Genomic DNA, 288,358 nt, shown 5'->3' with positions numbered 1-288,358 from the left:
CTTTACACTCGAGCCTTTATATATATATATATATATATATATATATATATATATATATATATATATATATATATATATATATATATATATATATATATATATATATAAACAGTTAATTACACTCCCTAGGAAGCACACTGTGCTTTATGTAAACCAACAGGTCTAAGCAGGTTAAACTTAGTCCTTGTGTAAAATGTATAATGAAGCAATAGAATTCTTAATAAATCAGATGCAAGTTGAGTTTCATACCAGGGATGACTTTGACACAGTTGGCCAGCTTAAACACATTGCAATATATGGACAAACAATTCCTGTTTTGTTTAAAGGGGAGTAGCTTTATGGAAAAAATGTCTCAATATCCTTAATATACAGTATATACAAAATGGGTATTATATGTGTCAGGCCTCACCTGTCCAGAGGTGAGGAGAACGAAGTCCAGCAGGAGTGTCACCAGCTGTAGCAGACAAGTAATCAGAGGGAGTAGGCAGAAGAATAGTCGGAAGGCAGGCCGTGGTCGGTGCAGGCGGAGTTCAGTCGTAATTGGGAAAGCAAGCCGAGGTCAGATGCAGGCAGAGTTCAGTCGTAACGGATAAGCAGGCAGGGGTCAAATGCAGGCGGAGTTCAGTCGAAAGTCAATATCCAAAGCCAAGTCAAAACCAGAATCAAGAAGTCAGGGTTCAAAAGTTCAGGAGCAGGTTAAATTATCAACAAGCACAGAGCCTTTCCCTGAGCGTCCTTTTAAAGGGGTACTTTGGCACCAAACGTAATGACGCCTGCGTCCTGCGTCATCACGCCGTGCACGTTAGCGGGCATTTTTGCGCCCGCGTCTGTTTCGGCACTCGAAATTATGCACTCGCGTTTGCGCCGGCGTTTGTCTTGGCGTGCGCATTAACGCGCGCTGAATCCTCACATTGCCCCCCCCCTTAGGGGTGGCCTCCGGGCACCCTTGTAAGGCTTCTCAGGATGACTCTTGTGAAAGGCCTTGATAAGTCTTGGAGCGTGAACATTTCCAACAGGTTCCCAGGAATTCTCCTCATCTGGAAACCCCTTCCACTTGATCAGGTATTGTAATCTCCCCCAACGGAGTCGAGAATCCAAAACTTGTCCTACTTCAAATTCAATTCCATCTTGGCAAATGATAGGAGGAGCAGGGACAGGATGTTGACTGGAAAATGGACTTGGATGGAACCTCTTTAGTAAGGAAGCATGGAACACTGGGTGTACCTTCATGGAAACCGGGAGTTCCAGTTCAAACGTAACAGAATTAATGCACCTCTTAATTAAAAAGGGACCCACAAACTTAGAAGCCAACTTATTTGATGGATGAGGAAGGTGAAGGTTTGTGGTAGCTAACCAAACCTTCTCTCCTACTTGAAAACCAGGATCTGTATCTCGTTTTCGGTCAGCAAAATCTTTAAACTGGAGTTGAGCCTTGTGAATCGACTGTTGTAACACCTCAACATTCTCCTTCAGAAATGATAATCTATGTTGAACCGAAGGAATCGAGACTTCAGGAAAGATACCGGGAAACATCGTGGGATGAAATCCAAAATTGGAGAAAAAGGGTGTCTGTCTTGTGGAAGAATGAATGGAATTATTATATGAAAATTCAGCCAGGGGAGGAATCAAGGCCCAATTATCCTGTAAAAAGGTAGAGAAAGACCGGATGTACGGTTCCAGTGTTTGATTCGTCCTCTCCGTTTGCCCATTGGTCTGAGGATGATAAGCAGAGGATTTGAGTAGAGAGATTCCTAGAGATTTACAAAGTGTAGACCAGAATTTGGAGGTAAATTGAGTGCCTCCATCGGAAATAATCTCTCGGGGCAGACCATGAAGGCAAACAATCTCCTTGATGAAGATATCTGCAGTCTCAGACGCTGAAGGAAGATGGGGAAGTGGTATAAAATGGGCCAATCTTGTAAGACGATCTACCACAACAAAAATAGTATTGAACTTACTAGAAGGAGGAAGTTCCACAATAAAGTCCATAGATATGGAACTCCACGGTGCTTCAGGTGGTGGTAATGGTTTTAAGAGACCCATCGGTTTCAGATGAGATGTCTTTGATCTGGCACAATTTTCACAGGAGCGTACATACGAAATGCAATCTTTCACCACAGATGGCCACCAGAAAAAACGCCTCACCAGATCCAAAGTTTTCCTGATTCCTGAGTGACCTGCCAAAGGGTGATCATGCATAAGTCTCAAAGCTTCACCTCGAAGTGAAGAAGGAACAACAATTCGTTGTTCATAAAACAGAGTTCCATCTTCTATGTAAGGACTTGTGGGTAGTCCTCAATGGATTGCTGTATCTTTTCTAACTCTTTGTGAAAAGAAGACTGCAGCAGTAGAAAATTCTTTGAATGAAGAATGGTCGTGGGAAAGCTTGTCGTCTCCACTTCAGAAAATTGACGTGAAAGGGCATCAGCTTTCACATTCTTTGAACTGGGCTTATAGGTGATATGGAACTGGAACCTGGAAAAGAACAGAGCCCATCTGGCTTGACGAGGATTTAGTCGCTTAGCTGATCTTAGGTACTCCAGATTCTTGTGATCAGTAAAAATTAAGATAGGATGCAGTGTTCCTTCCAATAAGTGCCGCCATTCTTCTAAAGCATACTTGATAGCCAGTAGCTCTCGATCACCCACACCATAATTCCTTTCAGTAGCACTAAGCTTTTTTGAAAAAAAAAAGCAACAGGATGGACAATGTCCTTAGCACCTGTTATCTGGGAAAGAATTGCTCCCACAGCATCTTTGGAAGCATCCACTTCGAGTAAAAAAGGCCTAGAGGGATCCGGATGAATAAGAATTGGAGCAGAGGTGAAAAGTACTTTCAGCTTTTCAAATGCTTCCTGAGTACTAGGAGACCAACAGAATTTTCTCTTCAGACTATTTAAATCTGTTATTGGTTTGATTATTGAAGAAAAATTTTTAATAAATTTTCTATAGAAATTGGCAAAGCCCACAAATCTTTGAACTCCTTTCTGATCCTTAGGAGGAGGCCATTTAAGAATTGCATCCACCTTGCTTCCATCCATCCGAAATCCCGAAGCAGAAACGACAAATCCCAAAAATTCAATAGAGGATCTTTCGAACTCACATTTAGAGGCCTTTGCATAAAGATGATGTTCTCTCAAACGACAAAGAACTTCTTTAACATGTTCTCGATGTTGTTCCAAAGATGAAGAAAAAATCTAAATATTAGTCAGGTACACAATAACGAATTGATCAAGTAAATCACGGAAAATATCATTCACAAAATGTTGAAACGTAGCGGGGGCGTTGCAAAGACCAAACGGCATAACTGTGTATTCGAAGTGACCATAACAAGAACAAAAAGCTGTCTTCCATTCGTCTCCTTTGCATATTCTTATCAAATTATAAGACCCTTTGAAATCTAATTTGGAAAAAATCTTGGCTTGACCCAGTCTTTGAAAAAGCTCTGGAATGAGTGGTAAAGGGTACCGGTTCTTGATTGTGATCTTGTTTAGATCCCTAAAATCAATACACGGTCTTAATGTGTGATCTTTCTTTTCGACAAAGAAAATTCCGGCCCCAGCGGCTGAAGTGGAAGCCCGGATGAACCCCTTCTCCAGATTTTCATCAATGTATTTCTTGAGTGTTTGAAGTTCGGGTTCAGAGAGTGGATAAATTCTGCCAAAAGGAATAGGAGCTCCTGGGAGAAGGTCAATTGGACAATCATAGTCTCTATGAGGGGGAAGAGAATCAGCCCCTCTTTCATCGAAAACATCCAGGAATTCATGATAGCAGACAGGTACTGCTTGAAGTTCTTCATTCTTCAGAAGAATAACCTCCTTTAGTCGTAGAGTCGAGTGGCAGTTCTGTGGACAAAAGGATGAATTAAAAACTATGGTGCTTTTATGCCAATCGATTGTTGGATTATGAAGCTTCAACCAAGGCAAACCCAGAATAACAGGTAACAGTAGTGAGTCCATCACATCAAATTTTATTCTTTCATAATGCTTGACATGAGAAGCAAAATGAAACGGAGTCTCAAAAGAAATAGAACCAGAAGACGTCAGTGTGCCATCCGCAAGCTTGATGCTGAGTGGCTGAGACTTGGAAATTAATGGAATCTTATGTGACAAAGCAAAAGTCTTATTCATGAAGCAGCCACAGGCCCCAGAGTCAACAATGGCATCCACTTCAAATTTTCTTGAATTCATCTGTAAAGAGAGGTGTATGATCAGAAATGAGTTCATCGGAACAGATGAAAAAGATGAGTAAGGAAGCGGATTACCATTAGGACGAATTGGACAATCACGGAGAAGGTGCCCCGACTGACCACAGTAAAGACATAAATTGAGACGTCTACGTCGGAGTCTTTCCTCTGCTGATAAAGCTCCCCGAGCCACCCCAATCTGCATAGGTTCTGGTTCAGAAGACATAGAAGGGGTAACTGATTGATGAACTGGGAGTGGAGCTTTTGGAATGACCCACGAAGGAGAAGGGAACGAAGAAGTAGCTGAGACTTTCTCTTGACGTCTCTCTCTTAATCTTTGGTCAATTTTAACTGCCAACAGAAACAATTCCTCTAAAGTATCCGGAATTCCCACACGAGCCAGCTCATCTCTGAGAAGTTCAGAGAGTCCAAAGCGGAACTGCCGTTTCAGAGCTCCGTCATTCCATTCTGTGTCAGGAGCCCAACTCCTAAATTCGGCAATATAGTCCTCCACCGGTCTCTGTTTTTGACGAAGCGCACCTAAGGCGATTTCCGCCGCGTCAACACGATGAGGATCATCATAGATAGCACCTAGAGCTTGAATAAAAGTCTCCGTAGACGCCAAAATAGGACTATCTTGTTCCATAAGACGGTGGGCCCAAGCTTGAGGCTGCCCTTGAAGGAGCGAGATTATTACGCCCACTCGAACTTGTTGAGTAGCGTACGTCCGGGGCTTTAAAGTGAACAGAAGCTTGCACCCATTGATAAAAGTCCTATAGGTGCTTCTGTCTCCAGAAAACTTATCAGACATGGCCACCTTCGGTTCAGGAAATGCGGAAGCTCCTGCCACCGGATCATCAGGAGACAGCAGTGAAGGACCAGGAGCGGGACCAGGATTAACCACTGGATCTTGCAAGGCTTGTAGCTGATCTTGCATCACCTGATAACCGCTTTGTAACTCATGCACAGCTTGAGCCAGACCAGCGATCTGTTGAGAAATGGTCTGAAGAACGGATTTCTCCTCTTTGGACTCCATGCTGGCTTGTTGATACTGTCAGGCCTCACCTGTCCAGAGTCCAGATGTGAGGAGAACGAAGTCCAGAAGGAGTGTCACCAGCTGTAGTAGACAAGTAATCAGAGGGAGTAGGCAGAAGAATAGTCGGAAGGCAGGCCGTGGTCGGTGCAGGCGGAGTTCAGTCGTAATCGGGAAAGCAAGCCGAGGTCAGATGCAGGCAGAGTTCAGTCTTAACGGATAAGCAGGCAGGGGTCAAATGCAGGCGGAGTTCAGTCGAAAGTCAATATCCAAAGCCAAGTCAAAACCAGAATCAAGAAGTCAGGGTTCAAAAGTTCAGGAACAGGTTAAATTATCAACAAGCACAGAGCCTTTCCCTGAGCGTCCTTTTAAAGGAGTACTTTGGCGCCAAACGTAATGACGCCTGCGTCCCGCGTCATCATGTTAGCGGGCGTTTTTGCGCCCGCGTCTGTTTCTGCGCGCGACATGACGCACGCGCGTTTGCGCCGGCGTTCGTCTTGGCGTGCGCGTTCATGCGCACTGAATCCTCACAATATGAAAGCGATATTGTTAATGAGATATGTAATAGCAGTTGAATTACAAGCTTTCTGTCATAAATTGTATAGATCAGGGCTGTCCAACTGGCGGGCCACATGCGGCCCACGACCCCCCCTTCTGTGGCCCCCCACCTGTGTTTGTTTACCATATGTACCAGAGATTAACTGGCCCCTGCATTGTTTAAACCTCAAATTCAAACCAATCCCCTGTATTGTTCACACCTGTGATCCCCCTGCGTTGTTCACACTTGTGACACATCTATTGTTCACACCCCTAAAGCCTGTACTGTTCACACCTGAGACCCAGACTGAAACTGCCCACATTGTTCACCTGTGGAAATTGTTGTTAAGGGCCCGTAAGGTGTTTAATCATGTGTTGGGGGGTTTATCCGCAGGGGACGATGAGGCATATGGATTTAAGGGTATGTTTTAACATGACTTCAATTTTTCACATATGAATGATGAGGGATTTCCCTGCAGTGAACACCAACCATTTGGTTTTTTTGGTGTGCTACCACCATTAATGTGGATATGATCTTAAAAGTTCTAGTGGTAACATGGGTGTGGTTTACAGTGGTTTAAAAGGGGGAGTGGCCAACAACATTGACTTCTATTATCGGCCCTCCACCATATAGGCCAGTAAAATTTTGGCCCTCGGTACCACAGAAGTTGGGCAGCACTGATATACAGTATATAAACATATATAGTGTATATTGGCATTTGCATTATTAGTGGTTTACTCTTAGGTGTTATCACATGTATTTGTTTGTAGTTAAGGCTTCCTTTTAATCTCTCTCTTTGTTATCTTATTGAAAACAATTCTGAATGTCTGAGATTTAGCGGACATTCACTTAAACACTTGTCGATTGTGAGAAGGATTTAGGTTAAGAAAACTGGAGCTTAAATCCAAAACAGATGTGCTAGTCCATAGACACACTTGAGCTATATATGGATTCTGTGTATATGTGTATAAAAAACGCATATGTAAGTACTCCGTGAGCTCGGTCTACACAGTCTATGGGGGTTATTCTTCAAAAATGTAATTTGCATTTCTTCTCAATTAGAAAAACACAAACGTGAATGCTCACACTACATGTTTCTAAAACTTTGAATAGTTGGAGTTTATTAAACCCCCCCCCCCCGGAAAGTCATCAAAAATAACTTAGTAAGTAAAAGCTGGCAAGGTTCTATAGAAGGCAATAGAAATATTCTCTAATAACTTTATTTATTTTCCAGTTTTTCAGTCTTGTTGTCTTATTGAAAAGAAAGGTGATTAGTGTAAGTCTTTTTCTGCAAAAAAAATGCAACCACAAATATTCCGTTGCTTTTTTTTTGTAAATAAGATAGTACTAGAGCATAAAAAACACAATCCAGGGAAAAATTAGTCTTTGAAAATTAGTAAATAGGCCTCCCTGTGTGCATGAAAGATAGCAGCATGAATCAGACTAGTGGCATAAAGGCCATATAGCACTGTATTAGTTTATCACTAAAAGGATTCCCAAAACATGGTTCTGTGACAGTGCAAGTTCATGGATACCAACTATTGTAACATTCCACTGAACCAGTGTTTGGTTTTCTTAGTAACATATTCCTCCAGATGTGGCAAAACGTTGTTTGTGTATGCACATTCTTTTCTTTCAGCAAAGCTCACTCAGAACGCTCTATTTCATGTCAGTAAACATCCTGTCCTATCATCTTGCTTTGAAAAATTCTGCAAAAGCTCGTTTAATTTCAGTATGAATGGTTAAAGGAAGCATTTTAGTTTTCTACCTTAAAGTAATGTTTTAATGGGACTAGGTATATAGTATGTAGGCTTCTTGGGTCAGGGACCTCACCCCAACAGTGTATTGAAAACTCTAAACTCTTAAGCATATATTTATCTTTAGCTACTGTATGACTTAACATAGCTATAATTAACATAACTATAATACAATTCTATATACATATATACAAACCTATATGGATACAGTCAGTGACAGTAAATAAATACACTTTGGTGTTGTTGAAAGGTAGGGATGCACCGAATCCAGGATTTGGTTCGGGATTCAGCCAAGGTCCGGCCTTTTTTAGCAGGATTCGGGATTCGGCCGAATCCTTGTTCCTGGCTGAACCGAATCCGAATCCTAATTTGCATATGCAAATTAGGGATGGGGAGGGAAATCGCCTTGACTTTTAGTCACAAAACAAGGAAGTAAAAATTTTTTCCCATTCCCACCCCTAATTTGCATATGCAAATTAGGATTCGGATTCGGTTCAGTATTCGGACAAATCTTTCGCGAAGGATTCGGTCGAATCCAAAATAGTAGATTCAGTGCATCCCTATTGAAAAGACCTGCAGATTCCTATGCTTGATATAAATTGCAATAGTTTTTAATAGTGAGCAAGACACTGCAAATGAAAACCTATTAAAGTAACACATTTTTATATCAGAAAATTATGCTCAGATTTGTGCTGTGTGTGCCTTACGTGATTTACAGTATAGAACTGTAGTACCTAGTATTGTCACAAGGGAGGTAATGTAATAAGGTTTTCTATGGTCTAGTAACCAATAGAAACCATTCAGATGTTTGCTGTTAAGAATAAGTGCTACCTGCAGATTGGCTGCTTAAAAAGCACATGTATCAAGGGTCGAATTTCGAATTCATGTTTTTTGTAAAACTCACATAAACTCCCATGAACTCGATATTTGACCAATCGATATTTATTAAAATATAATTTTTTAAACTCGGACAGCAGTGTTTTCGCCTCATCAGACAGTAGGAGTGGTGCCAGCATTATGTCACTGTCTGTAGTATATACAGGTGCGCTCCGCCAATGAGGCAAGCTGAGGCGCTCGCCTCAGGCAGCAGCGCCAGATAAGTTTCCAGGAGCGGCAAAAAGCCGGTCCTGTCACATTAAAGAGCCAAATTTCTGGTTTTGAAACCAGAAATTCGGCTTTACGCAGTTGCGCTCTCCGCACTAGTGTTCCTGCGAGGGGAGGGATTCCGATAGAAGCTCCTCTCGCACTCCCTGGCCTACGTGTTGATTGCCCGGTGCACGGTGACAAAGGGAACGGCACCCTCCAACAGCAAGTAGGTAAGAAATCACTGGCACTCATAGGGCAGGTGCAAGCAGGGACAGTCCCTTGCGTTTATTAGCAGAAAATGCGAAGTTTCGGGGTAAGGCCCCTTTATCAAGCATTGCTTGCTGCGAGGGGAGGGGCAGCATTTAAGGAGCTGCCTCAGGCGGTGTCTTCATTAGAATCGGCGCTGAGTATATAGTTAGTTTCTCCTTCCCTGCTCCATGCAGACATATGGATTTATGCTATGACATAATAAACTTTTTTCACATATGAGGCGATAGGGTGATATTCCTGCAGTCAGCACCAATTTATTTCTTTACATAGATCCTATGGTTACAAATAAGGATGCACCGAATCCAGGATTCGGTTCGGAATTCGGCCAAGGTTCGGCCTTTTTCAGCAGGATTCGGATTCAGTTGAATCCTTATCCCTGGCCGAACCGAATACGGATCCTAATTTGCTTATGCAAATTAGGGGCAGGGGGAAACCGCATGACTTTTTGACACAAAACAAGGAAGTAAAAAATGTTTTCCCCTTCCCACCCCTAATTTGCATATGCAAATTAAGATTCGGTTCGGTATTCGACCAAATCTTTCGCAAAGGATTTGGTGGTTCGGCTGAATCCAAAATAGTGGATTCGATGAATCCCTAGTTACAAATGAAGCTTTCAGCAAAGAACGTTCGGGTCCTTCCGTATATGTTTGTTAGCTTGTGCTACAATCCTGACATGCGCAAAAAAACAATCATTCTACGACAAATGTCTGTAATTCACACCCACTGCCAGATTTTATCCCTGAACAACCAAAATTTTTAAACACACCCGAGCAATTTTGAGATCGATAATGTCGAGCCGATCATTCGTCCGACGATCGTTCATACACCATCAACCATCCGATAAGTTACTGATATTATTGGAATGTTCTGGAATCGGTCGTTTGGAAGTAAAAAATCTGCCACCTTTAGACAGCAATTCTGCAGGTTTTAGGTGGTTGAATTTTCAATTTGACCCTTGATAAATATGCCCCTTAGTGTTAGTGTATAATGTAATAAAAAAATCATAGGATTTGCACAATTTCTGGAAACACATAGCAAACAATCAACAGGTGCAGTGGTGTAACTTCTGGGGCCTGGACCTTCCTCAAAATTTATTTTTAGCCTACCCAGATCACTGAACAGGTAGCAGTTATGAGTCAGTTTAAACTCAGAATTGTGTTGAGAATCTGTGCACAGATTAGACATGCAGATTTGGGAATCTAAATTATGTGGGCTGTGGGATTTTCAGAATATAACTTTGTGTAGTAAAGTTCATAATACAAGCACATCATACTTAAGTTTGCAATGGTTGTTATGTATAAGGATGTTTAATAATAATATATGTCAGGTTATGTGCTTTAATATAAAATGGCCAGTTCTAAGCAACTTGTCAGTTAGCCTTCATTATTTATTTTGTATAGTTTTTGAATTATTTGCCTTCTTCTTCTTACTCTTTCCAGCTTTCAAATGGAGATCAATGACCCCATCTAAAAAAACAAATGTTCTGTGAGGCTACACATTAAGGGGGTTATTTTCAAAGTCCGAATTTATCTCAATATTTTCTGCTATAAACGCCGATCAAATCCGCTCGGGTTTTTACGCTTATTTATTATTACATTTTCCCAAAAATTTGCTTTGAGGGAAAAAATCGGATTTTCACAAATTTTCCAGACTTTTTCATCCGATTTTCATGATTTTCACTATTTTTTCATAATTTCCACCCGAAAACTTAGGGGTATTGCCCGAAACCCAGCGCATATCAAAAAAATCATTGGGACTTCTCCCATTGAGTTATGCAACCTCAACAGGTCTGAGATGCCAGATTTTCAGATAAAGACTTACATCCTTTAATAAATTCTGAAAAAGTCTGATTTAATATAAAAAAAAAATCACAAATTTTTCGTGATTTTTGCATTCGGAATTTAGTAAATAACCCCCTTATTGCTACTTTTTATTATTCATCTTTCTATTCAAGCCCTCTCCTAATTATATTCCAGTGTCTTCCAGTCAAATACATAGTTTCTATGGTAATTTGGACCCTTGCAACCAGATTGCTAGGACATTGCAAACTGTAGAGCTGCTGGATAAAAAGTTAAAAAACCATAAATAATACAAAATGAAAACCAATTGCAAATTGTCTCAGAATATCACTCACTACATCATATTAAAAGTTTATTAATTAATCAAAATTAATTAGACTTTCATTGATTTTGTAGCAAGTAATGCATGTTTTTTTTTTATCTAGTATAGTTGCTGATTTTGTGGGCAAACATATGTAACCCTTTCAACACCCCTTTGTCGATGTGTGAAGCTTACCTGATGGCACAGGACAAACCTGACTGAGCCACTCCGCATTGGTATTGGGAGAGATTGGGTACCTGGTACTTACAAGCGCAGTGCCTCCATCTAGTGGGATCCAGGAATGCACCTACGGATGGCCACACTAGGAACAAAATAATAATGCCCACACAGTATTTGATTAAAATGAATAATTCTTTATCTAAAATAAATGGCCAACAATACATGCAGCACTCCTAACCAATGGCAATTGGGCCTCACTAACTAACTTGCTATATGCTTGTTTGCTTTTCAGTTTGTCTTCAGGCGAGTCCAACGCATTCAGACATACAGTGTGACTACCAGCCCCTTTGGATGCTCAGAATTTTTTTTTGACCACGCACATGTTTGTGGCCACACCCCCTAATTACCATGTTCATTTTAGAAAATTTGCCAGGTTATGAAAGTTTGAAGATATTTCTGTTTTTTTTTTCCAGTTATTAAAGTTTTGCTAATGAAGGTGAATTGCCCTTTAAGCTGTGTGAGTCTAACTTCTCCCAAGGGACCTGTTTTCTTATATTGTTACAATTACTTATTTCATTAGCTCAAATTGTTACAAAAGTATTTTATATGCAGCTGTGGCTGTTCTGGGCTCTCTGCCAAAAGCCAATTAAGTTAGAAACATTGTTTCTTTTTCTGGCTGTTCAATGCAGAGAAAAAGGGGACTTTCCAGTACAAATAAAGGAACTGAGGGTTGCGCTGTCAAAAGAGGGACTGTCCCTCTAAAAACGGGACAGTTGGGAGGTATGAAGACTCTCTGTCCCTCCAGGTACAGTATCTGGCTTCTCTGTGCCAGCCTGATCCAAATGTCTGCTTTTGGTGGAGCCTCTCAGCTCTCTGGGCCCACCAGCAGCTCTCTGGTCTCTCTCTGTCCACCATGTGGTTCTCTATGCCAGGCTTTCTTCTTTTGCCAGTATCTGCGACTTCCTCTTCCTGCCAGCCACTCACTAGCTGATGTGTCACTTCCTGCTGCACTGAGATCACTGGACAGATATTTGCTAGGTAACATCTTACAGCACACAGACACAGGCTTTGTGCTTGATCTCTTACAGAGATAAGTGCAATGGTTTTGCACTAACTCCCTACACATATATACAGCATATGAAGCAAAAAAACCAACCTTGATTAAATGTGATCTTGAAGATACAGCATGTGTTTTTATACTTTAAATCAGGCATGTCTAAAGTCAGGCCCAGGGGCCAATTGCGGCCCTTTTTCAAATTTACACCGGCCCTCAGCGTCCATCATGAAATTAATAATAATGTGGCCTGCCAGCACATAGTAGCAGTAATATTTGGGCACATTAGTGAAATGATCTGCCACTTGGTCTATACTGCTGTCTGTGTGCTGAAGGTGTTAGCAATAGACACGTCCGTACATCTATTGACACCTTCAGCCATAAAGAAGTATGTGAAAACAGCGTGTCTCTACGTGCCAGTACGTGTCTATTGCTAACACCTTCAGCACACAGGCAGCAGTATAGACCAAGTGGCAGATCATTTCACTAATGTGCCCAAATATTACTGCTACAGCTATGCGATTCCTTGTTTAAATGAGTTAAATTATGTTAATGGTTCAAAGAATGTCAGGCTTTGAATGGTCGGCCCGCACACATTTTCACCTCACCAAATCTGGCCCTCATTGCAAAAACTTTGGACACCTCTGCATTAAATTATAGCTGCATTAAAATGAAAGCCCTGAATGGTGTTGTAAAGTTATAAAATATAATTAGTAAAACATTGCATCTGGTCTAAATTTTTGGCTGGGTTCCTAGAATTCAAGGCCAAACATTTAATATGAGGTGAGAAAATATAATGCAGCTGGTTGAATCATTCATTTTGCACTGTGAGAATGATTAAAGTTATAGCTGTTTACAATAGCAATATGAAATTCCTATTTCATATTTAGATTATGAAAACAATTCAACCAAAAACAAATTCTTTTTAAGGAAGATAAGGCCAGGTTAGAAGATCCTGCTGGACAAGGACTGCATAATTCTGCTGATGTGGTCCTCCCTAAACAGATATGGATAGGTCTTCATTATGATTTGATGGTTGGCCTTGGGGAAAAATCACCTAATCAGCTTAATCTGACCTGGTGTGTGGGTGGACAAATTGGGCAGGAATTTGCAATTATTGTCAGGTTACTTGTATAACTAGCTTTATTCATTAGCACAGCAGCTTCCCACTGCTAATCCCTCATTGAAAATGAATCCTCACTTAGGCTTGGCACTGGTAAAAATCATTAAAAATATATATTTTAAATATTTTAAGTGTCCTCCATTATCCTGTAATATATTTTATTATTTGTGGTTTTTGGATAATTTAGATTTTTATACAGTTGCTCTCCTGTAATTTCAGCAGCTATTTGGTTGCTAGGGTCCATATTAACCTAGCAACCATGCATTGATTTGAACAGGGCCGGAACTAGGGGTAGGCAGAGTAGGCACGTGCCTAGGGCACCTTCCCCACTTTGTCACTTACCCCTTGTCCGATATCCTCTCTCCCAGTGTTTTTGCAGTTCTGGCATGTGCGCACGCCAATTCGTGCTTCTTCGCATACGCGTATGCCAGTCCACGCTGAGCGTCGGGCTCTGGATTTGAATTAGAGACTGGAATATGTATAGGTAAGGTAACGACTAGAAAAATAAGTAATAATAAGCAACAATAACAATAAACTTGTAGTTTTTTGGCTGCCGGGGTCAGTGACCCCCATTTGAAAGCAGGAAAGAGGTAGAAGAAAAAGGCAAATAATTAAAAACTATTTAAAAAAAAGACCAATTGAAAGTTGGTTAGAATTAGCCATTCTATGACATACTAAAAGTTAACTTTAAGGTGAAACACCCCTTCAACAGTAACAGCATATCTAAAACCAATTTTCTTTTGTAATTTAGAGTTGTTGTATTGTGCCAATAAATCTGTTATTCTGTGAATTATCCAACAAAAATACAATAGCTGTTCTGAAGCACTGAAACTGTCAAAACATCTGAATTGTTGATGCTAGCAGATGGCACTAATCTTCTGCTTTTCGTTACATAATTCTATTTGCTCTCCTGCTCTCTTTTCCCACCCAGCTGGAGTTGGTATCCAGTGGGTCAGGCCTAAAGCTGGTTGTGATTAAAATATAGATAATAAATGTGTGTCTAGAGGAATCTGTGTTATCTTTCTCTTTCCTTCTCTATGTTTTATTCAGAAATGGAACTGTATACTATGCATATTCCCTCAGAAATCACTTATCTATGTATCTTTAAGAAAACAGTAGTTTCTAAACATTCAAGCAGCAACTGAAGTGTCAGAGAGAAAGATATTACTTTTGCATCTGTTCTAAGTACTTGGGGCCAGGGTCTAGGTGCATAGTGCAGCATGGTGTGCACAAAGAAGTTCACTCCTTACTGCCGGCCATAGGTAAGGTGGTAATTACAGGGCTCCGTAGTGGTCTATTCCCGTCAGCACTCCATCTAAGGGGGTTACTACATCCTTAGGGGAAAATTCACTAAAGGGCAAATTTTCGTTAGCGACCATTTCGCCACACCCCACGCAACTTCGCCAGGCAGAAATTCGTTACCACTACGCTAATTCACTAAAATGCGAAGTTGCGTCTCAGCAGCCGAACCCTGGCGAATTTTCGTTAGCATTACTTTGGCTGGGCGAGCATTTCACAGCAAATAGTAATGTCGGTGCAAATGCTTGAAGCACTTTTTTCAAACATGTCCAGTGAGCCATAATAAAGACAGAAGAGATCATCTAATGCCCTAGACATGAGCCTACCCTTAAACAAATCTGGCATGCCCCTCAAATTAGTTTTAAAAAATTGTTCACACATAAATCTTTCATAGTTCGGACTCTTGAAGGCAATCCCGCTTTAAAAAAAGAAAAGTCCCCAGCGTTTTTGACAACTTTAATGCATTTCCAGCATACAGGATATGATGTCACTGACATAAGATTGAGGAAGATGTAGCTTCATTTTACCAGTTCGCCTGGTCTGAGGTAGCGAAGTAAACTCTGGCGAAAGAGGTATTGGTCAGTAAAATTCACATCTTAGCGAATTTGTGAAGTAACGACCATTCGTCAGAGCAAAAGTTGCATGGCAATAGGGTGCGAACGAACGCTAGCAATGGTCTCGTTCGCTAATCAATTGTCCTCTACGCCTGTTAGTGAATTGGCAATATCCCTGCTGATGGTATTTCTGGAATTTTCGCTAGTGTCGGCCACTTCGTCCTTTAGTGAATCTGCCCCCCATGGTTGCCACCTTCTGGCCTTTACCAGCCAATAACATAAGAGATGGTGAAGTGGGGTCTGAGAATGGGGCGGAGTTGTGAAGTTGCAGAGTGGGGTTGTGACATTGTAGGGGCAGGGATAGACAAGCCAAAATTCAGTAAGCAGGCAGGGCTTGGGGGCTCACAGGGGGAGGGAAGGAGTGCTATTGTGGTGGCTTGTAGGTGGGCTGGGGGCCAAAAAATTAGGAATTAAAGACTAACCGGCAGCTATATTGCTGGCAAATTTGTAATACCAGCCCTTGCCTTGGCTGGTATCTTACCAGGCATGTAGCAAATCTATTCCACCCACCTGATACAGAAATTCATCTCCCAGCATTGAATGTCCCTTCTGTTGCTAAACCTCTCTGCATTTCTGGTTCTGCATTTCAGCAAACTGCCTTGCATTTGTTGTTAAACCAACTCCTATGCACAACTCTAGTGCACTGTAAATTCATAACTTCAAAAAAAAAAAAAAACACACAGACATACGGCAGCCTGTAAGATGCAGGGTTAATGTACAATTAATTTAGATGCTTGCTGCAGACCTCATGCTTCTGTGCAGTATACATCTAAAAAAAATCAATGCTTATTAGCCATTGACCATGTTTTTTTTTAATTATTTGATATGTCCATGGTTTCAAAGACATTGTAGACAAGCCATAGCTAGTCAACTCTTTTAGCTGGAGGAAGTTTATACCCATTGGTGAGGTTGGCTAAAATGGATAGTAATTTTGTGCTTATTGATTTTATTTATAAAGGTACTTATGCCCAAACAAGCTACTTTCACTTCTTTATAGTTGCAGCAAGTGCAATTGCATCTGTCCTGCCTCTTTTGCTGAATTGAAAACAAGCAAGCTTATTGACACTGTGAAACTCTGGAACTACCTGAAATATGCATCTATAGACACAGCAATCTTGCTCCAAAAGAATCGTATATTTACATCATTTGAATGCTAAGCTCCAGGAATGATGCAACTTGCATCTGATGTGCTACCAGACACATATGCAGCTGACAATGCTGGTAATGGATGGTAGTGGTGGGGAAGCTAGACCAGTTTGCACTCCGGAAAGCAGAATTATGTTTCCTGGTCGTTGTTCCTTCTCAGTCTAACTCTAAGGCACCCTAGGATGGTGTTCAGAGCCAGACAAATAGGGGAGCCACAAGGCTGGAAGAAGCTATGGTAAGCCTCAGAGCTGGATGCAAGAAGAGGAACTGGAGAGTGCAGCAGCAGGAACAGCAATGTAGAACAGATGCTACTTCAAGCTTGACTCTTGCACAGCTATATAGATGTTTGAGTGATGCTATGTGATTATAGTCCTTAGCTTATTTTTTTTATTTATTTTTTTATTTGGAGGACAGGCCTTCATTCGGCAGAATAATTACTGTGAGTTGAATCTTAAAAACCCAACCCAGCTGCTGCCATTGTCGACAGGGTTTTTCCACAGTGTTTTTTTCCTTTAAATTCATGCAATAGTGTATATAAAGTCTTTTCTATAATGCGTGTAATGTGCTGCAGGTCCAAACAGGAGTTTACGCATTTCTAATAAAAAACAATTGGTATTGTTAAACTTGACTATGTTATGGGTATAAGGCAGTTGTAAATATTTCACTTTTATCCTATTCTAGATGCTATAAAAATCTGCAAAAAAATAAAACATTAAGGGGCTATTTAGCAAAGGTCGAGTTTGGGAGGTTTGTGAGTTTTTTTCTACCTCGAATAAACTCACAACTCGAATGTTTGATTATTTAAGAAAAACTGGAATGTAAAAAACTCGATTGAATGCAATCGGGGAAAAAAAGGGAAAGACCTCGAATTTATTGAGTTATAGGCTTCAAAAAAACTCATACCTTCAATTTATCAAGTTTTCATGGGAAAACTCCCATAAAAAACACAAAAATCATGAAGGCAAAAAACAGCTTCAAATTGTTAAAGGGACCTCTGCCACTGACTTCTACATGACCTCGACGGGTTTGATAATTTGAGTATTTTCAATATTTTTAGCAGCTTTGAGGTATGCTTTTGTCCACGAAAAATTCAAGTTTCCCCCTAAAAACCTTAACCAGAAGAAATCAAGTTTAATAAATGGGCCCCCAACATTTAACCTGCCTTTGCTAGCCCAGATAGCTGAAGCATTCATATTTCATTTAATTTTTCTAGCCAAGCATTTAGAACTGTGTAAGAAATATACATTTCCAGCAAAAGAGTTGAACTGCATTTACCCACATCTTTTCAATGGAGTTTTACCAGCAAAAACATTAGTGTTAAATATCATCTTTAAATGACAATTCTTTCTCTGTTAAACTATTCTCCCAACATCTGTAGTGGTGAAATCTGTTTTCACTAAGCGCTGCTTTCCTTGTCATATTGCTATCCAGAGGACAAACCTTTTGGCAAGGACACTTCACTTAGTTCTAAGATATACAAGATACAATGAAGAAAAAATGATGGCATGCTAGAATAGAGACCTATGTACTTTCTGGGTGGTCTACAAAAAAATGACATAACTTTTTAATATATAAACGAAAATGTTCTATCTGAGCCTGCAAAATATCCACTGGAACCATAGTGTATCTGCTGAGTCAATGTCCTGAATATATGTTCATGCGTAAAAATGCAGATGTTGATTTTCTTGTTTTCAGTGATAGTTTGAAATATCTGTCTAACGTTTATTGCTCGATTTGTAAATGATAGTAATGACCACCCTGCAAAATAATACAAGGCTTGGTTTACTGAAGAATGAAACATACTGTATTATGATGAGTAAAAGTGCCTCTATTTTAATATTGTGGCTCTGTAGCCAGGAACTATAAATGGGGGAGGATCAAAGGAGAGTTGGAGCAACAGTTTTGAAATAACAACAGCCCCAGCTAAGGTTTAGTTTTTGGGGTGTCCCTGATATCTTCAATGTTTTACTCCATATATCAGTAATGCAGTTATAGCACACATATTGGTAAACTGTGTGTCTCTTGCTTGTTGAAATACACAATATACTCTCAGGCACAGAAGGCCAAGAAAATATTTGTAACTATTATTGCTTGAGAGTGCATTGCCTTCCTAACAACTGCATTGCCTGCCATAGAAAGTGCATTTCCCATTTGCAATAATGGTGAGTACCAGGTGTATTAATATCTGTGGTTCTTCTAAAAGGAGAACTAAAGCTTAATTTAAGAAGTAGGATAGAAATGTTTTACATTATGTTTAGGGCTTCTGTACCATCCCAAAGCAACCACACCCCTTTAGCAGTAAAGAACTCAGTCTTCAGAGATGCCCCAGTAGCTCCCATCTTCTTTTCTGCTGATTCACTGCACATGCTGCTGTCACTTACTGAGCTTAGGGACCCACTCACAATATACAGTACACATAGAATATAAATGTCACAATATAAGGCTGATTAGTAATTAATACAGATAATGACTTCATGACAGTACAGAAACCAGTGCAACTAGCATCAGAACTTAATAATCTGTCCTGCAGCATCAGCTAATATTACTGGCAAACCTCATTTTCTGTTTGATAATTTGCGACAACCCCTAAGCTTAGCTTCGCAACAGCTGCTCAGAACCCATTGAGCATGTGAGTGTCGCAGACACGTTCCAAGATGGTGACCCCGAGGTCTGACTTTTTGCAGGAGTAGATGCTAGTATGCTTAGTATAGACTTACATTGTTTGGGAATGTTGACTTAAGATGGGCACATATGGGCAGAATTAAACTGCCAATTCTGCCCCTTTAGATCAAGTCAGCAGTTTATCTGCCGGTGTATGGGGCTGATATCGGTTGGGCAGGTTTAAAAATCCCATTGGGGAGGACCAGGGGCCAAACAATCAGATCATCCCAATAATGTCCAATTTATGTACAATATATGACAACACTTGAAGTTTGGTAACTCTTCATTCTTCCACCTCCCAGTCTGCCAACCCCCAACATGTCAATATACTTAAAATCACATTTGCACTAATACTTCCAACTGAGTGAGTGACCTAGTGAATATTTATGCAGACCAGGCAATCTCATATCTATCAAGCTCTCTTGCCTGAATCTAATTCTTACAGCTGCTATTCACTGAGCATTGGGTATACAGACTGTCACACATTCCATGATAAATCAGAAATGATATTCCAGAAAAAGAAACAATCCTGAAAAGAATCTGGCAAATGTTATAGTGTACTAGGCACAGGCAATTCCTACAAAGCTTGCTTATATTGGACTGAATTCTAAAAATCTGGTTCATATAAATTCTGAGTAGAATACTGTAAAAGAAATAAATACAATATTATAAAGAGAACGAAATGGTCTGAAAATGTTCATTTTCTGAACCCATAGCAAAAAATAGAATTTTACTTTGCAAAGTAGTTGATTCAACGCTGATGAATCAGCACATTCCAAAGTTCCTTTATGTCATACAACTTCGGGCGATTTTATGCTGAGTGTTTTCACAATACTTTTTAATGGTATGCCATCTGTTATCTTGAAAGCCATTATCCAAAAAAACTCTGACATACAGGAAGGCTGACTTCCATTTATACAATTTTTAGCAAATTATTAAAATAAAATATATTTTATTTCCTCTGCAATAGTTATAAAACAGTACCTGTCGAATTGTGACCCAAGGCAGTGCACATTTGTGTAAATTGTGAAACTTACCTATAAACTTACATTATGCTCAAGCATAAATCACTTAAAAACTTTAGTGACTTATGTACAAACTTGTGCAAATGACATAGAATCTTAAATAATCTTAAGTAGTGTATGTATTAAGCAATGACAACAGATACCTGCTAGACAGAGGCAGGCAGGTGGTCTTTGGAAACAAGACATTTTCTTAAAGAGGTGGTTCACCTTTAACTTTTAGTATGTTATAGAATGGCCAATTCTAAGCAACTTTTCAATTGGTCTTCATTATTTATTTTTTGTAATAGTTGTTTTAATTATTTGCCTTCTTTTGACTCTTTCCAGCTTTGAAATTGGGATCACTAACCCCTTCTAAAAAGACTACAAATGTATTGTTATTAGGAGTTTTTATAATTATTGTGATTATTATTTTATCTTACCACTCTGCCTTTTGCCAGAAATATTACGGGGCCATAATCAATAAACCCTTTTACTGACAGATTTTTGTTTATTTGTACCCCAGATCTTTACTAGGCTGCAGTTCTAAGATGAGGGTACATATCGTAAAGTGTAAGGATTGCCACTTTATTGGTAATTTATGGAAGTCATAGCAGAGATGGGACAGGTTTTTTTGCATCCCCTTATATGCTGGCACTGAAGTAGGGATGGAGGAACCCATGTTTAATTTGTTGTTGTTTCATTGGCATTGGAGCAATTAAGATACCTTCCTCCCAACTATTTAGCAGGTCCAAACTATCCTTCCTTATAAATTAGAACCTGCTATTAGTGATGGCTGAATTTGTCCCGTTTTGCTTCACCGAAAAATTCATTTAACGCATTAAAGTTAATGGGCGTCAAAATTATTTTGACGCTCATCAATTTCGATGCCCATGACAATTTTTATACGCGACTATTTTGTCCAAATGCATTAATTTTGGCACGCCACAATTTTTATGTGCACAGCTATTTTGACGCACTTCCATATTTTTTTGACGCAGCTGATTTTTCTACGTAGTTTTGCAATTTTATTCACTGGTGACAAAATATGGAAATTTGCCGCAAATTCGTGCCTGGCGAATTTATTTGCCCATCACTACCTGCTATGTCAATTTTCAGGTCCAGAAAGGCAAATATAATTACAGTATATACCCAGATAGCAGCCTAAAATATTAGATATATGCATTTTGTCTACTGAACGAAAGTAATTATCATGAAGAATAATCATTGAAGAAATGCACTGTATGAACAGTCCCATGATTTCCTCACCGTACAGTACGTTTTTCCCTTTTATTTTCTTTGGAGAGCAAAATGCCAGTGCAAGAAATGTTGATCTAAACGTGGCACATTTTTATATGGTTTTACAGCTTGTATATAAATGCAATATGGTTGTAGACAAACCAGCTGGTTGATTCAAGGGTGAGGTACTTTTCTAAAAATAGGTTGTTTATACTGTTGCAAGTGTACAACTACAGGCACTCAACTGTGGCTTGCTGTGTGGGCCTTGTAATTATTCATGTGTGAGATTATATAACTACAGCTGGACAGACTTACAGCGGCTACTGAAACATGGAAAATTCCTTTATTATGCAGCAGATCTCCTTATGCCAAACACTCCTGGACAAGGGTAAACTGGAACCAAATGATAGATGGGGTTTATATCATTTAAACGCCAAAACAGAATGGGATCCCTTGTACACACATTTATAGTATATTGTATGGAATGAGCTATATTAGCATTATGGTCACATGAATGGGGTTTAGCCTAGTATGTTTTTATTCTACATTAGGAATTTGATAAGGAATATGCTTAAACTAATGGTGATTTAAAATAATTTTAAAACTAAACTCACCTACTTAAAGCCATTCAGCTTTTTCATCCAGTAGTGAATAACCTAAAATTAATTTATACCAGCAAGGAAAAAATATTTCTATATGTTCAAAAAACTTATTTTTTGGGTAGTAATAAATAAAGAAATCTAAATGCAACAAAAGAGAGAGCATCAATAATAAGATAAACAAAACAGTATACAGTATAAATAAAAATGTAACATTATAACATACTAAAATGTAAATCACCGGTTGGATGGTACTCAGATCAATTGGGCTTTCCGAAGTTGCCCGAATTTTCCTTGTGAGGCAACTTCAAGCGACTTCGGAAAACAAAGCGATTAGAGTGCCACCCCACTGGCGGTTTACATTCTAGGTGGCGAGAAGGCAGTTTGGGGAGATTAGTCACCCGAAGAAGAAGCGATTTGTCTCTGGCCGACTAATCTCCCGAAATAGCAGCATGTGTCTCTGCCCTTAAGGCGAACTGCAGCAATGCTATTATACTATGCAAAGCCTTCCTTTATGATGTTTGGTGCCTGGTCCTGGAAGAAGTTCATATGGTTTGTATACGTGTGCAAGGTTTATCAAAGAAGCTTATAAGACATCACTGTGCATTGGCACCAGTGAAAAGGTGTTTCTTTTGAAGTTCAGATTTATATATAGAGATGTACACATATATTTCAAAAATCTCCTCACCTACAGAACAATGTTATGTGGTGAGCAATTAAATTGTGCTGTTGCAACTGCAAACACTGCTATCCTTTTGATAAACTATTTATCGTTATTATTAACTTCTGTTGGGCCTGGATCTCGGTGAGTGTCTTTTCCAATGATACAGCCAATGCCCTTTTCAAAGTTTCAGAGAAGGAAGTTTATTGAGATACAGAATCATTCAACTGCTCGGGAGAACGTTCAGTCTCAGCTGCCCGTTACACATTTATTTATCACATATCATATCAAAAGCATTGGTTTTTATTTCGATTGGTTAAGGCATTTAGCGTCATAATGTTAAAATGCTATCTGGGTAGAAAAGTTTGTATCTAGCTTAAATTCTAAGCTAATTACCTAATTTATTTATAACTGAATTGTATTTCCTGTTCTGCTGGCATGAGTTATTAGGTTCTGCATTTTAACTGTCACATTCTGCAAAAAGCTGCATCTTATAAAATCATTATTTGTTATAAAAACATATGCTGTATAAGACATGGAGAGTTGCATAGAAATGAACCAGAGTTCAAAGGTTATTTAGGCCTCAGAGTGGGCCTCAGGCTAATTAATATCCAACACTACCTAGCTGCCTAATGGTATGTATTATACATAATGGGGCACCAAAAAAACCTCTTGCTGTGTTATGTTAGGTCTAACCACTCATCACAGCTGCAGATGTTTAAGCTGCTATACCACTTTTTACAGAATATGGACATGCATCTGAAATTGCAACTTGCACACTGCACTTCAATTCTTAACTACGCCCTAAAAAATCCCATACTTCAGGCTTTTTTTTTTCAAAACAAAAAAGCACCAATGCCTTTGGATCCTAGGAATAAAGGACACTGGCAAAAATTTACACAGACTCCTACCCTCCCTCCTTAGCAAAGAATTTGCCTCCATCCAAATCTTACGCAGTACTGAGCTACCATGTAAGTAGGGCTTTCTGTGTAAAATTGGGACAAGAAAACAGATGACTATGAGAAGGATGAAGAATACAACAACAGTTAGGGGCAGATTTATTATGGTTTGAGTTGTGTTTTCCATGAAAAAGTAGCATTTTCGAGGTTATTTTGGAGTCAAAAATAGATTTTTTTTGGTTAAGATTTATTATATATTGACCCTGGAAATAGCTTGAATCCAAAAATACACCATCTACAACCTGTCGAGGTCATATAGGAGTCAATGGCAGAGGTCCCTTGAACCATTTGAAGATGTTAATAGCCTTCATGATGTTCAAGGTTTTTTTTTGAGGGTATTGCTCAAAAACCCAATCAGTTAGAATGATTCAAGGTTTTTTTTGCCGAAAACCCGATCAATTCGAGTTTTTGGGTTGTTTAACGCGGAACTTGCTGATTCATGTTTTTTCCATTTGAGTTTTTTCTCAAATTAGAAATCATTCGAGTTGTAAATTCATTCGAGTTGATTCAAGGTATAAAAAAACTCTAAAATTCGACCTTTGATAAATAACCCCTTAATCTGGCCATACACAGTCTGATATTAGCAGTCAATTTAGCACCTGCAATCAGAGTTAGTGCTAGTGTATGGGGCTACAACAATGTTCTGCTCAACCAATATCTAACTTAAGAGACTGCTTATTTCTCCATGAAATTATTAGTTGTTTTTTTACTGACATGACAGCACTAACACATTTGGACATAAATTAGTAGATTGCTTAAAAAAAAAAGGAAACGGGTTAAATGTATAAAGCAGACTGCATTCACTTGCCAATTATGTGGTGAGCTGACAAATTTCTAATTGGTCATGCAACTTGAGCAAGTTATAGGTATCTAATTTCAAAGAGATTAGTTAACATGCATGTTGTATAGTAACCACTGTCACTAGTAGGCATCAGAAACTTTTACATTTTTATATAGAGTAAGGTCCTATTTACTAACAATTGAATAATTTTTTTTTTCCACATATCTCAAAAAAATTGAGATTTATTAAGAGGCATATTTATCAAGAGTCAAATTTTTTTATTAAAATTTATTAAAAAATGTAAACTTTTTTTTAAATTCAGGTGTATAGGATCGACCAGCAAATTGAATTTGATTACAGTTTTTTCAACAACAAAAAAATTATTTATTTTTTTGCAAAAGTACACCAATCGACTTCAAATTAATTGTAGGAGGTCCCCCATAGGCTAAAACACCAATTTGGCATGTTTTAGACACTACATGATATTGAATTTCAAATTTTTTTTAAACTCAAATTGAATTTAGATTATTCCCTGGTTGAATTACACTAAAATAAACTTGAAATTCGAATTTTGAATTGAACCCTTGATAAATCTGCCATTAGGTGTAAAAACCAAGAAAACTCTAATACAAAAATTTGCCAGGTAAAACTTGTCAAGGTCCTATAGAAGTCAATGGGAGTTGCACTGATCCTATTACACTATTTTTAATCATTTAGAGGTTCTCTCTCGAATTTTAAGAGGTTTTAGAGGTCTTCATATTCATTAAGCACTTTTTTCATTCATGCTTTTTAAATTCAGATATTTTAATAAATTTCATAGTTTCTATATTAGAAAGGTTCTTAAAGGAAAACTATACCCCACAAACAATGTAGGTCTCTATTAAAAGATACTGAGTAAAACAGCTCATGTGTAAAACCCTGCTTCATGTAAATGAACCATTATCATAATAATATACTTTTTTAGTAGTATGTGCCATTGGGTAATCATAAATAGAAAATTGCCATTTTAAAAAATAAGGGCCGCCCCCTGAGATCGTAAGATTCACTGTGTACACATACAAACCACATGTAAGGTCACATGAGCCAATTAACAGACAGAGTTCTGCCTTTTGCTTCCTCACTTCTTCCTGTTACAGTTAGTGTTGTAGTATTTCTGGTCAGGTGATCTCTGAGGCAGCACAGATAGAGTCACGAAATGGTGGTTCAAGGCAAGAGATGTAAAAGGGCAATATTTATGTAAATATATATTCCAGTTTGGTAAGATTCTTTAATATGTCATTCAATTTGATATAAACTATCTGTTGCTTAAGTATTCTTTTTGGGGGTATAGTTTTCCTTTAAAACTACTTTTCTTTCACTACGTAAAGGAAAAAAAAGTGTGTAGCCCTTTTAAACAAAATAACAATAAAAATAATTATATTGGATAATTGGTGTATTCCCTTGGTTGAAGAAGAACATTTGGATTTATAACCTGTCCTGTGTATTTAGATGTTCTTAAGAGGTTTAACAAGATCTGTATTTTATTCATGATAACACGAAGGGGTATTTCTTCCCTGGAGTGCCTTGCCTATAAATCTGCTGGCGTGGGTGGGAGAGCTCGCAGGTCTCTGTTTTATGTTTTCATTTAGGGGTGAACATCTGGTGGAATTGCTGTTAAAGGCTTTACTCCAGTTTTATGAATGTGGCACTTTTATACGTTTGGCATTAAATTGTCATTGTGAGACAGGTTTATGAATTTGGAGTATCCTTTGTGAATGTGTATGTATGTAAATGTAAACTTTGTAGAAGGTTTTTGGCATCCTTAACTCCATTTGCCTAATTCTAATACAAGGATTGCAATTGACAGAAACCGTTACCACAATAAAAAATCTGAAACTGGAAATAAAAAGTTTGTGAATTGGGTGTTAGATGATTTTCTGACATAAACAAATATTTTACTCTACTTTTGGCCTAGTGCCACTTTTGTGAATCCCCCCAGACAGTAATTTACAAAACTGAAGTCGTTTTAACCCATAGCAACCTGCCTGTAATTAACTCGGATTCCTCACGAATGAAAGCAACATTCCTATTGGTTATTAGCCATTACCTCTCTAGTGTACAGTTTACCCCAATATTATGAATTCTCCCCCATGTCAAGTTTGTTCTTTTGAACCAGTTGAACAAGTCACTTAATAAGCAACAAAGAATAAACACTACACTGCTCTCAGCTTAATGACAGCAACGTCCACAATGAAACAGAATGGGCTGGAACTCATTAGGTTTTCTGTCTATTTGGATTGCAAAGAAACCGCTCATTTTTTAATACAACTTGCTTTCCCATTTCCAGCTGTGTAAATGAATCCTGTGCTGCCCACATAGTGTTGTTAAGAAGTTATTTGTTGCTGGTCAGCACTCCTGACAATTCACCTTCTGCCTTACAACGCACTGAAACAAACCCTCCTAGTGTTTCTGCTCTCAGACTCACTGAATTACTTGCAGCTGGTTCCAATCATTCACTCCCCCAGTTTCCTTTTTGTGCTCCCCTTCCTGAACCCCATGCGTAGTCTAATGTACTTTCTTTTGAGAAACACATTCACCACCTCTAGAATACTACGTGCTTCTTTTTCTCACTGAAAAAGGAAGATCCAGTTAAATTAGTCATGACATATTTTTCATTTAAGTATGATAGAGTATGCATATTAGCTAAGATAGTAATACAGGTATTGGAGCTGTTATGCAGAATGCTTAGGATATGGGGTCTTTCCATGCCCTCAGTCATGTGACTTCTGTCACGCTTTACTGCTGCACTGCAAGTTGGAGTGCTATCTCCCCCTCCTCCGCCCTACCCAACCCCAGCAGCCCAACAGCAGAACATTGGGCATGTAAAAAGATAACAGCTCCCTGACACATGATAACAACTCCCTGGTAGATATAAGAATAGCACTCAATAGTAAAAATCTAAGTCCCACTGTGACTCTTCCAGTTACATTGAGTAGGAGAAACAATAGCCTGTCTGAAAGCAGTTCCATAGTGAAGTGCTGGCACTTTCTGAAAGCTCAGGATTAGGCACAGTGACTGCTGCCTACAAACTGATATTATAGCTAAAATAAGTACATTTATTGATCCAAGAAGTGAATATTAAATGGTAGAATGCATTACATGCAATGTACACAGTGTATTTCCTGTAAGGCCACTAGCCTATAAAAATGTAACAATACTATTTGGTTATCTGATGGCCAAATTGCAAAAATATCCACAGGTCAAATTTCACAATATCATCTGTTGTGGGGGAATTCATAAAAGTTGAGTAAACTGAAACTGAAGTAAGAAATATTATTAGAGATAAAAGAACAGTAAATGCACAAAAGACAATTCATTATGGCAGTTTTGTTCATTTTGACATTAATGTGTCATTCAAAAACACCAGTTGGTTTTTGGAGTTATTCATTTGAACTGCCAAAATTGCTTTTCTCCACCTATTTGATGAAAAAAAATTGGCAAAGGGTGAATTAAACAAAAATAAAACTGGCATTCAGATGATTGTGAAATTGTTGTTTAATGATTTTCTAGAAATAAAGTAATATTTTACTATACTTTAATTTAACTCCAAACTTGTTTTAACGCCATAGTCTGCATAACCATATGAAATTTACACATTACACATGCAAACAAGAGTGTGAGAAATTCTAGTAATATAGGTACTCACCAGTGAAACTGGGATTTATAAAATCATAGTTGTGAGTTTATTAAAACCTCTTTCAGTTCCCCTTCCCTTTATAAAAACAATATGTTTTCTTGGCTTTTGTTTCATGTGAGTCAGTTTAACATGTCAGATGCCATAACGGGGATTCACATTAAGCAATCAGCAATAGCTTGGGACTTTTCTAACCTAATTTAAACATAATTCGTCTTTCCCAGAAATATAGCTGAGCTCAAGATAATTTAAGGAACTCTTGTTGGCATTAGGCTTAGAAAAAGCAACACAATTGCAGGGTTGCTTACTCTGTCCTAGCTACATCACACTTCCGTTCCATTATGAGTAAGTCCAAGAATAAACTATCAGTATACTTTTTCCTTTGTACTTTATGTGTGAGGCATAATTCTCCATGCAGAGACACTGTTTGACATCCAGTACCTTAGCATAAAAATTCCTAAAATTACCCAAGTAGACAAATAAAGCAAAGAAAGACAGAAAGACCACTGAGTCCAATGCTGTCATAAAAATAAGAATTGTTAGTTGCATGATAATAATAAGTTAACTGACTGAAATATATGTCTTTGTAAATTGCAATGTAAATATTGTATTACTTAAACACATTTTAAGAACTATTAAATCTATTAAGCATCATAGATGCTCAACTATTACTTGGGTATTACTGCTGATTATGTATTTTGATACTCTTTATTATGGATAATTGAATCATAAATAACCATTTTTATATGACTAATATATATATATATATATATATATATATATATATATATATATATATATATATATATATATATATATATATATATATATATATATATAAATATTTACAAAGTACCTGCACTCCTTTCTTCGTTGGCGAGAGTGGGTGCTCGGTCAATCAGAGTATACAATGTACATCACTCACTTGAGTGATGTTGAAATAAACCTTTTTTGATTGAAGATTTGGTGTGCTGGTCCACTTTGAACATTGTATACTCTGATTGACCGAGCACCCACTCTCGCCAACGAGGAAGGAGTGCAGGTACTTTGTGAATATTTATATATATATATATATATATATATATATATATATATATATATATATATATATATATTTCACATGGTGTCTCATAGTTTACTACCCATTCAGGAGAAAAGTAACTGTACTTACATTATTAATAGGGTGCATTTAATCTAAGAGTCAAGACATGGCAAAATTATATGACCAAAGGGGGATGATGAGTTTTTTGGGCTATAAGTAACTGGAAACTTGGCAGCTTAGGAATCATTTGTAGAAAGGCATAGATCATGCTGATTTTCCTGCCTTTATACACTAACGCTGCCTTAACATCTGGGCAAGTGATTTCTGGCAGTTAGCAGTTAAAAAAATCTTGCATTTCCCTTGGAAAAATGGACAGCAATGCACTATAATATTTATGTATTGTCACTTCAAATCATATGTAGTTGTGTGTCTATGCAAACATTCTAGATCCCCGCTAGGGATGTAGCGAACGTCGGAAAAAAAGTTCGCGAACATATTCGCGAACTTGCGCAAAAATGCGAGCGGTTCGCGAACGGTTCGCGAACCCCATAGACTTCAATGGGAAGGCGAACTTTAACATCTAAAAAAGACATTTCTGGCCAGAAAAATGATTTTAAAGTTGTTTAAAGGGTGCAACGACCTGGACAGTGGCATGCCAGAGGGGGATCAAGGGCAAAAATGTATCTGAAAAATCTGCCTGTGTGTGCTTGGAAGAGATAGTGTAGGGGGAGAGCTGTTAGTGATTTCAGGGACAGATGATAGTAAGTTTGCTGGCTAGTAATCTGCTTGATACTGCTCTGTATTGGAGGGACAGAAGTCTGCAGGGATTTGAGGGACATTTTAGCTTAGGTAGCTTTGCTGGCTAGTAATCTACTGTTCTCTTTAAACAACTGCCATACGTTGACCTTGTAGGCATTGTTTGCCCAGTTTTTTTGGACGCAGCCACTGAAGCACAGTTGCCAGAAAAAATATGCCATATAAATGCTGAAAATAGTAATTTTTCGCCATACGTTGACCTTGTAGACATTGTTTGCCCAGTTTTTTTGGTTGCAGCCACTGAAGCACAGTTGCCAGAAAAAATATGCCATATAAATGCTGAAAATAGTCATTTTTTGCCATACGTTGACCTTGTAGGCATTGTTTGCCCAGTTTTTTTGGTCGCAGCCACTGAAGCACAGTTGCCAGAAAAAATATGCCATATAAATGCTGAAAATAGTAATTTTTTGCCATATACGTTGAGTCAACGTATGGCAAAAAATGACTATTTTCAGCATTTATATGGCATATTTTTTCTGGCCTCTGTGCTTCAGTGGCTGCGGCCAAAAAAACTGGGCAAACAATGCCTACAAGGTCAACGTATACACTACTACAGCGGTGGATACGGATTACGTAAAATATATGAATGCTGCTTGAAAAAAAGTAACTCAAGTGGTTTTTCTAGAGACGATAATATTATCAATATTTAGACAAAATGTGAACAAGCTCACACAGCTAGATGGCGGTTTGAAGAAAACACTGTGCAAATACTGCCCACAAGATCAACGTATACACTACTACAGCGGTGGATACGGATTACGTAAAATATATGAATGCTGCTTGAAAAAAGTCACTCCGGTGTTTTTTCTGGAGACGGTAATATTATGGATATTTAGACAGAATGTGAACAAGGTCACACAGCTAGATGGCAGTTGGTTGAATAACACACTGGGCAAAAAATGCCTACAGGGCAAATAATGCCTAAAAGGTCAACTTATACACTACTACAGCGATGGATACGGATTACGTAAAATATATTATGGCTGCTTGAAAAAAGTCACTCCGGTGTTTTTTCTGGAGACGGTAATATTATGGATATTTAGACAGAATGTGAACAAGGTCACACAGCTAGATGGCAGTTGGTTGAATAACACACTGGGCAAAAAATGCCTACAGGGCAAATAATGCCTAAAAGGTCAACTTATACACTACTACAGCGGTAGTAAAATAAAAAAAGTAAAATAAAAAAAAAAATGAATATTAAAAAAAAAAATTAAAGTTGGTGCTGCTGAACTACTAGGAGCAGCAGATTAGCACACCAGTCCCACTCCCCAACACTGCTAGACTAATAGCACTGGGCTCTTATAGTAGTAGTAGTAGTAGTAGTAAAACAACAAAAAAATAAATAAAAGCAGTCCTTACAAGGACTACTGTTATTGCAGCAGTCAGCAGATGAGATCAGAAGCAGGACAGCTGCCCACTGCAGCTACATACAGAGCACTGCAGTAGAAGGTAGATTACTAGCCAGCAAAGCTACCTAAGCTTAAATGTCCCTCAAACCCCTGCAGACTTCTGTCCCTCCAATAACAGAGCAGTATCAAAACGATTACTAGCCAGCAAACTTTCAACTGTCCCTGAAATCACTAACAGGCAGCAGCTCTCTCCCTACACTATCTCTTCAGCACACACAGGCAGAGTGAAAAAACGCTGCAGGGCTTCGGTTTTTATAGGGAAGGGGAGTGGTCCAGGGGAGAGCTTCCTGATTGGCTGCCATGTACCTGCTGGTCTGGGGTGAGAGGGCAAAAAAAAGCGCCAACAATGGCGAACCCAAAATGGCGAACGTCGTGCGACGTTCGCGAACTTCCGGCGAGCGCGAACACCCGATGTTCGCGCGAACAAGTTCGCCGGCGAACAGTTCGCGCCATCTCTAATCCCCGCTCTCTGCTTTTAGATATTTTCCTTTCACATTTAAAGCACCACCATTAGAGATGTACAATCATGTGCAAGGGATGAGAAGATCGTTTATACATTTTTGTGTGAAAAAACTACATAATAAAAACCTTTCAATGGATGTTAATACAGGCCAATGATGGCAAAAGGCTGTAGTGGAAAAAATGCCCCTATCTCCTTGCCATAATTTCTCAGTGATCTGTGGGAAAACATGCTGCCTAAAGCACACATGGCAGTGACCTCTGCTCGGAAATACTCAAGTTAGTGTTTCATAGAGGAGGTCTGCCTGTCACTGCTACAGTATGGTTGATGTGCCATTAGTCTAAGAGACCTATTTACTAACATTTGCATTTTCTTTTTTTTCATGCATTTTTCTCTAGAAATTCGAGTTTTTAAAAAAAAAAATCTGTAAAAATGTGAGATTTATTAAGGGTAAAAACCACGAAAAACAAGTAAAAGCAGTTCAGGACCCATAGAAGTCAATGGGACCTGCACTGATCCTATTGAATAGTTTTTTAACCATTCACACTCGTTCATATTTTTTCTGCACTTTTTTCCATTTGTACTTTTTATATTCTGATCTTTTATTAACTTTCATGGTATTTGTAATTTAGAGAAAAATGGAAAATTATATCATACTTACCATGATTTTTCATACTTACGTGATAGCTCCACCCCAGTGTTCCTATCAGAAGGACCCTCCCCAAAGCTTTAAAAGCCCAACCTCACTCATAGGTCTAGTGATAAGCTTCTAAAACTGCAGAAAAAGGGATGACACTATGACATGGTGTGTCCAGGAATGGAAAATCATGGCAAGTATGATATAATTTTCCCTGGACAGTCCATATCATACTCACTGGATATAGCAAGCTAATATCCCCAGATGGGTAATAGTTTCACAGAAGAAAATTTGGATCCCAGAAACGAATCTATTCCAGATAAATCCAAAGGAGAATGAGACCTCCACCAAACATGGACTGCACTAAATATAAATAAAAGTGTGAATAGCCAGAGAATGAAAAGGAAATAGGTCTCTTTTGAGGCAAAGTCCACAACAAACTGGTGAGAGTGTGAAACCTGCATGACACTCCCTTCTGAAGTGAGAGAACTATACTCCATAGAAAGAGGATTATAATGAGTATTCACTTCCTACTTTCACTACTTACCAGCACAGCTGTACCAACTGTGTGCCCACCACAAGAGCACTCTTCAAAATAGCTCAAGAAGTAGGGGACCTGTAAAAAATGGCTTAGTAGGTGAAAGAAATATAACATTGTTAACATTCCACCTGCACACACTCTATATTAAATATTGTAGATACCTATGCAATGTCTAGTATGAATCTACAGAGCACCTGATAATTCTGTATTTATCCTTGGACCATAAACCCAAGCATTGTGCAGGAAATCAGGAGGAACAACCCACTAGCTTAGAAAGGGACACTAGTCTAGAATTCCCCTACGTAGAGTTCTAGATAAGAATGCCACCTGGTAATACTCAAGCCACCACAAGGAGAAACCCCTGCTGTTGCCCAGGGTTTGGAATCAGAATGACTAGTCCTCCTGGACATAACCTTGTATTTAAGACTTGATAAACTGGACAGACAACAGCTGTCAGGGCCTTTTTCCTGTGATTACTGGGCTAGAGCATAATCATTTCAAGCCAGGCTTAGATTGGCTTCAAAGGCACTAAACTAAAGCAAAATGGTGCACTACTCTGCTTTTCTTTTAACCAGACACAAGCAAAGGGTAGTTTTGCGAGTCCAAATTTGTGTGGTTCAGAAGGCAGAAGGGAGGCCTCTGCAGGGGGCCAAGAGATGAAGCCATACTCATGATGAAGAAACAATTAATATTGGTAAGTCATTTTTGTTGCACAGCAACTTTAGAGTGCTCAGACCATCCAGTAATATAAATATGTCACTAATCACCAAAGGGGGCAGAAAGGGTTAGCTTTGACCCTATCTGCACCCACCTATGTTGTGTCTATACATAAAATACACATTGTCTTTTGTAATTCAGTGTACAAGAAAAGAAGAAATAAAAGTTTTGCCCCTTGGGTTTAGTAACATGTTACAAGATATCTGCTGTTCAGATTTTTATTTATTTATTGGAAAGCATATTTAGTCTTACTAAGGGACAAATTATAAATTAAAAATTAGAGCTCATCACAGTAATATTCCCCTTTTTTTAGAGATGCATTTATCAAATGGTGAACTCTACCCCACTGATAAATATGCCTGAATAAATCCCATAGTAATGAATAGTGATTGGCAGATTGTACAGTTTCAACAGATCTTTGTAACATTCAGTGTGAATTGAGTCAATGATTAAGTGTCCCTTGGCGACATATAATGCGTAAGGCTTTTATTTTTATACATAATGTAAAATTCATTTTTGTATTACTTGAAAGTTGGACTCCTTGAGTCTACTCTTTGGTGTTCCAGATTGGTGCCTGCCTACAATTATATTTTTTTGTGATTGACTCCCCTTTGCTGAAGATCTGGGGCATGAGCAACCGGACCCACCGTTGCAAGCGGTAAACTTAAATATCTGTCCAAGGATTTCAGTTTCTTTTGTTTTGGAAATGCATGAATTGTCTTTAAAAAGATGTACCAGGCCTCCCACACGTGATATGCTAATGTTTCAAGATTATAGCAATGCAAGTGTATTTAACCAGCTCTTTTCTGTAACTGGGTAACACAGTGAGCACAGACAGTGAGATAATATTTGAGCAACAGATCATAAATTTTGTTCTGTGCAGTTGGTCAGTTTGGAAAAAGGGACATTTCCAGGGACACAAATATCTAGGAAGAGTGAGTGAAAGCCAGGGACTGACCCTGGGAAATTAGTGACAATTAGGCACCATGGTGCTGACTGATTTAGCAGTCAGTGTGGTCTGGGCAAAGGATAACTACTCTAGTACATTCCCTTTTTATATTCCTCAGACAGAAACATAATCTACTGTACGTTTGCTGCTTAGCATTCCGAAGTCTAACAAGCTGTGATCACAATGTTCTGTTTAAAATTCAGGAATGCATTAAAGGATATTAAAGCCAGTACTTAAGTTGACTGGTCTCAGTACAAATAAAAAATAATAATATATTTATATTTTATGCAATAACATGCAGAACTATACCGGAACCCCAATACAGAGTTGATTGTAACCTACTCCGAAAAAAAACAGACTGAGACAGAGCATTGTCTATGAGAGAGACTAAACTAACTTTGTTCATACTGAGTTTGACTCCAGGCAGACCCCTCTTTCCCCACACTTTACATTCCAGTGCCTTGAATATTTGACCTCTGATGCAACTCCAAGTCATACTTTTATCTTAGAAATGTAAATACTTAAAAGTATTTTGTTGTGCAGCTGAAAGTGTTATTAAAATGAGATAAATCTTTCCTTCTTCCAAAAGGAAAACAGAACAATATTAACAAAAGTAAATATATGTATCTTTCTTGCATCTTTAAATGGATAATTAGATCAGCAGTTCTCTTTGTAATATTACCCTATTAATGTGTCTCCATCTCACCTTTGGCATAGGTAATTTTGGCTAAGAAAGGGGGTATTTCATAAATCTCTGCAACTGAAACTTCAAATAAAAAAAAAACCTGAACACTAACCAAGAGGGAGCATGGGGAGGGAGGCAGTTTGACTGGCACAGGACATGAGGCAACGGCAGACTCCAACTCAAAAAGAGTGGAGGTTCTTAAAACCCTGCAACTCTGCTCTAGAATATATGTAGTTTCTTAGGAGACAGATGTTCCTTCAAAACCTGACACACGGGCTGTCCAGTTGTACCCATGTGTATGATATAAAAATCCAAAAGAAAAAGATCTAGCTTGGAACAGAAGCCCAGGAACCTACTGTGTAAGTAAAGGAAGCTTCAGTGGATTTCCAGAATGTGCAAATAATTAATTTCTGTTGGGGAGTGAAGAAGGTAGCGGTCAATGTTGTATACTTGTATATTGCAAAACAGAGACAGAGATTTACACTTAAACTCAGTCAAAAATAAGTTTTCCAAAAAAACTGCTAGGCTGACAACCTGTGGCATCAGCTCTTTTTACATTTATTTAAATGGTGATGATCTTAAGGATTTTGTGTGGTATAAAGGAACAGAGGGTTTACTACACAGAAAGCATTGAAAAGCAGGGGTATTTTAAATACCTAACCACACTGGACATGAAGCTGCTCTGGAAAACCTGCACAAACAAAAGAAAGTAAAATAAAAAGTGTCAGTAACCTTAGTACAGTATATTGTACTTCTTAGGTTTCTGGAAACCCCAAGCCAACTGCTTGATATATAACCCCCTTGACTACTGGGCTCAGGTATCCACATTATTATTTAAATAATCCCCTACTCTCTGCCTACCTGAGGTTTGCCCTTGTCAGATAAGCCTGGCTGTCAAGTCACAAATGGTCATGTAAAAGTATTACCAACTGATTCTTTTAACATCCAATTTCATTATTTGATTATTAAGAGTCATGGCTTGTGTTCGGGCATTGCATTGCAAGTTGTGACTTATCTTTTCATGCGTAGTTCAACTTGCCAAATTCACCTTCTGAAACTCTTAGGGACAGTTTACCAGCTAAGGAGGTCCCTCTGTTACAAGGAAAACAGAATAATACTAACTTAACATATAATTCTCCACTAAGTAATGCAAATTTAAAAAGTAAAAGTAGTAACCTACGCTGTATGCTGGCAAATGCACGGTGTTTGTCAGGTAAAATGGGAGACCTAGAATTAATTGCATGCTCTAAAAATTATGATATAGTTGGTATCACTGAGACCTGGTGGGATGAAACATGTGACTGGATTGTGAGTTTAAATGGTTACACCCTTTTTAGGAGGGACAGAGGGAATAAAAAGGGTGGAGGAGTGAGTTTGTATGTAAAGCCTGAATTAAAGCCATGCGCTAAAGAAATAACAATAGCTGACACTGGTGAGGGTGTAGAATCACTTTGAGTAGAGATTTTGTCTGGGCAAAAGGTAACAAAAACAATTATGGTGTATGCTATAAACCACCTCGTATAAGTGTCGAGTATGAAGCCCAGCTACTCTTGCAGATACAAGCGGCTTCACAGCTGGGTCAAGTTGTTGCTATGGGTGACTTCAATTATCCAGACATTGACTGGGGTAATGGGGTTGCTAAGACAGAAAAAGCTAGTAGGTTTGTAAATATGCTGAATGACAACTTTTTATTCCAGCTCGTTCAAGAACCTACTAGGAATAACTCTCTTTTGAACTTTGTAATAACTAATAATACTGAAGTCATTTCTAACATTTGTGTGGGTGAGCATTTAGGGAATAGTGATCATAACATGGTCTCCTTTGAGATTCTGTTGCAGAAGCAATTCTATAAGGGAGTAACTAAAACACTAAATTTCAGATGTGCAAACTTTGACAGTATAAGGGCATCTCTGCAACATATTAAGTGGGAAATGCATTTCACAGGGTTAAACACAGAACAAAAATGGGAAGTCTTTAAAATGCTGCTTAATAAATATACTTGTCAGTATATTCCACTTGTAAGCAAGGAAAGTTGTTGCAAAGCAAAACCTTTTTGGTTCAATAGAAGCGTTGGTGTTGAGGTGGGTAAGAAAAGACGTGCTTTTAAGGCTTTCAAGTTAGCTGGTACAGCCGAAACATTTATAAGGTACAAGGAGGCCAATAAATCTTGCAAAAAAGCTATAAGGCAAGCTAAAATTGATATAGAAAAGGATATTGCAGCAAGCAGTAAAAAAAATCCAAAATTATTTTTTAAATATGTTAATAGTAAAAAAATTAAGCAGGAAGGGGTGGGACCCTTACTATCAGAGGGGGATCAGCTGGTTGATGAAAACAAAATAAAAGCGCAGATTCTGAATTCATATTTGTCAGTGAAGGTTTCCTTCTTAATAGTCCCAATTCTAGTAATATAACTAATATAACTAATGATGCGTGGTTCACACATGAAGAAATTCAAAAGAGACTAGAACATGTTAAGATTAACAAAGGTCCAGGCCAGATGGTATTCATCCCAGGGTAATTAGCGAGCTTAGCTCTGTGATTGCCAAACCTCTTAACTTAATTTTTCAGGATTCAGTGAGATCTGGCATAGTGCCGAGAGACTGGCGAATTGCTAATGTGGTGCCTCTATTCAAAAAAGGATTCCGTTCTCAGCCAAAAACTTAAGGCCAGTTAGTCTGACGTCAGTGGTAGGAAAGCTTTTCGAAGGGTTAATAAAGGATAAGATACTGGACTTCATGGCAAATCATAATACTATGAGTTTGTGCCAACATGGTTTTATACGTAATAGATCTTGCCAGACTAACTTAATTTCTTTTTATGAGAAGGTAAGAAGAGACCTTGATTCTGGGATGGCAGTGGATGTGATTTACTTAGACTTTGCTAAAGCATTTGATACAGTGCCACACAAAAGTTTACTGGTTAAATTAAGGAATGTTGGCCTGGAACATAGTATTTGTACCTGGATAGAGAATTGGCTAAAAGATAGACTACAAAGAGTGGTGGTAAATGGAACATTTTCTAATTGGACCAGTGTTGTTAGTGGAGTACCACAGGGCTCTGTACTAGGTCCCTTGCTTTTCAACTTGTTTATTAATGACCTGGAGGTGGGCATTGAAAGTACTATTTCTATTTTTGCAGATAATACTAAATTGTGCAGAACTATAGGTTCCATGCAGGATGCTGCCATTTTGCAGAGTGATTTGTCTAAATTGGAAAACTAGGCAGCAAACTGGAAAATGAGGTTCAATGTTGATAAATGCAAGGTTATGCACTTTGGCAAAAATAATATAAATGCAAGTTATACACTAAATGGCAGTGTGTTGGGAGTTTCCTTAAATGAGAAGGATCTAGGGGTCTTTGTAGATAACAAGTTGTCTAATTCTGGGCAGTGTCATTCTGTGGCTACTAAAGCAAATAAAGTTCTGTCTTGCATAAAAAAGGGCATTAACTCAAGGGATGAAAACATAATTATGCCTCTTTATAGGTCCCTGGTAAGGCCTCATCTGGAGTATGCAGTGCAGTTTTGGACTCCAGTCCTTAAGAGGGATATAAATGAGCTGGAGAGAGTGCAGAGACGTGCAACTAAACTGGTTAGAGGGATGGAAGACTTAAATTATGAGGGTAGACTGTCAAGGTTGGGGTTGTTTTCTCTGGAAAAAAGGCGCTTGTGAGGGGACATGATTACACTTTACAAGTACACAGGGGTGCTTCGCCAATAAGGCGAGTTGAGGCTCTCGCCTCAGGCGGCAGCAACCCACTAGGTACCAGGGGCAGCAAAAATGCTGCTCCTGGTACTTTAAGAGTGAATTTCCGGGGGATGGGGGGCAGCAGTAACTGCTGCTGCCTCAGGCGGCGGAGGGGCCAAGATCGCCCCTGCAAGTACATTAGAGGACATTATAGACAAATAGCAGGGGACCTTTTTACCCATAAAGTGGATCACCGTACCAGAGGCCACCCCTTTAGACTAGAAGAAAAGAACTTTCATTTGAAGCAACGTAGGGGGTTCTTCACAGTCAGGACAGTGATGTTGTGATGGCTGATTCAGTTAATGCCTTTAAGAATGGCTTGGATGGTTTTTTGGACAGACATAATATCAAAGGCTATTGTTATACTAAGCTCTATAGTTAGTATAGGTATGGGTATATAGAATTTTAATTAAAAGTAGAGAGGGGTGTGTGTATGGATGCTGGGTTTTCATTTGGAGGGGTTGAACTTGATGGACTTTGTCTTTTTTTAACCCAATTTAACTATGTAACTATGTAACTAACTATTATTTCAGGTGGACTAAGCTTCTAAATCAATGTGCCCTTAAGTTAAAATTGTTATTGTCTACTAAATGCTGTAATAATATGTATAAAAAGTTATAAATATACAAAAAAATGTTAGATTTAAAGATTAGATTTTTACATACTTGAATATACATCCAGCCTTCCAACCTCATTCCCAAACCAAAATTAAGGCATGCTTTCTCTGTTGGCATACACATGGAGCAGTAGCAGCAGTCTTTACTGTATAAGCGTTCCACTACATGCTGTAACATTGTTAGTGGGATTTGCTTCCATTTTGAAACAACTGCATTAGTGAGGTTACATGTGGTTTTACATGTTGGCTGATGGCTGTCAATGCTTTGAGTAGATCCTTGCAACATTTGCATTGTGTTCCGCTAAAGCTCCATATAAACCAACTGGCTGCAACAGTAGTTGCTCAACTTCAGCAGTGTGTCGTCAGAGTATGCTTTCAAGGAATTGTTCAGTGTAAAGATAAAAACTGGATAAATAGATAGGATATGCAAAATATATAGTTAGCCAAAAATGTAATGTATAAAGGCAGGAGTGACTGGATGTCTAACATAGCAGAACAGAACACTACTTCCTGCTTTGCTGATCTCTTGGTTCCCACTGATTGGTTACCAGGCAGTAACCAATCAGTGACTTGAGGGGGGCCACATGGATCATACCTGTTTGCTTTTGAATCTGACCTGCATGCTAAGGATTAATTGCAAACTCAATGAACAGGTCTGTCTCATGAGGCCCGCCTTAAAGTCGCTGACTAACTCAGAGTTATAGAGCTGAAAAGCAGTACGTTGTGTTCTGTTCTGGTAAGACATCTGCTCACTCTAGCCTTTATAGATTACATTTTTGGCTAACTAACTAAATTGGAAACATTTTTTTTATTTTTCACAGCCTATTTACACAGTTTTTATTTTTACACTGAACTCTTCTTTTAAGAATCTAGGATACCATCTAGGGTATTGCATATATGGCTGACCATTTTTACTGTTCCTTTCTCAGAGACAATATTCCACTTTGCTCAATCTGCAATCTGTTAAATCGCCATCATGTCGGATTCGTTTGGAGACCCCCATTTTGTTGAGTGTCCTAGGAGATCTCAGCTGGTAAGTGTAAAATAAACTATACTGCACACTTACTGCATTGTTGCGACTGGACTGGATGGGCCTCCTGAGCAACTTCTTTCTAAAACACTGGTATCCTGCTAGTAGCCATTCAAGGAGTATTGTTAATACCTAATCATGGGGTAAGACAATACAGGCTTATTTTACACTGGCAACAGTTGTTATCTGACTCCTAAGTCAATACAAGTTTTTTTTCTATATACTGCATCAGTGGAGCAGAAGTTAACAGGCATTTGCACTAGTGAAACATTAAAGTGGCGTTTGTCACAAGCAAAATGACCTGTTTTCCAAAGGTTTCTTTGTAGAGTGGTAGTGGTGCGGTGGTTAGCATTGCTGCCTTGCAGTTCAGGGACTTGAGGATTGATTAGATAGATGTAGGATAGACAGAACCAAGGCACTATATGCACAGAGCTGTATCCTGTTGCCTGGTTTGTATGTGCTCCTCATGTCTGCGTGGGTTTCCTCTGAGTACTCCGGTTTCCTCCCACTCTCCAAAACATACACGCAGGTTAACTGACTCCTGATGAAATCGACCATTGTGTGTGTCTGTGAATGGGATGGAGACCTTAGATTATAAACTCCATTGGGGCGGGGAGTGATGTGAACGATTACTGTAAAGAGCTCCAGATTATTCTGAGCTATATTAATAAAGTATTATAATTGCCTCCTGTTTAAAGGAAAATGCTCTTTATTCTATAACCAAGCCTATGTTAAATGTAGGTTGTTGCAGGGTTTCAGCTCCACCTAGTGGCATAGAGGAATACATGAAGGTTTTTCCAATGGTTTACTACTTTGTTTATTGTTTTACAAAAATATTTGTTCAATACTCGAATATTCAAACAGCATAACACTACAAGAAAATAGGCTCTACTCGCAGGAGCTTACAATCTAAGAGTTCCAACCTTTTGAATTATATACAGTATCAGCACAGTAAGAAGTAAAAAGGAACCGAAAACATTGTCAGTTTTGATTTCTTTTTTATTATTTAAATCAATTCGTATAAGTTGCACTACCATGGGATAAAATGTAGTGAGGAAAACGGATTCAGTTATGCACATACAGTATATCCATCAGCACATAGTGGGTGGAGGAAGTAGTGTAAAACCCATTAAGGGGAATACAAGCATTCCATAAAACTGGTCCAGTGCTCCCCCAGCTCTTCACAATCAGTGACCCAGAGCCTAATAAGAATCCTACCTGCTCTGTGTCTGCCCATCACTGTTCTTTGTGTATGGTTTTTGAAGCATGCATCTGTGCTAATAAAAAAAACAGTCCCAAAAGGATAGTTGAGATAATTGACTTACAGGCGCACGTTCCTAAAATGAGGGCAAATTCTCTCAATTCTGTATTTGTATTGTAATACTATTAATACTGTAATACTATTGGTACAGCAGTTAATGTGAATTTAGAATTATTAACTCCATATATTTTGATATTTTTTTAGCCAAATACTTCATTATCTTTCCAGATGCTCAAATTAAAAAAACCCTTCTAACTTATGAACAATACTATATCAGCCCTCCTGCTTCTGTGTAATTTCTGCAGGGAAACTAAAGTATGGTAGAAAATGAAAGTAAATAAAGTTGCTTACAAAAGTTGAAACTGGTGACTAATTCTTTAATGTGCACTGAAATGTTTTATGTTAGAAAAAACTCAAATATGTTGTTTGCATTAGTTTGCAGTAGGTACAAGATTTGCACATAAATAATTTCTGTAGAACATGACGCGCTGATCGCCTGCGCATTCCTCAGTGAAAAGTGGCGCGCAGATGGCGCTGGGCAGCGCCCCCAGCGGGGGCCCATTAAGGGTCGGACCCACCGGGTTTTTTCCCGGTATCCCACCGGGCCAGTGCGACACTGACTATACAACTTTTTTCACTGTGACTTTTTCAACAGACAACACATTGGAGTCTATGTGTGGTTTTTTTCATGGTGAAACCTGGCAAAAGATTTTGGTCATCACTACTTCCTTCCAGTTAATAAAATACCTAGTTTCTTCAAACTAAAAGCAGCTGCACATCCTTAATCTACATCACCATAGTCCGTTTGAGTAGTGTTAAGTTTGGACACTGAAAATTAAAATTGGAATATATCAGTTTGGGCTTTGGGGCTTCAATAATTAAGAATGTCACACACAGTTGCCCAAATCTCAGAACAAGGGCCAAGGTTTCGACCATGGCTCGGGAGGAGCCCTCTTCTACTCTGATTCTGCCAGGTCATAAAGTGAGAGAACCAGGGCACAGGTTGTGGGCAGGCAAGGGAACCAGAACATACACAGACAGAGCGGAGTTTACGTAAAGCATAGTCAGAGGTCAGGCTGAGGTCAATAACCAAGAGAATAGCGAGGTACCAAATCAGAATCCAAAAGTGTAGTCAAGAACAGGCAATAGGGTCAGGACAGGTGTTTTTGATGCTACGTGGTGCATGACATCGTCGTGTATGCCGCGAAATTCACTGCTCCGTTTTCACTACCCAACGTAGGTTCTGTTCCTGGGTCAAAGTCAGGATCAGGCAGAAGTCAGACACAAGAAGCAATATAAAATTCACACCCAGGAACTTGTAAAACATAACCTATGTTGGGTAGTGAAAATAGAGCAGTGAATTTTGCGCCATGCATGATGATGTTATGCTCCACGTAGCATCAAAAACACCTGTCCTGACTAGGGATGCAGGATTCGGTTCGGGATTCGGCCAGGATTCGGCCTTTTTCAGTAGGATTCGGATTCGGCCAAATCCTTGTGCCTGGCCAAACCAAATCCTAATTTGCATATGTAAATTCGTGGAGGGTAGAGAAATCACGTGACTTTTTGCATATGCAAATAAGGATTTGGTATTCGGCCGAATCCCAAATAGTGGTTTCGGTGCATCCCTAGTCCTGACCCTATTGCCTGTTTTTGCCTACGCTTTTGGATTCCGATTTGGTACCTCGCTATTCTCTCGGTTATTAACCTCAGTCTGACCTCTGACTACTCTTTGCGTCAACTCCGTTGCTACGACACGTAGCGTCAAAAACAAAAGAATGCGCGCGAGTATGATACGGAAGCAGCAAGGCAAGAGAGAAGGCAGCAGGCGTCCCCGCCACTCCACAGGTAATCTTAGTTTTTCCCAAATGTGGACAACTGGGACATATATAAACACACACCTATTTAACATAAGGTTTGTTCATTTTAAATAAAATTTTAGATATATTAATAGGAAGCAGTCTCCAGATAAACAAATACTTTCTAGTGAGTAAATCTCAGTGTCCAAAGTATATAAATATAGATTTTGAACTAAATTCTCCCCTAAAGCCCTATTTCACTTAAAAATGAGTTGGGCATTAGTCACCTGTTTTGCACTTCTCTCTAGAAATGTGTTCATATCTATACAGTGTCACCTAACAATTATTTTACCAATATAACAACAATGTGGACACAAAATGAGCGGATAACCAAGATCTGCTGAATCCTGAAAATGAATTGATTGAAAATGAAGATGTCTGGTGACTGACTAAAGTCAGTGTAACTCATATGCAACAGCTATTTAGTCTTTCCTTTGTTATTGATTTATCATACTCATGTAAAACTGTTAGGGGGTTATTTACTAAAACTCAAAATTATCTAATTTTTTAATTAAAACTCCCAGCCTTGATTTTAACTTATGTATGAATAAAAGAATTTAAAAAAAAATCAGTGTGGGAAAAGACTCAATAAAATCGAGCAAAAAAGTCAAATTGTAAGAATTTTTCAGATTTTTGGGTTATCGTCCAAAAACCCAGAATATTTCAGATTATTGGACAAAACCCAGAACAGATCACGATAGCTTCATATTGTAAAAGAGACATCTGCCATTGACTTCTACATGGCAGGTTTGAGATGGTGGATTTTCGGATTTGGACTTTTAGCAGCTTCAGGGTGTAATAAATATTTGCTTTCCCTCCCCCCAAAAAAACTGAGGTTTAGTATATAAATAAATAAGTGTAAATAAACTCCCCAAAGCAGGAATATTGTGATGAGAGTTCAACACAAGATTTATAATTCCTAAACAAAAGCCAACCAAGTTGGGTTGGAAAATTTGTCCAACAGGCAAATCTGCTAATTAGTAAGAGATATGAAGAAAAAAAACTTTTTCTCAGTACACAAAACAAGTGTCCCCTGGATAAGAAAAATTTTTTATTGTACAAGTAACAGAGATGTCCTTCACGTACTTATGTCAACATAAATTAAAAAATAAAAAACAAGACTGGATTATTCCAAGGCCAATATTTGCAGTTTGTTTATCTCTACTCATAGTAATAAATGCCGAATGATAACCACATGTAGGAGAGGCCCGGAAACCAGACTGTAAAACATAACGGCTTGATAATCTGTTGATGAACAGCAGGAAATTAAGTAAGCAAAAAAAATAAATTATTCAGAGAATAATGACGAAAGTTTTATAGTATGAAGGATGTTTTGGAAAGCTATTGATTTCAGAAAAAAACTTAGAGAGGAAACCTTTTATTTATGAAAAGGAAAACTGTGCTGAAAATTGTGAGCATTGCACCGTAACTGTTAAGATGAAATATGTACATAATTCTTTCGGTGCAAGTCTACCATGCCAGTTGATCACATTGTGATCCCTGGAATTACTACCTCCTTTGAGATGGGAGTAGCTCCAGGGTTCCCCTGTGTCAATAGGCAGACTTGCATGAGATTTATCTGAACAGACTGGGCAGGTGTGTAATAGAGTTTGGTACAAATACACACAAATGTGGAGGAGTGTGTTTAAGTGCAAGTACCTTTAGGGTCAGATTTATCAAGGGTCGAATTTCGAAGTAAGAAATACTTCGAAATTCGACCATCGAATTAAAATACTTCTACTTCGAATATCGAAGTCGAAGGATTTTTCACCGAATTTGGCCATCGAATGATCGAAGTAAAATTGTTCGATCGAATCAAACAATTTTAGCATACGATCGAACGATTTTACTTCGATGTGTAAAGACTATTGAACTATTGAAGTCAAAGTTTTTTAAAGAGATAGTACTTCGATTATCGAATATTCGAATATTCTAACTATTTTACTTCGAAACGAATTTGAAGTAACTTCGAAGTCGTAGTATCCTATTCGATGGTCGAAGTATCCAAAAAATTACTTTGAATTTTTTTACTTCGAATATTCCCTCAAATTCACTTTGACCCTTGATAAATCTTCCCCTTAATGTACTCTTTATGAATGGTGGCATGTGGCAATGACTGTGACCATTTTTGTGTGATCCCAACTGTGTCTGCAGTCATAAAGCTCTATATTTGCCTACATGATTTGCAGTCATTTTGATTTGTTTGCTTGGAAGGAAACTGCAGGAATTTACTTATGTATTATCGGGTTAGGAAAAATATTTTATTTTATATGAATGCAAATGTTAAATCAAAATGTAAATTTTAATATGATTAATACAGTTAGAACTGCATCAAGTAGATAATGTTGTAACCATCTGGTGTTTAAAGTGTCTCCAGATGTTTGTATTTAGTGGTAAGTTCTAAGGTTGTGACTGTTACAATATACAATAATAAGCAGCACTTCCCAGTAGCCAGTGAAATTGTCTTACAACCTAATCGGAAGGAACAGGCAAAGTTACTGGCATCTCAAGGATTTACTGTATATATAGTTCACATGTTTATGCAATTTAGGAAAGAACTGAAATCTATTCACATTTTAACACCAGATCCCACAATTACATTTGGAACTTTTACTAGATTAATGTGTGTGTGTTTCTTTAGGTACTCTATATGTGTGGACTATCTATTGTGGTCTGTTAATACTGGTTATTGGGTATCCCCATCCTTACATGCCATTTGACCACATAAATGGCTTTAGTTTAAAACACAACCAGACCAAACTGGCAAAGCTGGTCGAAAATACTGTAAGTGGTAAGTCATCGAAAGATCCATTGCCTAGTTTTTTATCTGGAACTCAAAAATAAATATATTCCATATCTATAAAAAAAATTCACTTGAATAAGCCAGTGATTTTAATGACAGCCAATGGTTTCCAAAATGTAACAGAAATATATATACATATATATAAAGTATATAGTGTGCTTTTCTAGTACATTGGGGGGGACATACTGTATTTTATGCATTATGGGCTAAAAGATGTCACCCTCACACATTGCTAATTTCTTCATAGAATGTAGTTTATGTACACATGGGAAATTGTAGTTTTTAGCACCAGTATGCAGCTCTTGTCTATACAGTATATATTTTTTTTATTGCAATTTTTATATTTTGGGTTTTTAACTCAACTTGTTGGACCTTCTTCCAACTAATATCAGGCTGCTCACATAAGATGGAGTTTTTTTTATTAAAGTTACATGGCTGGAATCTGGGGCCAGATCTACTCCATAAATTTAATCTTAATTGAAGCAGAAAGGGAAAGTTGTGCTCACCACTCAACAATGTTAAACTATTAGGCAGGGATGGGGTGTGACCGTGGTACATAGTAAATTACAGTGGGGAAAAATGTGCAGCGTGAACACTTTTTTTGTACACAGTTAAGATATGCTGTGTGAACACATATGTAGACAAAGCGCATAAATATTTGCAGTTAAGAAGTACTGTAAAATGCATCTAAATTAAATAATACATTAGTGGAGTTATAGGAACATACATTATAATGGGGGCAGTTACAGTTTCCATATGTGGTTGTACTTCCACTGCAAGAAGGGAAACTACTAATTGTTTCTAATAAAATATACACTTTTAGGGGCAGATTTATCAAAGGTCAAAGTGAAAATTAAAATTAAAAAAATTCGAATTTCGAGCTAATTTTTGTGTATTTTGACTAAGGAATAGTCCAAATTCGATTAGAATTTGAAAAAAATAGAAGATTTGAATATCTAAATTTATCATGTCTCTTTAAAACTTCGACCAATCGCCATCTAAAACCTGCCAAATTGCTGTTTTAGCCTATGGGGGAACTCATAGCACCTTTTTAGAGTCAATTGGTGGACTTTGGAAAGTTTTTTTTGGGGAAAAACTTTGATTCGTACGATTCGAATTAGGACTAATTCGAACGAATTCGGACTATTCACTCGCAAAAAAACTTTTTTTTTAATAAATTTCGGTTGGTTGAATTTTGAAGTTTTTTAAATTCGAAATTCAACTTGATAAATCTGCAACCTTAATATAAGTAAACATACGAATACATAGTTAAATTAAAATCAATTTATTAAAATCTGTAGTGGTGTCAACAGACTAAACCTGATGCAATATCTAAAAATACAAGGTTATTTATGTGAACTGCCTGACTTCCACATATGAGATACAATGTGCATGAATGTGTCTTCCAAAATAGCCATGTATGAAATATTATTTGTAACAAATGGAATCAAATAGGTTTGTCCACATGATAGTGGACAATGACGGTGAAAATGACGGTGACCATAAAATTCACAGAGGCAAAAACAATAGACTTCTGCACTTACCTATTTAAATATATTATAGTGTATACTGTAAATATCACATCATATCTAAAGATACAAATGCAGCAATTGGTGCTAAGTGCACATTTTTATATTTTTTTCTGACAATGTAGCTCTTTTTACACTAGATCAGTGTCATTGCGGTTAATAGCAGTATTGCTGTAAAGTTTGCTTAATACTAGAGTTGTGGCTGTTGATGCAACCTTCCAGGTAAACGTTGAAATTACTGTCACATTCAGGGTGGTGTTAATTCCAGGGTACCCTTACATCAATGGGTGCATAGCATACAACTGATAAAGGCAGGCTGGCCCCACACACCAAACTGACTTGCATCCAGTGAATTAAACACCAACACCATTACTGATGCCACATGTGATTATAACTGCAGCACTCTAATTTCCATCCTGAGCCACTTGTGTCCAAAGTTATTTAGCTAATTAATGTTCATTTCTAAACATAGTCGAACTAGTCCTTATGAGTTCGACTTTGCATCTAAATAAAGGATTTTGAGAGAGAACTGCTTCCAAACAGGTTAAAAAGTTATAATCCTAATACGTTTTCCAGACTCAGGAATAACAGTTTATTATACAAATTCTCTACTTTTACAGTAGTGCGGTGACAATGTGTATTGTTTTTGCTTTCTTGGTAAGACTTGATTTCCCTGACACTAACACCTACTCACTCACTATACTGGAGAAAAACATAAATATTACCATGCAGCATACACTATATGACTCCTTTCTACTCATTCTTCCCCAAGAGAGAGCCGAGGAAACATTTTAGCTACTGCACTTTTAAAACCAGTAATACAAAGAATAAATCTTTGCGTAGGAGTTGGTTAAAAATGAATAGGTTTGCCAGACATTGTTTCCCTTTTGTTTTATTAAGATGCCACAAAATGTAATACAGACATTAGTTAAGCTGCTTGGTTTATGGTTTTTATTCAACAGGGGGTATATTTATCAAAAAGTAATGTTAAAGGTCGACATTGTCTACTAGAGTGAAATTCTGCCACTATGGGATTTTTAAAAGAGTATTTATCAATGGGTGAAAGTTCACCCTTTGATAAATATGCCTTTAAAAATCCCATAGAAATGAATGGAGAGTGGCAGAATTTCACTCTAGTGGACTGTGGCATTCTCTAACTTCACTTTTTGATAAATATACCCCAAAGTCTCAAGTGATTATTTCAGCTATAACATTTATCATTTATCTAATTCTTACTAGGGGTGGGCGAATTTGACCCGTTTCGTTTCGCCAAAAATGAGGCAGACGCCCATTAAAGTCTATGGGCGTCAAAAAACTTTTGTCGTGCGGCGAAATTGTTTTGACGCGCGTCTTTTTTTTTTTTTTTTGACGCACGACACCATACAAGTCTATGGGCGTAATTTTTGAGGCGAAACAAGGCGAAAAAATTCACCCATCCCTAATTCTCACCTATTACAGCACCAGTAGTTATGAGATGTGCAGCATATACAGCATGGAACTGAAAAGTTGCAATATAGTCCTGTAAATACTCACTCCAGAACCTATATAAATCCACTAATAAAAAGAGGTTGTTCATCTTTGGGTTAACTTTTAATATGATTTAGAAAATTATATTCTGAGAAAATTTGCATTTGGTTTTAATTTTTTATTATTTGTGTTTTTTGAGTTATTTAGCTTTTTATTCAGCAGCAATTTCAGTTGATACGGCCCAAATTACCCTAGCAACCTTCCTTTATTTATAGACATATAAGCAATACAATCACAAAATATAGGAAAAAAGTAAGCGCAATTATTAGCTCACATTGTTTAAACGGACAACAAATTCGTCTATCCCTAAAGTTTATAAATAAATTAATATTCTACATAAAAATAAATACTGGTTATTGCACAGTGTCCATTTTTAAAATGAAGCCATGTTTTAATGGAATGGTAACAGGGTTTACTGAATAAATGTCATGTAGAATATTTGTATGAAACAACAATCTGGAATCAGGCACACACCCTGTATATATTGGGTAGCTTTTCTTTCAGCCAGTGCGACTCCCTGATGCTGATGTATGGCCATATCAGTCAATATAGTTCATGTGGAACAAGGGGGGGGGGCAACACAAATCAAGGTACTATATGAAGCAGAAGTGTCAGAAATATATAAACCCATATTTAATGGTCAAAAAAATATATTATTCAAGCTTAAAGGAGAAGGAAAGCTCCAAGGCAGTTTATTGCCAACAGATTAGCCACAATAGTGCAAGCTAGAATGCTATATTTATTCTGCAGAATGCTTTACTATACCTGAGTAAACAGCTCTAGACATTGTCTCTGTTTGTTTAGGATAGAAGCTGCCATATAAGCTTGGTGTGACATCACTTCTTGCCTGAGTCTCTCCCTGCTCACTTACAGCTCTGAGTTCAGATTACAGCAGGGATGAGAGGAGGGAGGACGAGAGGAGCAAACTGAGCATGCTCAAGCCCTGCCCTGGAGGTTTATGCTGAAAACAGGAAGTCTGATACAGAAGCCCATGTGTACACAATAAAAGGAAAGAAATGCAGTGTTTCTTTTAACAGAGGACTCAGAACAGCATTACTTTGAGGGTTAACTGGTGTATTTATATAGACCTTTCTCATAAAGCTTACTTAGCTTAGCTTTCCTTCTCCTTTAAGCATTCTCGTTGCTATCAGACTGCTGTATCTGTGCAAGTTTAAAGTGATGTTTATACAAGTCCTGGCATTTTTATGTTACTTTAAGATTCTAAAAACATGTTTTACTGAAAAATGGAAATGAATAAAAACAGATGAATTGATTGTTAACTTAAATACAAGTTAAGTTAAATACAGTTGCTGCCAAAAGCCACTTCTTTCCACAGAAGATTTTGCCAACAGTTGCTAATATATGTTTAATGTGAGTAAAATAGGGATTTCAAACTATAGCGCTATATTTGTTAAACTGCAACTACCAGACAAAAGAAGTGAAAAAACAGAGCAGAGCAGTGTGTGCAGGTTATTCAAATATGTGGTTTGATACATCAACATTTAAAAAAGGTCAAACCTTCCAGTTTTATTGCTTTACATGGTTTTGTCATAGAAATGTTGGCAAGTGGTAATTGCAATTTAAAAAATATATATCATTTACACAGAGTCAAGAAGTTTGTTTATTTGCCGCCTCTCTCTCTCTCTCTCACACACTTCTGTTACTCAGGAAACTAGGAGTGAATGCATATGAACTCAACCACCTGAAATAACACAATGTCAACCCTCAGCCCCTTCTAGAAGAAATGTGACCAGAGGTCCAGACATAAAAATAATAAGATACAGTTAGCCAAATAATGATATTTACACCAGGAATGTAACCTGGGATATTCAATGATGAAGAAATACATTTCAGAACAGGATTATACTACACACCATACCAAGTGCCTATTGTAATAAAGTCTGATGTCAAATCGAGTGCAGCTAAATCAACATTATTAGGAGCTACAGTTTCACCTGTACCATTCGAAACTTTCTCATGTAGAAATAAAAGATGACTAAGCAATAAGCCTAACTAAGACGGAAATGTAGCACCTGCAATGAGAAGTGGTAATGCAAAGACTAATGGCCCTATTGCTATCCATCAGTCTCCATATTGTGTCATTGATTGTAAAGGTGCCAAGCAATAATGTATAAAACAACATATATTTTTTATCAAATGCGAAGACAGATGAAAAAAGTTTAATATAGGAAACATGAAGGGGTTCGCTTATTAAACCTCAATATTTTCTGGTCAATTTTTAGAGATTTATCATACCCCAAAGTTGCTGAAAAGCCGAATCTGAAAATACGCCATCTCCAACCTGTCGAGGTCATGTAGAAGTCAATGACAGATGCCCCTGAAGTTGTTTCCTGACACTATGATTTGTGCTGGATAATCAAAAGAAAAGTGATAGAGATAATTTGATAAAATAGAGTTTTTGGAGTATTAATCGAACAATACAAATTGAAGCTCAAATTCATTATGATGTCTTGTAGGTCCAATCTTTTTGAGAAAAATTATTGCTAAACGAGTTCAATTCGTGGTGGGAGTTTGTTCGACTTTATTTTCACGCACCCTGGTCCCTTTTTTCAAGCCATTATTTTTGTTTTGTATTTTTGAGATTCAAAAAAAGACAATTAAACCTTAATGCATTTATTGTATCGTATAATAGACCCTTGAGCTGCATCTATGTTACTGCCATCTTGTAACAATAGGGGGCTGAATAATTAATGCTTGAGCCTCCCCCACGTGAGTTCCTCAAGTCACACGTGGTTTCAGTATCCGAATTCCTCGGCTTACTGACAATCGTCAAAATAAAAAGCTTGGCAGATTTGATAAAAAGTACTATAAATAAATGCAAATGTCATGTGAAATGGCATCACAATATTTTTAATAAACACACCACACCTGAAATGTGTGTACATATATAATAATGGAATTAGCCATGTACAAAAACCCAGGGTATTTACTTGGGCTGAAAACAGTTTTCATATGGGGCACATTTAGGAAATACTAACCAATACAAAGGAGATTATTTACCAAACCTTGAATTTTTCTAAGCAATCTCACACCTTGCAATGTCCTGTATCAGTCAATAGGAGAGGCGCTTATCTCAATTTGAAGTCATTGTGGTCTGCGCTGGGTTTAGCCCAAAAATACAACTTTTGCGGGGGGTTTTGGGCAAAAACTAAAAAAAAATCATGCTTTTTTACTGATCCAATTAAATCAAGTTAATTTATTAATAAATAAGGCAAAATCTGGCATGGGAGTTTGGTTGAGATTTTTTTTATTAAGACAATGAGAAAAATTCAGATATTAGTAAATAACCCCAAAGTGTTGAGCTGCAGTGAACTAATGGGAAAGCAATTCTGTTGGGGCGGACCCAATGCCATGTCTAGTGCAGACTGCAGTACATTTATACTTTGGTATATTTATGGCAGCCTACAAGGTTGTAGATAAATCAATGGGAGATCTCCCTATCTTAACTGAAGTTTCTGTGCTGGAATAAGCTCAAAAATCTAACTGTTTCAGACTTTTCAGATTTTTGCTAGATTTTATCAAGTTTGTCCCTAATAAAATCGTGCTTTTTTAATAAAATAAGGACACATAGTGGATTTTAGTTTGGTCAAAAAATCTGAAAATAATCAGATTTTGATAAATAAATAACCCCCTAAATGTATGCTCACAATTTCCTATTTAACGAACGAATGCTCCGTAGATGGACTTGTTGTTTAAGTTGAAAAAAACTAAATAAAATCATAATTTAAAAAAACAATAATTGTCATGTAATGCACACATTATATAATATTCACATAATATTCCATGTCTAATGGTTAATAGAACAGTTACAGAAAGAATGGTTAAAATGTTTTTCTTTTAAACTTCAGACAAATCCCTCACACTGTGCCCTGATGAGGAAGCCAGGCCAGAAAAAATTGTACTTGTAATTTAAGGAGCTGGAGCCACAACAAGAGGAAATGAAGATACCAGATTGCCTGAAGTATTGCTGTGCCTGTGTTCTAGCTTTAAAGGGTACTTCCGGATTCTGGGAAAAAAATAGAGTGGGAGTATTTATATTGGATCCATCAAACACACATAGTCATTCACTAAATTTGATTACCAGCAGAGCAAGAAAAAAATAATGCTGAATTTAATGTCCCAAAGAAAAGGCATTACACTCTGTTATCCTCTTTGATGTCCAGTTTATGTCAAGTAAAATGTTAAGGGCACAGACTAGAAGATTCGGGGAGATTAGTCGCCCGGCGTCAAATCGCCTCTTCTTCGGGCGACTAATCTCCCCGAACTGCCTCTCTGCTGGCTAGAATCAAAATCGTCGGTGGGATGGCACTCGGATCGGATCGTTCTCTCGAAGTCGCCCAAAGTTTCCTTGTGAGGATCTAACTCCTATCCACGAATTTAACAGATTTATCAAAAAATGAGCTTGAAAAAGTCGATGCAGGAAAAGTCTCAACAAAATTGTGCGTCAATTCAAATGGTACGACTTTTATGAATTTGACACCCAAATCATACGATTTTTTTTGACTTTTCGTCTGAAAACCCCAACTTTTTCAGATTATCATATGAAAACCATCGCAGATCACAATGTCAAGAAACACCTTCAGATTGAAAAAGGGACATCTGCCATTGACTTCTACATGACCTTGACAGGTTTTAGCTGGAGTATTTTTGGATTTTTAGCAGCTTTGGGGTATAAAAAATCTCTGAAAATTGAAGTTTTTTTTCCCCCTGTATAAATTAGAGTTTTCCCCCTAAAAAAATTCGACCAGTAAAAATCAAGGCTTCATTAATAGACCCCTTAGTCTAGTTCAGGGGTCAGCAACCTTTACTATCAAAAGAGACATTTTGCCCCCTCTTCCACTAAGGAAAAATAGTCTGGAGCCGAAAAAAATAACACCGCTAATAAAGTTTTAACCTTTTTTTTTTAATTTTAATAAATTAAAAAAAAATGTAAAAATTTATTTTTTGTTTAGCAGTATGTGCCATACATTAACACTACACAGCAAATTGCCATTTTAAGTACTAACTTAGTACTTAAAATAGCACTAAGGTTTTGTTTGTGGTGCACACAAACAAACCAAGGGCACACACATGTGTTAGTTCACATGAGCCAATTAATGAACAAAATTTTGTATTTCGCTCCCACACTTCTTCCTGGTACAGTTACAGCTGCATTTTGCTTAATGCAAAAGTCATTTACTGCCATCTGGTGGGAGGGAAGGTTAACAGATCATTTTATGGTTTCCAAAAAACCAGATCAAAAAACACAATGATCTAGGAAAAAGTAAAATCAGCGAAATAGGTTGAAGCAACTTTAGCTTCACATAACCCTAGGAGGCACATTTATCAACATTTTCGTTTAGTGGTTTTGAAGGTTTTTGAAACCATGAAAAAAACTAATTTTCTCTAAAATACAATGTAATTTATTAAAATATACTAATATAAAAAAAAGGTAAAGTGATCCGAATAAGACAACGAAACCCTTGTATTTCTTGAAAACCTCTAAAAGCTTGAATTAAAGAAAAATAATATGAGGACAGCTCAGATTAACACCTTTTAGATGCTAGTTTTGTATTAGAGTTATTTGTGGTTTAATAAATTACAAATTTTTCGTGGTTTAGAGTAAATCTAAAAAACTACCTAAAATATGGTTAGGTAAAACTAAGCATCAGTTTTTTTTTTAAAATCCAACACGTTACTATGTTAATGACAAGGTTAAAGCACTACAGCAGTAATGTTACACTATGAACCAGTATTTTTTAAGACCTCTCTGAAAGTCAGATGCATAACCTGATGCAAAAAGTGATTTGAGGATGGCCACAGAAGTGCAAACTAACTGGAATTAGTAGTCCAGCAACAACTGAATAAAGTGTGGTTGAGCAGTGCAGCGCAGCAGGGTCCCTATAAATGGCTTCATTGGAGGAACAGCAGAAAACCAGTGTAAAATATGGAAAAGTGTAAATTGTGAGAAGCATCTTATCTCCCACATATCATTAGGTACCAAAGTAAAACACCCTAAAAATTAATGCTAGGAGTTCAATGAACAGTTTGATGTCCAATGTGTATTGGTTTACCTAAGTATGTGGTATATAGGGGCCCCAAAATTAAGAATTTCAGATACTGTAAAATCAACACATTTCCAGCATTTATTGAAGGGTAAATGTACAAAAAAGTACATTCACCCCAGAAACCATATAATTTTGGAAAATACACATACCCGCAAATCCAAATTCTAGCGGACTGTGGCGACCTCTAGCTTCACTCTTTCATAAATAAATCCCAAAGAGAGATCTCAGAAGGGAAGGGAGAAGGGCTTCACACTAGACCAGGAAGTAAGTAAAATGAGCTGGAGATTTCAACTGATTCTGCAGAAACCACAGCAGGGTGAATGCTGGGACTAAGGTACTGTAGGTTATTCTAGGGGACTATTTAGAGCAATATGGGTGATTTTTTTATGCACAGCTGCGGATGACAAACCTCCCGAAAATGCCTCTCCATTGCCAATAACTAAAATTAGTGGCGGTATCGCTAAATCCCCCATTGCTTCCTCCAGAGGCAACTTCAGGTGATTTAGCAATAAGTTGGGCATACTATCAACTACTGCAGTGCTGTCCAATTTATATGGTACAGAGGGCCTGAATTTTTCTAATCTACATGGTGGAGGGACGATAATGGAAGCCAGTGTTAGCCACTCCCTGTTTTTAGACCACACCCACTTTAAACCACACCCATTTTACCACAAGACCATGTCCACATTAATAGCACACCAAAAAACCAAATGGTTGGTGCTCACTGCAGGGATCAGGGCCGGAACTGGGGGTAGGCAGAGTAGGTGGCTGTCTAGGACGCCATCATTGAGGGGCGCACTTTTAATGGGGTTTCTTTTTTCCTTTTTTTTCCAAGCGTTTATTTAATCATTTGTTTCAGTAATCATTGTCACTCATTTGGTTGGATCAGATTTATTTTTGGCTGCTGTTGGTACAGGTAAAGATTGGGGGCAATATGATGGCTGCTGGAGGGCTGTATGGTGGATGGCTGCTGAGTTTGCTGGTACAGGTATGGGGGGGCAGTATGATGGATGGCTACTGGCATAAGTATGGGGGGGCAGTATGGTGGATGGCTACTGGCACAAGTATGGGGGGGCCGTATGGTGGATGGCTGCTGGGCTTGCTGGTACAGGTACGGAGGGGCAGTATAATGGATGTAATGGCTGGCACAGGTACAGGGGGCTGTATTATGGATGGCTGCTGGGCTTGCTGGTACAGGTACAGGGGGAAGTAATATAAATTAAAGTGTTGTACTTTTTCTTGCTTTCTTTATTTATTTAAAAACCATCATGGTAAGGACAGGGGGGCACTGATTGAAGCTCTTGTCTAGGGTGCCAAACTACCTTGGCCCGGCACTGGCGGGGATGCCACTCATATGGTAAAAAGTTAAGTCATATTAAGGCATACCCTTAAATCCATATGCCTCCTCCTCCCCTGTGTATAATACAGTACCCCAGCATATGATTAAACACCTTAGGGGCCCCAAACAACAATTTTCAAATGCTAACAAACCCCCAGAACAAATACCAGGCTTGTGTTCCATAGGGATCATAGGTCAGGCAGAGTAGAGTATGGAAAACACAGGGTGCAAAGAGCAGGCAAAGTATGACACACACAGTGACACAGACAGGGCCACCATTAGAAATCAAGGGGCCCCATACAACAAAATGTTCAGGCCCCCTGTGCTTCGTCCACCCTGGCCCCCAAGCCCCACCCCAGATCCCGCCCACTCCACACTACAGTTAAAAGACCACATAGACGTCAGTGCTTAAAAAGGTAACCCCACACACACACACGTTATAAAAAGCTATTGATAGTCAGGCCCCTTTATAAGTTAAAAAAACTGTGGTGCCAGGCCCCCCCCCATAACATTTTTTTTTTAAAAAAAATTGGTGGTCAGTACACCCCTACAAGTTAAAAAAAAAATTGGTGATCAGGGCCCCCCTACAAGTTAAAAAAAATAATTGGTGATCAGGGCCCCCTATAAGTTTAAAAAAAACATTTGCGACCAGGGCCCCCCATAAAAGATTTTTTAAAAAAACATTGGTGATCAGGGGCCCCCTGCAAGTAAAAAAAAATTGATGGCCTGCCCCCCCCACAAGTTATAAAAAGACATTGGTAATCAGGGCCCCCCCGGCAAGTTAAAAAATTGATGGCCTGGCCCCCCCACAAGTTATAAAAAGCCATTTGTGACCAGGGCCCCCCCCGCAAGTAAAAAAAAAAAATGATGCCCTATCCCCCCCATAAGTTATAAAAAGCCATTGTGATCAGGGGGCCCCTGCAAGTAAAAAACAAATTGATGGCTAGCCCCCCCCACAAGTTATAAAAAGCCATTGGTGATCAGGGCCCCCCTGCAACTAAAAAAAAATTGTCCAGATCCCCCCCGATTTTTTTTATAAAAAATTGCTTGCCAGGGTTTAGTGTCTAAGGGGGGGCCCGGCCATGCTTTACTTACTTGATTAGCCGGGCCCCCCTGCTTTCAGCGTGCTGCACAGCAGCTCTGTGCATGGAAGCTTTTGTCCTATTAAGATTTCCTGTACCCTCGTGGTCCTTTAAGAATAAGTCCTGTTAAAGCTGTACAGGGATTGGATAAGGGGATCCAATCCCAATGCAGATTTACCAGGACTTATTCTTAAAGGACCAATCTTCTGTGCACAGAGCACACACTGAAAGCAGGGGGGTCCAGATAATCAAGTAAGCGAAGCGTGGCCGGGCCCCCCTTAGACACAAAATCCTGCAGGCCCGGGACAACTGTCCCCCTGATGGCAGCCCTGGACAGGGAGTTTAGGGAAGACAGAACAGAGCAGGAAAATCAGGATCACTCTAATATGAACTACATACAGTGACACAGTGCTGGTGCCCCATTAGCATTTTGAATATAGTGTGAACAGGTGAACAATGTGGACAGTTTCAGTCTGGCTCAGGTGTAAACAATACAGGTGCAGGGGGATTACATGTGTGAATTTGAGGTTTAAACTATGCATGGGCCAGTTAATCTCTAGTGATACCTTTTAAAGTTTACACATGGTAAAAAGACACAGCAGGCAGACTTTGATATGGAGGGCCATGCGGACCGCGGGCCGCCAGTTGGACAGCCCTGAACTACTGTATCAATATAGATCAGTTACAGTCAGCATATATATTTTTATTCTGGAAGGGGCCCCCTATTCAGACAGCTATTGTATTGGGGCGGGGAAGTACTTTTTTTTAAAAAAAATTGTATATGAATAACGGACAATTTATTGATGGATTAGGCCATAAAGGAGATGTTTAAAAATCAGTATGCTAATATATAATTTCATTTCAGTATTTATTACTGGTTTGACTGAAACAAAATCTTTTAATATGTTTCATATTGTAAATGGGATTATATGGAAATCCACATTAAAGGGGGGGGTTCACCTTTAAGTTAACCTTTAGTATGTTATAGAATCGCCAGTTCTAAGCAACTATAAAATTGGTCTTGATTATTTATAGTTTTTGACCTATTTGCCTTTTTTGTCTGACTCTTTCGACCTTTCAGATGTGGTCACTGACTCCTGCTCTGCAAAGCTACAAATGTATTATTGCTACTTTTTATTACTCATCTTTTAATTCAGGCCATTCTAATCAGTGTATGGATGCTAGGGTAATTTGGATCAAAGAAACCAGACTGCTAAAATTGCAAACTGAAGAGCTGCTGAATAAAAAGCTTAATAACTCAAAAAACACAAATACAAAATTAAAACCAATTGCAAAATTGTCAGTATCTCACTCTCTACGTCACAGTATAAGTTAATTTAAAGCGTCAATGTTATGGCACTAGTGGTGGGAAATGTGTTTTGCTGTTGCTATTAGGGATGCACCGAATCCACTATTTCGGATTCGGCCGAACCCTTGAATCCTTCACAAAAGATTCGACGAATACCGAACCAAATCTGAATTTGCATATGCAAATTAAGGGTGGGAAGGGGAAAACATTTTTTACTTCCTTGTTTTGTGACAAAAAGTCAGGCAATTTCCCTCCCCGTCCCTAATTTACATATACAAATTAGGATTCGGTTCGGCCGGGCAAAAGGCCGAAAAAGGCAGAATCCGAACCGAATCCTGGATTCGGTGCATCCCTAGTTGCTATAGGTAACAGAATTTGGCACATGAATCGGGGAAATATGTGCAATATGGTGGAGTGTTGCAGTAAATTTTGACAGTGAAATTGCACCAAACTAAGTGGACTGATTCAGGTGGTGGTGAACTTAATGGCACGAGTGGTGGTATGCATGGGAAATGTGTTTTTCTGTTGCTAAGGGTATCAGAAGTTGGCACATGAAGAGGTGAAATATGTACAATTTGGCTCAGTGTTACCGTAAATTTGGACAGTGAAATTACACGAAACTAAGTGGACTGAGTCAGGTGGTGGTGAACTTCATGGCCAGTGTGGCGGCATGTACAGGAAATGTATTTTGCTGTTTTTATGGGGGACAGAATTTGGCACATAATGAGGAGAAATATGTGCAATTTGCAATAATTGGCACAGTGTTACGGTAAATTTCAATAGTGAAATTTCAACAAACTAAGAGGACTGACTCACTTGGGGGTAGGGTTGCCACCTGGCTGGTATTTTACTGGCCTGGCCTGTAAAAATGATGGTTGATCCCAATATTATTACTAGGGAAAAAAGATAAATATATAGGAAGGTTGGTATTTTTTTCCAGAAAAGGTGGCAACCCTACTTAGGGGTCAATTTAGTGGCACTAGTGATGGAAAAAGGATAGTCTGAAGTTTGACTGTGTGCATGTAAATAAATGGTCTGATAGCTTCACTGCTCTACTGAAACAGTCTGATAGTTTTAATGCAGTAGAGGGACTAGGGTGATTTAACCCCTTGCAACATACATTCACACCCTGATTTTAAGTGCCAGGATTCTACGTCCTTTTAGCACTCGGTACTAATTTCACTATATTGAATGGGTGTCTTTCGACATTCAGCTTTTTACGCGCGCGTCTCTTCAGAAAAGTAAAACGAGATCATTGTGCTTTATTGTGTGATTAACCTTTACCCAACAAACACAACGTAAAGCCTCCCTGTCCCTTAAATCGCCACATCAACAAACTGCAGACACTATAATATTACGGCGAAATAACAGGAAGTCCCTCCCACCCCGCTGTGCAAGACAGCTCATCGCAATAGTATAAACCTCCGAGAGCATTAGAGAAGGAACGAAAATAGATAAGAGCGTCGGACGTATCATTCCGCATTCCTCGCCAGTGCAGACGTACGAACCACTAATTGGGTGGAGAGTCTAGTTTCCGGTGACGTCAGCCCACTAGAAGTAAGTAGTCTGCTGTGCTACGTGTCCTAGTTGGAGATTGCCGCTGACCATAGTAGATCGTGGACTAGGCTTGGCTAGTTACCTCCTTCCCCGTTATAGGTAAGTACTCAGTCACTTAAAATTGCTCCTTCTGAATGCTATTTATTTGTACTGATGACAATGGGATTTTTCCACTAGTAAGTAGTATATATTATATACAGCTACGCATCTGCCTATTTACTATCCGGTGTAAGATTTCTGCCTTGAGATGGTGGAGCAAATGTTGTAGGGCCACGACACCTGGAAAGAAACAAATACCTTAATAAAACTCTTATTAGCCTGGGAAGCTTAAGTTACAACTGGATTCTAAGTAGATCTTTCTTCCCTTATCTACTGCCATAGCCTATTGTAGATTTGGCTAAACGTTAAAGGGGTTGGTCACCCACTAATTAACTTTTAGTATGCTGTAGAGAGTGAGATTCTGAGACAATTTGCAATTGGCTTTCATTTTGTATTTGTGATTTTTTTAGTTATTTAGCTCTTTATTCAGCAGCTCTCCAGTGTGCAATTTCAGCAATCTGGTTGCTAGGGCGCAAATGACTCCAGTAACCATCCATTGATTTGAATAAGAGACTGCAATATGAATGAGAGGGTCTGAATGAAAAAAACGAGTAATAGAGAGGGCCTGCATAAAAAAATGAATATTAAAAAGTATCGCTCACAATACATTTGTAGCCTTAGAGCATTTTTTTTTTTAGATGGGGATCAGTGCCCCTCATTTTAAACATGTAAAGAGTCAGAAGAAAAAGAAAGCAAATAATTTAAAAACCTTAGACCATGGGCCCACTTTCCAAACTATTATTTTTCCTCTCACTTAACCTCTTTATTCTCCTAGTCTTTTATATCTACTTACTATACACTATTCTTCCATTATTAAGCCTAAGAAATAGGGAATGACCATGAAATAGGCCAAATGGTTAGAAGCAAGAGGCCTACTGACACCCGGGCCCACTGGGAGTTTTTCTTTGCATAGAAGAAATGTTTAAGTGGCCGCCCATTTATAACGTCATTTAATTTGGGTCATCTCCACCAAACGGTACAGCGGCCATTCCCAAATCCTGAATTGAATTTTGAGCAGCAGAAGGCGCATTACTGTAAGTTATATGTAACAAGGAACACATTCAGTATCATGTATATTTTGTAAAATCCATCAACAGTGAATGTGCTTCTTGTTTAGCAAAATATAACATTACAATGACCAATGAAAAGTAAAATTTAGGAGCTAGTAGCCCTTTAAAACTACAATCACACCGTGCCAACCAATAATTAAACACTGGTGCCGGAAACGATTAGCTTTAGATATCATGAGATTTAATGGATTTGTCTTGAATTCTATTTTTAAAAAAGAAAGCATGTTAAATTACTAGGGATTTCTTCTCACAATCTTCCACATCTTCTCTTTGGCCCTGGGCCTGTGGTACAATGAAAAAAGCGAACTTTTGTTTATATGTTTCACTCTACTGTTCTTACACACCTGACCGGAGCCAAAGAGAAGGAAGAAGATGTTGGCGTAGTACTTTTACAGACGTACCCTGGTCTGGTGCAGTTTTTATCAAGGTTTCTTTGGGGTGATTTAGTAGATTCAACAGTTTACCAGCATCTTCCTAGCAACTGATGTATAGTTGGTCAGCCTCTCGCTAGATTCATTAACTTGCGTGGTGGATTTATCTTCGAATTGGCAACCTTCCTGTTTAACAATTTAAACCTGGCAATGTGTGCCATATTCTGTCCAGCATTCTCCTACTTTTAGATTGTAAGCTTTTGGACATGGCTCTCTTTACATCGTGCAATGAATTTTATTTTTTAAATATAATTAATTTTTATGATGTAGACTCTATTGTTGTACAGAACTGCATATGCTGCTGCTTTATCAATACATGTTAATAATATTACCTTTTTGTTTGCAGTCATGGATCAGGTTATGCAGTTCGTTGAGCCCAGCCGGCAATTTGTGAAGGATTCAATCAGACTTGTCAAAAGGTGTACCAAACCAGACAGAAAGGGTATGTTTATCTTCTACAAGATATATATTTTTCTTTTATGAAATGCTGGTCACTACTTTTTAAAGGGATTGTTCACCCTCCAAAGACTTTTTTTTTCAGTTCAGCCGTTTTCATATTGTTCTGTACTTTTTCAGTTTCTTTCCATGTTTTTTTTTTTTTTTTTTTTTTTTTTTTTTTACAGTTTTTCCAAAAGTTCAAGGTTTAATGTTCCTACAATTGGCTACAATAGTTGATATATTTCTCAGCACCATATGTGGAATATTAGCAGCAATTATTGTATCAACTCTAACAGCTGCCTTTAGAAACTCAGGGATTCTGCTCAGCAGGAACAAACACAAGAAATGTATCAACTAAATGTATCAATTTAGAACAATTTACAGTCAGCAATGCCCCTCCCAGAGCTGCTTTAGAAAGACATAAGAAGGTGATAAGTGTCACTTTACACTTCAATATTATAAAAACAGTGACACACAGAAAATAGAAAGTAATCAAAAAAAGTCTATTTCTGGTGAACTATCTGTGAACTGTATTGAAAAAAGTTTTGGAAGGTGAAGAACCTCTTAAATGTTCTTGTGTTAACTTGGCTTTACTTCAATATCCAGATTTTTCTCCCAGTTGGCTCCTGAGTCTCATCCCACAGCAGTGTCCATTAATATCACCATACTTAACTTTTGCAATTATCCAGTCCTCCCCTGCTGGTTTTTTGGGGCTAGAGAATCACAGAAATATGAAGTAGAAATATACCAACACATTCTATGCCCCTATCACAATAAGAGTAATGCTACAGGATAGAGTAAAAGAGCACCTTGACGTCTGGATAGGGATTAGTTATCAAATTTAAAATGAAAACTTGTTTTAACTGTCATTTTAAGGTTTCTTAAAAATCGATACAACTTTGCTGCTTTTCCTCCTAGAATTGAAGAGAGGGACCAAATCACAGCCTTTTATAGGCGAACATTGAAATTGATTTTGAAGCACACCATATGTCTAGTAAAATCCTCCTGGCTCACTTATTTTATACTGCCTCCATTATTTTCTACTCACATTCTATATAGTATAACCAAATAGTATTGTGGGCTGAGGCTAATCCATTTTCTAATCTATCACACGTATTCAGGAGTTGGCTTTCAATTGAATCCATGTCTCTTTTCCATCTTTAGAGGATAGCAGAAAGCACATTTTAATGCTCAAACTTTGGAGTGTTTGTTGAACTGGGGTTTTGTTTACCCATTAAAAAGACCATTACTAGTTGTATATATTCCATAAAGAAGTTGCAACCAACCTAGGGTACTTCTGGAACAGTGCCATTCCACCATGTTCTATGCGACTACCCATGTTTTTTCCCACCATAAATTTAATAGGTTAAGCTATATAATTTGTTAGAAGTAAAACTATATACTTATGATAATATGATGTAACTGTTGAAGTCATTCTAAAGACAGAATAGTCTTAATCAATCCAGTACTAATGGCAGAGATGTTATTGAACTATCGCTGTTTATTCAGAGCAGTTGTGGGAATGAACAGCACTAGATTTGCAAATAGCAGCATATAAATAGTGATGGGCGAATCTGACCCGTTTAGCTGAAAATTCGCCGGAATACAAGTCTGTGGGCGGCAACTTTTTTTGACTTGGGACAATTGTTTGATGCACAACAAATTTTTTTTTCTCCTATGAGAATCTGGGGACGTCATTTTTTCTGCGAAACTTGGAGAAAAAATTCACTCATCACTACATATAAATAAACATTATGCTTTCATATATTTTGAAAGGGATTTGGGTCTGTGGCCAATTATGTATCCTAGCTCTCTCTCCACTCATTTTCTTTCTCAAGATAATAACTGTATTCATTTTATTGCAGAGTTCCAGAAAATCGCAATGGCAACTGCAATTGGCTTTGCAATTATGGGATTTATTGGTTTCTTTGTAAAGCTCATCCACATCCCTATTAACAATATCATTGTGTAAGTATATATTTCATACTTAAATGTCATTAATATCTAAAACTCCTAGCATGTACTGCAGTACTGAATATCATAGTAGCAAACAGCATTGATTACAGACTTAATATCAGTGACATTTAGTTTGCCTTTGTCCATTTTATTAAATAATGTGGCTTTCCTATCTATGCGTATCAAACAAGCTGGGGGCCTCATCTAGCAGTCCATCCTCCATCTGCTATGAGCTACATTAGATGAAAACAAAGCAGTCTTTTTATCACTAGGTCATGCAGTTGCCTGTATATTTGTCTACCAAAACATAACTACCCTTTCAAATATTCCGATAAAACAAGTTCTTTGAAGATTACGGCTACTGCTTGTGCATTAAACATTTTCCTGGCAGTGTTGGTTCAACATTAAGAAATGCTTTTTTCCTGAAGTGTAATCTGAAGTGTAATCCCAACATGAAGGTTTGGGGGGAATAGCACTCATTAGACAGGTGTTTCGTTAAGAAATACAATTGTTTCCTCCCCAATGGAAGTGGGGCTCTGTTGGCTCACATCTTTGTTGGGAGAAACCATTTTGATGTGATAGGTACCTAAAGCTTGTTGCCATGTTAGATTTTCTAAAATTTCTATTCATTGTTTGGTTATGTTAATACTTATTTACCTAATTATCACTTTGTACATCTGTCCTGCTGCAACTTTTTGAAACTAGTCTTTTATCTTTTGTTTTAGTGGCAGCTAAATGGAACGTCGACTTGGATTTGGAAAATTGTCATTGTTAAAGAACAAGTCTTCTGGTTTTGCTTAATGTATATTTTTTATCTGTCACCGTTCATGTAATAAACAGACATTTCTGTATTTCCCCCATTGTACAGCTGCATTCATTAAAAATTGGCTTTCTGATAGTGTCCATTTGTAGGAATAATGTATCTTTGGGATTCATACTCACACAAGGATTATTAAAGATTTTTGGCTTCTGGTCAACTTGGTTCATGTCCATGCCAGTGTTAAGGAAATGAGTAGGGATGCACCGAATCTAGGATTCAGCCTTTTTCAGCAGGATTCGTCCGAACCCTTCTGGCCGGCCGAACCAAATCCTAATTTGCATATGCAAATTAGGGATGGGGGGAAATTGCGTGACTTTGTCAGAAAACAAGGAAGTAAAAATGTTTGCATATGCAAATTAGGGTTTGGGTTTCGGCCAAATCCAAAATAGTGGATTCAGGGGTTCGGCCAAATCCATAATAGTAGATTCGGTGCATCCCTAGAAATGAGTCTATAATTCTACTGGGTATTGCCTAATGGAACTTCATTTTGTCACCGGTTATTTAGATCTGTGAAACACAATTTGAACCACCAAAAAAAATACCTTTTGCTTTTATAAAGCACTAATAAAACCACCATAAAAAGCGAAATGTACTCAAATGGAGATGAAATCTATATATAACAAATCCTTCCCATCCTATATAAAGCTGGCCATAGACGTGCAGATTGTTTCCGTATGTCTGACAAATGATCATTCGTTGCAATCTTCCAACCATTCTGATTAAATAAAGTTGTAAAAAGAACAAATAATGTTCTGGTCATGAACTTGACAGGCAGCAATCGTACGACAGTTACGTCGGAAAAATTAGTAGTGACAGACCCAATGATATCATCAGATATTTTCATTAGCCGACAGATATCTTCTAACCTGTCTGATAAACTAAACAACTGATCATGGTACAAACAATGTCTGGACAATCCACACTCAGTCCAAAACTAGTACAAACCTTTTGTTTTGTACAACTTTGTTTGCTTCTATGGCCAGCTTACTTTAAAGCCTTTATTACAATGATATAAAGATCATTATACAGACAAAATATCTGTATTTCTACTCTGAAAGTGAGACAAGTTTGAAAACTACTGGTTTCAGTCTCTTGCTTAGTAGAAGAAATACTGAAAACCATAGACATTTCTAACTTAAAATAACAGACAAAAGGTATATTCAGAACAAGCCTCGTCCATTGAGTAGGGGGTTATTTACTAAACAACAAAAGCAAAAATCCGAATCTGAAAATCCGGCATCTCAGACCTGTTGCGGTTGAATATAAGTCAATGGGAGTAGTCCCAATGATTTTTTGATGTGCGCTGGGTTTCATGCAATACCCCAAAGTTTTCGGGTGAAAAATCCGAAAACAATTGTGAAAATTGTATAAAAAATTGTGAAAATCAATTTTTTCCAGCAAATACAATTTTTGGGGAAAATATAATAAAATAAGCATAAAAAAAACAGTGGATTTGATCTGAGTTTGTAGCAGAAAATATTGAGACCAATTCGGACTTTGATAAATAACCCCCTTAATGTTGAATACTGCTCCTTCAAGTCTGTGGTTGGAAGGTCCTCTTCATTGGAAGCCCTGGTTCACGGTCACTAGTATACATGCGAGTTAGAGCAGAACACTTAGTGCTCCACGTTCACTTCATATTATGCTAGGTGAACCCTAAAGAGAAAGGTAATAGTGACCTGCCATGTCCTTTGAGGTTAAGTGCCATCTATCTGGTATTCTGCAAGCTGCAGCATGTTCAGGATATTAGGGCTGCTGTTGAAGGGGTTGTTCACCTTTATTCTTAGACAATTTGCAATTGGTTGCTATTTGTATTTTTTTGAGTTATTGTCAGTGACCCAATTTGAAAGCTGGACATAGCAAAACAGCAAAGCAAATAAATCAAAAACTACACAACATGAATAATAATGACTAATTGCAAAGTTGCCAGGAATCGGATATTCTATAACATACTAAGTTACCTCTTTTACCCCACATTAAAGGGCATGTAAAGTCTAAAGTAGTATAAGGCTAGAAATGCTGTATTTTGTACACTAAATATAAACATGAACTTACTACACCACAAGCCTAATCAAACAAATAATTTATGCTTTCAAAGTTGGCTACAGGAGATCACCATCTTGTAACATCTTTGCAAGACTAAGACGGCACATGCTCAGTGTGGTCAGGGCTGCTTAGGGATCATCATAAACAAAACTGCTTGAGTTCTGCATGGTTGGAACGTAAGGTGGGGGCTCCCCCTGCTGTTCATAAGTATGATTGTTTCCCTGCTCAGCAGTTAGGGACCGTCTGACAATTCCTATCCACAGCAGTAAATGAAGGGAGAATTTCACTGCATACAGTCAAGTTTCTGATAAAAACGGTACACATTTTTTAATAAAAGTATATTGGAGATAGGTTTCTTTTTCATTAAAGAAAGTAAAAATGGGATTTTATTTTTTTGCCTTTACATGCCCTTTAAAGGGAGTTAAACACATTTGACCAAGCTGTGGAAAGCATGTCCACAAAAATATTTCCTTTTTGCATCTTAATATTTAGAATATGAAAGTTATGAGGCTGGACATATAGTTCAGTTAATATACATTTGTATAGAATTATTTTCCCACTTTGTAACAGTTTTATGAACACATTCTGGCTTCAAATACAAAATATTTACCCATTGATATATACGAGGCACTCTGGAAAGAACAAGTGCAATACCAAGCATGTCATGAATATGAAATACTGCCACAGTTATTGTCTTCAAATATATTGAAGCACTGCAGTTATTGTACAATCTGCAAAGGTTTTGACACCTGGTTTATTCAGTGCTCTAGGCTTTTGTTTATACAATATTGCTAGTATTTTATATTTATTTGGCAAACGGATGGCTACTGTCTGCACTAATCTTCCATTCGCAGCATGATCTACTTCCTTCCTGGAAGATTGTAGAACGAGATAAGCCTGAAACCTACAATAAGTTTTGAAAACTTGGCCATCTTTACCACATATTTCTCAGAATCAAGCAAACACTAATAAAGCAGAGATGCCATGAACTGTTAGCCTAGTGAAAAAGAGTCAATGGAGGATATATATAAAAGGCAAAAGAGCCTGCTTGCAATTCTTTCTCCAAAGACTAACAAAACTTTTTGACTGTTTTTGAGGATTTTGTTTTCCTGTGTTTAAATATGCTCTGGCTAATGGTGTTTTTAAACACCATTAGCCAGAACTGGTACACACTTGGGAAAGAAATATTCCATTGGAATATTTTTGTGGTCCTGGCCACCCCAATTGTGGAGATGAGAAATTTGATATCTGAGGGAGCCTGTTTATATATTGATCAGGACAGAGTAAGGTTGCAGAGACACCCCAAGCATGACAGTCTTACTCCAGAATAATTCACAAAACAATTGTTCTTTAATTTGTCTTAAAGGGGAACTATCGTGAAAATGTAAATTTAATATAAGCTTCCTCATACTGAAATAAGATACTTTTTAAATACAATCAATTAAATATTCTGCACCGTGTCTGAAATAATCAAGTTTATCTTCACTATTCTTCTCTTAACATCTGTTTCTCTTCATTCTGTCTTCATTCAGGAGTTGGGTGTCAGATGAATGATCCAATATATCTTATAGAGGGTCTCCTTTTGCCTAGAAGATGTATTCGAGCTCACTCTATTAAAATCACCAGAAATTCTGTCTCTCTACATGCAGAATTTGTGCAAAAGGCAGTTATTTTGTTAGATTTTGTTTGTACTGGAATCAGTTATTCAAGCTCTAATTCATCTGCTAGGAAAGAAAGCCTCCCCTATAACATATATTGGATCATTCATCTGACACCCGAATGCTGCACCAAGATAGAATGAGGAGAAACAGATGCTGAGAGAGGAATAGTGAAGACAAACAGAAACAATGCAGAATTTTTAATTGATTGTATTTAGAAATTTTATTCGGTATGAGAAAGCTTGTATTAAATTTTCATTTTCGCGATAGTTCCCCTTTAAATTGTCCCCTATATGGGATAAGTCACTTTCTCAATCCTGATCAATATCTAGGCATCAATCTGTTTAGATATTGATCAAGACAGAGGAAGGTAGTGGTCCCTTTGCAGTCTCATGTTCTGGGCTGCCGATATTGTTGAGACGAGGCTTTGATAACTGAGGAAGTCTGTTTTAATATCAATCAGGACAGAGGAACTGTCACGATCGGCACCCTAAATCCAGAACAAGTGCTAGGCTCCCTGGACTCGGCTCCGCTTCCACCTCCAGCAGCCGCCTTTCATTTCGGGAGGAGCCCTCCGCTAATCGGATGCCGCCAGGTCTTAATAAGAGAGGAGCCAAGCAAGAGTTCTGGGGGGCACGATTGTTTACCAACGATTTAGGACGGAAGGCCAACCAACTCAGGAGGAACAAACGGAATAGCATGGTCAGAGAGGCCGGGTTGGTACAGGCAGTGTTCAAGCAAGGTCCCAGCCGGCCACTAGACCACCAGGGTAAGCGTACCTTACAGGAAGACAGACATGAGGCAATTGAAGACAAACAAAAGAACAAGTTTTAAGGGGTACTACTCTGTAGTAAGACTGTCGTGCTGGTTTTTTCTACACCTGGTTTTGCCCATGACAAATGGCAGCCACCTGTCACAGTACATAGGGCAGATTTCCGCCCCAAAAATACTTAAGTTTCAGACCAAAATCAGACCTGTGTGAGGCATGACAGTTGACTAACACTGATATTGCCGACTCCACACACAAAGCAGCATTGGGTAGTACAAGTATGGAAGCTCGGGACTTGGAATATTCTGGATAAGTTATCCTTCCTCAATTTGGATCTCCCTACTTTCAATCTACTAGAAAAATCATTTTGATTAAACCCAATGACATTGTTTTGCTTCCAATAAGGATTCATTTTATCTTAGGTGGGGTCAAATGTAAGGCATTGTTTAATTATTACAGTGAAAAAGGATTTTGAAATACTTGATTAAAATGGAGTATATGGGAGATGACCTTTCCATAATTTCGAACTTTCTGGATAACAGTTTTCCAGGTAACGGATTCCATACCTGTACTGGCATTTTCACCTTCAGCCGTGAAACTGTGTAACACTAGCCTAAAACCTCACCTGTTTAAACAATAATATTGATTTATCATCTGCTGCATGGGTAGGGACCCCCTACTGAACTTTTCTTTTAACTTTTGCGAACTTATGAATTTTTTAAGTTGTTTGTCAATTGCATAATAACCTGTAGATGAGGTTGAAAAATGACACATCCCAAGAGGACAGTCATGGATCTGTTTGGCATGTATACACTGTAACTGTATCAGTTGAGACCAGCAAATAAATGTAACCACGTTTTAAGTCCCTTTGTTTAAAGGAAAACTATACCCCCAAACAATGTAGGTCTCTATAAAAAGATATTGCATAAAACAGCTCATATGTAAAACCCTGCTTCATGTAAATAAACCATTTTCATAATAATATACTTTTCTAGTAGTATGTGCCATTGGGTAATCATAAATAGAAAATTGCCATTTTATAAAATAAGGGCCGCCCCCTGGGATCGTAGGATTCAACTATACATGTAAGGTCACATGAGCCAATTAACAGACAGAGTTGTGTCTTTTGCTTCCACACTTCTTCCTGTTACAGTTAGAGTTGAAGTATTTCTGGTCAGGTGATCTCTTCCTGTTACAGTTAGAGCTGCAGTATTTCTGGTCAGGTGATCTCTTCCTGTTACAGTTAGAGCTGCAGTATTTCTGGTCAGGTGATCTCTTCCTGTTACAGTTAGAGCTGCAGTATTTCTGGTCAGGTGATCTCTTCCTGTTACAGTTAGAGCTGCAGTATTTCTGGTCAGGTGATCTCTTCCTGTTACAGTTAGAGTTGAAGTATTTCTGGTCAGGTGATCTCTGAGACAGCACACAGACCATCACGAAATGGTGGCTCAAGGCAAGAGATGTAAAAGGGCAATATTTACTTAAATATATATTCCAGTTTTGTAAGATTCTTTAATATGCCACTTAATATAATATGAACTATCTGTTGCTTAAGTGTTCATTTTGGGGGTATAGTTTTCCTTTAATGAAACATTTTACAGCAACAGCCTACCTCTGATTTAGCTGCATAAATGTAATATCAAATAATCTCCCAAAAGGAGAACTTCCATTCCAGTAGATCCACAGCTGAGACGGAAGAAACTGTCCATTGAACACGTATAACCTAGACGCTCCACAAAACTGGGCTTTAAAGAAAAACATTCTCTGATTTTGCACAATTTCACACAATAGCTGGAGGCTGAAAATAAAATGTGATTTTAATGAAAGACCAACTAAAAATAAGATTTGAAAAAGTTATTTATTTGCTAAAATCCACAAACCCATGATACATAAAATGACAAGTAGATTGGAAAATCATAAAATACAGATTAAGCTTGTGTTAAAACTGAAATAAAAAAGTATTAAGGGACAGTAATACACTACGGGGGTTATTTATTAAAGGAGTGTTAGAGTTTTTTTTTTACTACGAATGAACTCAAAACTCGAATGGTATCTTATTTAAAAAAAACTCAAATGTGAAAATCCAGATTCTGCGGATTCGAGTCCCACAACCCAGAATCTGTAATTGATCAAGTTTTCAGTGGAAAAAACTCAAATCGCTAGAATCATTTGAGTTTTCGGGCAAAACCCTCTGAATAAAAGAAAATCAAACAGGCCGTTAACATCTTCAAATGGTTCCAGGGACCACTGCCATTGACTTCTACATGACCTTGACAGGTTTTAGGTGGTGTATTTTTGGATTCGAGCTATTTCCAGGGTCAGAGTATAATAAATCCTGAATATTTAAGTTATCTGACACAGGTCAATTTTCACAGGAGTTTTACAAATTTATTTGCCGGCGCTGAAGCATGGAAATTCGCAGCAAATTATCTCCTGTCAAATTTATTCACCCATCACTAACCTTTACCAGGTTTTCCTGCGCTGCATAATCAGTTTAAAGTGGGACTCCTGGAAAAGGTTAGTAAGATGGAGGTGTGGCATTAGTTTTTCATGGGACAAAACTTGATGTTATGTGATTCCCCCCTCCAGTGAATCAGTGTTTCCTTGTTCTTTAATATGATGCAAAGAAGTGGATTTGGGGATCTATTGCAGTCCTCATTGGTTAGTGGACAATCCCTATAATACCGCTATAATATATTATACATATAAATATTTTATATTTCATAAAATTAAACTGCCTCTCTCTCTCTGTCAGAAGAATAAAGAAAGTAAACTGGAACATATTCAACTGAGAAACTATGGTATTAGTTACCTTTTTCTGCTGATTATCCAGCGTTTACTGAAATAGTAATAAGTAGTAGCAGCGTTTCATATTGGCTGGGAATGTAGTCTAGGTAGATCAGCAGGATATAAATGATTAATATTTCATACTGATTTGCAAATCATTACAGAAAACTTATGCTAAAAACAATGTTTGAATTCATCCATTAAACAAAGTAATTCGTTCACTGTGACTTTTACTAAATCTTCTTTCAAATGGTTAACTTCTGCAGGATAGTGATATATGAATAAAATACCCAAAAATAAAATAGTCCAATGCCCCAATACATAATCACAGCTAAAAGTTCACTTTTCAGTGCCTCATCATTAATTTATCCTGTCTATTGTATGTGGTGGGTTTTAGTCTACAAACCAGGGGCATGTGATTTGGCACAGCAACTTAACTACCCATGTCCCATTATAAACATTGTCATTGGACCCCTCTGAGGCCAAGTGATTAATAAACTGCAGCATACATTATAATTTTGAAGATTTTATTATATTATAATTTTTGAAGGTCATATTGGCAAATATCCACATTATGAGGCACCCACTTGGTTTATTTTTAAGTATATTCTAAAATATTGGGTTTACAAAATTATAATACATTTTCTACTAATGGTACCAAGTAAACAACTCTGGCATGAAACCTGGAGTTACAAATGTTGCAAAAACCTAAATAAATTTGAGCTAATATTAAAATGCTAAACATCTAGTAATATCCTTTGCACCAATCACCGTTCCAAAAAAAAAGGCCCAAACAGTAAGGCACTAAAATATGTTAATAGTTGGAGATTTGGTCCTTTATCAGTGATTGTTCATGTGCTTGATTCCCATTGTCCAAATCAGAGGATTGTCAGTTTCCACTGTGACAATGCCTGTCCCATCATAGCTATTTGATGTACTGACCAATGTTCCAAACTTCAACACGCCAGCAGCTGAAAAATAAAAAGGTTTCATGTTATCACAAGATAAAGAGATGCAATATGGCAGTGAATATGTGCTATGAGAGAGGGTCTATTAATGGTCGGGTGGTCCCTCACTCCAAAGACATCAAGGCTCTATCGAACAGAGTCAGTGGCACCGTCCAAGCCACACAATATCCAAGGTACAAGCAAAGTTCACTCTGGAGAGCCAAATTAAATCCAGTGTACTTTATTCAAACACTAAAACACAACATGTTTCAGACAGACATGTCCTTCATCAGGTGCCAATTAGCACCTGATGAAGGACATGTCTGTCCGAAACATGTTGTGTTTGAGTGTTTGAATAAAGTACACTGGATTTAATTTGGCTCTCCAGAGTGAACTTTGCTTGTACCTATGAGAGAGGGTCCTAATGTCCTAACTGCCTTGCATTGCCCTCTATGAATTGTAACTGAAACACGGACTGCAGCCTTTCCAAAGTAGAAATGACCAGAGTTGCGCTGAATCCATCAATTTTGGATCAACCGGATAATTGTCTAAATATTCGTCCAGGCCCTAATTTGAATATTAACATTTTTAGAATAATATGTATTTTACTTTTATTGGTGCAGAGGATACAGATACATTTCAGAAGAGGCCAAATCCAGAATTCAGTGCATTATTTGCATTTGAAGAAGCACTTTCATGTAGTCTGCATCTACACCACCAGAGCCCATGACCATCAGCACCTAATGCCTAATGGTTCCAATGGCATCCGCCAGATTTTGGACTGAAAATGCACACAAGGATTTTCACTGTGGGGACACTAACAAGTGGAAGCCACTGTAGTCAATGCCCTTAGGAGTCACAGGTGATAGCATGGCGCATGGATGGAAATTTCAGTTTTCAGTTATATAAGGCTTGGTTTTGGTTTGGCCAGGCTTTTAGATTTAGCCGTTTCTAAAACATGATAAAAATAGCTCGGATTCGGGCAAATCCCAAACCAAATCCTGGATTCGGAGCATCCTTAATTTACATGTATAAGAATCCTCTTCATATTGCATTTCTAGCCATTTAAAGGCTATTCATGTTAATTCATATATAATATATAACTACATGACACCTTTTCACTAGCATGACCAATACAATTGTACTTTTTAAAGTCAGACACATACAGAATGTGGCATGATTATTCATAAATAGTCTTTGGTTAAATACCATTTTGATGGCTGGAGCCCTGAAGATAAATGTAATTTACAGATGTCTTGAAAGCACTATAGGCCACTTAATACCAACAAACGGCAGGGCTAACACATTCACGTATGATTTACTTAAACTTGGTATTGCTTTAAAAATAGTTCACCTGAGGAGACATCTTTAAAAAGACAATGTTTGCCACCCCATGTGTATGTAGGCAGCAACACAACTCATGTAAACTTTCTCCTTTACAATCCCCTTCCTACTTACCATATATGCAGAATATTTTGGGTAACCCATTTCTAATTATACCCCCTGGATTGTAATTTTTTCAGATAGGTGTCACGCTGGCAAGTGTAACATTAAAACTGCATCTCCTTCTGCCAGTCACAACACATAAGGCATGCTGCACTTGGCATTGTATATATGGGGGGACTTAGGAAAACACATGTCCTTCTGGCCTTGTACTTTATTCTGAAGGCAGAAAACAAGCATTTGTGCAGACGCTTGAGTACTCCTGGACACTAGATTTACTGCCTTGAGCAGAGTGGGTGGGGCGTAATTAAAAAACAGTAAGGGGCTGATTCACTAAGGGTCGAATATCGAGGGTTAATTAACCCTCGATATTCGACTAGGAATTGAAATCCTTCGACTTCGAATATCAAAGTCGAAGGATTTAGCGCAAATACTGCGATCGTACGATCGAAGGATTATTCCTTCGATCGAACGATTAAATCCTTCGAATCGAACTTTTTAATCCAACGATCGAAGGAATATCCTTCGATCAAAAAAAGTTAGGCAAGCCTATGGGGACCTTCCCCATAGGCTAACATTGACTTCGGTAGCTTTTAGATGGCGAACTAGGGGGTCGAAGTTTTTTTTAAAGAGACAGTACTTCGACTATCGAATGGTCGAATAGTCGAACGATTTTTAGTTCGAATCCTTCGATTCAAAGTCGTAGTCGAAGTAGCCCGAAGTAGCCCATTCGATGGTCGAAGTAGCCCAAAAAATACTTCGAAATTCGAAGTTTTTTTTACTTCGAATCCTTCACTCGAATTTAGTGAATCGGCCCCTAAATATAAGAGGTGCCCACATAAGCACCACATACCACCAACATATGAAAGCAGTGGAAGTGAACTGACCATCAGTGTAGGAGTAGTCATTAAATGTTTAGGTAGATTGTGGTCAGTAGCTTGGCGGAGGCCGTATATGATTGGAGTAGAGGATCAAGTAAAAAATTCAAAAGTACAGATGCATTTCCTTCTGATACCCATATCCAATTACGGCACTTATACCCATATCCAATTACTAGCACCAGTGTTTGATTTAAATTAGGGATGCATCAAATCCACTATTTTCGATTCGGCCGAACCACAAAAAGTCACTCGATTTCCCTCCCACCCCTAATATGCGTAAGTAAATTAGGATTCGGATTCAATTCAAACTGGCAGAAGGATTCGGATGAATCCAAATCCTGTTAAAAAAAAGGCAAAAAAAGAAACCTGGATTCGGTGCATCCCTAAAATATTGAGTCTCCTTGCCCTGTGCGTTTGGAGACAGTGCCCTTAAGTCAATAAATAAACAAATGTTCCCTGATCACAAAACTCCTAAATGATGATATATGTTTATAGACTTTAAATACCACCAAACTGTTACTGTTGTTTTCCTTTTCTATTCATCAGTTCATCATCCATATAATCCAAAATGTAAATTACAATACCCTTTGATCTATGAGTCGGCTACTGACTAATTCTTTTGTTGGTAGTAGGCATTCGCTGTGTCTGTGGTTTCTTGAGCTGATCTGTGCATTGCACTAAGACTATACTGTGCTAATTTCAGCCACTAGAAGGAGCCATTTACCTTTTTATAGGCTTCTTTATTTTTAGCTTAAAAAAAAAGCATTACAACAATGCACTGTGTGACTTATATTAAAAGAATAAAGTCTAAGGCCATGCCTTATCAAAGAGAGAGTCTCAGCCAATGCACCATGTTGGTTATTGTGTATCCTGACCTCAGTAGTTCTGTAGTTCATGCAATCAAACTGAGGATTGCTGATGAATTTTTGTGCATTCAAAGTCACAGATACATTGCTTTGCTGTGCTAAAGGAGGTGCAAGATTGTTTTATGTTTATAGCTGCAACACACAATACCTGAGTTAGAAATGTTATTTTGCAAACATTAAAGGCATAAATTATGCAGTTGCAGCCATATATAATGACCCCAGTTACACAAAAAATATCCCATTTATGCAAGGTACTTGCATGTAAAGCCACTCGTTGCACTTTCACATAGTTGCGCTGAGCACCCATTTTTTGTTTTTGTTTTTGCACATGCAAAATAGACCAGGAAACCCTCGAGCTAACACCTCCCTCAAAGGTTTCCACAGCATCCAGTCAATTACCAGTGAACTTGGTCAGGTGCCAAATGGTGATTGTGATGCCATAAAAAAAAATTCAGCACCATTTGTTGCCAATTGAAGTACACACACAACTGTTTCAATACAACAGGTGCATTGCCCGCTAGAAGCCACAATGAAGCTGGAAGTATGGGAAGAAAAGCTCCATTGCTTGTACAACATAATGATAGCATCTGAAATGGCACTTTGTACACTGCGGGTCTATATTTAAATGACCCCAATAGTTTTCCAGGGCATCAACTGAATACAAGTTTACAATCAATCTTATAGGAAAAGGAACCCCTTTTTCAAAAAAAAACCCGTACCCCCCACCCCATGTAGACCCCCCTCCCTCCTCCCCCCAGGCTAACTACCCCCCGGGGAAATGCCCCATACTTAGACCTTGTCGAAGACTCTTCTGGTGGAGTTCCACGCATCCATCTTCTGCGTCCTCTGTAAGCTGACTGGGAGATCGTCAATTTCCGTGTATTTTCGTGCATGCACAGTCGCAAACCGGCAAACTGCTCCAACTGTGCATGCGCTGAAATACAGATCTCCCAGTCAGCTTACTGAGGACACGGAAGATGGATGCGTGGAACTCCGCTGCGACATAACAGATAACACCATGATGTTCTACAGAGCTTATCTGCTATCTACTATATACTCTGAACCTTTTCTCCTTTGAATGGCTGCCCCATTGTTACACAGTAGCTTATTTATATAAACAATAGTAGTGTTTCTGAAGCAAACACATCAGTTTTACCAGTGCCGGGCAACACTGCATTACATTTTTATTACTTTAAAACACTTTTTGATGTTCCTTTAACTGAATGGCAAATGCTTTGCCTTTGGCAGATACTGTAGCTGTGATGCTGGCAGGCTGGGATGGCTAAGGAACATTAGCTCAGTTAATTGAAAGTGGCAAATTGTTTCTGCCACATGGTAACAGTGTCTTCACTAATAATACTGAAAGCAGTTATCAGAGATTTTATGACTTCTATAGAGCTGTGCTATAATACTATGTGGTGAGCGTTCATTCATGTTTATTTACATAGAAAACAGGAGGTGCATTTTTAAAAATCTTATTAACTGGATTTAAGGGATTCTCTTTAGCTTTATACTTTAGGAATATTCTATTCCCCAATAAAGGGAGCTGGGCATCTTGGTGATGGTTTTAAGGCATACATTTATAGGAAGAAAAGGTACCGGATTTTGTGTCTCATATAAAGAATCCAATCCAGAAATGCCCCTTCAGAATAGAGGAAGCGTAATGCATGGCACTTTTGAGTCTTTTTATTACGAACATTTATATGTCTTCCATAGAAAAAGAGTAGTTTAAACTTGAAGGGCTCATAGCAATATAGTTAAAGATCTTCAGAATCACTTAGCAATGGATGATCTGATGGCAAGTCTTTAAAAACATATCCAGGCCGACTGGCACAATTAGGAGCTTTTTGGCGGAATGCTATAATCATAGTGGTGTTCCCTGTGGCAGATCCAGTCTAGCCATGTCCCATAAATGCACTGTCTATGTTCCCAGCATGTGACAAATGGAACCAGATGCAGAAGTGGCATTTTGGGAAAATCACCCAACATGTTGGGAAACAACAGACTAATTAAACGGGCCTCTTGCCCTTATTTTGTAAATAAGGCTCCCTGTTTATTAAGATTACCGAACAGATAATTACATTAAGATGACTGAGGTGTTACGCTGGCAACACAAAGTTTCGCTCGTTTGGTGAGGTTGCCAAACAAGTGGACCTTTCCCAGTGTAACCCTTTTGTCGACACCTTTGGAGTCACACTCAACAGTGGCACCTTTCACCTCCTGAGTCTCTAGCAGCTTGGCAATGAACAGGATGGACTCTCTCTGTCCTTCCATGGTTTTTCCATCAAGTGCCATGCAGCACAAAACAGCAGCCGGTCTGCACTCATGGACAGTCCCACATACACTGGTTCTGGCTGGATGCTGCAGGGGCGCTTTTATAAGCTGTGCCAGTCCACCCTGTGCATTTGACTCCAACCCCAGTCTCTTCCTGGATCCTCCTCTTTTACCCAGATGTCCTCTGGATCACAATGATGGGTATACAGGTCCTCAGTACAAGGACTGCATCAATGATCAAATGCAGTAATTACCCCAAATAGATTTTTTAAACTAGTTTGATCGATATCTTTCTGATTTTTGGCCACATATCAGTCTGGTAGGCCCATCAGAGGGCAACCTAGATGGGCTGATAAGCTGCCTATTTGGACTGAAGGAGCTGGATCGGCAACTAAAATCTACTTTGTCCCATAGTACTAGACTAGACAACATTACCAGATAATTTTTCCTCTTTTAGGTGCCACATCAACAAACAATGAGAGAAGTAGCAGAATGTGAGGCTGTTGTAATGGACACACACACTGGCAGTATTTAGAACAAAAAAAAAGCATTTAACGTCAGATTAGGGGGCCGGTTCACTAAATTCGAGTGAAGGATTCGAAGTAAAAAAACTTCGAATTTTTGTGCTCCTCGACTATCGAATTGGCGTAAATTCGCCTGAGTAGAATGATTCGAATAGATCGAGCGCAAAAACGCTGCGACTATTCGCCATTCGACAGTCGAAGTACTGGATCGAGCGCAAAAATGCTGCGACTATTCGCCCATTCGATAGTCGAAGTACTGTCTCTTTTAAAAATACTTCGACTGCCTACTTCGCCACCTAAAACCTACCGAATTGCTTTAAAAGCCTATGGGAAAGTCCCATAGGCTTGTTTTCCAAGTTTTTGATCGAATAAAAAGGCATTCGATCGAATGAAAATCCTTTGAGCGAATATTCGATCGAGCGCCTATTCGCCATTTCGACTATTCGCCAGCGCGTAAATTCGCCCGAATTGTCTATTCGATTCTATTCCCCAGTCGAATTTCGAGGGATTTAACCCCTCGAAATTCGACCCTTGATGAATTTGCCCCTAGATGTACCAGCTTCTTCTGCAGTTACAAAATATTCTATTTCCATACAAACTATCCATTTGTTGTTGTTGCGATATGCAATACATCAAAAGAATCTATAATTATGAATGACATTACATAGTGAACATGAAAGGTAACCATGGGTGTTAAATACACATAAACAAAATAAGATCACATAATAATGGCAACACTCCAGACTCATTATGAGCTTGCAAAATGGATTAATGCTTTATATATGCGGATTCAGCACATACACGTTCTTACTATTTAGATGAATCTATCTTGTGCTCTAATTTATTATTTTGAGACGTGCAGAGTCAGCAGCAACGTTTGTAGATGTCAAGTGAGATCCAGGTGCAAGCTGCAGAGTAGCGCAACATGAAATTCTAACTGAACAGCAAGCATCGCTTGTAGGAACACATTAGTGCTATAAAGTATAAAACTGGCTTCCGGGTCAGCAAATACTTGCAGTCCCCTGGAACTTATTTTGTTCAAATATATTTTATAATGTAGAACTAAATAATGAGAGTCTAAAGCACTGTGATTTTTCCAGTTATCCAACAGACATTTTGGGAATGCTCAGATTGTCGCAGAAGTAAAAAGAAAGCAGTGTGGGTGGCGGCATGTCAGCAGTCTGTTTCAAGGTATTCCTATTTGTACTCAATGAACGACGACAGTTCTGTGCCAAATATCATAACAGTTAGAGGATCTTTAGTGAAGGGAAGCTTTGTTTAAAAGTCCAGGAGCTGTTTATTAACTAAGTTTAAGTTTCAGGTTCATTCCTAACAGGTTAACTCAGAGTCCCTATGTGATCTTGTATTCCAGAACAGCAGCACTGAAAAGATTAACCTGGACATCTTTTCTCCCATGAGACAGAAAACCCCTATAATAAAAAATACTAGCAGGGAGCTGTGTAAATAGGTGGTGTGTTTGTCTTGTCACAAGACTTTATGGGTCCAAGTCACTACTATAGGAAGTTGTTTACAGTAACACATGCACTACAAGAAAATACCTACCATTTATGCCTTCTAACTTGGGAAGCACAATTATAAATAACAAATTTCCCATGAAGCAATTTAATTTTTATTAATCATATCAAACAGGGCTGCCATATACTCACCAGTTAGGGGCAATGGATTGTCTGGCACCTCTTATGCATTGTATCATTCTATGAAACCTTTAAACACAGAATGTCCATGTTTTGCACTGTCCAGGTCCTTCCTTTATCAAACTAGCAGCGACCTGAACATCTGCATAATATCCTGGCCTCCCAAATTCAAAGTAGGAGAGCAGAACAAAATGCATTACTGTAATGCTAAAAGTTTGATACTTGCCAGAAATGCTATAGTACATTGTAGCAGTTCAATAAAAAAAGATGTGTCATCATCAACACATTGATTTTGTGCTAATAAACCATTTATTTTGCTTCTGTTCCAAACAAGCAGTCATGCTCTCAATGCACATCCCCAGATTTGGTCAAGCAAGTTTGGCCAATTTTGAGAATCTGGATTTGAGAATCCAGAATCCACAAACTGTCAGTATGGGCCTGGGGTGTAATTTTGTCAGATGATCTTCTGCTCTTACTGAATTAGTCAGTCTGTGTACATTAAAAAATCTTCTCTGCAGATGCTGCTTCTTGGAGGGCTGATGGGGCATCAGCAGATGTCAAATCCACTTATCTGGGCCATTGCCCTGAACAAATTGAACTATCCACATGGATGGCCAAATTGCCTTCTGGCCTGTTATGACTGTCAATCAGTCTAAGGCCAATTTAGATGTGATTAGTTTAGCTTACTAATTAAAAAGAAATCTGCACATTTTGTTGCATTTGTGATACAATACAGTTCTTTGTTAACATATCTAATATATTTTGTTACTTAGAAAATGAAGAAATGTGTTGTGTCCACTGCAAGTCAATAACACAAAAACTAACTTTCAGGCAAATAAAACTGGTCAAAAGTTTCCAAGAGTACCATTAGTTTGCCACCAACATGACAATTCAGCTGTATAAGGCAGCATGTTTTTGAAACATGCTAAAAACAAAATCCAGAGATTTATCATATGGTCTCAGATTAAAAAGAATACAGGTATGGGACCTGTTATCCAGAATACTCGGGACCTGGGGGTTTGGATAATTTGGATCTCCATATTTTAAGTCTACTAAAAATCATTTAAACATTAAATAAACCCAATAGTATTGTTTTGCCTCTAATAAGGATTCATTATACCTTAGTTGGGATCAAGTACAAGGAACCGTTTTATTCTTACAGAGAAAAAGGAAATCATTTTTAAAAGTTATAATTATTTGTTTATAATGGAGCCTGTGAGAGATGGCTTCTCCGTAATTTGGAGCTTTTTGGATAACAGAACCCTTATCGGAGTCATTAGTGATTTTACATTAGAGTGAGAAATAAGGGTGCAACCTGGGTAAAAATGGTTTATGAGAGGCAGAGTTACATATATGATGGGTAGGAGCAAGAAACAGGCATATTGGGAAAGTGTTTTTTTTATTGCCCCTAAACTCAAAAGGTAAGAATACCCAGGCTAATGTCACACCAATACAACCCCAACAGCAAGTGCAGGCAAATACAGAGTTTCTTTCTTAGGCGGCAATTAGAATAGTGTCTTCCAATTTTCATATCAGGAGAAATCTTCATTATTTGTGTGTTTTAGGGACTGCTACATTCTATGGGCCCACACACAGGCTACCTTATTCATACAATATGTTTATTTCCAGTTGCTTGATATTATAATCAGTCATGGTAGATCCAATTCTAATCACACCGGAGCTGACAAATGAAACACCACCAAGTTGGCTAATGACTCCATTGCCACATATATAGGATGACTGGATAACCCATTATATAATTATTTCAAACTGACCTAGCACAGTGTTGACCTTGCACTGAAAAGAAATTAGATGCCCTTTAAAACACAAAAACAGCATACGTCAACATTAAAGCTCCGGTACAGTTGGAGGGCAAAGCTTTAACCAATGACTGAAGATTAAGTACACGGCCCAAAAGTAAAAAATAAAATATCATTGTGAGCGCTCAGCACTTTTAAAGCATTTCTGTTTTAGTGCGTATATCAAATACTTTCAAGGGACTAGTACAGAAACAAATTCTTTACTAAGCCATTTCTGAAAGGAAAGTGCACATCCCTCCCCACTCTCTGCAGTGAAAGAAGAAATTTGGCTAGCTCGAGTATGATAAGTGGCTGCTGCATAATCCTGAAATTAGACAGGGTAAGCTTTAATCAAACATAACTTCATAACAAACAGCTCTATTATGTAGGTCCTAAAAGCAAAAGTCATTTTTATGGAGCCCAAAGACATACTGCATTTATTTAAAGTTTGCATAAGATAAAAAATGCAGCAGTATTTCTCCTTGAGCACACAAGACACGGCAACTTAAAATTACAATCCTTTATCTTAATATTGCCTGGCCAAAGAGTTTATTATATGAGGCAAACAGTACACTCGACAGCTCCCGGAGTGAAAATCCTTGCTGGTCTGATGACAAATAATCATCTCCTGACAGCATTAAAGACACTTACCAGGAATATGTATACAGCTTTACTGTATGTGTGTATATATATATATATATATATATATATATTCTTCTGCAAATATATATATATATATATATATATATATATATATATATATATATATATATATATACGCTCCAAAATGCTGACGCACACCAGGATTTTTCTTCAAAAATGCTTGTTTATTAGATCTAATAAACAAGCATTTTTGAAGAAAAATCCTGGTGTGCGTCAGCATTTTGGAGCGAATATACAATTCTTCTGTACAGCACCTAGGTAATTGTTTAAGCAGTGTGTGCCTAAGCCTTTGTATACATATATATATATATATATATATATATATATATATATATATATATATATATAAATATAAATTCACAAAAGTACCTGCACTCGTACAATAATCAATGGTGGGTGCACGGTCAAAGTATAATATCCACAGTTCAAAATGGACCAGCACTACACACACACACACCAGACCATGGTGTATCCTGCCTTGTCATGCACAGTATAGACCTGCAACCGATTTATGGTACTGCATTAACGGAGGAATGTAATATCACGCGCAATCGCATAAACTCTTCGCAAAGCGAATTGCGAGTAGTTTGCGCGCGAGAGTGGGTATGTAATAATTCGCTTTGCGACTGTTCTGCTACATTTGCCACTGTTTCCGCCGTTTCCCTCCACTTTGTAAAATGTATAATTAAGCAATTGAATTCTTAATGAATCAGATGAAAATTAAGCGTAGGACTGGCCAGATATGGGATGACTTTGACGTAGTTGGCCAGCTTAAATATATTGCAATATATGGACAAACAATCCCTGTTTTGTTTAAAGGGTAAGGCATTTTTCAGTAGCAGTATGCACAAAATGTCTCTGTCTTAAATATATTGATAATGGGTTGAGTGCAGAGGACTCTTGTAGTTGACTATATGTATTTTGTGGTCACACCCTCATTGCACCCCCGCCTAATGTTTTTTAAAAAATAGTGGTGAGCACAACTTTCCCTTGTTTGTTCAGTGCAAATGTTATTCGCAATCTAATCGCAATGTAATTGTGTTCACGTGACTTTGCTATCAGTGTTGTGAGAAGAAGGTGTATGTACAACTTTTGCAGAAAGATATTCGTGGAGCAATTTCACCGTTCGCATTGCATACTGTAAGTTTTTTAGCTATTCTTCATGTAATTTAAAAATGTGGTCGAGTTATATGTGGTAAAGATATATGTCAGCATTTTTTTTATATGTGGTAAAGGTATATGGTTATTAGTTTTTTTCCAGTGAAAACATCTTTCATTGCGACTCATCTTATTTTTGCGTTTGCTACTGTTTTGTGCTTATGTAATATATCTGTGCGAAAAATATTGCATTCCGCTTAGCGCAAATATACTCGCAAAAGTGCGAATGCGTGCTGCGATAACGCCAAATATTACATTTGGGGGTAAATCTATTGCTGTATGTATGTAACATTTTGAAATGTATGTTTTTGTTAATTTTGTGTCCAGATATGTTTAAAAGTAAAGAGAGAGGCTATTGCATTTATTTTTCTATAATGTATTGGTTAAAGGATAAGCAGCATACCTCCTTTTCTTAATCTATGTAAAAGATTACAAAAGTTGACAATTCATAAGTCTCCACCATTTATCAAGCCAGCATTGAAGGGATGGTTCACCTTTAAGTTAACTTTTAGTATGTTATAGAATGACCAATTTTAAGCAACTTTGCAATTGGTATTCATTTTTTCTTTTTAATAATTATAGTTATACATGATTTGCCTTCTTCGTCCTGTTTCCAGCTTTCAAATGCAAAAAAAACAAATGCTCTAAGGCTACAAGTTTATTGTTATTGCTACTTTTTATTACTCATCTTTCTAGTCAGGCCTCTCCTATTCATATTCCAGTCTCTCAGTCAAATCTCAGTCAAATCAATGCATTTTTGCTAGGGTAATTTAGATTCTACCAATTGCATTGCTGAAGTTGCAAACTGGAGAGCTGCTGAATAAAAATCTAAATAAAACCCACAAACAATAACAAATGAAAACCAATTGCAAATTGTCTCAGTATATCGATATCTACATTATACTAAACATTCATTTAAAGGTGAACAACCCCTTTAAATAACATCAACTGTACTCAAAAATATTTAAAACATCACAGGTCGACTGACCCATCAGCTGTTCAAGTCACATAGTAAATGCCCACGCTTTTGTGTATATTTTTTCCATAACATAGAAGTCTATTGGCCAATACACAAATGCCCCCCACCATTACAACATATCTATAATCCTAGACACAAACAGCTATGAAACATAATCCTAATAAATAAATTGATCTTTTTTTTCCCAGAGAAATAAAATAAAAAGCATAGCAAGTTTTAGGTGGCAAGTTGAATATTTTTTGAACGTGGAAAATGTGGGAACTCAAGTGTTTTTACTAGCCGGATGCTTGAGGCAGAAGCCTTGAGAGTTCCTAAATGATGTCCTAACAGTCTATGTTCTTCTTCTTCTCTATTACTATATATATATATATATAAATATATATATATATATATATATATATATATATATATATATATATATATATATATATATATATATATAAACATATGCTTCACCGGCACTCACCCTCAGTAGATCAAATCCCGGGTGCTCCTCAGAGGAGAACAAATAGATGCAATTAGGAGCACTTACCACACTGGGCCCACTTCCTGATGACACTATTTTTGCCACACTGGACGTGTCCAGTCTTTATACTATCATACCACTTGAACAGGGGGTGTCAGCATGTAGGGCGGCTTTGACAAATGGACACATCGGTGCTCCACCGGTTGAATTTCTTTGTTCTCTGTTGGAATTGGTACTCACCCGGAATTATTTTCGTTTTGAAAACAAGTTCTATTTACAGCTGACGGGCATGGCAATGGGGTCCAACGTGGCCCCCTCCTATGCTAATTTATTCATGGATTGTTTTGAAAAGGAGCATATCCTTTCTAGGTATGCTGATCGATTATTCCTATACAAGAGGTACATCGATGATGTGCTTGTGATCTGGCGGGGGGGGGCCACGTTGGACTCCAAACATTTGTTGCAGAGTTGAATGCCCTAACCACTCCGGTCAAGTTTACATTAACTTTTGACCGTGATACAGTAGATTTTTTGGATATACAAATTTTTCGTACACCCAATGGGGTGGGTACCACATTATATCGTAAAGATACTGATAGGAACACGGTGTTGCATGCGCACAGTTTTCATCCGCCCTCTATTTTGAGATCAATACCATACACACAGTTCTTAAGAGTCTTTCGAAACAATTCTGATATTGGGTTGGCAAAGCGACAGGCGTATGAGATGCGTGAAAGATTTCTACAGCGCGGATATCAAAGAGAATTTCTGGATAGTGAATTGGAGAAAGCGTTACAAAAAGACAACAGAGGTACACCGGAAATGACCTCAGGAGAGCTGGATAAAGATGAGACCTTAACTTTTGTTTCTAACTTTTCGCCCATAAGCAAATACGTAGGTACAGCCATTATATATATATATATATATATATCCTAGACAAAAAAAGTAGCAATAACAATAAACTTGTAGCCTTAGAGCATTTGTTTTTTTTGAGACTGTGGAGACCTCTAAGTTCACTCTTTGATAAATCTGCCCCAACGTGTGTGCATATATGTATGTGCTTGTATTCGTACATGTATATACACAAACTATCATGTCCTGATGAGACATAAGGTTACATAATCTTAAATCGTTTATACATAGAGCAGAGCCGTGTGTCTTCCCAGTAGAGCATTACCTCTGAGTCTGTAACTACAGTTGACTACAATTTCACAGTTGACTACAATCTAGGTTACTGAACAATGTTTGCCCATACATACACAAAGTACACACACTAGAAAAACAAACGCACATACAAACACACAAAGGTACAATCACATGCAGTGGGTTTTGTGAACAGTCTGACAATATACTTACTTATTACCTTGTAACTTAGATTTAAGTCTTTGTGTTAAAAAAAAAGGATAGGAATGATCATGTTTATTAGCCCATCGCAGACCCATCCAATTTTCATAATGTAAAAAGTGGGGAAAAAAAGAGAAAAAAAAAAGAAATAAAGTCACCAACCACCACCAATGCCAGCAACTTATTTATTTTTACATATACACCACAGTTTTGGCATTGGACACAGCCATATTAGGCCAGAAAATATACTGTTTTATTCTAAACATGCATAAAAATTCACTGACAATGCGGCACCTCTTGATCAGCTCTCAGTCCATTAGTCTATACACAGAACCATCAAAGAGCAAGGATTCAAACATGGTGCTTAAAGCAGTCAAAAATACAGTATTTTCAGGCAATAAAAAATAAAAACTTCCAGGCTGTGAAAACTAACATTAGGAAAGTTTTGATGTGAAAAATATGGAACTGCACATCTGAACATCAGATACAGGGAATATGCCAGTAAGGTTTAATCTCATAGTTTCAGAGAAAAACAAGAAAGAAATGTATATACTGTACTGTATAATGCGATGGTGTTGCCAAAACATGGCTGAATGAGTCGCATGACTGGGCAGTTAATATAAGCGGCTATACTTTGCTTCAGAGAGAAATGGATGGAGGGTATGTCTATATGTTAGGCAGGATTTAAAGGCTAATATAAAGGGGGTGATATTAGAAAATGAGGGGACTGAAGTCTTATGGGTGGAGCTTTTCACTGATTGTAAAGGGTCCAGCAAATTAATTGTAGGAGTATGCTATAGACCCCCTAATGCAGTGATTCCCAACCGGTAGCTCGTGAGCAACATATTGCTCACCAACCCCTTGGATGTTGCTTCCAGTAGCCTCAATGCAGGTGCTTATTTTTGAATTCCTGGCTAGAAGGCAAGTTTTGGTTGTATAAAAACCAGATGTACTGCCAAACAGAGCATCCCCATGAACTTTTTAATGCTTGTGTTGCTCTCCAAGTCTTTTTACATTTAAATGTGGCTCACGAGTAAAAAAAGGTTGGGGACCCCTGCCCTAATGTAGGTGAAGAGGAGGAGTTCCTGATGCAAATAGAAAAAGCTGCTACTTTAGGGAAAGTAACGATATTGGGGGATTTTAATTTGTTTTTTTCGATAGATCAGTTTGATAATTCTAATTATATAGAATGAGATAAGATTAAGAATCAGAATGAATCGACAGAATGAATCGACAGATTAGTTACTTGGTATCATAAATCACAACATCCATAACTATTGTATGTAAATCTGCCCTATAGTGCAGGTGAAAGACAGTTACATTAGTATTTTTTGCTGGCACTAACTGATTTGTAGATAGTGACAAGTTTGACAGAAAAGCAATGGCTTCTTTCTGCCATGGAATTGAAGGGTTTCTGAGTCAGTCTCAATTTGTCAGAAAAGTTAAAACTCCGTTTTCTGCTGTCTGCTTAACACTTTTTATTTTTCCTAAACTATATCAATTTACCTGCCGGAAGAAAATCTGAAAGAATCTTATGGAATCTGAAAACACAGACAGTTCCTAATTTTGTATCTAGTATGCATATGGACCTTTGATAGGGCTTAATAGCATCTGTCGTCAGAAAGCAGGGTCCTCCAGTTTCAATAGGATACAAATTGGAAAGGGGGGGGGTAGTGGTTAATAATGCATTATACACATTTAAAGGAGAAGGAAAGGCATGTACACATATGTTAGGCACCCCGAAGTGATTGTATTGACTTACCTGAAACCTACAGGCTGGTGCTCCTATCAGCAGAAAACTGCACCGGTCCGGGGTTATACCAGTGAGCACCACAGAGCAATCGTCTTCCTCTTTTCTTCGCGCAGCTGCGCATGTGAAGTAGACCTAAAGCTGAACTCTAACTAAAGAGTCGGCTATTTTGTTAAACTGCGCATGCGTTTGCCCCGGGAAATTTGAATAAAGAAGAAGCCAGAAGAGGATCAATCTGTGGCGCTCACTGGTATAACCCCGGGCTGGTGCAGTTTTCTGCTGATAGGAGCACTGGCCCAGGGTTTCAAGTAAATATATACAATAACCTGGGGTGCCTAACATTTGGTACCCCCAAATGTAGGAAGCCTTTCCTTCTCCTTTGATGTCAAAAAGTGAACTAAACCCATTGTATTCTATGTATTCATCTGTTGAGTACAGATGATTGAATGGCTTCCCTATGGCTACACAGCAGCCTATTTACTGTATATAAAGTAAGTAGTGTTTTTGACGCAAACATGCAATTTTTTAATCTTTTGGAGTTATTGACCTTTTAATCATACACGTGTCAATGTCTGTCTTGCAACAGAGAGCATATAGTTACACAAATATAGCATTATTTCATCTAAATAAAATACCCATATCAATCTTACATATTGATCACAATCCCAAAATCAAGGAGGGTTTTTATCAAAGTTCAAGATAATTTTTATGGAAAACACACGCAAGCTAGAATCACATGGTTACCTTAATTTTCAACAAGGCTGAAAATCTTGAATGTATTAATAAATAAAGTTCACATTGACTTCTATAGTGTCTTGGCATCTTTTACTGTTCTTTACTGTTCTTTACTGTTCTTTTTGGTGACTTTTCTTGTTTTTTTTCTGACTATTCAGGAATTTAGAAAATACTTATACGAGTATCTTGTGTTAGTGGCTTTTCTCAAATTGAGAAAAAACAGATTACATTTTTGATAAATAACCTCCATAATGTCACTAATAGCGCATTATCATTAGGTTCTCGAAGTCCATTTAAAGTTTATTGGTTGTCTCAATAAATTTAACTTTGCCTGCACCTTAAAAGCTTCTGAGACCCAGCCTATATATCAAACCATTTTAAAAGACTATTTTAAAAGAAGAGCAAATTATAAAAGTGGAGGTATTTGGTATATATAAAATAATATACAGGTCAGTAAAAGCTTTGATGTGTTGAAGGTAATTCATTCCTTATGGTGGCAAGACATTGAGCTAATAAAGAGTGAGTTGATACAACTCTGATGTAGGAGGGCAGGTTAATGCTGAGGAAAGAGAGCAAAGATACCACAACTAATTGGATAAGAGAAAAGCACAACAGTTATTCAATGACAGGAGGTAGGTAGCCCATGGGGGAAATGGTTTGGTTCTTTAATATAAGGCAGGGATAACATTTGTTTTCATTTTAGTGTATCTAGAGCATATGCTAATTAATACCCCTCTTGCTGTTGATGTGAAGATTCACACAGTGCATTTTAACAATTACAAATGTGAAAAATGTTCCAGGCCCTATGTGTATATGCAAAACAATATCCCTTGAAAAGAACGGCATGTTTAAAAAGTCACTTGTGTGGAAATTCTACAAGATGAAACCATAGACAGTCACACGGAACCATTTTTTAAGAAACACCTTATCTGCTCAGTCCTCAATAAACAGTCAGTGTCTATTCATTCCTATGGTATTTTTAGAAGCATGTTTATCAATGGGAGCTCACCAATTGATAAATACCCTTTCTAAGATCCCATAGGAATGAATAGAACATGGGTGAGTTTTTATGTCTGATCTAAACTGCCATTTTAATAAATCTGCCTCCAATTGTCAGCACTGCCATTAATCCCAGCTTTGTGAAACTCATGAAGTACCATTTTTGTAGCAGGGACTGGGTCACAGAGGTGCACCTTCAGTTCTGGGATAATATTGCAGCAAGCATCAAAGTGTCAATTGTCAGCCCGGCCTAAAATAACTGTAGATGCCTTTGTAACTGTCATGTATTTACTTCAAACAGAACTTCCTTTTCCACTGGTGTTTCCATTATTTTGCCTACCACCTGTATAAAGATCTAAGTGAACAACAGAGAACTTTCTTCTGTTAGGAAATATCTTCAATGCATGAAGCTCAAACAGTGTACTTAGTAACTTTATTTCTTTTATATCCTGTCCATGTCTAGGAAAAGTCACCTGGTACTTTGTTATGAGTTTTGCAACGGACAGCTTAGAGGCTGGAAGAAATGTTGCTCAAACATAGAAGTAAAAGTGACAGAACTGTAATGGTGTTTCATTCTGGGATAGAATCGATGTGTCATTCAAACTGAACTCAATTACCCTCAACCCAGAATACATCAGAGAAGTAGAGTTATATGCACAGATGAAATGCTATAAGTTGTTATATTGATACAGCATTCATATGTTTTTTTTTTTTTTTTTAATTCACAGAAAAACACAACTAAAACAGAATTATATGGATAATCTTAAATGTTAACACTAAGGGGCAGAAACTCACCCACTTTATATTCATTCCTATGGGATTTTTAGAAGTGCATTTATCAAATAGTGCACTCCCTCACAGTAAAAAAAACAAAAAACAGTACAATTATTTAATTTTATTTTCTACATAACATTTTGTATATTAATTAAAAGGCAAATAAAACCCTTGAACAATAAAGTCTTGCATTATCAGTTTTAGACTTCATGCCAGTGGCATAATGTTACATAGTTACATAGTTAAATTGGGTTGAAAAAAGACAAAGTCCATCAAGTTCAACCCCTCCAAATGAAAACCCAGCATCCATACACACACCCCTCCATACTTTCACATAAATTCTATATACCCATACCTATACTAACTATAGAGCTGAGTATCACAATAGCCTATGATATTATGTCTGTCCAAAAAATCATCCAAGCCATTCTTAAAGGCATTAACTGAATCAGCCATCACAACATCACCCGGCAGTGCATTCCACAACCTCACTGTCCTCACTGTGAAGAACCCCCTACGTTGCTTCAAATGAAAGTTCTTTTCTTCTAGTCTAAAGGGGTGGCCTCTGGTACGGTGATCCACTTTATGGGTAAAAAGGTCCCCTGCTATTTGTCTATAATGTCCTCTAATGTACTTGTAAAGTGTAATCATGTCCCCTCGCAAGCGCCTTTTTTCCAGAGAAAACAACCCCAACCTTGACAGTCTACCCTCATAATTTAAGTCTTCCGTCCCTCTAACCAATTTAGTTGCACGTCTCTGCAAGTGCATAACCTTGCATTTATCAACATTGAACCTCATTTTCCAGTTTGTTGCCCAACTTAGACAAATCAATCTGCAAATCACTCGTGTGAACAATATCACGTGTTGCCCAAATTCGTGTCTGAAATCACAATATATTAAACCAGTTTATGCCAAAGTCTCCTTTGCTCCTTAAACGTCTTGTTCTTCTGTTTACACCAAACTTCTATACCTTCCCAAAAAGTATTGAAAGCACTTTGATATTTAAAGTGCCACACATTCCCATGGCTGCAGCTAAACACTTACTCTTCTTTTATTGAAACCAAAGACATATGTATTTATGACATATTCATTTGTTTCTTTGTAAAGTATGTACAGATACAAGCAGCATTCTTTTCCCCAGAGCTCATACAATGTTTCTTTTGAACTAAAAAAATAAAAATAAATAATGCACACAAAAGATGCTCTAAATTAATGAGATTTCCAGAAAAAACAGCCTGCAATTTATATGCATGTGGTCAATGTAAAAATCTAAACCTCCCAGCAACAAAAAAAGGTTAATTTTTTGTTGTTCTGTCTTTTTTGTGACTGAAACAGATTTTGTTGCTCCATAAAATGAAAAATAATGATTCTGTGCATGTAACAATCAGTATCTTGGGGCTGCATCCATAATGACAGAGCCATAACAAGGACATAAAGATCTATAAAATTCTGCTCCTCAGAATGTTTTAGTGATACAAAGTATTCACAAACCAGCTTTTTTAACTTTTAACAATGGTTTTTCCTCCAATGAGAAAAATGGTAGGAACATCAGTCCATCTTTTAAATTAAAACTAAAAGTAACAACATGAGAGAAACAAAGAATAGAATTGCAGCTAAAATCCAAAGGGTCTCGTTTTTCCATTAACTTTTGAATAATATTATCTGTTACCAGTCTGCTGTACTGTATGCTTTATTTAAAAGAATACTTTGTACCCAAACTCTACAACCTAACTTCCTATCACTTTTCATCATTTTTACTTCACCATTATATTTCAAAGCATGTCAGATTAAGTACGCAATTCAAACAGGGATGGTTACATTTATTTTTTAAATCTACCCAAATATCTGGATACATATTAGGCAAATATTTATGTATATGTATATGGCAATAGCGTCAGGGTTCAAGTGCAATCACCCTGTTTTTTACCACAATGCAGTGATTCTCCCATAAATCCAGTGCGAGTGTTGTCGCAAGGGGGTCATGCTCTTGTAACGCTGTTTATTGAATGTTGTGTATCTTTGATTTAAGAACTTATTTTCTGCCTGAACACGTCCCATATACAATACCTTACTCTATAACAAAGAACATTTATGTTGTACATTTTCAGAGTAAATAAAAATACACAACTTTGTATACGGCACAACTTGACAAACACGTTTTACACAACTGTCTACTCAAGAATTTCTCCGATTGACTTTTTACCACTTTTAACTTTGTCATTTTGATGAATCAAGTATTAAAGGTGTCACAACCTAGCATGCTGACATTATGTTCTAAGAAAATTCCCTGAACTGATCTTTTCGAAAAGCTGAAAAAATTTCTGACCAAGGGATGAGACAAACTTTATGCCTGTCTGTTTTGGAATAAATATATATTTTCTTTATAATATTGACCTCTTGTGCAAAAAGTACTGACTGGTTAGCCTTGTAAATCATTGAACAGCAGAAGCTATATCTGTACCACTCGTGTGTTCAATTCATCAGTTCCTTCTGCCTCTCAAGAACATAAACTAGATTCAGCCAATGTGGAAATTTAACTCTGCATAAAAGGTTCCCTATGTATTTAATAGATGTGCATTTTCTTTCTATTATGATAGATAGACCATCTATCTGTCTGTCTGTCTATATATGTGAAGGTCTATTGAAACAGGAAACATGGTTTTCTCAGCATATACAAACTTAATGGGTGCCATGAAAGACATTTTATAAAGTGCTTTGGACATAGTGACAGCTGCAATTTATCAACATAAATTACTGTGCTTAGCTGAAGAGCTCTTGTCATCCAACAACAGTGAACTTCTGAAATTGTCTCTTGCCCTCTTCAATGATTTTTTTTTTATTTTAAAGTTCAAGATCGAGTTGTCTACAGATAAAAGACATACTAGCAAATAAGTATGTGGGAAAAAGTGCTTCACTGTGTTCTTTATATCTCAGAAGCAGGGCCATTCTGCAGTGCAGGTCAGCTAATAGATCATTTAGTGAAAGAAGAGTAAGATGCTTATGTGTGTAGTGGCAGTAAAATATACCTCCTGTTTTGTCTTGTTTTTTGTTTAATCAGAGCAAACGTCCATTTATTTAAATGCTTGGCTGGCAAACACAAATGGCAGTTTGTAGTGGGAGATCTGTGCTCCAAGTTTCAATGCCAAATTGTTATAAACGGCATCTTAATAGCAGTAACTTTGAATTGATTCCTCTTGAGTGGTTGAACAATTGGCAGCCCTTATAAGCAGAATAAATAAATGGCTTTAGTAAGATGACTTGCAGAGACATGGCACCATTCTTTTCAGCTGATCATTTACTAGTGCAAAGTATTTTCTTTCTTGGGAAGGTATTTATTTTTATCTATGGTCAACTCACTGGTATATATATATATATATATATATATATATATATATATATATATATATGTAATTATCAGTATCACAATTTTCTTTTGTTTGTCTATTAAAATCTACTCTAACTGTGCCTGTTGAGTGCATTTTTTTGCTATTTTATATATATGTTCCGGATAATGGACTATAGCTGCATTCTACTCCATTTATACTAATTACGAATTGGGGAGTTATGGAGTAATGTACAAAGTATTTCTTGGTGCAGTCCATCTGATCAGCTATGTCCAGTGCTTGCCTGATATATACATAACATACAGTATAAATATAGCCAGACCGCAATGGGTGCAGATCAACTAGGGCAACATGGGTATTTATGGGTGTGTGACAGAAATAGCATATATACGACTTAAAAAGGGAAGCAATTGCAAAAGTTGTGATTAAACACCAGAAAAAGAGTGTACTGCAATAGCTAAGGACAAGCAAATTGGTCTCGTTCTGATAAAAAAAAAAGTGCAAAACGTATTGAAATCAATGGACATTTTTTTCACGCAAAATGCATTGAAGGCAATGGGTGCTTGTTTCCCCACAGTGGTTTTTTTTAGAGTGAAATTTTGCCGTAGTTTAGTGGACAAAAATTGCATAGGTGGGAGGATTCACTCATCGCTAGCAAAATTTAGGCCCCGTCTAACCCTGTTAACTAGCTAAAGTTAGCAAATAATATGATAGAATGGCTGATATGTAGAACTTAAAAGAGAATGTTGGAAAGACTGGCAATAATTTGGATCTCAGCTGTTAGCTTCAAGCTAATTGCTAATGGGATGGGAAAGAAACCTGAAGTCATTACAATTAAACTACTAAGGTGGCCAGACATATAACTTTTTAATTAATGATAGCAATTAGTATTTAAAGCACAACTTTTATTTTCAATTACTTTATTATGTGCATCAATGTAATTACCTGTTGTGGTTTCATGGAAGAACACATCAATGTAACAAACAGGTGTCTTTCTTGCATATTTACTCAATGGTATACTACTTCATGTGTAAAAGGGGAAAAACAACTTAAGCCCTGAAAATTCCCTAGGAATTATGCTGTTATGAATTATGAACAGTGATGGTCAAATAAATGGATTTACTTCTTGTAGTACCTTCTAGAGAAAGGGGAGGTTGCTCATTTGGGATAGAAATATGAGAGTACTAGTAGCCTGATGTTATAGGTTGAATTTTTATGACAGTGACTGACTATATGGGAACACCGCAATGATAGGGTTCATTCCGCATTTCTCCCATAGACCACTAACCGGTCATATACCTTTATTTAGATTCTGCCTGTAACCCCCCCCCCCCCCCTCTGCAACTTCCTAAATCACAAAAGGCCACACATTTACTGAATATGTAAACAATAAATAAGTTAATTTCCTTTTATGACTAACTTAGTATATGTTTCTAACCAAACAAAGGACATATTTATAATGGCAAGTGGCTCATGAAAGTTATAATCTGACATAAATCCTGATGTATTGTTGTCTCATCTCACCAAAGGGAGACCCATTTGTCATAACTGCAACCATTCATCGAATGTCCCCACCATGCATGACTGAACCAACCTCTCTGAAAAATCCTGTTAACCACGCCAACATTGGGGCCCCAACATACCACCAGGGGGTTTCCCATATGCTGCTAAACTCCCCCAAATTCTTGACTGTTCCAATGAGTCAGCACCCCTTCCCCAGCTATAACTTGTAACACCCCTTTAGCCCCTATAAATTGGGAAGGCCCCAATTCAATTCCCTCCAAAAAATTACCCTTAACAGCTGCCATACAATAAGATAAGTATTGTTACCCCATTGCTATGCAATTTCCCTGCCTTATTTTTATTCCTTTCCTATGCATTTTCACTGCTTTATTCAACGCTGCAACCTGTTTTCCTGGGAGCTTACATATTGTCTGTTTCAAGGCTGGTATTTCAATATGTCCCAGCCTATTACAGTCTACAGGGTCAAAAGACACGTGACCTTACGTTTTTTTCATATCATTTGTGCATGCATCATTTTCCAACATATTTAGGGAAGTACTGCACTGACAAATACACTATTCTTGTTACTACCTGCCAGCTTCAAACTCTGTCAAAGGTGCTGAACTGAAATCCCAGTATTAGTAATCAAGAATGGTCTAACACTGCTAATATCTCAGAAACCAGGAAAAATAAACAATTACTGTAATATACGAAAGTGTTCAGAGGGGTACTCAATAACTTGTTTTGGGGGTTTAGATCCCCTTTAAATTTATAAATGTGAACTGAATAATGTGTGAACTCCAACAGTAACCACAAATACATTATCCGGTTGTATGTTCTAGAGAGAGAGAGAGATCCCAAAAAAAACTATGCAAATCAAGAAAATACAAAGTAAAAGTTTCCTGACGACTAAATAATTGTCTTGAAAGCATTTCGCCCTTTGGGCGCTAGATGAAATAAATGCTATTCTCCCATAAAGTAGCAGGGAATATGATTGCAAAATCTGTTTTTCATGTTTCTTTTTTGCCCCATTTTTTAATTAAGAGCTGTAACAGCGTGTGATGCCGGTAGCAAAACACATTTCTAAACTGCACTTTATGAAGGACATAAATCCGAGCCATTAATCGTACTCAATGCATCTGACATTTTTTTTCACAACTGTAATTGATCTGCAGTAGGGTACTCGGATATAATGCCAATGTGAATTAGATTCTTTTCATTGTCTTACAAAAGGGCTTTAATCTTAGCCAGAGGTATTCAAGCCTTTCGATTTTTAGTTCCCGTCAGGCAAAATTTAATAGCTTGATTCAATTGCTCGGAAAACAAGATTATATTAAAAAAAAAGTATTATTATTTTACTAGATAACATATCACACTAAGAAACTGTCTTTTATTTCTTCTGATCATTCGTCAAACCCTTTCTTTAAAGGTACATCTTTAACAACCGAGAAACGAACAAAGTCATCTTTAACTATATCAAATTACTTTTGCTGTCATCTTTACCCTGACTAATAGCCTGTTGCACTTCCCCACAGTGCTCTATCTTGTATGTCCCATTAAGTCACAGAACATTTTTGGGTAAAAAAAACAACATGAAAATTATAAAAGGTTCCCGAAAAGTGTTTAACGTTCAATCTTAAATTACCCACATTCCTGTCCTTATTTTTAAGCATGTTAGGTAGTTTACACTGCATTATTAGGGATAGTGGGGCAGAATGTGTGAGTAGTTGCTGAGTTATATGGCACACAAAACTGCTAGTGCTTTGCATGCCTCCCACTTGCATTCCATTATTGCCAACAGGAAGCTAAAGTTTATGATTATTCCGCAAAAACTTTATACACATACAAGTATGGGATCTGTTATCCAGAAATCTCAGAATTACAGGAAGGCCATCTCCCACAGACCCCATTTTAAGCAAATAATTCAAATTCTTCAAAATGATTTCCCTTTTCTTTGTAATAATAAAACAGTAACTTGTACATGATCCCAACTAAGACAACAATCTTTATTGGATGCAAAACAATTCTATTGGGTTTATTTAATGTTTCAATTATTTTTTTTAGCAGACTTAAGGTATGGAGATCCAAATTACAGAAAGATCCCTTTTCTGGAAAACCTCAGGTCCCGAGCATTCTGGATAACAAATCCCATACCTGTATTATCAAATGATTCCCTTTGTAGTTAGCCATTAGCATTTGCATTTCAATTTCAGGTTTGCATGGCTGCATTTTCCCTCTATCCCATTATCAAGAGAAGGCAGCTAAAGCATCTTTTCTATGGGAACCAGCAATGCCATATCTTCATTGGCTGCTAGACTGGAGGGTATGTTTAGTAATGTAAGCTGAGAAGGATTGAGCAAGCTCAGTAGCCAACAACCAAAGTAAATTCCCAAGGGAGGAGGACAAGTGGATTAGAGGAGGAGAAGGAATCCTAAGTAATTAAAGTGGATGCTGCAGCTTTACTATTAACCTTTTGACAACTGAAGTAATGGGTAAAGATTTTAAGTGGCTGTTCACTAATAACATTTTGTGTGTCGGGGATTTCTATGTCCTTTAAGATTTTATATTTTAGAAAGGTGAGAAAGCGTGAGATGCTTTCCTGTGTGTTCCTAAAACAAAAGATTGTACTTTAATTGTCTGGTTTATTTTCAGCACATCCTCTGTGCCTACTGTTAGCTGGGCCTGCAGTGAATAAAGTTCTGTCTGTGAATATGGCAGTGCAGACCTTGTTCTACATCTTCAGCTGTGTGATAGTGAGAGATCTTTTACACACAGCTATGTTTGCCTGAGCCTGTTGCACTGTATCAAAGTATCAGAGAAACTCCCGCAGAGTCATAATGCACAAATTTCATGACAGTACAACCTGTATGACAATCAAAAAAACGTCTCACAATGATAATCGTGAACTTCAAACATATTACCTCTAGGTGGCAATAAAGCCATAGCTCATGATCTATAAATATTACACTTTTACAGAAAGGAACATTTGGATAAAAAAAAACACACAAGAACTAAATCCTCTCATGCTATTCATACTGATTAGAATTGTGATTGTTGGGTGCCATGTCCTGTGAGATAAGCTAAAAGTAGCACTGAAAATGGTTCAAGTATTTCCTATTAGAGTGGTTTCAACTTTTAAAAATCGATAACATGGCATTTATTGTTGCAGAGAACAGATGCAAACTATGTACTTTATTATTATTTTTTATTATTGTATTTTAGTTACTATAACAATACAGGTATGGGTTCTCTTATCCAGAAACCAGTGGCATAACTATAGAGGCAGCAGACCCTGGTGGGCAAGCGGAGGGGTTGGCGGGGTGGTTGCAGGGTTATTGTCCATACCAGGCCCCTATGAATATTTTACTGGGGAGCGGGAACAGCATATCCTAGTTACACCACTGCCAGGAACCCGCTATCCAGAAAGCTCCAAATTACAGGACGGCCATCTCCCATAGACTCCGTTATAAGCAAATAATTCTAATTGTAGTTGATGGTAACTAAGATATGCATAAATCCATATTGGTGGCAAAAATCCCAATGAGATTATTTAGGGGGTTATTTATTATAGTCTGAATGCCAACAACTTTAACTATTCAAGTTTTTGTTACTATAAAATCCAAATTTTTAGTGGAAAAAAAACCTTGAATTTTTCGAGATTTATTATATCCTGAGGCTGCAAAAAGTCAGAATCCGAAAATCCACCATCTGAGACCTGCCGAGGTTGTATATAAGTCAACGGGAGAGGTCCCTATCCTATTTGGCAGTTTCTGTGGTCTGTCTGAAAATCTGACTATTTCGGGCATTTCAGGCAAAAATCTGAAAAAGTAGAGTGATTTGGAAAAAACTACGAAAATATAGTTCGGACTTTCACTCAATTTGTTGAGTTTGTCCCTGATCCGATTAATCATATTTAAATTATTTTTAGCAGACTTAAGGTCTATTGAAAATATAAATGTTTTTAAGGACAGGATAAACCATGCCAAAAGCGTTTCTTGCATGCTGGTGCCCTTAATTATAGGTTCACTGGCACAGTCTCCCACACTTCCTTTTAAAGGGGCTGTTTCCAATCAGGTTACAAAACAGCCAATTACAATTTTTAATACAATTTTATGTATAGGGTTGTATTTGTATTAATAATTGTGATTGGTTGTTTTGTAACCTGTTATTGGACATTGCCCCTTTAAAAAGAAGTATGGGGATCTGTAAATAAGTGCCCCAACAGGCATTTAACACGTTAGGATTAATTTCATGTCCTAATAAATATTTTACTTTTTTTTATTCACTGGGAATGTATATTTATATCAGGCTTACAAATATATCATAAAGCTGACAGTTTCTACCCTCCAATCTAAAATGACAGCTCTACTTATTCCTTTTGGATGACATTTTTCATTGTTCTTACATTTTTGTGGGGCTAAAGCTACACTAAAACAAGTTGGCATATTCAAAGTGTTTTACAAAAGCCTACAAGTTGAGTATATGGACATCAGCTGGGTGTATGCTGCAGAACTGACCATCTGGAAGGAAACAATATCCTTGGCTGGAGTTGAATAGGATAGGATTCAGAAAGGCTTAATGCATGCAAACGGCACTGACTCATTATCAGTTTGTATTCCTGTTGATGATAATTGCTAGTTTATTGCCATCATTACCCATCATGTGTGAGTGTCCCTGGGCACTGCTCCATATATGAATGGTTCTTTGGAAATATTTCAATTGTATTTGTTTTAATAATATTAACCTTGAGTCTGTATTAAACATTACTTTAAATAGTATTGGCTATTCTACACACTAAGGGATGTCAGAAATAAGGAGAGGAAAAAAAGATCCCCCTAGATAGTTAAAGATAACCAATTAGAACAATTACATTTAATCACAGGATCTATCATCTTAAAAATCCCTGGAACATTTTCCTCTACTAATTAAAGTACTCCAAATTAGAGGAGTGCAAGTGGCACTACATAAAGTTGCAGATTAATAAGGGCCCTTTAAATAATATTCAGTGATAAGTTAGTAGATGTTCATACGGTGCATATTCAAGGGGCACATTTTATTACAGATTTGGTCCCTCTTGTTCATAAATTAAAAATTCATTTTTTTTTATATATTAATATATATTATTATTTATAATTAATCATCTAAAATAATTGTAATTATCATCTAAATGCTACAAAAACACTTGTGAAACGGAATAGTGGATGCTGCACACACAGCACCTACAATAGTAATGGGGTTATGTAAAGAATGCTCTCATATGCAAGCAATATGCAATTCTGACTTAAAGAATAATATCTAACTTTTTTTTAAATTCTGTAAATTTGCTTTACACGTGAATGAGATACGGTCAAGGTTCTCCAAATAAAACCACTGTTTCCCTATTGCTCTGGCATATTATTCTCCTCACTTGCTGTTGTTAATCCATCATTGTTTTCCATCCATCATCCATCCAATGTCCCACTGGCCTATAGAATGACTAAATATAAAACTAAAATGACTTTTTGTAGAAAATACACATTCTGCAGCTTGACTGGAATTAAAGGAATATAACAAACACAAGCGATAATGCAGGTTTCACATGCCTTATGCAGAAACCTGTTATCCAGAAAGCTCCAAATTGCAGGAAGGCCATCTCCCATTTTAAGCAAATGATTCTATTAAAACAAAAAAAAATCCCCTTTCTCTGTAAAAAGAAACAGTAGCTTGTACTTGATCCTAGCCGAACTATGCACCTATGTCAGCTAGACTTAGAGAGAGTGTTAAAATATCAAGCTCAGAGTCAGAGGTGAAGTTTTTCTTCTTGGTTACAGATGAGCAATTCTTTTAGCTGATGCCAGCTCATAAACCTTGTACATTTGTCTGCATTTTTGGGCATTCTTTCTTCATATATATGAGCAGCACTGTAAATTTACTTGTGATTTTAGCCTTAATTTTCAAAATAAAACCTATACATCTTTTTTTTTCCGAAAAACCTAAACATTCTATGCATTTTGTTTTGTTATATCATTTTTCATCACAGAAATAGAAATACAAGAAATAAAGGTAGTTGCATTTAAATACATTGTTATTATATGTTAAGCATTTGAATTTGAACTTAAAGGAAAACTATACCCCACGAACAATGTAGGTCTCTATTAAAATATATTGAATAAAACAGCTCATACATAAAACCCTGCTTCATGTAAATAAACAATTTTCATAATAACATCCTTTTTAAGTAGACAAATACAAGAGATCCTCTGCACTCAACCCATTATCAATATATTAAGGACATTGAAACATTTTGTGCCTTGAGCTACTAAAAATGCCTTACCCTTTAAACAAAACAGGGATTGTTTGTCCATATATTGCAATATATTTAAGCTGGCCAACTTCGTCAAAGTCATCCCCAATATGGCCAGTCCTATGCTCAACTTTCATCTGATTCATTAGGAATTCAATGTTTTCATTATACATTTTACAAAGGGACTAAGTTTTACCTGCAACTTACTCGCTGCTTTCAAAGTAAAACTCCCAAACTTGGTTGCCCTTTTATTGGCCACCTGTGGGATCTCCTGACTATATCAATATATTGATAATGGGTTGAGTACAGAGGACTCTTGTATTTGTCTATGAGAATTTTGTGGTCACAACCTCATTGCACCCCCACTTCCCTTGTTTGTTATAATCCTTTTTTAGTAGTATGTGCCATTGGGTAATGCTAAATAGAAAATTGCAATTTTAAAAAATAAGGCCGTCCCCAGGGATCCTAAGAACACATAGGATTTCCCAAATATGTGGTTTGTAGGGGCCCCAGAAGAAAATAGTGCATACAAATGGTCATGGCAGCCACTTCAACACCTGCAAAGTCAACACCTTTACTGCATGTGGGGTAAATCCACAAAAACATTTTTTAACCCAGAAAACCATATATTTTTGAAAACTACACACTCTCTCTAATCTAAAATGTGTAGAAATGTCTTTCTACTCCAAATGTGACACTGCAAAACATTGCTAATCTAAAAATCACCTCCAAGCTTGCATATTTTAGTATCCTATCTTCCACATATCAATAGATACTGTCATAAAACATCATACATATGAACATGGGGACAACCAAACAGTTTGATGCCCATTGTGCATTGGACTTTAGAATGTAGGGACCCCCTGATGAAAACAGTGCCTACAAATTGTCATGGAAGTCACTTTAGCTATTACAAAATCAACACATTTATTTCAACAACCAGTTAAAGTAAAAGATACCCGAAAGACAAAGATTCTATGATCTGTGGCATTTAAAGGGTTAAATACAGGGCACTCATAAAACACATTAAAGTACAAAATGGACAAAAACATGACCATATGAATACAAGATGAATTGAAGACCTAAGGTCAACTCTATTTGTATTTTTTAACTCAACTGCCATTTCATGATCTAGTTATAATGAAAAAAACTATAGTTATATATAATATAATATAATTATAGTTAAACTTTTTTTAAAAGATGTTTTAACCAAAAGCAGACTGAAATAAAATGCCTTGGAGCAAATGGCATAGATAAAAATCCATATAAAATAGTTTGTGCCTAAGAATGCTAAAACAGTGATGGGAGCAATGTCATTCAGCAGAGGATAATAACCATAGATCAGTGACTCCGTAACATTCTGACACAGAAAAGAAAAAGATAAAGCAGAGGGCAAAATCAGATTTCTCACACACACAGAATCAATACTCTTGTCACTGGAAATATGATTAATGAATATTTTTGGTAAAGCTGTAAAACCCCAGAGGACAGCAATATAACTGTTTCTAATAATTAGGGTATGATGTGTTATTCTACTAGAAATTATTGAAGGATAATACCGGCAATATGTGAAGACAAATACTGTAAGTCTGGTTTTAAAACCATAAGCAGTTGCGACAGTGTGAGATTTGCGACTAATAAATTGTTAGGACACATTTACACACAAATAGAATGTGTCTGTTATTTTTGTACATACCATACATCTGTCTTTCCCTCTCTTTTTCTTGCTCTTTTTGGTTCTTATGTTAGAAGGGTTTAAAAGTTTCCCATGAAAACGCAATTTTTTTTAGTTAAAAACATGTTTTTATTGTAGTTTTTCATATACAAAGAAGTGCATTGTGTTTATACTGTAATAGATTAATAGAATAGGTTAATAGAATTAATAACCAAAATATAGTGTAAAAAATTGTTGCGTCAGAGAATCCAAACCCATGCAATGTTTGGATATTGGACCTCTTCATTTCAAGCATGTTAAACAATGAGCATACAAACTGTATTAAATAAACACAGAGAAAAAACATGGTAACTTCTGGTGCCTTCATTGTTTGTTCCCCTCCCTCAATCCCTAGGTACTTTATTCAAGATGATTTCTAAAATAATTTATCTGTATAAAGAGAAAACTTGACAATGAGTTAATCTTCCCTAAAAATTGTCAACTTTTTTTTTTGCAAAGTTTTTATTTTGCATCTCAATTTGAACAACACAGAGGAGATGGGAGACCCTTTAATAAGAAAGGGGGAGAAAAAAAAAGGAAAGAAAGAAATAAGAAAAAGAAGAGGTGAGTGGGGGGGGCTACACAGAGCATTACATAGACATTGCTACTTCATCAGCCATGCATTCCTTTTGTCGACTTTTTAAATTAATGTAGCATACTTTAGCAATAAGATTTCCACAAGTTAGTGATATTAGCTTTCCATCAATGCTTGTTCTGGTTTCTTATTTAAAATAATATTAGTAACTGAAAATATCAGCTCATAGACTATTAGAGGACAAAAAATGTTGGCCCTGGGGCATTGCCACCATAGACGAAAGTAAAGATAGAGTCCAAGGGGCACATTTACTTAGCTCGAGTGAGGGAATAGAATAAAAAATACTTCGAATTTTGAAGTATTTTTTTGGCTACTTCAACCATCGACTACGACTCTAACGATTCGAACTAAAAATCGTTCGACTATTCGTCCATTCAATGTACTGTCTCTTTAAAAAAAACTTTGCCACCTAAAACCTATAGAGCATCAATGTTAGCCTATGGGAAATGTCCCCATAGGCTTTCCTAGCTTTTTTTTTTTCCTAGCTTTTTTTGATCGAAGGAAAATCGTTGGATCGATGGATTAAAATCCTTCGAATCGTTCGATCGTACTAAAAGCTGTAAATCCTTCGACTTCGATATTCGAAGTATTTTACTTCGATGGTCGAATATCGAGGGTTGTGTGAAGATGTTGTGATTTTATAGAGCTGCACTTGATTGAATATGAATAGTTCAGAAAGGATGCAGGGAATGGTTTTGATTAACCTGGTCCCATTTTATTGGGACTTAATGACTGTAAAAATGTTTTCTATTAGTGAGACCTTTAGTCTCCCACCACTTAAAGACTCTCCTGTCAGGTTAGGGGAACACTCTAATCTAATCTGTTTGGAAGACCCATGATCCCTCCATTGTAATTTATTTAAGGGTACAGTTAACATACAAAAAAGAGGAATCACCAATAGTTGAGCAGTTAGGTAATACAATTGTACCTTCTGGGACGCCATGTCCATCTTTTGATCTAGTAGTGATTATAGTTACCTTAGAGATTCTAGGGGGGCTAGATACCCAGATAAATGTTTATTTCTGTTGCTGAAGAGTTTTGGAAATATGGATTGGCAAGAGTTCTAAAGTAATGGAGAAATTTAGGACTGAACATATTCTGAAAACAGTTTATAACACTTCATTTATTGCTTTGCTTAAGGGGAAATAGTTGACTTGTATACTTCTTATAAGTGTGGTTAACTTAATTCAACACTATTTTAAATGGGATGGTAGCCGCTTCGAGGGTCAGACTGGATCAGGTCAGACTGGGGGGCCCGGGGCCCACTGGGCCTGCTGTGCCAGGGCCCCCCTCTGCTGCACATTTGCGAAGCCGCAATTGTGCGCAAGCATGCCGCCATGAGTTTTTGCCGCGACCGCCCGAAAAAGGGAGGTTGCAGCAGGAAAGCCACCGGAACTGGGATCTGGGCCGGTGGGCTCCACAAAAGCCGGGTTTTTTCCTAGTGTCCTGCCGGCCCAGTCGGACCCTGGCCACTTCAAAACAAAGTTAAACTTCAGAAGCTTGACCATTTTGTTTGGAAAACTTTTTTTGTTTTAGTCATAACACTAGTACATTTTTATCCTCTATTTGTGTAAAACAAATACAATGTAAAGATATTCTCTATGCTAATGTTAAAAAAGTAAAAAGTACTACCTTACTAAAGTAACATTTTTGTTTTGCTTTTCTCTTTTCCCTTTAGATTGCTATAGCTCTCCTGCATATTATCAACAGTACCCTATTGGGATATATACAACTGATAAGTTTAGGAATACAGTGGAACCTCAATTTTACATCCCCTGATTTTAGGTTTCCCCTCATTTTACATTGTTGTTTTGTGGTTCCACCTATATATTATGCATAATACATTTCCCTGATTTTACATTTTCCTGGATTTTACACCATTTTTTTCTGGTCCCTTGAAAAATGTAAAATGGGGGTTCTACTGTAGAGCCAAATACAAGTTTCGCCAGGGCGCCGCTAATTCACTAAAATCCGAAGTTGTGCTCAGGGAGGCGATAGGTAGCGAAGTTGCGCTAGCGTTAATTCGTCAAAGAAAGCACAGTTACACTAGCGATGCCTAATTTGCATATGGCACCAAGTTAAAGTACAATGGACGTATATGTAGCAGCAAATACATTACACTACACAAGCCTGGGAAAGCTTCATATAATAAGGTGTTATATTGCCCTACACATGTGGTCACTGTATAGTTTAGGTGCCTTTTTTTAGGAAATGTAGGGGGGAAGGAGGGTACCCCAAAAAAATGTACGATCTTTTTCAGCTTATCAACCTTAAAAAAGGAAAAGACGCCAGCGTTTTTTGGGACTTAGAAAAAAAATCTACTTTTTTTGAAGCAATTCCTATCTACTCTATTGCACTTCGCCTGGTCTGGGGTGGCGAAGGCAAGTCTGGCTCAAGAGGTAATTTTCAATAAAATGCGCAATTTAGTGAATAAACGTAGTTACGTCCCTTCATCATAGTGCAACTTTGCCTGGCGTAAGGGTGCAAAGTAGCGCTAGAGTAGGTACACTTGGCTAGTGAATTTACGCTACACTAGTCGAAGTAACGAAATTACGTCATGCTGGCGAATTTGCGCTAGCGTTAGGCGATTCGCCCCTAAGTGTGTAACCTATTTTCAAGTACCTATCTTTCCTATATCCAATTTTCTGCTTCATTCTTGAGCCACACAAATGTTTGGCCCATGCAGCCATCACATTTATAACTGCATATTAAAACAAACAGAAAGAATACAGTAAGTATAATGCAGCCACGAAGGACAATTGTTCAATACTCAATGACCCCACCCCCCTGAGACTAGATACAAATCACAGTGGACTGCCTGAAATGCGTATTAAAACCCAGTTTAAATGTGCAAGAGGATTTCTTTTAATTGTATGTTTTGTCCTAATAAAATAAAATGTCAGTTCACATAACTGGCATCTAGCGCGTTATGTCATTTTGGAAGAGACATATAATAGAAAATATCAGCAGAACCACCTGCAAATTCTTATGCAAAAAAAATAAAGGATTTTGAAACGATGATACAATAAAAGTGAGGCATTCTATTACATTTCTTAACGACTTATTTAAACATATGCCTCTGCAATGCAACTGGTGTAGAATTATAGAAGCCATTACCAAGTAATTAGGTTTTTAGTAATAACTGTCAGGAAATGTTTAAAGACATGATTAGTATGTGGCTAGCTTTAGTTAAAGATATTTGCATACTGAGAGATGAAATTAATAAAATGGACACAGTGATAAAAACATACAGTGGAGCTGGTAATAATAATACACTGTTAATTAACATATTGATACCAAATCATCAGCATTCCCAAGAAAAGCAATTCTTATACTCCTTGTTATAAATAATGATAAAATAACTAAGTTATGTTAAAGTAGTTGGTGGCAGTAAAATGCAAATGGTTTCAGGATAGAGTTGGATTAGATGAATAAAACGTGAAAGGAAGGAATCTAAATTTCAACTAATTTTGGACAAATACAACAATATTATTTGCTGTAAAATACTGAGTAAAGATTGGTGTTATGCAATGGTAGTTTTTATGCAATGTTATCTAAAGTAACACCTCTTTTTAAGCCACAAATGAAAACATTAGAATGAACCAGTAACATATTTATCAATCATATGACTTTATACATTGTTCCATATTTTAAAAATGACACACATCTTTATAAATACCTTATATGCCCCAAAAAATCCAGATACATTTGATGGCCAAGGGTATCATGACATGCAACTTTTTTTTTTTTTTTGTTACTTGTATACATGCTCCTGACGGAAATGTTGAGTATTCTGCATGTATTCGCTATTAAATCTTTTTTGCTATTTTTCAAATCCAGACATACACACATGTATATTAAACAATTTTTAGAGAAGGTGCTTTATCCTCTTAAATACATTAACTCCCATACAGTAATGGGTTAATGTTCATTCATCAGTTTTTCTCAGTTTTTATAAGCAAGACACACAAACCTAAAATCAGTAGATGAATTATGCAATGAACCTGCCAAACAACATAAAAGTAAACCTCATAATCTATACCCCTAAAGCACTATAGATTAATACCTGAGTCAAAGATGAATTATTGCTAGGGTGATATTGTTTATGATTGTATTTAATGATGAATTCCACTTTGGAATGATATTGCTTATGATGGTATTTCATGATAAACTGTCATCAGTCATTCATCAGTCACAATTACAATTAGCATCCATTTCTCTGAACCCATTCTAAACTGTCATTATAAAGTTCTTTAAAAAAAAACACTTGAAGATTGAAATGAAATTGCAAAGTACATAATCAAGAGAACCTTAAAAGAAGTGAAGACACTCTCCAAAGTTTTCCAGTGCTAAATAAACGTTTTTTAAACTTTGTTGAAGATAGTAAGAACTTTTTCATAATTGTACAATGCAGTCACTAGGGTGGTAAAATGCTTTTCTGCTAACATGGTCTGCTTCTTTTTTCCTATGTCTAAACCAGGCACCATTGCCTATAAACAGGAAGCTCCAGTAAGGAAAATAAAACTGCACTATCAGTGCATACAGTAAATCCTGGTAGAACCAGCTGTCTAAAACTGGAATGCATTCTTTATATGTGGATGAAATTCTCTGTGGTCTTTTTTTTTTTATAGACAGAAACATTGCTGTGCAATGGGTTCTCCCACTGTAGCTAAAGGTGGCCATAGGGGTAGAGATCCGCTTGTTTATCGCTGTCGGCAAACGAGCGGATCTCTCCCCGATATGTCCACATTGAAGTGGGCGATATCGGGCTGATCCGATTGTGGGCCCTAGGGCCCAAGGATCGGCTCATAATGGATACAATATGGGCGGTCGGATCGCTGGACCGCATACACGCATAGATGTGGCCGCAATCAGACGGGATTTTTTAACCTGTCCGATCGAGATCTGCCCGAATATCGATCGGGGAAGCCTGTCGGATGGCCCCACACATGGGCCAAAAAGCTGCCGACTCAGTCTGTTGGCAGCTTTTATCGGCCCGTGTATGGGTGGTCTTAACTTGTACATGGAGTAAGTGGTAAGGAGGGCCTTACTTACATTCCCAGGAACTGTACTGAGTCACTGTTTCAGGTATGTAGATGACACTTGGGTTAAAAGCAGATCCAATGAAGTGGCGGCCTTTAGAAAACACATTAATTCAGTGGACAATAACATCAAGTTCACAGAGGAAGATGTCCAGAAAACAAACTTGCCTTTTTAGACTGTTTGATATCCATCCAAGAGGGGGGTAACTTAAAAACGGAAATATACAGGAAACCCACTCATATGGATCAATATCTGTCGTTTGATTCCTACCATCTGCTGGAACACAAACTAGGTGCAATTAGAACTCTGCACCACAGGGCAGAAAGTGAGACAACTGATACAGAGTCCAAGGACAAAGAGCAAAAACATCTCAGAGGAGCTTTGAAAGCGTGTGGCTACTCAAGACTGGGCATTTGTCAAAACAGCAGCAACCAAGCCCAATAGGAGCACCAAAAGAAATAACCGCCATGAGACACATAGTAGGCATAACATAGTCATCCCATATGTAGCTGGAGTGTCTGAGAAACTCAAGAGGATTTTCAACAAACACCACATCCTTGTGTTTTTCAAACCTAGCAACACACTAAGACAAAAGCTGGTACATCCAAGGGATCCAACACCAAAAAAAAAACAAAGCCATTTGGTATAGGCAGTCCAGTGTAGCGAGGAGTTCACAGATCTATACATTGGGGAGACAAAACAATTGCTCACCAAGCAAATGGCTCAGCATAGGAGGGCGAACTCTACAGGGAAAGACTCAGCAGTCTTTCTACACCTAAAAGATAAGGGACACTTCTCTGAAGATAACAATGTCCAAATCTTGGATAAAGAAGACCGCTGGTTTGAAAGAGGAGCGAAAGAGGCGATTCATGTCAAGGTGGAGAGACCATCCCTGAACAGAGGAGGGAACCTTTGACACCACCTGTCTGCTACATACAATGCTGTTCTAACATCAGTACCCTGGCAGTTTCAGAACACTTCCCACATCCATTCATGCAACTCTCACAAGTAACACCTCTTTCTTGGAGTTGCATGGTACCTTGGTAATCCTATCTCAGTAACTACAAAGCAATCACAACCTGTGTGAATTTTAGTTGCCCCCTCTCTGAAGAGTTACAATTGCCATTGTGATTGGATTAGTGGAAGAGTTTATATGCCGAGGACTTGAACTGAAGAAGCTGAAACGTCTTCAATGATTACTCAGCAAGTCCAGTTGTTTTAGAATTAATTATCTAAATCACTAATAATTAAAATTACTAATAAAAGCTTTAAGACTAGTAAGGGCAAACAAACAGTGTTTGTTAAACTACTTACCATTTAACACTGTTTGTGCTGTTATGAAAGAGTAAGCACCCAGGTTAAAACACCAGAAGTATTGACAGGCAGACCACCATGCATTTTAGTACTGAGGTCCATCTCTCAGCAACTCGTGTGCTTTAGCCAGAGCTCTTTTCATTTAATGGCATCAGCAGCACCCAGACCCATCTGAGTCCCTACACCCTGATGGGTATTGCATTTCTATAAAATAGTTAATTCCTTCAAATGTAATCATTATCATGTTTCAGAATAAGAATATAATCTATCTGCACATTGTACAACCTATTGGAGAATGGTGGTAAAAGAAGCTGATACATCGCTACTGACATATTTAAGGATTTGGCTACAGCAGTTTGAATAGTATAACATTAAATAACACTTCTGAGTGTTCGAAACAGGTAGGTTGTCACTTGAAAATGCAGTTTTCCAGCTATAGTCATCTGATCCATGACTGACCCAGTACAAATGATTAAGGGGTGATTGGAAGCATTTTGTTACTTGCCCATCAGCCTTAATATTGATTGGGTCACAAAAGGCCCTCATTATGGTCACCTATTCAATGCTTAGTGAAACTATGAACAGCTGCTAAATTTGTTTATAAAATACATAGTTATAGAAGAATAGAAGTTAAATGTATCCTTAGGGAAGATGCTTACTGATATTTATTAGTGTCATGTGCCAAATACCCAATAATTTAAAACATAACCCAATAAATAATTTCCATGACCATAAAGCCATATGTAGAATATCTAGCAAGTGCTGAAAGTGATTTCATTATCTGCATATCAAAAATGTATCTGCCTCCTACATTCTATACAGAGTGAAAGCATTTCCTAATATTTTTAAGCACAAAAGCTGTCACCATATGCTTATTCAGTAGGTGGAGCTCTATACCAAGCATTTGTTGACTGGGCTGGAAAAAAAAATCACTGTGAAACATATATGTTTTTAAAAGACTTAAAGATATTCATTCCCCTTTTAAATTAGAGTTTACCCTGCAATACTAATCTTTTAACACTGCGCTGGAGAGTATATTTAATTTGCAATTTAATTACTCTGTTCTCTATGTGTTGCAGAAATGCTGCATATCTATTTACTGCACTCTTTTTATTAGCTCACTGCTGGATATGTTCAGGTGCAGTTATTTATTTGAGAATTTAACATTGTATTAAGCAGAATGCCTCTTGGATTTGCATTGTCCTTATGATGTATTACTAAAATAATGCACAAATTGGAAAGAGTTGTATACACCACAGGAGCTTTTACAGTCTAACAAATGTGATGTAATTTATTGTTTTGGCTACTGCGCAGAGAATTCTCTTTGCATCTCCATAGGAAACACCAAATTGACAAAATCTCAACTTATTTATCTGTTCAACAGTAAATAATACACAGTAATTAAATGGCAACATTCAATATGGAGCTGTAATTAAGCACCAGACTGTCCACCTTAATATTTGAACACAAATAACCTAAGTTAGAGAGTCCTGCAGCGGGTCGGGTACCCGCAAAAACCTGCGGTACCCTGCGGGTTGCGGATAGAATTTCCGGGTGCGGGTATAGACGCGGGTCGGCTGTTCTGCTAGTTTGTGGGTCTTCTCAAAAGCGATTTTTACTGATCACGCCTACTTCTGATGATGTCACTTCCGGGTTACTATGATAGCACTTCCTGATTATTGATGGTCAGCAGGTCACGGATCCGGGTTGCAGATAAGGTACTTGCGGGTCGGGTAGCGGGTCCAAGCGGGTAAGAACGCGGGTTCCGGGTTGAGGATTGCAGGTTGTCTTTAGCTTCTATATACATTTTAAAGGAATATTCTATATGTAAAGATCCAAGGGCATGTTTGGCCACGGAGACAAACCAGATGCTCCCTCCACTTACAACCCTCCTTTTACTTACCTCTCTTGTACTCAAACATTGGCAAGGGGTTGCTGGATCACTAGAGCAGAAAGTCCAGTTTTTTCATAACACAATTGAATCTCTGGTTTACAAAAACCCAAATTTTGCCTTTAAAGTAACTGAGGGTGTTCTGAAAGTTCTGACCTTGCTTCATCAGTGACACTATAGCTTTGCACTAATTATTTGGAGCAAAAAATGATGTGTGTGTCCAACTGGGCTAAATGTCATGATAATGTTTAATTTTTGAATAAGTGTGGATAAAGCCCTGGGTGTATTTAAAATATCTGCACAACAGGCTATCACTTTTTACAAAAGCTCATGCATTCTGGAAATGAATGTGCTCACCTATGAAACACAGAAGATCAGGATGCAGTTCTTTTAGACCATGATCAGATCAAAAGGCAATGTCTCTTTTCAATAAAGATCAAAAAAAGAGAAAACCACATATGTGTTTCTGCATGACTAATGTAGAATTAACAGCCAAGCTCCCCTGAAATATGTAGATGTGAAAAATGTAAGACATCGGAGTATCGTGCAGCTTTGCTATCAGTAATGGTTTCAGAAGCAATTGGCAGTATTTCACCTAATAATTAACAATGTTCTTTTAACGACTTCAATCCTATGAGAGCATCTGACATGCATAGACAGATTTAAAGTCCTCTGCATTTTTAGCACTTTACTGTTGCGCTGATGCAACTTATTGTGCTGATGCAACCAATTATGCCTTCCAGTCAGTTAACCATTTCATTTTTGGAGTTTAGGCTATGCAGCAGAGGATGTATACTTGAACATCTGTAACTTTGATGCATTCAAAACAAAAGTGTGCTCATTGAAATGTTGTCTTTGTGTCTGGAACTGAGACTTAATAGCAACAGCTATAATCTGGTACGTGTGTACTTTTTAATTTTTTTAATCTAGTATATATATATATATATATATATATATATATATATATATATATATATATATATATATATATATATATATTCATTAAAAAAAAGTCTTGTATACTGTTTCTACATTTTTCAATAAACAAATGTTTTTACAAGGTCCTGTTGAGTGCTGTACTATGTATTTAGAGGCCAACACTCATCCTAGTCCAATTTATTGGAGTCCCTACAGTCTGGAGGTTGTAACCTGGAAAATAACACCATATTATATTGTCCTCAACGCTAAGGGGCAAGTTTATTAACATTAAAATGTGACTTTTTATCGCAATCTGAAAGTCCAATTTTCTATATTCATTCCAGATCCAGTTTTATTTAGAAAAAAAAACCTGGAGATTTCACTTAGAAGTCAATGGGAGTTGTAGTAGCAAGCTATTTTTCCAATCCAGGCTTTTCCAAGATCAATTCAAAATTTGATAGATTCATTGCAAATGATGGGTACAATGTGATTATACTGCATTTGAGTTAGTTTTTCACAGTTTCACACAAACAAGTTTTTGAAATTAGACTTTTTAATAAATAAGCACACAGAGATTTTCAAATTAAAAAATAAATAGAAAACTTGATTTTGATAAATCAGCCTTTAAGGATGTTGTTAAAGTTTCTTACAGAGGCATTCTGCCTCAGTCTCCAAGCCACACCGGGTGCCAGCTGGAGTGTAAAGAGACAGAATTGTGTGCTCATTCTCCTTATACAAACTAGAAAACAGTTACTACAGTAACTGTCCCTGGGCCAAATGCAATACCACCCTCCCCAGAGCATTACAATTTGAGGAGCTGCATATTTTGCCTGTGACACAAATCCTTTACATCACAACATACTAAAGAAAGCTTCTTGATTTCATAATGCAAATATGAATGGTTTTTGTGAAACCCAGGCTAAATTTTCTTTTGGATGGCACTGGGTAGCCAAAGCATTAATTATATGGTAGATTGTTTCTCTTTTTTTTCTTGTATTTTTAATGGACATCATGCTGTTTTATATAACAGAAATGTACCATTAAAACCAAATCATTAGTGCCATTAAGTGAAAGAGCACACTGTAAAACACTATTAAGAATTCTTCGGGTACTTTGCACTAAAGGAAACCAGTTTGCATTTTCCAACAAAAGAAAGCTTTTATTCCCAGCTATATTTGTAAATTTTGCATTTTCATTGCACCACAAATGAGACTCCATTTCATTTCCATAAACAATTATTGTCTACAAACATTTATCTTTTAAATATTGCCCTCATCTTAAAAAAGAACACAAGAGGGCCCTTAGAAAAAAAGGTAATTGGCTAAAAGTAAATATGATATCGTTAAAGAATCTCTGAACCTTTAAAGATTTCCCTCGGCTGTGTTGCAAACAAAGACTTTGTTAAAATAAAGTATTGTAATTCCTGCTTCCTGAGATTTAGAGAAGCCTTGACTGCTTTGAATTTGTTCTCAGTTAATGTTCCTCAAGGGCTTTTTGCCACAAAACCTGTAATTTGTAGGTCTATAAATTTTTACTCCCCACAGAACCATTTGGATTAGCAAAAATCACTAAGGGCATCTAAATTTGCAGAAGGTTTTCTGTCTCTCCACCGATTTTGAAATCCGTGTCATAGCATAAGAAATCAAAACTCTGCAAAGAGTATTGGGGGGAAAGTTTCCTTTCTAGAGAAAAAGGCACAATAAATACAAATTGATCCTAAATACAACACTATTTGGGAGAATCAAAATGTGCTTTTGAAACAAGATTGATATCTAATACAAAGTTGACTGTTTCTGATTAGCTGATGATAGAGACAAAGCCAAGCATCAACATTTTATGAGGTTATTGTGACACTGAGGGGCAGATTTATCAAGGGTTGAATTTCGAAGTGTAAAATACTTCAAAATTAGACCATCGAATTGAAATTCGAATTCATAGGATTTTTAGCATCGTACAATTGTATTCCAATCGTAGTACGATTTTCCTTCGAATGGCAAAAACTTAGAAAATTGCTCTGGAAGGTCCCCATAGGCTAACATAGCACTTCGGCAGGTTTAAGTTGGCGAAGTATTGAAGTTTTTTTAAAGAGACAGTACTTCGATTGTCAAATGGTCGAATAGTTGAACGATTTTTACTTCTAATCGAAGTCGAAGTAAATTCGAAGTCGTAGTATCCTATTCGATGGTCGAAGTATTCAAAAAATTACTTTGAATTTCACATTTTTTAACTTTGAAAATTCCCTCGAATTCACTTCGACCCTTGATAAATCTGCCACTGAATGTCATTGTTTAGAAATCAGGTTCTAAGCTGCATTTATCAATACAATAGTATATAAGATAAACTGTTACATTTTGAGGCAAATTAATACTAAATATTTGCTACATGGTGGGAGACTGTCTCTTTAGGAAGCCACATGTATCAAATAAAGATATTTGCTAAAATGGCTCATGTTTTTGAAATGAAAAAGGTGTTATGTATGATATCAAAACCCAGTTTCATCCACCTGCGCCTCAACTATGTACAATTGGTTAAAGATATGCCTATACATACTGTATCTTGGGTGTAAACTGTAGAATTGGGTGTAAATATCAGAATGCAAACACTGTGATCACAAATCATGTTCTTAATTTTAGTGGGGCATAAGCAGCAGAGTTCAGTCGTAAACAAAGCACAACTGATTATCCATTTCAGAAGAACTGTATTTAAACAGGTGCATTAAGTGAAACTGCAATTAGTAAAACAGATCATCTTAAAAATCATTACTATAACTGATATCTTGACTGGTTCATAGTTTTATAACTGTCACCACTACAGTTTAATAAAGCCAAGACCATATGGGTGATCAGATGTTACCTATCTCAAGAACCTTACTCTGGTAAACAGCTTCATTTAGTGGCATGCTGGTCAGAGCTAGACAGACAGCAAAGAAACATAACTGCTATTATGGGCAGAGTAGACAATCAGTTATGATACATCTGTAGAGCTAGCCCATGGCCATCTGAGCAATCTAGGACATTGCACTTTCCCAGCAGCTGATTTGACTCACGGCATATTTAAACATGTGTTTTAAGACTTTCATTTGGGGATTAAATGTTAAAAGTTCTCTGTCTGGCAAAGCCCTTATAACTTGGCAGTCACATATGCTCAGTGCATTTGCCTTGGTATTTTCATTCCATTTACACAGCCTAAATATAAATTATAAAGTAGCACATAAATCCAAGTCCCAGGATCTGTGTTGCAGAGAAAAGGAATGTAGATAAATGTACAAGATTAGCAACAATCTGGATTTGTTAAAGTATGCTATATCATTTTATATAGAATAGAAATATTGGTAGAATGACTGCTTATATTAAGCTTCCATTGTCTAGTAAGGATTCCTTTCTCTGGGGAAGATTTATTTTTTGACATGTGTCGAAGACTTTCCTAACAGTAAAGTGTTAATAACTGAAGAAAAAAATGAAATGCTGGGAATTCCTCTGAATGCCCAGGACCATTTTCTGAGGTAATTACAACAGAATCAGGGTTCTATGATGGTAAACATAAAATTATGGAGGCAAAGTCATCTATAAACCCTTCACTGTGCCTTTAGCTGCATAAATTCTGTGTCTGATAATATCATATACAGTAGCAGTCAGACCTCATGTTGATCGAAGTTTACAGCTCACCGACATTTGGAACAGTTTTGTCTATAATATCACACTCACTCTGACAGCATCTCTAGCAGCTTGTGCACCCTAGTAATCGTGAGTGAAACCTACTATAATAGCAAGTTATAGGGCTTATTTATTAACATATTCGCGAACTTGCGTCAAAAATGCGAACGGTTCGCGAACGTCGCGAACCCCATAGACTTCAATGGGAAGGCGAATTTTAAAAGCTAGAAAAGACATTTCTGCCCAGAAAAATGATGATTTTAAAGTTGTTTAAAGGGTGCAACGACCTGGACAGTGGCATGCCAGAGGGGGATCAAGGGCAAAAATGTATCTGAAAAATACATTGTTGACACAGCGCTGCGTTTTGTGCTGTAAAGGGCAGAAATCACACTACGTCACTCAGGTGATGTTTCTGGACACGGAATGTGAAAAAGCTCACACAGCTAGGTGGCACTTGGTTAAAGACTGGGCAAACAATGCCTGCAAGGGCAACATATACAGTAGTGGATACGGAATATATTATTGCTGCTGTAAAAACATCACTCAGGTGATGTTTACGGACACGGAATTATTATTGTTATTTAGACAGAATGTGAAAAAGCTCACACAGCTAGGTGGCAGTTGTTTGAAGAACACACTGGGCAAACAATGCCTGCAAGTGCACTACTATTGGTGCACTACTATGAAGAACAGCAAACAGCACTGGACACGTTAAAGAACAGTAAGATAAGTAAAATAAAAAAATATATATATATATTAAAAAAAAAAAAATTACTCTGGTTGGTGCTGAACTACTAGGAGCAGCACACCAGTCCCACTCCCCAACACAGCTAGACTAATAGCACTGGGCTCTTACAGTAGCAAAGTAAAAAAAACAAAAAAGAAAATAAAAGCAGTCCTTACAAGGACTATTGGGTTACAGGCAGCAGTCAGCAGATGAGAGATCAGCAGCAGGACAGCTGCCCACAGCAGCTACCTACAGAGCACTGCAGTAGAAGGTAGATTACTAGCCAGCAAAGCTACCTAACCTAAAATGTCCCTCAAATCCCTGTCCCTACAATACAGAGCAGTAAATTACAGAGCAAGTAGATTACTAGCCAGCAAAGTTACTATCAACTGTCCCTCAAATCACTAACAGCTCTCTCCCTACACTAGCTCTTCCAAGCACACACAGGCAGAATGAAAAAACGCTGCAGGGCTTCAGTTTATATATGGAAGGGGAGTGGTCCAGGGGGTGTGGGGGTGGTCCAGGAGGGAGAGCTTCCTGATTGGCTGCCATGTATCTGCTGGTCTGGGGTGAGAGGTCAAAAATAAGCGCCAGCTAAGGCGAACCCAAATTGGCGAACGTCGCGCGTCGTTCGCGAACATTCGGCGGACGCGAACAGCCAATGTTCGCGCGAATTAGTTCGCGGGCGAACAGTCCGCAACATCCCTAGTTGCCAATAGTTACCAATCAGCAATTAGCTTCAACAGTATACTATAAGTTGGAAAACATATTAAAAGATCTGGTCGGTGGCTATGTGCAACTGCACTGGTGCTATGTCCGCAATTCTGCCCCCAGAGGGCTCATTTAGGATTGCAGAGAGCAGTTGTGGCCGCACAAAGTTTGCCGCAGACGTTGCACAAATATACATAATTCAGCATATGTAGTTGTTTCTAAAGGTGCTTCTTGCACATTGTTGTTGCTTATTCTGTTTCATCCCCCTCTTATGAAGTCTATTGATGCAGAAGGACCCATAGCGACTTATGTCACAATGACACTGCAAACACAAGAAATGGGCACAGATGTATTTTTTTCGACAAGCTCTGTAAATCGAATCAAATATATGCCTATAAAGTCTTCTAATGCATTTCATCATGCCCCCTCTCAAATACCCTTTTCCAGATAAAACCAGCACATCCCTGCATCCAGCTGATAAATATCCCTCATAAAGGGGATGTAAAGGCAAAAAAATAAAAACCCCATTTTTACTAGGGATGCACCGAATCCAGGATTCGGTTCGGGATTTAGCCTTTTTCAGCAGGATTTGCATATGCAAATTAGGGGTGGCGAGGGAAATTGCATGAAATTTTGTCACAAAACAAGTAAAAAATGTTTTCCCCTTCCCACCCCTAATTTGCATATGCAAATTGATATTCGGGTACGGAATTCGGCCGAATCTTTCACTTAGGATTCGGGGGTTTGGTCAAATCCAAAATAGTGGATTTGTTGCATTCCTAATTTTTACTTTCTTTAATGAAAAATAAATCTATTTCCAATATGCTTTAATTAAAAAATGTATACCATTTTTATAATAAACCTGACTGTATGCAGTGAAATTCCCCCTTCGTTTTACTTTGTCTGGCAGCTGCATATAGGAAACTTCAGAAGTCCCTAACTGCTCTGCAGGAAAATTCATACTTTCAAACGGCAGGGGGAGCACCCCCACCTTACTTCCCAGAACTTGAGTAGCTTTGTTTGTTTCCCTGTAGAGCAGCCGGCGACTGTGTAGAGATTTGTATCCACAGACCCAGTGTAGTCTGCATATTCTGATTATTAATCAGTCTTGCTGTATCAGCTTCTATGGCAGATATTATTTGACTTGTGCTGTTTTGAAAATTTATGACAATCCCTAAGCTTAACCTCCCAACTGAAGCCCAGACCACACTGAGCATGTGCATAGTCTTGCAAAGATGTATAACAAAGTAACAAGATGATGACCCCCTGCATCCAAATTTGAAAACATAAATCATTTGTTTAATTAGACTTCTGGTGCAGTAAGTTCATGTTTATGTTACAAAATTTCTAGCATTCTTCTATTTTAGACTTTAGTCGCCCTTTAAGAACTAGGGGCCAAAACTGTAGTGCATACTCAAGGGGATGCCTTACCAGTCAGTGACCAGGGAAAAGGCTTAACAAACTTCGTCTCTACACACTATACATTGTGACACTGCCAGTTCACCCAAGATTGAATTTTCAATAATTTTTTTCTCTTACATTCCGAGTAAATGCGCACATACCGCATTTGATGACTATGCAGTTTGTTCCGCCTTTGGCTCTAATTCGTAAATTATCAGATATCTTACCAGTATCAGCTTAGGCATTGTTCCTAAACAATAACAAGATGCTTCACAGTAGCTCCTGCCAAATGTACTGCAGCAATTAGCCTTCTCTCAAAGCTGATAGTCTCTAGTGATGGTAACCAAAACATTAGGTATCCCAGCATTTTTACTCAGTTCTAAGCACAATGTGATGTTTGTTGCTTAATTAATGCGAGCATCAGCACCTGGTTTAAAAACACTTTCTATATATAATTAATGAAAGAGAGAATGGGACCATTGGATACATAGGATAACTGAGGAAATACAAAAAGAACTGTTCTGCTAAAATATTATGTTATTTTTCTGCCTCTATGATTAACATTTTAAGCTGGACAATCTCACCTATCTTTATATGCACACCACACATTCAAAATTATAATTATGCTGTTTCTTGAAAATCAGTAGGCTCACTTCTGAGACCACAGGGAAAACATAACCACAACCCTATGTGTGGTATAATATAACCGTCTGCACTATGATGAAACAAAAACTGTTCTCAATAGATTTTATCTTACACATCTTTGGATTCTGATTTTTAATTTGCACATTTTTGTACTTTAAATCAATTCAATAATCCTTCTGCAAGAGTTCATTAACACATTTTACACAGTATTTTATTTTAGCTTACATCATTAACAATATGTTGGGCCAGAGGCTATTCCGTTTATTTAATTGATGGTTACATTTATCACAGAATGGGTTGTCTGAATGATCAAATGCAATCATTTTAGAGTTCTGTTTCACAGAGAATGTAGTATTGCAACCTGGTGTTTAGGACCCTTTAAGAAGAAGTGCATTAAGCCAAGATCTCATGTTATACAATTATTAAATTACACAAATTACCAGATATTTTTTTTCAAATACACAGAAATGACTATCCCTTTTTTCGGACATTCAAAATGTCTTGGCTAGCGTCACTGGGCTTAGCAACCTATTTAAGTGTCTAATTGGAGAGCTGCAGTGCAAGACAGTAAAAATCAATCTAAAAAAAACTACTAGCTCAAAATTGAAATAGGGAATTTTAAAATATTCTCCTGATTAACTTGTAGTAACACTGAAGCTTAGCATTTTAATGTATGTCTTTGTGCAATGGCCAGAATGGTCACAAATTCAGAAAGGAAGGTAAACATTGGTGTGCCAAATTGAAATGACAAGACCTTTACAATCAATATGTTTTAAGGTTTACATATGTTAGGAGATAATACATAATAGACACTGTACCTTATTTTGTGCACAAAATGTTCCTTCTATACACATTTACATTTTAACATATGAGTGGAAGCTGCCACATTGTTACGGTCTTTAAGGTAATCTCCATTGTCTTCTGAGGAGTTCCATGACCACATTGAAGGAGACGTAAAGCTTAATTAAAGAATTAGGCTAGAAATGTTGTACATTATGTTTTGGTCTTCTGTAGCAGCCCAAGGCAACCACAACCCTTTTAGCAGTAATGATCAGTGCATCTAAAGATGCCCCCGTAGCTCCCCTTCTGCTGATTCACTGCACATGCTCTGTGCTGCTGATCTAAGGGACCCACTCACAATATACTGTACATAAATAATATAAATGTCACAATATAAGGCTGATTAGTAATTAATACAGAAAATTACTACTTGGCAGCACAGAAAGCGATGCAATTAGCATCAGAATTTAATAACCAGCCATGTAGCATCATCTTATATTACAGGACAACCTCATTTGCTTGATAACTTGCAACGACCCCTAAACTTAGCTTCTCAACAGCTGCTCAGAGCCAACTGAGCATGTGAGTGTCACAGACACTTTCCAAGATGGTGACCCCCTGTAACAAGTTTGAAGTCCTGGATCATTGCTGCTATTGAGAAGCTGAATCTTTAGGCTGGTGCAATAAGTTCAGTATATAGAATATGAAGTTTTTGGCCATATTCATATTTAGGGTTTAGTTCTCCTTTTAAGCACAAGGCCGAAGGCTTTGACTTCTAATATCCTCATATTTTGCAACAGGGTGTACTTTATTTATTATAATACACAAGTTTCAGTGAGTCATGTGACAGACATGACATCTCTAGGCTCTAATTATAACCGATGACATCACTAAGCACCGTTTATAAGGATATAATTTACAGTATACTCTTGTATTATATATAGATATTAACTGAGTCAGGCATTGCAGCATATACATTGATAAGAAAAGTTCACTGTACATTACCTATATTTGACTTACATAGTTCCAAAAATATTCTGTAGTTGCATAGAATAGATACTGTATACATCAATCATACAGATTACATATAAATACAAAAAAGGAAGTAAAGTTGCTCATCACAACTTTCCAATTTGCTTTTACAAACTCTCTGCCTACAGGGGCCATTTACCAAAGGGAATGCAATGCGCAAAATGTCAGCATTAAATTAATATTTCATATATCAAACATATCTTTTGACAATTCTTTGCTGAATAAGTTAAAGTACAGTAACTGAAATGAAATATTCAGTATAAAAGAGCGCTGTGATCTTAGCGAGTATGGAATATTAAATTCAGATTCTATTATAAAACACCTCTCTCCAACTTTGTAGCATATAGAGAGAGAGGAAAAAATGGCAAATAGTATAGTACAGATTAGAAGGTAGTCTCCCATACTTTACACAGTATTACACATACTCTGCTCTGCATCACGTACCCTCCTCAACTTCTGTTTCCATTTTATCTGGTAGATAAAATATCTGCCATATATTCCTGAATACCTAAATGCAATAAGGACAATACTAATGCTTGCTTTTATTTCACTTTCTCCTGAATGCAAATGGATGACTTCATGCTTCTCTGTTAATTATATCAGTAACTGTACTGCTGTTTAACGAATGCCCCCAAAGAGAACAGCAGGGGCACTGACATTATTACAAAACTGTTCTCTGGTCTGTGCACTGATAGCATTACTGGAGGTAAAATACAAATTAAGGCTCCATAAGAAATAGAGAACAAGGTAATATAGGCCAAACTTTTACAACACTATAATAGATTTATTTCTATTCAAATTGTTAATAAAACAGCAAAGCTAAATGTTTTTCTTTGGCATTTTCTATTGATTAATAAGAGTTGTGTTTAAATGAAATGAAACTCTAGAATTCATGAGAAAACCAAGTTTTCTGGTAAATTCCCTCTCCTCGGGTGTGTTTTGCAGGCCATTCTTTTGCATTCCTTAGGTTTTCCAATCAAAGAGGTGATCTTAAGAGACCAGAGTTAGTTAATTCAGTGTAACATTGTGTTTCATTTATTTGAGTTTGAAAAATGAATTGTGCTAGAAATCTGTACAAATTGTAATATTAAATGACATTTGACTAAAATTTGGTAATAAAAATTCATATTTTATGTACAAAATGTATGAGGAATGATTGGCACAGGGGTTTTTGATGACACTTTTCCACCCATCATTTAAGAGTGAAAAAAGGAATGTCACAAAACCCAAGGCACTTCAGAGACCTTTACTTAAGGTAATATTATTATAAATATGATTTCTTTTAAAATCAACCCAAACTTCCCATTAACGAGGTAGTTCACCTTTACATTACCTTTTAGTATATTGCAAAATGGCCAAAAAGCAGCTTTCAATTGGTCTTCAATATTTATATAAAAATATATAATATAATTATTTGCCTTCTGATTCTTTCCAGTCTTCAAATAGGGGTCACCGATCCCATTTAAAAACAAATGCACCGTAAGGCTGCATATTTATTATTATTGCCACTTTTTATTATTTATCTTTCTAGGCAGGCCCTCTCCTATTTATATTCCAGTCTCTTAAAATCAATGGTTGGGTGCTAGGGCAATTTGGACCCTAGCAACCAGACTGCTGAAATTGCAAACTGGGAAATAAAAAGCTAAATAAGTCAAAAAGTATATATAACGAAAAAATTAAACCCAATTGCAAATTGTCTCAGAATATCACTCTCTATATCATAATAAAAGTTAACTCAAAGGTGAACAACAGCTTTAACCTACATTTAAGATGCCTATGTGTCATTGGATTATTCAAAACTGACGAGTAAAAAAGTGGGATTGCTGGTGCGGGTGAGTGGCAGGTCAAGCTTTTGGTATTGACAGACCTGCCACCTTGAGCCCCTGTGAATTATCTTTGTTTTTATCTTCTGGCATACCTTCTCTGTGGGTGACATCAGTAGAATACCACATCAACTGTCATGGTCACATCACCGTCTGGCTTATTTTGAGTTAAAAGTAAGAGTCTGCAGTTGAGTGCGGGTTAGTTTATTGTGATACACACATCACTAGTTCCACAGTAGGTATTTCATTAGAATCTGAGTTTATATGCATTGTAATAGTATACAAGATAAACTGTTACATTTTGAGGCAAATCAATACTAAATATTTGTTACATGGCGGAGACTGTCTCTTTAGGAAGCAACAGGCATCAATCAAATACAGATATTTGATAAAATGGCTCACGTTTTTGAAATGAAAAAGGTGTTATGTATGATATCAAAACCCAGTTTCATCAACCTGTGCCTCAACTATATAAAATGTCTTAAAGATATGCCTATGCATACTGTATCTTGGGTGTAAACATCAGAATGCAAACACTAAGATCACAAATCATGTTCTTAATTTTAGTGAGGTATAAACAGCAGAGTTCAGTAGTAAACAAAGCACAACTGATTATCCATTAAAGAAGAACTGTATATAAACAGGTGTTTTAAGTGAAGCTGCAATAAGATCAACTTAATAATCATTACTATAACTGATATCTTGACTGGTTCATAGTTTTATAACATCTGCCATCACTACAGTCTAATAAAGCCAGGTGGATAATTTGTTTTATTTGCCAAAAGGGCTTGAGTCGCAAGTAGTTTTCACCTATGAACATAAGATGCAACACTTTAGGAGTACCTTTAAGTTGATATCAACCTAAGCAATAATCCATTATTCTGTGTGTAGGGAGGACTGAAAGAAAACCAGGAATACAAATATGGAAAGAGAAGGAAATGTTCTGAATATATACATATATTTGTCTTAAAAATGAATAATTTAGTTTTGTCGAAATTAATTACAAGAATGTGCTGCTCTTTCACACCTATAGTCTGTTCCACCATGACTAGAAAAATTGTTTATTTCAAGCCAAGTAATGCTTGATGTCCAAAGAATTTTCCTGGCACCCAGCTGTGTGCTATTTATTTGTTAGAATGTTAACAGTGGAAGAGAAAGTGAAGAACAAAATGCTCCATAACTTTTTGTGATGTCTATTTTTATGTTGTCATTTAAGTGTTACATGAAAAAAATATATACAAAATGCCAAGTTCTATAACCTTATGCAAAAAGAACAAGGCTGCGCACAAATTGCTTTTATAAGGTCACATAACTCAGAAGTGTCTTCTATTAGTGCCTTGTTTCTTACAATATACATGCCCAATAATGAATACATGAAATATATGACACTACTAATTAATGTTTATAAGGTTAAATTGCAATGGCTACTCATGTTTCTTGAATTTTATAAGGATACTGGTTACAGAGGCCATAAGGCAAGTCAAACCCAAAATGCTTTTATTTTATATAATATGTTACTATTCGCACTAGATAGACCTACATATTTTATGTTTTACTAATAAATAAACTGAACTGTCAATGCCACTCATCATTTGCCATATTTTAGAACTGAGCTTAAACTCAGATATTTATATTATAACAATAGTTATTCATTTACTTTGCATGTAAACAGTTTTTAACCACTCTGTAACACAAACTGGGGAGTTTGCACCAAGTAAAAACGTCAAAACCAGGATTAGCATGTTTAGTTTTAATCTCACCCTACTTGATCAAGGCAGAAGCACTGGTAAATCAAGTAAATACTTGATGAAAGCAGTGTATTTTCTACTGGTAAAGCCCCAAACATAAACTATACCTGCCTTTATTGATACACTTTTTAAATCACTAGTTTACTAGATGCTCTCCTATCTTAGAATATTTCATGTCTCTTACTGAGGAGTTTTGCATGTTTAGTAATCAATCAAATTTCATAATTTCGAAATTGAGTTTAATTGTAATAAGACATACATTTTAAATGAATTATTCATACTGGAGCATTAGTTCTCAAAAGGAGGGACAACTTTGGGATCCAACAGTGAAATATGACTACCTTTTTATTTATCAGTATACATCTCTGTGTTTGGGACATTATGGGGCGGATTTACTAACCGGCGAAAATCTGCCAACAACCACTTTGCACCCAGAGCAACACTTCGCCAGGCGAAAATTTGCTCAGACTACACTAATTCACTAAAATGCGGAGTTTCGTCATGGGCGCCGAACGCTGGCGACTTTTCGCTAGTGTTACTTTGGCAATGTGAGTATTTGATAGTGAAGATGCGCTAGCGTTCATTTGTGCCTAGCGAAACTTCGCTAGGGATCTTGCGCTCAGGTCAATTTGCACAGGGTGGAAATTTAAAGTGGTATGGACATCTTTATGTTAAATGTTGGTGCATATACTTACAAATTACACACACTTCCAGGGAACGTTAATAAAGACAATAAAGTTATTCTAATGCCTTAAACGTGCCCACTGCAAAATTAATGTTCCATATGTTTGTAAATGTATGGGGAAAACCGGTTGCCCAAAAAAAGTTTAAGTTAAGTCTTTTGCAGGCAATCAGGCTGAAAAAAGGAAAAGACGCCAGCGTTTTTTGGACTTTGATGCATTTTCAGCTCACAGAACATAATGTAAGTGACAGAAGATTGAGGAAGATCTACCTGAGGTGGTCGAAGGCAACTCTAGCGAAAGAGGTAACGTTCAGTAAAATCCGCACTTTCGTGAATTTGTGGATTAACGTCCATTTGCCAGAAACGCGAATGACCGCTAGCAAATTTGCGCCTGCGCCGGTTAGTAAATTGGTGATGTCAATGCAGGAGGTAATGCTAGCAAATTGACACTAGCGGTAGCCACTTCGCCCTTTGGTAAATCTGCCCCTATGTCTCTAGTTGATTTGACTTTGAAATAGTTTAGTTTAGTACAGTGATCCCCAACCAGTAACTTATGAGCAACATGATGCACTTTAACCCCTTGGATGTTGCTCCCAGTGGCCTCAAAGCAGGAGCTTATTTTTGAATTCCAGGATTGGAGGCAAGTTTTGGTTGTATAAAAACCAAGTGTACTGCCAAATAGAGCTTCGATGTAGGTTGACAATCCACATTGGAGCTACTAACGCCCTTATTTAGCACCCCAAGAACATTTTTCATGCTTGTGTTGCTCCCCAACTCCTTTTACTTCTGAATGTTGCTCACAGGTTCAAAAGGTTGGGAATCCCTCGTTTAGTAGGTTATACATTCTTAAGCACTTGGAACTCTAATTAATCAACTTAATCGAATTAAACAACTTCCGTAGAGGTACAAAGACTTAGGGGCTGATTTATTAAAACTCAAATGTGCGAAAACTCTTTTTTGGGTTATCTGATTTAAACCCAGACTTTTTCAGATTATCCAGCACAAATCACAATGTCAAGAAACAACTTCACGAACATCTGCCATTGACTTCTACATGACCTCAACAGGTTTGAGATGACGTATTTTTCCGGATTTGGATTTTTAGCAGCTTTGGGGTATGATTAATCTTTAAAAAATCAAGGTTTTTTTCCACTAAAAAAAATTTCGTTTTCCCCCTAAAAACCTTGACCGAAAATTTAAGTTTTATTAAATGGGTCCCATAGACATTTTTGCAGAAAGTCTGCAGTGCCACATTACTTTCATTACTTATACTTCTGGTCAGAATTTGCACAAGGTACAAAGGTTTAATGTTTTATAAATACTTTACACTTTATGCACTGTTGTTTTTTCTTAACATAGAAGTTAATGGATCCTAATTTATATTGTTATTGGCTGATATCAAGCTTTATTTCTTTTTTAGCACTAGGTGATCTTTAGTACAGTTAATTAAGTGATATTGATTCAGAACACTTTGTTACTGCTATAATATATGTGCATGTTCAAAGCTTCTTTAGGTATTTGCAAAACAAATGTTATGTATGAACAGAAAAGTACCCAGCGAGTTCTTAGGTAATATTGATAGCAGTAAATCATTATGTGGTTGGGAGTCCATACAGCTGCTTAGCTCAGAAGGCAGTCAGCACAAAATATTTATATCAAAAGATATATGTCCCAAGGCTTGAATCCAGTAAAAACAATTTGTTTATTAGTGCTCACGTGTTAAAAGATAGATACATACTGACCCCACATGGTCCACCAAGGTGATATAAATATTTAATATTGATAGCAGTACAATTTTCTTTAGTTGCCAGTTTTAGTTACCTTTAGATTTCAGAAGTGGTTGTGAAATGGAATTACGCTGTTTTTCACCCATGGAAGGCCAGAAGGAATTTTCTGGTTGCCTGAACATTCCTTCTTTGGTTACTATTGAGGTAAGTGCCAAGCAGGTGCCATGTGGTAAGAGATTCAGAAGGTCCCTATAGAGCTTACAGTCTCAAAGTTTGGGTCACCATGTTTTTCAAACCAATAAATTGAGATTACTAAAATAACTTGTACTAAACTAAAAATTAAGATATATAAACAACTTACTGAGATTCCATTTTAGTCCAGTGGTTGTTACTGAATTGCAAGCTGATCCTACTGGTATGAGACCACACCATTTTCCTTCTTTTCCTGTTGCCACATGGAGAACGTGTTTACCCTGCATTACATAAAAAATTAAATAAATCAGGAAGCAGTATAACATTTTCTACAGCCATTAAACATAAAAGTTGCTTAGAGGTTAAACTATTTGATGAAAGGTGAATGTTCACTATCAGGGCCCAAATCCTAGAATGTGGAACAAAAAAAGACAAACTATCTCCTGACTCAACCCTAAAATCCTAGAATATCAGAGCCTGTCAAATATTATCAGTGGCACTATTGCTTTGAATCATTTAGGCAACTCAATGATCACAGTCATCTTTAAGGAGTTACATATAACACTGAAAATGCAATAGTCTTTACCCTCTGAGGTATGGTCCTCTGGAGTATTAAAAACGAGTCCAACAGAAGAACATAAAGTAATGCATGAAGTCTGTGTATTTAAAGGAACAGTAACATCAAAAAATAAAACTGTTTTAAAGTAATTAAAATATAATGCAGTGTTGCCCTGCTTCAGAAACACTATTATTGTTTATATAAATAAGCTGCTGTGTAGCAAAAACTGTTATTAGCATTTAAAGTTTGATCAAAAAACTCTCCATAACATAATGTAGTTTTTTTCATCTTAAAGATATGCATGGGGTTAAAATGTATTACTTTTTATATGGCTGCTTTGCATTGTTATTATATACTTGAATTATGCAAAAAGCTTCAACTGTCCAGTTTGTGTTTATAAGTTACCCACGCAGTAAACAAATAATTGCCACCTCTTCAGGAACTGTAGTAAATGAAGAATTGGCAATGATGAGTTACATTTTGACAGCATTCAATGAATTGCACAAATTACTACTACTGTATGCAGCTTCAAAACAATTTTGTTCTATTCTAATTTCTAGCCTACACTCATGCCCTAGATCTCTGATTCACTGTTTGTGGAAACAAGTGTTTTCAAACAAAAACAAAATATGCCACTTGCTTTCAGCATCCAGTCGATCAACACAAATCTCCGAACACATTTGCTACCTTTTAACCAGATGCTATATATTGGCATGTTGCAAATGAATGGCTTCTCCTTCAAGAATTACTTCAGCCTTTCCTTTTAAGAGCATTAGATTTTAAGTCACATTTACAAATTCTGTTGTCTTTTGTCTAGGGAATATTCTCTGAACAGGCAATTCCAGTCATTTGCATAAGTTTATTATCACCAGTGTAACTGAATGGCTGCAAAGGACAGCCAAATAATGATAAACAGAATTAAAATTTTGGCAGATGGCAATTACTACTAGGATGAAGGCAAATAATTATAACAATCATTAGTTTGTGAGGTTTTTCTTTACCTTGCAACTCAAATGTTTGCTTATTTTTGAAAAAATTTGAATGTATAAAACTTGACAATGCAAATCGGGGGGAAAAAACTTGAATACCTCAAATTTATTGAGTTGATGAGCTAAAAACCCTCAAATTTATCATGTTTTGAGCACAACCAGCGTAAAACACCCAAAAATCATGAAGGCAAAAAACATCTTCAAATGGTTAAAGGGGCCTCTGCCATTAACTTCTACATAACCTTGACAGGTTTTAGCTGGAGTATTTTTGGATTTGGGCTTTTAGAAGATTTGGGCATCATAAATCTTGAAATATTTGAGGTTTTTCCCGAAAAAAACGACCCTAGAAAAATCCGAAAACACAACTCGAAGTTTAAATAATAACCCCCTAAAAGACGTGACAAAAAAAATCAATATTAATTATATAAGCTGACTTAACTGAGCAACTGCTAATTAAATATTTTTTAGAAACGTATAATGCATAAGAGCCAAGATTATCCTTATAAACGGTGATTGGTGATTTCATCAGTTATAATCGGTGCTCATTGATGTAATTTCTATCACATGCCTCACAAACTTTATTACAATAAATGTTGGCAAAACGATCCTATTGAGTGACTTTAATGTTTAATGATTTTTAGCAAACTTAAGGTATGGAAATCCTAATTTTGGAATCATCTGGAAAACCCCAGGTCCTAAGCATTCTGGATACGATACCCAATACCTGTATTTATAACTGAGGTATAAGACATAAGCATAATATCAGATACTAGGGAGCAGGGAGGATGACTGAGGGAGGAAAACTAAGGGAGGAGGGTAGAGGTGTGAACAAGTATTTGTGTGAGACCGGACTTTAAAAGTAAGGGAGATCGGACGTAGAACTCCAGTTATAGTGCATGTAGGACTCATCTTTCTAACGAGGATGTCCTAAATTGGCTTTCTCCTTCTGTAAAATGCTCCCCAATGTTAGCATTCAGTCAGCCCTTTCCTATCTGTCCTCCCCCGCCCTTCCATGGGGCATATTTACTAAGGAGCGAATGCTTAAATTTTGCGTAATTTAACAAAAGAATTTACTTCGAAACTAATTTGTCACTTTAACAACGAGGAGTGTGTGTTAATTCATCACTATAACATTTCCCATTAACATGTTTTCGCCCTGTTTCCCAGTTTTGCCATTAATAAGCAAAGGATACTTCGTCACCTCATTAATAATGATTAACAGTGTTTGTCACGTAACATATTTACTATAGTTTTCGCCACACAATATCTGCCGACGTCAATGACAATTTTACACCGAAACGTCGGTGAGACAAAGTGCATTTACCTCCTCAACCCTAAATTTTTAAACCAATTAAATGCCTTTGTAAGGGTTATTTGCAAATGTTGTTAAAGATAATATGATCACAGGTTGTAAACAATTCTGTCACCCATAGACTTCAATGCATTTCGGCAAATTTTCACCATTTCGCAAATTTTCGGCGAAGTCAGATTTGCCCATCACTAATCAGAAGTCAATGGAATAGTGACTATTATTGTTGATATTGAAAACATTCTATATGTGCTATAACTCAAAATCTTTAACAAAATGTGTGTGTTTAAAACCAGCTTTGATTGACATACTGTAGGTAAATACATTTTCACATCATAGGAAGTCTTTCACAGTTCCTATATACTTGTCATCAATAAGAAGTTAAGATTATTAAAAGGATAACTTCATATTCAATGTACACAATAGGAAGGAAAAGGAACACGCTACAGGTAAACAACAGCTTTGCCCCAGAGAAAAACTCTACAGGAGAGAAATGGCAAATCAGGTCACACTCACCAACTAAAATGGTTTCTTTCTATTTCTTGCTATTGCTTTATTCTTCAGATAAAATAGAAATCCTTATGATTTCTTCATTCACACATTTAGACTGGCGCAGTGTGATCATTTGCCACAACACCACATGTATCCTCTTATTAGCAAAGCTCAAACCACATACAATTCAGCAACAAAACTGCTTCAAAATAAAAAATGTCCCCCTTTGAACTGTACAAATATATATATATATATATATATATATATATATATATATATATATATATATATATATATCTCTATATATATATATATATATATATATATATATAGATATATAGATATATATATATATCTATATCTATCTATCTATCTATATATATATATATATATATATATATATATATATAGCTCGTTTTTGGATTTACTGAGATATTTTGAAAAAAAGGAATGTACATAATTTTGACAATATTAATAAGTCTCTTATAACACAATTTTTCTATTCAAATATGATTATATGGTTTTGCCCTTTGCTCCCTGCTTTTTAGGTAGCTGCACTGCTGCATGTTACTGTGTTCCATTTCAGACCTCAAAGGCCTAAATTTGCCCTATGAATACAGTGATGCATTGTTTGGCAACTCGGTATTCATAAGGGGCATGACTGGGAAACTCCTGTGTGTGTGTCCCCTCCCTAACTTGTGCATCATTTAGGTGTGCCACGAACTGAATGCCTGCAGGTTCAGGCTGCACTAATGCCCTGTACTTAATGCCTTCCCTATAGCAGGTGGTAAGGATAGGGACACCTTACTTGATAGGCGACACTGCGTTCCACAGCTCACGTCGGATTTTTTATCTGGTGCAAGGTGCGCAGCACAGCCAGACTCACTGAATGCTCACTGAATGCTTTTGTATTTCTTTTTTTTAAATTTTGAATTGGTCTTAACTATTTATTTTTGATAGTTTTTGAATTATTTGCCTTCTTCCTCTGACGCTTTCCATGGGTCACTGACCCCATCTAAAAAGAAATGCTCTGGAAGGCTACAAATTTATTGCTTTTGTTACTATGTATTGCTAACCTTCTAATCAGGCCCTCAGCTATTCATATTTATTCAGATAAGTGCATGATTGTTAGGGTAATTTGGACCCTAACAACCAGCTTGCTGAAGATGCAAACTGGAGAACTGCTGAATAAAAAGATAACTCGAAAATAAAATCAAAAAAATGAAAACCAATTACAAATTATCTCAGAATATCACTCTGTACATCATACTAAAAGTTAACTCAAAGGTGAACAACTCCTTTGAGGCAAATAATATATCACCCCAAAATCTTGCGTATGCTCCAGAATGTGGGACCTAATGCCCTACATAATTATATGAGTAGGTGCAGTGACATCTAGGAAGTGCTGAATGTATAGTGAAAGTAATTGCCTGTTCCACATCTGATTAGGGGTAAGAAAACAGATTGAACTTTGGTAATTATTTCTCCCAATTTTATTGTGCATAAAGTAGCCTGAGAAAAGTAACTTGATGTTACCATAGATTTCTATTGAGTAGCTTACTAAAACAACCTGAGAATTCTTTAGTAAATCCTGGTGTGTTCATTGGATAGTGTGGTTATCAGCACCTGAGCTGTTTTTCCCCAAACATTCAATCAATATCATTAATTAGTTATTCTGACTCATTCTGAATTAAATCAATTTGACTGGGGTTCTCAAATACCATTATTGTCTTTAGTAAGTCTGCCTTCATGAGTTCACCAATGGAAAACATACAATTCAAATTTAGTAAAAATGTTAATAATATAGTTTACCTTTACATTTTACTTACAGGCAAACCAATGGACTGTGCTAATTATATTCTCTTGCCTTACAGAGTGTTTTTCATTTGGTTCACCTAAGCCAGTTAGCAATAAATGAAGGTCAAAGTGGAAGGAATTTATCAAAAACGTAATCATCCAAGTACTTGTAATTAATTAATGGACGAGTTAATGACATTGTTTCATTGACCACTCTTACATTATGCTCAGAATAATAAATCTCAATATTCTGCAAAGTTAAAAGTCAATGGTGAATATTCTGCATGCATAAAATTGTCATCAATGAGTTAGAACAGTCCATTGTTATTATACAAGGCCTTATGTAAACCGATGTATTAGAACAAGTCCAATACAAGTACTTGTAGTATTTTTTAATATTCACAATTAAGTACAATAATTTGGTTGGGATAGCAATTAAACTGATTTTAATGGTTCATATAGTTTTAATGGTTCATATAGTTTTAAATAATTTTAACATTCAAAATGCTAAAAATCAGCATCCAGGTGTGGAAATTCCTAATAATCAATTTGACCAATCCAAATGTTAGGGATGCACCAAATCCACAATTTTGGATTTGGCCGAACCCCCGAATCCTTCACAAAAGATTTGGCCGAATACTGAACCCTAATTTGCATATGCAAATGCAAATTAGGGGTGGAAAGCATTAAATATTTTTTACTTCTTTGTTTTGTGACAAAAAATCCTGAAATTTCCCTCCCGCAGCTAATTTGCATATGCAAATGAGGATTCAGATTCGGTTCGGCTGGGCAGAAGGATTCGGCCGAATCCTGCTGAAAAAGGCCGAACCTGGCCGAATCCCGAACCAAATCCTGGATTCGGTGCATCCCAACCAAATGTGGTGCAACTGTAACACAGAACATAGGCCAAAAAAAAAAAAAATCAGGAAAACTAAATCTCCTGAAATTGTTGGAAAAGGTGATGTAATTATAAGAAGAGCTTTGCAACAGGAACATCAGTTTACAATTATTTTTATAGTACACATTTTAGTGTTTCTGGTAACTCAACAACATCAGAAAACACTGCTATATAGTGAATAATGTACCAGTACCTCCTACTGTAAAATATAAGGATATTATAAATCACCAAGGAGTTCCATGACCAAATTAATACACAAGGCCAAATGGTGATTGCTTTTATACAGGTCATGGAACTCCAAGGTGACTAATATCTTAATATTTTACAACGGGGGGGGGGGGTACAGATTATTCATGGATTTTGTGTATTATACAGATTATTTGTACACAATATACAGTGCTCATCACATATATATATATATATTTTTTTTTTCCATTTTATATATATCCTTGTTCTTATACATAGTGTGTCAACTCTCAAAATATATGAATAAAAAATATAATAAATAATAAGAATAAAGTTTTCCCCTGATGCCAGTATTTTAAAAGGAGGCTTTTCTTATAGAGGTTCTAAGAAAAGCTCTAAAAATACAATATGGCAAAGGTAGCAATTTTTGCAAAGTTGGCACTAGGTCTAGTAATCTAAAGCAACCAAACAAAAGGCAGCATTTACTGGTCATGTGTTCACAAGAAAACATCAGATTGGTTGCAATAGGTTGTTAGACCTGGTGCAAATTTAATACATCACCCTTGCATACATAAACAACTCAAATACTCATATCTAGGCACATAAGAAAGTTTGCCTTCACATATTCATTTAGTTTTCATATTATGTGCCGGTTGTATATGTTGGGTACATATATAATTAAATATAATTATATATGTACTCAACTATAATTAAAATAACTGTTCCCCTGCACATAAAAAGCATCAGTAGGTAAACATTGAAAACAAGAAAAAGAAAAAAAGAAATCATAATTGCTGATTTATTTCATGTGCCAATTTATTAATAGCTGGCAACTATTTGTGCTCTCAGGCAACAGAACCAACATTTTAAAATGCTCCCTCTGACAGATCTTTAGATTAAGTAAACTTCTACAATATATTCATTATCAATGGCACCAAGATCATAGCACTGATAAATATGCAACTTTTTTCAAACATTGGTGCCTTTAGTTCCCTAAAGCACTGAAGGTAATAAACTTTAATAGTAAATTTTTTGCAACAACACTAAGGGGCACATTTACTAATGGTCGAATATCGAGGGTTAATTAACCCTCGATATTCGACCCTCGAAGTTATATCCTTCGACTTCGAATATCGAAATTGAAGGATTTAGCGATATTTGTTTGATCGAACAATCAAAGGAATAATTGTTCGATTGAACGATTAAAGCCTTCGAATCAAACGATTCGAAGGATTTTAATCCATCGATCGAACGATTTTCCTTCGATCAAAAAAAGCTAGGAAAGCCTATGGGGACCTTCCTCATAGGCTAACATTGATGCGCGGTAGGTTTTAGGTGGCGAAGTAGGTGGTCAAAGTTTTTTTTAAAGAGACAGTACTTCGACTATCGAATGGTCGAATAGTCGAACGATGTTTAGTTTGAATCGTTCGATTCGAAGTAGCCAATTCGATGGTCGAAGTAGCCAAAAAAAAAAACCGAAGTTTTTTTTATTCTGATCCTTCACTCGAGCTTAGTAAATGTGCCCCTAACAGTTAACATACACTGCCTCTTGGCAAAAAGATATAGACAACCAAATGGAAGCAGATGACTGAGAAATTATTTGGGCTATCTATAAAGATCTATTTAGGTGGCATTTGGTCCTAGCACGTATAGCCAATTTCGGTTGAGGAAACCAAGGCCCTATGTTTCATATTTGGTGGCAATGCCCCAATGTCCAGAAACACTGGATTAGAATTTATAACATGATCAACTCGGTGTTTAATAGCTCTGTCCCTAAACACCAAGCAAGGCTTTATTATTATAAAAACCTGAAGGACTGGCTCACCCTTAGTTCCAATTGTTTCTCACTAATATGACTGTAGTGAAGAAAACAATCGCCAGGGCTTGGAAAACTATATATCGACTGACTTAACAAATATAAGGTGCATTGGATAATATATATGTCCAGTATCTAATCAGACACACACCATAAAAATGTGTCTGAATAATTATAGAATTTTGCCTCCTCTGCCTTGTTGAGCATGTGAGGCAAACCTACCCCCTCCTATATGTACAGCTCATGGTGAACTTTGTAATACTTGCGTTCTGTCCTTTAGTTTATAATTTTATTTAGGTTATATTGTTATGGTCTACAAATGCCGGACATTATAAATAGATGCATTTATATTGTATAACCAATGTAGAACACTATTTTGGTTATCTGAACTCATTTATACTACTGTACTTGTTATGGATAACACCTGTCTGCTTGTATGACCTGCAAAATATCAATAAAAACTATTGAAATAAAAAAATGCTCCCTAGGAATACAGTATTTCAGACTGGGCAGTTGCTGGTCGTTACTAGGGATGGGCGAATTTGACCAGTTTCGTCAAAAATTAGCCGCCGGCGAAATGTCGCAGACGCCCATTAAAGTCTATGGACATCAAAAAAAATTTGTCGTGTGGCGAAATTTTTTGACGCGTGTCTTTTTTTTTTTGATGCACGCCGCCATACAAGTCTATGGGCGTCATTTTTTCGGTGAAACGAGGCGAAAAAATTCGCCCATCCCTAGTCGTTACCAGAAGTAATATGAAATTTAATAACACATAAAGAGACATAAAGACATGTTGCGAGTATAATCTATATATAAACATCTCCAAATGATATTTTTATTTGAATGAAGACAACAACTGTAATGTCAGACTGTCTACTAGAGATGCACCGAATTCCCTATTTTGGATTCAGCCAAACCCCCGAATCCTTTGCAAAAGATTCAGCCGGATACCGAACCGAACCCTAATTTACATATGCAAATTTGGGATGGGAAGGGGAAAACATTTTTTATTTCCTTGTTTTCTGGCAAAAAGTCACACAATTTCCCTCCCCGGCCCTAATTTGCATATGCAAATTAGGATTTGGATTTGGTTTGGCGGGGCAGAAGGATTCGTCCGAATCCGAATCCTGCTGAAAAAGGCCAATTCCTGCACCAAATCCTGGATTCAGTGCATCGCTACTGTCTACATCCTACTTGTGGAAGCAAAACTATGTGACCAGTGTCAATAAAACATTCAGTAGAGGAGAAAAACTAAGAGACCTGAAAATCTGAGCAAAATGTAGTTGATCAGCAATGACTTATAATTTATTAAACTAGCACATCTCCATGTCTTCCCACAAAAAGCTACTTTATTCAGACATTTCAATATTTTATGTCTGCTGAACCAATGTATAGATATAATCCTGGTAAGGTACAATGAATTCATAGAACTGGCGATATTATGAGGTTGATGGGCACCTTCTGACCTGTGGCCAAAACGTCAGCCATTGTCAAATATTTCCTCAAAGTCTCCGCCACCCCCTGGGACTGTCATGTCACATTATATAGCTGGCCTGATACTTACAGAAGAAAGAAATGTGTTTTTAAACTTAATGAAATAAACTGAAGCAGACAAGTATCTTGTATGCCTGAAAGATCTTATCAGAGTCCTTGACAAACACTTTGCCACACTAACATGAAATAGTACCTAGATTGCTTTTCTTTATTTTTTTTTGTAAGATGGGTTATTTTAGAGAATAAATAAGAACTACTTTCCCGCCATATATTTTACATTTTACTGATTTAACTGTCCATCAAGGTTTATGTTGTTCAATATAAAACTATAAAACAAAATAAACAGGGCTGCTGGAATTGCTGCAAGCCAAAAGGCATGCATTTTTGACTTAGTAATTTCAAGTTTTTGAAGATTCAATCATATCAGTGTCAGTTGTGGACTATGAGTCTAAAAAAGAAGATTGAAGGAATTGCTATTGGCTGTCCTGACTAAAATGTTCAATTGCTTACTGGTTAAATGAAGGGCTTATAGTGTAAATCACATTTTATGTTGTATAACATAAGTTGTAGATTTATATTTTTATTTAGAAATCTTGAAAGACAGCACATTCAATGCATATTTCTGCCAAAGGCTGCTTTTTAAAATTGAATTAAGCAAAAAGCAGAAAGTAAGCCATTGTTTTTCAACTTCTCTGCTAAAGAGAATGCCTAGATGTACAAAAACAAGTAAGCACCTGCATTTAAGTAAATTATCTCAGAGTTGGTAATTCTAAAAGACCACAAGCCCACATTAACCGACCAGTTAAAAGAAACCCATAAAGTGGATAATTTCTTACTTTAGCAGAACTCTGCAGAATATTTAAAACATAGCAAGAACCAGACTTGCATCCAAGTGTGCTGGATGTGTTGTCTTTGCTAAATTAAGTGTTCTGTCAAACCTATCTGTGAGAATATTCTGCCCCTTCAACCACAAAGTGTATTAATATTCCGCAAACCCTTGGCTGCACTGAACATTGGGATTTGTTAGGTTACAAATCTGCACAGTTACAGTGGTAGAAATGTGCACAAACTTTTAGAGACATTATCAATATGGCTGTTTTCTTCATCACCTTCCACTATAGGTGCATAACTGCTTTTAAATGAGTTTTTCAGGTTTAAAGCCTTCATTCTAAATAATGTCTTATTATGTAAGATGCCATTACCAACTTTTGTCTGTGATCTCTTAAATGACCTATCCAATTCTTTTTTATGCAAATCGTATTTTGATTTACAACATATTTTCATTTTTAAAAAAAAATCTGCTTAACCACTTACCTATCAAGCAGAGCAATAATTAATTCATAAAAGGAGGTATAGCTTAATGTCATATAAATAACATAACCTAGCACCAATATATAAAAAACATGGAACTTTCATTTTAAAAAAAATTGCACAGTTGTATAAAGGTTTACTATATTGTACTTTACTTAGGGAATGATCAACCCGATGTTTACATGAATATAGGTATAGGTTCTTTATCCAGAAAACCTCAGGAACCAAGCATTCTGGATAACAGGTTCCATACCTGTATCATAACAGGCTTATCCAAGAATGGCTCTATACATTGCACAAGTAAAATGTGGCTCAACTAAATATTGATGTAATATCTCTGCTGGGGTGCCCACATTTATGCACTTGTCTAATGATGTTATGATGCATATTGCATATTTTCTGTTAATCCAATAAACGTTATGTTACTGCTTAAATACTACTGTTTACATAAGGCATGCTATATATATTAAAAGGAAGTTGCTACTTTGAAAGCTCAGCCAATGATAAACAAAACTCCAAAGAATTAAGAGGGGTTCTCAAACTTTTTCACATGACTGTATATACGGCAATAAACAGAGGGTCACAGTAGAAACTAATTAAAAAAAAGAAATTAGTATAATGAGAGAATATCCTTTAAATCTGACATTACGTGTCTATTGATAAAGCATAGCATGTAACTGGAAAATGATGTGGCATTTTGATTTTGACAGGAATACATTTAAAATCCCAAATAACAGAAATGTATTTCAATTGCTGGTATTATCGCTAATGTATATGAAATTGTCTAGCCAGTTGTGAACACAGTAAATGCCTACTTTGAAGACTACTAATAAAAACCTGTAATAGATGAGAAAATGTTGGTCAGAGCTGTAATTTTTACTTCCTTACTCAGTAGTTTTATGAAAAGAAAAGTACATATTTCAAGCTTTTCAGTTCTCACTGACAACTGTTGATTCAAGAGGAAATAAGCAAGTGTTTTAAGAAGTAACTATAATGCATGTCAGAAGGTTTATTTTACTTTTTACATTGCACGTCATACTTTTGGCACAGAGATTATATCAAAGTGGACATTTTAGTGGCCAGTTCTATTCATGCTGCAGGTGGATCCTGTCATATACCCAACTAGGTAGGCTCCCATGTCAAGAAACATATAAAAATGTGCTCACTGTGTCTATAAATAAGTTTAAACTGTAGGGCTTCTAGCTTAATATTCAATCTTCAAGCATTATTCTAGTAATATACATGTATATATCTTCCACAAACTAAAGCATACTTTATTGACCAAATAATTTTATTGATGCTATTGGTTGGGCTCTGAAGACAAGACGTTTTGTTAATAGGGTTGGAACTCTCAATATGAGACTGGTAAATGATTTTCAGAAACTTTCTTCTTATGAAGGACAGGGAAGGGTGTCAAACACATACAGAGGGAACAGGAAGAAAGGAATGTCTCAGTGTGGCTAAGGGCTAGCAAGCAATCAATGGACATGAGTATTAACTGAACAGAAAAGAAAAATAGTTTCCCTCAATGGAGATGCTGGTGGAAATAATAGCATTTTGATTAAAAAAAAAAAATCTCCTAGCCAGTGCTATGTTGTCTGCACCATTTAAAAATGCAAATGATAAGGAGAGTCCCAGATTTCTCATTATACCCATGTGTGTGACCGTACACACATGCACATAATGAGAGAGTCAGGATCTGTGCTCATTGAGAGCATGCATGTGATCCAACATGGCTGTCCACACGGAGCTCCCTCCCACTGTGGACAGCATTTTCCCTAAATAGTATTGTTTCCACAAACCAGGCTGCAGGGTCTTTTAGCCCACATGCAGGTAAGAAGTTCATGATCTCAGGAGAGAGCAAAAATGCATTTATATATTCTAAGGATATGGATATGAAGGATATGAGAGCATGCATGTGATCAAACATGGCTGTCCACACAATGAACTCCCTCCCACTGTGGACAGCATTTTCCCTAAATAGTATTGTTTCCACAAACCAGGCTACGGGTTCTTTTAGCCCACATGCAGGGAAGAAGTTCATGATCTCAGGAGAGAGCAAAAAATGCATTTATATATTCTAAGGATATGAATCATTAACAGGTATGAGGTCTACTAGTACTTCCCATGTCACATTCATACATCATGTCATGTAATTCTAGTGTTGTGGTGTAGAGAATCATCTAATGGCAATTCCACAATACTTTCCCTCTCTTCGGGGGGGGGGGAATTTTGGGCACAGAGAAATGCAGAAGACAAAAGGAAGGAAAATATTGTATATACCTATACCAGCAATTTATTTTACTTACCTTAGTGAAGCTAATGCCAATGAAAGCAATGTATAACAAAAGAGTGTAAAAGAACTTGTAAATGGAGATAAAAAATAGACTGCTAAGAAATGGCAAAATAAATCCAAATGTTATTTATGAAATAATTGTAAAAACAAAACTAGACAAGTATTACTACATAGGCAGGTGGAGCAAGATTAGGAAAAAGTCAAAGGAATAAACAGTGTGGTACTGATTTTTCTTAGGAACTTAATATGATCTATTTAGAAAAGTATCACAATTAAAATAGTGTCAGTATGATTTTATAAAATATATTAGTATCTCTATCACTGGTAAAATAAAGCAAAGTAGAGCAGGAAAAGCAGCAAATGTGATTTATATGGATAATGTAACCCTGTCTAACAATCTATACATTTGTGCACTGCATGAACATATAAATGCACAATGCCATAGGCCAAGGCTTTTACACAGGTCAAAGCACTCCAAATTTGTTCTTAGAGTATAAAAGAATATACTGTGAGAATAACCTGGGAGTACTTTGACCTGTAAAATATGATCTAGATAGACCTGATAAGCAGAAAGCTCCGAAATTCAGGAATGCCATTTCTTATGGAGTCTATATGTATACAACTAATTATAGTTATTATTATTTCTTTAATGATTTCCCTATAGTCTGTAATAATGTGATACCTTGTACTTTATGTATAATAAGCTGACATAAAGCCATGCAGATTGAAACACAATCCTAACAGGGTTTTAAATGTTTAGAAACCTTGAGGCAAGGTGCTTTACTTACGAAAATGCACCTTATCCAGAAAACCCATGGACTCAAGCATTTATATTTGTAGACTCCTAAGCATATAATGAATATAACTGGTTAGGAGAGTATTTATTGTGTTGGTAATGCCAGCAGTGTTATATTTTTGTGTGTGTTCATTGAAATTTAGGTTACTTGCCTAGTGATTTATTATGTGATTGCACCCTGCAGAACCCATCTAACAAAATATTATTTTGGGACTAAAAACTTAAACTAACACATTTATAATCATGATACCAGTATCAACATTTCTTCTACTAAAACAGCAGTTGTCAATTCTCAGCCACCAAGCTAGCAAAATTAAAAAGTGATGCATGTAGATGAGGTGATAAGAAGTGGGACAGGGCACTAATTATGTCATATATTTTTGAAACTGGTATTCTTTTTGAAATTTTGGGGGTCACTTGATCTTCTAATTATGGTTGGAAGAGGTATGGAATGTACTATCAGGATACCCATTATCCAGAAAGCTCAACAATACATGATGGCCATCTCCCATAGAGAAAAGCAAATCTTTTTTTTTAATTTTTATAGATTTTTATAATTTTTTAATGACATTTTTTTCCTGTAATAAGTACCTTGTACTTGACAGTGCAAAAAAGCATCCACTTATGATATGGTTATACAAATTACAGAAAGATCCCTTATACAAAAACCCCAGGTTCCAAACATTGATGCCATACCTGTACACCCTTAAGGGGCCTATTTATCATGCTGTGTAAACACTGGAGGCAAACATCACCAGCGATGTTACCCATAGCAACAAATCAGATCTTTGCTTTTGTTTTCAAACTCGTAGGTGACTGTTGAAAACTAATTGCTGATTCTAATTTCGAACATTTCTACTGTATGGTTTGTTTGGGATCACAATTTACTGCAGAAAAAAACCTACCTGTTTATATGTCATGATTTGAATTACATTTGAATTTGAATTACATACATTTGAATTACATACTAGAAAAAGGTTCTAATGAGTTTGGACCCTGATACTATGCAATAAAAAGACAAAGTTTTTTACAAAGGGTGTGCCAATTTGAAGATATTTGGTGTATATATGTTATAACTGAGCACCCCTAGTACGTGACAATGGCATAGAGCATGTGCAGTGAAAAATGAGAAAAGAAGATGGGGAGACACCAGGACATCTTTGGAGGCACAAATCTTTACTGCTAAAGGGCTGTGGTTGCCTTGTGCTTCTATAGAAGCCCAAAATATAATGTATATGTTTTCTGCCCAACTTTTTTAGTTAAGCTTTAGTTCTCCTTTAAGATAAAGATGTTTGCATTTAACCAGGTAACTGCGCCTGGACAAAATTAGTGACTTTTATAACCCACTATAATTTTCTATTATAAATCATCAAGGACAGGAGTCTGTGTTTTCTAAAATGATTGTGAATCTTATTTTTCATTATATATATTTTTCTGCACAATGTCAAAAAAGTAAAACAAACAGAAAAATATACAGAATGTACTGGTTTACAACAATTTAGCAGCCATATTACTGTTGTTGGAAGAAGTACAAAAGGTTTTGAGGCTGTGATTTATTACTAGCAGTGAGTGGCAAAAATAGCCTGGTCTTATAGACTGTTTACTTCTATTAGCACAATCAATATTTGCTTCATGAACCATTCCATTTGTATGTTTGTTCCTTTCTTTGTTTTAAAATATCCTGTTCTTTATCCCTATTAATAAATGCTGCCTCGCACAAGTTTTCTCTTATTTTGTCTGTTTTCGATATTTTACTGTTCCTGAGACAAATTTTCTAATAAATTTATATAAATTACTACTGTCTTACACTAGGGTTCTTTGCATAGCAGAAAACAAACAAACTATTTGCAACTCAATGTGTTTGGTACGTTAGCAAAAATAAACAGGGGTCAAAAGTCATTTAAGGCTCTTTACTCCTAAAATGTGAAATGCTTTCTCATATAAAACTGGAATATTTCTTCCAAGGACTATTTACAACTGCACCTGCCACAAGTGCAGAGATGCTATGGGGTGTAAAAATGCACCCCTTAGTGCTCATTCAAGTTGGATTTATCATAGGGGAAGTGTTCTGCTCTGTACCTCGCTTGCTTACTATGTTACTATTCTACAGTTGAAAAAGCAGAGGGCAAAGTGAAAAAAAATGGGTGCAACTTCACTCACTGCCTTACAGTTTGTAAATACCACTATAATATTTAAATCTCAGTAAAGAGTATTACTACTCTCTGATGTAATTGCCCCTTTAATTGTGTTACAGTAGACATGTAATAAGCACAAATCCACAACACTGCAAGGCCAGCAATGTACCTATTTCTTGCTTGACTATCTGCACAAAGTCAACAACAGCTACAGGTACCAGATCAGCAGTTTACCTCTTGCTCGCGTGAGTCATGTACCTGCGAAAAGCTGAAAGGTGATATTTTTCATACATTAACAGGAAAATTTGCAATGAAGTTGCAATGAAAGAAAGGTTTCTGCCAACCTGTCAGATTTCAATGACTTGTTATTAGTTGATTTTGTTCCCATATGAAATAATGGTGTTCAGCAGAGTGCCTAGAAACCTGAAGCTAAAGAATAAGTTGCCTCAGGCGGATATATCAGAGGTTGCCTGCTTGAATGTGATTTTGAATTAACTCAGTAGTGGCAGTTTGTACCATCTATAGCAGCTGATGGTGGTATCCATATTATCCAAAACGCTGGCATAAACCAAGGTCCAACCAGCAACAGTCTGTGATTCAAATTTTTCTTTTGTTAAAGCTTTTTCAATGACAAATTATCACTGCATTTCTTTCTTGCTGAGGGTGAAAGTGAGAAATTTCTGTCTGACTATCATGGGAACACTGGAAAATCTTCAACAATACAATTGTCAGTTGTTACAGAAAATGACAGATAATTTTAACAAACAGCATACATCAACCCTTGCATACTTTCTTCATTTATAACGGTTTCCTCCATATGTAATAAATGGCACTAAGGCGTCCATTTACTAAAGCGCGGTAAATGCGACTATATTTTTCTGCACGTTATCGCTTTGAATTTCTTTCCGCCATATTACTTGCATCAACAAAGTTTACTAAACGGCCATGTGCTCTAAAATCATTGCGATCAGTTGCGTTAAATTCGCTAACGTTAGCGTTAATTTCAGCGAGTTTCTAATTTTCTGGCGATCAGAATAAGTTTGCAAATATTTTTGCTATAAAATACACTTATTTTATCACAGAAATGTGGTTCTTTATTGATAAAACTTTATTGAACATGTTATATTGACAGCAATACAATACAATAGAAATTTCATATTTTTAAAAACTTGATAGATTGGAATGGCCTAGTATGCTAGATAGTATGGCATGCCTATTCAATCAGAATAACTCTCTGATATCACTGTCACTCAGCTCTTCCAGTATTAATCACACTTGAAACGTCAAGGCTGATGAATCCTTCCATCCCTCCTGCCAATTATTCCCTTCTGAGCTGAAAAAGCTGCTGTAGCAGCAGATAATAGCAGAAACCACAACATCACTTCTCTCTCTTGCTCATCTCTTGTCACTTCTCTCTCTTCTCCTGTCAGCAATGGCAACAGGAACAGGAAAGAATGATGGGTAAAAAAAAGGTGTTATGGGATATGTCCTGCCCCTAGAGAAGTACTTTTACGCCACTACATAGGTGGCGGTAACATTTTGTGAATATTCTTGCATAAATGTTGTCTTTCGCACAGTTCTCTGTTACGTAAACCCGCCATTAATGTGTACGTAACGTTATTATCAGGGGATGCGATAACATGCGATCACATATTCTTACACAAAATAATTTGCAACTTCATATTTAACGCAAGTTAGTAAACTGGTGATAACATATTTGGAGAATATTCTGTCTATAATTTATGCACATATTTTTACTGCGCTTTAGTAAACGGACCCCTAAGTTTGCCCAGGAACAGTAACCAAAATCAGCCAATAAGATGTCTGCTTTTAAACAGGTGACCAGTAAATGCGACCTACTTAGTGCCTTTTATTTCGTAAGGCCATCTTTTGTTTTCTGTGATAATAGAACAATTAGAATTTCCTAAATAAATTATATATATATATATATATATATATATATATATATATATATATATATATATATATATATATATATATATATATATATATATATATATATCCGTACAAACCGATGTGGAGCGGTATCCCAGTCCGCGACTTAGTCCAAATAATGGACAAAACATATATTCCAACAAAGAAGTCCAGACTCCAATTGCAAGTAAAAAAGTCCTTTATGTGCAAAAAATTGCTGCTTTTAAAAAAAAGATTGGGCTATAATGTCACCAATATGTGCATATACATCTTATTTTCCATCTATATATATACATATATATATATATACATATATATATATATATATGCAGCAATTTTTTGCACATAAAGGACTTTTTTACTTGCAATTGGAGTCTGGACTTCTTTGTTGGAATATATATATATATATATATATATATATATTTATAAAAAGGGGAAATGACCAGTATGTTAAGTAAATTATTGCACAGCAGAGTACATGCTAGTGCATTGCTACTTTACAAACATAAAAACCAACATTATTTTCTGCTCTGAATCTTTAGGCTATGTAAATGTGTGGTTCAGGGTTCAGACAATAAAATTTATCTGAAAATTAAGCTAAAACATCAAACACTAAAGGAGTAACAAACGGTCAGCATTTTGATTGATTACACACATTTAAAAGAGAATGACAGGCAGAGTCAGAGAGGTGCCAAGTCAGACACCACCCAGTGATTCAAGTGTCCTACCCCAGCTGGATCTACTTACAAAAAATGCTGGCAAAGACGTTCTGTCCCCAAGTCTACATATAAGACTTGAGTGATATAAGGTCATACGATCGCTACCAGAATATGTTCCCACTGAGCTGCTGGATTGGTCTGGTAGTGAACGTATGACCCTATATCACTTTTTTGTGTGCACTCAGACATATTCTCCAATAAGCGAGTGCAGCATTATATATATATATATATATATATATATATATATATATATATATATATATATATATATATAAAAAATATACATATATATATGTATGTATATATATATATATATATACACACACACACACACAAAATACAAAGCAGTTGCCACAGCACTCTTATAAGTATACTTGTGAAGGTTCTCGGTAGTGATGGGCGAATTTGGTGCGTTTTGCCGAAAAATTCGCTAAACGGCGCCTGCATCTCGTTTTTCAGGTTGGCGTCCGTTTTTGATGGCGGCGTCCGTTTTTGGACATTCGCCGGCAGTTTAGAATGTATTCGCCGGGGGCGAATTGCAGGAATTTGCCGCAAATTTGCGTCTGGCGAATAAATTTGCCCATCACTAGTTCTCTGTGCTTGATAAAGGGCACACAGCTTGTCCGAAATGTTTCTGCTATGTGATGTATTGAATTTTTAAATACACTTTTTGGCATTACTGGAGTGCTGTTTCATCTTTTCTACATTATATATATATTTATGGGCACACAAGCAATCAATCGCTATGCAGAACTAGAATTGCAACAATGTAGTAAAACCATAGAAGTACCGTAATGTACAAAAGGTATTATACAGCGTGATTAGCAAATATACTATTCACATTTATAACAAAATATTTTTCAGGCCACAAAAACACACCAAACCCAGGCAAGTTTTTAACCCATTACTCAAAGTGCATTTTTATTCCTGACACAAACTAAAGAAAATTATTTTTGCTTTCAAATTCTCAGATACTGGTATAATTTCCATCAATTGCATTCTTTTCAATTTCTATTTTTTTGCCTATAAGGCTGGCTATGTGTGGATGACATTCCAAATAGAAGGATTTTTATCACACATGATCGAGAAAAAAGGTCATTGTTCACATAACTTTTATAGTCTTTAAAATTGAATTTGATATTTCACATGTCTATGAACAAGAATGACTCAGAAATCACCGTAGGCTCTTCTAGCAGCTCCCCATATCCAACTCTCATCAGCAAAGTTTTTATGAAGGTCAATCGAAATTAGTGTTACCAGAACTCTTTATAGTTGAATCCCTATGACTACGAACTATACTCCATCTTGCAAATTGATAATGGATTTAACAAAATATTTGAATAACAACATTTTTCAAGCAATCACAATGCCACACAGAGATGTCCCTCCATTGCTTAGTTAGCAGCTTTTTGTTTACCAAGAGAACAAAACAAGTTGCATCTCTATAATAGGTAAAGATAGACTATAAATATAAAGATAATGGAGCACAATGAACAGTAATGGAAAAGGGCAGGTAATTTATATATGTATAAATAGAAAAGTAACTCCTCACCATAAGTATGGATCACAGTTAAGGATCACTGGAGAGATTTATATGCAAGGAGTTATTTCCCTACCGTGGAGGTAGTTACCATGATCAAGATCAGATAGCAGTTGTCCACTGACCACACACATACATATTTTTTTGCATCCTGTTGAGGTTGCACAGTATATGTGCAAGTTGTGTACAGTATTTACAACTGTATTTGAAATATTGACATTAACCACAGACTTTTACAAGAAATGTAAAATAGCAGTGCTTTCAAAATGAATATATTTATAATATAGGAAAGACACAGAAACTAAGAGAATATATTCAACACATTGTAATTTATCCCAAGCAATCATACAATTCCTGTGTCTTAACGAATAATTCTAAGGGTACCCCAATATCAATCATAACTTTTTTTTTTTTTTTGTAAGTCTCCGGTTTGTGCATAAACACTATGTGAACTTCCTTTTCTTTATATAGACATAATTGATTCCACAAAAGGAGACCATGAAAGTCTGCTCACTAGGACCATGTCCCCACCCCCTAAGGCTTACAGTATAATGTAACCCTTCCTTCACCTTGTAAATTGATGGCTTCTGGGACTTGAGGTCCCTCTTCTTCCCACAGTGGGTGGTGCACAGATATTCTAGAAGCAGAGGGATTTCAAGTTTCATCCCAATGACGAGGCAATTATTATTTAATGTATGCATTCCAGGTCAAAGCTACACTAGAAATTCCTCCTCCATTGTAATTCACAGGTCTACGGCCTGGACATACAGATTAGATTAACGGAGAAGCAAACCCTAAAGTTAAAAAAAACCCTACCCACCTATCCTACATAGAACCTCCCTCCCCTCCTCCCAGCCTAGCTGCTACCCCAGGCAAATGCCCCTAAGTCTTTACTTACCCCTCTGTACAGATTCTGTCCAGTGTAGTTCACGAGCGCCATCTTCAGCTGCTTTGGTAATCTTCGGGTCTTCTCCCGGCACTTCCGAAATTTCTGTCAGTTTCGGTGCATGCGCAGTTGTTACAAGGCAGAATAACTGCACATGCGCCGATATGGCACTTACTTCCCGAAAATTACCGAAGAGAAGAAGATGGTGCCCATGAACTGCACAGACAGAATTTGCACCAAGGGGTAAGTAAAGACTTAGGGCCATTTGCCTGAGGTAGCAACTAGGCTGGGGGGGGTCTATGTAGGGTAGGGTATTTTTAACTTTAGGGTTTGCTTCTCCTTTAAATTGGCCCACAAATTAATTGGAAAAACTTGCTCAAACGGATCTTACATTATTTTTTTACCTTGGAATCAAGTAGAAAAAAATTTGGAAGATGTAATTTCAATGGCAAGTTCATCTGCATGCTAGTAACCTGCTATATTATAAAGAGTAAATAAGATATCCTCTAAGTTTTCAATGGAGCAGGGAAAAAACTTTGCTGAAAGAAATATTCAACATCTAATCCCATGTTAGACGGGTTAGTATTAATGATCATTAGTCTTAAAGTCTATTACTTGCTTAAATTTAAGTAAATAATTCTGTTTTAATTACAGGGAAACTGACTGACCATGCATTTTCTAATTCCCTGCTTGGAACAATTTTGCCTGGTAGATGCCAGCAGGCACATATTTTTTGCTTGCACAGAATTTAACACTAAGATAGGGAAGGTTTAATGCATATGGTGCATATCTTTTGGGAGAAACAAATTAGAAAAGCCATTTATGTTATAGCTGTTGGCTCAGAAGTTCATAATAATAAAAAAAAACTCCCTTACCACAGGAAAAAAAAGTACTCTGTAGGGTAAAAATGTTAAACACCTGATCTCTAAACTATAACAGAATTTCAATTTATATATACACTAAGAACATGATGTCCTATAGCACTATAGTTGAATACAAAATGAAAACATTCAAAGCCAAGCATAAACACATGCTGCTTTAGGCCAAGCCAAAATTCTTTGCTTGTTTATTAGTGCATTCCATGACTGGCTAAGTGCTTTTAGAAAAAAAAAGGAATGGATCTTTTTAAAATTGCACGCACCATGCCGTATTGTAATGAATGTAAGCTACATTAGCTGCATCTTGCTCTGCCCCATGTTGTACAATCTGACAGAAAAGAAGAGAGATCCTGTCAGGGAAAATGTAATGCTTTTCGAAAGTCAATCATATGTTTGCATCTTCATGCAGATCTCTATGTACTTACACAAAGTAATTTAAAGCTTTGCTGAACAGCTGTCTTTCTAATATGCTACAAGTAGAAATGTGTTCTGAATATACCAGTAATGATAATAGCTTTTTCATTTCCAATTTTAAAATTATTCCAATTCATTTTGGCAATTTAATAATGCATGACACAAAGTACAAGAGCAACTAAGGCACAGTGGCTCTGCAAAACAACTAGAGATTATAGCGGATCAGATTTCACACAAATTACCACAGATTCGATAATTCTGATGCTACGAATCAGGAATACATTTTGAGTTTCTGAAAATCAGTTCACGCAGTATGCAGTTAGCTAAAAAAAATGGTAGCATACATGGACTTGGAAAATCAGGAATCAATTTGTGGCTTTCCTTATTTTTTGGACGTCGCTTTCTGTTCAAACCCACCTAAAGCTTATTTATAAATATATACTTGATACAGGTATGGGGTATATTATCCAGAATGACCAAAACCTTTATGGAGCAGGCACTCAATGAAGGCAATCTTCCACCAGGCATATAAATATCAAAGTGAAGTTTATTGTGTCCACAGCCTTATGCGTTTCGTGATAAACGCTTAACTTTTACGGAGCCATGTTACAATTATTTAAAAAAGATACACCAATCAAAACAATGCACCAATTAAGACCAAAAGATCCAATTAGAGAAACTTTACCCCAGTGCATCAATCACTGTTCAGTATAGATAGGTGTGGTTAAAGATTACCACCTTGACTTCAATTGGGAGCCATTGTGGTACACCATAAGATCGCAAGGTATCAACATATTGGTACACCCAAAAGTTGAGTAATACAGTGCCATATTAATACAATAAAGATAGACATATAAATAGATAAATAGATAATATACAAAAGTATACAAAAGTATATACATAAACAAATGTATATATATATATATATATATATATATATATATATATATATATATATATATATATATATATATATATATATATATATATATATATATATATATATGATATTATCCAGAATGCTCAGGACCTAGGGCTTTCCGAATAAGAGGATTTTCCTGTAATTTCGATCCCAAAGCCTTAAAGGGGACCTGTCGCCCTAAGAAATTATTCCAAAATATTTTCTATCATGTTAGTTGAGCAAAATAAATTTTACTTCCACTGTATTTATTATTTACATTTTGTTTCCTTCGGTCATGGAATTCTACAATCACAACAAACAGGCAGCTGCCATTTTGTAGACACGTTTATTAAGGCAAATTGTGTATCACCCCGGAATCTTGTTCAGGGATTTGGCCGAATCCAAAATAGTGGATTTGGTCGAATCCAAAATAGTGGATTTGGTGCATCCCTATTGAAAAGAGAATATACTGATAAATGACATGTAAAATTAAAAAATAAATGTTAAAAAAAGGTTGAATTTCGAATTCATGCAAGTTTTTTAAAACTCTATTAAATTCTAAAATACTCGGAATTTGACAAGGGGGTTATTTAAAAAAAAAAAAAATCGCATATCCAAAACTCAGATTTTGCCGGCTCGAAAACTCGAATTGAATTCAACTTAACTGGATTTGAGTTTTTTCTCCTATAAAAACTTGAATGTCAGGAAGGCAACTAACATGTCCAAACTGATCCCTGGACCTCTCCCATTGACTAATGCATGAAATCGGCAGGTTTTAGGTGGCAAATAGTCAAATTTGAGTTCTTAAATGGCCAAAGTGTGATAAATCTGAAAATTTTAATTCAAATTAAAACTCAAATCAAGTTTGGATAATTCACAATTCTTAATTGAGAGTTTTGACCATAACAAAAATTAGATCATTCAAATTTTCAAATTGACCCTTAATAAATCTGCCCCTAGGGTTTGCTTGGATATCCGAGTTTCCTTCTACACTCCAAAAACACACTGACAGGTAAATTGGAGTGTATGTGTTGGCACTATATAAATAGCTTCCTTTGCATTTAACAAAAAGCGTAGACAATGTTAATGAGTGGCTTAAAAGCAAACAGCCGTGCACTGACCCAGTCAAAACCCTAATCTCATCCCAGTTGAGAATCTGTGGCACTATTTAAAACTTTAAGTGTACAAGCATTATCTACCTAACCATTTTATGGATCTTAGTAGATGATGTTGTACCCTTGAGGAAGTCACATAAGCAACAAATCATGTTAGGAATCAGAGCACAAAGCATGTACAGTGCTCATATGGCACTAGATAATGGGCAATTCTGCTGTAAAGTGATAGTATTTTAATTCTTTCATGATGGATTGCACCCCCTCCCTATTTCTTTTTTATTTTGAAATTGTCACCCTCTTCCTATAGCAAGTTTGAATTATTATTTGATATGATTACATCACATGAGATCCCTTGTAGTGCAAACTAAAACAATGGGCTACAGAATAATTATAGTCTATAATTCTATTTTATGATCAACTTTATAGAGTAAACTTCTTTTCCTCTTTATGATCTATAATTTTCATAATAACTGCCCTAGCTTGTGATATAATTAAAAGAACTGTCATTTCTGTGCCAAAATGTATAAAATCTTATAGGTTAAGTACAACTACAATCAAGTCGACTCCTACATCTCTGTATTAGAACCTTGTTTGGGGAAATCTAAAATTCAGTGCAGTTTAATGTAAAAGACATGCCTCATTACCTTTTGGACATCTTCTCATTTCTTGGTCATAAATCCTATTACCTTGTATTACAAACTGCCATAAAATCACAGATAAAAAATAATTTATGCTCAGTGTACAGAAGCTAATGTTTCTATACTCCAGAGAAGCAGGGTACCAGAAAATGAGAAAGTATGTATGTAAAACCTGAAGCTATTTATAGTTAGTATGTTTAGTATTATATACATAGTGGGGAGGGTCTGATTACAGAATTACAGGAATGAGATCTAGAGCCCTGTACATATGGAAAAAACATATTATAGTCTGAAAGTTGGAAATACAAAGTGTTTCTTGCTAACAGGATGACAGGATAAACATTCTATATCCTGCTCTAGAACAGTGAACAGCGAAATAATATCCTTACTATAGTAGTGCTGGAGGAACACATAGACTATTGAAATGATCATACCCGTTATAATGTAAACCTATAAACAATATTCAATGTTAAAAGGACTACTAACTTGGAAGTTAGCAGTAAAATACTGTGTTAAAAAAACAGACTCCTGTACATTTCCCTAATTTTACAAAAGCAGAACTTTTGTTCAGAGTTGTCTGGGGCATTCTGGCTTGTCTTATTAGCAGGAAAAAAAAAATATTGCAAAGAGAAGCAAATACAGTTACAGGATTGGTTATCCAGAAACCAGTTATCCAGGAAAGCACTGAATTATGGGAAGGCCATCTCCCATAGACTCCACTTTAAAGAAAACAATTCTAATTTTTAAAAATGATTTCCTTTTTCTCCATAATATTAAAACAGTACCTTGTACGGGATATTACAGGGGTTGTTCACCTTTGAGTTAACTTTTAGTATGATGCAGAGAATGAAACTCAGACAACTTGCGATTAGTTTTCATTATTTATGGTTTTTGAGTTATTTAGCTTTTTATTCAGCAGCTCTTATGTAATATGGTTGCTAGAGTTCAGATTACCCTAGCAACCATGCACTGATTTGAATAAGAGACTGGAATATGAATAGGAGAGGACCTCAGTAGAAAGATGTGTAATAAAAAGTAGCAATAACAATACATGTGTAGCTTTAGAGAGAATTTGTTTTTAGATGGGGTGTTTGAAAGCTGGAAAGATTCAGAAGAAGACACATAATTCAAAACTATAAAAAATAAATAATGAAGACCAACTGAAATGTTGCTTAGAATTGGCCATTCTATAACATACTAAAAGTTAACGTAAAGATGAACCACTCCTTTAACTAATATATAATTAATCCTTATTGGAGGCAAAACAATCTTATTGGGTTTATTTAATGTTCAAATGATATCTTAGTAGGCAGTATAGAGATCAAAATTACAGAAAGATCCCTTATCTGGAAGGCTCAAGGTCCTGAGCATTCTGGATGACAGGTGCCATTCCTGCACTACTGCTTATTAGTTTGGGATGGGTTATAGAAAAATGCACACACAATCCATCACTCCATTGTCCAACTCCAGTGCCTGGTATGAAATTGTAGCAGTGAACAGTTGCATGGACTTACTTTTTTATTTATGAAGAAGGGATATTGCTATTCTGGGCAAAAATATTGCAAACAATGCCACAAGTACTGCATGATGTGTAACTCCTGTGCATTTATAGGAAGTCACAACAGTTAGTCATGCTGCAGCCAGTGCTTAAAAAAAAAAAGAATAATGTCATAAAGGCACTTGCATCTAAGGTTGTACCCTGCACTTCTGCATACAGTGGCTGCACCTGGCTCTGCTCTTTCTGTCTTATGCAATGTATGCAATGTGCCTTTTGACAAGAGGAACCCAGAAGCTATCTCCATGAAGTTGGTGTTGGCTCCAAGGTTCCCAAAGCAGTCTGCATCAAGCACTTAAGAGCAATTGCATCAGATTTATGGTAGGACTCCACGGACGATTTCTGCGCGATCCGACACGCTGCGAAAAAATGCAGGCCTCACGTCGGATGCGACAAAAATAAGGTAAGTAATAGCATTTTCGGATGGTGTCGCAGCATTGATTCGAGGCGATACGACTGTCGGATGCAGACGCAGCATGCAACTGTGCATGTTTTAATCTCATCAGTTTCATGGCAACTTTACAGCCACAATTATACTGGACATTATGGGGGAAAAACACTGCATTGTGGGTAATAAACAAATGACTTTGCCCCAAAATTGCACTTTGCACACTACAGTTGTGGTCACATACGACCCCTTATGCCAGTAACGTAACTAGCCAGGCCGGGTGCGGGCAGTGCATCTGGGCCCCCAACACAAACGATCTTCTTGCCGGCTACACGGGCGTGTGAACCGCCAGCGGGCCCTGAAGGGGTGCGGTCCCTGGTGCAATCTCACCCCCTGCTCCCCTGGTAGTTCCGCCACTGTCTTATGTCTTAAGAGAAGAGACTAATGCAGGCTGCATATACCCAAACTACTGTATGTCTTTTCATATAAGGTTATACAAATACAAAATAGTTGGTTTGGTTTTATTTGTATGGCTGCAATGTAGAGGTAACATTTCTTGCACTTTATATTGTAATTTGGGCTGGGGTTTTGAAAGTTAAACACATCACTGAGAAGGCACCTTCATTTTACAGTACCTTAATCTTTATACCTGCTAGATGAATGCCCGCATAAAAATGTTTCCATTTCAAAAACTATGTCTGGAAAGTAAGGTTACAAAACTAAGCTTCCATGAAATACAGTAAATTAAATAAGACAGCTGAATATGTTCTACGTTATTTTTCCCCACTAAACCACATGCTTCCCATTCTGAACTGTATTTAATGGATGAGAGCAGGGTGCTGATTTCTGCGGCAATTTGTGCATTTGGCTGAACGGCTGTAATTAACAATTGTAGATAAAAGTATCTTAATTTTACACTACCTACTGAGTCAAATCTAAACTGAGATCATGATGAATGGACAGGCATGCTTGTACTTTGTGGTGTGGTCAGGCATTCAGTAAATAATTCTCTTGAGGTTTTCAATCAGGTTTTTCATATATGAATAGTTATGCCTTCTTAAAATGAAGTCAAGATACCAAATATTCAAAAACGCAATTAAAAGTTTCCAAAACCTGTTCAAATAAGAACTATACTTTGGAAAGTAATAATTTCTCCCTCTGTGTCTTTTCATCCTGTCAGCTCAAAATAAAAATCATGGCTGGATCTGTATTTACAACAAAGAAAGGAAGAATCCTTCAAGTGCACGGACTTGCCATATGTGATATTCAATGCAGAAATGACAATACATTTCTACGCATAATTTCATTATAGTTACATGAATTCAATGTTGTACTTGAAAATATAGTAAAGGTGAACAGACTTTATGATATTTGCATTTCCTCAATGACAATAAAAAGGGAGCAGAAAAACACAATAGGAATGCACCATTTATCAGCAGTGTTATAGCATATTTATACGGTTTCAGGACAGAGAACATTATAGCTGCCGATATCTGAAATACAGATGCTTTATTTGGTACATAATAATAAGGCAGTTACATGTTTTGCAAACTCAATCGTTTAATGATCTTTTCGTTACTTCAAAAGGTGACTTAAAGCACTGCAAAGAAATGTACGTAATTTTAACCCTGAAGTCAAGTTGTCTTAAAGTGATACTGACACTGAAAAACGACTTTTTAAAATATGAATGTACATTAAAATTTACCTATAGGTCATGTTTTTTGCAGAGAGGTTTGTTTTTGTAAGTAATTGTTAGTTGAAGTTTCTAAACCTGACTGTTTTGCCAACCTGACTGTCCCATCTCAGTTAAAGTTTCTAATGCTAACCGACTCCTGCTGCACAAATATGGCAGCCCCCCTCATAGGCGAACACAGGGAGTCAGATAGGTAATGAAAAAGCATTGGACAAATACATTATGGCAAAATTATAAGAAGCATGCAAAGTTGATTTTATAGTAGATTTAAAAAAGGGTTCAATTTATGGTGTCAGTATCTCTTTAACAACATAAAAATAACGCTATTCATTTACTTTTTTTCTGAAACACAAAATCAATAATTAGTAGAATGTAGTGAGTGTGCCAGCTCTGACTGGGGGAAGTATGAGGGAGGGGATTAAGTAAGAATATTTCCACCTCCTCCTTTTCCTAAACAGGTTCTATAAAACCCTTTAATTCTTGCTTACGAGCTATGGTGTAGAGAAGAATAGCAAAGGAATGATTAATTCCAGGTTTCTTCAGAAACCTTCTGCCCAATTGCAAAGTAGGGATTCGGTTTTCCATAGTGATCCAAAATTATGTGTGCTAGTAGCAAGGACAATACAGTGTCAAAAAGGCATGTGATGGAAAATATTTTTCCATCTTTCTATCTTTAGGGTTCTTACACATGGGAGTTATTTGTGTGTTTGCGACACAAGTTTGAGCACACATAAACGCATTCTCTAATTAATTCCACTATATTCTGCCTGGCTGTACTCATGAACGTTCAGATGAGTGGTTCATTACATTTGCGGTTCATTGTGCTTTTGTTTATATGCTACATTTGCTTGTGTTTTACTCATGTTCAAAGGTCAACAGAATAAAAGGTTGTGTTTGGAAAGCACACACAAATGCACTTAGTTATGTTTAAAATATATGCACTTAGCATGCAAATGTGTAAGAGCCCTTAGACAAAGGTTCCATATTTCTTTAGTTTATTAGACTGTAAATTTTAAATTCATTTACATTTTAAAGTTGTTTAGAATTATCCAAAAAACATAATGACATCATACCGTTTAACATATTTCTCATTTATAAGACTGATACCTGAACCCCTTACATCAGCAAGAAAAGGGACAACTTCTCCTGAAAAGCATCAGAGCAACCTTAAACCACTAAAATTGCTTTGCAAAATAACCTGTTTGCTTTAGTTAACATTACAATAAAAATCAGAATGGTCTTTGTAGTTCAAAAGCAGTTTTGTACTTACAGGCTTTAGAAGATAGATAAGAGAAGTATCTTGAATAATTACTACTGGTAAAGGTGTAACAGCATGATAAAGTGTTTCAACTGATGCCATAATCTGGTCAAACCGTCCACCAAGGCCACCCAACACTACAATGATATCCACCTAGGAGGAGACAGAGAAGTGATTCAGGAGTGTGCAGAAATAAAATAATCATTATGTATTCTGTTATCATCAAACAACACAGATAATATCACAGGCGTATATAGAGAAATGCACTAAAAGGGGAAAAAGAAAAGGTGGTGAAAGTGTACCTTAAAGGAACTGTAACACCAAAAAATTAAAGTGTTTTAAAGTAATGAACATGTAACGTACTGTTACGCTGCACTGGTACAACAGGTGTGTTTGCTTCAGAAACTATTATACAGTAGTTTATATAAACAAGCTCCTGTGTAACCATGGGACAGCCATTCAAAGCTGAAAAAGGAGAAAAGGCACAGGATACACAGGAGCTAATAGATAAGCTCTGTTGTTTACAATGGGATTCTTCTGCACTTATCTACTGTGTATCCTGTGCTTGAATAGCTGCCCCCATGGTTATATAAAAAAGCAAACACACCAGTTTTACCAGTGCATGGTAACAGTACAGTACAATATATTGTCATTCCTTTAAAACACTAATTTTTTGGTGTTACTGTTCATTTAAATCCCCACTGAACTGTGATATATATCATGTTTGATATACCTTTGCATTGTCCTCATTTTTCTGGCTATTATGATTAAGATTAAGATTTGGGTACTAGGCTATGATATGTGATTATGCAATCAGTTAATACATGTTCAGGCACACTGAAAAATTCTGAATAAAAATTGACTGAAACAGAAGATATATGGATTTTGGATACATTAGGGCTCATTTATAAACACTGGGCAAATTTGCACCTGGGCAGTAACCCATAGCAACCAATCAGTGATTAGCTTTTTACAGTCAGCTGCAGGATGAACACTGAAAGCAGTCATCTGATTGGTTGCTAAGGGTTACTGCCCAGGAGCAAATCTGCCCAGTGTTTATAAATGAGCCCCACTGAAACCATCATTTTTGGATTCATACAATTATGAAATTTTCCACAAAAGATTTAGCTTGATATTTAAATGAATTCTATCCCCAATTCCCACATGCCAATCTAAGATACAAAGTACATTATCTGTGAACAAAAAAAAACACATTCAGTTGCCCTAATCATGCAAAAAGGGCTGAAATTTGGCCAATTCACAAATAGAATCCTATATTTGGTTCATCCATAATTCATAACTATTCCACAGACAATACAGGCTGCACTATTTGTTAACTTTTGGTCATTGCCATTTCCAGTATATTGACCACCACCACTACCTTTGATTACCAAACCAGTTGCACATTTTTTCAGTCAGGCTCTGATCCAGGGGAATACATTTTCATTTTTTTTTTCTTTTGGACTCAACAATATGTTCCCGTTAGCAGTGAGTCATTTGTAAACTAATTACATTTTAAGTGTTTGTCCAATTTCTTAATGATTAAGACACAGACATGTTCATTAAACTAGTACATATATTTAGGTAATTGCTTGGAAAAATCACTAAGCCATAATAGGGATTATTGTGCTAAAATCTGTAAAAATGATAAAAAAAAAAAAAAATTAAAAAAAAAGAAATAATATATATTTTGTATGGAGTTTTTTTGTTTATAAAATTCTTATAAAACAAAAACAAACATGCAAAACGCATTTTAGCAAAAAGCATTCATGTTTTTAAGATGGGGACAGTGACCCCCATTTAAAAGCTGGAAAGAGTCAGAAGAAGAAGGCAAATAATTCAAAAACTATACAAAATAAATAATGAAAACAAATTGAAAAGTTGCTTACATACTAAACATACTTTGTTCTACGGGAGATTGCCACCTAGCAACAGCTGATGGGTTAAGCGACAGCCTCCCGAAGATACGCTGGAAAATTTTATTTTAACACTACATCCACGTTTTAGCAATTCCCTTCCAACGTGCTTGTGCCTTTAAGATGTGGGAGCAAGCACAGGTCTGCTCAGTGCTGATTGGACAGTGAGGAGCAGTGTGAAATCACAGGAAGGGGATTAGCTGAACAGGGAAGTTAGATTTTTTACCTCAGCGTTCATGGAGGATGCAGTTTCTTATTCTGCTACAAACTCCGTGGCGCTTCCACCTCAGTTTCCTTCCAAATATCACAAAAAATGGAAGGTGTAATCTCCTTTATATGCTAAACATAAGGAGAAACATTTTTCTCTTTCCTGAGGAAAAAGAGTGATGTTGGACTCTGCTTTATTTTCTCCTCATTTGACTGCCCTGAAGAGGGTTCAGTCCCACAGAGGTACTCCTAAGATGGAAAAAGGAGTCTTTAAATGTAAAGATATCTCTTCTCCGGTTGGAGTTAAATCAAGAGTATATTAAGGTTCCACTCTCAGTAAAGAGGCCCGTTTGGGTTGCTCTAGTGGTAACCCTGTTCCCTGTAGGAGGTCTGTCTCTACAGGCAATGATTCCCAGGAGTGTGACGCAGCATCCACTCATAAACTTATTGTCTGGGAATCAGTAATGTTATGAGAATGGATAAATTGCAAATGTCCTCAGCGAATTTGCATCTGAAATCTTTCACATAAGTGTCCAGCCAAAGACAGTATGTGAATGGCTCAAAGTAAACTTCTAATCTGCATGAGTTTGCAGGACAAATAACATTTCTCTTAATGCTAATGGAGGATGTTATACCTTTATTTGTGACAAATCCATTGGCATTGTCATTTCATGTCTCCCTGATAAAGGTAGATGATATTAATGTACAAATGCATTTTTTGCATATTTTCCTGATATGCTGAAATCTATTGTACGCTACATTTTCCCACCTCAGCTGCCATTTGGGTTACCAGGCTTAACGAACAAATATAATGGCTCAATTTCTTTCAACCTTCCACTTCAAAGTGACGAAGGCTATTGGCTACACCCCTATTAGTCAATGTGGAACAAGGAGGCCTAGATAAATTCTTGCCATGAAATAATTCCAAACTGGCAATTTGTGGATTCTGGCAGATGCCAGAGGGGCTGCTATAAGATGCCATAGAAAGTCACCATTGACTGGGCATGTGAGGGCTGTTTGGGCCTCTGTATACCTGAAATGGCAGGGCCTTTTTGACTCCCAGTCTAGACCTGTTAGTAACTCATTACTTCCTAATTAGCGCTAGAGAGCAGCTCTATTTATTGGCCAAACCTTTAAAGATGTGACCAGCCTAAAAAGGTTTCACCACAGCTGTGCTAGCTGACCTAGCCTGCAAATCTGCCCTTATGCTACATCCTCCTATATGTTTGTGTCAAATTTCATCCATGAAATGAGGGCTGGACATAAGGCTAAGAAATAATTTGCGGACATTAATACTAAATCTCACTTTATGTAGCACTTTAGTAAATATGGTTGTTTTAAAAGAGTCCAGGGCACAATACACATCTAAAGCACTGTGCATCTTGTTGGCGCTATATAAATAAATGTTGATGATGATAACATCCGTTCTGCCATTGTCACCTTCTCTAAGAAGAGATCAGGGAAGGCTATGCATTGGTTAATCATAACATCAGATCCCTGATTATTCAGGATAGTAAAAAATGGGTCTGCCCCTTTTTTATTACTGATATGTCCTGTAAATCTATCTGTATTGCACCCCTCTTGTGCAAAAAGCATCTTATTAAATGAGGTAACTTTAGGAGATCCCAAAGAGGAGATCTCTTAAATAGAAGCTTGGTCGCTTCCCTGTTTTTTGGGAAAGGGCATCTTCAGAAAGTGCTGATTGCAAAAATGTGTATTATTATTATATATATATATATATATATATAACAGTATAGTGCAATTCAGAATAACAGGCTCAACAGATCTTCCATCTATTATTCATGCTACCCAATGAGCAAGAGTAAAAATTGCCATTAGGCAACACTCCCCACAGAAAGCTACATGGCTTCTATTGGAATATATATCTTTACATATAGTATGTCATGTTATTGACCTCTCAAACACCCATTACTTTCTCAAGGATTGTTAAAACAGTAGTGGATCAACTTCACCAATGGGCATTTTTTTATCTGCATTACTGGGATTATCTTTTAGTATCAGATCATTCCAGAGGGTCCTTGATAACTGTAGATCAGATCCATAGCAGCCATTTATGGAGCACAGTTGTAACACGTTGACTGTCACTCTTAATCTTAATACATAGTTACAAGATTCTAGAGGCAATTCAAATCACTCTAAAATGACTTGTGGCAAGCATTGCCTATCTTCTAGAGCTAGCCCAGTCCTCCACAAAGACATACTGCAGTGCAGAGATTTCCAAGTTCTCTTGAACTTTCTAATAAATGAGTGAGGCTGGGGAAGGAATATATAGAATCTAGATACTGGAGTCAAAACAAAATGAAACAAACACATAGCAAATGTGACAGTCCCCTTCCCTCATGGATGGAACGCCTTGTAGTTCCAAGCAATATATTAGTCAGTTTGGAGGGGGTCCTGGTCTCCAATACAGCACAATACCACATACATTTACTAGAACTCATGGCTGTCAGATTAGCAGTTGTAATGTGCTTTCTCTAGATCTAGCCACAGAACTTTCAGACAATAAAGTTGTATCTTTTCTATGCTAAGAAGCAGTTTTGCTTTAGAGCCAGATCATTGAAAGAAACATATTCCTCATATCCAAAAGACATACCAGTAATGCAAGAGAAATTGCAGCCAGTCCATCTATAGACTTATAGTATAAATATATGGTGTATATGGCACACTACAGTAAAGGTAGTCTCCCACCATAAAAATCTATTTTGAGATTCCTTAAGCTTCAGGGAAATAAATTTATTCACACCATCATCATTCCAAGCCAAAAATGTGTATTATGCTATTATACCACGTGACAAAGAGTTTTATATCTACTGGCAATTTCTGTCAGGCCTTTGTGCTTATCATAACATTGATTCACAGAGCACTTGTGAACATATATCAAGACAGGGCAACAGATGTAGTTATAAAATGTCCATTTAACTTTCCAAGATGAGGTATCAGATCTTACAACTAATGCATCATGGTCTAAAAGTTCCCTCATGTTTACAACAGAATACCTTCAGGCCCTAGGTGTTTCTACAGAAATTAACCTACTCATGATTGTCAGCCCCTAAAAGGGTTAGATATTTGAACTTTCACTTCCCTTTCTTCAGCTAAGGATATTGTGCCCAACATATCCAGTTTATCTTACCTTATTATTTAACTTGGGTTTTGCATTTCTATACTGAAACGTATCATTCTGCAAAGGATTTATTATATCAGCAAGTTACAAAACATTGCTTGTAGAAATAACTGTAAGGAATCTCTACAGAGGCTAATCTATCCTCGCTATGGATACATACACATAGGACTTAAGTTCTCTTTCCTATGAAAGGTGTTTCATAACCCTACAGATTTGAGCTCATTGTCCATTAAATTTGCTTGTCTTCTATCCACAGTTTATCAGCAATAAAAACAGTACTCTAATTTTGGCCCTTTGTTATGAGGGATCACATTTGTTATGAGTTATAACATTATCCTAAGAGGATCACACAGATTTTTGCAGTGTGGTTGAATTAGACATAATTTAAGACTCCAATCATTGCCTTGCTATATTTATAAGCCTCTTAATTTATTTACACAATGTATTCCTTAAGAGGAGATATTACATATTATTAATAACTTACAAATAATATCACAAGATTATTCATTTTGGTCCAATCTAAAATTTTGATGTTGATACATCCCATTCAAGGAAAATTCCTTTTGAAGATCCACAACAACCAAGGCTACCCTGAGATGTCTCTACCTTATTATTTTAATATAGTAGCATTGTGGCATGCTTGACATAATGAGACATTCATAAAACAACTACTAGATGTGTGGTATTCTCCCATCAGCTGTTGCTAGGTGGCAATCTCCCGTAGAACAAAGAAGTGTTTGCAGGAATCTATGACCTGCAAACAACATTTGTTCAAGGGATAAGATTGCCACCTAGCAACAGCGCCCACTCGTCTCCCGCCCTTAAATTGCAACATGTAATTTCTTCCGGAATTCCTAGTAGTTGTGATTATTTAGTGGATTTTTCTTCCTTTCCCTCTTGTCGTAAAACAAAATCTTGGGAAGAAGTTGGATTATAAATCCAAAATCACAGAGGACATGAAAGGATGTTACTTCCATTACTCTGGATGTGCCTAATGTGTCTTTAACCAAATTGATTGGGTCCATTTCATAGTGAATGTTATAATACAGGAAGCTAGATGTTGTAAATGATTTAGTTCCAGACACTATAGCTGTATTGCCTGATACTTCCACCCTGAGATGATGTATCTATTTCTCAACAACATTTATTGTTACAACTTTCATTTAGTTTATTAGACAACTAAGGCTTAAACTGCATCTTGTCACTTACTATTTCTTATTATCTCTGCTTTTATAAAAGAGCATTCCCTTATCCTTAGGATTGTCATCCACAGACTCCCGGTAAAAAATCTAACTTCCCCGTTCAGCTAATCCCCTTCCTTGGATTTCACACTGCTCCTCACTGTCCAATCAGCACTGAGCAGACCTGTGCTTGCTCCCACATCTTAAAGGCACAAGCACGTTGGAAGGGAATTGCTAAAACGTGGATGTAGTGTTAAAATAAAATTTTCCAGCGTATCTTCGGGAGGCTGTCGCTTAACCCATCAGCTGTTGCTAGGTGGCAATCTTATCCCTTGAACAAATGTTGTTTGCAGGTCATAGATTCCTGCAAACACTTCTAAACGTTCACTTAAAGGTGAACAACCCCTTTAACTGTAGGGATGGTGTTCTTTTCTTTGAAGGCTTATATTTTTTCCCTATAAACAGAGATGTTAAGCTTTAACCAAAATCGCTAATTTTATTTTATCTGTGCAAAAAACATTCCCAGAAGGATTTTGCCTTGTTCAGTGGCATCTTCCTTTCCACAGAGCCTTCTTTCACTGATTTAGTCACAGATGGTATGAACTAGAACTGGAACTGTACCATGTGTCTGAAGGTCAGCTTGATTATACACATAACTGTGAGTAAAGAATTGCTGTAATGTTAAAAAAAAAGAATAGCACATACTAACATCTCCCACTAACTGAGGCATGTAACATCACCTTCATTCAAATACCAATATCTTTATCGCCAATCACCACTCACAAAGGCTGCAATGACAGCTTAAACCAATAGGCCACAGCTCCTTTTGTATACATTAGTTCTTACTATTTGGGCAATCAGTCCAAATAAACAAAAGAATGGGAAGTTGATCATATATGCATATGGCCACTTTTACTGGTACTGAGAATACCATAGATGATAAAACTGTATATGGTTACCACTAATGTAGATCTTCTTTTAAACACATCCATAGAACACCATGATAGTTGTTGTACAGCTTTCCATATACCTGTATATTTGATTTTGATGCACAATAACCCATACAAAGAAGATGAACATATCAGTAACAAAAAAAGCGATATGTAAAAATATATATATATATATATATATATATATATATATATATATATATATATATATATATATATATATATAATCCACATGGAGTCTCAGAAAACAAATTGCAGTTCCAAAACCCTTCTTAAATTGCTACTACTGTTTTTTGACTATATGAATTATATTTTTTGCCACCAATAAACATCTACTAAAGGAAGAATACAACAAACAGACAATCACTTATACTGTAATAATAAAACAAACTGTGGATCGTGGAAACTGTTTTTATAATATAGCAATAGTTATGCTACAGATTTTAAGACACTTGAATAGAGAGGAAAATTAGGTGACATTTTAACACTTGTTAAATAAACTCATGGCCGGCACTGAACAATGAAATTATACAGACTATTATATTTTAATGTTAATAACAGAGCACCTTTGCAGACTGGAGTGAAAAAAATATATATAAAATATCATTCCTAACTAAAAACAAATGATCTGACAAAACTTATAACCGAGAAGTACATTTTAATAAGTTTGTAAAATATAAGACTTGTGAATGAAGAAAAGCGCAATGAGCGATCTGAGAATATAACTGGCGTTTTATATCCCATAGTTGCAATAACACCACTAGAAAAACAAAGACTGTGCCTGCTTCTTGACAGCTTGTGTAAAATATCCTGCTGGGAATCTCAGTACAAGGGCATTTTAAATTTTAATACATGACAAATGAATCATTTCTAAATGAAAGTCTCCATTACTACAGAAGGAATAATGGTTGTGTTTTTTGATGAGATAAAGCACGGAAGCAGACAGTTAAACTAGGTGCAACTGTCAAACTAAAATCAGTTTATACTTCATAATCTATATATACAAATAATTTTAATATCCAAAAAGTGACATTTATTTTTATTGAACCTTGGAACTGATGCTCTGGCAGAAACACCAATATCTAATATTTCTACAACCAGCACCACAATTTGCAAATTATACTGCTACAAGGTCATTACAGACTTTTAAAGCAATTTTGAACCCAACAAATCTGTTAACGTACTGTAAGAGTAATGTCAGACCGGGTCTTTTGACCACCACTCTCATCAGGTGGAAAATAGCAGCAGTGAAAATAAATCCTCTATACTTGTCATCCCATCACAAAATAATCTGCAGGAAGCACTGTGGCAGCTGGGATTCTAATCTAAAATGCTAGAATTTTTAACATTGTTTTCTGCCAGATAATACCACAGTCAAAATGCCCAGTTGGAAATGTGTCAAAATGGCACCCTTAATCTTCTATTTCCCTACACTCAAGATCCAGTGATTGCTAATGCTTAGCAATTTATAGTGCACTGCAAAAAAAAACAAAAACACAGGTTGTTTCAAGCAAGGTTCATTCTGTGTTCTTTTCATTGTCTGCTTTTAGTTTTAAGAACACTTATTAGAGGCACACTTATTAACTAAATAACTTTTTAAATTGCTTTATTTAAAAAAAATTGTCATAACAATGCTATGCATTTAGTTGTAAACCTACATATAATTTGGTATAGTCTGTACAATTGAGAAATGAATGAACACAGCTTTTGACAATTTTAAACAAATTGCTTTATTTCCATTTCAATGGATTTTGGAAATCATTGCATAAATGCTGGCAGAACCCATATACAAGTCAGCAAATTGGAGCTCTGGATGAAGGTCATCTTTAACAGCCTACCAATATATTTTGCCAGTGATTCCACTTCTCCCCACAGTCTCTGAAATCATTACAACTCAAACTTTTGATACTTATAAGATAGTATTTCCTGATTACAACTTTAAAGCTACCATCTTGGATTGTATTATGCATGTGAAGTCTTCAACATGAAATAATGACCCAGAGTCATGGACAATTTAGGCTTCCAGCTCCAAAATCAATGTGCAGAGTATGCATAAGTGCTGGAACTGTTGTAGCAAATATTGAAAAAAATGTTTTAACTGTAACAATTCGATAAGTGGGGTGGGCAAACAGATGGACAAAATATTGTAAAATATTGTGCACTATCCTTTAAAAGGGACTTACATTTGAGGAAGCATATTGGCACGTTTACTAACTCATGTGTTTCTCCTATTCTGGGGTTCAGCAGAAGAGAGGGGGCAACCCACTTATTTACTATTGGCTTCAAGTGGTTCTGAGCATGATTCATCTCTTCTTTGCTCATTTGCAAAGTATTCATTGTGCTGAGAAATTAACGGAGCATGCACAGTATCACTTGAAGCCAGCACAGCCCTGACCTTTCCTAATTCTGCATAGGCACCTAGTGGGAAAACATTTGACACTGAGGTTGATTAAGTTTTTACATTACAAGTAAACTACATGAGTAGTTTTATTAGTCACATTTGCCAAAGTGCTTATTCTGGAAACAGATAAGGTATGGGAAGATGGTCACCAATGGTAAACATCCCCTTTAACAATATGAAAAAGCTATAATAAATTCCAGCAGCATTCCCTGGGGAGCAAGTGTTTGTTAATGTAACATTAAGAGGTGATCTCTTGTGTCCATTTATGCTCTAGCATATGTGCCCCGGGGATCAGCTAATGACCCTTTTATATGTTGCACCTAACCAAATGCCAATGTGGCTTCTTGTTACAAACACAGTAGCTGGTAGTACTTGTTAATAATCGTTTTATCTAGTATGAGGTAAAAGGAGAAACCAGTCGGATGTGCTCAACAAAGTTCTAAAAAAAGATTCATTTTTACCCTGCTTACTCCATAAACTTACACAAACATAAACAAGCTTGCTTTCACTTTGTTTAAAAAAAAAAAAAAGATAAATAGGGAATAAAATGCAGTTTTATTTTCTTATAACATTTTGTAAAAGGTTCTCCAAAACAAAAGGCCCATTATGGGTGTTTAATGTCACTAGTACATGTCAGGTAACTAAGACCATTCTAATTAAATTTATGAGGTATAGCACAAGGAGATCTATTTTAATTTTAAAACTGGCAAGGGAATCAGTCAAGAGTTTATTGTAGAACGAGTCATCTGATTTAATGATGTATGCATCCTTTCTAACGCTTAAAAAAGCTAATTAATTAAAGCATCTGTAACATTAATAGTCTTATGGCTAAGGTGATAATTGAAAGAATGACAATTTATCATATAAAAGCTCTCTCCTCTAGTTGTTCCCCTGATACATTTGTGAATATTAAGCAATGACATTTATTTTGTGCATGTATAGGCTCAATACATTACAGAAGTAAGCCTAATGCATGGTACTGGTATATCAATCAGGCTTGCAGTTTTATAGCTTAATTAATATCCACTTTACACGTTATGTCTCTGTTTCATGCCTTCCAAATTAAATGTCTCTGTTAAGGGAGGAGAGTCTTGATTAGAAAAACCTTGAAAGGGAGGAGCTTTCCCATTTGTATAGCGATTTTCTCCTGTGGGACTCAAAGCACTTTTACAGCAATCAAGGCAGCCATTATAGGCGCACTAAATTTGATGGGATCGTATGGAGTTGAGTCTCTTAAGGTCCCCATAGACGCAACGATTCTGCTTTGGAGAACGACCAATTTCAGTGCAGTCCGACCAATCCGTCAAATTATCGTGTGGTTAGTGGGATTCGAACGATCATACATCTTACATTTTTTGGCCGGCATCTGTCAGAAAATTGATCGGCCAGGTTTAAAAATCTTTATCGGTCCTAGTGCAATCTATCTATGTTTGTATGTCCAAGCAGGCAGCTACTCTTCAGTTTTGCTGGCAATATCGCTTGAAATGGTCTTTTTACACATCGTACATTTAAACGATCATTTCAAGATAATCGTGGTTTCAAGATAACAATTGGATCTTTTAAAAATCTTTACATCTATGGCCAGCTTATCATGAGATCCAATATCAACGGCTGATTACTTAACTTCTCTGCAAACTCTGCCACCAGATCAGAGGACTGAATAACTCAGTGTGGACGAATTGGTAAGGTTGCCAAAATATCAATTTGGGAATATTTTTTATTAAACAGTCCAAAAACACTGTGTTAAAGCACCAGAAATATAGCCCGCTGTAAAGGCGATTGGGTAAAACTACATGGGAGATTTTTATCGGATTTTATGGGTCAGAATTTATCTGCTCTTGCCATCCAACACAGCACAAACAGTATGAAATTTGTAGGATGCTACGGAATCTAATCCCTACAAAGTCAGATCGGAGAAAGTTGCATGGTGTAGTTTGTTCATGCATCTACATACGTCAATGTATTTTAATGGGAAAAAAAAGTTCTGAGGGGGAATTTTCAGGCAATTATAATGTTAGTCTTAGGGGGCTTTTTTGGATACTTTAACATAAAAAATGTTGACACTTCCTGCATGCAAAAAGCCTTGTGTGCCATTAGCCACAATTACACATTAATCAGCAAAAAAATAGAAAGTTAAGACGTTAATTAATTACAATCAAATGCTAGGACCACAGAGCAGCAAGGCAAAAATGATAGCAAACTGATTTAGGAAGGTGTGGTTGTTTTACAAACAACCAAGATCTATTTTAGAATGCTAACCAAAATTATAGTTACAATAGTAGTAGTAACAGTAACCTTAATAAGCTCAAGAACAAAGCCTTATATCTGGCCCAATCCTGTGCCAATGTCATCACATCACTCAAATCTACTCAAAATACAAGTATGGGATCCGTTATCTGGAATCCCGGTATCCAGAATGCTCCAAATTACGACATGGCTGCCTCCCATAGACTCTATTTTATCCAAATACTTTTTCTCTGTAATAATAAAACAGTACCTTGTACTTGATCCAAACTAAAGCATAATTAATCCTTATTGGAAACCAGCCTATTGGGTTTAATTAATATTTGCATGATAGACCTTAGAAGACTTAAGGTATGAAGATCCAAATTACAGAAAGAGCCTTTATAAGAAAAACCCCAGGTCCCAAGCATTCTGGATAACAGGTCCCATACCTGTACTATGCATGGTGATTGCAGCAACACATAACAGTTCTTACAAAAGAAATGAAATGAATGGCAAAAATAAATTCTTGTGAAGAAACTGTTACCTTCCTATTGTAAAAGCAATACTTAAAAGGACACAAATGAAATGTCTCCTTAAAACTAAGACAGAAAATGCCTTTGCTGATGCAGAAATCAGTGTCAGGAAAAACATTCACAAAGGAACTATACTTATATATGTAGTATAGTGTAAACATTGGCAAGCTGAAACAAAAGTCTAAAGCATTTATATAGTATAGACTGTGCGTTTGGAAGTAATAGTGAAACATCTGATTAGCTTGTGGAATATTTACCTTAACATTTTTCTGTTTTATTTTGTCCTGAAGAATTGAAAGACATTTAGTGAAGTCAGTAAAATCTTGGTCTGGTGTATCGACAAGTTCACACCCCTATAAAAAAAAAAACAATGAAAATACATTACACATACAGATCTCACAAACTGTAATATTTCATGTAAGAAAATTTTATAATTTGGCTTTTGTGCCAAGAATGCTATTGCATGGTGTGTATGTTCTGAAAAACACAAACCATCAGCTTATTTCAAACTATAATTAGCATATGTACTTCTGTAAAAAGCAATATATTAGTCAGTGTTAATTCATTTAAATAAAACAATTTAAATTAATTCTGTTCCAGTTATAGAGCATTCAGTACCATATAACAGGGTCAAACTAAATGATATAGCCTAACATTGCCACACGCAGGTTCCACATAAATACATTTTGTGCACTGAAAAACAACAATTTCCAAGTGTTATCCTAAGACGAAATTAAATTTGTCTGGTTATTTATATTCTCTGTCTTACTCCTGAAGCAATATAACAAAAGCCAGTTGATTAAAAAGAGCTAAATCAGAGCAGTCTTCTGCTACACTGTTTTAAGCGTCTGAAGACAAAGCAATAAATACTGCTTTTAATTGCAATCACATTTAAAAATAACTTTCATACTAAAGAAAACTATCATTAATTAATGTATATATGGGAAATTTGTGCCCAGCACAAATCTTTTATCTTTTAGAGAGTGAGTTATAGTGAACAGGACTCTTATCTCCTGTATTTGTATTTACTTTCATAAAAAAACGCCTTCTATTTTACAGTGTTGATAAATATGTTGGAATTTTATTAATTGAATAATAAATAACATTGTGCCCCATCTTGACATTTAGGGGATCCACAAAAGAGCACATAGCATAGGTATATTTGATGAGACATTTCTACTTACATTCTGTCAATACAGTCCTGTTAATATATAGAAAAATATTACCTGTTCTGAGTAAAACATCTTGATTTCTGGCTTTATGGAATCAAAATCCCCACTGATGAAATCTGGCAGATACCTTAAAAGTTATGGATAAGTACATCATTACTGATAATTAAATCATAAGTCTGATTTATTATGCACAAGCTCCTAACCTAAATTTAATCAGCTTACAAACGAAATACCCTTCCAAAAACTTAGGAAAAAATGTCAATCTTCACATACTGTAACAAATGCTTAACAAGAAACAGTGACAGGGATGAATTTCATGCTCTCCCATCAAAACTACAATGAATCTTAAATTAAGCCATTAAAGGGAACATTGAAGCTACACAGATATATTACAACGTCATTTGTGCCACCAAACAACTAAAAATAAAACATTTTTATACCTGTATAATATAATATTTTTTTCCCCAAGTAAAATTAGGAATGTTGAGTGTTTTTAGGATTAAAACAAAACTAGGTGGATTAAGAATAAATGGGTAATTGCTGTTAATGTAAAAATACAGTCTGGGGAGTTTCAATTAAATGACAACAAGCCATAAGTTTAATTAGATTAGGAAAGCATTTCAGAAAGCCTACAGTGTTTACATAAATAAGAAATAATCCTTATTAACCTGCAGAGAACATAATGGGCAATCCACCAACATCTTGTAGAATAAGGACACATTCATTTTCTCGCTACACATTTGCAGTTGGGAGCTATTAACAGTAATGTGTGTGCATGCTAAACACTTTGAAACTATAAAGCTTTTTTTCCCTTTATTAACCTTCTCAAGATTGCTGGAGATCCAAGTAAGTATAAATGTCTGTTTTGATGCTTTCTCATTTGGACTCCAATACGATTTTTAAAGTTAAAAATATGTAGATATAAATTATGAAGAAATTGCAATGATTTATGTATGACTGAAAACAATATGCTATGTTTATTTAAGCAGACATGGGATAAAGTGGTTTACAAAAGAGTTATTTCACACCAGCATTGGCTATAGTAATTGGGGCAGGCAGAGCTCCAAGTCCTATATAAAAGAGTGTATGGGATCCTTTGTCCGAAAACTCGGTATCCAAAAAGCCTGAGTTAGGTGAGGGCTATCACCCATAGGGGTCTTTTTATCGAAGAGTGAAGTTAGAGATCGCCACATTCCTCTAGAGTGAAATTCCGCCACTGTGGCGATCTCTAACTTCACTCTTTGATAAATATATCCCATAGAGTCCATTTAATCAAATAATTATATGTATTTTTTTTATAGGTTTCTCTGTAATTATAAAACAGTAGTTTGTACTTGATGTTAAGTAATATGCACGAATCCATATTGATGGCACAACAATCCTCTTGGATTTATTTAATGCTTACATGTTTTTCAGTAGATATTAGTGCTTGATAAAATTATTATAGTAGAGACTTTTTTGTCATGAAATACCATTATGCAAACTATTGTCCCTTGCATAAAATGCTTTTATCGTAACCCTGGCTGCAAGAGTTACATTATACAAGCAGTTTTTGAATCAAACTCCCAGCTTAATTAAGAAAATTATAGATGTTAAAGAGCTGACAAACTGAACGTGGTTGAGTGCCTGCTCTACTGCTCTAATTCAGCACAGAGGGCTTACAATTCTAATGCTTCTATTTTCCTATACAGTCAATCAAATGTGAAGTGGTTACACCTCCCTTTTCATGAAAGTTACTAAGAAAAAATATCCAATGTAGAGTTGAGCTGCACATGGCAAATGCCTCAGAATTACTTTATACATGTAGTTGCAAGTTCCAGCAAAGAAAACACATGGATTTTTGTGCCATTTCTAGCCATAATAATTTTTAGGGTTTAGTTCTCTTTTAAACATAGAAAGCATCTGCCCGGGTGCAAACAGAAGAAGAAAGATGCAGAAGATTGCAGAAAATTAGTTCCTACAGAAATACCCCCGGCAGCTGCAGTTTTAAAAAAGAGCACACTGCCAAGGGTATCAAGTAAGGCAACCCAAAATTTGGCACCCCCCAGTGGTCATAGCTTTCCTTCTCCTTTAATAGTACTTACTTACTTCAAGGGTAACAGCAGAAAGGGAGATGGGGACTGAAAATGTTGCCAGAAAGACTTGGTGCAATTTCTGTCTTTCCAAGTGACATTGCACCAGCTCTTGAAAAAAGTAAATTGGACAGCCATTAGTGAATATTTTGCCTCAGCTTCCTGAGCTACTAATAGACATCTCCCTGTCTGCCATAGCTCTAAATTAGGATCAGCTTAGTTGCAAACTTTGGAAAAGAATGTGACATGCTGAACCATATCCCATAAACATAAAATGCTCTAAACTAATTTTGGTAAAAAGCTACCAGAGAAAGAGTGGTCTAGTTCCTCAAACACAATTGTCTTAGAGGCTGGATATACGGGTTTTTTTTTCCAATGGTACCTAGAATAGCCAGGATCTACCCGTGGACAAATGAGAATTGCTTCCAGGGGTGTCCTGCTTGTGGGACAATGGCCCACATTTGGTGGACAAAGGTGGACCATTTCTGGATATGATTATACAGTCGGAGATTTTGTATATTACATATTAATCTAAAGCATGACCGCTTTGTAGCTCTTTTAGGCGCTAGCCCTGAGGAATTGCCTAAAAACCAATGACGGTTGCTAAACAGCCTTTTACTAGTGGCACATCAAGCAAAAATTTTTGAAATCACCCTTAATTAACTTTGATTTGGTAAAAACTAAAATGGACTGGATACTTTGTAACGAGAAGTTAACCAGAATATTAAGGGATAAACATTGCAACTTTCAGCAGACTTGGCAACCATGGTTTGAATATAGGTTTCAGGGTATCACCCCCAGACCTAAGATCCAAGGATCATATCCACGTAATATTCCCATAAGAGTGGGACGTCAAGGTAAATGATGTAATGAAAACATTCTAGTGAGGCAACGGTTTATTTTTAGTTATGATTTTTTATTTATGTTTTTCTTACCTGATTATGTTTTACTTACTTTGTAACTTACAAATCATTAATGCAAAATTGTCACAAGATTGAATAGCCAAAGAATTAATCTTATGCAATGCATATATACTACTGTTTTATATATTGTGAAAATTTGTTTACAAATTTGGACATTGTGAGAAGGAGCTATGAATATAAATCCAAAATTCAATAAAAATTATTGATGCAAAAAAAAAAAAACATAAAATGGGTCTTCTGCGCACGATTAGTATATTAACATTTTATAGAAAAAGCTACCAAAAATGTAAATAATGCCTGAAAAAAAGTTGTATGATTTTATTTTGTCTCTTGTTTATTTTAACAAGTTGATGATTAAAATATGAAAAATATTTTTATTGATCAGTGCAGAGATACAGCAGGCCATTATGAACTAAGGTCAAAGCTGTTAAAACATGTTCAGAATTCTATTAGTCTATAGAGTCAAAAAGTCACAGAGATTTAAATCGTACTAGGTAAAAATTCTTATTTTCATCTAAAAAAAATTCTCTTTCGTAAGTGTTTGAGAAAGTTAATTGAAATGTTTAATTTCTTCCTTGAGACAAAAATGAAGTGATTTTTTTTCACATGTTGATGAATTTGCTTTTTATTTAATTAAATGGCATTTTAACTATTCAAGCCCCCCCCCTCATGAACTAACACTCCCCTAGACAGTCCTACTCCCCTGTACTGATTCGTCAATAGCAGCTCTAAGCTATGGGGTTGGTAGTTTGTAACTGATACATTTCCTATTGATGGCTCCCTGGATTTTTTTGCTAAATAGGAGCATGAACAGGGGAAGCCAGGATAAGAATGCCTCCGACTGAGCATGTTCCAGCTTACAGTGACAGTAAAGGAAAACTTTACGCACAAATTAAAACTTTAAGCAATAGATAATTTATATCATATTAAGTGGTATATTAAAGAATCTTACCAAACTGGAATATATATATCAGTAAATATTGCCATTTTACATCTTTTACCTTGAGCAACCGTTGTGCGACGGTCTGTGTGCTTCCTCAGAGATCACCTGACCAGAAATAATGCAGCTCTAACTAGAATAGGAAGAAGTGTGGGAGCAAAAGGCAAAACTTTGTCCAATAACTGGCTCTATATCTATTTAGGATTACCCAAAGGAGCATATTACTAAAAAGTATATTATTATGAAAACTGTTTTATACAATACTTTTATAGAGACCTACATTTTCGGGGGTATAGTTTTCCTTTAACTTCCTTGTTATGGCAAATACATTAGACAGTTTCAAGAAAGAGTTTGGGCACTTTTTTAACAAGTGAGGAAATACAAGATTACTGAAATTAATTTGTAGAAAGTTGATATTGGCTTTTTAAACCCCTTTAGGGCCGTTACAAGAACTTGTTAGCGGCATCAAAACTCATGAAACCTCAAGGAACAGCATGAGCAAAAGATCATGTATAAGAGCCCTTACAGGCAAAATGTATTTGACTTTAGATGGGAGTCTTTCACCTTTTTCTGGATTAACTAACAGTAAGGCAAGCATCATTTGAACATGATAGATGTATACCTTTTTGGACCTCAACTGCTGAATACCTACATAAAGAGAGTCCAGCAAGATAAACCTACAAAAGTTTTTATTTATTTACTTTTTAATTATATTCATATATCAGTAATGCCATTTTAACTGTTAATTTTTAACTGTAATTGTACATATGTGTGTAGGTTCCAGTACCATATATTGTGTAACTGCCAGGCTGAGAAATTGATAATATTGTATGAAATAAAAGAGTACAAATTATGTCAGATGGCCTGTACCATGTGCCATATACTTCATATGCTCCTATTCCTTTTTATTTAATTACATCATAATATCTTTCCTTCAGTTTTAATTAACCTTTCAAAGAAAGTTAGCGACCTTGGGCTAATGTACATTTCAGATGATATTACTCTGTCAAGAAACTTTTCATCTTGTATGGAAATGTAATGAATGCAAACGCATTCAGTGCTCAGAATTATGAGATGTGATTCTGTGGTATGAGCTAAGCTCCTGTAAGCTGCAATTGCAAAATAAAAGACTGCAAATTATTATTATATGTCTGAGCTGAAAAGAAATCAAAGAAAATGGTTCTTTGATATACTCTGATTTATTCTAGTAAAAAGAAAACAAATGAGAAACCACAAGGAAGAGTAAAAGGGACATACAAAAAGTTTAAACTGTCCATGTAAACAATGGTCATCAACTGTGATGTTAATATGTAGTCCAATTTGTTATAAATTACTACTTTTCTACCTATGTAACGAATACAATAAAAAAAATCCATACGACTGTTGTTAGGTCTGAACATTATTATTTTACAGAGCATGTCACCCTTGTAATAGAAACATTTATTCGCAACTAAAATTATAAAGATAAAAATGTACCCTCTATTGTAAAATATAAATATAGGCGGCACAAATGGGATGTCATAATCATAAAAGCATAAGGGGCAAAGGCCGAGATCATGGAACTCAGAGCCGGGCCAGACCTGCCAGGCGCCCTAGGCAACCTGGCTGGTCACAGCGCCGGCTGGGAGTGCGCATACGCAAATCAATGCTAGTGCGCATGTACAAATCAACTATAGTGCGCATGCGCAAATCAACGCTAGTGCACATGCGCAAAGTGACGCTAGCATGCATCAATGCACGCATGCGTGAATTGAAGCTCACACGCTTCAATGAGTGCACGGAAGCGCAAAATGGCAAGGAGAGATGGGACTGGACTAGGGGTAGATGGCAGGTAAGGTACGTGCCTAGCGCCCCCCTGGCTTTGCGCCCTAGGCACGTGCCAACTCTGCCTACCCCTAGTTCCAGCCCTGATGGATCAGTGAAAAATCCCAGGCTCGAGCATTCTGGATAACAGGTCCCATAACTGTATTGTAAAAATATAATAAAATACACTGCAGTCCTGTCATCCGTACGAAGGTAAGAGCACACAATGTGATTACAAAATCCCATACATACATCTGTTATTATTTACTTAAGGACTTTTTACTATCATGCAACACCTCACAAACTTCTAAAATCCACATAATTTAACAGGGTACGTGGGGAGAGGTATAATACTATAACCATTTTGTTATGACATAATATTCGAAGACAATTTGTGATTGGCCTTTTTTAATGTTTTTTATTTCTTTTTAACTATTTTGCTTTTTGTTTAGCAGGTTTCCAGTTTGGTATTGTAGCAGCTATCTAGTTGCTAGGGTCTAAATTATGAATAGGAGAGGACCTGAATAGAAAAAAAGGAATAAAAAATATCAATATCAATAAAACTGCCTCACAGGGCAATCCATTTTTTTCTGCTGGGGTCAATGACTTATTTGAAAGCTGGAAAGATACAGGAGCAGAACACAATAATCCAAACAGAAGAACATAAAGACCACCAGCACCACCTCCTATCACATCCAGTGGCATTTCCTTCAAACATTATCTTTCTATGAATGTACTTTAGTAGCTAAAACAAGCCATGCAATGAAATATTGGCTTAATAATGGAAAGGAAGTCTATACATCCTTCTTAATCAACCAAAAGATGTATGGTTTGAATAATGGCCCTCTCCAAGTTACAAAAAGAAATAGAAATGCTAGAAATAGAAATACAATTCTATGCAGAACAACCCTAAAATGAAAGATGAAGATTTCACTCGATAACAAATGGATGTCTAAAAAAACCAATGCGGGGGTACAGTATACTTTATATTATAATCTAGAAACAGTTATTACTCAGACGATACTAGCTGCAGGAGCCATTTTATTGTATGAATAAACAGGGAGCTTGTGGTGCCTTTCATATACAGTTCAAAAATGTGGGTTCTATGTCAAGTGCTGCCTCCTCAATAACTTGATCAAACAACTACAAATAAATAAACTTAGAGGGGTGCATTCCCATCGTTTAAATCACAAACAAATATATTAATTAGAATAAAAGTATTGCACATTTAAATATTTGTTGTACAAAGACCTCATGCCAGAAAGTAGTAGACAACCCAATTGGTTTCATAAAATTGATCACTTCCTCAGGGGAATAAACAAGCTGATTAAAAAGGATTATTAAATAATCTTGTGACAGAGATGCCACCAAAAGTGGAATGCCCGCCATTTTTAAACAGAACAATACTTCAGTTTTAAAGCAGAACTTGAAGGAGAAGGAAACCCTTTTGCAAAAAAAAAACCTGTACCCCCCACCCCAGGTAGACCCCCCTCCCCCCAGACTAACTACCACCCCCCCCCCCGGGAAATGCCCCATACTCCATACTTACCCCTCGGCGCAAATTCTTCCAGCGGAGTTCCACATATCCCTCTTCCGCATCCTCGGTAAGCTGACTGGGATATCGGCAATTTACATGTAATTACGCACATGTGCAGTAGTCGCAAACCGGCAAACTATTCCAACTGTGCATGCGCAGAAATACCGATCTCCCAGTCAGCTTACAGAGGACATGGAAGATGGATGCGTGGAACTCCACTGGAAGAATCGGTGCCTAGGGGTAAGTATGCAGTATGGGGCATTTCCCCGGGGGGGGGGTAATTAGCTTGGGGGGAGGAGGGGTCTACATGGAGTGGGGGGTACGGGGTTTTTTGCAAAAGGGTTTCCTTCTCCTTTAACCCTAAAAATGAATATGACTAAAAATGCATATTTTACATAATGAACGTACTGCACCAGCCTAAAGTTTCAGCTTCTCAATAACAGCAATGACTTCAAACTTATCACAGGGGGTCACCATTTTGGGCTCTGAGCAGCTGTTGAGAAGTGGGTCCCTAAGCCACTAAGTGACAGCAGAACAGAGCATGTGCATTGAACCGGCAGAAAAGAAGAGGAACTACTGGGGCATCTTTGGTGTCACAGATCTTCCCTGCTAAAGGGGCTGGTACAGAAGCCCCAAACATAGTGTACATTTCTAGCCTACTTCTTTAGTTCAGCTTTTGTTCTCCTTTAATGAGCAGACTGAGGTCTTTACGGAAAGTTTTCCAGAAAACCCAGCAAACAATCCAAGCCACTCTTAAAGGCATTAACAGAATCAGCTATCACAACATCACTCGGCAGTGCATTCCACAACCTCACTGTCCTCACGGTGAAGAACCCCCTACGTTGCTTCAAATGAAAGTTCTTTTCCTCTAGTCTAAAGGGGTGGCCTCTGTTACGGTGATCCACTTTATGGGTTAAAAGGTCCCCTGCTATTTGTCTATAATGTCCTCTAATGTACTTGTAAAGTCTAATCATGTCCCCTCGCAAGTGCCTTTTTTCCAGAGAAAACAACCCCAACCTTGACAGTCTACCCTCATAATTTAAGTCTTCCGTCCCTCTAACCAATTTAGTTGCACGTCTCTGCACTCTCTCCAGCTCATTTATATCCCTCTTAAGGACTGGAGTCCAAAACTGCACTGCATACTCCAGATGAGGCCTCACCAGGGACCTATAAAGAGGCATAATTATGTTTTCATCCCTTGAGTTAATGCCCTTTTTTATGCATCAGGAATCCCCACCTAGATTAATCTACCATACCATTCCGGTATAGGTGACACTCAGTTTTGCTTTACATTAATGAAATGTGCTTTATATGTACTGTATACTCTAGGAGCAGTGCTCATGTATTCAAATGTGTGAGACTTTCAACACATAATATTTTTGTCTTTAAATCCACTTGATAAGCATAGTGCCTCAATACAAGTTTTTGAGATAAGGTTTGAGATAATGTATTATTCTGAGTCACATTTTCCAATTTGTTTGCAAAATTCTAAGTTATGTCTGTCAAATACATTTATATTATGTAGAGTGCTATTATTATTATTATTACAACTTCTTTTTTCATTTTTCCTGTAGCCTTTGGACATAATGATACTTCAAAGCTTATTACTCTTTGGTTTAAAAGTAAAATGCACAATATGACATTGATTTTCAGCATTTTAAGCTTGCAATATACCAAGATATGTCATTTTAAAAAGTAAATTATGGATTTAGACAAAGCAAACTCTTAATCTGTGGCTACAGACTTCAAATCTCAATAGGTTAAAATTGATATTTAATGGAACACCTATAGTTCTGTTTTATTAAAAGGAACAAAAAAGCCCACATTTTGTACTATAGTTTTAATGAAACATCTTGTTATACTTTGAAATCTTCGGGACACACAATAAGCTTTCTGAACTGCTGCTTTAGCATGAAAAAGACAAAAGAAAATCAAATGAACAATGTTTTTGTTCCCAAATGTTACATTAGCATTTACATCTTACACAGAGGTGTCCCTTGTGATAATTAATATTTCAAATCACTTGTTGCTATAAGTTTATACTGGACTGTACTGCACACATAATTAAAAGTCTGATAATACAGCAACATCTACTACTATTTACAATACAATTAATAGAAATACAATTGGCAACAGATGCAGTGTAGAAGGAAGCAAAAAAGTCAGTAAATATAACAGTAGGGATTGCTGCACGACCAGTGAATTCTAGCTGCAATTATTTGAATTACATACAAAATCAAGTTCTTAATGTTTTCAGAATTACTGGCAGTCTTGTGACATAACTGTATATGCTCTGACTACTGATGGAGCTCGAGTGATGCCAAATAGTTAGATGTTGTATTCTGTTTCATTGGATTAAAGGAGAACTACACCCTCCCTAATAAGAAAAGCCCTAACGACTAACCTAGATAGTCCTCCCTCACTTCTTCCTCCCCACAGAGAACATTATTCCAAAACGTGTCCCTGAATATTATGCTCATGTATCCTGCAGAGTAGAGCAGCAGAACTTATGGGTGCCATCTTTGGTTATCTTCTGTAGGGGACTGCCAACAATAAGCTATTTGGCGCATGCACAGTTGGAGCAAAGACCTCTATTTGTGCAAACTGAGCAAGTGCAAAAAAGTTCTGGAAATTGCTGAAGGGAAGAGGATCTGATGGCCGATGCGGAAATTGGCGTCCATGAGCTCTGCTGTGCTACTCTGCATGGATATGTGAGCATGATATTCAGGGACATTTTTTGGAATAATGTGCTCTGCATGGAGGGAGCAGGGACTATGTACGTTGGTGGTTGGGGCTTTTCTTATTGGGGGTGTTTAGTTCTCCTAATCTTTAGTAGAATGGAGAATACTGAAGAAAGTTAAAACATGGTACAATTATAGGATGCCACCTTTCCAACAAATCTGTTCATTAGTTTGCTCCCCTGCCAGTGCTGCCCCAGTCAGATATTTACAGATTCACTGTATATATGAATTGTGAACTAAGTACCACCACGTAAACTATAGCGAATGTGATAGCGAATGTTATATTTATAAAAAATATTGCTTGTGCATTTTAAACTGGACTGGACTGTTCCATTTTAAAAAAAAAATATAGCATTTACTGAATCTATTTCTACAGACCTTTTACTCTACAGTTTTGAGATGAGGGAAAATTTATAAAGTCCCAGACAAATCATAAACCAACATCCACATTGGGGGGGGGGGATTGCTAAAACAAGACACAAAGGCAGAGAGTGCAGAGGTATTATTTATTATGTTGCAACTTGTTTCATAAGATACTCAATAGTTGTGTTAGATTCACTGTAAGGTGCAAGTGGAATTGTAAGATGCACCCAGGGTCAGAGATTTTATGATTAACTCTAGGGGGAACTGGAGGTTTATGATCCACTGCAGTAAACAATGGAAGATGTACTACTAAGGTTAAGAAAACAAAAGACGAGGGGCGCATGCGCGCAGCTGACCTGACATGACGTGTTGGTGAGAGCTCCGCTCCCGCACCCTGCTACTTAGCTATTATTTGCACGGAACGAGACCCCAAATCTCTGGATTACATATCCCACGCACTCTTACCGACTGCCCAATCTGGCGATGGGTCCCCCTTCTACTAAAAAGAAGCCGCAGCCCAGCACGCCGCCTATGTTCCAGAAACGTTCCACCGAACGGACCCGTCCGCCATCTTTGGCAGAGCACGAGGAGCCGGAACAACTGTCGGAGGCCGCAGCTCTTACTTCGGAGACGCAAACTGCACTACAAGCGGTGCAGAGCCTCTTTAAAACTGAACTGGCAGCGGCAGTAGCCGACTTTGCGAGGCAGCTTACTGATTTGGGGGACAGAGTGGACAAACTGGAGCACGTTACCGATGAACATGCCGTTGCTCTCCAGGAGGATCAGAAACAGATCATGACCCACCAGGATCAAATTTTGCAGTTGGAAAACAAAGTGGAAGATCTGGAGAATCGCTCCAGGAGAGGTAACCTGCGGGTTAGGGGGGTCCCGGAGACTGTCACGGACATTGCCCTCTTAATGGCAGAGGTCCTCCAACAGCTCCTGCCTGATCATACTTCTGATCAACTTCACATTGAGAGGATTCACAGAGCTCTGGGCCGACCCCGGAATAGTAACATCCCGAGGGACATTGTATTGAAACTACACCATGTGGAAGTCCGTGACCAGGCCCTGCAAGCGGCTAGGGGGTTGAAAAGGGAGGACCTCCCACATAACTTGCAGCTGTATGCTGATATTGCCCCCGCTACCCTGCAAAAAAGGCGACTCATGAAGCCTGTCACAGAGCTTCTCATACATCATAAGGTGAAATATAAGTGGGGCTTCCCCTTTTCTCTACAGTTCCCCTGGAACGGGCACTCTCATGTGATTTACACCCCTGAAGCAGGCATGGCGATTCTCAAAGGCCACTCTAATGTTCCTGACAAAGGTGACCGGGCCTCTTCTGCTTCACCGAGGTCGGATCCAGATTGGTCCGATGTACCCTCCGCCAGACAGCAGAAACGGCCACCACCATACTCTCCTACCAAAGAACAAAGGCCTTCCCGCCCAAGACCTGACACAGCGCAGACTTGATCCAAACCCTCATTCACTGCTATGTGCTTTTATTTCTACTCACCAGGGATACCCTGGCTCCGGTCTCCTTTCCTGGGTGCTGGTAGGCACTTGCACTGTTGCTATAGGCCTTGTCTGGTTTGTTCATATTGTTATTGCTAGCTATTGTTCCTACTTTTACCACCCTTAGTAGGGGGTGCGGGCTGATGCCCCCCCGGCCGAGTACCTCTCTTCTACATGCCCTCCATTCGTTGGAAGGGGAAGTCAGAGACACAGGGCTCACTCAAAGTGTTCAATCACTGTATGTTCTGTTTTCTTTTTGATTTTGTATACAATTTTCATGTTAATTGGTTCTTTCTGTTTTTGCCTTTTTTTTTCGTTGTTGCCTCCCTATGTGTAACCCTGGCGGTGGGGACTGTACTATGTCTGGTTGAGTTGGCACGCTGGTGGACGACGCTACAATTCCGATGGAGACTTGGCGTTCAAGCATTTACTGAATCTATTTCTACAGACCTTTTACTCTACAGTTTTGAGATGAGGGAAAATTTATAAAGTCCCAGACAAATCATAAACCAACATCCACATTGGGGGGGGGGGGATTGCTAAAACAAGACACAAAGGCAGAGAGTGCAGAGGTATTATTTATTATGTTGCAACTTGTTTCATAAGATACTCAATAGTTGTGTTAGATTCACTGTAAGGTGCAAGTGGAATTGTAAGATGCACCCAGGGTCAGAGATTTTAGGATTAACTCTAGGGGGAACTGGAGGTTTATGATCCACTGCAGTAAACAATGGAAGATGTACTACTAAGGTTAAGAAAACAAAAGACGAGGGGCGCATGCGCGCAGCTGACCTGACATGACGTGTTGGTGAGAGCTCCGCTTCCGCACCCTGCTACTTAGCTATTATTTGCACGGAACGAGACCCCAAATCTCTGGATTACATATCCCACGCACTCTTACCGACTGCCCAATCTGGCGATGGGTCCCCCTTCTACTAAAAAGAAGCCGCAGCCCAGCTCGCCGCCTATGTTCCAGAAACGTTCCACCGAACGGACCCGTCCGCCATCTTTGGCAGAGCACGAGGAGCCGGAACAACTGTCGGAGGCCGCAGCTCTTACTTCGGAGACGCAAACTGCACTACAAGCGGTGCAGAGCCTCTTTAAAACTGAACTGGCAGCGGCAGTAGCCGACTTTGCGAGGCAGCTTACTGATTTGGGGGACAGAGTGGACAAACTGGAGCACGTTACCGATGAACATGCCGTTGCTCTCCAGGAGGATCAGAAACAGATCATGACCCACCAGGATCAAATTTTGCAGTTGGAAAACAAAGTGGAAGATCTGGAGAATCGCTCCAGGAGAGGTAACCTGCGGGTTAGGGGGGTCCCGGAGACTGTCACGGACATTGCCCTCTTAATGGCAGAGGTCCTCCAACAGCTCCTGCCTGATCATACTTCTGATCAACTTCACATTGAGAGGATTCACAGAGCTCTGGGCCGACCCCGGAATAGTAACATCCCGAGGGACATTGTATTGAAACTACACCATGTGGAAGTCCGTGACCAGGCCCTGCAAGCGGCTAGGGGGTTGAAAAGGGAGGACCTCCCACATAACTTGCAGCTGTATGCTGATATTGCCCCCGCTACCCTGCAAAAAAGGCGACTCATGAAGCCTGTCACAGAGCTTCTCATACATCATAAGGTGAAATATAAGTGGGGCTTCCCCTTTTCTCTACAGTTCCCCTGGAACGGGCACTCTCATGTGATTTACACCCCTGAAGCAGGCATGGCGATTCTCAAAGGCTGCTCTAATGTTCCTGACAAAGGTGACCGGGCCTCTTCTGCTTCACCGAGGTCGGATCCAGATTGGTCCGATGTACCCTCCGCCAGACAGCAGAAACGGCCACCACCATACTCTCCTACCAAAGAACAAAGGCCTTCCCGCCCAAGACCTGACACAGCGCAGACTTGATCCAAACCCTCATTCACTGCTATGTGCTTTTATTTCTACTCACCAGGGATACCCTGGCTCCGGTCTCCTTTCCTGGGTGCTGGTAGGCACTTGCACTGTTGCTATAGGCCTTGTCTGGTTTGTTCATATTGTTATTGCTCGCTATTGTTCCTACTTTTACCACCCTTAGTAGGGGGTGCGGGCTGATGCCCCCCCCGGCCGAGTACCTCTCTTCTACATGCCCTCCATTCGTTGGAAGGGGAAGTCGGAGACACAGGGCTCACTCAAAGTGTTCAATCACTGTATGTTCTGTTTTCTTTTTGATTTTGTATACAATTTTCATGTTAATTGGTTCTTTCTGTTTTTGCCTTTTTTTTTCGTTGTTGCCTCCCTATGTGTAACCCTGGCGGTGGGGACTGTACTATGTCTGGTTGAGTTGGCACGCTGGTGGACGACGCTACAATTCCGATGGAGACTTGGCGTTCAAGCATTGGTTTTTCAGTATTGCTACTTTAGCATAATACCTAGCCCTCTTCATGTCCATTAAGATAATTTCGCACAATGCGCAGGGCCTCAATTCTCCATCGAAAAGGCGGGCAGCTTTTCAGACTTATGACCGTTTATCCCCAGACATTTTATGCATTCAGGAAACTCATTTTACTCAGACTTCCTATCCTAAGTTTTTCCACAAACATTATACGAGGTTCTATCTCTCTTCTACTTCTAGTAAACATAGGGGTGTGGCAGTGCTACTCCATAATAGGTTTCCCTTTACTGTTACGAAGGCCATACCTGATAGTCAGGGACGATACCTTATTTTATTGGGGACCCTGTACGACGCATCGTATGTTATAGTCTCTTCCTACGCCCCGAATGATTCCCCGCTTCTCTTTTTTGAGACGCTGCTCCGTAAACTGCCTGATGTTCCAACGGCACGTATCCTGTGGGCTGGAGATTTCAATTTATCTTTTCACCATTCTCTGGATAGATCCTCCATTGATAGCACCTCCAGACATAAGAAAACCACCAAACAAATTGATTCTCTCTTACACACCTACAATCTTGCCGATTCTTGGAGGGAGTTTCACTTTACTAACAGGGGATATACCCATTATTCACATGTGCATCACAGCTATTCTCGGATAGATTACATTCTGGTCAATACCCGTGATGTCTCTAAAACTATTGATTCTAAAATATCTGTGCTTGGTCAGACCACGATATAATGATCACCACGCTGGACTTGCAAACCTCCCCTACTATACGGCCTACTTGGCGACTCAATGAAAGTCTTTTAGCCGATCCAGACTGTATTGCCTTCATTGAGACAGACCTTAAACAATTTTTTGCTGAAAATTTCACTTTAGATGCTTCTCCCGCTTGGGTATGGGTGGCGCAGAAAGCGTTCATTAGGGGCTGCCTCATTCGCTATGCTGCAAAGAGAAAAAGGGAGAGATTGCAGATACTCACTGTATTAGAAATGGAATTAAATGATTTGGAAACAGCCAACAGATCACACCCTACTAATCGCACTAGGCACCGTATAGAGGAGCTTAAACAGAAAATTAGAGCTTGTCAAATAACTACGGCGGAACACGCCATTCGCAAAACTAACCATAAATTTTACTTATACGCCAACAAGCCTGATAAAATGCTGGCCAACCTATTAAAAGCCCATAATAAACGTAATTCCATTCATAAGATCCGTCAGCCTGATGGCCGTATCACTTCAGACCCGAATGCTATAGTTTCGGCTTTCCAAACTTATTATCAAACCCTTTATGACTCCCCGCCCCAGATAAATGACGCGACTTTGCACCGCTACATTCAACAACATGCCCCAGCCCCAATAACAGAGGAGATGAAATTGATGCTAGAGGAAGAGATTACGTATCAGGAGATCGAAATTGCTATAAAAAATCTGAAGTCAAACAAGGCCCCTGGACCTGATGGCTTTTCTTCCCTGTATTATAAAAAATTTCAGACTCAGCTGATTCCCCATCTACAGGCATTATTTCGGCATATTGTTGCAGGGCACCCTTTACCACCAGAGATGAATGAGGCTAGGGTAACCGTGATTCCTAAACCTAATAAGGACCCCCTATCTGTAAAAAATTATAGACCGATTTCCTTATTGAATTTAGACATCAAATTGCTTGCTTCCATTCTGGCTCATCGCCTGAATAAAGTCCTTGCCACACTAATCCATAAGGATCAAATCGGATTTATACCCTCTCGCCAAGCACCTGATAATATCAGAAAAGTTGTTAACCTGATAGCTCACGCAAATAAGACTAATACTCCCCTCTGTCTTCTTGCGCTTGATATTGAGAAAGCGTTTGACACCCTAAACTGGAGATATCTTTTCGGTTTACTTGAAGCAATTGGAGTAGGCTCCAATTTTTTGAATACGCTAACCACTTATTATCATGCTCCCAGAGCCAAACTTAATCTTCCGTCTACAGATCCGCAGGCACTTATCAATATTAAGAGGGGCACTAGACAAGGATGCCCACTCTCTCCGGCTTTATTCGCCCTGGCTATGGAGCCTCTGGCGAGAGCCATTAGGGATCACCCAGATATTAAAGGCTTGCACATCAAGGGTAGGGAGTATAAGCTTTCGTTGTTTGCAGATGATCTGTTGCTGCATGTGACAAACCCACTCACTTCTCTCCCTAATTTACAGAACTCTTTACTCGACTTCGCCAAGGTATCTGGTCTTAAGATTAACCCCGATAAGTCTGAAATGCTGCCCTGTAATGTGCCACTGCATGTCGTTAAACTGATAGAAATTAATTTTGGTTTCCATATTAGAACTGACTCTTTACAGTATTTAGGTACTAAGATAACTAGCCAGATCCCCTCTCTATATAAAGCTAACTTTAGTCCAATGCTTCATACTTTGACTCAAGATCTGTTGAAATGGGACAAGCATAAAATTTCGTGGATCGGTCGGATTCACTGTGTTAAGATGGTGTTGCTCCCTAAACTCCTCTATTTGTTTAGGACGCTCCCAATTAGAGTACCTCTCCCGGATTTGCACGCTCTACAATCCAGAATCAATGCCTTTATTTGGCAACACAAACATCCTCGGATTTCAAGGCAAACGATGCACCTCCACAAAGCTAATGGTGGATTGGCGGTGCCACATCTGGTGAAGTATTATTGGGCTGCCCGGCTGGCACAGCTTCCTACATTACATGCTGGTCCTATGGCTCCACTTTGGGTACAGTTAGAAGACGACCTCTTGTACCCGTATTTATCTCGCCATCTACTCTGGCTACCGCGGATACCTTTCTCTAGCCTCTCGGACCCCTCACCGATTACACTGGACATGTTGCGATTGTGGAATGTACTCCGGAAGAGATTTCACCTTATGTCTACTCCATCACTTTTAACGCCTTTACTGAATAACCCAGACTATCCACCAGGCCTGTCCAGACGTCAATTTGCATGGTGGTCTTCAAGTGGAGTTACCACCCTTCAGTCGCTGACGAGACTGGGGAAGCCCCTCTCCCAGCAACAGCTTCTGGACGCTTATACTCCACCTCTGAGCGAAGGTTTTCAAGCCACACAATTGCTTCATTTTGCTAGGCAACAACTACGGAAGACTGCTTCAGGCTCCTTTAAGTCTACTGCACTGGAAACCATTAGTGCTCAGAGCCCTCTGCAACCGGGTATCCTCAGTACCTTATATCAGCTTTTGAACCACCCTCCTCAACAACACCAAAAATTGGGGTTCATGCTGAAATGGGAAGCAGATCTAGCTGTGACACTTACGCCTGCACAATGGTCACATTGCAGCTTGACCGCCCATAAGGGGAGCACTTGTGTGACTGTTAGAGAGACCTCTATTAAGCTGCTCCATAGGACTTACTTGGTCCCTACACGGCTACACAAATTTTATCCTGCATATAACCCACAATGTTACCGGGGTTGCCCGGATCCGGGATCCTTACTTCATGTATGGTGGACTTGTCCCGTGGTGTCACGCTTCTGGGACGCTGTGGCGGCTCTTCTCTCTGGAGTTTTTCATGTCCCATTCCCTAAGGACCCGCAAGTGATGTTACTTGGTAAAAAACCACCTGCGTTTGATAACTCGGCCCATAGACTGAGTCAGCATGTCTTAATGGCCGCTAGATTGATTGTTGCAGGACGCTGGAAAAAACTGGACTTACCCCTAGATTCTCTGAAAGCAAAGATCATCTCTATTGCTACTAATGAGAAACTCACATATACTTTGAAAAATGATCTGGACGCATTCAATAAAATATGGCTTCCCTGGGTGGCTTACGAGTTGGATCCAGCTTTATTTGCGGCCCTGCAGGCCTGATGAGGGATCTGATCTGGTCAGTCATTGTTTATACATTTGGCTTGTACAGGCTCTATTTGATAGCACACTACACAGTACCCCACCGCCATATATGTTTATTTATTTGGTTTTCTCTCAGCTATTCTTGCTGCTATGCCAGGTGATATGTTCTTTTAACTTACTTTTCCTTTCCCCCCGTCCCTCTCTTTTTGCTTTTGTCCCTTTTCTTCCTATCCTAATTTTTTTTTTATTATCATATCCACTGTTTTTGTATTATTATGCCAATGATGGGAGTGGGATGCCACATGTTGTGGATGCCCTCTCGCTTGTGATGGTACTGCTTTGCTATTCAATAAAACTTGTCAGTTTAAAAAAAAAAAAAGAAAACAAAAGACTGAATGATTTATTACAGATGCAGTGGGACTTGCTCCCAAAAACATTGACTTGGCATACATTCATTCTATAAAATAATGTGAATATTTTATATATATTTTTAGTAAACTTACCTTTCTTGAGACCCTTCCACTGACTGATAAAGTCTATTTGCCCCTCCATCAGCACAGGCTTTAAAAATAGCTAGAATAAACAAAATGAAAAATTAGTGAACACTCGATTATAAACTAAAACAAGATAAAAAAGAATACATAGATGAGTGTCTGGAAAAAAACAAAAACTAAAAGCTGCAAGAAGCAGGGGCTATACAAGAACTTCACCATCTGCTAACACTGTAACTAAGTTTTCCCCCCTTATTTTTTTACAAAAATCACAGCAAAACCAAAACTTTAAAATGACTAAATCAACCATCAGCTCTGACCACTCTTTCCTATGTGAAACTGGAAGCCAGCGCATTCCTCTAGAAACTGTTAATTTTTTTTGTAATGCTGAATATGTGAACAGATTGCTGGCTGTTTGAATTTAGGGTATAACATAAGGAACTCTGGAGAGTCTTCAAAACTATGATAAATGTAGTTTACTCCATGTGTCTGTTGAAGAGTCGGACTATTAAGTCAATTGCTGGATTACTGAGGAATAAATTCCAGTTTGAGTTTAGGGATTTTGGAAAGTAATGCTGGATCAGGTTAAATTAAAGGGCTGATGCTGAATTTTGGAGCGCCAGTGAGTGCCAGTGTTTGAATCGTGCCAGATATTGTAATGTCAGATCAAGTGTTCACTGCCATAAGTGCACTATATTTTTTTGCAGTTATATCTGAAATGTGTTCATATCCAAGTAGTTCTGAAACACAGCTTTAATAAATTTGTCAAAATAAACACAAGCTGTTGTGGACAAGGCTGTGTCACCTTTTTATTTCTCTACTCTGAATAGCTGAGTGCTATGGTTCCTTGTCACAATACAATCAAGCAAACAAATATTTCTACCATTATTCTTACAGGCTAATGAAAATTCTGTTGACAGACCCATTGTGTGAATGAAGGCTAAATCTACATCAGTGAAAGAGTGGCTCTATAATATCTGAGATGATTACAATGAAGAGATCACCTGCAAAGCAAATCTTTATAATAATTTCTTAAAGAATGCCTGAAACTGCTCATAACTGTATTATGCACATAATGTTTTATTATTTCAACCAAATACTGGAACAAGAATACATTTTACAATAGGGGCTACATTATAGAAACCAGGTAGAGTATAATTATATACTTGTTCCAATATTTGGTTGAATTTTACAATAGGGGCTACATTATAGAAACCAGGTAGAGTATAATTATAAAGATATTTCAAGTCACAGAGGAGTTCCATGACCAAGGCCGCAGGCTGGGTGCTTTTATAAAGCAATGCACACGAAACAAGGGAAAATTGCGGCTCAATCCAACACGTAAATAAATTAAGTTACAAGGTGTAGCTCACCCAGTGTGAAGTCTTAACACATCTAAGGTGAAAAGTGAATTTATCGCAGTAAATATACCACACTCACCGATGGCATCTGGTGGCTCGGGTACAGCGCCCCGAACCTGTAGCTTGGGAAGTAATATCAACGATTTGTGGAAAAGGAACACGCATTCCAGGAGCCAGACGGTGCCGATAAAAATGAACTTTATTCCAAAAAGCTAAAACAAAGGTCCTGAACCTTTGTTTTAGCTTTCTGGAATAAAGTTAATTTTTATTGGCACCGTGCGGCTCCTGGAATGCGTGTTCCTTTTCCACAAATTGTTGCTTTTATAAAGGCTCATATTTTTCAACAAGAGGGTACATTATTTAATATAATACATACATTCAGTGAGTCATAAGAAAGAAATTACTTTACAGAGGACCGATAATAGATGGTGCTTAGTAATGTCATCATTGGTATCATATGATTCACTGAAACTAATATTATAACAATTTATGTGCTCCCTGTTGTATGAGGATGAGGATATTAGAATACACTTTGGATTTCCATGGCTCAGGCTTCGTCCTCATATCTTTATATGGTCATGGAAATCTTCAATGAATTTTAATATGCTTGTATTTTTCAATATGGGTTACATTATTCCCTGAATACTTTACTGTGTTTAAAGGACAACAGTCCTTCCATGTCTCAAAAAAAAATGAACAAACGGGAATTTAATTTTAACATACCATGAAGAATATTCATCATAATATTCATCTAACAACATTAACTAGCAGTTGTTACATATCAACTGATAACATTGTTCTCCCTAAAATCATGGCCTGTAAGATCTTCAGTGCAGAACCTTCTGATGCTTGAGTTTCAGCCTGCATGCTTTTTTTGTTTTTCTTTGGCTTATTTTTTCATCCTGTGTATATAAATGTAATGCACTGCATAACCTGATGGCTTTATAATAGATGATAACTGTTGATGCAAAAAGGCTTCTAATGTTTTGTACTCCTTCCATTGTCAACGAAAATGTGGTCAACAGAGTTCACTGTCAGATTTCTGCATGAGGTTACCCAGTCAGCACAATTATAGCCAGTCTCATTCATAAACCAACAATTTGTACGTAAATGAAACTCTCTGTACAGAAATGCAAATATTTTTCCCGTACAAGAAAAAAACAGTTACATTTAGAGGAATGTAGACTCAGAGCAACAATGCCTTGAAGGTATCAGAAGTATAATTTATGGAGGATGCAGTGAACTGGATTTCAGGCTTAATGGAGACAGCCATACAGCACCAGATAAATCAATTTAATATATTGCAAGAATGGAATGGGCATAGTTAAACCAGGCTTCAATATCTGGCAGGAAAGATGGATATTATGAGGAGCATACATGGAAAAGTCAGAAAACACATCTAAGTAAACAAAATTAGCAAATGGATTCACCACAGACATTTGTGAAACTGGTTGAAATTTACTCTAAGGGTGGAGGCAGATGAGGCTACTGGGGGACAAATCAGCTCTTCTTCTGGGGACTAATCTCCCCTGAATGACTTCCCGCTGGTAAGAATGTCAATCGGCACTCAGAATGCTTTGTTTTCTGAAGTTGCCCACGATTTTCTCGTGAGGCAACCATGGGGCGACTTCGGAAAACAAAGCGTTCCGAGTGCCATTACACCGGCGATTTAACATTTTAACTGGCGGAAAAGGTCTTTAGAGGAGATTAGGCGAAGAAAATGCGATTTGTCGCTGGGCGACTAATCTCCCCCAGTTGCCTCACCTGCCACCACTCTAACATGGATTGTTTCCCTATTTTGTATAAGAAAATATGTATGAAATGGATGTGATACGTTTAGCAGCAATATAGAACAGAAACCTAATTTGAATTTGAATGCATATTGAACCTTTTTGTCCAAAGGTGCATTCATTGCAGGCTCCACGACTACAAAGGAGCTTAGTTATAAAAATAGTATTTGAATGCCAGACACACAGAATGTTAACAAGTCCAGGGTAACAATAACATTCAAATGTATATAAAGCTCTTTTAAATTCTGGTGTTCAGTTATCACATTGCATATTTTTAAGCATTCCATTTCTTCATTAGCATTATGAAATATATGATTGTAATAAAACCCTATATGAAATTTTCTTTTGTGCAAAGCAATTTTTAGCCAAATTCTTAATGGGAAATAAATGAGATAATATAACCTCTGGGAAATTCGTAAAATATCACAATTGATTTGGGCATCATGAAATGAAAATCGGAGCATTACAAAACCAATACAGACAGATGGCTTTATTATCAGACTTGAGGACAGATACGTTTTTGCACAACAAACACGGATACTAAGCATCTAACACTTTTACAGTACATATTAAAGGGAAAGTAAAGTCTAAAATAGAATAAGGCTAGAAATGCTGTATTTTGTAAACTAGCTATAGAAATAAGTCAAATCAACTGGATTTGCTGTGTTTTTTTCTTGAAGATGTTTCACCAGTCATCCAACTGGCTTTCTCAATTCAGAACAACTTGTAAATCTTCCTTCAAGAATATATATCCTCTGGAATGTTGCTCCAATCAGCATGATCTGTTGATCCACAATGATGTCATTAAATTAGTTGTTGATTGTATTAGCAAGATTGTATCTTGGATGTATTATTAAACCTTCCAGGGAGAGGTGCCAAAACAGCATTGTATGTGTCAGACAATAGATGTCGCACCCCCGCCACTATTCAGACTTGGTTTTTCAGTTTTTACATATATGGCTTCTTTTAACACATCTTTTAAACCATCACTCTCCTGGTCTAGAATCTGAATTGGCAGTCTTTACACGTGTTAGATGTAGGTTCTGACCACAGGAGCTGGCTCTTCTGTGCTGCGCCATATGCTGGTGTAACTGTTGTTTGGTTTCCCCCACATACAAATCAGAGCATTCCACACTGCACTACATACACAATGTTACTCTTCTTGTGCTTTGGAATGGGGTCTTTTAGATTAAAAAGATATTAATAAAGATATTCAAAATCTTTCTAAGTTTTTCCGACACGCCAGCTACATATGCGAGGACCAAGTTCTTTCTCCTGTCCTGTTTTCTACCTTCATTGGTAGTTTCTGTGTTATTGCTTCTTTTTCAACCAGTTTTTACAAAAGCCCAATCTGGATACCGACACATCTTCAGGGCTCCTTTGAGATGTTTTATCGCTTTCAATTTAGCCTCTGTGTTGGTGGGGATCGTGTCTGCTCTGTGAGTTTTGATGACACCAGTTTGTGATAGTGGATGGAGGGAGTCAAACAGCAGGTACTGGTCTGTGTGGGTAGGTTTCATGTAGATCAATTTCCAGCTTTGCCCCTTCTCTGACTCTTACCAAACAGTCCAAAAAAGCCAGTTTGTTATCTTGCACATCTTCTCTTGTAAACTTGGTGCTGTGGTCCACTGTGTTGATGTGTTCAGTGAAAGTCTGTACCTCCTGTGTGTCTCCTGTGTGTATTTTAACCCATGTATCATCCACATATGACTGGGAGTGATACCTTTAAAGCTATCCAGGGCCTTTCTTTACACTTCCTCCATGTACAGGTTTGCCACAATGGGCGAAACTGGTGATCCCATGGTGCAGCCATACTTGCATGTAGAACTTATCCTTGTACTTGGGCACTTAGGCAAAGTTCCAGTAAGGAACATACTTTCACTGAGTTAAGCTTTGTTTTGTTGTCAAGGGTCTTGTCTTTTAGCAACAATTTTCTCACTGTTTTACCTGCATCTGTATTTCCAACCAACGGGGCTAGGATGTTGGCTAGGTATTTTGCCATGTTGTAGTTCACAGAGTTAATGTTGCTGAATATAGTCCTTCCTTTTCATCATAAATGATCAAAACCGGACAAGTCAAATAATATCTGCCAGAAGCCGATACAGCAAGACTGATTTATAATAAGAATATGCAGATGGCACTGGGTCCTGTGTTGTCATGTAATCTAATGTAGATTTTATCGTTTTTGTATTGTTTAATACAAGCTTTCTCTAACTCCGCAAAATAAGCCTCCAAATAGAATTCCAGTTTATCTGTTTAAATCTGGCTCCAAGATCTTTGTCCCTGCAGTTAAGTTGGAAACAGTAAGGGCAAAGACACATGCTACTATTTTGGGAGATTAGTCGCCCATTGTCAAATTGCTTCTTCTTCGGGCTACTAATAGCCCCGAACTGACTTCCCGTCGGCTAGAATGTAAATCGTCGATGGGAATATTATGAACATGTATTTATATAGCCCCAACATATTACGTAGCACTGTAATGGGATGGTTCGGAACACTTGTTTTTCAAAAGTCGCCCGAAGTTGCCTCACTAGGAAACTTCGGGCGATTTCGGAAAGCCGAAGCGTTCCGAGTGCCATCCCGCCGGCGATTTACATTCTAGCCAGTGGGAAGGCAATCGTGGAGATTAATCGCCCGAAGAAGAAGCGATTTGTCACTGGGCGACTAATCTCCCGAAATAGCAGTGTATGTCTCTGCTCTAAAGGGGATGTAAAGGCAAAAATAAAATCCAATATAAATCTCGAAACAGTCGCCGACTGCTCTACAAACAAAACAAACAAAGCTGCTTCAGTTCTGCATGGCTGGGAAGTAAGACAGGGGTTCCTGTTGCTGTTCATAAGTATGATTGTTTCCTTGCAGGTGTGTTAAACATTTGTAATTTAAATATATTATCTTTTTGGGTTGTTATTGGTGACCTATATTCTTATCTTAGATAATATTATATTGTCTTTATTTAAGTATAACTTTTTTTGTTCAGCTTTTTTCGAGTTGTTTTCAGATTGTTCATCAAAAATTAATACTTTTTTTTTGACCATCTGGCAGATCAGTAATCCAGGAGGAGATTCTGAACTGCTACAGTTTGTTACATTAGTTGATACATCTCTCAGCAGCATCTGTGGTATATTGGCAACTATTGTATCAACAGCTGCTTTTATGGTAACTCAGGGATTCTGCTCAGCAGGGAGAAAGATAAGAAATGTCTCAACAAATGTATCAATTTAGAACAGTTGCAGAACCAGTGGCCCTCCCGAGCTGATTTAGAAAGACATACGAAGGTGAAAAATTAAACTTTAAATTTCAATATTAGAAAAACAGAAAGTAACTGAAAAAAGTCTATTATTTTATTAAATCAAGACATTATATATAATTTGTTTTCCTTTTGCCGTTTTACTCCTATAGAAATGTCAAAGATTTAGATGGCCTTAACCTTACATATACAATGCTTCTGATGAAGTGACCTTGTCGTCACGAAACGCGTCGAACATTCTTCCCCTGCCCGCCATTTTTAAATATTATACAATAAAGATGGATTTATTTTAATACTTTGGTTCACACATGGATTTAACTTTATCCGGTGGATTCCGCGATTATTATTTTGGACTTAACCTTCATATCACCTGCCTTCTTTTTTTGCATTGCCCTTACAAAAAGCAAGAAAGAAACATGGCCTTATGGATAAGAAAGATGGTCTTCCACTGTGAAGGAATGGCAAGATTAACGCTGGTGGTAATGGAAAGCCCCTGAGAATAACATGAAAATGCATAGTAAGCAAAAGTAAAGGAAATTCTAGTAAATCACTAAAATAAAATGTTCAAAAGCGTTACTGAATGCTCCTTTCATTTAATATCAATCAATGCTTGACTTTATCACTTACTTTATGGTTTTAGGCTCAGTTACAGAAAAGGTAATTGCTAAGCTCTAAACACTAATCTGCCTGAACTGATCAGATGACAAGTAAGATTCCGGATTTGGATGCTGGAGGTAGCTCTATACTCTAAAATAACACTCACTCACCCATCACAAGCACACATACCGGCTCCAGAGCCTCATGCGGCTCTTCATCCTGCTTGCTGTGGCTCAGTCTTGTGGCTTTGCGTGTCACATCGTCTATAGAGCCCTCGCACCTGCTGGCGGCTTCTTGAGTGTGCTACCGTGGTAAGCTGTTAGCTTATCGCTGTCACACACTCAAGATGCCGCCAGCAGGTGCGAGGCCTGTATAGACATGTCAGGCAAGACCGTGCCGCAAGATAATTCATTATGGTCCTTACCGCGGTCACACACTCAAAACAAGGGAGAAGCCTCCAGAGTCCAGCTGCAGCAGGTGCGAGGGCTATAGACGTGGATGTGTCGCATATTTTAATGACGTCTATAGCCCTCGCCTTTAAACAGATGCGAACATTTGTATTTAATAGGGCTATTCAGTGTTAATTTATTTCAAAGTAGGCCTACACATATACACTGCATATTTGTTTGTTGTATTCTGTTGTTGTAACAGTTAAAATTAAAAAAACTTTTAAAAGTTTATAAACTGTGTTATGTTTTGCGGCTCCAGACTATTTTTCTTCAGTAGAAGAGGGGGCAAAATGGCTCTTTTGATGGTAAAGGTTGCTAACCCCTGCCTTAACACAATTAAACCAAATAAGTGAAGCTGAATATCCAGGAATAGTAAGAGCTTGGATGGCTTGCCAAGGCTCTATGCTTTTTTTCCTATGTCGTGACTAAAACATGCACCAAATGCTAAAATTACACAGTAATACTAAAAGTGTGTTGGGAAAAGTTTTGGGAAAAAGAAAGTGGGGGTCACTGGGAAAAAATAAGAAGCTGGATAAGTGTAAAACAAAAGAAAACTGAAAAGAAATAGAATAGAATAGAGAAAAGAGGGATGGGAGGGATAATAGAAGAGAAAGGTTAAAGAATATATGAAATATGAAGGAAAAACATTTCTGTTCTATCCTTTCAATATGCCACCATGCAGGTTGGTTACCATTAAGTACAGTGCACTGTTTATTATTACAAATAAAAAAATATATATATTTTTAAATACTAAAATTGTTTGCTTTAAAACTCTATGGGGCAGATTTATCAAGGGTCGAATTTCGAAGTGTAAAATATTTCGAAATTTCCACCATCGAATTGAATCCTACGAAATTCGAATTTGTAGGATTTTTAGCATCGTACGATTGTACTACGAATCGTACGATTTGAACGATTTTATGGTACGATTTTCCTTCGAATTGCAAAAACTTAGAAAATTGCTCTAGAAGGTCCCCATAGGCTTACAAAGCACTTCGGCGGGTTTAATTTGGCGAAGTATTGAAGTCAAAGTTTTTTTAAAGAGACAGTAGTTCGATTATCAAATGGTCGAATAGTCAAATGATTTTTTACTTCAAATCATTTGAATCGAAGTCGAAGTCGGTCGAAGTACCCAAAAAATTACATAGTGCCTGAAAGGCACTAAGAATGCCAGATGCAGTAACCCATAACAGTCAATAAAATGCTTGCTTTAAAACAGGTGATGAGCAGATTTATTAAGGGTCAAACTGAAAATTCGAATTTTCTAATTTTTTTCATGGTCAAAACTCTCACATTTGAATTATCCAAACTTGATTCAAGTTTTAATTCGAATTTCAAAATTTATCATACTCTGGCCCTCCAAGAACTCAGATTCGAATATTCACCACATAAAACCTTCCAAGTCCATGTAGAAGTCAATGGGAGACATCCAGGAACCAATTTGGACAAATTAGTAGCCTTCCTCAAATTCGAGTTTTTTTTCAGAGAAAAAACTTGAATCGAGTCAAATTCGATTCGGTAATATTTGTGCAAGTTTTAGATATTCATTTTTTTTCTTAAATAACTCCCCAATCAATTTCAAGTAAATTCGAATTTAAAGGAGTTTAAAAAAAATGCACATGAATTAGAAATTTGACCTTTGATAAATGTGCTAAATGTGATGTTTGCTATTGGTGACAAGACCTGTAGCAAACATTTTACCATTTATTACATATCCACATTAGACTTATACATAAAACTTCTACATAGTCTAATTGCCTAATATTTTCCAGGAAGAGACTTTGGTGACTTCAAGTTGATAAATACTATTCAATTTGCTGATGTTTTATAAGTAAAAGTGTTTAAATTAATATTGGAATGTAACTCCGACAGAGAAAGGCACAATCACCCAGTGGAAACTGCAAAACAATTGTTAATAATTAAGATCTCCACATATTAAAACGTTTAATTAAACTCATCATCCACATGTTAGGAAAAACTTACATGCAAAATATTTTGTAATTGTATTTATACGTTTTATCTTACAGTTACCTGCCACAATTCTCGCAATATCATCTTTCCAACTGTTTTATATCATTAGAATAAATAACATCCACTTCTTAAACACACAGATTTTGTTGCTCGTCTTCTGTTCAATATTATAATTTCCTATTTAATGACTAAAGCAAAAATTAGGTTTATTAGACCAAGATGGTAGAACTTTCACCTAAATAAACTTTGCAATTTCAATAATGTACATTAGTACAAGAATGAGTCATTTTTGCATAACCAATAGACCACAAACTGCAATTAAGGCCCCTTTGAAATCTTTATAAGCCTAGCAAAATGTAGAACTGATAAATTACTTTCCCAACAACACAAAATTAGAAAAAGAAAGCCTGTTTCCTTGTGGTCTCTAATTTATTTTACATTCATTCAGTTTTATCTGTTTTGAGCTCTAATACGCTGCTTTCTCTTGCAGAAAATTTGTCTAGAGCTTATTATTTTAGGTACACTCTAATTTCAAGTGTCCTGTAAATTTCTGAAAACTATTTTGCCATAAAAGCACGCAGCACTTGTTTAAGAAGTTATTCTTTTATTTATTTTTCTTACATTTATCTGTAAATGTATTTAGAAAATGCAAACTGCTGACTGAAATGTTAAATAACATTCATTTGCATGCACATAAAACTGAAAATAGAATAAATACTCATTATTTTGTTTAGGTTGTGGTAGGTTTTCTATCAGTAGGAGGCTTGTATTGGACCCAAAATGTGAAGAGTTTACAATACTTCTTTATAGGGATGCACCGAATCCAGGATTCGGTTTGGGATTCGGCCTTTTTCAGCAGGATTCGGCCAAATCCTTCTGTTCGGCCGAACCGAATCCAAATTAGTGGTGGGCAGGGGAATCGCGTGACTTTTTGTCACAAAACAAGGAAGTAAATTTTTCCCCTTCCCACCCTTAATTTGCATATGCAAATTAGGGTTTGGATTCGGTTCGGTATTCGGCCGAAAAATTCACAAAGGATTCAGGGGTTCAGCCAAATCCAAAATAGTGGATTTGGTGCATCCCTACTTCTTTAGGCTTGCACTGTTTGGGACAAACAAAGCATGTAGTAGGGTTGCGACCTTTTCCTCCGGCAGGATATGGGCAGTGATGCAGAGGGGGATGGGCCATGATGTCGAGGGACTGGCTTTGACGCAAAGATCGGCATTTGGTGAATCCTGCCCGGTTTTCCCTACAGGAAGTTTTGACCCGGGCAGCCCTTCAAAATACTGTGCTGTCTGGGTCAAAACCGGACAGGTGGCAACTCCAGCTTGTAGTATTACCTTTAAAAATATTTCCAGCCAAAGTACATTACCATTGTCATACATTTCAAATTTAAATTAAAGTGTTTTTGGAAATTTTTAAGAATTTTCACCACTCAAAGTTTCTGACGCTTCCAATAGATTGCCTAAAACAACCTAACAGGAAAATAATCGTAAAAACTGTTCAAATATCAAAAGTAAATATCTTAATAAACTATTTTATTTATTAATTTACTAATTGATTATCAATTACTTTTCAAAAAGAGTGATACAAGGTTTTATTGGATATAAACACTCTGCAAAATGAGATTCAGGATTATTAAAGGGGTGGTTCACTTTTGAGGTACCTTTTAATATGTTATTGAATATCAATTTCCTAGCAACTTTGCAATTGGTCTTCATTATTTATTTATTTTAGTTTCTGCGTCATTTGTCTTTTTCTTCTAAAAGTTTTCAGCTTTCAAATGGGGATCACTGACTCCATTTAAAAACAAATGCTCTGTAAGGCTACAAATTAATTGTTATTGCTTTTTTTGTATTGTTTTTTTTTAATTGCTTTTTCTATTCAGGGCATCTCCTATTCATATTCCAGTCTATGGGAGTTGGCATTTCAGAATGTGTAACTTTCTGGATAGTGGGTTTCCAATTATACTGTAGCTACAGAGCTGAGAAAAATTAGGAAAGACTTCCCTAAAAGCATGCTTTGAGAGATTAATTGAGCAGTGTTTCTAAACCTCTTTATAGTACAGAAAAAAAAAAGTGGAGATACTTAGGGGCACATTTACTAAGGGTCGAATATCGAGGATTAATAAACCCTCGAATTTGACCCTCTAAGTAAAATCCTTCGACTTCGAATATCGAAGGCTTTCCTGCAAATCCTACGATCAAACGATTCGAAGGATTTTAATCCATCGATTGAAGGATTTTCCTTCGATCAAAAAAACCTTAGAAAAGTAATGGGGAAGGTCCCATAGGCTAACATTGTACCTCGGTAGGTTTAAACTACCGAAGTATGTGGTCAAAGTTTTTTTTAAAGAGACAGTACTTTGACTATGGAATGGTCGAATAGTCGAATGATTTTTAGTTCGAATCGTTCGAATCAAAGTCGTAGTCGAAGGTTGTAGTAGCCTATTCGATGGTTGAAGTACCCAAAAGAATACTTCAAAATTCGAAAAAATTTTTACTTTGAATCCTTCACTTGAGCTTAGTAAATGTGCCCCTAAGTAATGTAAGGACCCATTTTTGGATCTAGACCCACAGGTTAAGCATTCCTTATCTATGGAGAAATACTGTATTGTAAAAACCTTCTCAGTATGTGTAAATATGCACTATTAGTACAGCTAGATTGCTACACATGGGACACAAGATCAATCCAAGAGCATATTCATAACAAAATATCCTGAAAACCAAAACATACATTTGTGTTAATTAAAGATAATATAGAATGCTATACAATAACTTACATTCAAAACAGCAACATATAAAGATAAGTACTAGAAAAATTGAACAAAAAATGTTCCCTACTCCCCAAGTTTGAAAAAAGGGTTAGATGTATGCTTAAAACATTTCCTGTATGAGACACTTTTGGTGTAAACTTCAATTTTCTGCTATATATTTAGTTTAGATTTCAAATAAACGTATATTTTACTCTTGCTAGTGATACAGCGGGCACTTAAGGCTACAACGTGCCCCTGACTGCAGTATACCATTATTGCTGTTTTTGCATTTGTTATGGTTATCCAACAGCAATTGCTATATTTATTCTCTTTGTTGTTCTCTAGAGAGCATTGAATTCACTATTTTGGATTCAACTGAGAGATTCGGGCGAATACTGAACCGAATACTAATTTGTATTTGCAAATCAGGGACGGGAACTGAAAAAGAAAACCATGTGTGCAGTGCACGCAGATAAAAATTCTTCTACTTCCTTGTTTTGCGATCAAAAGTCACATGATTTTAAGGATTCAGTTTGGCCAGGCACGAGGATTCGGTCAAATACCAATCCTGCTGAAAAAGGCCAAATCCTGGCAAAATACAAAACTGAATCCTGGATTTGGTGCATCCTTATTGTTCTCTACATTCTTCAAAACCATAGGAGTATGTTGCATGTATGCTAGACAGGGCGGTTCATTGTGTACTATTCATAGTGCTTCGAAAAAGAAAAATATGTTTCCTTTCATAATGTTCCTAATGCTTTTCACCTAACTGCAGTGTATAAAATAACAAATAATACCCCCAGAATACATTTAATAGTGCAAAGTATCTCTACAGTGCATCAAACTGCATCCGCTACAGTGCTTTATAAAGTGCATCACAGTTTGTAGTGTCCCTTAAAGTTTAATAATCGGTCATGTAATTTAAAGTTACATTTCTAAAAAGTTTTTAAAATTTTAACAATACAGTGCTTAATCATAAGAAATGAATGTTTTATTCCTTGCTGTATTTAATGAATGGTTTTCTTAGAACATGTTCATTACTCATGGGAAATGCTGATATCTGGAAAGAAGACAAAATAATCCCATTTCTCATTTAGCTTGTTAAATAGATGCAAATTAATCTTGTACCTGAAAAGTTAAGATTATTTGGAAATTCTGATGAGTATGTATGTGAAGAAATCAGATTAAAGAAGATTTTTTTTAAAAGGATTTAAAACATGAAAATATAATGAAACTCACATTTAGTATGTTTAGTTCAAAGCCTTTTCATTGACCTCATGATTACAGGTACAGCACAGAAGGAAATAAACATTTGAAGCTAAAAGAGAGTGCTTCAGTGCTTTTGACTTCGTTTATGGAGGCTTGCATTCATCTTTAATTCCTCAGTTATGTCATTTAGGGAGTTATTCATCAATGGTCGGATTTTAGAGTTTTTTTTATACCACAGATCAACTCACAACTCTTATTCTTATAATTTATTATTCTTATTCTTATTCTATTATTTAAGCAAAAACTCAAATAGAAAAAAACTGGAATCAGCAAGTTTGGGATTAACAACCCGAAAAATCGAATTGATCAAGTATTCGGTGATAAAAATATCGAATCACTTGGTTTGATCGAATGATTCGAAGTAAAAATTGTTCGACTATTCGATAATCTAAGTACAGTCTCTTTAAAAAATACTTTGACTTCATACTTCGCCACTTTAAACCTACCGAGGTGCAATGTTAGCCTATTGAGACCTTCCACAGCCCAGTTTTTTTTGATCGAATAAAAATCCTTCAATCGATCGCTTAAAATCGTTCGATCGAAGCTTTTGTGCTAAAATCCTTTGAGTTCGATATTTGAATTAGAAGGATTTGACTTCGAGGTTCGAATTTGAGGGTTTTTTTTAACCCTCAAATTCGACTCTTGATAAATCTGCCCCCTAGTGTTGCTGTTTTATTCCCAAGTCTTTTCTCCAGATTTATGTCACAATTGAAATAGTGGATTCTTACAAAGTTCCTTACCAATATTACCTGCCTTATAAATCATACACACAATATGGAGATTTTACCTTTTCCCCACAGGTGAAGCAAAAGGCCTTTATCCAATGGCTGATTCAGAATTATAAGGCAATATTTCAAGTTTCCTGCGAATAAAGAATACATTTTTAATTTTAGAGATCAATTTTAATCATAGCAAATATTTGCAAAACAGAATCAAATAGATGTATCTGAATATTTCATTAACATTTACAGGAAAGCTTGTGGCTGATTGGACAAGGTAAGATAAGCATACTTGAGGGGAAAAAAACAAATGCATTGAATTGAACAAAGCAAATACATTTTCAATGGTCTTCATTATTTTTTTTTTATAGTTTCTAAATTATTTGCCTTCTTCTTCTGACTCTCCATCTTTCAAATGGGGTCATGACACCATCTAAAAACAAATGTTCTGTAAGGCTGATACTTTGATACTTTGTGTTACTTATCTTTCTATTCAGGCCCTCTCCTATTCATATTCCAGTATCTTATTCAAATCAATGCATGGTTGCTAGGGTAGTTTGGACCAGATTTCTGAAATTGCAAACTGGAGAGCTGCTGAATAAAAAGTTTAAGAAGTCAAACCACAATATATCACTCTTCACATCATACTAAAAGTTAAGGAGCAACAGAATATTCCTGTTTTTTTTTTTTTCAAACAGAAAAAGTCACACACCAAGCTAGAACTGCATTGTTCCATTCATTTTAAATTAAAATCTTGAATGTTTTGATAAACCAGAAAATAAATAAAGTTGCTTGAGAATACATTGTCGTTACCTTGTTTCTGGTGACTTTGCACAGTTTTTTCTTTAATAAATACTGTCTATTCAATGTTCTTATAGATACAACAGTTTTTGAGCCTACGAGCGGATCAGCCAGATATTGCCCACCTCGATGTGGGCATATCGGGGAGAGATCCGATAGTTTGGCGACATCGTATCTTGTCGGCGCTATATAAATAAATGATGATTTGACAAGCTGGTCTCGGTTTTTTTTTTCCACTTTTACATGTGTGTGGCATGGCTAAAGGCTTATTCCAAACATATTTAGTAATTTAACCATCATTCATTTAAAAAAAAAATACAATTAAATATAAAATTAATTTACATATTAAAAAATATGTCCATTAGGAGATGCCAATTAAACAAAAAAAATTACAAATGTCTCAGGTTCCATCCTGCAATATGGTAAATCTTGACTGCTGCACTGCACATTACAAAACACATGCACATTCCAAAAATAAGTTTTATTAAGAAGCTTAGTATTAATACAATCAATTACATAAATGCTTTAGCACTCATGTAACACTACAGAAAGGTAATTGTAATTGAATTTATATTGTTCCCAATGACAAAAAATCTGTCTGACAAATACCTGCAGTCCATTTTTTGTTTTTGCAATTTTTGCAATATTTACATTGTATTAAAAGCAAGCATGTACAAAACAATAACGATTATTTATCTGCTATTTTAATGTCTATTTTGTACACTAATCAATACATTCTAGTAATTAATTTTCCAGAGTTATATAGATACTCCCAAAGCTTAGGTCATTTGCACACCAGTGTAACTTATTTTATGTACAGTCATTTATAACAACAACAAAAAAAAAGATTAACTGCTGGACAGAACCATATAATTTCCATAAATTAGATGATACAAAAGATGGATACAAAATAATCATCCATTCTGGTTCAAATTATTGCTTCTCAACTTTTGTTTGCTTTTCTTGAAAAACTACTACTGAGCTCCTTTTAACACATTTTTACGGAAAGAGTTGCCTAATGCACTCATTTTAGTACTGTGTCTCCAACACTTTCTTTCACACTTTATAGAGGATAATATATTCTCCCAAGGTAAGTACTGTATAAAGGATATTAGATACCACACAAAAAACTTCACTCAAGCATGTGTATTTATGTAAATCAATTTCAAAGAGCAAAATTGCATGCACCTTCTGGCTGGGAGTACTTCTTGCTATTGTTTAACATGCATTGCCCCTAAATGTGGATGTTATTTCTGTGGTGTCCCAGAGAATGGGACAGGTTTATGGGCACATAATAAGCACAGAGGCAGGTAAGAGAACAGCCAAGAATTATTAGCAAAACAATGCCTTTATGCTACAGCACAGCTGAACAGGAGCTTAACATTTGTGGCAATTGGTGGGCAAGACCCTGAACCTGGCCATAGACGTGCAGACATATCCTTATGTCTGACAAACGAGATATGTTGCATTCTCCTGACCTACCATTAACCATTCAGATTAAATAACGTAGTAAAAAGAACAAATCAGACAATGTTATGGCCATTAATTCAAAAACAGCAAATGTCAGACAAATAGTAGTGACAGACAGTCAATCCACGCAGAGATATTATCGTTAGCTCAGCTGACAGAAATCTTCTTACCTGTCCAATCGACAAAACGACATATCAATGTGGCATGAAAAATGTCGGGACGATCCACACGTGGTCCGAAAATCATATGAAACGATTCGTACGACTTTATCTTTGTGTCTATGGCCAGCTTTAGGCAGCGCATAGTTTCAAGGATTCAGTGCCACATCAGAATGACACGCTTAATCAATTTGTGCTACACGTCCAGTTAAGGCCACACCCAGGGTACGAAGATACCTTACCCAGAAAATATTTAGCAGTCTCTCACTCATATCCCCGGTATTTGAAGAGAAATCGATGGCGGAGCTCTCCCCACTCCTTCCTCTCACCCTCATCCGCCGCAGCTATCGCGGGATCTCGGTAACTTACAGCCGAGTACTTGGATTCATGTAGAAGAAATACCCGCTGGCAGCGCAGGCGGACATATCCACGGGAGGCGGTAGGATTAATATCAATATGTGGCTTTATTTAAACATACAAAGTGGTAGATAGAGAGTTCAACTCTGAGGAAGTGCCCAGCTTGTGGGGCACGAAACGCCTTAGTTCTTCGCACACCCACTCTATATCTACCACTGTGTATGTTTAAATAAAGCCACATATTGATATTAATCCTACCGCCTCCCATGGATATGTCCGCCTGCGCTGCCAGTGGGTATTTCTTCTCACTCATATCAGTCACTTACAGATTGCAGGCAGTAAAGCAAAAGAGTACTCCAGCTGCAGTGCCGTCTGTAACATGGAGTAAAACTCAGTATAACAAGGGGGGCAGAACTGGAAAATTACAATCCAGAAGGAAGGGACAAATCTTATCTCACTTTGCAAGGTCACCAGCAAGTCTCACAAGCAATTTTTCTACTATTTCTACCTACTTTCTCTAGCACTCTTAGAATACCACTTCCTAGCTATGCAGCCTCCTGTCTCCCCCAATCTGAGCCAGTAGCTTCCACTACTTAAAGGAAAACTATACCCCCAAAATGAATACTTAAGCAACAGATCAAATTGAATGACATATTAAAGAATCTTACCAAACTGGAATATATATTTATATAAATATTGCCCTTTTACATCTCTTGCCTTGAACCACCATTTCGTGACTCTATCTGTGCTGCCTCAGTGATCACCTGACCAGAAATACTACAACACTAACTGTAACAGGAAGAAGTGAGGAAGCAAAAGGCAGAACTCTGTCTGTTAATTGGCTCATGTGACCTTACATGTGGTTTGTATGTGTACACAGTGAATCTTACGATCTCTGGGGGCGGCCCTTATTTTTTAAAATGGCAATTTTCTATTTATGATTACCCAATGGCACATACTACTAAAAAAGTATATTATTATGATAATGGTTCATTTACATGAAGCAGGGTTTTACACATGAGCTGTTTTACTCAGTATTTTTTAATAGAGACCTACATTGTTTGGGGGGTATAGTTTTCCTTTAAACTGCTGTTTAATTATGTCAGGGCAGGTAGATTACAGCAGTGTAGTGGCTCATCATTTCTAATTTTCTACATTTTTTTGAGAACTGGAGAAAATGAAGTGTAAGATACAGTTTATAAATTAACATACCACCTATTGAAAATGTAAGGTTACTAGAAATCACCAAAGGCTTCTGTGACTATATAAACATACAAGACTGCTGAGTATCTTAATATAGGCCAAAGGCCTCATATTTTAAAGGGGTTGTTCTCCTCTGAGTTAACTTTAAGTATGATGTACAGAGTGATATTCTGAGACAACTTGCAATTGGTTTTCATTTTTTATTATTTGTGGGGTTTGAGTTATTTAGTTTTTTATTCAGCAGCTCTCCAGTTTGCAATTTCAGCAATCAGGTTGCCAGGATCCAAATTTCCCTAGCAACTATTCACTGATTTGAATAAGAGACTTGAATATGAATAGGAGAGGGGATGAATAGAAAGATAAGTAATTAATAAAAAGAAGCAATAATACATTTGTAGCCTTATAGAAAATTTGTTTTCATTTGAAAGCTGGAAAGAGTAAGAAGATGAAAGCAAATAATGTGAGAACTAAAAAATAATAAAGACCAATTGAAAAGTGACTTAGAAAACCAAGTGGAAAGGCAAATCAGAGAAAGTCCAGTACAGGCAAAGAAATGCTGCATAGCTAGATATCTTAAAGATGCCTAACTCTTTAAATTAATGAAAATCAGAAAAATGTTTGCAATGGCACTAGCTGTTGAAATTAGGACATCTATCTAAAGTTGACCATCCCCTTTAAGACGTTGTATTAACATAAATCTGCTATTAATACGCAATATTGGAAAGCCCATCTTTAAAGGGGGCCCACACATCAAAAGCTGCACAATAAAATTTCTTTGCAAATCTAACAGGAAACCCAAATTATTTACCCAATTTCTTTTAAAACATCCATAAGTGTTATAAATGTATAAAAAAAAAATGAGAGCTGTCAACCATATTGCCTGCCCTGCCTCTATGCCTCAGACACAGAGGTGGAGTATTCAATTACTTCCACTTTCCATTCTGCACCTCCCAGATGTCACTACCTTCCTCATCATCTAATTGTGTAGCCAGTGCATGTGCATGGGCATCAGGTCCCCCATACTGGCACATACACAAGATTTTGGGGTGATACTTTCCTTAATAAGAAGGCCTGCCTGCTTATTGTGCTAGTGAATTCCAAGACTCAAGCGAATAACAAAATTATTTATATAGTGTAAGTAAAGTTTATTTTGTTACAATTACATATAAGAAAAAAAATCTGGAATTATTTCTTAGGGTGACGGGTCCCCTTTAAGATCAAGCTCTTTTATATAATAATGTATAGAGAGTGGTTTAAGTTGCCCAGAAGCTGAACAAGATAATATGCACTGCAGCATGAGCAGGTCCTGATTTGTGGAAAGGCCCAGGCCAAGGGTGGCAGAATTTTAGGGGGGCGGCATGCTGCCCAACCACACCTGCATTGGTTTGGAAGCACTGGGGATTCGCAGGAGATACAATAGTTTTTTAAAACTTTCCTGTGCACCAATCCCCAGCACTCCCGACACAATGCTGAAAATTTGAACATGAGAACTGGAAAAAATGCAAAACCATTTATGCCTTCTTAGTGCAAGTGTGTGCAATAATTTGACAGACAATTGTTTGAAAAACAAGGGCACCTGTACTTACAGACCACTGCAGTGGGGCAATTTAAAACATTTTTCAAATCCACTAATCAATGCTGGTGGATAACCAATGTGCCATTGCCCTAAAATTAGGGAATCTTTTTACTGGTTGAGAAAGCATGTAGTTCTACAACACACAATAACAATATTTACTAGATGTGATAAGCCACGCTGCACATCATGTTTAATTAAAACATCTACTGCAATCCACGATCACCAAGAAATACAGCAAAACCTGTAAATAAAAACTAGCTATAGGACTATAAGGAATTGCTCTTGTTTTCAGCCTGTCTTTTCAGCCAGTTCCTTCAGTCTTCACAATAAAGCTGTCAGACTTAATTAAGAATTACAGAGAAAAAGAATTTCAATCCCATAAATCTACATTCCGAAAAAGTAACTTGGGTGTCTAAGCGAACATTTCTTTTTAAAGAAGCAATATCTCTTACTCTTACTGAAACCTAATTTGGGCTCATGATATAAAACTTCATGCAGTAAGTGGTGGTATAACTTTTCCCCCCCCAAACAGCCGCTGTCCTTAAACAAATTTGAGTATATTTCCAGCTTTATTATGGCACTTATGGTCAACATTGGTGCAATTATTTCTCAAGTGTTATTTGACTACAGTTTTGGCGCAACATCGTTTAGCGTCTTTAAATGAGCTTATTTTGACACATTAGACCAGTATGAATGTAGTTTACTTTCACAGCAGAAGAACTACTTGAAGCTTGTATATTTGTGTAGACTAGAATGTTTCTTTTTAGCTGATGTAGGATACAGGCATATAGAGTGCAATATATGGTTGAGATGTGGTGGTTGCCAAAGAGACACAAGAAACCTTCATCCTTGTGCCTTCATATGGTCAGGAAACTCATTGATGTTTTTATAATATTCTTATTTTACAACAGGGATACATAAATGTATGCATTCTTGTTTCAAAGTCCACATATGCATGGGTAAACTAAATAGCACAGTATAGAGGGAACTTAATAGCACAGTATAGAGGGAATTTTTGATGACATCAAAAACCCAAAGCATTGTTGTCATCTACACATTATATTGCGATAGAAGTAAAAGCAAGTGCCCTAATAAATCTAAAAATGAATTCAAGCATTTAAATCAATGTCTGAATTGCAGGTGTGTCAGTCACATTAAAGCAATACTATACTATACAGATACAGTAAATGCCGTTGAATGTTAAAATACATTTCATACAAATATCATACAAATTGTATTCCACCATGCACATGACTCAGGAAGCACCATGGTCTTTTTAGAACACCTTTATTGATTTACTATAGCCATAAGGTTGTTTTCTTTTAATGACAAGCAATGGAAATCTTTATACACACCACCTGTATCATAACATAGTTATGCACTGAGGTGATAAGAGCACTGTATGTTTCTTTAAGAGCTGGGAGTAGACACCATAACCAGCATTTAGAAAGAGTCAGTTTTTCTCTTTCTCACTCACCAAGCAGCAAATGTAGTCTGTAGACATTTAATGAATGAATATTTTGCCTAGTATCCTAAAAAGAATTCAGTTATCAGCCAAGTTCAACTGGTTATGCCTTCTTTGACATTAATCACACTTCCTGATCTACACTCCCCGTAAATGTATTATAATAAAATATGGTCAATAGCCTATTTTTTTTTTCAGCTGAGGAAGAACCACTCCATAATTGTGCTGCCCGACACACAGATAAATGGAAATCAACTTGCTTAGGACAGGAAGATTAACTACCCTACCATTTGTACAGATTTTTAGTGACATTTATCAGTGAATTAGGGATGCACCGAATCCAGGATTCTGCCTTTTTCAGCAGGATTCTACCGAATCTAAGTGTTTTCATCACACAAGTCAAGAATTTCTTAGCCATGCGCTGCACACACAGTTTTCTTTCCCTCTCGTTTCCCTAATTTCAATATGCAAAATAGGGTTCAGTTTCGGTATTCGGCCGAATCTTTGATAAAGGATTCAGGATTTGGCAGAATCCTAAACTAATGGATTTGGTGCATCCCTAGTCAAGATATTTTCAAATTTATTCAGGCCTCCTCTGACGACATAAGTGAGTTATTACAATCACATTTATGAATTTATTATTTGTTGAGGGTGGTGGAGAAGGATCTATCTAACAAGGCCCCTGTCTTTTTGGATAACTGCTCATTTAAGTGATATAAGCGGAACTGTTTAAAATACCGAACAGAATCCAAATTTGCATATGCAAATTAAGTGGAAACCATATTTTACTTTCTTGTTTTGAGACAAAAAGTCATGTGGTTTCCCTCCCTGTCCCAAATTTGCATATGCAAATTAGGATTTGGTTCGGGCAGAAGAAGGATATAGCAGAATCCGAATCGTGCTGAAAAAATGCGGAATCCTGTCTGAATCTCGAACCGAATCCTGGATTTGGTGCATCCCTAGTAATTATGACTGTAAGCTAATGAGTGGGGTCAAAGGCCATTTGGAAAAATGCACAGAAAATCTTGGCATTTAGTTTAATCCCCGTTGCCGTTTTTTGTTACAAGATGTACTTCATTTTACATCATTTAGCCTATGGAATTATCACAGGATAATGATTTAGTGATATAAACCCCTCCAATGTTAAAGACGAGAAAGACTTTACATACAGGCCCACATTCTATTCAATTAGAAAATATAGTCTTATCCAACTCCAGATTTCCCCACAGACTTCAAGAGAGTCAAAACCATGAAATTTGTTTCATTGCATTAAAGTTGGTACATGCTCATTCTCATCACAAGTGAAAATCTCCTTATAGTTCATCAATTGGCTTTATAATATTTCATACTTTTAAATTAAAAATATTGCCTTATGTGTTTTGTGCATAACCACTTTATCAAAGGCACTTTGAAAGTAATATAATAAATGGTCTTAAATTTACTGCGCGTCTTGTATGAATAAAACATTTGATTGGTTGCTATGGGTTACTAGATGCTGGTAAACATAATACTTTTTCTTACAATACCCTGTTAGTAATCATTTAAGTGTTCAAGGTCAATTTTTAGACTTTAAATTGCATTCATACACATTCTCTTGTATTTTTTCCATTCAGCTAAACAAAAATCTGTTGTTATGAATCTGTTTTATATGTGATTTTTGAGTCAGCATCTGAAATAATAATTTCTCAAGAGGAATTCATATTGATTGCTCGCTAACACATTTTAATGATAACTGCAGGGATAATCAATTGTGTGGTTTGATTCAATTAACTAGCCCCACATCACTTCAACAGATGGCTCAAACAATTTGACTTTTATGAGGTGGCTGCTACTGAGCCCAAAAGAAATTGATAGAACTTGTCTGCACTTGATGTATTCATAAATAAATGAGAAACAATCAGATGATGACTGGTAAATATGGAGATATGTGCTGGCAAGCTAGCATCTGCTGCAAAAGTATGTTTTTCTTTTTTCATCATTTTATTTTTGGTTCTAGCAAAAGCCCTCTATTAAAGAAAATAAATAAAATCCACAGATGGAAGACATATATGCAGCGTGCATTAGTTTGATATTTTGGGTATAAAAATAATAATACATGAACAGAAAAATAAATATTCTAATGATATGTACCAAATGCAATCCTGTTTCCAAATAAAGTTCGGACACTGTAAAATGTAAGTAAAATGAGAATGGAAGATTTACAAATCATTTACATCCTATTTGTAATTGCAAATAGTACAAAGACAACAATGTTGTTTTCTGGAAAATATATGCTTATATTAAATGTGATGCCGGCAACGAACGGAGTACGAAGGAGACCAATTGCTGTAAGTTTGACAGTGAAAGCTGTCCCATTATTGTTTGATGTAGGATTTCAGCTGCTCAGCAGCTCGGGTCTCATTTTTTATGATCCAAATGTTATCAATGGGTGATAGGTCTGGACTGCAGGTAGGTCAGTTTAGCACAAGACACTTTTTCTACAGAGCCATTCTGTTTTAATATGTGCAGAATGTGGGTTGTCATTGTCTTGCTGAAATAAGCAAGGTCCTAAAAAGATGTCTTGATGACAGCATATGTTGCTCCTAAATCTGTATATTCCATTCTGCATTAATGGAGTCTTCCCAGATGTGCAAGCTCCCCATGCCATATGCACTAATGAACTCCCATTCCATCACAGATGTTGGCTTTTGAACTGTTTCTGATAAAAATATAGACAGTCCTTATCCTCTTCAGCCTGGAGGAGGTGATGTCAAAAATTATTTATCAGACCACAGAACAGTTTTCAACTTTGTTTCAGTCCATCTTAAATGATCTTGGGCCCAGAGAAGGGGGCAGTGCTTCTGTATCATGTTTATATCTGGTTTCTTCTTTGCATAGTAGCGTTTAATCTTGCATTATTAGATGCGCCAATGAACTGTGTTTACAGGCAATGTTTTTCGGAGGTGTCCCATACCTCTCAACATTTGAAAAATGGAAAGAGGGACAAAAAGTCCTGGCGCACACACCACAGTGAAAATTCATTGATGACACCCATTTTGTAGGCACAGCACTAAACACCTCGTCCATTTTACTAAATTTTCCAGGTTATTGAAAATTTAAATACATTTCTGGAGAGTTAAGGGTCATGGTTTATGTGTTATTACAGTTTTTTTTAATGAAGGTGAAATTGTCCTTTAGTCTCCCCTAGGAGACCTGCTTATTGGTTACAATTGTATCTAAGTGAAGGTGCAGACTTTCATCTTGCAAAAAAATCAAAAAAGGCCAGCATGTATAGTATGAATGTATGAATGTATAAAACAAAAGATGTGGTTTTGGTTGAATGTTCTTTTCACTTTACATCCCAATGCTGTAAAGCCATAAATGTTTGAAAATTACACAGTGGATGTAAAAGTCTGAGCAAGAGTCACAGAATAAAAAAGGATATGGAGCAGACTCTGTAACCCAAAAATAAACAAGTTTTTTATGAACCACACTTAAACAAAGCTAAAAAAAAAAAAAGTATTGAGCATCCCTAGTCTCTAAGGTATTGCTCTGAAATGACTATAGAAATAAAGTAGATAACCTATTTGATTTAACACAGAAAATGTATGGCAATATCAGAAGAGTGAAGCTATACAAATGTGAGTTTGATTTTCTTTAGCACAGATGTATATAAACTCTCTTTAAACATGGCTTGGTTATACCCTATATTACTATACCCAATTGTGTTTATTTTTTATTTATAAAACATACTTTGGAAAAAATGCATGTATGTGTCAATCTCAAAAAGTACTAAAACCAAACAAGAGTTAAAAATATATTCATACAACTTTTTGTTAATAAAAAGGGTTGTGACTGGGCTTTCAGAGGAAAGATTATAAAATATCTCGAGAAAAACAAACAGCACTGGCAAATTAATAGTTTGGAGACTTTAAAGAAAAACAGGGCGATCTTGACATTTTCCCATTTATCACAAAATCTCTTAAGTATGAAGGAGCAATGTTTTTAATTAAACAGATAGCACTTAAGCCTAATCCTCCAATGAATACTATTTGTGCAAATAAGAACTGAACATTCCTGTGTTTGAAAACAAAATAAGACAATAAAAATCAATGAGGGAAAGAGAAGTTGCAGCACATATTATCTCCTGGTTGTGTTATGCTTCACTTGAAAAGTTTCAATAGTCAAAAATTTTGAAAGATAGTGAAAACATTACTATGTGCAGAAATGTACCACTGCGTCTTCATAAATGACAGTCCAATTTAAGGGACAAGTAACCAACACATGCTCTGTGCATGTTGCATCCATGACCTTCTAAACAGCTACCGTATATACTCGTGTATAAGCCGACCCGTGTATAAGCCGAGGTACCTAATTTACCTAAGAAAACTGGAAAAATGTATTGACTCGTGTATAAGCCTAGGGGCCCCATGTCAGATTTCAAAATGTGAATGTGTAAATGTGTAATCATGTTTTATGGCATAGAAATCTATCTAAAACTATTTAAAAGAGCCTCCCCATAATTCCATCAGCAGGAACATGACACTGCAAAAATATGCTTACCCTGAGAAGGATCAGTGTGGGCCAGGTTATAAATAGCCATTGAACCTCACATACTGGCACCCAGTACATTTGAATGTTGGAGTTCCCTGTGACTCCCACCATAAGTCACAAGCTTGGCATGTTTCTATCTGACAACAGCAAGAACTTGCCAGGCAGCATTGTTCTCCGCCCTATGTACCTGGCGTAATGATGACAGAATGAAAGGGGAGTGACAAGGCAATTTATATGTACATGTACAGCTCCACAGATAGCACTCTGCTGCTGGCAAACTTGGAATCAAGCTTTAGGACCTTTTAACAATGGCCGCCAGGGGCCCTGTGAAAGAGCTGCAGGACGGTTCACTGTGTCCACTCTCCGGGCGGCGCGTCCTTCCCTGCCGGCGTAGATACCGTAGATATGCCCAGCAGTGCGACCCCCTGTGACCCGGCCCCAGCAGGACTGTCTGTGACGCCGCCCGGAGCAGGTCCAGGAGCTCCGGGCGGCGCGTCCTTCCCTGCCGGCGTTCGCTCCCAAAATGGCGGCGCCCATGGCCGCCACGTGGGTAGCGGCCGGCGCCGCTACCCACGTGGCGGCCATGGGCGCCGCCATTTTGGGAGCGAACGCCGGCAGGGAAGGACACGCCGCCCGGAGCTCCTGGACCTGCTCCGGGCGGCGTCACAGACAGTCCTGCTGGGGCCGGGTCACAGGGGGTCGCACTGCTGGGCATATCTACGGTATGACCCGTGTATAAGCCGAGGTTGAGTTTTTCAGCACATTTTGGGTGCTGAAAAACTCGGCTTATACGCGAGTATATACGGTAATTCTTTACATCATGGTTGGATGATTTAACATACTATTTAAAGAGATACAAAGGCCATGGAAACAACTGCTGCAGTGATAATTCGATTTAATTGCCTTTTTTACCTATAATTGCTCAATCAGCATGTCTATGTATGCTCAAGAAAGAGCAACCAATGTAAATCATAAGATTCTATTCAGGATGCTAGATTGCTGTCCAGACAATTGGCTGTAGTAAGTATGCTTTAAAGCTACCACTGAGTATTTCTGTTGTATAAAATAATTCAACAATGGCAGGCCGACTTCTGCACAACCTTTGCGTCCACTGGTGGGTTTGGACTGAACTTCCTCATGCACCCAACCCACCTGCAAGCCCAGCCTTGTTTTTTTTATAGACTTGCACCTGAGTGCCCTGCCCCTTCTGTGACATCAGAGAGGGGCAGGGTGGTCATGGGTCTATAAATACCCAGGAGCATTGGGTTAGGATCAGGTGCATTTTTTCTATTTTACTATAAACTAATAAAAAGTTACAGATCCATGCATTTTAACTTTTTATTAACGCAATACATTATTGAGTGGCTAAGAAAGGAGGTGAGAAAAGAGATGCCAGTGATATCAGAAGTAAAGAGAGGCAAACTCACTGACATGCACTGTTACTTAACACAAAATGACCAACGTTCTTGCAAAAACCCATGATTCTGAAAGATTAATAGCAAAATGATATAAAGAAGCATGTCTCCTAAGTATATATAAGAAACAAAATACATGCTGCCTACTTCTCATAATAATCAGTAACTTTATAATAGTGTCATACACGCCTACTCCACAGTCACATATTTAAGTTTCTAGTTATTTTCCTCAAACTAATTATTGTTATTGATTCCCACATACCCACTGATAATCATAAAGCTACTCAGAAATGTATGTAATCAACATCATAATCTCTACTTTATCATGCACAAAATATTAGGACAGATCATTCTTTTCAGTAACTTTAGATTCAAAATACATTTCCAAGTTGAATTATTTGTGTCACTTGTGTGGTAAAGGAAAACAGTACATTTGGTTTATGCCACTGTATGGCTAGAATGAACTCTCAACAAACTGAATTGTTTTAACAATGCACATTTATAGATCATAAAGATTTGTATAACTATCTGCATGCCAATCAGACACTTTCACAGATGAAGAGATGATTGCAGACAGTCATTTGCATTTGTTGCAATAAGCCAATTGCAATCAAATTTATGCAGAATATTTACATTTTAAGGCAAGGGTAATTACATCAGCCATTAAAATTACATGATTTGTAAATGCTGTTTACATGCTCCAAAAACAAATATTGTATAGTGTCACGTTAAAGGAGAATTCAACCTGTGGGGGAAAAAAAACGTACCCACCACCCCAGGTAGACCCCCCTCCCTCATCCGCCCAGGCTTACTACCCCCTCCCTCATCCCCCCAGGCTAACTACCCCCCACACCTGGGAAATGCCCCATACTCCATACTTATCCCTCGCCGCAGAATCCAGCGGAGTTGCACGCATCCATCTTCATCTTCTTCTCCATCGTCCTCTGTAAGCTGACTGGGAGATTGGTATTTCTGCGCATGTGCAGTTGGAGCAGTTTTCTGGTTTGCTACAATTGCGCATGTGTGGAATTACACGGAAATTTCAGATCTCTCAGTCATCTTACAGAGGACGTGGAAGATGTATGCGTGGAACTCCGCTGGAAGTATCTGCAGCGAGGGGTAAGTATGGAGTATGGGGCATTTCCCCAGGGGAGGAGGATCTACCTGGGGGTATGGTTTCCCCCCCCACAGGTTGAATTCTCCTTTAAGACAGATCTAACTTCTAAAATTGCTCTATATAGAAAGAAAATAAATAAAGTATTAGTCATCTGGATCATTAGATCATTTGAATAGGATCATTCCTTTCAGAAATTGTTTAAAGGAACAGTAACACCAAAAAAAAATCAAGCTGCTTGTTTATATAAACCATAGTAGTTTCTGAAGAAAACACCACAGTTTTACCAGTACAGGAAACAGTACATTATATTTTCATGCCTTTCAACATTTTTTGGTGTTACTGTCCCTTTAAGTTCTGACTGAGCTGTAAACTGCATCTGCTTCTAGTACTATTAGATCACACTGTTGCATACTGCATTAAGGGTATATATTTCATTGTTTCTCCTTTTAAAAATAGGATTTATGGTTTACGTGTAGCAAAAAAAATGTCATGATCCTTTAAGGAATAGTTCAGTATATAAATAAAAACTGGGTAAATGGATAGGTTGTGCAAAATAAAAAATATTTCTAATATAGTTAGGCAAAAATGTAATGTATAAAGGCTGGAGTGACTGGATGTCTAACATAATAGCCAGCACACTGCTTTTCAGCTCTCTTGGTTTCCACTAACTGGTTTCCCTGGTGACCAAGCAGTAACCAATCAGTGACTTGAGGGGGGGGCACATGGGCCATAACTGTTGCTTTTGAATCTGAGCTGAATGCTGAGGTTCAATTGCAAACTCATTGAGCAGTTTTGTCCCATGTGGTCCCCCTTCAAGTCGCTGACTAACTCAGAGCAGGAAGTTGGACTCTGGCTATTATATTAGACATCCAGTAACTCCAGCCTTTATAGATTACATTTCTGGCTAACTAACTATATTAGAAACATTTATTATTTTGAACAGCCTGTTTTATCTAGTTTTTATTTTTACACCGAACTGTTCCTTTAACAGAATAGTGTGTTTTTGCATTAATGCCTAGCAAGGTAAAAAAAAGAATACTATGATATACTTTTATTTTCTTAATCCCATATACTTTTGTGTAATCAAATGATTGGGCTTCACAGGCATGGTATAAGACAACAAAGGTATTTAGACCATTGACTCTTTTCAGGTGAAACAAAGCTAGGATCACATATCTAAACAAAAAGTAAGATTTTTCCACGGTCAAAGCATCAATAACAATAGCATGATAGTAGTAGGAGATTTTCATAAGCAAGCTGAGGGCAGTATACCACATCCTGAGTACTTTAACAATAATAGAAAAACATAGGGCATGGCACAGGTGAACTGGTTTCAGGCTGAGGGAGGCTTTGGGGTAGCTTTTAGAGGAAAATATTTGTCGTGCAGCACCTCCTTGACACGTTACTATGATTTTTATAGGAACGTGTCGGTAACGCTTTAATTAAAGTCATTAATAAGCCTGTCCAATGCTACCACCAGTTCCTTGGTCATTTAGTTTCCTACTGTGATCTAGCCTCTTGCTTACTACTAAGCGACTGTGTTTTTAGATTCAATAGTTCCACATTCCTTGCCTGTCTGCTGCAATTTTCTGGTTCTGACCCTAGATGCATTAACTGGGCCATGCTTGTCTGCTGCATGCACTGGTCATGGTCTTTTTTTGAACACAGTTTGCCTTGCACCTGGCAAGACCTTTACCTGTCTTTCAGACACTGTTTCGGCCTGTTACCCACTCACTGTTAGTGCATACAGTTCCTTGCTACTTCTGCAGGCTGTATAAGGAACTGCTTACCACTGTTACCCAGCACATTGGCCCCAGTCTGCTTATAATCAGTTTGTTGTTTTTGATAACTGAGCTTTAAGGATCTAGCCCTCTTTAGTCCCACAGTACAAAGTGGGACTAAAGTGAGTGGGGAAGAGAATAGATAATAATGAATAATAGAAAGGGGAAATAGATATTAAATAGGAAAGAAAATAAAGGAAATCCACAAACCAATTAAATAAACACAAATACCTTATAAAATAGGGACAACATGGCAATTACACTACAGCAGCAATATTATGCATCAATATTGTTGTCTATACAGTGCACACTTCTGTTTAGCTTATACATTTGGAGCTGCAAAACCTGGGTTACCCACTGGAACCTAGTACAGCCTCTATACAGTTGGATGTCTTGTCTTTAAAACCTGTCGAGGTCATGTAGAAGTCAATGGCATAGGTACCTTGAACAATTTGAAGATGTTTTTAGCCTTCATAATTTTCAATCCATTTGAGATATTCGATTTTCTTTTTGCTGATAACTCGATCAGTTCAAGTTTTTTCCCCCCAATTACATGCACACAATCAAGTTTTTTACATTCAGGTTTTTTTTTTTTTTTATAAATAAGCAAACAGAGTTGTGAGTTTATTTGAGGTAGAAAAAACCTCACAAATTTGACTTTAGATAAATAACCTCCTAAATGTTACAATGTTTACAACTGAATACTGGATAGCAAAAATTGTAAGACTACAAAGCACCATCAACTACAGCACTACAAAATGTGCCTACGTTAATAATACCGTCTATAACCATCTAATTTTGGGTGTACAGATGCTCAAATTGCACCAGGACACACCACAGCAAACATATTACAGCATTAGTTTCAATTAAATAAGGTATAACAGTTACCTACTTATTATTACTTCATCTGCATCAGTGAGATAAACAGATTGTGGCATGACAAGGAGGTACTTGTGGTATGATTGAACACTGAGCAAGCTTTGAAATCAGACATTTTGGAAGGTGTATCATGCAGTGTTTTCTCTTGTATACCATGGAAGAAGATAACCTAGTTCAACCTGACTACATATAATTATAACATAAATCTACTCACTCAGAAGATATTATCAGTCAACATTCCTCTAGTTTCCTGTAGCCTAAGTGCAATCACACACACATATATATATATATATATATATATATATATATATATATATATATATATATATCAAAACAGGGGGGTTGTGGGAGCACTCTAAAGGCTTTAAAGTATATATAAGTATAATAAATGCTATTGCATATGTACCCAAAACAGGGGTTATTTTGTTACAAAGTTATGATCATAAAATTGATAAGCCACCATACCACGTCAAGGTAAACCCCGAATGGCGGTCCCTAACTTGTTTTATATTTTATGTGCATTTTAGCATTACCTGTAATCAATGTCCTTTGAACGCTATTTAGCCCTCAGTGAAAAAACAGCGTTCAATGGACATTGATTACAGGTAATGCTAAAATGCACATAAAATATAAAACAAGTTAGGGACCGCCATTCGGGGTTTACCTTGACGTGGTATGGTGGCTTATCAATTTTATGATCATAACTTTGTAACAAAATAACCCCTGTTTTGGGTACATATGCAATAGTATTTATTATACTTATATATATACTTTAAAGCCTTTAGAGTGCTCCCACAACCCCCCTGTTTTGATATTGTATATATATATATATATATATATATATATATATATATATATATATATATATATATATATATATATATATATATATATATATATGCACATATAGATATGGGACCTGATGTGCAGAATGCTCAGGGCCTGGGATTTTCCGGATATCGGATCTTTCCTTTATTTAAGCCTCAAGTGTACTAGAAAATCATGTAAATATTAAATAAACCCAATAGGCTGGTTTTGCTTCCAATAAGGATTCATTTTTAAAAAATTTGTAATTTTTTTTTGGATAAAATGGAGTCTATGGGAGACGGCCTTTCTGTTATTCAGAGCTTTCTCGAAACGTGTTTCTTGATAACAGATCTCATATCTGTAATATATATTTATATTGTGCACAACTTTTAAAAACAGTGTTCAGAATCTTTTGCAGAGAGGAACATTGTCCTCAGGTCTGTCACTTCACTCCCATGAACTGTCAAACAGCATAAAGAACAAAAAATATTTAACATACTGGACAGTGACAAAGGCAGCAATCCAGAGTCTACATGAAGGGTGTTGATATTTGAAACATAAATTCAACAAATAATACATAACAGAATGAATACTAGTTTTTTTTAGAATACTAAGATCATTTAAAACGTGGTATTTGCCTGTGTAAGAATCTTGGTGCAATCTATCATGAAAGCAATCAACAGTCACACTAAGCAGTGGGAACCCTGACATTATTAATTACTTTAAGCAAAAATGTTTCTTTTTGAACACATTTCTGGGGGTTATAGGGCCATGTTTTATGTGTTATTACAGTTTTGTAAATAAATGTGAATTGCCCTTTAAGCTGAAAGTCTCATTTCTCCCAAGAGACCTGCTTATCTTAAATAGTTACAATTGTATCTTTGCTTATCCTAAATAGTTACAAATGTATGTAAATAAAGATGCCGAGTATGCTGGGCTCTCTGACAAAATATTCTCTTGTTTAATTAAGTTAAAGAAACCTTGTATCTTTTTATGGTGTCAGTGTAGGAGATCAAACAGAAACTCAGCACATTTCAGTAACAATCCAGGACTGTTGTCCGAGCTGTCAAAATTGGAACGGTCTTGCAAAAAACGGGAACTTTCTGATTCTTTTACGTAAGTCCTGGCAGCACCAAAGCAGATACAAGGCCAAATATGGTTATGGGCAGAGTTGTATGCCAAGACAGACACATAAATACTTTACTGGAGGTTTTAGCTGACTGTTACACAAGGTTAGTATTACATTGTTTTAAGCTACCATCATTAATTTAAAGTTTTCGTTTAAGAAACTTTATCATTGTTAACAAAGGAAAAGGAAAAGATACTTTCAAAAAAATCCAATATAGAAGGGGGTTACAATAAAGACTTAACACAAGTGCATTGAAAGGAAATTAATTTCCGTAGATGGTCTGGAAAAGATGGCTTATAAAGTTAACGAGATATTACTTAAGGCAAGAAAAATACAATTAGACTGCTCAACAGAAAAAATATACCAAACATTTTCTCTTAGAAAAATAATGAAGCTAATTAAAATGAAATGAAAACCAATGCAGATGAAACTAAGGCAGGGGTTACATACTGAAAAGCATAATGGAATTGCAGTTATAACTACACTACTAAAGCAAAATATCTGTTCTTAAGATACTAAAACACATAAAATAAATCAAAAAATATAATGGCATAAAATGACAACAAAACATAATGTAAGAGAATAAAATAGTTTAAACTCGTTCAGAGCTGTGTACCTATGAGCACTACTAAATTTGCTATTTAGTAAAAAAAAACAAAAATGGTAAAGTTTGGCAGAGACCCATTCACATTGTATATTAACATTTTGATGAAACAGAAACTGGATGGAGAGATTACGGTAAAGTTCAGAAACTAATTTTAACAAATGCAGCCAGTCGACTATTACATTTTAGAGAGTGTATGTCTGATTTTAAAATAATTCTGGCTTAAAAAATGGTGTTGGAGGGTAGGGGTTTTCATTAGTTTGGGGTTTTAGTTCTCCTTTAAGGTCACAAAGGCCAGGGACTGGATATGAGCTGCTGTAAAATTATCAAGATCTTATTTAGCATGACATTAAATCACCCATCAAGACTAAGGATTTAAAAACACGTCTTTTACTTTTTTTTCCACAGCCATTTAAACTTCAGTGCTAACTATAAAGTCCAAGGAGCGCCAGAAATGTTTTCATGCTGAGGGTTGGGTGGGTGACAGTTAATCCTTGCTTATCTCTGCACTGGGAATCCATCTACCTCCTAAGAATGAAATAGCCTTGGTTTCCCTGTTTAGATCACGAAATAACAAAAAGCAAAAATGATTAAAACAATAGACACCAAGTATGTTCAAAACAAGCCCTAGGGGTCCGTTTACTAAAGTGCAGTAAAAATTTGCTCACAAAATATAGACAAATTTAACGCCGAATATGTTTTCGTGAGTTTATTAACCTGCGGTAAATGTAATTTTGCAAATTTTCTTGTGCAAGAATATGGGGCAGATTTATCAAGAGTCGAAGTGAATTCGAGGGAATTTTCGAAGTAAACAAATTCGAAATTCAAAGTAATTTTTCGGATACTTCGACCATCGAATAGGATACTACGACTTCGAATTTACTTAGAATTTGATTCCAAGTAAAAATCGTTTGAATATTTGATAATCGAAGTACTGTCTCTTTAAAAAAAACTTCGACTTCAATAGTTCGCCAAATTAAACCTGCCAAAGTGCTATGTTAGCCTATGGGGACCTTCTAGACCATTTTTCTAAGTCTTTACACATCAAAGTAAAATCCTTCGATCGTTCCATGGCCAAATTCGGTGAAAAATCCCTCGACTTCGATGTCGAAGTATTTTAATTCAATGGTCGAATTTCAAGGTATTTTTTACTTCGAAATTTGACCCTTGATAAATCTGCCCCTAAGTGTTTGCCAGTTATCGCATTCACTGAAAATAACACTACATACACATTAACGCCTGGTTTACTAAACAGTAAAATGTTTTAAGGACAAAATTAACGCCAGAATATTCACAAAATGTTACCGCCATCTATATAGTGGCGTTAACTTATTTTCACCAGAAAATTCTCAATGGGAGGGCCAGGAAATATCCCATAACACCTTGTTTTACCCATAATTCCTGTTGCCATTCCTGACAATAATATATAATTCCTGACAAATAATATATCTATGTTTTGAATGAATGGTTTAGAGATAAAATAACATTATATAATACACAAAAGCCATGAATATCCTGTAAATTATATCCTTATAAACGGTGAGTTCTGATGTCATCAGTTATAAACGGTGAGTTCTGATGTCATTTCTGTCACATGACTCACTGAAACTTGTGTATTATAATAAATAAAGTACCCCCAGTTGCAAAATATGAGGATATTAGAAGTTACCTCGGAGTTTCCTGACCTGTATAAAAACACTCGGCCTTCGGCCTCGTGTTTTTATATGGTCATGAAACTCCTCGGTAACTTATAATATCCTTATATTTTACAAAAGGGGGTACTTTATTCACTATATTATGCTGTTGGTGGGGCAAAATAGGCTGGAAATGAAAATCTCGGTAAGTATAATTTTCTTTAACAAGTAGCTCTGTGTGTCATTGCCCTTATGATCAGTATATTTCTGTGTTTACAAACACAGGTAATTGTGTTTACATTGTTTTTTTTTTTTTTTTCAGGAACAACATTACAAAATCTTCTGTTTGCCTGTTGGAATGCAATTTCCATATTGTTTACAAGTTTTGTGGGAACCTATTTGTTACTCTTTCCAGTTATATTCAGTTACATTTCCACTTCCCCTTGAAGTAGAGATCCGTTACCATTATGTTTAAAGGTCAGTATCTATCATTTGAGAAATACAATAAATATAATTAATTTTTTTGGGAAAAATAAACTGATCTCCCCTGCATAAAAGTGTAGGATAGCAGCAATGAATGCATAAATAGTAAAACACTTAACAAAGGCACCTCTGAAAATCCTTTTATTAAAAGGCATAAAAGGTATAGCAGTAAGTTAACAAAAATATGTTTCTTCACATTTTTTTAAAAAAAAATAAAGGCAAAAAAAGACAGCTAATCTTTCTTCTTAGCCAAGGCTGAAATTTCTCTCTTGATTTCCTCTATGGTGGATTTGAGACTGGCAATATCCTGCTGTATTTCCGCCAACTCCGGTGTATATGACGGTTCTTCTGTCTGTGTGCCTGCTTCCTGCACACACCGCAGAGATGAACCCTCCTCTGGATCCTCCAGATCCTCTATGGCTTGCCCCTCCTCCTCAGCGGCTGGTGCTAACTCTTCTTGAACATGGCCTTGTTCTGGGAGTAAATAATAACAGATGATGTTAATTGGTTTATTATTTAAAAAAAAAAATTTGGGGGGGGTGTGACATTAAAGTGATAGTTTGCCTTTAATGTGATATTCTGAGAGACTTTGCAATTGTTTTTTTATTTTTTATTATTGGTTTGGTTTTTGAGCAGCTCTCGAGTTTGCAAGTTCTGGTTGCTAGGGTACCAATAAACCTTAAAATAAATCACTAATTTGAATAAGAGACAGGATATGGTCCAAATAGTGTAGAGTTAGCCATGTCTGACAGAGGCGCTGCAGCTGGTGAACTTCTAGGTCTAATTGAAATTTGCGGTGCATTGTGTGCGCGCATGTGCAGGACGTCATTGCAACAAAATATTAATTGTTGCAGAAATAGTCTCCATAGTATCGTTCCGTATAATAGTTATTAGAATAATCACGTTTTAAATTGACCGTTACTATATATTAGTCTCCATAATTTTTCTTGTTCACAAGCTGCTAATTGTCGCCACATACTTGCGAATAGTCTACAAACACATTTACTTTACCATGAAATGTTTTTTTTTTTTTTGTGTAACCAACAATTAGGTCTTGCAGCAAGGATTTCTACCAAGGCCAACTTTAATCAGCAGCTCTCAGTTTTGCATGTTCAGCAATGTGGTTGCTAGGGTAAATAATACCCTAGCAACCATGCACTGATATGAATAAGACACATGATATATGATAATATATGAGACTCCTGTCAAAGATTCTCTGTATGCCAAGGCTACTTATAACCAATCAATCAGTGGGATGTGTAAAATGACTGGTGTCTATTGGCAGTATATATTTGATTTCTGTAACTTTATGATCCTATTGGCAGGGGGTTTGGTTTCATTGTGATTGGCTACATTAAACTGTGCATTTAAATGATGCAAAGAGATTAACTGGTATGATTTCTTGTTCATATGATTCTATTGGCAGAAGGGTTTGTGAATGGATGGATGAAGTATCGGTTTATATGATGCAGACATGTTTGATTGGTGTTACTCTGGTAATGTTGGATGGTATAATCATCAGTCAATAAAGTTTATGAGTTTTGAAGATGCATTTCTGGTCATAAATGTCACAGTAAAAATTGCCATAATTAATGCCATAAAACAAGACTATTTTATGGAATAAATATTTGCACACATAATTTGTCGCCAGAAAATTCGCAACTCGCTAAAATTACCGCTAACGTAAGCTGGTTCATTATCGTAGTTACTGCAATTGATCGCAATGACTTAAGAGCACATCGCTGTTTAGTAAACTTAGTCGCTGCGAATTTTCTGGCAGAAAAATATTTGCAGTGATAACATGCAGAAACTTATAATCAAATTTACCATGCTTTAGTAAGCAATATACCAAACAAGGCGTATACTGCCCTATTAATAGTCTTCCTCACATAATCCTTTATGAAATATATATATTTCAAATATTTAAGTTTAAAATTCATGCAAGGCATTTATCCAAGCTTGCATAAATGCTTCAAGCCACCTGACTTAGGCTTTGATGTCTGGCCTGTTCCCCCCAGTCTCAGATCAATGGACATGTAACAAGATAATAGCTTCTGAACCCTCTGCTCTAAAATTGATGGAAGCTTAATTTTTCTATATTTATACAAAACAGTCCCTGCTACCTCCCAGACACTTTAAAGCTATTGCCACTCCAGGCTGTTTCTCTGCCTGGGTCTTGTGTAAGTTCACAGGCAGGCAATGCATCAATCAGTCTGTGAATTGACTGTGCTTGCTGAGTCAGGCATTTTTAATTTAGGTCAGATCGAAGCAACATGGGGCATTTTTCTGCCACCTAAATATGCTGTTAAAACTTTCCATATACCATAAGCTTCAGAGTGACCAAAAGTACCACCCCACACACATCCTAAATACAATATACAGTGAAAGTAGGAGGAGGGTAAGGATACCCATATATGCAGAGAAAGGCAGTGATTTTAACCACAAATACATAATATATAGTAAAAAGCAATGGGTCCTGACACACCAGACACCCCTTTACTCTTCAAAAAAATCTGGTTACCAGAAGGCTAGAGTAGGTTTCAGCAAACTACATGTCAAAATTAGCTCAGAAATTGACTGCCCTGCTCAATATGGATTAATACACTTATTTGCAACCTAGGGCAGATGTGAGTATCTGACAAAACAGAAAAACCTGAGAAAAAGCTCTGTCCTTGGAGATAACAATCAAATAGCTGAAGCAATAGCTGCTTGAAAAGACTTGCATTATGTTTGTACTGGCTGTTTCGGCAAGTACATGGTCATGCATAATAACCTGAGATTACCACACACCATACTTAAAACAGATGGTTTCTATATACTGACACCACTCCTACTGCCACTGCAGTAAGTTATCAGACACTTATATAAAAATTGTGTAATTTACATAAGTAATCTGCAGTGGTTTTTATCTGTACTGAAATGTATATTTGTGAATTGTGATTAATAATGCTTGTTATTAAAATGTATTTTCTTTAATGATACCTCATATTAACAATTGCTATACTGATTTTGCAGGACTTTTTAAATGGATTAGTTCTATTAAGTTCTATTTTCTATTTCATGTTGCTTTTATATTTTCTTTTTACCAATATAATAATATGAATTTTAAAAAATAAGTAATCAAATGAGAAAACACAAAAATAAATATGAAAAAAGCTGAACAATGGGGTAAATTAGTACAAGAAGTAAGGAATATAATGAGAGTTTGTCTATTGACTCATACAGTATATATGAATGCAAATATATACAGGAAGGTATGCTATAATACCTATTATTGGAGTACCTTAAGGGTACTTACAGAGCTGCCATCATGTTTGTTCGTATAGTGCAGATTATGGATGCACTGAATCCACTATTAGGGATACTTTTATTTTGAAATACTAAACCGAATCCTAATTTGCATACACAAATTGGGGCAGGAAAGAAAAAAAAATGTTTTACTTCTTTGTTTTGTGTCAAGTCCCTCACTTACATATGAAAATTAGGATTTGGTTCAGCCAGGCACAAGGATTCAGCTGAATCCAAATCCTGCTAAAAAAGGCCGAATCCTGGCTGTATACCCAACCTGGATAGTGGAGATATCCAAGATCCATTAAGGATTTTTGTTGATTTCAGATATTTTGTCTGATTGATTTGGTTTGGTTTGATTGGTTAAGCTTGGGAGAATTCCCAGGAGGGGAGTAGCAGGATCTAGTTGTCAAGTACAAGTATGGGATACGGAAACCTCTGAATTATGGAAAGGCAATCTGGCTAGACAATTTTATCCAAATAATTCTTTAAAAATTATTTCCTTTTCTCTGTAATAATAAAACAGCACCTTATATTTGATCCTAAGACACAATTAATCCTTACTGGGGGCAAAACAATACTATTGGGGTGATTTAATGTTCAAATTACTTTTTAGTAGATTTAGGGGGTTTTGTATCAAAGATAGAGTTTTAGAGGTTTTTTTTATATCTTCAATGAACTGAACTCAAATGGGAAAAACTTGAATCAGTGACTTTGACGTTAAAACCCCAAAAACTTGAATTAATCGAGTTTTCCACAGGAAAAAACGTGCTCAAATTAACGAGTTATCGAGCGAAACCCACTGAAAAAAACCCCGAACATCATGAAAGCTATTACCATCTTCAAATGGTACTTCTGTGATTGACTTCTACATGACCTCGACAGGTTTTGGCTGGAATATTTTTTGATTCAAGCTATTTTCAAATTTTTTTATTTTTTTTTTTACTAGAAAAAAAAAGGAATTTCTGACTTAAAACTACCCTAAAAAAACTAATGAAAAAAACAACTCAACCTTTTATACATAACCCCCTTTAAGTATGGAGATCCAAATTACAGAAAGATCCCTTATTTATAAAACCCCAAGTCCTGAAAATTCTGGATAATAGATCCCATACCTGTATATTGACAAATAAGTCAAAGGAACAATTGTAAGAATTCTTATGGTTTATATGTAAGTATCATTGGAACATTTGCAAAGGCAACATGCTGTAGTAATTAAGTATATCATGAGAATCTATAACACCAACTTATCATAGTAACTTGTTACTCATAGACCCGTTGTATACCTTGGTAAATGATCATCACCATTTTATGTTGCTTGCTTGCAGAATGCAGTATGAATTATCCATTCGTCTAAAACGTCAAGTATCAGCTCTGATTTATGTCTTTGTATTACAGTGATATTAAATTCTCACCTCTTCAAGGAACCATATCCAGAACCAGACATTCTTATCATGTGAAACCCACAGGCAAGATAAGAAATATTTCATGTCACTGTGCTCAAAATATCTTCACTACATATTGTACACCAAAAAAATGATTTAAAAAAAGGTGGCTCTGAAAAATGACAACTAGTTTAATTTCAATTTATCTAAAGACAAAGAAAAACATATAGAAATACATATAGTCTATCACGTTTAAAACTTCTTTTTTTGTACCTAGTATTTGTTGGGTTTAGTTAGGTCAAAGAGTAAGTTCATTATGGTCGTAAAAATGGCTAATATTATATCACTCACAAAAGATTACTTAAAGGGAAATTACTCCCTGAACACTGCATTAATTAAATTTGGCAACCAAAAACAGAATATTGCACACCAGCCAGTGGCTAAGCATTGGACTAAAGCACAACTTGATGCTTCTGCTTTCAGATGCATGCCGATCATGTTGAAATTGACATAGAAAAAACTTTTAAAAGGAGGAGTTCTGGGTTCATGAATTATATAAATGTATTACCAAATGGCTGGACAACTCTCGTTTAGTTGTTTTTTAAAGGGGTGGTCCGTTTTTATGCTAACCTTTAGTAAATTATAGACTGGCCAATTCTAAGCAACTTTTTGATTGGTCTTCATTATTTATTTTGCATGTTTTTTTTTTTAAGTATTTTCCTTCTTCTGACTCTTTCCAACTTTCAAATGGGGGTCACTGTCCCCATATAAAAAACAAATTCCCTGTAAAAAAAAATAAAAATCTAATTCTCTGTAAAGCTGCAAATGTATTGTTATTGCTACCTTTTATAACTCATATTTCTATTCAGGTCCTCTCCTATTCATTTTCCAGCATTTTATTCAAATCAATGCATGGTTGCTAGAAGGGATGCGCCAAATCCACTTTTTTGGATTCGGCCGAACCCCCGAATCCTTTGTGAAAGATTCTGCCGAATACCGAACCCTAATTTGCATATCCACCAGTGAGGGGGTGGGAAAAAAATTATTTCCTTGTTTTGTGACGAAAAGTCACATGATTTTAAGGATTCAGATTCGGTTCGGCCAGGCACAAGGATTCTGCCAAATCTGAATCCTGCTGAAAATGGCAGAATCCTGGCCGAATACCGAACTGAATGCTGGATTTGGTGCATCCTTAGCTGCTAGGGTAATTTGAACCAGATTGATGAAATTGCAAACTGGAGAGCTGCTGAAAAAATAATAAGAAACAATTGCTAGTTGTGTCAGAATATAACTCTCTACATCATATTAAAAGTTAATTCAAAGGTAAACAACCCCTTTAACCTAAAAAGTTGAAAAACCTTTCGGCACTCACCATTCAAAAATATTCTCGCCAGGTGCTGACCGATAGATCAATAAAAAGTTCAAAGAAAGCACTCACGGCATTGATCATAGCATGAATTTCAAAGTGTCTTTATTTGTGCATGGTGCATCAACGCGTTTCGGCTCTCCTGACGACGGCTCTATGAGAGCTGAAACGCGTTGATGCACCATGCAAGAATAAAGTCACTTTGAAATTCATCCTATGATCAATGCCGTGAGTGCTTTCTTTGAACTATATATATATATATATATATATATATATATATATATATATATATATTTTTTTTTTTTTTTTTTTTTTTTTTTTTTTTTGCTATACCTATATCTATCTGTTGGTAAATTTTACTTAAAGGGGAACTCCACACAAACATATCTTAATCTTTTTGAAAAGTAAACATAATTTCAAGCAACTTTGCAATATACATCAATTAAAAAATATGCAAACTTTTCATGTTTTTTAATGGTTTGGTACAGTTCTCTAAGCCTAGCCCCCTGCTCTCCTGCTGAGCTGGCTGACTACTGTTACTTTGTATCAACAGCCATTTTCTCCTCCGCCTGCATCCTCCAAACCCCACAATTCCCTGCACACGTGATTTCAATAAGAAAATAAGGAACAGAACATCACAGTGCAATGCATTGTCGGTTATGTAGTTCCTGCATGCTGTCTGTAAGCTGTGGAGAAGTTGTTACAATTTGTAACATCAGTATTTTAGTCCCTCCTTCCCTGCCAGGATTTCAAATGATGCAGAAAGAACTGTTAAACAGCTGGATTTCAGCATAGAAAATTACATGTATTTATACTTTTTGAAGAAACAGGCAACTTTGATGGTTTTATTAGGGGTTTCTGTGTTATGTGGGCCACTTTATCAAATTTTGGTATGGAAGCCGGAGTTCCCCTTTAAAGGTTCCTAAACTTTGTGATGATCAAAATATAAGTGATAGATTGATATGATTATGCAAGATGGTTAAAGAAAATGTTTCTTTTTTACAGATACTTTTTACTGACATTTTAATTAAGCTTAAAAGACACAAGGGTGGCAACAGTTAGTGAGCTAAAATAAATACCATGTTGTTTTAGTGCAACATTGATGTTGTTTTTATCATATTGGTCTATTTAAGACATTGTTTATGATAAAATCGAGGTTTCACAATTTATTATAATTTAAGTACCCTGATTTTAAGTTTTCCCGCATTTTACATTTTTTATTTGTGGTCCCACCAATTTATAATGCATTTCATTGGGTGCATTTCCCTGATTTTAAAGTAGTTTTCCCGGATTTTACTTTAAAATTTTGTCCCGATGTACCCAAAAAAGTACGGATTTATAAAAATACAAAAAACACTTACATTGAAGTAAATAGCAAAAGGGTCCAGAGAAGCATACCTTTAATGTTTTTAGAAGATTTTCATACATTGCATGTCAAATATAAAAGGAGATAAACAATAATTTTATGGAAATAATGTTTTTGAAGGCAACTCTTACAGACAGTTTTATAATATTAATAATACTAAGCACACTTTTAAAAAGAACCCACAAAAACAAACATATTTGCATTAAAAAATGCATATAATACCAATGTATGCATGTTGATGTGCTCAACATGAATTTCAATAGAAACCCTTTCAAGTATACAGTATAAGGTGTAAGATCTCTAAAGGGGAGATGTGATCTGTGCATAAACCTCATTTGGATTCATTGTTTACTATTCAGTTAAAGCAATCATTCAGTCTTAACAAGCAGAATAAAAGTATGTTGTAATTTAGCTTCTGCAATGAAAAATGTAAATAAAAATGAAGGCAAAGTATTGTCAACAAAATAGTGACTATGCCAAGTATTTCCAGAATTAGACAGATTCAACTATCTGCTGTAGAGCTCTGTTCCAGTGTAAACAGAAATGATGTATGTGCTCTCTTTCTGCTGCTAATAAAAGTAAACTGCTAGATTCCTCTTAGCATAAATAAAAACATGCATTTTATACAGTAAAGTATTTGAACCATAACCAAAATATTCAGTTATTCACAGGGTGTCCATTTCTCTAGGTCTATTTATAAAATCAAGTTAACTGCCTACAGCACAGAGAATCCAGAATTCAAAGTCAGCATTTTTAAACTTTATTACAACAGAGGGACATAAATTAATATCAGTAGTGATAACAACTTTAAAAAAACTGCAAAAGCAGAACTCTGAACTCAGAGATGATACTGGGATAAGAGGTGCAATAAACCCATGGGAAATATATTCAAAACAATGGGCACAACTGACAATGTTAAGCTAAAAATCGATGCAGCAGAACAAACAAAGAATTATGGCAAGCTCAGTTGTAGAAACCATACATGGACTCATCCTTCTGAAATACAGTCATATTAAAAAAGTAACCCCTCATAGCCTGCATAATAATTTACTCCACGTTGAACAAAAAAGATAACAGTGGTATCTCTTTCATTTCCCAGGAACATCTGAGTACTGGGGTGTTTTCTGAACAAAGATTTTTAGTGAAGCAAGATTCAGTTGTATGAAATGAAATCAAATGTGAAAAACTGGCTGTGCAAAAATTTGCTAAATTTGAACAAAGCTAACTGCTCAATACTGATTACTGACTGCACCAAATTGGTTGGATTAGCTCATTAAGCCTTGCACTTCATATGCAAGTGTATCCAATCATGAGAAAGGGTATTTAAGGTGACCAATTGCAAGTTGTGCTTCTGTTTGACTCTACTCTGAAGAGTGACAGCATGGGATCCTCAAAGCAACTCTCATAAGATCTGAAAACAAAGATTGTTCAGTATCATGGTTTAGGGGAAGGCTACAAAAAGCTATCTCAGAGGTTTAAACTGTCAGTTTCAACTGTAAGGAATTTAATCAGGAAATGGAAGGCCACAGGCAGAGTTGCTGTAACCCAGGTCTGGCAGGCCAAGAAAAATACATGAGAGGCATATGCAGAGGATTGTGAGAATTGTTACAGACAACCCAAAGATCACCTCCAAAGACCTGCAAGAACATCTGGCTGCAGATGGTGTATATGTACATCGTTCTACAATTCAGCGCAATCTGTACGGCAGGGAGATGAGAAAAAAGCCCTTTCTGCACTCACACCACAAACAGAGTCGCTAGTTGTATGGAAAAGCTCACTTAAACAAGCCACAGTCATTTTGGAACAAAGTGTTTTGGACTGATGAGACAAAAATTTTGTTATTTGGTCATAAGAAAAAGCGATTTGCATGGCAGAAGAAAATTGCATTATAAGAAAAACACCTGCTACCTAATGTCAAACTTTGCGGAAGTTCCATCATGCTGTAGGGCTGTGTGGCTAGTTCAGGGACTGGGGCCCTGAGTCAAGGGTCGGATGAATTCAACCCAATATCAACAAATTCTTCAGGATAATGTTCGAGCATCAGTCACTAAGTTAAAGTTACGCAGGGTTTGGATATTCCAACAAGACAATGACCCTAAATACACTTCTACAGCATTTAAGCTAAAGGCATTTATGCAGAGGGAGAAGTACAATATTCTGGAATAGCCGTCACAGTCCCCCGACTTGAATATCATACAAAATCTATGGCATGATTTGAAACAGCGGCCATCAAATTTAAAGGGATCCTGTCATTGGAAAACATGTTTTTTTCAAAACACATCAGTTAATAGTGCTACTCCAGCAGAATTCTGCACTGAAATCCATTTCTCAAAAGAGCAAACAGATTTTTTATATTCAATTTTGAAATCTGACATGGGGCTAGACACTTTGTCAATTTCCCAGCTGCCCCTGGTCATGTGACTTGTGCCTGCACTTTAGGAGAGAAATGCTTTCTGGCAGGCTGCTGTTTTTCCTTCTCAATGTAACTGAATATGTCTCAGTGAGACATGGGTTTTTACTATTGAGTGTTGTTCTTAGATCTACGAGGCAACTGTTATATTGTGTAAGGGAGCTGCTATCTGGTTACCTTCCCATTGTTCTTTTGTTTGGCTGCTGGGGGGGGAAGGGAGGGGTTGATATCACTCCAACTTGCAGTACAGCAGTAAAGAGTGATTGAAGTTTATCAGGGCACAAGTCACATGACTTGGGGCAGCTGGGAAATTGACAATATGTCTAGCCCCATGTCAGATTTCAAAATTGAATATAAAAAAATCGTTTGCTCTTCATTCATTTTGAAAAAAAAAAAAAAAAAAAAAATTCCCATGACAGTATCCCTTTAACTGAACTGGAGAGATTTTGTAGGGACGAATGGTCAAAAATACCGCCATCGGCCACACTCATCAAAGGCTATAGGAGGTGTCTAGAGGCTGTTTTTTTTGTTATTTTTGTTATGATGCATATTGCATATTTTCTGTTAATCTGATAAAGTTTATGTCACTGCTGAAATACTACTGTTTACATAATGCATGTTATATATTAAAAGTAAGTTGCTACTTTGAAAGCTCAGCCAATGATTAACAAAACTCCAAAGAATTAAGAGGGGTTCCCAAACTTTTTCAAATGACTGTATATTACTACAAGCTGCATATAACCCAAAATTAGGAATTCTACTTTGGAATTGTTTTATGGTACTTTTACCACATATGGAATTAGTTTGCTCCTCTTATACCTTAATAAATCCATTGCCAACCACCTTTGGTTGGCTACTGCATTTGTCAGCCCCTAGTAAGAAGATTTTAACCCTAAATCACTACAAGTATGAGATCTATTATCTGGCATGGACCCTAGGTTTTCCCTGTAGCTTGGATAAGTATACCTTAAACCTACCAAAAACCTTTACAGGGAGGCAATTGCAGATGATAACAAAGGAAGGGTCTAGCCAGCACAGGATAAAAGCAATGTAGGCACATCTGAAATTGACAGCCAGTTAAACCAATAAAACAAAAAAGAACAAATTATTTACATGAGTCTATGTCCGGAGATTCTAGTGTACCATATGTTTATGTAGAAAATATTAGGGCAGATTTAAATGGATGGGAAAAACACGACTCCTAATTCAATTCCAAATATTCCCATAGATTTCTATTGGGTTTCATGAGATAAGCTTTGAGATAAATTTTCCCCATGGAATTAAATCTGGCTTATTGTTTCTTATCAAGAAAGTAGTGATAATGCCGAGGCCTGTAGCCTTTTCAGAAATATTATTAATACGTTTTTCAACAGAGAATTGTCTAAACAGAATGAACCTGTTAATAAATACTAATTTAATATAAACGTATGAGTTAGGTTAAAATATATAAATTAAACTAGATAACATGGAGGAAATAAGACAAAGGTGATAGTGTCCTGTTAAGATTCCATTAACCTGTTTGCTCTGTGAATATTGTTGCTGTATCCAAAATGTTATATGATATCTTATAGCTATGTGAGAGTTGCATTTCTGTTAGCGTGTGTATTGGTGGTAACAAGTATATCACAAGATTGGGGATTATATTTTATGTACAAATCAGTCACTTTATGTAAAGGCTGCAAAGTGGTATGAGTAAATTATCTATTAATTTTACATATTTTAAGGCAATGAACAAATTTCAAAGTAGATTTAAAAAAAGTGTATTAAAACTGCTAATTTTCCTAAAACTCATCTCTCTGAAAGGTTGCTGGGCTAGACAATTTACCAAAGGGAGAATACCTGAACTAGACCAAATTAACTACGTTGCCACATTGAAAATCAATGTTTAATACAAGTGCATATTCTGGGAAGAGAAATTAGACACTTAAATTGCTTATGTCTATTTGCAGGAATCCAATATAGTTTTTTTTTTTAAAGTAGAAATATTGACGTTACTCTGTTCTCATTATTTTGACTAGAAGCTCTCTTTAAAAAGAAAATTTGTTCAAAGTTTCCAGTTTAAGCAATCTCCAGGGGAACACGCTCTGCACAGAGTTCAAAAGGGGACTCAGCAATCTGCATACCTACCCACGCCCTATCGAATCCTGATAGGAGGCTGATTGTGACCCTAAATTGAAAAAGTGAAATCTCCTATTCTATACTCTTCTTATCACCACAGATTACCAGAAGGAACTAGGTTACTGGCCACAGCATGGCAATTCAAGATGGGGTCAGACGCTTCCTCTTCTAAACTATTATGCATAAATGTATTGGAAAAGACTCCCAATTTTCTCCTTTCAGATGCATCAGTAATTGCAAGGCAGATAAGCGTGCTTTTACAATCTTAACTAAATGACTGCATCACTTCTATGAATCAAATTCTTCGAATGCACAAATGTAATATCTACCTCCCATTTTGAAATAGACATACCACAGGGACTCCATGACTACATAGGAGGAACCCAATGAAGAATGTCTTTCTGATAAGCAGACAGAGCCAGTCAACTATGACATGCAAGCCATAGCAACAGTGATCCTGCACAGAGAAATAGCGGTTGAGCTAATAATTACACAAGAAGAGCTTAAAGTAAATTCACTGACAAATCAAATTCACTTGGATATAAGTGAGGATATTTGTGACTTCAATGATCACAGCCCATTTTTTGGCTTTAGCCTGCAACACATGGGCTGAGAGCAATAGAACCAATGCTCCATGCACCCTGGCCCTAAAGGTAAGGACAGACATAGTGGATATCCACCCAGATACATTTCCTACTCTTGGGTGCAGGCAGACGTGGTGGATTTGCAAATGCAGAATCTCATTATGTTTTGGTAGCCGAGGATGAGTAGAGTATAACAGTGTTTTATTTATAACAACTCTAATACTTTAAAACAGTCTAGAATGTACTACGTACACTGTATAACTTTTGTGCACAGTGACACCTACAGGCCATTTGTTTAAACACAACATATACCCCCTATAGTAGGAAAGCATTTGGACAAATGTAATAAACAACAACAATTAAACAGTATGTATCTTAAAGCAATATTATACATTCTTCACATCACATAGTCCTTGGTCCATGCATGTAGTTTTCGGATTCTCTCAGTAGGCCTTATAGGTTCACTTTCTTCAGGTCTTTTGCAGTTGACGTCAGGAGTAGGAAAATGTCCTTCATCAAATAGAGCTTCTCCAAGGTCATTCCTAACAGGAGCAAGATGATTTGTATTCCATATGCGTCCATCAGACAGTTCATATGTGTATGGTCCTCGCTGGCGTCTCACTTCAAGTGGTGTAGTAAATTTAGATTGTCCTTGTTTCAGTAGTCCTGGTTTCTTAATTCTGACTAAAGATCCAGGCTGAAAGTGCACTTCTCTTGCGCCACGTTTTTTGTCCGTATAAGCCTTGCATTTGGCTTGTTGACGTTTGACAATGTCAGCAGTAGACAATTTTGTAGGCACAGTATTTTGCGGAAGTTTGATGTCTGCAACATGTAACTTAGTGCGCATCTGTCTGCCATGTAATAATTCAGCTGGAGATGATTGGGTTGTTGCATGGTGCGTTGCTCTGTAGTTATGTAGGAACTCTGTTGGAAATACTTTACAAGATTTCCCAGTAAGTTTTGCTGTCTGTAGTGTGTCTTTCAGACTTCTGTTGAATCGCTCGATTTCTCCATTTGCTTGTGGGTAAAACACTGAAGATTTCCTATGCACAATATTCCTCTCTCTCTCTTTCAGAAATAATTCAAACTCAGATGAGACAAACTGTGTCTGTTGTCTGATATTAACTCCTTCGGATTCCCTTCTCTGTTGATGACTGTAGACAGAAATGTTAAAACTGTAGCTGATGTTATATGAGAAACAAATGCAATTTCAGGCCATTTACTGTAATAGTCTATCGAGGTTATAGCAAATTTGCAGTCTATAGGAACATCTGTAAAAGGACCCACAATATCAATAGCAAGTTTTTCCCATGCTGAATCAAGAAATGGTACTGGCTGAAGTGGTGTAATTTTAGACACAGGCTGTGTGGCAGGCACTGGTGCTGTAGTAATGAGACCATCAACTAATTGTAGGTTTAATGCAGCAAAGAGATCCCAAGTATAGCAGTACACTTATTCACAATGTTAAAGTCACATTTTGCAGTATTTGATTCAAATTGTAGTCACTGGCAAGCAACCAAGCACAGGAATTGGATCCTTTAAGTAACTGACCAGTCTCAGGGCAGGTGCAACAAGAACTTTTGCAAAGTATTTCAAGAAAATATCCTTTGGTAGTATAGAAACAGCTGAACCTGTATCAAGCATCAGGTTAATGCAGTGTCCCTTGTCAGCAGAAGCTGTATTGACATTGACAGTGCATATAAACTTGTCAGGCATAAATGTGTCAGCTTTATCCACACTTAATACTGTGACATTTGTAGTAGTGACTTCATGAACATGTTTAGCACAAATATGGCAGATCTTAGAATAGAATATTTGCAGGACATGTAGCATAATTTGCAGTGTGTTTGCTGAACCACTGTGAAAGCAGTATTTTTTATTTGTATTTGCTGCACGGTTTTGCAGTGAATCCCTTTCCTTAGCACTATATTTTGCCTGTGACTGTGCATTATTAGGCCACATCGCTGGATTCACAGTCTGTACATTCCAGCAGTTCCCTGACTGAGAGTTTTAGCCTCTGCCACTGCTGTTTCAATTTGGCTAGCAACTGTAAAAGCCTTTTCAAGGGTTAAATCCTGGTCTAGGAGCAGTCTCTCTCTAATGCGTGGTGAGTTCGTTTTTTTCCACTATTTGGTCTCTCAGCATTTCATTCCCAAACAACCAGCTCTCTCAAAGCTGCTACAAATTGTTCTGTGGATTCACCATTACATTGTCATCGTTGGCAGAATTTATATCTTTCAGCAGCCACATTTACTCTTGGCATGAAAAATTTCTTTATAGCAGTAAGTGCAATTTCATAAGTCTCATCGGGTAATGGTAAAGTATACAATATACGCTGTCCCTCTGCTTCCAAGCAGTGAATAAGTAAAGCATGCTTTCTAGCAGCAGAAATATCCCCTTGGCCAGCAGCAATAATATCATTTTCAAACATACAGATCCAAGCAGTAAAAGTTATGGTAGGCTCACCAGGGTTTGGGAGAAAAGGTGCATGCTGCTGCAGAGGTAGAAGAGACATCTTGTCGCCAATTTGTTATGTTTTGGTAGCCGAGGATGACTAGAGTATAGCAGTGCTTTATTAGCAAGTTCATGCAGCCATTAAATAACAACTCTAATACTTTAAACCAGTCTAGAAAGTACTATGTACACAGTATAACTTGTGTGCCTAGTGACACCTACAGGCCATTTGTATAAACACCACACTCGTGTTTCGGCCCCGAAATCCACTGTGTCTGCATGAACCTGAGTTCCACTATGTCCCTAGGCTTTAAGAGCAACAATCCACCACACAGATTGTAACATAATAAATGTAATGATGGCACATTATTTCAGTGAAGAGAAAAGATAATGTGAAAAAGTACTTACCTGTTGGCTGTAAACATTCAAGAGGGGTAAAGGAATACTCCATCTTCAACTACAAACAAAACAATTCCAAAGATAATATTAATATCACTTTTCAGTCCCTGTTCCAGTGAAGCCCTCTAATTTCCCTGCTACAGGACTAAATGCAGCTTTATAAAAAATAAGTTAGAAGTTATTGAAGCATGGAAAGTAAACCCACATAAACAGCTTAGAGACCATACAAATACAAAGCAGATACTGTCCTTGAAAGAACTAAACCTATGACCCCAGCTCTACACGAGCATTACAAAGAATAACTGTAGATTCTAAAAGCGGAGTTTTTATTTTTATATTTTGTGAAACATACACAACTCCTGATTTTTATCTTCTATTCATGGCACTTCGTTTTGAGAGAATAACATTTTTTCTAATGCAATTTCAGCCACAGAAGGGGGCTGTCCCTAAATGCTCATGCTTTCATTTTCTGCTTCATAATAAATTATGTAGCGCTTTAGCCCACAGAAAAGTGTCTTCTCCCTTCTTTTGTGAATTTTTTTTTATAAATACACAAGTTTCAATGAATCATGTGACATCACAAAGCACTGATTATAACTGATGACTTAACATGGCACCATTTATATGGTTGTTTTGCAGGTTAATAGATTTTGTGTAATGTGCATATTGTAAAACACTTTAAAAATCACAGGCCGAAGGCCTAGTACTTTTATATAGATGAATTCTATTATCCTCATATTTTTTTTTAAAGTGGACCTGTCACCCAGACACAAAAATCGGTATAATAAAAGTCCTTTTCAAATTAAACATGAAATCCAATTTCTATTTTTTATTAAAGCATTCATAGCTGTTGTAAACTCATTTAAAAATCTCAACTGTCAACCAAATATTGTCTGCCACGCCTCTATGCCTTAGGAATAGAGGCGTGGCAGACAATTACTTTCACTTTACATTTAGCACTTCCTACATGTAACTGCTCTCCACACATTCCACCCTTTTTCTTCACTGTCTAATTGTGTAGTCAGGGCATGGGGATGGACATCAGGTTCCCCATTCTGGTGCACAAACAAGATTCTGAGATGATGCAAGGCTTGCCTTAATATCAGTGTCCACAAAATGGCTGCTGCCTGCTTGCTATAATTATGAATCCCCAGACTGAAGGAAACAAGATTCAAATAATTTATATAGTGTAATTAAAGTTCATTTTGCTTGACTAATGTGATAAAATAGGATTTTGAATATATTTTTGGATGACAGGTCCCCTTTAAGTGAGTCATGTAAAACATGATAATGATAAAACATGAAATTATATTACTATGCAACAATTATAAGAGAGGACAGCATTTATCATGGTTTATAAGGATATGATTTATTAGCAGCGCTGGGCCTGGCAGCCTAGGCAACCTGGCCAGTCGCAGCGCCCAATAGGATGCAGATGCACGCACATGCGCGTTAGAAAGGAGGAAAACACATGCACATCAAAAAAGAAACACTTGCCTGGCACCCCCAGCTTTACGCCCTTTGCATGTGCCTACTCTACCTACCCCTAGTTCCGGCCCTGTTTATTAGTGTCAAAATATCTTTTTTAAAGGGAAATGTTTTATGAACAACAAACATTGTTGTGACGTTAGATCTGCATCTAGCTGGGGGCTGGGTTTAAAGGCACACAATCCTGCATCACCCAGCTATTGCTTAACTACAACCCAATTTCCAGATTATCTCTCTCCTCCCTCTGTATCAGAATTAAAGGACGAGCTCAATGTACAGAATTTGTTTTGGGCATACTTTGCACCTATTGTTTCAATAACGAAAAATCTTTATTTGATCTAAACAGGAGAACTGAACTACACCAGGTTTGGTCCTTGAAAAGTAGAGTACCTGTCCAAACCCAACCCCCCCCCCCCCCAATGGATAACGCCAGTCACAAAACTAACCCACTAGTCTAGCAACCAATCAGCAGCTAACCCTCGCAAGAGAACGCAGCCGAATAACCCTTTAGTTCCCGTCATTGCTGAAAACGTGCATCGACCAAACCCTGCCAGCGGCGTTGTAGTACATTTGTCCCGATTCCCACCTACACAAATCAACTGGGCAGTGTGGATGTCCAACGCTGCGATTCAACAATATAAAACCGTAGGTGCAAAAATGTATTATACTACCTCCTCTGGATTCACTGTAGCAGCTACTTCCTAGTTGCTAAACAGCAGCGGGTGACGTCACGAACAAATGATTCTACGCTGACCACGTGACGCTAAACCTGGGGACGTCTTTAACAACACGTGACACGGCGCATTCTTCAAATTCTTTTAGGACATTCAGCGCCTCCTTCTTCAAGGTATATAAACAGAATGCACGTGAGTCCAGCTTAGTGGGTACTCGTGGTTGCATGGAAAAGAACTCTTCATTGCACGCAGCCAGTGGAATACATCTGTATTTGTGCAAAACCGATCTGCTGTTGCATCAGCCTGGGGCATTTGCTGTTGCTGCATGTGGTCTCTGTATGGTGTTTGTGCCCTTTAATTAGGGGGTTATTGGAGATTACTTATATATGAAATTTTTTATTTTATTTTTTGGTGTATGGATGCTAAGTTTTGAGGTGTGTGCTTTTTTTTAAAGTGGGTGGTGACTTTTTTGTGTACATTGACCTTTTCAGGTGTGTGCCCTGCCTGTCCCTCTACTCCCTGCATGTTCCATGCCCTTCCTGTCCCTATGCTCCCTCTGTGTTTCCTGCCTGCCCTATGCACCTCTTGTGTTCCATCCCTTCTGTGTGCCCTCTGCTCCCTGCGTGTTCCATGCCTTGCCTGCTCTCTGCATGACCCATGCCCTGACTGCCCTCTGCTCTCTTGGTGTTCCATGCCCTGCCTGCACCCAACGTGCGCCATGCCCTTCCTGTCCTATGCTCCCTGAGGGTTCCATGCCCTGCCTGCCCTCTGCGTGTTCAATGCCCTGCCTGCCCTCTTCTCCCTGCGTGTGCCATCCCCTGCTTACCCTCTGCTCCCTATGTGCGCCTACCTTACATAGCTTATGAGTAGTGAGCCTGGTGAGGTTTGTTGTGGGGGTTAGTTAACATTTGGAAATATTTGGTGGGGTGCCCTAACAAGTTAAATTATATTCTGGGGGTTGCTGTGCTATTCACTTGGGAGGAGGAGGCATATTGATTTAAGCAAACATTGATTTAAAAAAACATTTCCAAACATTTTGGAAATAAAAAGAGGTGGGGGGAAGTTGCCCCACGCGGTGAAATATTTTTTTGACCATGGCCATTTTTTGTGGCCACACCACTTAATTGCTATGTTAATTTTACAAAATTTGGCAGGTTATGAAAGTTTGAACACATTTCTTTTTTTGAGTTATTACAGTTTTGCCATTGAGGTGAATTGCCCTTTAAAGGAGAATTCAACCCCTTATTAAAAAAAAAAAAACCCACCCTATATAAACCCCCCACCTCGTCACCAGGCTAGTTGCTACCCCTGGTAAATGCCCCTAACTTTTTTCTCACCCCTCATTGCAGATTCACAGCATTGTAGTTCACAGCAGCCATCTTCTTCTCATCGGAAATCTTCAGGAAGAGAGGGACGTATCAGCGCATGGAGCAATTTTTTCGTTTTTTGACAACTTCGCATGTGTCAAGTCATGGAAGTTCCCGAACGGCCAGAAGAAGAACCGAAGATTTTCGAAGAGAAAAAGATGGTTGCTGTGAACTCTGATGCCGTGAATCTGCACCGAGGGGTAAGTAAAATTTTAGGTGCATTTACCCGGGGTAGCAGCTAGGCTGGGGGGGGAGGGGTTTTAATAACGGGTTGAATACTCCTTTAAACTATGAGTTTAACTTCTACCAAGAGACTTGTTTATCTAAATTGTTACAATTACTTATCTCAAAATTGTTATAAAAGTATATTAGTTGCACCTGGTGGCTGTTCTAGGCTCTCTGCCAAAAGCCAATTAAGTTAGAAACTTTGTATGTTTTTCTGCCTGTTCAGTGCAGAGAAAGTCGGGACTTTTCAGTACAAATGCGGAATTATGGGTTGGACTGAGCTGAAAATGGGACAGTTGGGAGGTATGGTATGTGGATATGGTCTTAAAATTTAACATGGATGTGGTTTAAAGTGGGTGTGGCTTAAAAATGGGGCGTGGTCAACAACGGCTTCCACTATCAGCCTTCCACCACATTGGCCAGGAAAATTACCAAATTCTTGGTAATCCTATGCACTTTCGATACACTTGAGGCTTTCCAAATCAGTTTGATTTTTGTGCATAAAATAATATATTTTTCTGGTATAAATCCCTATATTGTGAAAAAGGTAATGCTTTCCATTTTTGTTTTGTTTCGTTATTAAGAGCTCTAAATCAGTTTGTGGAAATAACTGAGGCTGGTTTAGAAAACTCCTGATCTCCCAAAAAAAGCAATGTATAGTTTTCCTATGTAAACTAAATATCCCCACCATGAGATGTACCTAATATGAGAGAGCACAAAATGTTCAAAAAAAACCTCTGGCACGGAGTACAAATGAAATACAAAATTCTGCTGGCCCTTAAAGGGTTAAAACATATTTAGGGGTTCCTGTTGCTAAGACGTGCCTAGTATAAGAAAGTATTCCTAACAGGAGATTAATCGCTATTGATAAATGGCTGCTTCTCTGGGCAACTAATCTCCTGCACTCTTCAGTAAAAAGCTTTCCCATAGGCAATAATGTGAATCGCTGGTGGTAAAACTCATCTGTCGCTCCAGTCTCCCAAAATCGCTTGAAGTTTCCTCTTGTAGCGATTTTGGGAGACTGGAGCGACACATGGGTTTTACCATCAGCGATTCACAAAGGAAACACGATTCAAATAACTTGTACAGTGTAATTTAAGTTAAATTAGCTTGACTAGTGTGAAAAAATAGTATTTGAAATAATTTTTTGGGTGACGGGTCCCATTTAAAGTCATAAAAATTAAATGCCGCGTTGCCCTGCACTGTTAAAACTGGTGTGTTTGCTTTAGAAACACTAATATTGTTTATATAAACAAGCTACTGTGTAGCCAAGGGGACAGCCACACAAGCACAGGATACACAGTAGATAACAGATAAGTACTACTATAGTTTAAATAAAAAAGCTGCTGTGTAGCCAACCTTTGCTAGCATTGGCGACTAATCTCTCTGAAATTGCCTTTTCACTGGCAATAAACTGAGTTACCAATGGAAAGGCACTCGGGTAACTTTTGGGTTTCCTTTGGGTGACTTTTGAAAAATGAAGCAATGCTTGCGTTCTCCCACCGGCAATTTACATTTGGGAAAGGAGGTCTCGGTAGCTGAGATTTCACAACAGGCGACTAATTTTCTCTACGTGCCATCAGCCTTACATTGAGTAGGAAAAACAAAAGCATGTCAGAATTCTATTGTATAGTGCTGACTTTTTCCAAAGGTCAGAATTGGGCCCGAATTGCCTGCATACACATCATTATTACAGCTTTAAAATTATACATTTATTTTTTCAAGAAATTAATTTTAAATGGTATTTGTAATTATAGTTATATTTATGTAATTCAGACATAAAAAATGACAATCCCTTTGTTTACTTATATGAATTATTGATATTTAATACTTATCTAATTTTGCATATTACATTTTCAATGGCAACTAAATATTTTATGAGGCATATATTTTAATAGAAAAGACAGTCAGAAAGTGTTTGATTGATGATAGTGAGACAGAGAATGAATTCTACAAAGATCAAGAAATGGTAAGAAAAGATTATGGTTTATAAAATACACCAAACGTTTGGATGTAATCTTTTACTCCCAAGTACACTATATACTAGAAATTGGTTTTAAGGTATGTAGATGCAGTGATTGCTACTATATTACTATGTTCATTTTACAACAGTGGATGTGAGAGATTTAATTTTTTTTTCTCATCCCTTCATAAGGTCTTCATGAAAATGTTTTGTTATAAGAGCAAGGACTTGCATAGTGGTTACATTTCAACAGCTAGACAAAACCCGTTAGTTGCATGTTTATTTTTATCTATGTATAGTGTTCCATGGATTTAAGAGATACAGAGAAAATACATGTTGTAAAAGTCTCCATCAAAAACTCAAATTTTAAGTTTTTTAAAAGGTATTCTAAAACGAGAGACCTCCTACAGGTAAGGAAACTGTTATCTGGAAACCTGTTATCCAGAAAGCTCCAAATTACATCTCCCATAGACTATATTATAATCAAGTAATTCAAATTTTTAAGCATCATTTCGTTTTTCTTTGTAATAATCAAACAGTAGCTTGTATTTAGTCCTAATTGAGACATAATGGATCCTAACTGGAAGCAAAACAATCCTGTTGGGTTTAAAGGATTTTTTTTAGTAGACATAAGGTATGGATATCCAAATGGCAGAAATATCTGTTATCTGCAAAACCCTCAATCCTGATAATTCTGCATAACTGTTCCCATACCTGTGTATGTGAAACAAAAAAAAAAAAACCCTAACTTTGTAGTCATTAATTAATAATATATATAGACCTGGTTTTACTTGGAGCTAAAAAAAAAACCTTTATCTCTAAATATGGCCCCTTTATTGGTGCTCCCTATAGATCTGCTACAGTCATTGTCCATCTTTCAAATAAGGGATGGGCATGTCTTAGCTGTCCCTGGCAAAAGCACAGCAGGAGGGGAAGAGCCAATCTCAGCCCTGCTGTTACACAGGCGTCAGTTCCCTATCAGGTCAGCCTAGCTGCTGATTGGGTCCCGTGCTAAGTGCTGCCGGCTCCCCTGCACAGCCAGACAATTTAGCTGGCAGGACTGGTTGGGTTATGGGGGGAATCTTTCAATAAATCCGCCCCAAATACACATTTTTAAGCCCTTTCCTTAATGTAATCAAATTTTTGCATGATTTGTTATATTGGAAATACTAGTCAACTCTCTTCCTAGGTGTGTGAAAATCTCTAGTGAAAAAGTTTGCCTCACTGGAAGAAGCTATGTATGCTGCTATACATGTCTTTGAAGAAAGTAGTAAGACCAACTTTGTTGTAATTGAGAAGAAGAAACATTTTGGTAATAACGGTATGATTTGTGATATTTCTAAACCCCACTCCCAGCTAATATGTCAAAAACTTTAATTTGTTTTATACAATAATTACATGGGACACATTTTTTTTAGACTGTGGTATGAATAGTTACTACTAGTATACCTATATTCTATATCCTTTGTATCCTCTTTTACATGGAGGAGTAATGAGCTATAAGGACCAAGGCACAAAGGGTACTGGTGGCATTTTAACCCTTGACATGAACTCTGTCAACTTGCCTTGAAGTCTACAGGTCTGCTACAAAAGATTTAAATGCCTCTTTTTCTGGCTGTTAAATGTTGCACTTAAAAAGCCCAACTAGCTCAGTGTGCCATGAGCTTTAATACTTATGGGTGGATTTATCAAAGGTTGAGTTTTGTTTTTCCACGAAAAAGTGATTTATTAGTCAAAAGTTAACTTTAAGGCTTTTTTTACCCAGAAATGTATTAAATGTTTTTCAAAAACTTCTAGATTTATTATACCCTGACCCTGGAAATAGCTCAAATCCAAAAGTACATATCTAAAACCTTTTGAGATCCTGTAGAAGTCAATGGCAAAGGTCCCTTAAACCATTTGAATATGTTAATAGCCTTCATGATATTCAGGTTTTTTTTCTGGAGGATTCAGCTCGAAAACTCTAAAAATTAGAGCAATTCAAGGGTTTTTCCCACTGAAAAACTTGATCAATTCGATTTTTCGGAATGTAAACCCTGACCTCACTTTTTCAAGTTTTTTTTTTCATTTAAGGTTTTTCTAAAATAAGAAACCATCCGAGTTGTGAGTTCATTCGATATTTAAAAAAGCTCACGTAACTAAAATAAGACATTTGATAAATAACCACCTTAGTGTTGCTTCTGAGCTGTGCTAAGAACTAAGGGCATACAGATTCTACTGTGCTGCCAAAGAAACTATTCACAAATAGAGAATCAGATGGCACACACATGAGCATTCGTGCTAAATAGTTGACATTTATTGAGATCTCCACAACATTTCGGCATCCCCACCACGTTCCCAAAAAGAGCGCCACCAATAAATGCACACGGATTCTGCAACACTATATCCAGTATATGCCAAAGAAACTACCTCCATACCCTCTACTCAGGGGCGTAGCTACAGATGAAGCAGGAGGTATAGGGGCCCCATGAGGCCCTAATTCATTTACAATTTCAATAAATATTGATAAAACAGGTCAAAGCTAAACATTTTGGGGGCTGAAAAATATTTTGCTGTGGGACCCATTAAAATCTAGTTACTCCCCTGCCTCTTTTGCCTCATTTGTGTAGTAACCGAGTGTGAATCTTTTTTTTTTTTATTAATGCATATTATATGGAAAACAGTGTGTGCTACAAGTTTAATAAAACACTTTTGTCTAATCCATTTTAATGATTGCTTTCAGATTTTTGGCCATGCCAAAAGTCCACTGTTCATTGGCATGGTCCAGTTGTTGAGGACATTTGTATTACACAGTTCACTGGTATCCCCTATGTAATTGTTGGAAGAAAGGTTTTTAATTGCCATTTAGGAAAGGATATGTCCTTGACCAAAAAGAAAAAAATATGCGGAGAGCTTCTAGAGCTGTTTACTCATGTATGGAAAAGCATTCTAAAGAATAAAAATAGTGTTCTATCGTGCACTTTTGTGGCTAATCTATTGGCAATAAACTGCTTTGGTAGCTTTTCTTCTCCTTTAAGGTATGAAGATCTAAATTACAGAAATATCCGTTAACCAGAAAACCCCCATGTCCCGAGCATTCTGTATAACAGGTCCCATATCTGTAACTATATTATATATGTGGGTAACTAAACATTGGTTCATACACCATTTAGGAGTCATAATCAGGGTCAGACTGGCCTGCCAGGGCCCCGGGAAAGAACTTGGTGGGCCCCTAGGCACTTGCTTTAGTTACTTTCGACTTGCGAAAATAATGTATTTTTTATATAAAAAAAATGTGGTGAACACTTAAGCAGGCAGTGTGGGCCTCACTAAAATCCGAATTGCACTGCAGCGGGCCCACCGGCTCCCGCTGCCAATGTCTGTCAGTTTCTTTCCGCCCGTAGTTAGTTGCCTGCTGCCAGTACTTCTGGTCGAAGCCAAGGCTGCTGCTGAGGATCTTGCCATCACGTGACCCTGCTGGCGATTGGCTGCAATGTGCCAATGTAAAGCTGTCCTCGCATGTGCATTGTATTAGGTGCGGCCAGCGTCGGACTGGGCCCAGACCCCCTCCGCGCTTGCCCCGCCCGCTCTGCCCACTTGTCCCGTCTGCTCACTCGCTCGCTTATCCTGAAGTAGGTATGCTACGGGGGGGGGGAGAGGGCAGAGGGTGGTTTGCTGGTAGGGAGAACTACAACATTTTTAGGGGTCCTGATGTGGCAGCCCCTGACCCCCCCAGTCCAACCCTGGTCATAATGCTTGTATGCAGGTCATACAGCACTCCATTATTTTATGTAAACTTTACAACAGTTGAACCCCAGACAAATATCATGTAGATCTAAATAGGGTTGCCAGTTATGGACACCTGCCATAGAAACATGATAATTATGTAAAAGGCAGTTCTAGACTAGTTTTATTGAAAAAACACTACTGCATATTTAATTTTAATGTAATCCCAGGCAATAAACCTGTAGATGATGGGTTATTTGCCGCAGTCGACAACATAACATGCCTGTAATGTGGTCTTCCAGGGCACTTTTTAAAGGGCTGGCCTGTGGGTAAGGCTATGTGCCCATAATTGTTTTCCTCTCCCTCTGTCTCCAGACAATTTTCTGTGTCAATTGTTGCTGTTTCTCTCCAGTGGTCCCTAATTCAGGGTCTTGTGGTTGCTGAATTTGTAAAGGACCACAAAATCCAACCTTGTTCTGAACAACAACCGATTCTTGTAAGGACTGCTGATGGCTCCCAGATCTCTTCTGGATCAGTGTCATTAGAGATTATGCCACTTTCAGTTATCATTGACTAATCATTTAGAGACTTTGGGGTATATTTATCAAAGAGTGAAGTTCTGCCACTCTCCATTCATTTCTATGGGATTTTTATAGGCGTATTTATCAAAGGGGGAACTTTCACTTTCACCCATTGATAAATACGCCTTTCAAAATCCCATAGAAATGAATTGAGAGATGCGGAATTTCACTCTAGTGGCGGAACTTCACTCTTTGATAAATTTACCCCTTTGTCTTTTAATGTGGTTTCTTTTCCCTTTTATTCTTGGTTTTCCATGGTTACAGTCACAAAACCCAACAAGAAATTGGAGCACTGGTGTTATGAAATTTCCTTCTGAAACTTGTATTCTTCACTTCATTCCACCAAGACCCATGCCTAAGGTGTGGGCTTTATGCTCTTTTCAAGACCCATATCTCCAGTTAATTCTTTACTATCTACATGATTTTGGTGATGTCTTTGACGAGAAATGGGCAGATACAGTACTCTTCCTCCTCATCGAATATATGATTGCCCAGTTGACCTGCTTCCTGGGGCTCTGATTCCATTTGGGCGTATTTACCCGCTATCAGAACCATAACTTGTAGTTTTGAAAGATTATATTAATGAAAATTTGAAAAAAGGTTTAATTTGTCCTTTTACTTCACCTGCAGTGGCAGGTATTTTCTTTGTGAAGAAGAAGGATGATTCTTTACGTCACATCACCGTTAAGAACCCCTACCCACTCCCTCTTATTCCTGAGTTGTTTCAAAATCTCAGTGGAGCCAAGATCTTCTCTAAACTCGACCTGCTTGTGTCCTATAATTTGGTTAGAATTCTCAAAGGGGACAAATGGAAGACAGCTTTCTGGACTTGTTACGGTCATTGCAAATATATAATGCCTTTCGGATTATGCAATGCTACAGCCACATTTCAACATTGTGTCAACAACATTTTCCGAGACTTTTTAGATCAATTTGTTATAATATATTTAGATGATATTTTCTTCTTCAAAAATGGAACATCAAATCCATAGGAGAAAAGTCTTCAATCATTGGCAGGTTTATCATCTATTTCCAAGTTGAAAAAATGTGAATTTAACAAATCCTCTTGAGTTTCTGGGCTTCCAAATTTCCATTGAGGGTAAAATACGAAAAAAAAAGCTATTGACTTGCCTGTCCTTTCATCTCAGAAAACAGTAAACCTGCTCTTTTTTTACTTGCCATCCCTCTTTCTTGGTTTAGCAATATGGTGGCAGTGGGGATGCTGCGGACTGAGCACCTGGAGTGGATCTACAGGAATGTGAGCTTGAAGTTTCAACTCGGAAAGCTGTACAAAGTGTTATTGGCTTTGCCATGTTTTATTGGAAGTTCATTAAGGATTTATCAACGATTATCGCCCCCATAACTGATGTAACCAGCTCCTCCTTCTCAATTCTAAAACATCATGATTCTACTTTGCCTTATATCCTAGAGGTGGATGTTTAAGAAACCGCTGTCGGAGCTGTTTTATCCCAAAGAATCTGTGTTTTCTTCAGATTTTCTTCATCCTGTTGCATTCTTTTCTAAGAAACAGAAACTTACACCATCTGAGAGAAACTATGATGTCGCTGACATAGAACTTTTGGTCATAAAAGGAGCTCTTGATGAATGGCGTCATCTACTGGAAAGAGCTTACTATCCCATTATAATCTTTTCTGACAACAGGAACTTAGAGTTTTTATGTACTGCCAAATGTTTCAAGCCCAGCGGGCTAGGTGGGGTTTAATTTTCACATTACTTACAGACCAGGCTGTCAAAATAAAAAGGCAGATACCCTTCCTTCTCTTCCTGGTACCATTCTTCATCCTCAAAAATGTCTGTTATTTCAGAGCAATCTAATATTCAGGTTAAGGTGGTGTTTTCCTCTCTACCACCACCACCTGATAACTACGAACCTATGATGGATTATATCTTCTGAATGATACAATTTTCATTCCTGAATCTCTTCAATTGAATACTCTTTGGTTTATGATTATCCTTTGGGGGTCACATGGAGTCCTTCAAGACTTTGGGTCTTGCTAAAAGGTTCTTGTATTGGCCACAGATGGCTAAAGATTGTAAAGATGATGGTGCTTCCTGTGAGGCTTGTGCTCATTTTAAAGATTCACATATTAAACCTTTGGTCTTAATGCATCCCTTGCCTGTGCCTACTAGATTGTGGGGTTCCATCTCTGTTGATTTCATTGTTCATCTTCCTCCCTCTCAAGACTATAATACGATTTTTGTAATTATGGATCAACTGTTCAAGATGGCACATTTTGTTTCTGGAGTTCTGTCTGCTTCACCTAGTGCTGAGGTTTTCATTAAATTTGTCTCCATGGAGTACCTGATGAGAATGTGTCAGATGCGGTACAATTTACTTCTAAGTTTTGGAGGACATTCTGTAAATCTTTGAATATAAATAGCATTTCCTTCTTCCTAAGTAATACTTAAGCAATTCAACTGGCCCAAGCTCAAAAGAACTTAAAGGAAAACTTTACCCCCAAAATGATTATTTAAGCAACAGAGTTTATATCATATCAAGTGACATATTAAAGAATCTTACCAAACTAGTATATATTTTTAAGTAAATATTGCCCTTTTACATCTCTTGCCTTGAGCCACCATTTTGTGATGGTCTGTGTGTTGCCTCAGATATCACCTGACCAGAAATACTACAACTCTTAACTGTAACAGGAAAAAGTGTGGAAGCAAAAGACAGAACTCTGTCTTTTTATTGGTTCATGTGACCTAACAAGTATGTTTGTTTGATTTATTTGTGTGCACTGTGAATCCTATGATCCCAGGGGGCGGCCCTTATTTTTTAAAATGGCAATTTTCTATTTAGTATTACCCAATGGCACATACTACTAAAAAGTATATTATTATGAAAATGGTTTATTTACATGAAGCAGGGGTTTACACCTGAGATACTGTATTTTATGCAATATCTTTTTATAGAGACCTACATTGTTCAGGGGGTATAGATGTTTGCTGATTGCAACAGAACAAAGGACCCAGAATTTTAGGTTGGTGATTTTGTGTGGCTCTCCACATGCCATATACAGTAAAACGTCCTTGTTTTAGTCCTGTTGTTCAATGCATTCATGAGGTAGCTTTTAAACGTTATTTGCCTTAAATTTATAAGATCTACCCAGTTTTTAATGCTGCCTTATTAAAACTCTATGGTTAAGAACATCTGTCCTGGCAGAATTTCTGAACGTCCCTCTCCAATACCTATTAAGGGTGTGGACAAATTTGAGGTTGAGACTATTTTGGATTCCAGGTAATGTAAGGGTCAGTTACAGTATGGATTTAGTGGAAGGAGTATCCTCCCAAAGAAAGTTCTTGGGAACCAGTTGACAATATACATGCCCCCCAACTCACCAAACAATTTCATAGTTCTCATCCAGAAAAACCTGCACCTCCACGTGTCCAGAGGTCATGTGAGTCCATCTGCTCAGAGCACCAGGCACAGTGTCAAAGCTGGCCAGTGCATGCTCAACAATTTCGAGCACACTCCTGCATCCTCGCGCACGGTTTGATATAAACTTGAGTGTATGCATCACATGCTCATGCACGCAATCTAACGCATGTGCACATTCTGATACGTGCAAACAATTTCAGCGCAGAGGCCTATGCTCCAGTGTGAGGTGATCATCTTTGGCGGACACTGATCATTTTCTTCTTGTGTTGTTACTGACTTCAGGATTCCTGACTTTTGGCTTGTTTCCTGACCACTCTTCATGTTACCCCTTGGCTTCTGACTCCTCGGCTTCTTGATCTTCTGGTTTTGACCCTGGCCTGTTCTCCTCGGCTTCTTGATCTTCTGGTTTTGACCCTGGCCTGTTCTATAATTACAGATTAAGCTCAAATGTACTGTAGCTCTCTGCCTGCAGTTAATGGAACAGTAACAGAAGTTTTATAGGAACAAAGTCAGAAAGGCCAAGTTTTAGAAACTTACTAGATTTCAGGGACACCAATACTGTCTCACGCTAAATTTCAGTAAAAACAGCCTAAGGTTAGAAGAGCTGGTGGGGTCGGCGGAGCAAACATTTAGCCACCCTTTGCTAACAACTATTGCAGAAATTTGTGTGTTAAAAATTACATATTTGCCTATGTTAATGCACAGTTCCATATTATTGTACATACTACCCCCATTGGCACAGATAGCAGCTTGTAAACAAACTTTGTGAGTCTTGTTTTTCATACATTTCCTTGCAGTTTACCTCTAATTCAGAGATATACCTGTGCTGTCTTGGATATTTAAGATCTAACTACAGGTTGCTATTTGAGTTTACATCATATGATTCTGAGGGCCATTTTGAAACCTCCAGATTGCTTTTCTTCATTTGTTGAGCCGTTCCATTTTCACCTTTTTAGGTGACTTCACATTGGCATTCAGAATTTGCTGATATTTATTCCATTTATTCCATTTTACACATACATCGTTTCCTCAGCCACTGGTTGGCACAGAACCTTAAATCATAATGGATTCACCCCCATGTGTAACAGATGTTTTCCATCAAATGCTGCTTGTTTTTTTTTCTCCAAACAAATAATTCTGGCCAAAGAGTTACATTTTTACCTCAGTCCACAGCCTCTGGCTTGTCTAAATCCTATGTATACCTCAGATGTTGATGTTTGTGATGAGGTTGCTCCTGCTGATCACATTCCCATTTAATAATTTTTATTGCTTTTAAGAAAACATAAACATTTTTAAACAATAAAAAATTAAATGAAAAAGGTAAATTGGTGAGTACTCATTAATACACATTTTCACTTTTATTCCTTCACTGGGTGAGGTTAAAAATAAACAAATCGGGCCACACACATAACATGGCTAATTATGAATGTTTTTAACAAAATTGTTATTGTGTTAGATGCCCATAAATCAAATTCTTATGCCCCTTTCAGAAACCTGTAGGATGTACTGAGGGGACCTCAGTGAATAAATGAATATCCTTCATGGCCCAGAGAAAATTGGTGTCTTAATGAGAACCAGAAGTCCAGTTTCTGTTTTCTGTAGCAGATGTAAGATGGTTAGAAGTTGTAACATTGTCAGGAGCTTGATTCCCCTTTCACTTATTTTTTCCTTACATCTGCCACTATGGATACAGTACTCAACAGAACAATCCAGGGCCACATGCAATGTGTTTCTTTTCTATTTCATGTACTGAGCCAGACTGACGTCTTTAGGTTGCTTTGTCAAACTATGTCTAACTCTTTCTAATCCTTTCAAAGTCAAAATGATAAATGAATGCACCTTAGCCTTTATTCACAGATTTTTTGCACAGTCATGTAGTTTTACTGAGAAGTCATTGCTTCTGATAACCTGACACTACTATGATATAGTGCTTGCGAATGGCTGTATTCCTGTGTCATTTATAAAAGTTCTTCTTTTGAAGATAAACAAATTGATTATATTCCTGAAGATAGCTTTATCTAATGATATCATTAAAGTATAGACCTGAAGGCCTGAAACATTTTAGTTGTTGTGAAAAATATTGTCATTGATTGACCTTGGTATCCTGTGGGAAACAAATTGAAAAATAAGTTTGGTATTAACACTGTACAAATGGTATTAGGAGCCCCACTTTCAGGTCAACAAGTCTTCTTTTAATACATTAGAGGTGCTTGACAATTGTCTATAAATACAGTAAGTTTACATCAGTAGAACCATTAGCCAACACAAAACAAAGCTTTTTGTATCTTGGATACTGTTCTAGAAATTTTGAATTAAATTAAAACAAATTCAACATACATACATATAAGTATGTAAGAGGGGAAAGCTCTGTCTGGATTAAAGTGTAAATGTAAAGTGGTACAATGTGAGAGTTCCTTATGAACCCATCAGTGCAAGAGAATTGCAAATAGGCTTTTCACTGGAGAAGCCTTCTGCATTTTGAATTACTGCTGGGCCATTGGTATTGCACAGGTCTATGATCTATTATACAGCACTGATGTATGTGAATGCTTTACAATCAATTGTTAATGATAAATATTATATTATGGAAGTTGCATGTTAACTGGAAGTTAAACTTAAGTTACAGAGCCAATATTAAAAATAATAAAATAAAAAGTTGGAGAGATCTCCCCTTAAGGTTTAAGGTACATATCAGGTTCCAATTATTAAATAAAGTTGATGTGACTGGAGTTGGCGTTGTGGTGTATACATATTTCTGCCCCACCGCATCTGTGGGGCTTATTTATAATCAATTTTTAACTAGAGAAATAACCAGTGATGGGCGAATAAATCTCCCGTGAAAATTTGCCATTAAAAATTCGGTAATATAAATTTTTCCGCTTTTCACAATTATTTTCGTGAAACCGTTTAAATTGCTTGATTTTTTCGTGAAAACTTTCAAATTGCTTGTTTTTTTTTTGTGAAAACGTTTGAATTGCAAACGTGGACATTCGAATTGCTCGATTTTTAAGTGAAAATGTTCAATTGCTCGATTTTTAAATGAAAACGTTTGAATCGCTTGATTTTCAAGTGAAATGATTGCATGTTTTTTGTGAGAATGTTCGAATTTCACGATTTTTTCGTGAAAATTTTTGAATTTCAGGTTTTTTCGTGAACTTTCCGATTTCACGATTTTTCTATAATTTTTCGCCGTTTCGCGAATTTTGTGGGAAATTCACAACTTTTTCGGTGAATCGAACGGGAGACATTCGCCCATCACTAGCAATAACCCATAGAAACCAATCATATATTGTCTTTCAATTTTAACATGCAATAGCCTGCTTAAAGAACAGATCTGATGAGTTGCTGTGGGTATTGCACTGTGGGTATCCAGTGTTCCTAAATAATCCCCAGTAAAACATTTCCTTAAATTCAGCCAGTGTTTGCACTCTTTCATTTTATCATTAACTGTTATTTAATGATCCTAATCTGACTTTTTCTCTTAGTTTTCCTCTAACGTAAGGCTTAGTTACCTATGGTAAGCATCTTCTTCCTCAGTTAAATGTTTTTTCAGTACAGTGGCATTCACCCAATTCAGCTCCAAAAATCTAAAAAGAGTTTACCAAATATTCACACCTTTTGCACCAACTATGTAATAAAGTTGTAAAAATATATTTAAAGTGGTTACATTTCACTGTAATTCAACCCCACCTTTATTTTGTTCTTTTGTAAAGTGATGGTAAGTAAAGTGGCTTCAAGTCTCAGAATTCATCACTTTACAATGGAACCAGGTTGAGGGTTGCATTACACTCTCAGCATAAAGGATCTTGGAAAATAGCCTGTTGCAGTCCTCATGGTGTTCTTCAATTTGTGGAATCAGGTATGTTTGCAATTTGCAATTGGTTTTCATATTTTATTATTATTGTAGGTATTGAGTTAATTAGCTTTTTATTCAACAGCTCTCCAGTATACAGTTTCAACAATTGGGGTCTGCGTCCTCTATAACTAATAAGAAAACCCCATCCTCCCCAGCTGCTGTCTTACCAAAGAAGAAAGGGACGCAAGTCTGGGTGGGGTGTGGCTGGTTTTTTGCGGGGTGGCCTGGCACACTCTAGTTACACCGCTGTGTAACAATGCATGAAAATATAGGCTGAAATGCTTTCAGAGTTAATATGTTTTTATATTCAACAGGAAAACTTTTTTAAAAATAGAAACATCAACCTATATTAAAAGTTAACATTTTATACGTGGCATTTTTAAATGTAATTAAAAATCATTTGGAATTGAAAGAATTATGATACTGGAAGTGATACAGGCATAACATCTGGTCTTACTGATACTGTTATAATCCCATGCTCGTAAAAATATATTATTACAGCTTGCCTCACCTCAATATTTCTACAGATGATGAGAACTTGATAATCCTACTGGGAGTGAAAGCAATCAACATTTTCCATGTTTGACTATTAATCAAAGACACAGCAAGCTGAAAAAATTCTTATGAGATAGAACATATTGCATTTTGTCACCGCTATGTCATAATATATAAATCTGCAGAAATGTAAACAGTTGTAAACATGTAAACCAAATAGTTTGAAGTATAAGGTGTCACAGCGCGTCAAACATTTTCTGGATAAGCTCACAAACTTATTTAAATGGTATTGCTGACACTGTAAATCTTCAACATGGAAGAATACATTTTATACATCTAATACTTAGCAGGTGATAAATCTTACTCTTTTTTTATATTATCATTTTATGAGAATAAGATATCATTCTACCTATACAGGCAATGCAAATCGTATGAGTTTTTCCCCCTACAAAATATTACAGTTGTAATATACTGTAAGGGAAGAATTATTGACCGTTACATTTGAAATGGTGACAAATAAGCATTTGCAATAAATGCATTGTTTTTATAAATTGATTTTTAAGATTTGTCATTCTGAGAGACAGGCTAATTCATGAGCTTTTATAAGTGAAAAAGGCTTCAGTTTGTAACTTTTATTTATTTTCAGCATTACAAAGGCAGGAATAAGTTTAACAACACAAATCTAAAATCCAGTGTGCTGATTGAGTTTAGTGTATCTTTTTTTAATATAACTTTTATAAAATTTTCAAACATAAAAGGTATAGATCATGTATACTGAAAAGACAAATAAGATACAGAAGCTATCTTAAAGAGTATTTATCAAATCATAATCTGAATTATATCTGAAAAGAATGCTGTAAATTGTTTTAAATAGCAACTGTAGCAATAAAAAGAAGGCAAATAAAAAATATATAACATAACTTTCTGCCTAAATCTTTAGTCATTATAAATGTGTTTGGAAGTACAAAAAAACCTAAAGCACTTAGGACCATGGTGATACAAAAAATATTAAATCAAAGAAGATGAAAGATGAAATTGACTAGAAATTGACTCATTACCAATTGACTCATTACCATTCCCATGCGGAAATGCATTTGTCCCAACTTTAGTCCCAAAGGAGAAAGTCCCAAAGAAGAAACTTATAATGGATACCTGATAAAATGGATGGTAATTTAGCATTATAGTAATAATACCTGCTTTCAGTTGGGGAATTAAGAGAAAGGTTGCCATGATTTTGCAGTCGGCTGTATTACCATTGATATCAGGGAACATCAGATTAATAGTAGTATTTCAATAAGAAAACTTAATGCAAAATATTTTTTTTAGAATGAAGTTCAGGGATATACAAACCTAGTAGTAGTAGATATACAAACCCTAGGAGGGAGTAGTATTTCAATAAGAAAACGTAATGCAAAATATTTTTTTTAGAATGTAGTTCAGGGATATACAAACCTACAATACTGTCCTACTGCTCCTCACCTCTCAAAGGCTGATCCAAGTAGATTGTCCAGTAAGAATTTTGCCTATATTGTATTTACCTGCTATTTACTTGTTTTCACTATGGAAGGGGGGACATTCTTCCTTGTACCACCAAAATCTTAAACAGCAATAAATAATTGCATAATAATCTCCAGAGTCCAGGTATTAGCAGTAACACAGAAAAAGTCTCTATTAAGGTATTATGTTAAGCCAAATGTGTTTAAGTATATTGCACATACTAACATGAGTATGCTTGCAATACTATTCTTCTACCTCACTGACTTATCTGAGATGTGTTCAGTATCACTGCCATAAATTCTGAGCTCTGTTCAGTTTAGGCAATGATCTTAACTTGTTAGATCAGCTCAGTGCAAGATAAATCAGTTATGTGGGGCCTGAAACAGAAGATCATTTAAGATGAGGAGCCATTAGAAACTAATTGAAAATTATGGGCACAAGTGATATGTGTGCTAATGGGGACAATGGTGCTTTCAACAGCTCACAATTAAATTAGGATAATGCTCAATACCGTCTATTGTTTTTTTAAGTTGTTTGAGTCCTTTCTTAAAGTCAGAACACATTATATTGGGATAGTTATAAAAAACCTGTTGCCTGCAAAAAGCTGAAATTATGCCTGAAATATTGGTAGAGTCTGTGATTTTCTGGAGGAAACGTGAGGATGAAAGGAAGGTGCAATAAGAAGGAGCCCTGTCTAGTGCTCTTACTTGGTGAACTACTTTTGAACTTTCTCCTCAGTACTTAAAGGGGAACTATTGCAAAAATGAAAATTTAATATAAGCTTCATCATACTAAAATAATAAATGTTCTAAATATAATCAATTAAAAATTCTGAATTGTTTCTGAAATAATCAAGTTATTCCTCACTCTCCCTCTCTCAGCATGTCTTCATGCAGAAGTTGGGAGTCTAATTTTGAAAGACAGTTAGATCCAATATATCTTTTAGTAGGGCTCATTTTGCCTAGATGTATCAGAGCTCACTCTTTTAAAACAGAAATCATCTCTCTCTACATTCGTGCCAGTCAGTTATTTTGTTAGATTTTGATTGTACTGGAATCAAGTTATTTGAGTGAGCTCTAATACATCTGTTAGGAAATGGGAGCCCTCCATAAAAAATGTATTGGATGTAACTTTCAATGACAATCCCAACTCCTGCATGAAGACAGAATGTAGAGAAAAATATGCTGAGTAAGGGATAGTGAGGATAAACTTGATTATTTCAGAAATAGTACAGAATTTTCTAATAATTTCTAATAAGTCTACTAGAAAATCATGTAAACATTAAATAAATCCAATAGGCTGTTTTTGCACCCAATAAGAATGAATTATATCTTAGTTTGAACAATGTAGTGTTTTATTATTGCAGAGAAAAAATAAACATTTTTACAACTATGGATTATTTGGATAAATTGAGTGTATAGGAGATGGCCTTTCCATAATTTGGAGCTTTCTAGATAATGGGTTTCCAGATAACAGATCCGTTACCTGTAATTAAACTGAACAGCTTTTACCTGTAAATGAAATATCCACATTAACCTGCTTACAGCGTTAAGGAGCTTTCTATTAATCCAGTTACATTGTAATGCCTGTATTGTATTCATCTTTCCTCTATCCATTTCATTCTACAGCACATTGTATACTTCCTCAGCTACTGCTGTGGGCCCATCTAGGAGTAATAGCCCCACAATTTGGGAACCAATTGCCAGGTTATCATGATGTGATATCATATTAGCTTTGCTTCACAGACTCCAATTGACTTCCATTTATGGTTGAAATAATTCTTATCTGAAAATGCAAGTAGGCAGATTGTATTGTATTGATTATAAAAAATAAATGTGTTTTTATAAAGCATCTACCAGAATTGATTTAAAAACATCACAAAATGTTTTACATTAAAAAAGGTGATACTGTACTATTAAAGAGATTAGGGAATATTAGAGTATAGCAACCGATCAGCAAGTAGCATTTACTGTTCACCTGATTTAACAGCAAAAATCTTATTAGTTGCAGTGGGTCTTTAACCCTTTAAGTGCCAGCAGAACTGACCATTTTCGTTACGCGAAATGCCAGACGTTTCTGAAACATTCTGTGTTTTCACTATAGGGAAACCTATAGTTTACCTAGGAAAACTACATTGTTTTTTTCGGGAGAAACTGAGCTTTCTAAATCTGCCTGAGTTTTCATGTATTTCCACCTCTGCAAAAAGATTTATAGTGCTAAATACCAAAAAAATTAAAATTTCCTATTTTTCACAATATATGAACTTATACCTGAAATATATTTAATTTTACGCATGAAAATCAAACTGATTTGGAAAGCCTCGTGTCTCTCGAACGTGCCAATACCAAATATGTATAGTTTTAAGCAGATTTAGGACATCTGTACAGCAAAAACTCCTGGCAGTATTTTACCGAATTTTGAAAGCAGAAGGCAGAAAACGGCATACTTTAGATGCCATAGCCACAAAATCCTGAAACAGTATGTTTACCCCAGAAAACCATATATTTTTGGAAAGAACACATTCTGCCGATTCCAAAATGGGTAACTATGTCTCTCTACTCCTAACTACCAAACATCAAAGCTTGTATGAACATAGCGTTTTTTATCAAAATTTTGAAAAATCACTTCAAAAGTTTTATTTTGCTTCTCCACATATCACACACTATATTAGGTACCAAGAAAAAGCACCCTGAATATGATTGCCAGGGTTCCACTGAACAGTTTGATCCCCATTGTGCATAGGATTACCAAAGTACCTGGCATTTAGAGACCCCAATATGAAGTTAGCACATCCAAATTGTCCAGGACTTTACTTCAGCTACTGAAAAATCAACACATTGACTGCATTTTTTGTGGGGTAAAAACACCAAAATATATGTTTACCGTGCAGTTTGCAGGTGCCTGCTGCTGCATTTGGGGCCCCTGGGCGATGGCGCCTCAGGGGCCACTTGTTCCCGGCCCCTGCTCGTTGCCTGGGGGCTGGGGAACGAAGAGGAACGGAGCAAGCAGCTTGAAAAGCCGCTCTTCCGTTCCCTAACCCTGAAATGCTGCAGAACGTAGAATCTACGTTCTGTGGCCATTCCCACAGAGCGTAGATTCTACGTGGAGTGGCACTTAAAGGGTTAAAGAGCTGAGCATCCAGTAACTTTGGATATTTGATTTGTGCTACCAACAACAAAACATTACATGCCTTCCAATTCAAATAGAATCAAACCCCCAAAAAAATAATCTTAGAAATATAGTATAGTAATAGGCCTTCAAAAAAAATCCCTGGTTGGATGAGTAGCAGAAAATAAAATAGAAGATGTGGAATCACAAAAAAATTATTTCTCCCAAAACAACATAAGAAATGTTATTCTGCCTTCTGTTTTGTCACACTGTAATTTTTGTTCCACTGTGTTCATTGTCACCCCCTGCCTGTAGAATAGTGTCAAGTATTTTTAAATTATTTCCTCCTCTTTATAAATCGGGTGTCAGCTATTCTATTATTCCACTGCTTCTTGTTTCTAAAACAGTGTATTTTGTTTAGTAGTGTCCCCATCTCTCATGGGTCTCACCCCTTGAACTGAGTGTGAAGCCCTCTCAGTTAACGTCTATGAATAAGTATGTCAGCCCTTTCCCGCTGTGTGTGCACTTTGTAAAACAGATTTTCAGCTCTTTTAATGCTAAATTTACTTTATTTGCTAAAATCTGAATTTATCTTATATTTTATTAAAAAAAAACCCACGACCAAACTCCCATGTCTGATTTAGACAAGCTTTCTAACCTTTCCATAATCCTGTGCCCAACATTAAAAATTCAAATAGGCAATTTAAAAGTGAGTTTAAATTATTTTGTCACATATGTCTAATCTTAGCAAGTGCAGCCACTTCCCTTTTAGGCAGCACTATCAATTTATTCCTACTCTTCTCAAAAATACAATGACTTAGGTAAGAGTCAAAAGCTTAAAGAGAACTCTAAGCACTGAGGTTGCTAAATTATACTACTTTATTTATTTACATTGACAGCATGTGTTTTAAACATCTGAATATAAATGACTGCAATATTTGGGCTTAGCCTTTTGTTAGCATAACATATATATATATATATATATATATATATATATATATATATATATATATATCAAAAAGAAAGTTCTTTGCACATTCTTTTTTTCTAACATCAACTAACTTCTAAGAGATTATAGGTTATTTGTGTTGCGTTTGTGGTTTTCGAAAAGAATATAAAAGTATATTGTCATAAACCTATTATATATTGATTTCTCAGTTAACCCCATATGTAATAAAGGAATTTAGTTTGCCCAGGAGGAATAACCCAACTAATAAAATATTTGCTTTGAAACAGGTTATTAGTAAATTCTACCTGCTGATTGTTTGCTATGGGTTACCTCACCAGGGCAAACTTAATTACTCTACCTAATTATTAAAGGAAAATGAAAAATAAGGCTATTGGTAAAAGCAGCGGGTCTGATTTTCTAACTTGCAAAACATGATTAAAGCAAACTGCTGATTGGTTTATATGGGTAATTAAACTGGTAAAATTTCTCAACCAAAGATCATTTTCGACTGGAAATAGTTAAACACTACCTTATTCTTACTTTAAATATAAACTTCTGGTAATCCAAGAAATAATTGAATCTTAAACCGCTCCAAGCAGTATTTTTAAACTGCATTGTGTTTATTAGCAGTGATAGCATACAATAATTAAGGGCCCCAACATACAACATCCAACTAAAGGCATAAAAATATAGTTGAAAGCAATCGCTACATGTTCAAGTACTCATGTAGTTTATGCATTAAAGTGCCCCTGCGGCAAATTGTACGTGGGCAAAACAATCAGGGCGGCTAACATACGAATCAAGGAACATAAAGGTTCAATTAGAAACTACAAAGCAGATACATACACTGATACCACCGTTTCAACACATTTTTTTGAGGCCAAACATAATGTGAGCCAATTAAGGTGGAAAATCTTGGAGGTGGTAAAAAGACCACCGAGGGGTGGAGACTGGGACAAATTACTACTCCAGAGGGAAGCTTTCTGGATAAGTAAGTTAGATTGCAGTAAAACGAAAGGTATGAATGATTACACTAGCCTTAAATGTTTTTATGATTGTAAAATACTGATTATCTTTTTACTTTTTTTCTCAGGTATTAACGGCCAGCTAGAATTAATACTTTACGGAACGCCTGCCATGACAAGGTAACATTTATAGTTACAATGAGTGTTACAGGAGCTATGTCTGGCTTAAATATGAATAAATAAATATATATGAATGTTTAGGCTACATGCTCTGTGCATCCCTGGGTAGGCTATCATTAATGGCAGTACCATGTTCTTGTTTTCTTGATGAATGTTCTTAATATACAAGGATCTGCTGAAAGAAGCATTCTCCTTGATTATGAACACTGAGATGGACTAATAATTGGACTTTTGTACTTAATGGACTAACAAAGAGATTTCCACAATTTGTCACTTTAAGTTGGGGGAGGTGTTATGTTCCACACAAAAGGTATTTAATTCCCACAATGTATTGTTTTTTGTTACACTTGAAAAAGGGCTCTGCCCGAAACATGTAGGGGCACATTTACTAAGCTCGAGTGAAGGATTCGAATAAAAAAAACTTTGAATTTCGAATTTTTTTTTTGGATACTTCGACCATCGAATTGGCTACTTCGAACTTCGACTTCGAATCGAACAATTCGAACTAAAAATCGTTCGACTATTCGATAGTCGAAGTACTGTCTCTCTAAAAAAAACTTTGACTACCTACTTCGCCAACTAAAACCTACCGAGCACCAATGTTAGCCTATGGGGACCTTCCCCATAAGCTTTCTTTGCATTTTTTGATCGAAGGAAAATCGTTCAATCGATTAATTAAAATCCTTTGAATCTTCGATTTGAAGGATTTGTTCGTTCGATCGAACGAAATGCGGTAAATCCTTTAATGGTCGAATATCGAGGGTTAATTAACCCTCAATATTCGACCAATAGTAAATGTGACCCATAGTGTGCTATCACTGCTAATAAACACATTGCAGTTTAAAAATACTGCTTGGAGCTGTTTAAGATTCAATTATTTCTTGGATTACCATAACTCAAGGTGTAACACAGACACCTGAATCTGCAGCCATAAGAAGCTAAGAACTGCGATCTGAATCAGAATAACCTCCTTTGACAAATATAATTTTCTCTCAATCTCATATTGGATATAAATGAGCCAGTTTACATTCCATAATGAATTGCTATATGTATGAACCCAATAGGTTGTATCACATGCTGGCATATTATCTATCATCAGTTTACTGCCACTTGCACAGTTGTGTGTTTACAGCCTGAAGTAAGACCTGTGTGGGCATGGTGACAGTGTAATGTTAATTAGTTTCCCAGAGACCTACATTGTCTGCTTTACTGTTTTTTATGGTTTATTGTTGCTATCAGCAATTTAATTAGCAAGTATCTGATGGAAACAATTCACACTCCGCTTATTCCTCTTGACATTACACCTTTCTTAAACTGCCAAGACGTCCATGTTTAAAAAATATAACCGATTTTATTTTCCATTTTGTTAAAATTTTACTTACTTTTTTAAAGCACTACCTGTATAAGGAAATTGATATTAAATACAAAGTGGAGAATTAATCCCTTGTTACAGAATGTTGGACTGGTTAGGAAAAGCTTTGCTTCTGTTTGTACAAATCACTGCAGCATGTTTGATTTTATTTCATTGAAAGTTTCATCAGTGGAACAAGATTGCACAGTAGGGCTGGTGAACTTTCTCTCCTTGTGCGTTTTATGTCTATTACTAATCATGTTATAAATGTTAATACAACTGTCAGGTTTGACATACAAGTAAAAAAAAAACAGCTGAAAGGTTAAAAAAAAATGGTTCCATAGAAAAACCTTTTGGGTAATAATTTCAGCAGGATTGGGTCAAATGTTTTCCCTGGTCTATTCAGTGTGTGGCTTCTTGCAAAAGGCGGTGGGGAAACAACAGTTTCTCTTTAATAAGGCATATAGACAAAGGTACGCATGATGTGCTTTTGTTTATTTAATAATATGGGTCAGAAGAGGTTGAACATATGTATTTTTTCAAATCAACTAGTTAAACATATCTTGCATTTGAAGGATCATTCAAATGATTACAAAATAGAGACAGTAGTGTGGGCAAAGAGTTGGAGTGAAAATTTGAACTTTTCACTAAGCACATGCATAAAGAAGGTTTTAATTTCTGATGGTACAAAGTAATCTATAGTTATTTTATACGTGCTTTGTCTGTTGATTTCTCAGTAAATAATTCTACAAAATGCATATTTCTTAGTTATTTTGTTTTGACTTGTAGGCACAATTCAGATTTTTTTTTTACTAATTATTCATATTTTTTTATGAAAATGCATACTAATGTAGAAAAGATTGACAACATGTATTTTATCTAGTAAGAAATCGGCAAAGACATACTAATGAAAAAGAATAATTTATAGCATGGAACAGTAATGCTTAGTATAATGTGTACACGTATGCAATACAAATATAAAATGGCCTCTATGTTTTTGTTTGACATGTTTTTGATGAGGTGATAAAAATGTAATGTGCAGTGAAATAGACTGAAAGAAAACATAATTTATGGATATCCCACAATTCTATTTCTGAACTAAAGGTGAAATGGGTAAAATATCCATTTGCTATTTCAGTTATATTATTGATTTTCACAATTTCACTTCCATGAACTTAGGTTGAAGTGATACATTCAGCATGACGGAGAAGATGGCAACTGAATATTTTATCAGCTGCTGCTGGTTTGTCACTTCAACGGAATAGGAGCTAATATGGGTGTAAAATGTTAAGATAAAATATTCAGTATTGTCACTTGAGTGCTTGAATATTCACAAGGTTTTTCATGCAAAAATAAATTTAGTATGAAGAAGACATGTAACTAGAAAAATCCACACAGCATCATATATTCTATTTATAAAATGTAGGTTTACCTTAAAATGTTAATGTTAAAAAGCCAAAAACAGTGGAAATGATTTTGCTAGGTAACAATATTACCTTAATTGTCCCACAAATTGCATCCTAACTCTAAACGTAGAGAATAGTGCATACAATAAATATAATTTATAAAAATATCTCAATTTAACATGACAACATGTTTGGCAAAACTTGGTGTAATTTACAAAGTCCCTGAATGAATGGAAAGACTAAATTATGTCTCATTGTGTCTTCTGAACTTTGTATAATGGTTTTGTCAGGGGTCTATCGGCTCCCAGTGGGAGAAGTCCGGATCAAAGAGGAAGCTTCGGATAAAGGTCCAATTTTGCGGTACCAAAAGGGGTCAAGAGTAAACAGTCAATATCCAGGCAAAAGTTCAATAGGCAGGCAGAATAGAAGCAAATTCACAGGTTCAGGCAAGGTCAAAAGTCCAGGAAATAGGTTAATATAAATTTAGGAACACCCAGGAAAACTCTCAGTAAATCCTATATTCGGGCATTGAACCCGTAACCTCGGCGTATTTTTATTTAGAATTTTCGCGCTGGAAGGGTGACATCAACAAGTCTGTGACGAGAAGCTGGAGGCGCTACCCACGTGGCGGCCCTGGGCGCTGCCATCTTGGAAGCAGAGCAACGAAGACGGGAGTACGCTCTGGCACTCCTGACAGGTTCTCAATTTATTATACAGGTATGGGATCCATTATCCAGAATACTGTTATCCAGAAAGGTCCAAATTACAGGAAGGCCATCTCCCATATAATCAAATAACTTACTTTTTAAAAAAATAATTTCCTTTTTCTCTGTAATAATAAACAGTACCTTGTACTTGATCCCAACTTAGATAAAGTTCAATTACTCCTTATTGAAGGCTAAACAATGCTATTGGGTTTATTTAATATTTAAATTACAGGTATGGGACCTGTTATCCAGAATGCTCGGGACCTGGGGTTTTCCAGATAACATATAACACTTTATTGTTACTGAAAAGCTTTACGTTGTAGAGTGTTACAATGTAACACAGCAGTTGCAAGACTTCTCTAAAACACAGATGCACAATCTAATGTAGGAATAGGTTTGTGGATGGTCATAGAATCTGCAAAATGACCCATGCAAGATATGTGTGTGGTATTTGAAATATCTTAATTTCATTAAAGGGATTCTGTCATGATTTTTATGATGTCATTTTTATTTCTAAATTACACTGTTTACACTGCAAATAATTCACTCTACAATATAAAATTAAATTCCTGAACCATCAAATGTATTTTTTTTAGTTAGAAGTATAATTATAATATTGGTGTGTAGGTAGCCATCTCAGGTCATTTTGCCTGGCCATGTGCTTTCAGAAAGAGCTTGCACTTTAGGATGGAACTGCTTTCCTGCAGGCTGTTTTTCTCCTACTGAATGTGTCACAGTGGAACCTGGATTTTACTTTTTACTACACATTGAAGTGTATTTATAGAACCACTTATTCACAAGAAAATGCAAAGCAGAATTAGCACAGATGAGGTACTGTGACATTTAATGGCTAATGCAGGAAGGCAAGGCAAGACACTTCAGCTTGTAATGATTGGAAAATGAGCATTTAAAAAAGTTAATCAGAAGAATATAGTTCAATCATATACATTGCACAACTCAAATGAAAACAAATTGAAACCTTAAAACACATTAAAGTGCATTATTTTGAAATCAGAACAGTCTGTGTATACAGAAAACCTTCACTTAAATAGTGCCTTGGCCACATATGAATATAAGAAAAATAAAGATATTTAACTCACATTCTTTAAGCCTTTCTCTTCAGCTCTGCCGGCTGTACCACTTCACTTTCTGGTTCCTACACTTGGTATTATTGTTTGTTGGTCTTCTTGGTATTAATGTATGTTCATCTTAAAAAGATGGAAAATTTACAACAACATACTATAAGTTTAAAGCCAACAATAAAAATGTTCATCATAATCTAACTCTGCATTTACATTTGTAATTAACCTTATACACGTCTCTGTGATCACTCGGGCAGGAGAACTCTGATTTACTGAAATAAAACGTGTGCAGCTTGCTCATGATATTTTAACATAGACACTAATTTGAGTCTGCATTGCAAGTTGTGGCAGAAAGTACCACACATGAATTATGGTAAAAAGCTTTGAAACCTTTGGTTGAGAGTTTAGTAACTTTTTCAATGTGAGAACTGATACTGATTAGGATCCACAATGTACAACTTGGAAAATGACATTGTAGAATAAGCTGTATCCCTCTTATGCAGGAGAGCATAAGCCAACCCCAAAGATTTATCTCTCCAGAAGCACAAATAAAGTATTTTTAAATATGCAGAATCTGTTTTGCATTCTGTTTTGTTCATAAGAATAGCATGTTTAACAGCACATGTGCCAAATGTAGGTGGTAATGTAATAAACGTTGCAAAGTTTACAGTGTGTCGAGTAACCACAAATAACCAGTCCACACATTTCAATTATTGGTTGCTGTGGGTTACTTGGCCAGGTAAATACTTTGCGTTCTGATTACTCACCTAAAAAATGCAGATCAGCTCTGTTTAAATAGGGATGTAAACGTTTCACATAATCTCTCAAGCTCAAGTAGGAGGCCCAGATGTAAATATAGTTGCATATGGATTCTTTAAAGAGAATGCTGCCAGATTTCCAGCTGAAGAATTTGGTGAAGTTTTATCAGGCAGTTATTTACTTATTCCTTAAGTTCCTAGCCTACATGTACTTTAAACCCTTTTGCCTGTTTATTTTCAGGTTAATGTGGTTTTATGTTTAACCCAGCACCACTAAGAATGTGGTGTGTGATTAAAATAAAGAAAGCCTAACATTTCCCCAGACACTCTTTGCAAGTTGTGGACTGAAAAATTCAACTAAAAATAACTTTTAAGGTAGCTGAGGAATTTTTTAACTTTCTGTATCAAGAAATGTTTATATTTTTACCTAAATTGTATGAAACTCATCCCATTAACCATCTTTTTTGAAACACCAAGCTTGCAACCAAAGAGAATAAAAATATAAAGGTATTTTTGCTCTGATTTGAACTGATTTAAAGAACTTTTCCTAGAGACTACTCTATTCCATTACCCTTAAGAAAGTCGGGACACCAACGAAACACGTTGGGAACTCATTGAATAGGCTTTTCTGATGGGTGATTATTCTCTGCTACATTGCAATATAGTTTTATTTGAATAAAGGTGCTAATACAATTTTACACATTGAGAGTGCACCCTTTTTTATGTTTAGAAATATACAAGCAGGTCCAATATAGATTAAACTTAGGAATCAAGCATGGGTTTGCTACTATTGTTACCCCCTTGAAAATATTTTCCTAAGACTTTATGGACTGCAAGTTCCTCATAAATATTGTATCTTCATGAATAATTAACAATCAAGATTTCCATGTGAATTGTTTACAGAATGATCCCTATTTCAGGAGATCCTATCTTTTATTCAAGCACTGATTGGCATCTTAGTTTTTTTGTTGCCTCTTTTCCCCTGTTAATTGAAATAAATAAAGACAAATTGCTAATGACTTAAGTATCATTAATCATTATTAAGTCACACAAAATGCTGCAACTTTACTAAGTGTGAGAATTTCTATGCATTAATGGATAGTTGAGGGCATGGTATCACATAAGGCATCTGACTTCCTGTCAAAAAGTCTTTGAAAGCAATACATCAACAAGACAAACCATAATTAGCTGCAATGTAGTAAACACAGAAAATAATTATAGAGTGATTACTTATAAATGATATGCATATAAATCATGACTAATATCTCTAAAACAGAACAAAATGACAGAGGCATATCACTTTATACGTTTCTATTTGATCATTAATAGAAATGGACATTGATAAATCTGTTATCATTTCAGTCCTCAGCGTGAGGTTGGATTCATTAAGTCTATTTTTCTACCTTTGCAGAAATCAGTGGGGTGTAAAAGTTATAATTTATTAGGTGTGTATTATAATGTTCTTTTGTGAAAACAGTTTTTTTAATGATGATGACAACACTTATTCCATGATGCTGCCTAATGTGTTTTATACAAAACAAATAACTGTTTGTATGACAGTTAGCAAGTCTCTGATTCTCAGGAAACTGCTTAATATAGGGGTATGAAATGGTGATATCACTGTCAATGTCTGATGTTTAGCATTATTTACTTAACATATTACATCTACTGAGTGTGCACTGTCATGTCCTGTCCTTGCAGGAGTTGCATATTTTTGCACTTTTTGTCTGTGTCCAGTACATCTATGTTGTGTGTAGCACCATGGTCCTAGAGGATTGTGTTTCGTTTCACTGTGTACTGTACAAACGTATATGGATGAAATGACAATAAACTCTTGACTCGACTCTTGAAATGGTTGCTTCAAATTAAAACTGTATCTCGATGTCATGAACAGAATCTGCTACCACAGCCCCATCCAGCAGGGTATTCCATAACCTCACTGCTCTCATAGTGAACAACCATTTCTGCTGTTTCAACGAAATTCAGTTCCTAAGTCTAAGGAGTGGCCTCTATTTTTTTGTTCTTTTCTATGTGAGAAAAGATCCCCTGTCTATAATGTCCTTTAATTACAGTAATAATGTCCCCTTGCAGACACCAGAGAAAATAACCCCAACCTTGATTTTACTTATAGTTAATTCTTCCATTCCATCGGTCAGTTTAGTTGCATGTCTCTGCACGCTGCCAAGCACATCAATATTGACCCAAAACTGCACTTCATACTCAAAGTGAGGTTTAATAGGGATCTATAAAGAGGCAAAATAATTAGAGTATTTGCTAGTATATAATTCATACTCAAATATGAAAATTAATTTTGGATGCAAGAAAATTCCAAAAGGAATGAATGCAAACCATCACTAAATAAGATGGTTTGCATTCATCAGATATAAAAAATTTAATGTGAAGTTTTGCCTTGCTGATAATGCGCCTTATAAAATTAGGAAGGTGAACATATATCTTGTACAGAGCTCAGTGTTAGAGAATAGTTTGATTACTATGTGTAGTAATAATCAAAAGAACTAGACCAGACATGCTGCTCATTGGATAATCTTTCTGCCTTGATTCCAACGCAGAATGCATCATTTTTTTACAGGTTTTTTTTATTTATTTTTTTAAAGTTTCATTTTGTTTAAAATATATTAAGGGGCAGATTTATGAAGGGTCGAATTTCGAAGTACAAAACAACTTCAAAATTTGACCGTCGAATTAAAAAACTTCTAATTTGAATATTGAATTCAAAGTTTTTTCACCGAATTTGGCAATCCTGCGATCAAATAAAAATTGTTCGTACAATCGAAGGATTTTTATTCGATGTGTAAAGACTTCGGCAGGTTTAATTTGGCAAAGTATTGAAGTCGTAGTTTTTTTAAAGAGACAGTACTTCGATTATCGAATGGTCAACTATTCGAACGATTTTTACTTCGAATCAAAGTCAAACTAAATTCGAAGTCGTAGTATACTATTCGATGGTCCAACTATCCATAAAATTTACTTCGAAATTCAAACTTTTTGTACTTTGAAAATTCACTCGAAACCTTAGTAAATCTGCCCCTAAGTATTAACAACATAAAATAAAAAATAAAATGACAAATTAAAACATACAATTTTTCAACATTTACATATAATAAGCAAGGTCTAGCTTTATATTTATACCTTGGTTAGTGCTTTTCCACAATGCATAGCCTTATAAGTAACATATCCCTTTCTTTTATCAATTTGCAACTTTTTCAACAGTTTTCATGGTAAAAACCTTTATGTACCCTTGGTGATGTTTGACTATATACAGTTAGGTCCATAAATATTTGGACAGACAACTTTTTTTTACTAATTTTAATTCTGTACATTACCACAATGAATTTTAAATGAAACAACTCAGATGCAGTTGAACTGCAGACTTTTCGCTTTAATTCAGTGGGTTGAACGAAATGATTGCATAAAAATGTGAGGGACTAAAGCCTTTTTTAAACACAATCATTTCAGGGGCTCAAAAGTAATTGGACAAATTAAAAAACTGGAAATAAAATGTTCATTTCTAATACTTGGTTGAAAACCCTTTGCTGGCAATGACAGCCTGAAGTCTTGAACTCATGGACATCACCAGATTCTGGGTTTCCTCCTTTTTAATGCTCTGCCAGGCCTTTACTATAGCGGCTTTCAGTTGCTGTTTGTTTGTGGGCCTTTCTTGTCCGAAGTTTAGTCTTCAACAAGTGAAATGCATGCTCAATTGGGTTCACATCAGGTAACTGACTTGGCCATTCAAGAATATTCCACTTCTTTGCTTTAAAGGAGAAGGAAAGGTTAAAACTAAGTAAGCCTTATCAGAAAGGTCCATCTAAATATACCAGTAAAACCCCAAAGTAGTGCTGCTCTGAGTCCCCTGTCAAAAGAAAAACTGCATTTCTTTTCTTGTATTGTGTACACATGGGCTTCTGTATCAGACTTCCTGCCTTCAGCTTAAACCTCATTGCCCTGGGCAAGAGCATGCTCAGTTTGCTCCTCTTCCCCCGCCCCCTCCCTTCTCTACTGTAATCTGAGCCCAGAGCAGGGAGAGACTCAGGCAGGAAGTGATGTCACACCATGTTTATACTGCAGCTCCTATCCTAAACAAACAGAGAGTTTCTAGAGCTTTTTACTCAGGTATGGTAAAACATTCTACAGAATAAATATAGCATTCTAGCTTGCACTATTGCAGCTAATCTATTGGCAATAAAATGCCTCCGTAGCTTTCCTTCTCCTTTAATAAACTCCTGGGTTGCTTTGGCTGTATGTTTTGTGTCATTGTCCATCTGTATTATGAAACGCCACCAATCAATTTGACTGAATTTAGCTGGATTTGAGAAGACAGTATGTCTCTGAGCACCTCAGAATTCATTCGGCTGCTTCTGTTCTGTGTCACATCATGGATAAACACTAGAGTCCCAATGCCACTGGCAGCCATGCACGCCCAAGCCATCACACTGCCTCCGCCGTTTTATAGATGATGTGGTATGCTTTGGATCATAAGCTGTTCCACGCCTTCTCCATACTTTTTTCTTGCCATCATTCTGGTAGAGGTTGATCTTTATTACATCTGTCCAAAGAATGTTTTTCCAGAACTGTGCTGGCTTTTTTAGATTTTTTTTTTAGCAAAATCCAAACTAGCCTTTCTATTCTTGATGCTTATGAGTGGCTTGCACCTTGCAGTACACCCTCTGTATTTACTTTCATGCAGTCTTCTTTTTATGGTAGACTTGAATATCCATACAACTACCTCCTGGAGAGTGTTGTACACTTGTTTGGCTGTTAAAATTCATTGTGGTAATGTACAGAACCAAAATGAGAAAAAAAGGTTTTCTGTCCAAATATTTATGGACCTAACTGTATATACAGGTATGGCGCCTGTTATCAAGAATGCTCAGGACCTGAGGTGTGCCTGCTAAAGGATCTTTCCATAGTTTGGATCTCCATACATTAATTCTAATTGAAATTAATTTAAACATTAAACCCAACAGAATTGTTTTGTCTCTAATAAGAATTAATAATGTCTTAGTTGGGATTAAGTACAGGGTGCTGCTTAATTATTATAAGAAAACAGAAATCATGTTTCAAAATTTGAGTTATTTGATTATAATGGAGTCTATGGCAGATGGCCTTCCTGTAATTCATAGCTTTTTGGATAACGGGTTTCCAAATAACAGTACTTTATAAATAATTGGAAAGCCTGGACTCATGTAATCGTACTAAGATTTAAACAAACCTTAATTTTATATCTGCATGACACTAATCTTTTATTTGAAGAACATCTTAAAAAGTGAACTGCTTTAGTTTTTCTCCTATGGACTTTGTAATATAAATAAAGCAATGAATCTACATCTAAAACATAACTGTTATATATTGTGCAACATTGTGTGTATTAAGCAATAGATTAAATGTTCAAATGGTTTGGTTTTCTTTTAAAAAAAAATGAACCTTTTATTTATATAATAGCTCAAAATAATAAAAGTTCGCTTTGTACTAATACAGAGGATTGAACATATTTCTATAATTTTTTTTTACTGAACCCCGTTGAGGTCTAAAATCATTTAATGTTTTTTCCTAGCTAAATGCAGCAGGCTTTCTATTCTTTATGTGCTTGTCCTAGAGAACTTTATCACACAAGGGGAAGAGTTCTTTCATTTATAGGCCTGCTGTTACAACTATAAAAAATTGTTTTTATCCATTATACAAATTTAAAACAGCTTTTTGCCCCTCTATACAGTGTTGGCTATATTCATATAATGATGTATTGCACTTTCTTTAAAATTTGAGCAAAAAGCTAAAGTTATGTAGTGTTTGTTTAACCTTAAGTAACCATTTATTGCTTGGCTGTCAGTGTAACATAGAGAGCATTTTAGTGCAACAAAAGTATTTTATGAGTTGGAAAAAATTTTAAATTCAAGATGTGTCTTTGTAAAAATGGATAGTGCACCAATACACAATACATAAAAGCATGGTTGTAATTCACAAGTTAGTATAAATAACCATGCACATAGAGATAGTGAAAACTATGCAGTGGTCTTTAACATGGCAGTATCAGCAGATTGTCACAAAGCAATTTGTTAATTACACAGAAAGGTGCCCTTAAATAGATATATATATATATATCTCCCTTTTTGATGAACTCAATCGATTGGCTCTTATGTAGAAACAATATGTAAACTGTATCTAACCTTAAAGACCCTTTTATTTTTATATTGGGTGGTGCACAGCTTCTCTTAAAATAATTAGGTATTCAAATTCCAGAATCCATTACAGAACGAGATAAGGGGTTGCATTAAATATTGTGTTTAAGGAATAGGATAATGGAATTCAAACTAGGAATGCACCAAATGCACCATTTTCAGATTCAGCTGAATCCTTCATGAAAGATTTGTCTGAATCCTGAATATGAACCCTAGTTTGCATGTGCAAATCAGGTCCAAAAGGGCTAAATAGAACCCTGCACACAATGTGAGGTGAAAAATGTAACTCCCTTGTTTGTGTCATAAAAAGTGATGTGATTTTAAGGATTCGGTTCGACCAGGCACTTGAATTCAGCTGAATCCTGCTCAAAAAGGCAGAATCCTAAATTAAATCATGGAGTGTATTAAAGGAATTCTGTCATGATTTTTATGGTGTAGATTTTATTTCTAAATTACATTATTTACACTGCAAATACTTCACTTAACCCTATAAATTGTTATTCCTGAACCAACAAGTGTATTTTTTTAGTTATAATATTGGTGTGCAGGCAGCCATCTCAGGCCAATTTGCCTGGTCACGTGCTTTCAGAAAGCTTTTTAGTGCTTCACAATGGAACTGCTTTCAGTTAAGCTATTGTTTCTCCAACTCAATATAACTGAAGGTCGTCGCAGTGGGACTTGGAGTTTTACTATTGAGTGCTATTCTCACACACCAGGACGCTGTTATATTTTTGCATTTCCATTGTATTGCTGAGGGGGAAAGGGAGACAGCTAATATCACTCCAACTTGCACTGCAGCATTACATGGTAACTGAAGTTTATAAGAGCACAAGTCACATGACTGACAATATGTCAAGCCCTATGTCAAATTTCAAAATTAAATGTGTTTGCTTTTTTTAACTAATGCATTTTAAAAAAAAAAACATGTTTTTGTAACATATATAAAAAGCATCAGTGCATAAAAACCCTCTAATGGTGCCAATAGACTAATTCTGATGCAATATCTACATATACAGTATAAGATCACTTATCTGGACTGCCAGACAGCCACATATGAGATACAAAGTGCATTTGTGTGACTTCACATGTGTGAAATACTGTTTGTAATAGGTGGGACCGAATTAGATTATTCATGTGTTTGACTTCCTAGATAGCTACATGTAAAATACTACGTATTTATGCTGATTGGTTGCTATGGGTAGCTGCCCATGGGCAAATTTGCCCAGTGTTGATAAATGAGCCCCCCTGTGTCCTCAACTCACAAGTGATTTCTATAACCAATTGTTTGAGCAAGGAGACTTGAGCAATAGTAAGTATGCCCCCATTCACATTTTGCATTTCAATTTGTAAATGAGCTTTATATATCTTAATTACAAAAGAGGGCTTTTGTGTATGCAACCAGTAAACTGTTCAATAAAGAACCAGAAACATTTCTGGTGAGAATGTAACCACTCTGCCTCTAGTGATAAATTAGTTTTCTTTCAAACAACACTAATAGGAGTTTCAAATAAGGCATGATATTTTGTTCATTTACTCTAAGGATTGAAATATATTCCAGATCACGTATCTAATGATCTGAATAATGTAAAAAAAGAGTAGCGCATGCACACAGTTTAATGGAAAATTAAAAATATAATCCGTTCAACAATTTGCTAATGAAGCTGTTAGTGTTTCATTTTATAGAAACATATGAAAAAAAGTATTGACCCATAATAGGTTTTAGAGGTCGAAGTACCGTACCCGAATATTCAACCTTAAAGTAAATATGTTGTAACTGGGTATATAAGGAATATCTTTCCAACATTCTAGCCATAGTCTTGAAAATGTTAAATGAGTTAAAGTGAATGCAGAGTTAAATAAATATTGCACTCTTTGAAAGCTCCATTAAGCACAGTTAGTTACATCTCATAAGAAAGTAATTCTTTAACTAGGGTAAACTTAGACGTCTATGAATTGGTACTAATGCTTACATTTGTTGGTGCAAATAGTTATAAATAAAGTTTGACCTTTCGACAACCAGAAGTATAAATTATAGTACATTATTTATGCATTCTGTTATATAAATGAATTGCAATGTGAGCTGTAATGTAACAGAGGTGTGTTTTCAATTTTGCTTAACTATATAAAGTTCACATTTTTTAAAATGATTTTTCACCCTTCATTTTAACTCTACTGTTATATACAGGTATGCAAATAGCATACATTAATTTTTATAGAATATCACTTGATAAATATGGTTGACCCCCGCAATGTCATTCCTAATTAGTGATGGGCGAATTTGCGCCGTTTCGCTTTGCCGAAAAATTCGCAAAACGGTGCCGGAGTCTAGTTTTTGATGCCGGCACCCATTTTTTGACGCGGGTGAATTTTTTTGGGTGAATTTTCGCAGGCGTTTCGCAAATTTATTCGCTGGCGGTGAATCACGCAAAATAAATTCGCTAAATAAATTCGCCCATCACTATTCCTAATGCTTTCTGCTGTGTTGTCCTCGGCAATAGTATTAGATAACAGCACAACCATGAATTTGGATCATCGAGATTGTTCAATTAAGATTATTATTCCCTATTAAGCAATACTTTCCTCAGGAAAACCTTAACTAAACCAAAAAATGTATCAAAACAGGTAGATGTGTCAATGTTTACACGTATACTTGCTCTAAATCAAACACATTTACACACGTATACTTGCTCTAGTCAAACACATTTGATTACTGTGTACTCGAACATTGCAGTTCACCAGCAGCACAACCACCCACCAGAAACATTAATCCCCCGTGGAACTTAACTGCTGGGGTAAAAATTCAAACAAATACTTCCAGTAATATTGTTCAGTATGGAAAATAATTTGTTATTTCGGGAGGCTTTTTAAATATTATTTTTTTAGATCACTAACACTTGTAAAAAAAATACTAAGTAATAAATCTGTCCTTGTGTTGTTCACTTGTACGTAAACTAAAATTTAACAAGTGTTGAAGTTTATCTGTATATTATTATAGTCAATATTTATACAGAGAGAACAAATTATACTTTCACTTATTTCGTCTGTTTTCAGAAATTTTTGCTCCTTCAATTTATTCTTCCCATATTTTCTACCATTATTCCTGCTTTTGTAACGTATGTCCACCATTTTTCCTCTCTGTTATTCCAGTATTAACTGTGGTTAATCTATTCTGTGCAATTACATTTTGGAAAATGTCTGAAAGTGATGGGACTTTTGTTTATGTTTAGCACATTTGTAATGGTATGGGATCTATTTTTTTGGAATACTTAAGCAATGAAAATATTAAAAGAGAACAATTGGGATTTTTTTATCATAAACATATATTTGTGCTAATTTAGATAATTTACAGAGAAAAAGCATGTAAGGAAAACATAAATAGTTATTAATTAAAAAAGTACACTAAACAATGGTGTATATGTATTTTGGAGTTTTCTGGAAAATGGGTTACCTGTGTTTTGAAAGAATTATGTTTTTGTAAAATGCCACAATTAAGTGTTTTTTTTATAAACAGGTAATAAAATTTAGAAAATGATGTGTTGATGAATTTGATGTGTGCTGTATGCCCTTGTGTTTGAGGGTGGTTTAATAAAGTCATTAATAAAATGCTACTGATAAACTATTTGTGTCATAACCACCATTTCATAGATACATCATTATTATCTTCCTCTTATCCTCCTCCTCTTATTATTTACTTTCTCTGAATACCAATAAAAACTTAGGGTAGTCATTTTTAAAAACAATAAAATCACTACACTGATATATCTAAATGTTTTGATGTATATCTGTATTTAATACACTAAAGCAGTGCTGTCCAACTGGTGGCCGCGACTCCCCTTTGTGTGGCACCCCACGTGAAAGTCTGCCTGATGTCTGCTTACCTTGTTTAAGCTTTAAAATATATCACTACAGAGATTAACTGGCCCCTGAATTGTTTACACCTCGAATTCAGACTATAAACTCCTGCATTGTTCACACATGTAATCCCCCCAACATTGTTCACCGTACTTATTCCTCTCTCTCTTTTTTGTGCTTTGTAATTAATATACTGCACCCTTTTTTTCTCACCCTAAAGCCCTGTACTGTTCACACCTGAAACCCAGACTGAAACTGCCCACATAGTTCACCTGTTCACTCCTTATACAAACTGCTGAAAGGGCAACCAGCACTTTGTCACTGTATGCCCTATGCTCCCTGTGTACCATACTCTGCCTGCCCTACTCTGCCTGCCCTATGCTTCCTGTGTGTGACATACTCTTTCTGCCCTATGCTCCCTGTGTGTCATACTCTGCCTGCCCTTTGTTCCTTGTGTGCCATACTCTGCCTGCCTTACTCTAACTTTGTGTGCCTTACTTTGCCTGCCCTATGCTCCCTGTGTGTGCCATACTCTGCTTACCCTATGCTCTGCCTGACCTATGCTCCTTGTGTGTGTGCCATACTCTGCCTGCCCTACTCTGCCTTTGTGTGTCATACTCTGCCTGCCCCACTCTGCCTGTGTGTGTCATACTCTGCCTGCCCTATGCTCCCTGTGTGTACAATACTCTGTCTTCCCTATGCTCCCTATGTGTGCCATACTCTGCCTGCCCTATGTTCCCTGTGTGTGCTATACTCTGCCTAACTTATGCTGCCCATGTGTCATACTTTGCCTGCCCTATGATCCATGTTTGTGCCGTACTCTGCCTGTCCTATGTTCCTTTTGTGTGCCATACTCTGCCTGCCCTATGCTCCCTGTGTGTCATACTCTGCCTGCCCTAATCTATCTGTGTTTTCCCTACTCTGCTTGCCCTATGATCCCTGGGTGTACCATACTATGCCTGCCCTATTCTTCTTGGGTGTGCCATACTCTAGCTGCCCTATGCTCCTTGGGAGTGCTATACTCTGCCTGTGTTTTGACCAACCATTTGGTTTTTTGGTGTACTACCACAAATAATGTTGACATGGTCTTGCGGTAACACGTGTGTGGTTTAAAGTTGGTGTGGTTTAAAAACAGAGAGTGGCTAACACTGGCTTCCATTATTGGCCCTCCACCATGTAGGCCAGAAAAATTCCGACCCTTGGTACCACAGAAGTTGGGCAGCACTGCACTAAAGATTAAATTCCTGTTAACAAATATTAAATATAATCTAACAATTTAAATGGGGTTCTGTGAAACAATATAATCTATCCCCTGTGAATTGTATGTATCCAAGACAACTGATATACTAATCTTTTCTATTTTCAGTTTTTCCTTATCACTTTAAAACATTCTAAATGTGACCATGTGAACAGTAACAAATATTAAAACCATTATGGATCCCTGAGGGTCAACACAACAATGGATGATTCAGCTGTTGAATTTTTTTAAAAGTTTATTTATTAATGGGTAAACATTAGACCATTAGATAAATACGTGTTTAAAAACCCCATAGGAATTAACAGAAAGTGGGCAAGTTTTTCAGTAGTAAACCCTGATCTCACATTTTAATAAATCTACCTCTTTAGGGGCAGATTTATCAAAGTGTAAGTTTATAGCTTAATAATTGAAACCTACAGTTAGTCCCAAAGACAACTTTTTTTCTAATTTTGGTTCTGTACATTACCACAATGAATTTTAAATAAAATAACTCAGATGCAGTTGAACTGCAGACTTTCAGCTTTAATTCAGTGGGTTGAACAAAAAGATTGCATAAAAATATGAGGGACTAAAGTCTTTTTTTTAACACAATCACTTCATTTCAAGTAATTGGACCAGGGGCTCCAAAGTAATTGGACACTGGCTCAAAGGCTATATCATGGGCAGTTTGGGCAATTCCTTCATTATGTCATTATCAATGAAGCAGATAAAAGCGCTGGAGTTGATTTGAGGGGGTGCTTGTATGTGGAAGATTTTGCTGTGAACAGACAACATGTGGTCAAAGGAGCTCTCCATGCTCTCCATCGTGAAACAAGCCATCCTTAAGCTGCAAAAACAGAAAAAAACCCATCCAAGAAATTGCTACAATATTAGGAGTGGCAAAAATCTACAGTTTGGTTCATCCTGAGAAAGAAAGGACTGGTGAACTCAGCAATGCAAAAAGAACTGGACGTCCACGGAAGACAACAGTGGTGGATGATCGCAGAATCATTTTTATATCTGTATTTATCAAATGGTGAGTTCTAACTTATTTAATACAATTCTAAAAATACCATTCGAATGAGTAGAACATGGGTGAGTTTTTATTTATTAAGCTTTAAGCTCACATTCTGATACATCTTCCCCTTAGTGTCTTTTATTAGATAAGCCCAGATACAACATTACATTGCGATATAAATATCAAAAATGCCGTTAGTGCACAAAGAGTACTTTAGAAACTTGGATTTTTCTTGACCAGGCAAGATAGCCAATACTGCAGTAACACTGGGCTTCAGCTACTGTACTTTTGTCTATTTCTATTCTTTATGTATAAGTAAGTATATATAATTTACTGTGTATATATATATATATATATAGTCATATTGTAAAACCGGCACTCACCATCGATTGATCAGTTCCCGGGTGCTTCTTCAAAGGAAAGTATATAGCGTAGTTAAGAGCACTCACGGGTATTGTGAATAAAGGCTTTTATTGGAGTATTACAATCTACCCCACATCAACGCGTTTCGGTTCTCTCTGAACCGTCGTCAGACGACGGTTCAGAGAGAACCGAAACGCGTTGATGTGGGGTAGATTGTAATACTCCAATAAAAGCCTTTATTCACAATACCCGTGAGTGCTCTTAACTACGCTCTATATATATATATATATATATATATATACTGTCGGTTCAGTGGACGCACTCCTTCCGGATCTGTTTCAATCGATGTTGGTGCGTTGGTCAAAGTATAATACAATTCAGTAAGCAGGACCCGCACTCGTTCAAATTCAGTGAAATAAAAGTGTCTTTATTCACAGGTTCATTTTCCAACGTTTCGGTCCTCACTGGGACCTTTTTCAAGGATCCTTGAAAAAGGTCCCAGTGAGGACCGAAACGTTGGAAAATGAACCTGTGAATAAAGACACTTTTATTTCACTGAATTTGAACGAGTGCGGGTCCTGCTTACTGAATTATATATATATATATATATATATATATATATATATATATATATATATATATATATATATATATATATATATATATATATATATATATATATATATACAGTAGAGCCCCCATTTACCCCTGATTTTAAGTTTGCCCTCATTTTACATTGTTGTTTTGTGGTCCCACCTTTATATTATGCAAAATACATTTCCCTGATTTTACATTTTCCTGGATTTTAAATCATTTTTTCTGGTCCCCTGAAAAAGGTAAAGTGGGGGTTCTACTGTATATATATATATATATATATATATAGTCAACTACAAGAGGTCCTCTGCACTCAACCCATTATCAATATATTTAAGACAGCGACATTTTGTGCATACTGCTACTAAAAAATGCCTTACCCTTTAAACAACACAGGGATTGTTTGTCCATATATTGCAATATATTTAAGCTGGCCAACTACGTCAAAGTCATCCCATATCTGGCCAGTCCTACGCTTAATTTTCATCTGATTCATTAAGAATTCAATTGCTTAATTATACATTTTACAAAGGGACTAAGTTTTACCTGCAATTTACTAGCTGCTTTCAAAGTAAACCTCCATACTTGGCTGCCCTTTTATTAGACACCAGTGGGATCACCTGACTATAGCTGGGAAGGGTGGGAGCTACAACATGGAGCTGGTCACTGCTCCTGTATAACTATAACAAACAAGGGAAAGTTGTGCTCACCACTATTTTTTAAAACCATTAGGCGGGGGTGCAATGAGGGTGTGACCACAAAATACATATAGTCAACTACAAGAGGTCCTCTGCACTCAACCCATTATTAATATATTTAAGACAGCGACATTTTGTGCATACTGCTACTAAAAATGCCTTACCCTTTAAACAACACAGGGATTGTTTGTCCATATATTGCAATATATTTAAGCTGGCCAACTACGTCAAAGTCATCCCATATCTGGCCAGTCCTACGCTTAATTTTCATCTGATTCATTAAGAATTAAATTGCTTAATTATACATTTTACAAAGGGACTAAGTTTTACCTGCAACTTACTAGCTGCTTTCAAAGTAAACCTCCATACTTGGCTGCCCTTTTATTAGACACCAGTGGGATCACCTGACTATAGCTGGGAAGGGTGGGAGCTACAATAAATATATTGCAATATATGGACAAACAATCCCTGTGTTGTTTAAAGGGTAAGGCATTTTTTAGTAGCAGTATGCACAAAATGTCGCTGTCTTAAATATATTGATAATGGATTGAGTGCAGAGGACCTCTTGTAGTTGACTAAATGTATTTTGTGGTCACACCCTCATTGCACCCCCGCCTAATGGTTTTAAAAAATAGTGGTGAGTACAACTTTCCCTTGTTTGTTATATATATATATGTATAAAGTCCTAGCGCACACCATACATGAGTGACTCCAAAAATTAGATCACATACCTGGGTGCTACGCTGAAAAAAGCTGCATTATCCATATTCCACTGAAAAAGGTGCACACCAGGATTTTTCTGTTTAAAACTCCATATTTATTATATAAGTTTAAAACAGGAACCGGCCAACGTTTCGGTCTTTTTCTAAGACCTTTATCAAGGGTCTTGATAAAGGTCTTAGAAAAAGACCGAAACGTTGGCCGGTTCCTGTTTTAAACGTATTTAATAAATATGGAGTTTTAAACTGAAAAATCCTGGTGTGCACCTTTTTCAGTGGAATATATATATATATATATATATATATATATATATACACACAAAAATAACAAACAAACCGCATGCTAGGTCTTTTATCCAGTGAAAAAAAGTTTAAGTGATGTTTATTCCAACGTTTCGGCTCCTAACTCAAGCCGTCCTCAATGTCTAGATACATATAAAGATTTATTTTTAGTGTTAGTGGTTGTTCTATGCTGGGAAAACCTATCCCTGATCTTTTGGGTGGTTTCACCAACATAGATCAATCCACATGGACAAACCAGCATGTATACCACAAAACTTGTGTCATAGGTATTGTAACCTTGTATCTTACATGTTCTCTCAGAGTCACTGAACTCAGGACCAACCAGTACATATTTACATTGGACACAACCTTTATATTTGGGCCCA

General features: G+C 36.8%; 2 protein-coding genes across 3 annotated transcripts; one reads left to right on the top strand and one right to left on the bottom strand.

Annotated features, from left to right (window-relative positions):
• The first annotated feature begins 60,938 nt into the window (after window positions 1–60,938).
• sec61g.L (SEC61 translocon gamma subunit L homeolog) lies at window positions 60,939–65,787 on the top strand. The gene is given in 4 exon segments (NM_001171658.2): window positions 60,939–61,043; window positions 62,891–62,986; window positions 64,848–64,950; window positions 65,664–65,787. Coding segments are annotated over 3 exon segments (207 nt in total). The 5' UTR covers window positions 60,939–61,043; window positions 62,891–62,892; the 3' UTR covers window positions 65,674–65,787.
• A 7,741-nt stretch (window positions 65,788–73,528) lies between these two features.
• tpk1.L (thiamin pyrophosphokinase 1 L homeolog) lies at window positions 73,529–273,169 on the bottom strand. 2 transcript variants are annotated; one of them, XM_041566090.1, is made up of 10 exons: window positions 273,022–273,169; window positions 272,273–272,380; window positions 243,262–243,310; window positions 206,539–206,613; window positions 192,325–192,394; window positions 173,779–173,851; window positions 172,810–172,905; window positions 160,009–160,149; window positions 130,168–130,279; window positions 73,529–73,986 (listed from the first exon to the last, which is right to left on the bottom strand). In XM_041566090.1, exons 3-10 carry the CDS (start codon window positions 243,302–243,304, stop codon window positions 73,856–73,858), a joined length of 741 nt encoding a protein of 246 aa, XP_041422024.1. In that variant the 5' UTR covers window positions 243,305–243,310; window positions 272,273–272,380; window positions 273,022–273,169; the 3' UTR covers window positions 73,529–73,855. The 2 variants fall into 2 exon arrangements, with proteins under 2 accessions (XP_041422024.1, XP_018123023.1); XM_018267534.2 differs by lacking the exons at window positions 272,273–272,380; window positions 273,022–273,169 and adding an exon at window positions 245,412–245,552.
• Window positions 273,170–288,358: the final 15,189 nt, after the last annotated feature.

This window comes from Xenopus laevis, chromosome 6L (genome assembly GCF_017654675.1).
Source record: "Xenopus laevis strain J_2021 chromosome 6L, Xenopus_laevis_v10.1, whole genome shotgun sequence".
Classification (NCBI taxonomy): Eukaryota; Metazoa; Chordata; class Amphibia; order Anura; family Pipidae; genus Xenopus; species Xenopus laevis.
This window is presented reverse-complemented; position numbering and strand designations above follow the sequence as displayed.

Coding starts and splice junctions, on each gene's coding strand:
- tpk1.L (XM_041566090.1), bottom strand. CDS start 243,304: ATGGAGTATTCCTTTACCCCTCTTGAATGTTTACAGCCAACAG. Junction 192,395..206,538: donor GCTTCACCTGTGGGGAAAAG/GTAAAATCTCCA, acceptor TGTTTATTCTAG/CTATTTTTAAAGCCTGTGCT. Junction 73,987..130,167: donor TGGACTAAAATGGAATCTCA/GTAAGTTGTTTA, acceptor TTTATTTTTCAG/CTGCTGGCGTGTTGAAGTTT.